The sequence below is a fragment of the Plectropomus leopardus genome, chromosome 1, assembly GCF_026936395.1.
Source record: "Plectropomus leopardus strain MGB_pleo_1.0 chromosome 1, ASM2693639v1, whole genome shotgun sequence".
In the NCBI taxonomy this organism is placed as follows: Eukaryota; Metazoa; Chordata; class Actinopteri; order Perciformes; family Serranidae; genus Plectropomus; species Plectropomus leopardus.
The window spans coordinates 23,322,921-23,606,324 of NC_142176.1; the positions used below are offsets into that span (position 1 = coordinate 23,322,921).

At 39.2% G+C, this 283,404-nt stretch overlaps 20 protein-coding genes and 1 long non-coding RNA gene across 32 annotated transcripts; 13 read left to right on the forward strand and 8 right to left on the reverse strand.

Annotated features, from left to right (window-relative positions):
* Positions 1-1,997: 1,997 nt before the first annotated feature.
* Positions 1,998-10,297, reverse strand: pigb (phosphatidylinositol glycan anchor biosynthesis, class B). 2 transcript variants are annotated; one of them, XM_088077989.1, is made up of 12 exons: positions 9,904-10,297; positions 9,626-9,755; positions 8,569-8,686; positions 8,357-8,461; positions 7,300-7,430; positions 7,073-7,213; positions 6,938-6,989; positions 6,639-6,850; positions 4,606-4,670; positions 4,316-4,526; positions 2,781-2,958; positions 1,998-2,695 (listed from the first exon to the last, which is right to left on the reverse strand). In XM_088077989.1, the coding sequence occupies exons 1-12, from the start codon at positions 10,013-10,015 to the stop codon at positions 2,582-2,584; spliced, it is 1,569 nt and encodes a 522-aa protein (XP_087934115.1). In that variant the 5' UTR covers positions 10,016-10,297; the 3' UTR covers positions 1,998-2,581. The 2 variants fall into 2 exon arrangements, with proteins under 2 accessions (XP_087934115.1, XP_087934119.1); XM_088077993.1 differs by having other exon boundaries at positions 9,626-9,712; positions 9,904-10,296.
* Positions 10,298-10,886: 589 nt separating this feature from the next.
* pigbos1 (PIGB opposite strand 1) lies at positions 10,887-12,388 on the forward strand. The gene is made up of 2 exons (XM_088078007.1): positions 10,887-11,109; positions 11,994-12,388. Exon 2 carries the CDS (start codon positions 12,038-12,040, stop codon positions 12,194-12,196), a length of 159 nt encoding a protein of 52 aa, XP_087934133.1. The 5' UTR covers positions 10,887-11,109; positions 11,994-12,037; the 3' UTR covers positions 12,197-12,388.
* A 618-nt stretch (positions 12,389-13,006) lies between these two features.
* On the reverse strand, positions 13,007-28,507 carry rab27a (RAB27A, member RAS oncogene family). Its single transcript, XM_042494861.2, has 6 exons — positions 28,265-28,507; positions 20,190-20,358; positions 17,243-17,328; positions 17,001-17,104; positions 16,461-16,584; positions 13,007-15,212 (listed from the first exon to the last, which is right to left on the reverse strand). Exons 2-6 carry the CDS (start codon positions 20,340-20,342, stop codon positions 15,017-15,019), a joined length of 663 nt encoding a protein of 220 aa, XP_042350795.1. The 5' UTR covers positions 20,343-20,358; positions 28,265-28,507; the 3' UTR covers positions 13,007-15,016.
* Positions 28,508-30,642: 2,135 nt separating this feature from the next.
* On the forward strand, positions 30,643-37,844 carry vrk3 (VRK serine/threonine kinase 3). 4 transcript variants are annotated; one of them, XM_088078027.1, is made up of 16 exons: positions 30,643-30,753; positions 31,570-31,793; positions 31,862-32,038; positions 32,252-32,368; positions 32,491-32,652; positions 32,938-33,078; positions 33,629-33,684; positions 34,043-34,109; positions 35,073-35,157; positions 35,244-35,346; positions 35,465-35,557; positions 35,661-35,793; positions 36,169-36,286; positions 36,802-36,860; positions 36,976-37,112; positions 37,556-37,844. In XM_088078027.1, exons 2-15 carry the CDS (start codon positions 31,571-31,573, stop codon positions 37,110-37,112), a joined length of 1,671 nt encoding a protein of 556 aa, XP_087934153.1. In that variant the 5' UTR covers positions 30,643-30,753; position 31,570; the 3' UTR covers positions 37,556-37,844. The 4 variants fall into 4 exon arrangements, with proteins under 4 accessions (XP_087934153.1, XP_042350910.2, XP_042351134.2 ...); XM_042494976.2 differs by having other exon boundaries at positions 31,880-32,038; positions 36,976-37,844; XM_042495200.2 differs by having other exon boundaries at positions 31,907-32,038; positions 36,976-37,844.
* A 1,933-nt stretch (positions 37,845-39,777) lies between these two features.
* Positions 39,778-50,454, reverse strand: LOC121944076 (rho family-interacting cell polarization regulator 2-like). 2 transcript variants are annotated; one of them, XM_088078012.1, is made up of 18 exons: positions 50,308-50,454; positions 47,079-47,160; positions 46,830-46,963; positions 46,617-46,695; positions 46,446-46,469; positions 46,265-46,318; positions 45,649-45,798; positions 45,405-45,468; positions 45,277-45,320; positions 45,068-45,193; positions 44,783-44,931; positions 44,550-44,658; positions 43,994-44,125; positions 42,131-42,769; positions 41,807-42,045; positions 40,369-40,459; positions 40,077-40,260; positions 39,778-39,996 (listed from the first exon to the last, which is right to left on the reverse strand). In XM_088078012.1, the coding sequence occupies exons 3-18, from the start codon at positions 46,919-46,921 to the stop codon at positions 39,926-39,928; spliced, it is 2,247 nt and encodes a 748-aa protein (XP_087934138.1). In that variant the 5' UTR covers positions 46,922-46,963; positions 47,079-47,160; positions 50,308-50,454; the 3' UTR covers positions 39,778-39,925. The 2 variants fall into 2 exon arrangements, with proteins under 2 accessions (XP_087934138.1, XP_087934143.1); XM_088078017.1 differs by lacking the exon at positions 43,994-44,125.
* A 5,840-nt stretch (positions 50,455-56,294) lies between these two features.
* Positions 56,295-63,516, reverse strand: LOC121949914 (transcriptional repressor CTCF-like). Its single transcript, XM_042495803.2, has 13 exons — positions 63,358-63,516; positions 61,796-62,074; positions 61,495-61,677; positions 60,988-61,360; positions 60,711-60,881; positions 60,405-60,538; positions 60,188-60,308; positions 59,950-60,099; positions 59,453-59,613; positions 59,182-59,364; positions 58,945-59,080; positions 57,906-58,049; positions 56,295-57,726 (listed from the first exon to the last, which is right to left on the reverse strand). Exons 2-13 carry the CDS (start codon positions 62,051-62,053, stop codon positions 57,470-57,472), a joined length of 2,271 nt encoding a protein of 756 aa, XP_042351737.1. The 5' UTR covers positions 62,054-62,074; positions 63,358-63,516; the 3' UTR covers positions 56,295-57,469.
* A 3,434-nt stretch (positions 63,517-66,950) lies between these two features.
* LOC121949764 (uncharacterized) lies at positions 66,951-74,498 on the forward strand. The gene is made up of 8 exons (XM_042495557.2): positions 66,951-67,064; positions 67,988-68,091; positions 68,215-68,665; positions 68,752-68,844; positions 70,518-70,554; positions 70,806-70,877; positions 70,960-72,345; positions 73,849-74,498. The coding sequence occupies exons 1-8, from the start codon at positions 66,966-66,968 to the stop codon at positions 74,142-74,144; spliced, it is 2,538 nt and encodes an 845-aa protein (XP_042351491.2). The 5' UTR covers positions 66,951-66,965; the 3' UTR covers positions 74,145-74,498.
* A 930-nt stretch (positions 74,499-75,428) lies between these two features.
* Positions 75,429-80,008, forward strand: nudt21 (nudix hydrolase 21). The gene is made up of 8 exons (XM_042496448.2): positions 75,429-75,555; positions 75,646-75,781; positions 76,883-77,083; positions 77,185-77,248; positions 77,333-77,422; positions 78,612-78,687; positions 78,861-78,975; positions 79,570-80,008. The coding sequence occupies exons 2-8, from the start codon at positions 75,660-75,662 to the stop codon at positions 79,589-79,591; spliced, it is 690 nt and encodes a 229-aa protein (XP_042352382.1). The 5' UTR covers positions 75,429-75,555; positions 75,646-75,659; the 3' UTR covers positions 79,592-80,008.
* Positions 80,009-81,411: 1,403 nt separating this feature from the next.
* ogfod1 (2-oxoglutarate and iron-dependent oxygenase domain containing 1) lies at positions 81,412-90,008 on the forward strand. Its single transcript, XM_042495990.2, has 13 exons — positions 81,412-81,713; positions 84,006-84,151; positions 84,235-84,281; positions 85,840-85,940; positions 86,059-86,175; positions 86,255-86,346; positions 86,437-86,565; positions 87,737-87,850; positions 87,919-87,998; positions 89,062-89,303; positions 89,446-89,574; positions 89,691-89,749; positions 89,840-90,008. The coding sequence occupies exons 1-13, from the start codon at positions 81,548-81,550 to the stop codon at positions 89,987-89,989; spliced, it is 1,572 nt and encodes a 523-aa protein (XP_042351924.2). The 5' UTR covers positions 81,412-81,547; the 3' UTR covers positions 89,990-90,008.
* A 1,532-nt stretch (positions 90,009-91,540) lies between these two features.
* tradd (tnfrsf1a-associated via death domain) lies at positions 91,541-104,486 on the forward strand. Its single transcript, XM_042496331.2, has 5 exons — positions 91,541-91,656; positions 98,451-98,605; positions 98,724-99,004; positions 99,867-100,014; positions 102,715-104,486. The coding sequence occupies exons 1-5, from the start codon at positions 91,580-91,582 to the stop codon at positions 103,011-103,013; spliced, it is 960 nt and encodes a 319-aa protein (XP_042352265.2). The 5' UTR covers positions 91,541-91,579; the 3' UTR covers positions 103,014-104,486.
* Positions 104,487-106,870: 2,384 nt separating this feature from the next.
* On the forward strand, positions 106,871-115,747 carry gnao1b (guanine nucleotide binding protein (G protein), alpha activating activity polypeptide O, b). Its single transcript, XM_042496098.2, has 8 exons — positions 106,871-107,344; positions 107,479-107,521; positions 110,566-110,707; positions 111,900-112,060; positions 112,165-112,293; positions 112,395-112,524; positions 113,801-113,954; positions 114,061-115,747. Exons 1-8 carry the CDS (start codon positions 107,227-107,229, stop codon positions 114,246-114,248), a joined length of 1,065 nt encoding a protein of 354 aa, XP_042352032.1. The 5' UTR covers positions 106,871-107,226; the 3' UTR covers positions 114,249-115,747.
* Positions 115,748-116,052: 305 nt separating this feature from the next.
* Positions 116,053-128,372, reverse strand: cog4 (component of oligomeric golgi complex 4). The gene is made up of 19 exons (XM_042495678.2): positions 128,188-128,372; positions 125,248-125,330; positions 124,999-125,113; positions 124,523-124,697; positions 124,126-124,319; positions 123,579-123,684; positions 123,341-123,498; positions 122,598-122,656; positions 121,970-122,094; positions 121,737-121,855; positions 119,910-120,076; positions 119,631-119,796; positions 118,824-118,886; positions 118,589-118,702; positions 117,701-117,793; positions 117,538-117,621; positions 117,348-117,449; positions 116,965-117,093; positions 116,053-116,759 (listed from the first exon to the last, which is right to left on the reverse strand). Exons 1-19 carry the CDS (start codon positions 128,320-128,322, stop codon positions 116,625-116,627), a joined length of 2,322 nt encoding a protein of 773 aa, XP_042351612.1. The 5' UTR covers positions 128,323-128,372; the 3' UTR covers positions 116,053-116,624.
* Positions 120,373-131,430, forward strand: LOC121950600 (uncharacterized). Of its 5 annotated transcripts, none has more exons than XR_015776680.1 (5): positions 120,373-120,669; positions 123,298-123,415; positions 123,837-123,884; positions 126,121-126,249; positions 131,416-131,430. It is a non-coding gene; the product is annotated as an uncharacterized LOC121950600 (long non-coding RNA). The 5 variants fall into 5 exon arrangements; XR_015776679.1 differs by lacking the exon at positions 131,416-131,430 and adding an exon at positions 129,303-129,330; XR_015776678.1 differs by lacking the exon at positions 131,416-131,430 and adding an exon at positions 127,118-128,145.
* On the reverse strand, positions 129,348-133,935 carry LOC121950236 (uncharacterized). Its single transcript, XM_042496213.2, has 3 exons — positions 133,585-133,935; positions 131,380-131,823; positions 129,348-129,897 (listed from the first exon to the last, which is right to left on the reverse strand). Exons 1-3 carry the CDS (start codon positions 133,913-133,915, stop codon positions 129,572-129,574), a joined length of 1,101 nt encoding a protein of 366 aa, XP_042352147.2. The 5' UTR covers positions 133,916-133,935; the 3' UTR covers positions 129,348-129,571.
* Positions 133,936-136,243: 2,308 nt separating this feature from the next.
* Positions 136,244-177,845, forward strand: itsn2b (intersectin 2b). 2 transcript variants are annotated; one of them, XM_088078120.1, is made up of 40 exons: positions 136,244-136,485; positions 145,392-145,465; positions 147,208-147,300; positions 147,637-147,700; positions 148,273-148,460; positions 148,737-148,949; positions 150,310-150,409; positions 150,560-150,696; positions 151,997-152,060; positions 153,177-153,314; positions 153,481-153,569; positions 154,420-154,682; positions 154,790-154,939; positions 155,094-155,234; positions 155,914-156,001; positions 156,255-156,394; positions 158,349-158,530; positions 158,648-159,462; positions 159,551-159,672; positions 160,205-160,465; positions 160,602-160,798; positions 162,405-162,460; positions 162,678-162,844; positions 162,936-162,966; positions 163,069-163,190; positions 163,698-163,794; positions 163,913-164,107; positions 168,210-168,331; positions 168,833-168,939; positions 169,071-169,254; positions 169,413-169,511; positions 169,691-169,774; positions 169,890-169,973; positions 170,896-170,958; positions 172,181-172,330; positions 172,430-172,548; positions 172,715-172,797; positions 173,291-173,374; positions 173,757-173,930; positions 174,841-177,845. In XM_088078120.1, the coding sequence occupies exons 2-40, from the start codon at positions 145,459-145,461 to the stop codon at positions 174,987-174,989; spliced, it is 5,622 nt and encodes a 1,873-aa protein (XP_087934246.1). In that variant the 5' UTR covers positions 136,244-136,485; positions 145,392-145,458; the 3' UTR covers positions 174,990-177,845. The 2 variants fall into 2 exon arrangements, with proteins under 2 accessions (XP_087934246.1, XP_087934250.1); XM_088078124.1 differs by having other exon boundaries at positions 148,273-148,424.
* Positions 177,846-187,084: 9,239 nt separating this feature from the next.
* On the forward strand, positions 187,085-200,984 carry eva1ab (eva-1 homolog A, regulator of programmed cell death b). Its single transcript, XM_042485519.2, has 4 exons — positions 187,085-187,671; positions 196,226-196,398; positions 197,462-197,818; positions 199,011-200,984. The coding sequence occupies exons 2-4, from the start codon at positions 196,296-196,298 to the stop codon at positions 199,121-199,123; spliced, it is 573 nt and encodes a 190-aa protein (XP_042341453.1). The 5' UTR covers positions 187,085-187,671; positions 196,226-196,295; the 3' UTR covers positions 199,124-200,984.
* Positions 200,985-203,183: 2,199 nt separating this feature from the next.
* LOC121945891 (XK-related protein 5) lies at positions 203,184-218,675 on the forward strand. The gene is made up of 13 exons (XM_042490261.2): positions 203,184-203,651; positions 206,477-206,566; positions 206,652-206,757; positions 207,005-207,171; positions 208,205-208,338; positions 208,727-208,805; positions 209,039-209,208; positions 209,677-209,788; positions 210,232-210,399; positions 210,748-210,938; positions 211,102-211,170; positions 211,419-211,599; positions 212,806-218,675. Exons 1-13 carry the CDS (start codon positions 203,543-203,545, stop codon positions 213,450-213,452), a joined length of 2,223 nt encoding a protein of 740 aa, XP_042346195.1. The 5' UTR covers positions 203,184-203,542; the 3' UTR covers positions 213,453-218,675.
* A 3,153-nt stretch (positions 218,676-221,828) lies between these two features.
* On the forward strand, positions 221,829-234,145 carry ctsba (cathepsin Ba). The gene is made up of 11 exons (XM_042496843.2): positions 221,829-221,987; positions 227,457-227,584; positions 227,673-227,758; positions 227,949-228,063; positions 228,993-229,108; positions 229,712-229,797; positions 229,887-230,033; positions 230,877-230,993; positions 231,225-231,353; positions 232,838-232,920; positions 233,217-234,145. Exons 2-10 carry the CDS (start codon positions 227,462-227,464, stop codon positions 232,909-232,911), a joined length of 993 nt encoding a protein of 330 aa, XP_042352777.1. The 5' UTR covers positions 221,829-221,987; positions 227,457-227,461; the 3' UTR covers positions 232,912-232,920; positions 233,217-234,145.
* Positions 234,146-235,533: 1,388 nt separating this feature from the next.
* On the forward strand, positions 235,534-266,061 carry adpgk2 (ADP-dependent glucokinase 2). Of its 2 annotated transcripts, XR_015776687.1 has the most exons (10): positions 235,534-235,789; positions 238,158-238,317; positions 241,447-241,637; positions 241,750-241,846; positions 242,079-242,215; positions 242,623-242,759; positions 243,845-245,702; positions 252,264-252,324; positions 255,806-255,933; positions 264,759-266,061. XR_015776687.1 is itself a non-coding variant. In XM_042496940.2 (7 exons), exons 1-7 carry the CDS (start codon positions 235,594-235,596, stop codon positions 244,400-244,402), a joined length of 1,476 nt encoding a protein of 491 aa, XP_042352874.2. In that variant the 5' UTR covers positions 235,534-235,593; the 3' UTR covers positions 244,403-246,532. The 2 variants fall into 2 exon arrangements, 1 of the variants encoding a protein (XP_042352874.2); XM_042496940.2 differs by lacking the exons at positions 252,264-252,324; positions 255,806-255,933; positions 264,759-266,061 and having other exon boundaries at positions 243,845-246,532.
* On the reverse strand, positions 247,251-251,540 carry drc8 (dynein regulatory complex subunit 8). The gene is made up of 7 exons (XM_042484593.2): positions 251,509-251,540; positions 251,230-251,314; positions 250,280-250,352; positions 249,873-249,949; positions 248,866-248,908; positions 248,620-248,686; positions 247,251-248,337 (listed from the first exon to the last, which is right to left on the reverse strand). The coding sequence occupies exons 1-7, from the start codon at positions 251,531-251,533 to the stop codon at positions 248,219-248,221; spliced, it is 489 nt and encodes a 162-aa protein (XP_042340527.1). The 5' UTR covers positions 251,534-251,540; the 3' UTR covers positions 247,251-248,218.
* Positions 254,276-262,346, reverse strand: cgref1 (cell growth regulator with EF-hand domain 1). The gene is made up of 7 exons (XM_042489591.2): positions 262,198-262,346; positions 260,205-260,310; positions 259,745-259,819; positions 258,268-258,341; positions 257,085-257,209; positions 256,860-256,961; positions 254,276-255,919 (listed from the first exon to the last, which is right to left on the reverse strand). Exons 1-7 carry the CDS (start codon positions 262,205-262,207, stop codon positions 255,677-255,679), a joined length of 735 nt encoding a protein of 244 aa, XP_042345525.2. The 5' UTR covers positions 262,208-262,346; the 3' UTR covers positions 254,276-255,676.
* Positions 266,062-283,404: the final 17,343 nt, after the last annotated feature.

Sequence of the window (283,404 nt, forward strand, 5' to 3'; positions counted from 1 at the left end):
TGTCAAAATTTGACATATCCTAAAAACAACTGAAAACCGCATTAAATAGCATGTCAAAACAAGCCATGTCCCAAAACCATCTGAAAACTGCATCAAATAGTGTGCGGAGACATGCCATGGCATGGACCATTGCAAAAACTGCCCAAAACACCATTATAGTGCAAGTTGAAAAATCCGCCAAAAACACCAAGGTAATAGTGTGGCGAAAAATGTCAAAATTTGACAAGTCACGAAAAAGGTGAAAACAGCAATAAATGGCGTGCCGAAACACGCCATGGCATTAAATCTTGCAAAAACTTCCTAAAACACCATTATAACGCAAGTTGAAAATTCATCAAAAAACACCAAGGCTGTAGTATGGCGAAAAATGTCAAACTTTGACATCTCCCAAAAACAGCTGAAAACCAGAAGAAAATAGTGTACCGAGACACCTCCCAGCATAAAATGTTACAAAAACTCCCAAAAACACCATAATAATGAATGTTGAAAAATCGTCCGACAACGCCAACACTATAGTATGGTGAAAAATGTCAAAATTTGACATGTACCAAAAACAGCTGAAAACTGCATAAAATAGGGAGCAGAAACACGCCATGGCATACAAATGTTGCAAAAACGACCAAAAACACAACAATAGAGGATGACAAAAAATCGTCTGAAAACACCAATGCTATAGTATGGCAAAAAATGACAAAATATGACATGTCCCAAAAACAGCTGAAAACGACATTAAATAGTGTGTCGAAACACGCCATGGCATAGTACGTTGCAAAAACTGCCATAAACACCATTATATAGCATGTGGAAAAATTGGCCAAATACACCAGGGGTATAGAATGACATGTCCCAAAAACAGCTAAAAACAGAATTAAATGGCATGCCGAAACGCGCATTAAATGTTGCAAAAACTGCCAAAAACACCACTTATTATAACTTGTCACTGTCCAAACACAAAACTGGGAGCTGCAGTTTTCCTCTTTAAGAGTCTGTGTCTCCCCCTTACTCAGACACTCCAAATAATTGAACGCCACCTAAAACCTGCGAGAGAGTCTTTCTCTTCTCTGAGTGATGGAAACCCAACAGTGTTTACTTTCATGGTTGATCAGTCCAGAAGATAAACCCTCTACCACTCGGGCTGTTTCTTTCTTTTTGTTTTTGTCTTTTCTGGCCACTCACCAGATCCTCAGAGGGATGAAAAGGGAAACACCGAAGGCTGGTAGAAAAAGACAGATCTGAGAGACAACATCTTTTTGAGAGTTATAATCTATTTTAAATTGATTTCAGATCTTAAGTTATTTCTCCCAGGGATGCACCACATCCTGAAATATATGTGTCAATTGTAGTTGGAGACATATCTATCACACCCTTACTTAAAATATGCCTCAAGTAAAAACCTGCTCAAATCACCCCACTGTCCCCCACTATGACGTTCTTTCATGATTTTGACCACATACTATACTATGACATTTTTTCGTGATTTTTGATGACATACCATACAATGGTGTTTTTTTTCGTGATATTTGACGACATGCAATATTAAAGCTTTTTTTGTGATTTCTGACGACATATACTATGACGTTTTTTCATGATTTTTGAAAACATACTATACTATGACGTTATATAGTATGTTGTCAAAAATGTGTCAAAATCTACATAGTATGGGGCTGCCAGTACCTCACTTGGTTCAAACGGGCGCCCCAGGTACAGAGTTTATGTCCTTGCTGCAGCGGGTTTGATTCCAGCCTCAGCCTGTTGCTGCATGTCATCCCCACTCTCTCTCCCCCTTTCACTCTTAAGCTGTCTTGTCCGAAGAAAGGCAAAAAACCCCAAAAAATGATCTTTTTTTAAAAAAAAAAAGACATAGTATATCATCAAAAATCATGAAAAAACATACTATAGTTTATCATCAAAAGTCATGAAAAAACGTCGTAGTATAGTATGTCGTCAAATGTAGCATTAATCTAAAAGAAATGCTCAAAACAGACAGACAGACAGTGTTGAATTGAGTACACTTTTATTTATTATTTTCATCAATAGCTCGACCGACGTGGAAAGTCTTTTGGTTGGCAGTCAGCTAAACATGCAAAAATGTGACATAATTACACAGAATTATTTCATATTTTACAAATGTGAAAGTAATGCACTGTTTTTGGCCAGTTAATTTGGGACCTGATGAAGATTTCTTGCTTATAAACCACTGATCTTCAACCACAGCAATTGTTTTTCAAATTACACACAATTTTAAAGAGAAAAATGTTGTTTGAACAAAACTTTCTTTCAAATTACTGCTACAAAGACATGTTTGTATGACAAGGGTGTAATTTCCTTTCAGAGTTAATATTTCTAACATTCCACTTAAAGCTTATTTTAACTGGACCTGTAAGTCTTGTTTGTTTTATTTACATCTGTTGGAAAAATTACTGGAAAATATGTCACACCAACAAAAAAAATAATACATTGGATACATGTGGTAATTGTTCATTCAAACCAACATTTGAGTGTAAAACATTTAATTCAGCTGCGATATCATGTGACATTCTCATTACAAAAATAAAACTTGCCTTTGTTCCAGTGTTTGTGTTCAGTGCCTCTCATAAATAAAAATGCTTCCTCCAACTCTTCCCTCGGGAACATGAGTGTGAAATATCTCTGCTGTCCTGGTGAAGTTATTCCCTTGTAAAAACACTGAGATTTCCTACAGTTTGGAAAAAAAAAACAACATGCATATCTCACATATATTTTGACAAAAACGTGAAAAATTATAATTTTGAATATCTTACCTTCTCCAAAACATTGAACAGAACTAGATGGGTTGGTAGAGAAGATTTGTATGGAAATGAAGTCCTGAGCCAGTAAAGAGGGTTGTTGTAGAATCTGTCTGCTTCATCTACGTAACCTTCCTCTCCGAGATCCGGAGGACACTCAAGGAACCTCATCTTCATCGGGCAGTGGACATGGCTACAGAGAGAGGACTGTCAACTGCTGCATGTTGTCAAAGATCACTTTTCGAGGAAGTCAGATCAGATTCAACACATAGTATACTATGACAGAACGTCATTGTATACTATGTTGTCAAAAATCATGATAAAAAGACATAGCATTGAGTCATCAAAAATCATTCAAAAAAACGTCATAATATACTATAATCGTCAAAAATCACAAAAAAAAACATGGTTTAGTATGTTGCAAAAATCATGATAAAACAGCATAGGAAAGCATGTCTTCAAAAATCATGAAAAAAACGTCATAGTATACTAGGTCATTGAAAATCATGAAAAAAAGTCATAGTACCATGATAAAACTTCATGGTATAATATGTCGTCAAATAAAAATAAAAAATACATCATAGAATAATATGTCCTGGGTAATCATGACAAAACATGATGACATAATATGTCATCAAAAATCAGGAAAAGTTGTCATAGCATAGTATGTCGTCATAAATCATGAAAAAACGTCACAGTACAGTACATCGGAAAAAACGTAAAAATGTTACAGTATAAAAAGCTACAAAAAAATAATAACTCATAGTATAGCATGTCAAAAAATGAAAAGAATTGCAGAGTGTAGCATGTTAAAAATTGATAAAAATGATCATAGTAGTGTGTTGAAAAAAAGGAAAAAAATGTCATCGTATAATGTGGTGGAAAACTTTTGAAAAATGTAATAGTATTGTGTGTATTAAAAGAAAGAACTGACAAAAATTTCATAGCATCGTAAGTCGAAAAAATTGAAAAAGATAAAAAATCTCATAATATAGTGTGTCGAAAAACGTCATGGTCAAGTGTATTCGAAATGCTAAAAAAACATTATAGCACAGAATGTTGAAAAAAATAGAAGAAAAAAATATACTTTGCTGAAAAAACTTAACATGTCATAGTATGGTGTATCAAATAACATCATAGCACAGCATGTTGAAAAGAAATTCATAGTATAGCGTCAAAGTATAGCATGTCAAAAACATGAATAAAAATGTCTTAGTATAGCACACAAAAAAAAATGCCATTGTATGGTGTCAAAAAAACTGAATGAAGACATAGTATAAAATTTAAAAAAAAACCACACAAAATAGTCATAGTATAGAATGTTGAAAAAATGTGAAAAAAACTATAGTATAGGATGTCTAAAAAATGTGGGAAAAAAGCCACAGTATACTACACTGAAAAAAATGACAACAAAGTCAGTGTAATATGTGCAAAAAAAGTCATTGTTGAAAAGAAAAGTCACACACTTAAATGAAAGTTTTTCAGAAAGTGTAGCACTTGGCAGCCTATCAGTGCTGTGAGTGTGCAACTTTCTAGTCTTTCTTTGATACCTGTAAAAAGGCGTTGAGTGGCAGGGCATGAGGAAGAGGACGTCTGGCTGCGAAGGCGTGGACACGTCACAAAGTGTCTGCAGGCGGCTCATGACGTCCAGAGCGCCTCGCTGGTGGATCAGGCTGGTGTACGAAGCTGCGGCTAGGTTGCTCACTAACAGGAGGAATGCAGCAGCCCGTCGCCACACTCTCAAGTTAGCCAAAGATATACCTGTTAAAGAGAAAGTGATGAAACACATCTGACAGTTTGTGACCTCACAGACGTGTTAGATGATTAAGTAAAAACTTACCACAGAAGATCATACAGAAAGGCAGCACGGCATAGATGAATCTGAACTCCTTGTGTGGAAGCAAACTAAAGGAAAAGATTCAAACATTATCAGTTTGTTTGTGATGCTGATTTTGGTCTTAAAGGCACCCTGTGGAGTTTATGATCACTAGAGGCACCATGAAACGATGCTTTTATGATCCCTGTCTTGTTTTTTCTCACACTCAGTAAACATGAACACTATTCCAGTTAAAGGGAAACTCCTAGCTTTGAACCTACTCTGTTTGACCATGAAAAAAGGGTCAGGCTAATGGAGTCAACAATTTCTGAAATTGGTCCAGTATTGAGAGACACCACAGCAGTGGCAAAACAAGCTGCAATATAGTTCCTACGGACAACTGCGCACCGTCAGTTTATGTCCACTAGAAGAGCTTGTTTTTGCCACGGAGAGGCTCAGATTGTTATTTTGAGCATACGGCAACATTACAGACAGGATCCTACAGAGACATTAAAAGTTTTCCTTTATTTTTTTGCTGGTCTGTTTGTTATTGTGACCAAGTCTCATTCTGAAATCTCATGAGAGATAACTTCTGGCAAGGAAAACATTGCTGGAAATTTTGGTGAGAGCTGGAGAGACGAGTCAGACTGTGTTGTGTTCAGTAGTGGACAATCACAAAGGACATTTTCTGAAGTTTCTGAAGTACAGTTTTTGAGTATCTGTACTTTACTTCAGTATAATTTCTTTGGAAATGTATTACTGACTGAATATGTATTTTGACTCCACAACATTTCCATAAAGGCTCTTGTTACTCGTTACATTTGCTTAGATGTCAGCGGAAGATTTTTTTTCTTCTCTGAAATGCAAAACTCCACAAACTGTGACAATGGAGTACTGTGTGTGGTTTGTTTTTCTTAGTGGCGCTGCCTCTGCCTCGCGGATATTCAGATTGTGTAACTCGACGGTACAGACAGACGGAAAAGAGAGGTCATCAGAAGGCGCTTATATTTGGTTGTGCGTCTATGATGGCTTCGGCAGTTGATGGAGAGGAAAATTCTCCTTCAAATCATCCATGGCCATACTCAGCTTCTCACGTTTTTGAGATAAAGAATGATTTTTACCATTTTAGCTTCATCACAGCCTACAATGCGCTCACATACTGCCAGAGCTGTGTCAGGACACTGTGTGAGGGTCGGGTTGGGGGATGTTAAATTAAAAAACAAGCAAACAAAAAAAAAACAAACAATGGTGGTCATTTTGTCAATTTGTGTTTCTACGGGCTTTGCAGCATCTTCATCAAGCTTTTCATTGTACAAGATCTACGAGCAAACCAGTACATTCAGTGTTTTAGTCTTTAGGTTCTGTAAATGTACTGTCACAATATAAACCATGTGTTGAGATTTTTTCTAAAAAGTACTTTGAATTCTGAGGTTTTTTTTAAAAAAAAACAAATACTCCAGTGCATAAACTCAAGTAATAATTTGACTAAGCAACTTTCACTTTCATTGGAGTAATATTTGAACAGGAGTATCTATACTTAAGTAACAGAGCTGTGCACCTTATCCACCACTGGTTGTGTTGGAGTACAGAAAGTGTAGTTTAGTGTTATCTAAAAGATTTTCAATATCATGGCTAAATACGTAGCTGATTTTGACAATGTGGAAAAGTCTGAAAGGTTTAAGACGCCTCTGTGAGCGAGGCTTGGTCACAATAACAAACAGACCAGGGAAAGATTTAAAAAAATGTTTAATTTCTCTGTTGGTCCCTTGCCAAAATGTTATCAGACACTTATAATAACAATCTGAGCCTGTCAGTGGAAGAAAGCACTTCAAATGGACATGAATTAAGGTGCACAATTGCTTGCAGGGATGACACTGCAGCCTGTTCACTGTTGCGGATGCAGTAGTCTCTCTCAATACTGGACTAGTGTAAAAAATGTTGTTTCCATCAGTCACTTAGACAGAAAAACATGGAAAAATACCAAAGTCACCCAGTAAGTGTTATTCTTACAGGTTGGATAAATACAGGCTCATAATTGTGAACTCAAGACATTTTACCTGTAAACCATGACTGTCCAGACGACCGTTGCCAACAGGATTTTGTATCTTTTAGGGGCGAGGCTGCACCCATGAAGGAAAAACGGAAGATGAGGACCGAGCACGACGGCAAACCCCTGAGTGAAGTACCAGTGCCAGGGATGAGAGCCATAGAAACCGGCCACACCGTGAAAAACGTTAAACTTCAGGAAGTTGAACTGCACCATGGTCCACTGCGAAACAGAGAGAGCGACTGAAACATTTGACTTCATGAGCAGCTGTTACTTTAATCCAAACATCACACAGATTTCATGTTTTACCTTTTCATAAAATATACAGTCGATCACCGTTGAAATCACAACAGCCAAAGCTCTGAAAACGAGGGAAAAATATTATGAGATAACGGCGTGTGGAGGAAAAGCAGATTTAGCTGATGGGAGGTTAAAAGGACAAACCCTATAGGAATGACGTTATGAGTGATGAGCCTCAGTTTGTTATCTTCCTGCCAAAAATGGTAGATCAGCAGAGGAAACCAGACAATCAGGGCTGTCGGTCGAACGATGACGGCCAGGGCGACCAGGGTCAAATAGATTTTGCTGGAAAACATCACAATCGTGTCAGTGAACAACCTATTTTAGAGACCAGGCGAATCAAAAATGAGAGGGACGTAACAAGCCAAGACCTGCTGTGTGTTTTGGACCCAGGGAGAGGAAAGTAAAAAAGAGCCAGGGTGGTGATGGTGGTCTCCATGGTGTTGGTCAGAGTCCTGGTGCAGCAGTACCACGAGAACCACGAGCACATGTGGCAGAAGAACTACAGAGCAAAACAAGAAGAAACAGGACAACAGGCCATGTGTTTTAGGTTACTGTAGACCTGAGACAGCATGAAATGAAGAATGGATTGCAGTAAATCAACTATTGTTACAGGGCAAAAAAGCCCTCACAAGGCGCTGGTTACTTCCTGAGCCCCCCGCAATACGGGAGTGGATAGATACAGTAAATGACATTCATGTTATGGAAAAGATTTAATTCTGATTTTTTGATTTTAATTTGATTTATTTCGAACATGTAAAAAAGAGAAATTATTATACCATTAAATATTAAATTAAAAACATAAAGCAAACGAAATGGTCAAATACATAATGACTTGGTTTAATTATTCAAAAAGGACGAAGACGTGAGAACTCATTTAATGCCACTTCTTCTCCATAAGTTATTGAATTTGATTAACTAGCTTTCTTATTCATTTAAACAGATACTTTAATTAATTACACTACTACACTCAAAATTAAATATCTATGGCTTTTCATTATTTACAGAAAAAAAGAGGAGGATAAAGTTTTTTGTTTTACCCAAATAAATAAACAATAACCCCTGTAAACACCCAGTGATCGTCAAACTCGTCTTTATCCCTGCACCTCGTTACTTTCTCTCTTCACCTTCAGAAAAGTGTGTTTATTGTTCTCTGGATCGAGAGGGTGAAATTCGTAAGACCTCTATGGACAGATTTTGTAGAGGTATTGGATAAATGACGTTGACATGTTGTTCTATTTCGACTACTCTTCTATTTTTCTTTCAAATCTCCTCCTGAAATATTTTTTATACTTTATCATGCATACTCTGTCTCAACCCAAAAAGTTCTTAAACTTTGTAAAATCTGAACAATAGGGGAAATTTAACTCACTGTCTTGATTTGTGTTCTGCACCATAAAAAAACATTATTACAGATAAAGTCCTTACTGTCCATTTTGCAACGTCACAACTGTCCAACGTTTGGATGAGGAAGAAGAATTTCACATCAGCAGCCGCAGCCAGGAGAGCTTGAATTATACGTGGAAGCCATATCTGCAGAGCCGATACAAGGATTAGTGAGACAAAGTGACAGAAGGAAATGTGCTTGGTCAGCATGTGCTGATATGAAACTCATCTGGATAGAAAATGAGTGAACTTGCTAAGAGATGGACTGAGTCGTAGTTTATGAAGTATAATATCTTGTATATGACGGCAAAGAAGAGCGGGTAGGTGAATCCTCTTATTCCTGCCTTCCACTCCCAGGTCAGATACCCATAGGTCTCACTGTCAAGGTTAGATCAGCATACAATAACAGAACAATGATAAAAAAAAATAGTGTTGGTCCATACAGTGGGCGTTCAGTCTTAAGTGTTTCTGTACGTGCAATTTCTTACTTATTATAAAGTAAATTTTTCCCATTATATGTCCAGTGTGTAAGAGTTAGGAGGTTATATTGTCACAAACAGAATATGGTATAATAAGTATGTTTTCCTTAGCGTATAGTATTAATAATAAGAATCATGGTGTTGTTATTACAATACAATGAGCTCTTTGTGTCGTCTTCGACTGAGTCTCCCACGTTGCACCGCCATGTTACTACAACAACCCAGAGCGGACAAACCAAACTCTGGCTTTAGATTGGGTCATTCGTGTTTTTGCATTGCCCACTTTAGTTAGCAGCCCCTCCATGACAAGCAGTATCATAAAAACAATGATTTTTTACGGTGCAGAAGTCAGAAAAATGTCACAATGTAGCAAAGGAAGACTTGCACACAGAACAAAAAAAGATTCAGACTTAAGTCTGGATTTTTAAATATGTCTAACTTATATGTTACAGAGCTTAAAAGACAGTGGGGGAAAAACAGTGCAGAGTTCTGCACTGAGGAAAATCCAACATGAACTGAAATGTTTGCACTTTTTGCACTCTGTGCACACTTTTCAGTCTGTACCGCCCCGCAAACATTTAAAATTTAGATATTTGAAATCCAGACTTCAGTCTGAATCTGTTTTTGGTCCCGTGTGTGAGTCTTTGTTTGCTTAATTGATTATTATTTATCATAAACGTATCATGAGTTAACATAAGTCATTTTTAAAAAGTTCACTTTAACACATGATGAAATGTATCTAATATAAGCCCTTAAAGAACATGATAATGACAGTAATAATAATACACTGTAGTTCAGTCACATAGCTGCATATAATAATGTCAAAGGATATTTGAAGACCATACGATGGGAGACCTCCAGAGACTGCCAGTACTCATCAGGGACGAAACTGGTCTGAACCAGGAAGCAGTTGATGAGTCTAAACGCCACAGAAAACACAACAACTCTGGTTCTCAGCACACCTGAGAGAGAAAAGTCACTTCATATTAATGTTATTACGGATTCATTTTCATCAGCACAGTCGTTTGGTCCCAAATACTTCAAACTATTATTTTATTTGATCCCCATCACTCCAATCTGTAATTTTAAATATCATATAAAGGGCTTTACCGTCTTTGAGAGGACTTTTATCTTCCTTTGAGTACAGCTGAGATTTTCGTTTCCTCAGTTTCACATCTTCGACTCTATTACCAAATTTCAGACGTGGTCGGATGTCCTCCATCAGAGCATTTTGTCTCTGTGTTTGCTGTCAACACAGTTCACCTGTCAGGATGTAGCTACAACCAGTCAACTCTTCACACAAGAAACTTTAAAGATACGAAATAAACGCCAGCTTTCCGTTATTGGTCACGTGCACACTCTTTGCGTTTAATTGACCAACAATATTGATATTTTACATTTTCAGCTAGACGACAGATTTATGAATGATAACTTTTGTTAGCGCAGGTTGGATCGCGCTCGCACGGTTGGACTGCACTTCCGCACTCACACTAACTTCCGGTGGAATGTTGTTTACCGACTTCAAAGTAAAAGTTTTACTCAAACGTGTTTGGTGTTGAGTCCATTTTCTACTTTTGTTTTATGATATGTACTGATTTTGAAGGCCCGTTTCACACAGTAAACAAAATGAATACATAATAAATGTAAAAATAAATAAATGAATAAAACTCACAGTAAAGTTTAAATAGATTCCCCTTTAACTCATTTTAGGCCCATCACTTGTCAATCTCAGATTATATTGTCACTTCACCTTTAACTGTTTTACAAACTGTTCAGGTTACACCTGTGTATTATTACTCCTTATTGCGCATTTGCTAATTCCATTTTACAATTAGTGGTTGGTTCCAGCTATTTTTTGGGCCGTGTCGTCTTTATTTGCTCATTGATTTTTATTTTTTTTTTGGAAGTTAAACCAATTTGCTCAGGTTTTAAAGGGTTAATTAAAAACGGAAATGCTAGCTCAGAATTTTGACTTTGTAAAAGCAGCATGCTAATTTTAATTTAGAATTGGTACTTTAGTTTTCATCGCTCCTGGCAACCGTTGTCACTTTATTTACTACAATGAAAATGCTGAAATGATTTTAACTCCAGTCTTTCTCGTGTGTAAAGTCTGATCGCTGCAGGTCGCTGCACACTCCGCTGGGTGGCGGACTGAAGCTTTTGTTTTGTTTTGCCGGAATTCACAGTAGAAGAAGAAAGCCTGCCTGCTGTACTCGCACGTCCTTGTAGATGCATCTTGTGGTTTTTTTGTTTTATTTACCTCTGTGTCCTTCTGTGTCTGGTGTATACAGATACATCAAATAATCCGCTTCCTCGGTGAGTTATTAATGTTACAGAAAATCGCCCCAAAACCAGCTAAAATGTCATGTTTGAGTTGTGTTTAGCTAAACGCTCAAGAAACTGTCAAGCTAGCAGACGCGTCCGGATACCCGTCCGGCCTAGGTTTTTCAAAATAAGACTTGTTGAAATGTTAAATTCTCAGCGGAAATGGTTTTAATTTTAAAGAAAAGATCACTTTCTACTGAGCAGTAATTGAAATGACCACCAAAACACGACCCTTTCGTAGTCTAGAGTTCATACTGATTGATTGGTTGGTTCGTTGATTAATCATCTATCCTTGTTTGATGAAGGGCTTAATCATTGCACCCGCCAGTATTATTTATTTTTTTTTTTTCAGGTAATACTGCCATTAAGCATAGTGTGTATAGGGTTACCTCATTTAATTTGCATTATTCCAAATGCATCAATTTTTTAATAAAATACCCTCATTCAGCTTCTATAGGATAAACACATTTATAGATTTCTGATAACACATGTAAGATGCACAGTCTATGGTCAGGTGGCACAAGTTGAAAAGCTACTGTTCAGTTTTCTGTCTCAACTTCAGCCCCTTTTGAAATTACGTGTGGGGAGTCTTTATACTAATCTTTATGAAAAGAACTACCAGTTTTTGTGAATGCAATAGTACGTGAAACCTCATCATCACACAATGTATGCAGAAATATTACGTGCTGGATCTGAGTACAGTAGCATTGGTCCAGTACAGCCAACAACAGCACTGCAGTTATCTTACACTGTATGCACTGCGTAGCTAACAACATCCACGCAGGGAGTTATGCTTAGAACTTTGCAAGAATGTGTCACATTCAACGGAGCTAATAAAAAATAATAGTAATAATAATTCAAAGTGTTTCTTTCAGGAGCATCTTGTGTCTCAACACTGGGATCCTTACTAGCAGAAGTCATGTTTCGAAGAAGACTTCCCTTCTCACAGATTGCCTTCGCCACACTGCTTGGAGTTGCTGGTGGTATTTATATTTACAAGCCTTTTTTTGAGCCAGAGCTGAGGACCTCAAGACAACAAAACCAGGATGTGCCAAAGAAGAAGGATGAAACAGACTGAAATAGTTCATCACTCCCAGGAAATACCTCACAGACAGAAGCCAGGAGAACTTCAACAGGTGCTGCTGGACTGTCACAGCTGGAGGCCGCACCAAAGACTAGACCAGCATGGATGCATTCATGCTTCTTTGGGGCTCTTTGTGTGATTGTAAATGTACAAAATAAAATATTTAATAATCTGACCTCATTTCAATATGATGTGTGTCGAAGTTTAATTTGTATCTGTTTTCATTTCTGACACTTACAAAAGGAAATTATTCTAAAGAAAACTCACATTACTTTTTACCTTTCTGAAAAACTGCAATTTTTTGATAACTGATGGTGTGATTAGCACAAACCTAAACCCAGAATGGATTCAAAAAAGTTTTGTCAACTCTGTTGTAACTGCAGGATATTATGGTATACAAGCACGAGTGAGTAGATTGCATCCAATCATTAAATAAGCAGCAATAGTTTTCCAGCCAGCTGTAAACAAATCCAGGATAACCTGAAGAAATGTGTTTCACTGCTTTAAATTTTAAAGTGATTGTAAATAAAACATTTTCCAGTATGGGGAATTGTGCATAAACCAGTAAAGAGAAAAAGAAAACATTGCATCTAAAATCAAGGCTGTGATATCAGAAAATGATGAAAAACAATCTTGAGGGTGTCAAATATTCTAATAATCATCGTGAGATCATGTTTTTTTGTCATTACCGGCACACATAACAGAATAAAAGTACCTTTAAACTGGACTTGATCTCACATGTACACAGTGATCAGTTAACTTTTCAAGGTTGATAATTTAAAAACAAGATACTGCTTCAAGGAATACATAAATAAAAATGTTTATTTTTGGACATAATTTACATATTTTGCATATGAAACTTTATGGCACAGTTGAAAATTGGAAATATTTCTGCATAGTCTCACTAATATATTCAAATCAAAATTTAGTGGTAGATTTTCAAATCTGTGGATTGTACAAGTCAATGGAAAAATATTCTCACGTATTTTAACTAAAACATCACATTCACCCTTTTATAGAGGAAAGAATGACAGAGTTATACAAACAATGTGGTTTTGTGTGTAAAAAGTAGTAAATACATTTGGGTAAAAGGTTCTCACAATACCGTTTCAGTATTTTACTTGGTGTTAATAAACCTCATCTTATAGAGTATCAGTGGTATCATAAACTAAAAGGTGAGCATTAGGATTTAAATGCACACCACAAAGTTTATCTTTACCTCTTGCCATAATGTATAAAGCTTACCAATAAAAAAAAGTCTGGGCTTAGCAGTCTTAAAATATTAAGAAATTGAACAGCCTACTTGTTGATGTGGTCAAATTAAAACCTGACACAAAACACTCTCCATCCAATAATGTAATGAAAGTTAGAGATTTCAGCAACAGAGCGATCATCTAGCACCTAAAAGCTATTTTTTTTAAATACATCTAGAACTTCAAAACAGGATTTCTATCAAAAATTTGTTAAGCAGAGACGATAAGCCACTCAGATCCTGATGCATCTGGTCTCACGCTAAATTACTTAAGTAGATGACAGCCAAAGCAATCGCCACATTCACTGAAAACACTGCTTTGCTGTGTGAAATAGAACCACTGCTCATTTTCCCTGAAGTTGGATGTTTAATTTTGATACAACTGAATTCATTTTCTATGATGTCAACACAGATGGTCGTTGTTTCAGGTGATATAAAACACTTTGGGAACCCCTGGAATAACTAATGTTCATAAACATTTCATCCTGAGTATCTAGGATGTTGCCTGAGCAAAATCCTGAATACTTTAAACATTTATAATTTAAAACTCTAGGCCTTGTTACAAGTGAATAATGATATAAACTGAGCAATTCAGGGGACTGGCGATCGGTCATACTGTAGCTGGAGTTACTAACATGTCCACATAACACTTCTTCTTAAAAATATATCAAGAGAATTTGAAAGACTATTATTATGTATTTATTTTTGCATGGGTCTTTTATAAAACAGCTGCTCTCGAGTTACTGCTCTGTTTTTACTTTGACATATTTATTCCGCTTATTTAACTATTGAGCATTAATTTTTGTAATTATTGGCTAAACCTGTCGCTGTACATAATAATGTTGATGACTTGGTCTTAAACAAAATTCATGTTTTGATGACAAACAAGCGCAAGTATGAATACGGCAAAAGAAAAAATACCGAGTGTCCATCAAACATTAGACAGTCACTGAGAGCAAAATGTTTTCTGTGGCACCGGTGAGACTGCAGTACTCAGCAGGACATTCAGTAGAGCATCAGTAGTATACATCTAAAAGTGCAATCATGGCAAATTTCTCTCGGCCAATAAACTGCATCTTCAGGTATCACAGTCAGCGTTTATCTGACTGTACAAAAGGAAACAGACATGACTTCATTCTTGAGTTAATGCAGCGTGAATCTGTGCTAATTTTACAGCAAGTGAAAAGTATTAACAGTAAATGTATGGCACATCTGACATGGCAGCTCACTTTCCTGCACAAAGTTTAAACCTGAAAATATGATCAGCTTATCTGATTTCAGCCAGGTGTCATAAGAAATAAATATCCCACACTCCAATATGACTCAGTTATCAAAAGACCGATTACATGAATTCAAATGAAATGCCCACAATCAAAAGGCACTTTTCTCTGTACTAACAAATAATACAGTAAAATGTATTGTAGTAATGTTGCACTTCTTTGTGGGGAAATGGACAAAAATTATACGTATACGTATATGTATTTACAGTATATACTCCTGCTGTTTAACTTGGATGTCTTTGTATATTTATGGACACAGATATGTAACCACCATCATTCATTCTAACACGCACACTTGTTCCTATCAGAGCCGTCTGAGAAGTCTGGGTTGGTGGGTCCATTAACTCGGACGGTCCCATCAGGGATCCAGGACTTATCAACACATCGTTCCATCCTCTTCATGATGAGATCCAGCAGGACGTCCACAGCCTGGTTGACGTTCTGCCCGTTTGCAGCACTCGTCTCAAAGTATGGAATTCTACATGGAGGGAAATAAGAGTTATATTAAAAAAGGGATCACAGACTACTGCTGTTAGTTACAATGAGACACAAACCTTTGGGTATAGAGAGAAAAGGGATGTTAAAGGGAGTAAGGCTGGAGTTATTCAATGTTTTCATTCTCAGTCCCATAAAAAGACCAAAATGCAACACTTTAATCCACATCTCAGTACTTTCTAACCCCCCAGCCTTCTGTGTTGCTTTCAAACACATAATTCCTTCTACCTATACTTTTAAAGAAACGTCATAAAATAAATGCTCTCTTTTTTTCCCTGAAGGCTCAGGTATTTCCTGAAACACAAATAGTGTCATATACCATATACCCCACTGAAGTCTATCAGGAGGGTATGAAAGTAAGAAAAAAAAAAGATATCGCCCAAGCATACTCCCATTAATGGGCAAAATGAAAGAAACCTCAAGAAGATAAACACAGGAGTCATACTTCTCCCAGGATTGAAAAGATGTACAATAGATAACACATGTAGAGAGAAGACCAACAGTGCCAGAGTCTACAATCACAATAACAAAATTACAGATAGATTGTAAATATATGTGGAGAAAACATGTATGACCAAACATAAAATGGTCACCACCATCTCCCTTTCTGTTCTAGCGTTGAATAATGGCCTGAAAAGGGTTTTTGCAGAACATTATGATGTCACAGTGACGTTGAGCTTTAAACTTTTGGATATAAAGTGTTCTCACTTCATAATGTTAACCTATAAGGACATTTGTGTGAAATGTTGTCATAATTAGTGCATGACCTCCTGAGTTTTGGCAAAAAAAACAGATCTTTAACCACCAAAATGTAATCAGTTCATGCTTGAGTCCAAGTGGACGTTTATGCCAAACTTAAAAAAATTCCCTCAAGGTGCTCCTGAGAAATCATGTTCAAGATAATCAAAGGTGACAATAAACGCTGTCCAGCAGCATCAGCTTGAGGTTAATATGTGATATTTAATACAGAGCTTTATTCCTTTCTTGAAGGCATTAAAAAACATCTCATACAGTGGATTTCCACTACAATATGTGTGTTTTTAGTAAAGGTGTGTCCACCGGGGTCAGAACAGGATATTTTACACATGTGCACAAATATTTGCTTTTCCAGGAGGACCAATTTAGTCTGACATTCACCTGCACAGACTTTGGCAAACAATTCCGGCACTACCTTCTTGACAAACAACTCAGGGAGAGGTTCGTGTGCAGATGGATCAAGACTGAGACATACCCATATTTCTCTGCCAGCTCACGGGCCTCTTCTTCACTGACCGCTCTCTGGTCTGACAGGTCACATTTGTTGCCACACAAAACGACGTCCGGACTTTCGCAGTATGCGTGAATCTGTAACTGACCTGCAAGTGTCATCCAGAAAATTATCATGAATTAAGTCTTGTTTTGATGCAATATGTTTGCTTTTGAGAACCACATCAAGCTATCATTAATGTTTTATATTCACATGAAACAGGAACGTTGAGCGCAGTGGCAGCAACAGTTCAGCTCAGAATATAATGTGCAGACAGAATCATTCATAAGTGGAGGATCTCATGTTTAATCACACACTGTTATTTTCCTGTAACATGCTGGTGTCTATTCCACACATACACATAAAATCTTTGGTCATCATTCACTGGAAGTACTTTGGTAGTCATACAGAAATGTATTATCGTCAAATCTCCTGTGTACCTCCTCTGTGTCTTTGCCATTAGAACTTGATAGGATTGTCAGTTTAATGACTAAAAGTCTACATTTGGAGTATCAGAGGACATACTCATCCAGTTTCTGACGTTGAGGAAACTTTGTTCATTTGTGAGGTCAAAAAGGAGGAGGAAACCCATGGCATCTCTAAAGAACGCAGTCGTCAAACTCCGAAACCTGACACCATTCAAACAACAAGAAACACTTTATTAGAAATATAATAAAAAGTGAAAAAGAGATATTAAAAAAAAACAACTGAGGACAAGGGCAGGCTTGATGTAAGTGAAAACATGCTAGTTGAAGTACTTCATGTACCTCTCCTGTCCTGCAGTGTCCCACAGCTGCATGTGGATCTTCTGTCCTTTACCTGTGGATCCATCTGGACTTGTTGATTTGTACACCTTAGTGAAACAGAGACAGGTGAGGTGTTTCTGCACAAATATAACTGCTTTCAAATTTGATATAAACAGGTTTAAAACAAAGCTTTAAAACATTTTATCTAAATCCGGACTGGTTGTGTTATGGGAACATAGTTTGTGGGTGATGAAAGAGTATCCCTTAGCATAGTGGCACATCTGCTTCAACAAGAAAATAAAACAGGAAGGATGAGGCATACTTGGTAACATTCATCCCGCTACACATGAATAAATTCATTTAATAAATTCTGTAAAGTTTGACAAATGTTTTTGAGCTGTTGCAAACCAGCAGTGAGGAGAGCAACCAAAGGCCAGTCCACAAACCCCTGAGCAGCTCTGTCTACCTGGATTAGCTGGTGCTGATGGTGACTGTATTCAGCTCACTTTAGGAGGTGAAGCGGCAGGAAACAGAACTTTGTGCAACATAACAATAAAAAAATACATCAATAAATAAAAGTAAAAAAAAGGGCAGGCAAGTTTGGCTAATTAAACAGAAACACATTTTAGATGTATGGCCAATGTCAATGCGTGTTTTATAAATTTAAAAGTCCCATATTATGCTAATTTTCAGGTTTATACTTGTGTGTTGGGTTTCCACTAGAAAATGTTTATATTTGGATCTGGAACTCTTTTGAGGCTGTCAGTGTGTCAGCTTTTACTTCTCAGAGATCAATGTTATTGTTAGGACATGTTAATTGATGAATATTAGCATACAGAGCAGTAGAAACTGTTGAAAAGTTGTGGCAGTGGTGCTACTGATGCTTGTGCTGCGTTATGCTGGTTTTCAGGTTCATTCTTGTATTTCTAATTTCTACGAGAACATGCATACATGCTTTAATATTAAAATAAAACATTTTTTTCCTTACACTGTCTGCCTGAATATGCCTGTATTTACCTTCTGACTGAAATGCTCTGTTTCAGCGCCTGTCTCTTCAAGCCCCTCCTCTTGAAAAAGCACAGTCTGCTCTGATTAGTGTGTGTTTCCGGATCATTCCCGTATGTGCTTTTGGCATCTCTGCGCCGTCATTAGCGGGAGGTATGACTGTAACAGCACTGTAGTCGCACTTTCTATTTTTATAGACTGTTTCACTGGAAGTGCATAACTGGGCAACAGTTTGTGTCCACGTGTACTTCCTATCAGCTGGAGTCATTCACATACACTGCAAGAGAGTCCAGAAGAAATACAAAGAGGCTGACAGCTATATCTCTGTTGTCAAATTGAAACAGTCTATATAGTAAAGTTGTGACATCACAACTTCTTGGAGTCCTGACGGATCATTAAAAGGCGCAGTTTCTGAATACAGACTGCGTGCGTTTCTTTGTGGATGGAGCGTTTTGATACTTTTATTGTATTTCTAGCATCTTTATTGGCTTCATGATAAAAAATGGAAATCTGACTTTACAATATGGGACCTTTAAGTTTGAGCCATATGCTGTAATCACATACAAAGCCATAGAAATTACATCAGTACATTTTTCGTGGCGTATTGTGTAACTGTATGCCAATAACTGACAAAGCTGACATCCAAATCGATACCTATATTGACTGTTAATAATCTTGCAGTCCTGTGGTTTAAAAGATTTAACAAAGCAGCTTGGTATTGAATGTTGAGCTTCATTCACAGCATAGCTGACAAGCCCCTTTCTGGCAAACAACTTTGCTTAGACTTACTTTTAAAACCATTTTAATCCATACATGAAAGAGTTTCCACTGATTTGAATTTATTATAAAAGATTAGCAGCATAATCTGGTGGTTCATTGTAAAATGAGTGCCAGCTGCTCGCAGGCATTGAGACACATCTTTGTTATTGGAGTTTCATTCAACAGTCTATAAAGTAACTTAGAAGTCCACATATGTAACTGCAAATTTTATTCATCCAAATATCATCCACATCTTTTCTCTGATCTATATAACAGTGCATCACTTCTGGTGGTTGCAGTAAACACTCACCAGCACAGGAAGCAACTATTTGAGATTGAAAGTGGTGTTAAGACAAGAAGCGTTAAGTCTTGGTGCATAATCTTGCTTGCAGCTGTATGACTGTGACAACTGGACATACAGCCACAGTATTACGGGTGTATCCATCTCATTATACGTGTAATATAACTTCATGGTCATTTCATGGACAAGGAAAACCCAGAATGTCTGATGACTAATTTTTACACTTAATGGATTTTAACAATCGAAGACAGGAAGCACGGCTCTGGGGTTTTTTGAGGACGCACTATAATCCCTTATTGTGCTTTAACCATGACAGATATTTAGAATATTTACAAGAGCTGTTCTGTCAGTGCAACTTTTTAAATCTAAGCTGTAAAACATATATTTTGAATGTTGCCTTACAGAGTATTTGTGAGATGATGGAAATACTTAAGATACATTTGGTCGATGAAGATATTCAATCACTAACATAAATTGTCATGGACTGACTGAACCTCCAGTTAAACTGTGATCGAAACTGTTATCAGGCCATTTTCTTGGAGCTTTAGATCAGTAGCTTTAAAGAGTAAATACTGAGTAAATATGAACACTGCTCAGCTGTTTGCCAATGGTATGAAGTGTTTATTCTTGAGGAGGGTGCTGCCTGCCGTTCACCAACATTAGTCATTACTCAAATTCTTGTTGCAACATTCATAAGCAGTCTTTAGTTAAAAGAGAGTTACTTAATGGTGTGGGAATGCATTTAAGCCCCTAATTAGGTAGCCAGAAATGCATGTAGCACACACGTAGACAAGGAAATGTTAAGTCAAAGGGGCAGAGCGTAAATTCCATGTACACTTTTACTGAATGAAAGAAAACCAAACAATCCAGTGCTGGCTTTTATACAAAATTAATTGAACTTACCACTCTTTTTTCTCTGAAGTCTATTCCAACTGTAGTGATGAACTTGGAGTTAAACTTGCAGTCTGTGTATTGGTAGAGGAAGCTTGTTTTTCCCACGCCAGAGTCTCCAAGGGCTAGGAATTTGATGAGGTAATCGTAGTCCCCATCAGACATAGTGAGCACTTAATTTCTGAAACACACAAACAAAACAACTCAATCAGCCAACAATCACATTTTTTTCTTTCTGGAAAATGAATAAATTTCAAAATGAGACGAAGTTTGGGTTTTTTTCCCCTAAATTACACAGTGATGACAGTGAAATTGTGAAGAAATGACAGGAGGATAATAAATATGGTGACACAAACCAACACAATAAAGGCAGTCTACATGTCATCCAAAAACATCAGGGAAGTCTTGAAATACAGAAAGATCTTCACATTTAAAAAGATAAGCCTGGCAACATTACATACTTCAACAAATCTCAGTTCAACAAATCTCATTAAAAACTACAACAATTAATTTGTCTTGCAAACAAGTAGCTTCGTAGCCGCAGGCTGACATAGCTTGTTCCTCTGTATCACAGAGCTCCACTGTTGTCTATAAATTAAATTAAAAACACATAATTAGCCTCACTGTCACACGGAGGTACATGCTTCTTCATCATGAAGAACATGCACACTCCAATTTATTTTAGCTCATTAATCCAAACACTCTCTTGCTGATTTACACACTCAGAGGCATGCCACATGTGTTTTCATCCAACTAAAAGTGGTCCCCACAAATGCACTGTTTACTCTTGTTTGAGTAACATTTGCTAAAAACTAAAATGCCAAGCTGTATTTAGGAAATTACTGAAACTTTTCTAATCATGAGTATAAATTTGCTACCAACTCTGAAGGTTTCAGACAGGGTAGGGAAGTAGGAGAATATTGAAAGACTAACAAATTATTGTTTTTTTGGTAGTCTCGTGGGATTTACTCACAATAAGAAAAACACCAGACTCACCCTTTAAGATTGTCTGGGCAAGTGTAAATAATTATCATTGTGGTACAGAAACATTTCCTAGAGAACCATTAATTACATTTTAGGGACTTTTAGAGCACTATTTAATGTAATGTGATGTCACAAAACTAAACTAACCAGTGAGAGTGATGGCAGGGTGAGCTGTCCTGCCCTAACAGGTGTAACAAAACTAACAGGAGAGGGACGGCGATGTCACTCAAGTCCAGTTTGCACAGTATTTACCCACACTGTCCTGAGAGGAGATCTAATCGGGCAGCACAAGTGGAAACAGCTGTGTGGGTGGGCTATAGTACAGGGGGTTAAGATCAGTCGCTCACGCAGCTACACCCCATTTAGGCAAAACATCTTATACTATTTTGAGTAAGCAGCGTCATTTTGAGTTCCTCTGCATAGTGAAGGTGATGTTCATTGGAGAAACTGGTTCCCTGCGTATGTGGTTTTGGCAGCCCCACACAAGTTGACCTGTGTCAACCCTCACACTTCTGTGTTAGGCATTAAGTCTGCTGTCCTCTGTCGTCTTTCCAGTCCAACTGGTTAATTTAACAGGATGACCATTGCATTTAATAGAAGTACTAACTATTGTCTTTCCATTAATTCTGTTGCTACTCTGTTTTCTAAGAAAAGCCATAAAAACAAATGCTAAAACACATCAGTCTTTGCCTGTTTTATGATGCGGAGTTACACCAAAATATTATGTCCTTATATTTATACAACGTTTACAGTACATCGAGACACACAGCACAGGGACAGCTCACAATCTTCCTACATTTCCTCTTTTATAGTGTATACTGTGCACTGATAAGGAGCTAACCATGAGATCTCAGGCTACTCATACACTCAAGAACTGTTAAAAATGGGCAAGAATCCCTTAAAGATATCACATGAAGAAACCAAGACCTCGAGAAACCCTATAGAAAAAAACATGTCGTGATTTGGCATCAAAAACTTTTGACATCTGGGAATTTTGATTAAATTGGGAGCTCTTCTGTCATGGAAAATTCTCACACTATTTCGAAAGAGTGGTGTTTTTTTTAGCCTCTTCTGATAAGATAGCATGACATGGCACTTGGTACCAATCAATGCCCTAAGTCGTCTAGTTTCATATGATCGCACTCTAGCTTTAAAACTGGGCCCACTGCAGCAGGTTTTATATGCTAGTCTGCATAGCTCCCAGGCTTTACCACATTTGACTGAGAAACCTGGTGCTTCTTTACACTTTTTTGTCCAAAAGAAATTTGGCTATTGTCTTTCTGTTCTTTTCATTTTCTTGCTCTCTCTGTACCCTGACTTTTCTTTTTGGAGACCGTGATATTTAGTGAGGCTTTTTCACTTAGCTTATAGCTAGTCAGGCTTCAGTTTGCTTTACATTCTTGCATCAATGGCACACGAGTGCTCTGCACATCTGACCCCTGTACCACTTTCACAATAACTGCGGTGCATGCGGGATCAGATGACGAGATGAAATGTATTTTCATGAGAACAAAACTTTTTTTTAACATGTACATACTTACAACTTGCATGAGCAGTGATATACGTCAGTGAGTAAATTGCTGAAATTGTGAAATTCTGAAACTGATTCACGCTAGGATTTTTTTTTTTTTTTGAATGTAGGTACGATGCCAGAGTGCAAAAAAAACAATAAAATAGAGCATGTTTCATAAAATATGGCAAAGGAGAATCACCCAAAAACCTAGAAACACCCTCTGTACACCTGCTGCTGTGACTAGATTTGCTTCTTGGCAAAGATGAACGAGAACAGCAAACGCCAAACAGTTGCAACAGGTGATTTATTTGTTACATATACTTAAAAACAGTTTTAATATTTGTTTATTAACATTTTGTCAAAGTGGCCCCCAGGCACAGCAAGTTGAGTATCCCTGGACTAAAGTGTAGAGGTCCATATTTTCTTACACAATAAGAACCAGAAGCACACTATGCAATCTACTGGATGAAAAATTTTCACTTGACACGGCTGACCAATTCCGGTCAAAACACTCAAAAGAAAGTGCAGATGTATCATATGACCAGCTCGTAGAAAAGTCTTCAGACAAATCTTACATTCTTTCACTGTAACCCCCGCTGAACCTTTCATCTGGAGCCGTAAGCAGCTTAAAGTCTCGTGCAAAATCAAGCTCCATGGTGAATGCACTGTGATGGAAATGGTTTCCACAAGCACAGACGGGGCTATAAACACCACAGAGCACCTAAACTTTGAAGTGAACATTTCCGTTCATGGGCCCGTTTTCACTCAGGTAGGTTTAAAATGACCTGTTAGGTTTTATTTTATTCTTTACCTTTGATTAAAATGATTTACTCTGTTGTAAAGCTTTTTTTCTGTTATCAAATATGCTTTACAAATCTATTTTAATCACTCTCTACAAGGCAAGGCAACATCAATCATGCACAGTTCAGATTCCCACTCCACTCTGTTATCTTATCAATAAAATAAATTAGATGTAGTTATGAGTAAGTACTGAAGCCTACAGAGAAACTGTAAACAGTGTGACCACTAATTAGCTTGCTTCGTTTTGGTCTGTGAAAATCATGTTTCTCAGATCACAGCATCCACACCTTTATATTCACATTCAAACCAGAAACATTTCATCTTTCTAACAACTATTTCCTCTTATCTCCCCATCAAAAGGCCCTCCTGGTGCATACAGAGTCATTTATGAGGTACACTTAGCTAAAACTAATGCAGATTTAGGCGACTCATGTTGAAGGTCCTGGCATTGTGCATATTGGCTCACAAGACTGGCAACTGGGATAATTAATGTAACTGAGACATCATTAATGTTATTAGTAAGTGCTGTAATTTTCCTGCTTTAACGAGTCAAAGCGTTTGCTGTGAAAACAGTCATTTTGCCTGCTTATGACATAATTTTCTACTCAGCTCACTGACATCATTACATTAAATACCCTAACACAAAAACATGAGTCTGTGCATGATTTCTGTTTCAACGAAAACAGGTCACAGCATGACGAGCACAAACCCACACTGCTAGAGATAGGCCACAGATTGTGTCAGCAAATTTCTGCAGACTTTCATCAGGCTAATCAGATGACTTCTTATTGAGCCCCAATCGCAAACAAGAAATACTATAATCCTATGTTAACAAGCAAATATCACACGAAAAGAAAGCAAGTGTTCATGCATAATATGTCCAGAACCCAAAGCTGGGCAAAAACTTTCATGGCCATTTTGCTGTCATATTACTCTTGGTAGTCCTGTCAAAACTGTGAATAGGAAGTCCCATCAAAACTCTGAATAGGAAGCTATACCGAGCCCTGATGGCACAGTGTGATCTTTTGTTGTGTTAGGCAAGAAAACAGTTATTTTACTACCTTACAAAAACCTTTCTGAAATAACAATGTCCCCCACCAGGTCTCCTCTACTGGATGTATCCCTCTCCAAATTAAACATAATGACGCTGGTTTAACGTCAACGAGCTAACATTAAGAAAGCAGAAGTAGAAGAAGAAGAAGATCTCTGTGAGATGCCATCACTGCCTTTGGTTGAGTTATCCAGCAAGTACCATCTTAATATATCACGTTTCTGCATCTGCCTTTTAAGCCTTAGGAGTCACGAAAGTCTAATTTGGACTAAGAGGGAATAACATTCGACAGGGTCATTGAGTGACACTTTGTGTGTGATTGTGTTTCCTAAAACCTTTTAACAGCAAACAAACGAGGCCCTGTTGCACCACCAGATTAAGGCGTCACATAATACATCACTCCCTTAAGTGGAAAGGGCCGTACATGCAGCAGATAAACAGCAGTCTTACACAAAGTGTGATGCTTATCTTAACCAAATTTATTAGTGCCATTAACAACAACAAAAGGGTGATGGTTAGCATAGTAAAAAACCAACAGATACACAATACTAATGATTATCCTGAAATACATTCTGGCAGGATGCTGTGAAGATGTGTTCATCATTCTGAAATGAAAAGACATCAGGCAGATCAGGAGGATCACATCGCCCTGGTTCCCTTGACAAAATTTTTCCATTGGATTTTGGATTACTGCAGAAAACAAACTCTGTGGCAAAACAAACATTTTGTTCAACAAGATAGTATGATTTTTGAAGCTTAAATGCAATCACCAGAAGAAAAAAGCAAACGTAAGGCTATTAACGGACTATACGAATGCATGACTTTAACATCACCGCTGTGTCAAGCTGTAAAGCTGTGTTCGACGTGATGACTTCATTCATGTAGTCTCATTTCTTTGTTAGCGTCATTTTTAAGACACACCATGCTTCAAAATTCATGAGTGAGGTATTTTTCACTGATATATTTGATGTTAAAGAACAAGACCCATGAAAAACTCTTAATCTTGTTTTAAACCACCAATTTTCCAACGCCGATGCCAATTCAGGCATCTAACCGATAACCTATTCAAAAACACACTGACTTCAAGACAAGGGAACGGGAAGTACAAAAAACACAAGCTCATTTCTGCATTTTAAGAAACATTACTATATCTATATCAGCTTCAAACAGAAAAATCAGTATCCTTTATTTTTTACAGCCATTTGTTAAACTAATATTTTTGGTGATCTATTTTTAATGGAAATCACTTAATATATATTAGAACCTAGGTTTGCAATACTTTGAGTTTTTTGTCCTTATACAATTCTGGTATCTAAACGCAGTCTATTAGCTGATACAGAGTAACTATCTAACACAATCTAACACCATCTGAGTTGATTGAATTAATATAATTGATAGAAGAGAGTGAATTTTACAATGATATTGGAAGAAAAACTATCTTTAATGTGGATCAGTCACGTCTGACGGATACCAGGTCCACTTGTTAGGTCAGTATCAGTGCTGATGATCAATCCGTGCACTGGATCAGTGCATCCAAGGCTGTACTACCAACCAGTGAAGGTGGTCATCTGCCACAGGCAAAAGCTTTAAGCTCACTAACTGACAATACGTTTTTGGTAATCTAATTGATTGATAGTTTGTCTGGCACTACAGTTTGCACTAGGGCTACAGCTAACAATTATTTTCATTTCGGATTAATCTGTGGATTCATTTCTTGATTAATCAATCCATAACTAGGTCTATAAAATGTAAAAAAAAAAAGGTAGTCCAGTGTAAGATGACATCCTCAAATGCCATAACAAAAACATAATTCATTTTACTGTCATAGAGGAATAAAGAAACCTGAAGATATTCTCATTTAAGAGGCTGAAATCAGAGAATTTTGACAGTTTTTTTGCTAAAAAAAATTCTCTAATCTATTTATCGCTCATCAGATTAGTTGGCAATTAATTAAATAGCTAACAACTCATCAATTAATTGTTGCAGCAAGTATGCATCACTAAAGACATAATAAATTGTAATGACAGATCCCCACTATTACCCAGTGTTGAGGCCCCACCCTGAAGAGGCGCCTGAAGTAAAAATTTAGTTTTAAGGCCTTTATTATTTCAGTAGGCTATATAATGCGGTTACCTGGAAAATATTACTAAAAAAGTGTGGCCACCTAACTAACCACAAACTAATTACTAACTTCTACAATTACAATTTGTAAAGTGGAAAAAACAGGGTCAACAGGTCCCCACAGTGCATTCTTGCACTCAGGCATCCTAATGGGTTAATCCGGCCCTGAGAGCATCTCTAGTAGAAATAAAAGAGAACGACCATGGTATTGATTTGAGCTGCTGCTTGTTTATTCAAGCTTCTTAATTACCTTAGTACCATAATGTCTGAAATCATCAACCTGCATTTGCACTTTGACGTCATGAATTAAAACCAATTTTTGTAGCTGATATGAGTGCAAGAAAATACTGGTTGTTGTGTTGTCCTAAAAAAATCTATTGCACTCCTATGAGAGTATTTTTAATGGGGACATATGGCTACACTATGTTACACTGTCTGAATCACAGCAACACGACTGTCTTCTTTATTTTCAGAGGTTTCAACAGCTAATGGGAGGGTTGAAGTTGCTATTTAGGTTGATTAAATCTTTTACATGATTATATTAGCAATTCTTTTCATGATTTAATAACTGCATTTCTGTTCAGTTCTAGCACTTTTGTTGTCTGTCTTCTGTTGTCTATCTGTAACTTATTGTTATTTCTGCATATTTAGGCCAGGACTCTGTTAATCTCAATGTGGCATTACTATTTAGATAAGGTTTAAATAAACCTTAATCTATAAATCTATTGCCATTTTCTCCTGCCCTGGGAGTTAACCTAGTTGTGTTTGCCAGGCCAAATACTACCGCCCATGCATACCAGCAAACAAAAAGCAGCTTTAATCATTTGTCAGGGAGAAGTGGAAGACCCACCCTGGGCAGCTGTCCAACACAGAGGCCAGCTCCTTGGGAAAATCCGGATATGCACATACCATAAACCTGAAAGGGTGCAGCAGTACAATGATGCACAACTAAGAATAAAACCAAATGATTATATGTGGCCACCATGAATCTTAAAGACTTCAGGTTGCCAAAGTGGGTAACTATCTGGTCATTAAAATACCTTGTGAGGGTTTATCTGCAGCAGCAGAACCAGGCAGTGTGAGGCACATAACAAACACTCAAATCAATTAACTGAAACAAGTAAAAACAATTTAATGACCCTCAGATGGTCCTCATGTGGCTGTCAGTGGTGGTCAGGCGGCCTGTTAGGCAAAAATAACCACTTTTGTTTTCCTTAACGTGCATCCTGCCAAATAGACTAAATAGGATGCCAACTCTCCAGCTTCCTGTCAGCAAACATATGGATCCAAAACATATCTCAACACTGGGATAAATGTTGACAGTAAGCTTGGAGAACCCCGTTTTACACACATATGGTTATTGAGCAAGTGTGGAATAAGCTAACAACTGTGAAAAGAAGCAGGTGTAAAATGTTTCCAAAGCCAGCGCTCCCTCGTTACGTGAGGGTGAATTTGACAAGCTCGTCAGTAGGCAGACAGCCTGTCGCTTCCTAACGCAGATAACCGACTCAATTTAAGTTGACAGAAAACTTTTCAACCCCTCGCTAACTGCTGACAGATGCTACAGACGGATTTCTTCGACTGACATTTCCTGAAAACACTCTGATGTGAACTCACCAGCCCCGGGGCGTTGCTGCTGCGCACCGTGTCCCGCTGTTACAAAAAAAAAAAGGAGTTAAAAGTGGCCGCTGAAGACTTTACCGAAAGGTGAATAAATGTTACTTTCTCCGTCGCCTCTGGGCCATTAGTTGACATGAGACCAGCTTCATTAACACTGAGCACCTCCTTTACTTTCCGTGGTTGGGGAGAAACAGCTCCTCCTCACGGAGCCGTTTCATCACTCTGTTAGCTAACTGGAGGAAGCACGAGCCGTTAACGTTACACCCTGAAGGCGGAACAGCTCAGCGCACGAGACTAAACATACTCGAGTATTTCTATTTCGTGCTACTTTGTACTTCTACTCTACCTGGTTTCAGAGGGAAATAAAGCGCTTTTAATGCGACTTCATGTACCTGACAGTTAGTTATTATCAGCAGCATGGGCGGATTTGGGTCCCTTGGGCACAGAATGAAAAGGGCCCCACCACCTCAACTAGACATAGGAGAAAAAAAACACACTTTGTGGTGTTTTTGAGTATCTTTGTCAGGGGCGTCGCCAGGAATTCTGGGCCCCATGAAAACATATCTCATTGGGCCCCATCACTACGGTCCAAGCCAAACCTGTACAATTGTTATAACCACACCTGCATTACCCGATGACCCATTAAAAGCAATAAACAACTATAACTTTGTTTTACACTCCTGAAAAATGTGAGAGGGGCCTCTGAGAGAGACTCCACATTTTTTCTAGAAAGGAATTCTGAATGTTAACTCAAGACATTAACTCAAGACAATTTTAGTTAACTTATTGCAGTCACTACTTAAAGAGAAAAAAATGAAAATAAAAAAATAATTTTTATTTCAGGCCCTATAAGGGCCCCCTCCCCACTTGGGCCCTGGGTAGTCAGTCCCACTTTTCCCCCCATTATGACGCCCCTGATCTTTGTTGTCATTTTATCTCTTCTTGTGGATGTTTTGTTTCGTTTTTGTAGTACGTTGGGTCTATTTGATGCATTTAGGTGTCTCTTTGGGGTATTTTCCCCCCTTTTTGGCTGTTCTTTGTCACTCTGTGATGGCTTTGCGTCTCCATTTATGTTTTGTCTCCCTTTGTAGTGAACTGGATGTGTCACTCTAAGCTAGTTTTGTGTTTTATTTGGGTAATTTTGTGTCTCTGGTGTATTTTTGTGTCTTTTCTGTCATGTTGTGTCTCTTTGTAGTCAGTTGTAGTTACCTTATAATTGTTGTTTTTCCCTTTTTTATTTATTTTGTGGTCATTTGCCTTTGCAGTTCCTTAGTGTCTCTGTGGTCTTTTTGTGTCCATTTGACCTATTTTTTGTCTAACTTCTAAGTAACTTTGTGTCTCTGTCAGGTAATTTTGTGTCTGTTTTGTTCTTCTGTGTCTCTTTGTAGCCATTTTGTTTCTCAGTCATTTCAGTGCCTTATTTAGGTTATTTAGAGTTTCTATGAGGTAACATTTTGTCTTTGTCTTTGTTTGGGTGGGTGTTTTTTGTGTCTTTATGAGGTCATTTTAAGTCTCTTCTAAATTTGATTAACATTAACACAGTATTCAGATATTTTACCTAAGTCTAAGTAACAATACCACAGTGAAGACGCAGAAATACTCAGCTAGTCCTGCATTTAAAGTCTTACACAAGTAAAAATACAAAATTATCAACATCAAAATACATTTACAGTAACCAAAATAAAAAGTACTCATTATGCAGAATGGCCCACTTCAGAATACTATAGCCTGTATTACCCTAATAAATTATAATGTGATGCATTTGTGTGTTCATCACTTTGATTTTGCCGCTGGTAAAGGTGGGGCTATTTGTGATAACTTTGCATAGCAAAGCCAACACTATAATTGTAGGCTATATCATAATTTGTTCATTGATTTCTATTTTCTAGTAATCTAAATCTGCAAAAGCTATCAAATAAATGTAGTGGAATAAAAGATACAGTATTTTCTTCCAAAATGTAAAGTAGCATAAAATGGAAACCCTCAAGTACAAGTACCTCAGATTTGTACTTCACCAAGACAGTTACAAAGTAGGCAACATTTGATCAAGTACTGGTACTTTAAACTTCTGCTATACTGACTATACTCTTATATATACTATATAAGAGGGAAATATTGTTGGCTACTCGTTAAACTGCTACATTTATTTCAAAGGTGCAAATTCTGGGTACTCAAGAATTTTTTTTCATGAAAGTTTATTTTTAAAAAAAGAAACAATGTGGAGAGACAACCCTATTAAACCTGCATGTTTCTAGTTTATTACAATGCGCCTGAATCAAACTGTGCACACAGAGATCTTAGACTCTTGGTTAAATTATTAAATACTTTTTTATATACTACTTCTACCTTTTTGAATGTGAGAAAACAGCGAGGCTGTAGCTGTCCTGACCTCCTGCAGGGGGCAGCACCTCCCCACTCGCGCACATCACCAAAAACAGGAGAAGAAGAAACATAACCAACCCAAACAGGCTGAGCGGTGTCTTAAGGTACCTCAGACACTTTAAAATTATTTATTACAACTTTAAAATCAGTCAAGCACCGGCATATATTTTTCGTAGGCGCCAATTACACTAAAAGCCAAGGCTCAAAAACCAGCAACAATGCGATACTCAACCTTTTCTATTATTATTTTTGCATTAGTTTCACTGTTGTTAGCTAGCTAACGTAGAGCTGTTTGGTCATTGCATTGTTTTTATGTTTATGCTCAACACACGTTGAAATCAGTCGATGTAAAAACACACGACCTTCTGCTCAAATTGTTTCCTCCAACTGTAGATCAGCGATTGTTTTGTCATGTTGCCAATCAACTGTTAGCGTTACAAGGAAACCACAAAAACTTTTTTTCTCGAAGTGCTAATGGAGGCTAGCTAACGTTAACTTATCTAGTTAACGCTTGCCAATTAGTTTTTTGTTCTGGAAAATATCTAGGTTAACTGACATGAGCTGGATTTCTTTGCAGTGACACACAATTTTTGCCAGAAAAAAAGTCTCATCAACTTTAATGTAGCTAGTTAAGTTGCATGTGTTTATGGGAATATGAGTCTTAAGCTTATGTTCAGCTTTATGTTCAGTTAGTGTTCAGCGTTAATGACTGTTCGTAAATGTTTTTTTCTTAATTGTCACAGTTACATCCACACAATGTCCATATTGACCAGTCTGGATCCTCTGAATGATATTTTTAATTGATTTATACAACAGTTTTATAACAGAGCATCAGGCACTTTGCAATAATAGCTAGTGTGTGTCTATTTTCCTCTTGTTTTCTATGCACCCACAAGATGATGTGCTGTATACTCTTGTAGGATGCCTTTCCATTTCTGCCCCCAGTGTGGGACAAAGTTGCAGCCTGATTTCAGATTTTGTCCATCGTGTGGGGAGAAGCTTCCCTGTGCTCTCGATGAATCTGTACCTGTGAGCTCAACGGCGTCTTTAAGTCTTTCTCCACCTAGAAGAGATGAAATAGCAACGTCAGTAACTAAATCAAGCCTCACTTCAAGCACGAGTTACGAGCCCACAGGAAGTACAGGTGGATATCTTGACAGTATGTTATTAGGAGTTAGTTGGTGTTATCCATACATTTTAGACTTTATGTAGTTATGAACTTTTTTACAGCTCATGCATATAACATCCCAACTCCAGTTACAACTCGTCCTGCTCTGAAAAGGACCCGTAACTCCCTTCGTCTGGACAGGGAAGTTGAATTCAGCATTAAAGATGCCACTCTACCCCTGGTGCCCTCCGCTAGTCCTGTCAGAGATGACAGGATTAAAGGTAATAAGGGAAAATGGACTTGAAGCAGCTACTCCGCTTTGCTGGTCTGGTGAAGATTTGCCCTGAACTTAGTTTTTTTTTTTTTTTTTTTAAATTTGCTGTAGCATAAAACTTCACTGTGACATGCAGCTTTAACCTTAAGGTAACACTTACTGGTGATGCAGGTGTAAATAAAATAACATCTGATGCAAGTGTTGTGATTTGTATCAACAGATAACAGCGCTGTATTGGCTGGAACTCCACCCAAGCAGCACACAGTCACTTTTAAACTCGACACAGGGAAAGTGCCCACTCTTAAGTCTTCTCCTGTCCAAAAATCCCCTCGTACTGGTGAGCTGAAACACAAAACATCCCTCATGAAAAATGCAGCGACTCTCTCTCATTTTTTAACTGTAATTTGTACTGTAATCTTTTCTCTCATTCATATTTATTGTGGCTGGATCCACATACAGTGAGGGGAAAGACAAAACTCTACAGCCCAGCTAAGCAGGCAGAGGAGGGGAAGAGGCTGACTGATAAATCAAGTGGGAAAGCAGAGGAATCTACAGTAGATGGCCCCCATGTGGTCCTCTCTTCTCCTGCTTCCTCACCAAACTCCAAGTCACCTTCAAAAGGTGAGCAAAACATTTTGCTGTTTCCACACACACATGACTTGCTTTTTTATTAAGCGATAGGTTTAGTGAAACAGTGAAGTTCAGCCTCCAACTTGAAGCTGACAGAAGTTAGAGGTAAAAAAGTAAAACACCAAGGAAATAAAAGGAAATTAAAAACATCTGAAAAATCAAGTAATTTGAAGCATAAGGAAACTAACTGTACAGTTGTGTATCATATTTTTCTTGTGAGTGTGTAACATTACTTTTTCTCTCTTCAAAAATGCAACTTAATTGGTTGGACGTCAGGAAAAAGCAAAGCCAAGAAGTCAAAGCATACGCCCGCAGTGGAGCCACTACAGGAAGGTGAAGAGGTGACGGACACAACAGGCAAGAAGTGGAAGCTGGTGAAACTGCTCAGTCAGAGCTCAACAGAGCTCATCTACGAAGGTGCGTCTGTGTGCATGACACCAGAGAAAATACTGGAAACTGAATTAGTGCACAATTTAAGAGTACTTAACTGTCCAAAGATTAAAAACTAGACATACTGTACAAACCACAAATAGGAAAAAGAAGAAAAAATACCACTGTTTATATTTCAGGATAAAAGATAATAATTATTGTTATACATAACATGTTTCTTGTGGTTTTATACTAGTGAATTTGTTGTGTATAATATGTTATTTACAACATAGTTGGTTAACCCAAACAACAACAAAAAAACATACCCCCCAAAAAAATTTCTCTATAAAACTCTATTTTCATTTCCAGTATTTTGGCTGAGGTATGAGTTGAAACGCATCTTCTCTAACAGTCTCTTCTGTCCAATAACTTCATTAAAGCAGCTCCAGTCATACACAAAGAAATTGGTAAAATAGATTAGTGGACAGAGCTGCAGTCTTCTACAGCAGGCTCACAATTGACTCTTACAAAAAATTCACTGCAGAGAACAACCTGTTTTATGCCTCAGTTGAAAAATTTTGTTTTGTCTTTTTTTCAGTTTTGCAAACAGTTTTGCGATCCAGTGCCAAGGAATCAAATCACATCCTCAAACTGGTGAGTGCCGCCTCAACACTCGCAGTATACTTCAGTATTATGAGTATCCCATCCAAACAGTGCTGAATTATCATCATCATCCCTATGTGTGCCATAAATGAAGAAATAATCTCCCCCATCTGTATTCATCAACAAATTGATTGTTTTGGGCATCCTGGAAGATTACAGAGGAGAGCGCATACCATTATGGTTAGGTCCTTACTGCAGTGGCCTGGGTTTGAGTCATATTCGGGCCTTTTGCTGCATGTCGTCCTCTCTCTCCTATAAATAAAAAAAAGTTTGTTTTTATTTGTTCTCTATTTCCCATAGACGTCTCTGACTGGGATCAATAAAGTTTATCTTTTTTTCTCTGTCTTAGGGAGCTAAAGATGGAAGACTCTTCAATGAGCAGAACTTTCTGCAGAGAGCTGCTAAACCTGCATCTGGTGAGGATTTAGTCTGTTTCGAGTTCAACACTTCCAAATAAACACTTCCTCTCCAAAAAACAGGTGTAATGTCGCTGATGAAAGAGTGAGGGTTTTCTGTCTCATGGATGACTGGCTGCAGTCACACAATGACTGATAATAACCTAAAGAGAAGTACATTTTGTTAAAACAAAGGTAGTAGCAGTATTTATCACAGTCAAGTGCTTCAGTGTTTCACAGGCTGATCATTAATTAAAAGTTTTAACATGACAAACAGATATTGGTCAGAAACCGAACAAATAGACAGTAGTGTGGTCAAAAATATTGATTTATCAGTTCATTTTTTGTTTTTTGTTGTCATGGTATAGACTTGTGGTATTGAAAATCAATATAGAGTTAAACATTCCAGTATTGTGACAGCTAGCTGACAGTTAGAAGTGTTCTGGCAATTTGTCATGTGATCTGGTTTCACAATATCACATATAAATGTCTGTCTTTCATTTCATAATCCATTCATAGGAAAGCAGAAGTGGACAAAAACTTAATCAACAGGAGCACCGTCATGCAGTCAGGGGGAAAAATTAAGGTGTAATCTGCAATTCTGGAGAAAGACTGTTGAAATTTGAACTCACTACCCAACAAATACACCCCTCCCATCAGTGCTCCTTCAGAAGCTCAGTTTTACAGCCTCATTTGATCCCACTGCCTTTCTTGTTATGCAAAATGGCCTTCTCCCTCTCCTGCATGAACAGGAGTGCTCCTTATGACTTCCTGGCTGGTATGGTGTCGTGTGTGTCGGTCTGAGCCACTTTGTTTGTTTCCCATTTACAAAGCCAGAGCCGCAGATATTAGCAAAATTTGACAAAAAGTGTATTGGAAAGGAATTGCTGACTGCATCTTTACATTTGTCACCCTTCTAAGATGCAGGTCTGGTTTGTCAGGAGTGTAACTTTATAATAATTAAATCACAATGTCTCCCTCTAGTGGAAAAGTGGATCAAACAAAACAAGATGGATTTTCTGGGGATTCCTTCCTGTGTTGGCTTTGGTCTTCATGCAGAGTCCTACAGGTGTGAATATTTACATGTCATATGAAAGAGATTAACTTTTTGAAAGATTTGGGTTCTACTGTAAGTTCTTTATTATTTTTTTTAAGGTTTCTGATTTTCCCCAACATGGGCCAGTCTCTCCAGTCAATCATGGAGGAAGAAGATGAGCTTCTGTCTGAGAAAACTGTCCTGCAGCTTGCGTGCAGAGTAGTGAGTGTAAACTAAATTATTTCCAGACAACATTTTTCATTTTAATCACCTTCCAGAACTCTTGAAGAATTGTGATTCCCCTCATGTATTAAACGATAACGTTTCTTTCTCCTTGCAGTTAGATGTGCTTCAATATATCCATTTTAATGAGTATGTTCACGCTGATATTAATGCAGAAAACATTTACATCAAACCAGGAGAGAAATCACAGGTGAGAAATACTCTGAAGTACAGATGAATCTGTCCATGTCCAAGATTGCAGTGTGAAATACACTCACCACTTTACTTGTGTGTGTGTGTGTGTGTGTGTTTAGGTATACCTTGTAGGACACTGCCATGCCTTTAGGTACTGTCCTGGAGGGCAGCATGTAGAGTACCGCGAGGCCAGCAGAACAGCACATGACGGCACCCTGGAGTTCATCAGCCTGGACGCACATAAGGGAGCAGGTGAGTCACTTCTGTGGTTCACTGATTCCTTTTTTCCCCACTAACGTCAGCAAATTGGAGGCCATTTCCCTCTATAAGCTACTGTAAACCAAACACCACCAGATTTATTTTCATCTTTGCATGAGGAACACCTGCACTCCTCCCACAGTCCATCTGTCAGCACACACAGAAGCTTCACACGAGAAAAATATCCGATTTTTCTTCTTGTGGAGCTGATTGTGGTTTTCTTTAGTGTAAAATTTCAACGACCACAGAACAAAACCACAAAAACCAGGTGATCTGTACATCTGAGGATTGTCTCGTGGTTGTGTTGTGTCAGAGTAAATGTGGGAGGGAGAACAGATGTCGGCATCACTGTCTGTGTTCTCCTCTCAGCTCCGTCTCGACGCAGTGACCTGCAGTCTCTGGGTTACTGCATGCTGCGTTGGCACACGGGGACGCTGCCGTGGACCCCCCTCACTCACCCGGACCAGGTAGCCACGCAGAAACAGAGGTGAGAGAGAGTTTATCATCAGTGGGATATTTAAAGTCTACACAGCTTTGAATCGCCATAAAAACACGGATGTGTTAACATGCGTGCATGACAGAAACCTGCATAATTACAGCAACCACAAGGAGTTTTTAACTGGTTAAGAAACAGTCATAGTTCAATACTGATTCCTACTTATGACCTACATGAGCAAACAAGACCATCAAGAAAATTGTGGTCTGATCCCCCTGATTACCAGGCTGTAATCTTACATCCCAACAAGTACACACATTACTTCATTACTATGCATCCTGCAAACAGTTGCGTTTAAAAAGAAGAATATTATTAAAAGTTAGTGTGTTTTTCTCTCACTCTTCCAAACAAATGCACATGGTAGCCAGATCAAGATCTTTACAACCTCAGACTGTGGTGCACATGGAAATGATTCTGCAAAATCAACAAAAATAAAAGCTCCTTTTAGTTGCTGTTTTACACAATACAAAGAAAATGCAAATTACTCACAAAAGTTGTCATTGTAGATACACGAAGGACGTTCCTGCACTGTTGAGTCACTGCTTTGAGAAGAGGAGAGTTTCCAGTGAGTTAAGACGTTTGTTTTATAACACACTTATCACTGATTATGTGCCCTCTCATGATATGTTTCTGTGTGTGTGTGTGTGTGTGTGTGTGTGTGTGTCTGTTTCACTGTGTAGGTGCATTTCAAAAGTACCTGACTGAAGTGATGACTCTGCAGTACTCTGAGCAGCCGGACTACTCAGCGCTGAAGGCTGGACTCAGTGCGGCTTTACTGCAGCTGGGGGGGTCACCGGAGCAGCCGCTCAGTTTTTAGGTGAGGACATGTCATTCTGCAGCACAGACACAAGTATGTACACATGTACATGTATATTCTTGTTATGTATCAAAGGGCTCAGACACTCCCAATATTCGTCCATAGGAGAATCAGCTCCACGGTGCTGGGCGGTGGCACGTGGTGTTCTCTTTTGGCTTTTTATTTCTTTTATTTTTTGGGGAAAAACACACCATTAAGAAATGTTACCTTAAACTTCACACTGGCTGATGCACCGTCTGCTGCAGCTCCACTCTTAATTAAATGCTAATTTTGGAGTTAGAAACATATTTTATTCATTACGCACATAATTCAGTTAAAAGTAACAGGAATTCGTAAAATGGAGGAGAGAGGGTTTATTATGTTGAAAGTTAAGCATCTTGTGCATTTTATATTCATATAATAGCATAATACATTTCTATTGTATCTACTGTGTTTTATTTCAGAGAAATTGAGTCAAAAAGGAGTTTGCTTTAATCCTGCTGTGTTTTATCTGTGATGTTTTATTGCACTGAAAATGTTACAGCGAGCGGTGTAGAGTTCAATGTGTTCAAATGACGCTCGTGTTCTGTTATTGGGGTTTGATGTGGATTGTTATTTTAAGCATTTGTATTTCTATTGTGGTCTCATTGATTGCACAGTGTTTTTGGTCTTACAGGGGCAACATTTCATTGACATCCTGTATGTAAGTGTAGGTCATTTTACTGAATAAAAGGCAATAACTCTTATTTTAAACTGTGTCTTTGTATCCTTTGACCTCCAGTCTGAGAGCAAAAAAAACACTAAAGTCTGTCACAGTCCTATTTACACAGGGTGTCTGCATGTCATTAAAAAGTCTTAAAATGTCTCAAATTCAATCATATAAATATATGACCTTAAAAGTTGTTAAGTCTTCATTGCCGCAAACATTTTATCAAATATTGTTTGCTCAGAATGTTAAAATAAGTCAATGCCAAAGTCTACATTTCTGATGTTACAAATGTTTAAATCTGCCACTAAACCAAACACTTTACTTTGTACTTGCTTTTACCACGACTTCGCTTTACACCTACTTGTATTGCTTTAATAAGAAAAGGATTTCCTAAAAAATCAGCCTTATATTTGGGTAAAATTAACTTGAAATTGTCTTTAAAAGCATTGAATTTATACTAAACAAATATTTAAACACAACACTTTGATTTTACTCCCAGTTTTCACAGGTTTAAGTTGAACTTCTCAGATGTTTAAATGCACTTAACAGATACATTTCAAACTCAAGAGAGCACTTCTTTTCAAGATGATCCGCCCTCCTGACAGGTGTGGCATATCAAACGCTGATTTAACAGCATCATTACTGCTGAGGTGTGTCTGGGGATGGTCACAATAAAGGGACACCCTAACATGTGCAGCAGTTTGATCACACAACACAATGCCACAAATATCTAAAGTTTTGAGAATTTTAACAAATTTGTGACCAAAGTCTTAAATCTTGAATTCAAAGCTGTGAAAAACTAAAGTGTTGCATCTGAATTTTTGTTCACCAAGTGTCTAATACCTGCAGACACCCTGTTACAGATTACAAATGCTGATTCATTCAACTCAACAAAAGGCGTATTCATTTGAAAGAAACCTTTATAAAGTTTAAACATTTCTGAACATAAACATTTTAACATTTCAAGACATATACAATTCTTTATATGAAACAGTAAATATCTCTTATTGTGCACACTCTTAAAGTAATTCAGAAAATAAACACTGTTATCTTTTGCCTGATCTCTCCTGTCGTGGCATTTAAAACCTTACATCTCTGTCACTTGAGGCACTTTCTGAATGACGAGGCTTTTTGTAGAACAACGTAAAGCATGATGCTGGGAGACTATAGCGCCCCTGTGCGGCAGCTTTTCTACACAGTTACAGACCCGATGGCTTCCTTGCACTGAAGCCTAGCTTACACACTTAAACTGATCAGTTGAGCTTTTTATACAGACGACATGCTGGCAGTGTGAGGCAGCTACACATGCAGGTTTAAATATAGTTTTACACTGCAGATTGTTTTCATGTCGGACCGAATAATAATAATACTTACGTTCCCGTCGAATGTAACTTCTGCACTCCATGTGTATTTCTTTATAATTAGCTGTCTCTGATGCCTAAAATGAAAAGATCCTGTTGGTTTTAAGGGTACATTCCTGGTTTGGAAATGATTTCATGTCCACAGCACGTCGATGAAAATCTTCAGACAAACATCACATGCTCATGACGTCTTTTTCCTTTCTCACCAACAGTGAAAAGAGCTCTGGGCTGTACACTGATTTAACACTGAAAAACAAAAACTTGATAGATTGTTATATATCCACAAATACTGGTAGTTTGGAGAACGCATTAAGTGATTGTATGCTTCTCTGACGACTGAAGAAATCCATCAACTTGAACTTATAAAACCATTTAAAATTATTAGATTACTTTAAAAAAAAAAAAAAAAAAAAGCACTGTTATAAAGCCAAAAACAAGGCCGCCTTTAGCTGTTCCTGAAATGTTTTGGACATTAAATTCTCACATGACTGGAACAGTTTATGAAAGTGTAAACTAAGTGGTGACCCACTTTAACCCAGGCAACGTGACGGTGGAGTGTGTGTTGAAAGAAACCTCGAGGTTTGTCGTTCTTGGTCAGAACAAGGCAAATATGTGCACAAACTCAGCCGTAATGGAAGAGCTTGTTTGTCTGAGCAGTAAGTGGAACATCCTCAAGGCCTCCGGTCCCGCAGTGCAACAGGGAGATGGCATGAGTAGATGGCAGAGTGGGAGAAATGGTTCTACGTATGGTTCCACTGGTGTCATTAGAAGACAGCTGTGGCCAGATGGGTGGGAGTAGAGGGACGCTCCTCCTGTTCATGTGACGTGTCCTCTCCTAAAAGATTACAAATGGGGAAAATTAACAAACTTGTCACGCCTGCAGGGTTTGGTCACATGAATGAAAATTCCTCTCACCGTGTTGTTCATCTCCCTTTTCCTCGCTGTGCTCCTCCCTCTCCTCGCTGTGCTCCTCCTTCTCCCTCTCCTCACTGTGCTCCTCCTTCTCCTCGCTGTGCTCCTCCTTCTCCTCACTGTGCTCCTCCTTCTCCTCAGGCATCTCCATCTGACACAGATCCTGCCCGTCCTCAATACTTGACTCCTTTTAAAAAATATTTCCTTTTAACTTTCATTTGATTAACATGAAAATAAACATGCAAAATTATTTCTTAAAAAAAAAAAAACATCCCTAATCGGACACTGTGTTTACCTGTGATTCAGAAAATCGATCTTCATCAGAGTTTCTGAATCCCTCTGGGGCCTCCATAAGGATCTGTAGACCGTCTGCCTCCTCCTCATCACTGCAGAGTGAGACACAAAGTAGATCAATGCAACAGTGAGTGGGTCAGATACAACCTCTTCAGTTCAAAGACCTTAATATGCATTCATACATATATAAACTGGGTTAAAAAAATCAACCCCAAGACTCCATGTTACTATGGAAATGTGAATGTTTTGTAATTGGTTAAGTTAAAGCTAAAGTTTGTCACTTTTATGTCAATAACTGTATCATATTTGCTGAAACTGTCACTGTATACTTAAAGTAATAAAGTATATGAGGCAAATAGTCTATGAAAAAAATCATGTCCCTCCTCTTTCTTCTGCCTGTAATGGCATTTGCTAGACTCGACCACAGCACACTGAAAACAACCAATCAGAGCCGAGGAGTCTTAAACGCAGCTGTCAGTCATGTCAATGCTTGTGAACTGCACTCAAACTGGGCAGTGCTGATAAAATATGAATCAAAACTCTGTTTCCGTGCAAATATATTGGTTAGGTATTGTCAATGAACTATCTATCATTTTTGGTGCTCCAACTGAGTTAGACCCTATATGCCTCCTTCTTGGTTTCGCAGATGGACATATAAATATCAAACACAAGAGAGACTGTTCAAGCTATTGACTTTTGCGGCGAGGAAGAATATTTTGCTTTTCTGGATCAAGGATGCTGCTCCAACAATGAAATAATGCCCACTATCTTCATGGTTGTTCTTCTAGTTTGACAATTTGACCGCAGTCCCCGAGCAGTGACTGACATGATTGACAACTGCGTTAGAGACTCCTCAGCTCTGGCTGGTTGTTTTCGTTGCCTTGCAGTAAGACCACTAGAAATGCTTTTAAAATACTTTTTACAGATTATGTCTCTGGTTGATTGCTCTGTGAATATAATGATAGTTTCAGCAAATATTTTTTTAAAAATGTGGTTTTTTTTAAAATTCACCAATTACAGCTTAAAAAACCCATAAGAGGTTCTTTATTATGATCAATGCCAGTGTGGATATCATATCATTCAGACTGTAAATTCAAATGGCTGAGTTATGCAATCTCCCAGAGACTGTTGGCAAAACGACCGCAGAGTCTCCATCACTGGCTGTTACATCTGAATAAAAACACTGAGCTGATTCTGCTAATTTAAAAAGAGCTGTACACAGGTGTGAGGTTTCAGAGATAATCCAAAACAAGTAGCAAAAAACATGTAGGATTTTTCAGTGGTGTGACTGTAACCGTCTTAGAATAATATGTGAAAACTTCCAGGTTGAATAAGAAGTTGTATTGAGTTTATCAGTGTTGTGAGATGGACTTAAGTTTATGTGAAACACTAAAAATGTGAAAACTATTCAGAGCTCAACAATGACCACAAACACTGACCTTCCTCCAGAGTAAAAGTTGTCTTCATCCTTTTCTTCCTCCTCCGTTTTCTCTTCCTCCACTTTGTTTTGGTTCTCCTTATGTTGCCCGTCGTCGTCATCCTCCCTCTTTTCTCCGTCTTCCTGTTGTTCCTCCTCTTCCTCGTCATCTTCCTCGAGGTCAGAGCAGTTGAGAAAGTCAAAACTTTCAAGTGCTGTTTCAACTTCCAGAGTGAAACTAGTAGAATTAGGAAAAGGAGCCTGTGGAGAAAAACAAATGCAGGTGTTTAAATATCACCGTCAACACATTAGACTTCACAAAGACAGAGAGGCGGATGATGGTTACCGTAGGAGCGTCCTCCGGTTGTTTTGGTTCCTGGACGGACTGAAGTGGCTGAACGTGTTTCTCTGATGCTTCTACCTGGCGTCCCTCTCCTGCTTCAGTGGTGCTGTCCTCCGTCTCTGCTTCAGTCTGTCCTGCCTGTACTGACGACTCCTCGGTTGCTTTGTCTTTTACCTCCTCTGCTGAAATACACACTTGTGGGACGCCACTTTCAGATAAACCCTGAGTCTCCATCAGTGACACAGGAGACACGGAGGAAACGTCGGGGCACGAGCAGCTCAGGTCAGCTGAGGTTTCACAGAGCTCGGCTGATTGGACAGACGCTCGGTCAGTCACAGTACAGTCCGGACTATGTGAGCAGGAAGTCTGCAGGTGGCCGTTGGGCACCGCGTCCATCTGAGAGAAAACCTCCCCGGCTTCTGTCTCGTCCTCCTCTTGGTTGGATGAGAGCGACGGCGTCGACGCGCTGGACTTGTGCGGCGTGAATGACAGCTGACTGGTGAGAGTGGTTTGCAGCATGTTGGAGGCCGTCAGCCTCTGAGCGTGATGAGCCAAGGCCGGACTGGAGGAGTCGTCTGAGGACTCCGAGGAGTTGGACCAGACGGTCCCGTTCTCCATTTCTCCCTGACGCTTCAGCAGAGACTAGACAGGAAACAAGACCGAGAGAGGCAACGGATAAGACACAGAGAGGACGTTCTGAGTAAGTGAACAATGATCACCGTTAGGTCTGCAAGGAACAGGATTACAGGTTCTGTGTACATGAAATAATACAAACAAATACAACGACATATAGGGTGATTATTTTTATTCGAGATTAATCTGCCGATTATTTTCTTGATTGATCGATTAGTTGATTGGTCTATAAAATGACAAATGATGAAAATATTTTGATCAGTCTGTCCCAAAGGCCAAGGTGACGTCCTCAAATGTCATTTTGTCCACAACTCAAAAATATTCCATTTTATTTTTAATGGATTCATTTACTTCTGAAAACTGCACAGCTCTTTCATATTAATTCACATATAATGTGCATATTAAATACGTACATTATGTGTATTTATAAATGCCATTAAAAACACTATTAAATTATTATTTTAATGGTATTTTTTATATTTTATTATAACTTGAATCTACTCTATATTCATATTTCCTGATTTTTTTAAAAACTTGCATTTATTTTTTATTTTCATTATATCTCACTATGTTTATATCATGCACCAATACAACAAAGCAAATTCCTTATATGTGGAAACCTATTTTGCAGAGGTCCTTTCTCAGAGCAGACCTTTTCACCTCATACAGGGAAACACAGGTGAAACTGATGATACTAACGATGGCTCGGTTACTTAAGTGTGCCAGTAAGCTTAAGTAAGCTTGTTTTTTTTCTGTATTGGATACGTTTACTTAGATTAAATGTTCCTCATTATAGTTAGCCTACTTGCTTTAACTGGCACAACACCGTTTCCCCAAAACGGCAACATTTCCACAGTGTAGTATTAGTACTTTTACTTAAGTAAAGGATCTTTATACTTCCTCCACCAAGGACGACAATCAAATTTTGTTGTTTTCTTAATTTTTGCACACAAAATAAAATAAAACCACTCATCACTAAATTCACTGACTACGATTTCGATTACTAAGTGTTTGAAATCTCACAAACAAACAATGGACACAGTATCTTCTGCATCAGTAAAACAACTGTCGAAAGTTTGGTGTTTTAGAATAAACAATCAAAATTAAAAATGATCACGATGCGGCTGACAAAAAGTCTGTGATTGTGTTCCTTGAGTTTAGATTCAAATTAAAGTGATCGATCTTTTGATTGGTCACTACAAACTAAACTTCTACATCTACGTCCCAACACACCGACTGCACAGAGGTGAATCTGGGTGTTGTACGGCTGAGTTCACAACGTAAGGAAGCGGTCCTGTCGGCCACGACATCGTGGAGCGCCTCCAACAGCGAGCGGCTCTGTCTGGGCCCGCATCGAGGCATGCTCTTCAGCGAGGTGAGGAAGAGGAGGGACATATTGGAGCTCTACTCAACCACTATTAAACAGCTACAAGGACCACAGCTCCGCTCATACATGCTGCTGCTGCTGCTGTCACACGTCCCGCTACTGCTATCATTCATTCTCCTCACATTAGGCACAGCACTCCCACCGCCACACGCCCTCACACACAGCGCTCTGTGAACGTCCTCACACACATCACTGCTACCGCTACACACAAAGCAGTTGGGGAACAGCTGAAATAGAACAAGCCAATGAAATGACAGTAATAATAGCCATCAGTGAGATAAATAAACAGTGGAAAATAAATAAATAAAGAGTTTACAAACCCTTAACAGAAATGATAAACTAGTGGGGTAACAGAGCAGCTGTGTGCAAAATGCAGATAGGATCTCTTCTAATGTGACTCACATAAAACACCTGCTCCCGCATAGAGGGCGTGTCTGGAGGGCTCTGATTGGACAGCAGCCGTTTGGAGACTGTACTGGTGGAGGATGTTTGGTCGTCCTTATCAAACGGACTGAAAAAGACAAAAAAAAAAAAGCAGCACAAAGTTGAGAAACAGAATCGAACGTACCTAAATAAACATGTTAATAGTGTAAAATTACAAAACTAAAAGCGGCCATAATGAGAGGTTTAAGTACCTCCAGGTGACCTCCAAGTTCAGCTTCACTGTCCCGAGGTCATTGATGTCCACGGCAAGCGTCTGGGGAAGTGGGCAGAACAGGTCGAGCATTTCACAAGACACGCTGCCCACCACCACGTGATTGGCCAGGCTCTTAAGCTCTGTCACCTTGACAACCGAAGGGCAGAGAGCATGGGGATTTAGGAAAAAATAGCAATGAGCAAAAGTTGGCATTTTTGTGAGAATGCATGTATTAAGTTTAAGGCTGGTGATAAAATATATTGTTTATTATATATTTTACTACCTTGATTGACAGCAGTTCTGTGACGAGAGGCAGGAAGATGTACTCTTCACTGTCCCATATCTGCTTGTTGCTGACTTCCACGCGGCCTCGTAGCCTCCAGCGTTGCCGCCCGTATCGCATTAGGACCTGGTGGGACAGAAACAGTTGATGTGATGCAGGGGAGGCAGAGACTCACAATATGTCTACGTGCTTGTGTTTGTGTGTCTTACCTCATACTGGTCACCAGCACACAGCCGTGCAAAGCCAGCCAGGCCTGAAATATCCGAAATAGACAAGAAAAATGAGAACTGGGCTAATGCAGATTGGAGGAAATAGGAAGCAGTAGAAAGTGACTCACCCTTCATCTTGACATGAAATTCTCCCATCTGGCTTTCTAATTCGCTTTCAAGTGAGCACATGTGCTGCAGAGACAGACGGAGGGAAGGATGTGAATAATGTAAAAGAGATTTGTTTGAACATTTACAGTCTGATATCCAACATAGTCTGATATCTACTTTCAACAGAATTAAAGTCCAGCACAGAGAACAGTAGGCCTACATGCTGAAACGCACCAACGCCCTGACGTCAGGTCAGTGTCTCACCTCTGTACACTCCCTGTAGCCCTTGTTGGCTTCACTCAGGCTCTCTCTGGCCTCCTTGCTGCCAGTGGCCGAGTTAAAGGCCGCCACCATCTTACTTGCTCCGTCACGCAGTCGCCGCTGTATACAATAAGCATCATACAGCTCCTCAACCTGGGCAAGCAAAACCACACAGGTTTCAACACATGGATATGGTGTTAGACTCTCACCTGAGGAGAGGATTCACGTGGATAATACTGAGACTGGTAAATGAAAGTGCAGTCAATGGAAAAATAACAGCAAAACCCCAGCCTCCTTTAATTATTTAAGATTGCTAAAGTTATGAGGCGTTGTACCAATTTGTTAGTCAAACTGTAAATAGTTTTCTTTCTTCCTATCTCCTGACAAAGTAGCTATGTATAATTTAAATGTGATTTATATATATATTTATAGATATAGATAGATAGATAAATAAATTTAAATCCAACAATATTCTCTCTCCTTTTAACTCTGATTTGGTCTCCACCAGCTCCTAAGAGAGGATACCTGTCACTAGAACTGACACCTTTCTACATTATACATAGTGCTTTGAACTATTGTTTTAATTTAAATTTTGCTTAGTGCAGCTTTAAATACACACCTTGCTGAGGTGGAATTCCAGGCGGCGCATAAACCTCTCTATGGCTTTCACTTGCTATAAACAGAATAAGAAAGACATCGTCAACCTTGACAGACTAATCCAGGAAGTCTCTTTTCCATCTGCATACAGTTTCAATGTGCCGCACTCATGTTTGTGTACAACAGGTTTTAATGAAACTCACCTTATCCAACTCATACAAAGAGCCCTGCAAAGAAAACAACAACATGAAAACATTTAGCATCACAAAGTGTCAAATTTGCATCCTGTCTGAGGACTGGAGACAACAGCATCTAGCCTGGTGCTAAATGATCGTCATTACTGGCGTGACTGGTTTGACTGCATGAGTTCTCACCAAACGACCGTTCCTCTTGTTCTCTCTGGTCTGCTGACCCAGACTGTCCAGCTCCAGCTGGTGGACCTGCAGGTACGACCTGACAACAAAAACCCCACCATCATTATTGCTTTATCCTCAAAAGCAGTCGTATCCTGAGTATTCAATGATTTTTCCACCTGGCAGTCATCCACTGGAATCAATGCAAACGGAGCCTGAGATGTGTTTACTCACTGTAAGCCTCTGCGTAAGGCAGCGTACACTTCATCCAGCCGCTCGGGCTGCGGGGTCTTAGTGGGTGGCAGTTTGGTGGAGCCTGTGAACATCCTGCTTCCTTACAAGGCACGTTTCTTTTGGATCAAACAGTGCTGAGGGAGGGAGAGGAACATGGGCTCATGTCTGATAAGGCCTTTGTGGTTATTTCAATTAAAGCAAAATGGGTGAAACTGTGCGGACAGAAGGGGAGACAGAGCGTTCACTCACCTGCTGAGTGGAGAGTCACTACTGTAGCATGCTTGGAGAGTTGAGTGTAGCACTGTGGCTTTAACAAACCGAAGGACATGTCCTGTAATTACACAAAAAGGAGACATTAGAGGAAAAAATGTCCCTCGGTCGTCACTTCGTACCTCGCTGTACCTGACAGGATTTTTGCTCCTACTCTGTGATTATAAAGGATTCTGATAATTACAGAGGTCACTGGAGGAAAAACTGGTGAGGGGAGAAAAGGAGGATTGAAACCACTCTTTCACTTCCTCGGTCTGGCCACATTGTTTTGTTGAAAGTCTGAGACGGTGCACGACACGCACGCTGCAACCACTGTGGCCAACGCCGACTGACAACAGTAAGGAGTACAGTCAGCTTTTGCTTCTCTTCCCCTTCCTTCCCTGCTTCTCCACCCCCTCCACATCCAACACCAGAGCACAGGAAGTCTCATGGCTGACTCTACACAGGAAATTCTACACAGAAGTTTGGCCCAAGAATATAAAACCATCCCTCTGCTGTGTGCCAGGGTGTAAAAATTGACCCTTTTTCTACTCCAAGATAAGCCATTGAATGCGCAGATTAGTATGATGCCACAGTCAGGGGAAACCATCGCAAAAGAGGGTCATGCATGAGCTAATCTAGTCACAAAAGAGATTACAGACTTAAACCAAACTAAAGCTGTCAAGCAGGAGCCAAACCCATATTAACATATGGTATCTGTCAGAGAGACAGCACAGGACAGAGCTCCTGGTGACATCTGCTCTCCATTGTCTTACACCAAACTCAAAACCAGAGGAGAAATGTGTCTATTGTGAGATCAAACGTACCACCTGTTGGAAAAACAAACAGATTATGGTTTCATATGATCAAAACCTTGTTAGGGACAACATCGCTGATATGAGAATAAGCCGTGTGCACCCTGCTGTGTTTCTGTGTTCTCCCTCGCAGCGAGGTCGTGGGCTCGGGGTGCACCGGGACGGGGGTCCAGTTAAACCGCTAATCTTAGTTGCACTGGGAGGATTAACTGGGTTTGGTCAGGGGTTAGAACATGGCAGAGAAAAGGTGTCATACCAGAGAGCCTTTACGGATAACAACACCCAAACACCTTCTGGCAAACATGGCATGTGCAGGACTCGGATCTGCACCCTGAGGTGTGCACACAAAGTGCAAAGTCATCATGATGAAACACACACACTCCCACCCACCCATAAATAGCTCAGCAGACTTTCGGTAGTAGTAATATTGATAATTCTGAGTGCCGATCGCCCTGTTTCCTCTCCGTCAGATGTGCTTTTATCCCCTGCCTTACATTAGAGATCATTGACTGGATTAATGCTCTCCTCGGAGCGGAGTGAACAAAGAGGACACTGTTTCCAATCACCTCACAAGACTGGAGTTTTGTTTAAAAAAAGCCTTTGGTGCACTCGCTGCATTCACACGCACATGCAGCCATGTTCAGCCAACAGCTCGGCCCTACGACGATCTCACAACCACGTTTATTCATCTGTTATTTTGGACACATACATTAATAATTGATGTAAAACTGAGCAGGGCTGCAAATACTATTATTACAAGCTGATTGTTTCGTCTGTGAATTGTTAGAAAAGCGTAAAAAAAAAATGTCCTTCTCAATAGATTATTGCATATAATTGATTGATAAATTTGATCATTTTGGAGCCTGCCTTTATGATTTATTTATTCACAATTTTTTATTGTTTTTATGCTAGGGTTTGGTTATGTTATTTAGTGTTTTTATTGGTGTTAATTACGTATTTAACATTTTGATTAGCACCTGGGCATTTTAATAATTTTATCTGTTAACTTCTTATGTGTCACTTCTGTCACAGTGTACTAGGGGTGAAGGAAAAAATGATTCAGCACAGTATGACTATACTTACAAAACTTTTTTTTTAACAAAATCAATTTACTTTTTTTTCAGTCCATTAGTTACATTTTGCTAAAATGTAAGTAAGACTAAAAGACTAAAAAAACTGTATTTCTTTTTAGATAAAACAGATGTTAAGTTTTCCTTTGGACACATAACTTGCAGTAGATAAAAGGCTACAAATCAATATATGTTTTCACAATACTCAGCATATCGCAGCATGTTTGACCATCCTTGGAGTGACATCACTTTTCTTATGCTGCTGTCAGATGCTTTTCACAAGTATTTAAACGTTTGAACCTAGAGCAAATTGGTTTGATTTAATCCAAAAACATGAGTAAAAGGCAATAATCAAACTCATTTTTTTGCAAATATTTGGATTGTTTCTTTTTTCTAGCTCATTGCCCATGTTTTTTGAAAGAAAAACAAATTAAGATTGTGAAAATATTCTGATGCTATAAAATTGAAATCATATTGTATCATGACTTAAGTATCATAATAATATTGTGTGTGAGCCTCTGGCGATTCCCATTCCTAAGAATGTACCACAGCCAAAACTTCAAATCGGCTTCGTCTGACCAAATGCTAAAAAACAACCAAAAAAAAAAAAAAACAGTGTTCAATATGTAATGTCACAAAATAAGGAAAAGAAAGTCATGTATGTGACGTTAAGACATTAGTCATACCCATTACTGGAAGCGATCGATTTCCTCCCAATCAGTCGATCCACTAATCGACTAATCATTGGATTCAGGGAGCTTTTGTGCTGATATAAACAACTACGCGAGCTCACCGCCCATTACACCGGTGTACATCCACACTTTGTGGGTCTGTTTGAGGGGGAAGAGGAGGAGGATGAGGAGTAATGGTGTTACAATACAATGCAACCACCTCTACTCCAGATTACTGGATTAGCCTAACCCGGCGGCAGCAGGCCACTCAGTCGGATCAACACACACCACGGCTCATAACTTGAAGTGAAACACCAAAAGGATGGAGCTCAAACAGCGAATTTGGGGAAACGGTGTCGTGCCAGATTTTGTATTCCGCACATATCCCACCCCAGCCCCCGGAGCTCATCACAGGCCACAAAAAAGTCCACTCCCGTCCTCCCAAAGACCCCCAACACCCTGATCCCTGAGCGTGCCGGCCCACCAACTCACATTAAACACCAAAAACAGCAAGAAAAAACATAGAGATGGCCAATCACGGCCAGCTGGCGGATATATATTTCGACAACATCACAGGAAAGCAACTTCACGTCGGACGGACTCATGACCATGTAGAGAAAAATTTAACGGGCTTCTCGTTGTGACCTTGCCGATAAAAGCAGCGGACTCCTACCTCCGTTTTAACGTCAGACACCCCGGAGAATATGACAGGAGTCTCATTTCCAACACGATGCTGCACTCAGTTTGCAGAGGTTTACAGTTATTCTGGGCGCTGTCCCTCTCCTTGATTTCGCAGTTTTTTGTATCCACAGTCAAGCTAGCGGCAGAGACTGAAAACCACTTCCGGTGTCAGGGTTTCAATATAAAAGCTCCCTATCTATCTATCTATCTATCTATCTATCTATCTATCTATCTATCTATCTATCTATCTATCTATAATCAGAATCAGAATCAGAAAAAGATTTATTGCCAGGTATAGTTAACACAATACGAGGAATTTGTTCTGGTGGGTTGGTGCAACATAAATATAGAAAAAAAAACAAAACATAAAAATAGAAGATACAAATATAAAATATAAAAAGTACAAGTCTAGCAGTGCAAAACAAAACAAGTAACACAAGTAACAGTGTAACAGTGCAAGAAACAGAACCATGGAATTAAAGTGTTATATACAAGAATGGTTGGAGTGCAAGATATATATTGATATTTACATTGAAATTCACATTTATACAGGTATCTATCTATCTATCTATCTATCTATCTATCTATCTATCTATCTATCTATCTGGTACAGACTTACTAGGCTTACTTGGCATGTTGCAGATTATGTTTGTGAAGTTGGGAATAAAGATGAATAGTTACATGTTATTAAATTGCAAAATAATGTAGGCTAACTGTAAGCAGTTACCACAATGAGATTTTTGATTTTCATTGGTAATGTGGATTTAATGACTTAAGTGGGTGAATGCAAGTATTGAAGAACAAGTAGAACAGTCAGGTTTAGAAAATTATATCTCTTTATTGTACTGCAGCCTTTAGAATCGGGAAAAGACAACACTTGTTTCATATTATGATATGAAGATATTCAAAATCTCAGACGTTATGTGGTCTGATATCACGGTAAAGGTATGTATGGTGTATATTGCTCAGCCCTAGTAGAGTGTAACTTTTATTCATTTGCTTTGCATATTTTCTCTATGCAGTAATGCCCTCTTATGGTATAGCATATTTTGGACATTTTTCAGATTTATTGCCCAGTTTAAAACATTTGTTTAAAGACAAAGCAAAGTCAAAGCAAAATCAAGACCTACCTTTTTAGTTTGGCTTTTATTGAACTTTAACTGTTTATTTATTAACTATTTATTAGTTATAGGTATTGTTTGTTGTTGTTGAGTTATTGTTTTACAAGGTGGTATATGGTTTTATTATTTTTAACAGTTTTATCTATTATTTTTTGTGCAGTTATCTTTTCATTTTCCTTTTAGCTACTATCTAGAGCATTATATTTATTAATTTACTTATTATTAATATTATATTTATTTATTTATTATCTTTATATCTAAAGGTTTTATCCTGCCTCTGGTGTTTCCTCAGTGTCTGGTTCTAATGAGTATTTTTTAGTTGTTTAATTTATAACAAATTCTTGCTTTTTTACCCATGTGCTTGTGTACTTATGTGCGTGTGTGTGTGTGTGTGTGTGTGTGTGTGTGTGTGTGTGTGTGTGTGTGTTGGGGGTGTTACAGTTTTACATAAATGAAAAGTGCTATTTAAATAAAGTCTGATTGATTAATTGACTGATAATCAAATGTAATAATAGGCTGCATTACTTTAACAAAGTAATTACAATAGTTGCAATACTCACTACATTTGAAACAGGGTAACTAGTAACTTGTAAACTATTTCATTTCAAAACCAACCTTCCTAATACCGTTAGAAACACAGTCTGGACCATCACATTTCCATGTAAGTTCATCCCGAAAAAGCAACATAAAATGAGCGCATGCTTTATTTTGAAATGTCACTCGCCCAGACGGAAATCATGTGTCGGCTAGTTGCTGTGGCAACAGTGATGGATGTCCCTCAGTCTGTCACTGTTTTCTCCGCTGCTGCTTCGCTGGCGACGCCACGGTGAAACCAACGGAAAAAAACAGACACGAGGAGTCTCCCAAAAAGAGGAAGGAGAAAAAGTGTCAGCGTCTCCCACAGCCAGAGCCGTGTCAGCCCCGGGTGGCCCAGTAAAACGCGTAGGTTCAGGTGCAGCAGCGTTGGGGCCGTTGGCACAAGTTTGGCCGAGCCGAGCCGAGCCGAGCCGGGGAGGGGGCGGCGGTGAAGGACAGCATGTGGCGCTTTTTCCTCCAGATTTCCTCCTAAACAGGACGTAGCAGCTGGCAACACCGAGAGTGCTGCTATTAATCTTCCAGATTAACTTGTTAAATAACTCCCAACTGTCGTCTGAAATTTAACTGGGCGTTTAATAGTATTTACACAGCAATAATTCAGAGTGAGGTGGCGTTAACTGGACGAAAGGAAAGCTGGAAAGAGAGTTAATTTCATCTACCGACGGGTAAACAAAGTTTTAACACTTAATGCTGCTGTCACTATCACTGGCTAAATAACCTCACTGAGTTAGCTGAACTACGCTGACTAATTACATTGGGGTAACTGAACTAAATGAAGTTTTAATCCAGCAGTTGTTGTGTTTCACTCTCACAGCTAGCTACAACAATAAAAAGCTTTAGCCAGAGTTACAGTGACTTCTACAACTATTACATGACTAGGAGGTTCCCAAACTTCAGAAACCTCAAATACTCAAAAAAGTTGTTGTCAGGATGATCAAAGACATGGAGCTAACTACTTTAGGGTATTAAGTTAAATATTGAACCCACAACTTAAGTCTTTATGCTTATCTTTCAGACTAAGTGTATGTTATAGAAGTTTATTTGGGACCGTTTTTTTATTTATCAGAAGAGGAGGGTGGCTGTGGTGTGACTTTTTACCTTCCCAAAACTACAAATATTTTTCCTTCAGCCTCCCCAAGTGATGTAGGGAAAATGCATGACCCTCCCTCCACCATAAATTAAGATTTTGAAAACTCACCCGGTTTTAAAAGGAAAAACTGAGGGAAAAATCCTTTGTGCAAATTTGTTGCACACTGTCAAGTTAATGCAGTTAATTTGGGGCTAAATTTTAAATAAGATATGCATAACAAAGTGATTTTAATGAAACATAACTATTTTAAGTTTAGATTTGGGTATGGGTTTTTTTCCCCGTCAGAAATTTAAACAAAATTCCAACAATAATTTCTGTTATACAGTGGGTACGGAAAGTATTCAGACCCCCTTAAATTTTTCACTCTTTGTTATATTGCAGCCATTTGCTAAAATCATTTAAGTTCATTTTTTTCCTCATCAGTGTACACACAGCACCCCATATTGACAGAAAAACACAGAATTGTCATTTTTGCAGATTTATTAAAAAAGAAACACTGAAATATCACATGGTCATAAGTATTCAGACCCTTTGCTGTGACACATATTTAACTCAGTTGCTGTCCATTTCCTCTGATCATCCTTGAGATGGTTCTACACCTTCATTGGAGTCCAGCTGTGTTTTATTATACTGATTGGACTTGATTAGGAAAGCCACGCACCTGTCTATATAAGAGCTCACAGCTCACAGTGCATGTCAGTGTAAATAAGAATCATGAGGTCCAAGGACCTGCCTGAAGAGCTCAGAGACAGAAGTGTGGCGAGGCACAGCTCTGGCCAAGGTTACAAAAAATGTTTTGCTGCATTTAAGGTTCCTAAGAGCACAGTGGCCTCCATAATCCTTAAATGGAAGACGTTTGGGACGACCAGAACCCTTCCTAGAGCTGGCCGTCCGGCCAAACTGAGCAGTCGAGGGAGAAGAGCTTTGTGAGAGAGGTAAAGAAGAACGCAAAGATCACTGTGGCTGAGCTCCAGAGATGCAGTCGGGAGACGGGAGAAAGTTGTACGAAGTCAACCATCACTGCAGCTCTCCACCAGTCAGGGCTTTATGGCAGAGTGGCCCGACTGAAGCCTCTCCTCTGTGCAAGACGCATGAAAGCCTACATGGAGTTTGCTAAAAAACACCTGAAGGACTCCAAGATGGTGAGAAATAAGATTCTCTGGTCTGATGAGACCAAGATTGAACTTTTTGGCCTTAATTCTAAGCGGTATGTGTGGAGAACACCATGCTGCTCATCACCTGTCCAACACAGTCCCAGCAGTGAAGCATGGTGGTGGCAGCATCATGCTGTGGGGGTGTTTTTCAGCTGCAGGGACGGGACGACTGGTTGCAATCGAAGGAAAGACGAATGCAGGGATATCCTGGACGAAAACCTTCTCCAGAGTGCTCAGGACCTCAGACTGGGCCGAAGGTTCACCTTCCAACAAGACAATGACCCTAAGCACACAGCTAAAATAATGAAGGAGTGGCTTCACAACAACTCTGTGACTGTTCTTGAACGGCCCAGCCAGAGCCCTGACTTAAACCCAACAGAGCATCTCTGGAGAGACCTGAAAATGGCTGTCCACCAACGTTCACCATCCAACCTGACAGAACTGAGAGGATCTGCAAGGAGGAATGGCAGAGGATCCCCAAATCCAGGTGTGAAAAACTTGTTGCATCATTCCCAAAAAGACTCATGGCTGTATTAGCTCAAAAGGGTGCTTCTACTAAATACTGAGCAAAGGGTCTGAATACTTATGACCATGTGATATTTCAGTTTTTCTTTTAATAAATCTTCAAAAATGTCAACAATTTTGTGTTTTCCTGTCAATATGGGGTGTTGTGTGTACATTGAGGGGTAAAAAATGAACTTAAATGATTTTAGCAAATGGCTACAATATAACAAAGTGAAAAATTTAAGGGGGTCTGAATACTTTCTGTACCCACTCTAATTGTTTCTACCTTTTTGATAAATGGTGTAATCTGGCAGTGAAATAAATACAATACAGCCATTTACATTTGTATGACACTTCTTTAAGCCAAAATAATAAAAACCAAAGTACCCCCCCAAGTGCTTAAACTATTTAAAATGCCTCTCACTCTTTGCACCACCTCCTCCCCTGTCGTAAATAACTAACAGTCCCTACAGTTACAGCGACGTATTGCATGACTAGGAGTCTCCTTCACCGCAGAAACCACCCAGACTAAAAATATCTGTCGCCAGGACAAACAAAAATCACGGAGCTAACTTGTTCAGAGCTGTACCAACATCTCGTCTTCGTGTTTGTCGTCGTTTACACTAAATGCATGTTTCAGAAACCAGTAAGCACACAAGTGTAACCATATAATACAGGAACTCTGCAGCCTCGCTTCAGTATAACCCGAGGCCAATAACTGGGGCTCAATGCATGTGTGAAGCCTCTGTGTCTGCAGCCTGACAGCTAACACAATGGCAATTAGGATTCTGAAAACACTCAACTTGAAATTAAATTAAAATGTCCTTAATTCCTGTACGATTTAAGGCACATAGCGCATCTTCTTCAATTACCATTGAAGCCGTTTACTGATATTGTTGGTACATGAAACAGCACTAGAGAATAAACGACCTAAACAATATGGAAAAGTATAATGGAATACCAGTGAAGGCATTTTAATTGGCCCCAGCAGGCTCTTCCCACATGAATCCATGTGACATATCACATGCAATAAGTTTTTCAGTGTTTTTGCGTCATGCCTTATGAAATCAGTCAAATCATAGTTATGTATCAGTGTGACACCATAAGATTTAAAAGCATGAGTGAGGATCATGCTGAGTGAGGATAGCTGAAAGAAATCCATATAACTGATGGGTAACATTTATCAAAACTAAGCTCAGCTGTCAAAAGTGTGTAAGTGAAGGCAGTTAGGTCTTCTTTGTTTACGTGTGTGTGTGTGTAGAAGAAGGCTACAAAACTCTCAATTGACTTTTCAGTGGATTAGAGCCAGCCCATGGTCATGCAGAGGAGATGCATCCTGTGACTCACAATCGCACAAAAGTTTAGTTTGGAATTTAAGTCAAAATTGCTAAAAATAAAATGCCAGAAAGTTGGGTATAAATGAAGAATACCAGTGTGAGGAATAGAGTTGTTTAGACAACCCCACTGATGTCTCGTGATTCTGTTGTTTATACATACAAAATGAGTGAAGCTCTTTATATCAAGTTGTCCATTTAATAAAATAGATTTGCAAGCAAAATACACTGACATTTGTGTTACCACTCAGTTGTTTCTCAGCTAATTTTACATAAACAATGTTTCTAACCATAATGCTTTGGGGCTATACCTGTACAACTAGCATGTTAACCTCTCCAAAGCCAGACCGATTTTAAATATCCATGATTTAGATTAGCCGCAGAAACCGAACAGATCAGTCTCAATGTCTACTGTTTTTTTTTTTTTTAAATTGGTTGTACAGTCATACATCTGTTCCCATCCGCCACACAGTTATTAAAATGTCATTCAAGCTGCTATGTAGCATTGCATTGCCAATGGTACAAAAGGAAAATATCAACCCAAAGTGGAATGGCTACAAAGAGGGAGCAAAACAACAATCTTTCCTCGCACTTCTCAGTGACAATTTTAGTACATACAAGTCATCTAGGGGTGTTACAGTAGCAAGAAAGGAGCATAAGATAAGCAGTCTATTAAGCTTTTAAAAACTAGAATTGGCTTTAAAAAAAAAAAAAAAAAAAGGGAATTACTAACTGCAGAAAAAGAAACCAAAAATTGAAAATAATTTTTTAATCTTCCGGTGGCTGTGATTAACGGCAGTATCACGGTTGATTTGGTGACTTCTAACCTAAATGTACTCCTCATTTTCATCTTTAAATTTAACTGGAAGGCAGTTGTCTGTCCAAACTGAGAGGTACATGGAGCTCTTCAGGGAGGATTATTGATCACTGATTGGAAATATGGTCCACATTATGGGTAACCTACAATCTACTTACAACTTTTACTCAACAGAGGGAAGAAAAGACATTTTTTTGAGAATTACAGACAAAGTCTAGATTCAGGGAGGAGTCATTCATATTTAGCAGACCGTTGCGCTCTACAAGATTCGATACTGCTGTCAATTACAGCCACCCCAAACTCAACGTACTGATTTTTTTTTTTTTTTGGTAGATAAATCCATACTAAAAATCTTTTCCATTCATCCAGCTTTTTTATCAATACATGATTAAAAAGTAAATCTTAAATTACAACAGTGATGTTTGTTTCTGTGCAGGATGAAAGTGTTTGTAATCCTAAATGCCAAGAATTAAAAATGAAGACGTGATCAGGGGTCTGTCTCCGCGTGTGTGTTTACAGGTTTGACCCTCGCATCCATCACCGGTCCATCATGCTGAGGATCATCTCAGGGGTCAGGTCTCCGTTAGGTGGGGCGTCAGGCAGCTGCACCTCCTGTGCTGCCCCCTCTTCCTGGGGTAACTCCTCCAGCTGGATGGTCGACTTCCCTCCGCCGACCACCACCTCCTCGACGGTATCATCATTGACTTCATCATGGTCGGCGCCAACCTCCCTCTTCACGATGATGTCGTCCACCTCTCCGGTGGCCTCGTCCTCCACACGGATGATGGCAGCCGCTGTTAAGAGAGTTTCAGGTCAGATTCTCAACTTTAAGATATAAATATGCTTTTTATTCTGTTAAAACAAATAATTGAAGGAAACTAGAAAGGATCAGACTAACAGTCCGTTAGCAGCTGTCCAGTCTCACTTTGTGTGGCTCAGAAATGCTGCCAAAACATCGTAGTGAGATTCTTACCGTCTGGTTTACTCTTCGGGGGTCGACCACGTTTCCTCTTGACCGGTGGCTCCACAGGGGCTGGGATAGGGACAACAGGTGGGGCCTGATCCACCTCAATCTCACTCAGCCCCTCTTCTTCCTCTGCCTCATCAAGTTCTCCATCTAATGATGGATGGGTAAGGATATCAGACATTACATGACATAAGCGCATTTGATGACAAAGTTGGGGTTAGCGGTTAGTCAATGTCGGGCTGTCGGTTGGCGTCTGTCGCCTTATGTTTATATATTTATGTGGTTTGTCCCACACTCCCGATTCAGCATGTTGAATGGGTGTCACGAGACAGCAAAGCCTGTTGGCAATGAAATGATTTGCAGTTCAAATCAGTGCAAAAGAAGAGAAACAGATGTGAGGAAAGTAAAATGACTACAGTCAAGAAGGTGTGAGGTCCAGACTTTTTAAATCAGACTAGAGTGTGACTTGTGTTGTTGTTCACAAGCACATGATAAATATAATTTGTTCTTTCGACAATGGGTTGTGTTATTCGTGTGCAAACTGGCCAACTAGTGTCCCGTCGGTCTTACGGTTTCCCTTTTTGCTGATGAATACAGACTACTGTTATTCCTGTCATGCAGGCACAGAACGTATGTGCTAGTCGGCCTTTGACTGTAGTCTCTGCGGTCTGTTCTGGTGGAACAGGCGGCACATGACTTGGACTTCATCACCACATTAGTGCTTTGATGATAGTTTGATGTGTAGAGGCTTTAACGCAATTGAACCACCACTATGCTGAGTTGCGTCTTGGTTGAGTTTTATGTGCCAACTTAAAGCAATAAATGTGTCTGATCCTCTACAATCTTCAATACCAAGTGGTTTATCAAAATATGTTATTGAGACCGATGACTCCATTGACTAACCCAATATCTTTATGAGCATTTTGAGCAGACTTGGAAAATAAAATTCGCAAACGCCCATGACAGCTTTTTACAGTTTTGACCAAATTTAACTGCATATTCAGACATCAAATGGAGGGACTGTCCCACACTACGTCTATAATACCTGTGTTATCATCATCGTCGTCCCTCCTGGACTGCATCTTTCTCTTCCTGCCTCGACGACCCTTTTTGGGTGTGGAAGTCCCATTTTCTTCTTCAACTTCGCCAGTGCAGTTCTCACTGTGACGCAGCATGGTGTTCTGTGGAGCACACAAGTAACCATCACGACTCAGCGATCTACTGTAGAAAACAGGTTGTGTGTGTGTGTGTGTGTGTGTGCTATAACAGAGCTCAGTCTTACCCTGCGGGTGAACGTCTTGCTACACTTGACGCAGACGAAGGCAGTGGGGACAAAGTTGGGATCATGGTAGCGCTTGAAGTGCATGTCCAGAAGCTGCTTCTGCCTGAATGTTTTATCACACTGGCTGCAGGCAAACGGCTTCTCCCCAGTGTGTGTCCGCTTGTGCATCACCATGTGGCGTTCCTGTGAGGTAGTAGATCAAGGATGACTTGTCATTTAGCATGAAGAAATTCACACAGCACACATGTTTCATATTCCACTTTTCACACACCTGTCTGCAGCAGTAGTCACACTGTTCGCACTTGAAGCGTTTCTCATTCTTGTGGGTCTTCTGGTGTTGGATGAGAGCGTATCGCTCATGAAACACAGCATCACAGTAACGGCATTTCTTTCCCTTCTCAATAAATGAATGCTGCTTCCGCAAGTGAACGCCTGGAATAGAGACAGAATAGACATGTTATTGTGGCCTAACAAAATTTGTTACCGCAGTCAGCCCTGGAGCTCTTTCATTTTTTTAAAGTTACGCACTTATTCCACATATTTGACAGTTGTGTCTAAACAGAAAATAAGATGAGCAAACAAGCACACACAAGCAAGCAGACACACGGTCCATGCGTGATTGGAAAAGAGCACTTTGGGGTGTCCAAAAATGTGAATAGTACCCAACTCCTAAAGAACTACATAAATACCAGCCTTCCCAGAACCTTCTCCACTTTTTTCTGCATGTGATTGCATTTAGTCAAACAAAAATGGCAAAGCATAACTAACCAAGGTCACTCTTGCGTGCAATGACAGTATCACAGTGTGGGCAGTGGAACTTGGCCACGTTCTCCGTGTGTTTCTGCAGAATATGCATCTTCATGGTGCCACTCTGAGTGAATCGGGCGTGGCAGATGTAGCACTCGTACGGCTTTTCTCCTGCATCAAAGAGGAGAGAATTTAGTAAGTGAGGTATTCTTCTTACACTGGGAGTAAGCCTTCTTTTTAGAAGCTGCATGTATGTTACCTGAATGCGTCCTCATGTGTCTCTTCAGCTTGTAAGTGTCTCTGCTAGCATAGCTGCACAGACTGCACTGGAAGGGTCGCTCCCCTGTATGAGAGCGGATGTGCCTTTTCAACTTACTCACCTAGAAAGAGAGAGAAAAATACAAATAAAAAAATTTCTGGGGGTGTAAATTACATAAAAAGAAATAATGAAAACGGATGAGCATGTGATTACTTGCCTCCACGCTGCAATAGTCGCACATGGAGCACTTGAAGGGCTTCTCGTGTGTGTGTTTGTAGCGACGATGACGCACCAATTCACCGCTGGTCACAAATGCCATGTCACAATCTGTGCATTTATGTGGCCGAGTGCCTGAAGAAATGGAACAAAGAAACTCTTGAGTGTGTAGTGCTAATGTAATGGAGGCATAACCACATCCAAGTGAATTTCCCAGCTGGCAAGTTATGAGACAGGAAACTTACCAATTTATCTGCATTATTACAAAATGTAGCTTTTATTTATTTATTTTTTTTTTTTGCATTACCTGTGTGTGTATTGAGGTGGTTTCTCAGCAGTGTGACAGTTCGGAAGGCCCGTCCGCACAAGTGACATTTATGCGGTCTCTCATCTGTGTGGCTCTTCATGTGTCTGTCCAGGTTGGAGCGCCTCGGACAGGTGTAGCTACACAGTTCACACTGGAACGTCTTCTTTACACCTGGACACGACATTTTAGGATTATAACGCGGAACATCGAATAACCAAAGCACAACCTAAAAATGTGTCTTTTCACAATCATGTGAAAAGTCGTGTCAAAGTCTAACCTTTTTTCTTGATCTTGGTGGGCTTTGGTGGCTTCATGTTGCCCACAACCTTCTCTGCATTCACTTCAGACAGCAGCCCCTCCTGCTGCTCTTCCTCAAAATCGTACACGGAGACATCCATGTCACGGTCGCCCTCTCCGTAGCGCAGGCGGCTCTTCTTTCCTTTCTTCCCTTTAGTACGGACATTGGCGATGGGCTGGTAGTCTGGATCCTTGGCCCATTCTTGCTCGTCTTGCTGAGGTACAGTGGCCTCTATTTCCGCGGGCTCTTCTTCCTCCGCCTCTCCCCTCACCTCTTGAAACTCTTCGTGGGCTGCCTGGAGCTCTTCCTGCTCTACTGTCTCCACCTCACCATTGGCACCCACTTTAACCACCTAAAAGAAAGCATTACAAATGTCATGTTGAAACCACGCTTTTTTAAACAAAAACGTTTATAGAGTGTGCCAAGATTAGGGCGTAACCAAGAAGGGACGCTCTCATTATGCTGTATTTTAGAGTTGTTTCTTACCTGGAAGCCCTCAGGCAGGGGGAGAGTGTGACAAATAACCGGCTCTGCGTCTTTGTTAACGGTTGTAGCATCAACATACGTGGCCTGGAGTCCCTCTACGGTCGCTGTTGTGACAGGTACCTGAACCAGCTGAAGCTGGCCCAGACCTAACGCAGCTCCAGCTTGCTCCTCCATATTCACCACCTACATGGAAAGAATTAAGCTTTTCAACCTCATCGCACGGCAAAAACTTTTCAAGGCCAGTTACTGATAATCCAACATTACATGAAACATCAATGCTTAGCATGTGTTCAATACCAACCTGGAGCGTGATGATCTGACCCTCATCTCCACCAGTAACAGTTACTGTGCCGCCGCCCTCCAACACCTCCGTCTTCATTTGCAACAGGGTCGGATCGAGAGCGTCCATCACCATCATCTCCATGTTTTCAGCCACCTCCCCCTGTGGAGCTATGGCTGCTCCTTGTATCAAAGCCTCTCCACCCTCCGGCAGCACCTTTCCTTCAGGAGCCAGGACAGCGGCCTGAGTGGTCTCCATGGAAACAACCTCGCCCTCCATGGCAATCGGGCAACTAACACCCTTAACAGAGAGGATATGTATTAAAAAGTGATGAAGACTTATATTGTTTTAATATCACATAAAAAGAACGGTCCACATTTCTTAAGTGCAGTTTATTAGCGCATCAGTGGATTTGATAATAAACTGCACTTAAGGGAGCTACAGTGTCTTTCTTGGCTGCTTATCATCATCTGAATTTAGATCTCTCATTAAATTTCTGATAACCAAGTTGTGAATTTTGACATTAGGGGGACATTCATGTGGTCGATATACAGGAAAAACAGGCCCCATTTTGACACAGCTTAAATTTAAGAAGCCGTCAGACGTGACATGGGAATTTCAAAATAAGGGCCTATCTGAAATATGACAATATGTATCAACGTTTTCAGTTTGCCTAGGTGGTATAGTTTATCATTAAATCGACCCAGATCTGTGTATCATTAATTCAATTTTATTTATAAAGCCAATGATCACAAAACAGTTTACATGTTATTGTAAAGCACGGGGTCCCTCCACCATAGCGACCACGAATTTCGACATTCACCATGGAAATCTAAAAAAGTACACCCTGAAATATACTGATTTATTTCTGCTCTAATTTAAAAAATATCTCCCTGAACATCCGGTTGAATGTGCAGAGTAGAGTATGGGTCAGGAAAAGTAATACTTGGAGCCTAGAGTATAAAACTTGAGTGAGTAAACTGCGATAGTTTATCATGTATACTCCCATTGTAGTACTATCTAGCAGTGAGGTAACGTTTAACTTTTTGAAAGTGACTGTTGACGTCTTCGTGTGTTGATTAGCCATTGATACCCGCCGATCAATCAATCGATACTTCGAGGTCACTTTGTTTTCTTATTCCGAGAACGATTACTCCGCAACATATCTGTATGGATGTACGGGTTATCGGTCTAAAAATGCTACATCGTTTAAAAAACGATGCAAACTACTTAAACATCAACTCGTGTTAACTCGGGAGGCGCGAGAGCGTCTGAAAACAGGAAACAAAGGGCACGAGAAGATGGACGTCAGGCCTGAACTAACTTAAAACAGAAATACTCAAAAACACTGCCATCCCCGCGCGAAGACCACAAAATATCAGCCTAAAAGCACCAAAACGCACAACCGAGACGGGGAGTTACAGTTTATAGATAGATTTAGTGCATTTTGGACAACGATAGAGGGAGACAAACACCCCCCGCCAGCCGCCTGGTCGGTAAGCCCTACCGTGACACCTAGAGGCCGGCGACGGCTCCTACAAAAACGTTTCCGTGTTTGGAGGCACAGTAACGGCTGCACTTACTCCCGACTGCTTCTGTTCCCGGTTATAATCAGCTGTGTCCTCGGCGCATGTGGTTGTTCCCCTCGAGCCCGGTGTGAACGTCCGTACGTGCTGAGCGCCGGACTAATAATTTTCTCCCGCTTAGGAAGAGTGGGCCCAACACAAAATGGCGGCCCTTATGAGCTACCGCGGCTGCGCAGACAGAGCACCCGAGGGAGTGAAGGGGCGTGGCCAGGCCGAGGCTGAGGGAGATGGGCGCCAGATTTGAATCCAGCGTGGGCGTGGTGAGCCGGAGCGATAACGATAACGATCGAGACAGCTGACAGATTAGTGATCAGTTTACTGACCACTTTCGTCCCGACGTGATTTCGACAATGTTCGCTCATTGTTAAATCGGGGTTACAAGTACATTTTGTGAATTAAAGCAATTCGCAAAGTCAGTCACAAGAGGGCAGTGTGAATGCTGTAGGTTTAGGGTGAGCCCTCACAACCTGCTTACAACACAGAGAGTCGTGATTGTACTCCATCCATCCTCAGGGATCTTTATTTATTTATTTGTGTCACAGTTTAACTGATGGTGACGTTTTCACATTCAAAAAAATATCCGTACTGTATCAGAGTATGTGGATTACCAAGAAAATGTAGAAAAAAAACTGGCACAGTCAAAAATCCTGATGCCATTGACCAGATTAAAGTGCTGCGAGGGCCAAATGAGCTGTAGGGTATATTATTTCATTTACCTCTCTATGTATATATTTTGCTATATAATGAAAAAACCTATAATGTATACTGATCTCATATTGTTTTTTCCCCCTAAATACCTTAATTAGGACTCTGTGACAATTAAGAAGAAAATAGAAATGCTTGGTGTGCCTTGGTGGTTAATACAAGTACAAAGAGAGTAAGTTTACACCCTTTGAAACCTGGACATCCCTTGTGTTTCCTTCAGATGCTTTCCATGAGTATTTAATCCTTTGAAGCCTGAGGAAATTGGTTTGATTTCTTTCAAAAACATGGGAACAAGGCAATGAGCAACTTGGCAAGAAACCTCCCCCAAAATTGCAAGGAATTAGTAGATTTAGAAAAACATTTTATTTTAAAGATGGGGGAAACCTTTTGGGAGAACTGTATTTAAAATGATAATAATTTTAATTTTAAATTATTTTTCATCCAAAAAAAAATCAGGTGGGGTGGGGTGGGGTGGGTGGGTCCATGTATGAAAAATAGGGAAATGTTAGTTTAAGTACACACCTGCTGTATTTTTCTTTTTTGTATGCCAACATTTTCAAAGAAAAAAATCTGGTGATTTGCTTGTTGTTGTTTGGGGTTTTGCTAATATTTTGTTATTTCCTCTTGAGCTTCATATTGCCGTCTTCCTATGTTTTTGAAATCAACTTGATTTTCCCACATTTCTGGTAACGTCCCTGGCTGAGTCTGGCTGTGCTCTTTTTTTTTCCCTGCACATTATCGCTCTGGAGAGAGTGAGTTTCTTCTGTTAGAGTGCTTATTAAAGGTATACTAGGCAGGATATTCCTAATAACAATGTGCAGACTTATGTAGAAGTAATCCATCTCAGTCATTACTCATAACCCACTAGAAGTGTGTGGTTATGTATTTTTCTGCTGAGTCTCTGTCCTCTGCCTGTATATTTCATGTATCAGGCAGCAACTCGATGGGTATGAATAGGCACTATTTTGGCATATATAGTTATTACTATTATACATATATGGTATTTTCCTCTTATTTTCTGTGCTCGGTTTGTTTAAGGGTGACTCAGGGACGTGTCTAGGGAGTGGCCTGAAATCTGATTGGCTGATTATCTGCCCATTCAGTGTTCAATGTTTAACTAGTAAACTTATTTTTTGTGTATTTGTGCAATTCAGACTTAAACCCGAGAGGCAGTTATGTGTTAGAAAAGTAGGTGTGGATAGTGGAGACAAAAATGCTGAGTTTGAGCTGTGCCGACACGTGTGCCTGCAGCAGCGCTTGTACTTTATGCCACCCCGCATAAGTTGGTGCCCGACTTGGGCCACCCCAGTAAAAAAAAGACTGGACACACCACCGCTAAAAACCGAAGCAGCCACAGAACTGTAGTTCCTTCAATGGCCCCTTGAGTCTGGCTCCAAAACAGAGTAAAACCCCCTCAGGCCCAATTTTAAAATGCCCAGCTTTGCTGAAGAAATAAACATGTTTTCAGCCCAATACAAGAAACTGTTTTGGTCTCTATAGGTAATTTCAACATTCATTACAACGTTACAGGGGGTGGCTTTTAATGTAACTCACCCGTTTACTTGTCATCAAGGCCTAAAGTTATGCATGATTAAGGCGGGAAATCTCTGAGTGACAAGCTGTCTGGCGATAGATTCCTCGGCGTCTCAGTCAGATCCACCCCTCACTCCTCCACAGCTGCAGCCTCTCGCCCAAATAGTAACACTTCTGGCTAAAAAACAAAATGGTAACAATGGCTTACCTTTCATCATAATTGTTATCTCATTTGGTCTTGACTTTTTCCCAATATTTTATCAGCTAACAGTTGTACAACAAAAACATATTCCCATATAGGGTTTTATTTTTATATGTATATATGAGCATATTAGGCGAGATTGAGGTCTAATTAACATGACGGATGCATCCAAGCTACAAAAACGGTCACCAGTGCGATCCAACTTGAGAAACATCTCACTTCGACAAACCAATCACATCTGCACTCCAGCACTATAAATAGCTGATGTTGGTACTCCACACAGAAAACCTGATGTGGGTTCTTAAGTGGAAAACAAGTTACTGTATTTCTGGGTTGTTACGCTGGGTTTAGAGTTAACCGCTTAGACGGGAAACAGCCCTTCTTAAAAAGAAAAGAAATATGATCCCTGTGGACAAATTGTGTGGCTCTGGCTGTCATAAATCAAAGTTGAATGATATAAATTATTTTATCATCTGCCACTAAAGTCAGTTTAAATTATACATTTATATTTGTTTAAAACTGGGAATTGAGTTGCCTTGTTTAAATATCAAATATTCAAAAACAATTCCCTTGAAACTCCCTGCACACACCCTCAGAGGTATTAGTGGTATAATTAAGATACATAGAGACTGTTGCTTGTGGGTGTGTGCCTGTGTCTTATTTTATGGTGTCTGAGCAAATCTTACAGCTCATTATCAAGATATCTAACAATCCTCTCAGGACTATTTAGTACAGTTTCTTCTGGTATTGGTGAGACATCTCACTTTGAATTTCAGAGCATCTTTTCCGCATATAAAATAAATTATTAATTTGTTACATAACCAACAGAACATTTTGTCCATTTCAGGGTTTCCCATTACAGTGTACTGGTTTACATATGATTGTCCTGGGTTAGGATGCAGGGATGAAACAAATGTCAGAGTGGTCACTTTTCTCCTCCCTCTCTCTCGCTGCCTCTTGTTATTTTATCACCATCTTTTCTCATGGTTTTCCTCTCAGAGGGGAGGGGGCAGAGAAAGGCGAGGTTCTGTTGTCAGATCTGTCAGTCTGGCCAGCCTGGCCCCTCCCACCTCAGTGGAGGCATTACATACTGCTGCTGCTCGTGCTCTTAGCAACGGTGCCTCAGCAACAGAGAGCCACAGCAACAGCGTGCCGTGTCTCCCCAATGGAGCTGCCATTGGGCGGACCAGCGCTCAGGCACTACACCCAGAGCAGACCGAGACCTCACCGACAAAAACTGAACTACCGTCCCTGCAGACCACAGGTACTGTGAAGGAGGACCAGAGAGGTTTTTGTAAAAATGGGAGTGTGAGGGGAAGGTGGTGTGTGTGAGGAGAGAAAATGGAAGAGGGGAGATGTAATAGGGTACAGAGGGGAGAGGCAGGGGGAAGGGAAGGATGGAGGGGGAGTGCTGTAAAAGATGCCTGGTCCCTGCTTGAATAAGGCAGTCCCATTGTACCGGTCACCGGCTGTTTGATGAACCCACACTTGGTATTTTCTGTGTGTAAGAGCGTGATGACTATGGATGAGATCCAGTGCTAGTTTCCTCTGAATGTCTCTTCTTTCTCTCACTGAAAAAAAGCTCCTGCTTTTTAAAAAAAATTCTCATGGATTTGTATCAAAATGTGTGTGATCATCTCCATTTTCCACTGAGCTGATCATGTTGTCACAGAGCTATTAGTCTGTAGACATACAGTCACTCCCTTTGAGCCGATGGCCAGGGAAACCAAATTCAAGCAATTCCCCTGACAGGATATCATGTAACGGTGACTTCTGCTAAATTTGTGTTCTGCAGTCAACCTCCTGGTTTTTATTCCTACTTGTGGCTACAGATGTTAATATGATCAGGATGATGCAACGCTGTATGGCTGCAATTTTGATATCACATTACCTACATCGGCAAAATTAGTTATCTTGCTCTCATTCTGCATGTAAAATCCAGTGACGCCCCCCCATTGTACGTTACTGAGCAACTGACTCCCAGGAGGCTGGTTTGTAGCATGACTGGATGAGAGGTTCAAACCAAAATACACCTATAGAGGCAGAAGAAACACTAGTGCCAAAGTGTGTGGGTTTTTCTGAGGTGAGGGTTATGTAATGTAAAGTTATATGTGATACAAGTTGCTCTTCAGCATCAGGTTGATCTTTGTTGTGAAACGCTTTTCTGTGTGTATGTGTGGTGATCAGGAGACGATAATAGAGAGTGACAATGAAGTCCTTGAGCTCATGGGGCGAGTGGATGAAGGAGTTGAAGAGTTCTTTACTAAGAGAGTACTTCCTACTGATACACTGTGAGTATAAACAGCTGCCTGATTAGCTGCTTCCTTCATATTTAGTTAGTCTAGATACTAACAATACTGTTTTGGTAAAAGTATACTGCAGAACTGATATACAGAATATGATCATTTATGTAGGAAAAAGCAAGATGAGGAATCCATCACAGTGCACGAAGTGGCTCCTGCCAGCTCTGTCCCTTGTCCACCCCCTACGAAAACACTCAGGAGGAAGCTTGGTGACTTCTTTACACTCAAGAAGAGACGAGGTCTGAAATCAGAGGCGAGCCAGGAGGGGCGACCCAAAAAGGCCTCCATCGCTGATCTCATTCGCCCTCTCAGGGAGGTTGCCAGAGCCGAGAAGGAAAAAGATAAGGACCGAGTCAAGGAGCACGACAAGGAAAATGAAAAGGAGAAAGCGAAGGAAAATCCCGGTGCTGTTACTGGAGAGTCAGCTGTTCAGGAGACACCTGGTGCTCAGCTGAGGGGTGAAGCGGTGCCTCCCCGCCGAGCTCTCAGAGAGGGGAAGTCCCAGTCTCTCATTTTGCTGTCTGGATCAGCAGCTGCAGGGAGTACCAATGCCAGAAACAAGGTGAATGTTTGAAGAATTTAAATCTAGATTTAGATTAGTATATACATTTTGAAAAGCACTCACTACTCTGCTGTTGGTGATTTCAGAAACAATTTGAAGGCCAACATAGCTTTGAACAGAAACTCCATCTCATGCTTCAACGCATTGGAGTTTCCAAAGCCCAGCCAGGAGAGACACAGGTGCGTGAATGTGTTCGTCTGAATTCATGGATATGTTTACTATTGGCTTGGGTGGTATCTATTTTTCATACCCTCCAGACCTTTCACCAGAGTAGACAATATACAGTATGATGGTATTTGTGTTTTTCTTTTACTTGTGACAGTAGTATTGCATTGTCACACAGAATTGTCTAGCCTACAATGCTGTGTTTCTAACATGCCATTAGCCAACTTGGATAAGTGTGGCTGGTTTTAAATCAGACTGTGAAAATAACGGACATAGCTACTGCAACGTCACCCATGTCTCACCCGTGTTTGGGCAAGACGCTGATGCTGTGGAGGAGTGAGGGGTGGATCTGACTGAGAAGCTGAGGACAAATTTGCAGAGAGAGTCACTCAAAGGGGCCCATCCTTGCAAAACTATAAGCTTTAATTAAATGTAAACAGGTGAGTTATATAAAAAGTCATCCCCAGTAAAGTTGTCATGAATGTTGAAATTAGGCAAAGAGACTAAAACCGTCTTTTTTTACCAGGTTGTAAACATGTCTTTTTCTGCTGTTATGTTTGGCATTTCATGGATGTCTTTAGGGACTGACTTGTTTCTGGGGCCAGCCTCAAGTGGCCATTAAAGGAAGTGCAGATTTTGTCAGTTTTCATGTTGTCTACATTTTTTTATCTCTGCAGGTTGCAGTTTGATTTAAATACTGTCTCTTAAAAGAGAGGAATTGAGCACCTTTATTGCTGGAGGAGCCAATGACACTTGTTGCTGTGATGGACACTGACACATCAGTGGGCTGAACGGAGATGATATGCTGAATAAAATCATGGCTAATAGGCCTAAACTGCTTTTGAAGATGGATTAAGTCATATCAAGAAAAAATTATGCGGCAATACTCCTAAAGAGGGACCACTGCATTTCTTGTTCTTTCTCGTTCTGTTATCCCATAGATGTATAATATTAACTTGATAGCCGATGCCAAGAAGGTGCCTATTCATTCCAGCGGAGTCACTTGCATGGCGCATACGCCCCCAAAAAGTTTTCTAGCTTCCAGGTTTACTATTGCAATATGTGGCCCATTGAATATGTGCAGTAGTGTTTCTTCCACTGGTTCCACCCCCGAGGTCCTGCCTCATAGACTTTCCATTGTGATGATGTTACAGAATTTGAAATTGCTTTTGTTAGCTCCAGGAAAGTTTTACAAATATGAAACCACAGTTGACTAAAAATTTATATTAGAAAGTGTCATAATTGACCTTGTTTGCAGTTTGAGGGGGCCTGTCAACAGTTTTACAGACGTGTCTCTTGCAATGGTGGCCTATTGGATAAATGTTTTTAGGCTGTGGACGAATTTTTCACTGCAACACCGCGAGTGGCCACTGAAAAAAAAAGGAGGCAGGGCTGAGCAGCATTCCTGGGGGTGTGGTGGAGATGCATTGTCCATTTTTTCATAAAGTCTATGGTTCCACCAGTAGAGACTGACCTCTGGTGGCATGCGCTGTGTACTTGATCTACTTAATACAGCATCTCCGTATCAGTTTATTAGAAGAGGAGCATCTCTGTTTTTGAATGTATTGAAAATCATACCCTGGGGATGTTTAAATACCCCAGTATACTGTAATACCTTGATATCGCCCAAGCCCACTATGCTGCAGGAGTCATCATACGTGTTAAAATGCCTTTTTTATTCTTGTAGAATCCCGAGGGAGAGATGAAAAAAGCTGAATCTGAAGGTAAGTTCCTTTTATCTATTTGATGTTTAATATGATTAAACTCCTCTCTACTCTAGCTTAGTGTTAATGAAGCAGAATTAATCTTTGAAGTTGAGGGGTTTTTTTTTTTATCAAAGGGAGAGACTTTTTAACATGGATCACTTCTCTATTAAAATGATTAGATTTTTCATTGGACTGATAAGACTGCTCTCATCTATTATAGTGAAATACTAATGAATGAATTCCTCTGTTAAATTATCTTTGTGTCTCAGGTACTATCATTGATAGTAAACCTGAGCCACCCCCGACTTTCACAAAACCTCGAACGATGTCTGCATCTTCAGGTGAAACACAAACACTGATTCACTCTCATACAGTATGTGTGCGATCAGCAATGTAATTTGCACATTCTTTTTTTTTTTGTAGATACAAGGCATCAAATTCGCCCAAGTGTGTCAGCACACGAGTCAGCTGGGAAACCTGCTTTGCTTCCAAAGCCTGTTATCAAGCCAGGTCCACCCCCCACAACATCTGGCCGCAACACACCTGAGAACGAGCTAGCCCAAATACAGGAAGCGGAGACAAACATGCCCACTAAACTGACTCCAACTGCAGCTCCGTCAACTCCTGCTGCTCCTGCACTCACTACTACCACCACTCCTACTGTACCGACAATCTCAAACTCAGTCCCTGACTCAACCGATTTTACAAGTACTGTATCTCCCTCTGACACAGATATATGCACTGACTCTGTTAACCCCACTGCAGCAGCCACAACACCCACGAATGTTACAGAGCTTGACAGAAAACCGTCTATCCCTGAAGCTAATGCTACTACCACTGAACCACCCACCTCCACCTTTACGACAAGCACCACTACACCCACAGAGCCCCCTACCCCTGTTTCAGTTATTTCCTCTGAGTCCGTCACTCCAAGCCTCTCTGTCACTTCAAACTCAACAACCACAACTATGCCTTCCATTACCACCTCAGAAACAGTTTCTGCTCCCAGCAATGAAAGCTCAGTTTCCACAACATCAACAACCCTGTCAACTAAATCGACTTTCTCAGAGCCAAATGGTGTTCTCTCAGCCGATGCTACTCCTGCTGCTGGTGGTGATGCAGCTATTTCTGTCACCACCACGGTTTCTTCACCCTCCACCAGCACATCAGATCTGCCACTGGGCTTGTCTGCTACCACCAATTTAGCCACTAAAGGTTGTGATGATCCCACTTTAGTCACCTCCACTAGCTCTGCAACTTTAGTTTCATCAGTCACTAAAACAACATCTCCACCTCCTAACTCAAGTGATACCATCACAACTGCAGTTTTACCTGTTGTCTCCATTACCTCTCACTCCACCCTGATCTCTCCTGCCCTGCCTCCCACCATCTCCACCTCTTCCACTACCACTACAAGCCCGACATCCACCGACTGCATGAACTCTATCTCTGCTTCCAACATTACTCACCCAGCCACCCCTGGCCCCGCAGATATTGCTGCTCCCTCCACTTCGTCCAGTGAAACAAACCCCACAGACACCACTTCCACCGCCACCAGTTTAAACCGTGCAGATACCACATCCACCACCAGTGCAGCTACTGCAGCTGCAATTTGCTCCCCACTCATGACTGACTCAGACCCACCTTACACTAATAACGTCAGCACTACCCTCGCATCAACTATTGATAACTCAAGTGCTACTTCTCACCATTTGAGCAGTCCAGCCCCCTCTAATGACAGTCCAGGCCAGGATAATGATTTGCAGACATTTCCTGAAGAAAGATCCAGCGTAGAGCTTGCAGACAAGGGTAAGTAAGTTTTAACTTCTGTGGGTATATAATGTATGCTTATATGTATTCATCTGCTGTAGCACAGATCAGCCACAACATTAAACAGGGTTCCCATGATCATGGAAAACTGGAAAAGTCATAAAATTTCACAATCTTGTTCTCCAGGCCTGGAAAAGTCATGGAGTTGGTCAAAATCGTTGAAAGTTTTGGAAAAGTCACGGGATTTTAATTGTAAAATTCATTTCCTGGGGATAACCTTCCACATAATGTAACGTAACTGCAAATTTATTTTGTAAAAGTTAGCTGTTGACATTTTTACACTCTAATGTGTGTTGAATATATTATTTCAGCATCGACATTTTGATGCACAATAGTTGAATTGAAGGTTGAGTGATGTGAAGTATGGCAAATTAACTCAAAAAAATGCATCTGCTACCTAATACAAATGGAATATTGGAGTAATCCGGGCCAAGCCTTTCCCTTAAAACAGGTTAGGTATGAGTAATGTGGTGACGTTTTTTATATGTGTGCAGGAAAGCACCGTAACCAAGCCAACAGGTGCTTTAGACACAGTGACACCGCATGCTTTTCTGAAAGGGAAATGTTATTATGGGTCCTTGAAAAATCATGGAGGTGTGGGGATCATGGAAGTGTGGGGACCTTAATTAAACCCAGATGACAGATGAAGCAAATAACATAGGCCATCTTGTTACAATGCAATCTTCTGCTGGGAAACCTTGGATCCTGGCTTTCATGTGGATGCCACCTGACACACTCGCCTCACACAAATACTGTTGCAGACCAATTACCCTTCATGGCAACGGCATTCTTCAGTGGTGGCGGCCCCTAAGCAGGAAAATGCATCATGCCACGCAGCAAAGACTGCTCAGGAGTGGCCATAGATCCTAATCTGATTGAGCATGCCTGTGTCCATGCCTCAACCTGGGGGGGGGGTACCTATGTTTGGAAGAGTGTGTCAGGTGCCCAGATGAAAATGTTGGTGTACATAATAGTCTTTTCTTTGTGTAAAGAAATAAATCAGCTTCTCCTAGATCTAGGAGAAATAAGGAGCAAAAGAAGAAAACGTGTTCAAGTTTTCTTTTGGATCTTACTGTTATCTCAAGAGCCGATTATTTCAGACAAATACAGAATACTACATTGAAAGAGGAAGAACTAAGATCTTAAATTAGAATTGGTCTGAGAAAAGTAAAAGGCTATTTTTCAGGAGCTGAATTTAATAAGTATGAAAAATGATCAGAATTTCATATTGGTGTTGTATTAAGCTTAGTTATGTCTTGGAGAAATAGGCTGGACAGAGAAGAGATCTTATTTTGAATGTTCCTTTCCTCCAACTGGCATCCAAATGAATGCCAGGACCCAAGGTTTCCTAGCAGAAGACTTCATTATAACAAGATGTTAGGTATTATTCACCTCACTCGTCCCGGGCTTTAATGTTTTGGCTTATTGGTGTATGGTAGTGTAAACTGAATTGAGTAATTTTTGATATTCCTCTCTCAACAGCTGACGAGGAGCTTGAGATGGTTCAAAAGAGCAAGCAAACTGAGATGGATGAGAGCAAGAAAGTCGATGGTGAGAAGGAGAGCGAGAATGAGAACGAGAAACCAGCTCTCACTCCTAACAGTGAAGTGATAATGAAAGAAGTGCAGGAAGAAAGTGTGAAACCCGAAGAAGACACGATGAAATCAGAAGTGGGAACAACTGAACCTGCATCAGGAAAAGGTGGTGACCTGCAAAGCGACAAGGAGGTGATAGAAGGTCCAAAACAAGAAGAAACCAAGTCAGAGGATGAGAAGTAATTCAAAAATGATTAAATGTCGAAACACGGGACCAACTACTGTGACAGCGGCAGGAGAGGCCACAGTAAAGGGTAAAGGGAGGGGGGGACGATCCATGGCACTTCCTACAGGGACCACCACATTACAGCAGCACACCACAAAGGGTGGGCCACTGGACCAAAGAACTGAGATCCCCTTGGTGTGATGTAATCAACAAATCCAGCAGTGTCTTTGTCCTTTTTTAACTTATGTTTGAATTTTTGCATTGCACGTATGATTATGTACCATAAGACAACTACTGTGGTAAAATACACCATGTTTACAATAGATGGATAAGAGACATAGTTATGACTATTAAATGGATTATTGAATTGACCGAGTCCTTCTCTCTGTTTTTTTTTTAAATGTCTGAATACATTATTTCTAACAAAAAGTAATGTTTTCTGACAAGAAAATCTTCACTCAAGGTACACCTGCTTTTTCTGGACCTCGTGGTCTTCCTCTCTTGCCACGAAGATAGCTCAGTTGTTATCACTGATGGTTATATCACTTTTTCTGTTCGACTATCATCTTCGGTGCCAGATTTTAATAGCCTGAGCAAAAACCAAAACGGATAGTAAGCAAACCATCAAGGACGTTTTATGCTGAAATTAAATACACACAGTGTTGGGGAGTAACTAGTTGAATTTAATTGAGTTCTGAAACTAAATTCCAAAAAACTGAGAAATTAAATGTTCAGTTATATCCTATCAAATACTTGTCAAAATGTTGGTGATTACAAAGGGGCTACATCCAAATATAAATGGTTCATTTTTCCCCCAAAATTATTAACAAGACATGCAGAATAAAGGGATTTTCATGAAATTCCACCATTTCAAGCTCAGATTTGTATTTTGTTTTCTGATGGATGCGGTCTTCCCACATAATGTGTCCATCGGAGACCATCGGAAATTTTAAAATACGTTCTGTTTTTACAGTTTTTGGCTATTAAAAATGGTATAATTTTGGTGATGTATGACGGCAGTAGAATAAAGATAAAATACAACCATTTTGTATGCCAAAATTGCTTAATTGTTTTGTAATATGCCGACCCCTCTTTGCACTACCTCCTCATAATCAACAGTCCCTAAAATACTTTTCAAAAAGTCAATGTGTACTTCTTGTGTCAAATTAAATCATATGAAGACAGCTATTAACAAGGGTATCTTGGGCCTTATCCACAAAATGTTTTTGAAGTTTGACTTTAAAAAAACCCCCAAAAACTAGAGTGGAAATCTTAACAGCGCCATGTTATACTGCAGCAGTTGCTGTTCATCATCCAGACCAGCAGATGTCACCGGCAGGAAACTCGCCCGGAAAACACACTTTACCCGGAAGAGGAGGGCTGAGGGAAACGACGGTGGAGAAATTGTTGTGTACTGTCCACACAATTGTAAGGAGTTTATTTTAATATTTAGATAATCCAGCGATTTAAAACCACCTTCAGCCTGAGGTTTAACCGCAGGAGGGTTTATCGTCGCAGGGTTCACGGTAGAGATGTCGGTCGTGCCTCCCAGTCGCTCGGCGGCCGGCTGGCCGCGCGGTGGTTCCGTTCAGTTTGGGAACAAATACATCAGCGGGCCTGCGAAACCGCTCACACTGGAGAGGACCATCAACCTGTGAGTCTGTGCACCGCGGATTATACTAAATGTGTGCGGTACTAACCGTAAAACCAACGTGACTACCACAGTTAGCTACCCGTGTGTGATGCGCAGCATTGATTTAGCGCCATACAGCAGCCTGGAGATCCTGTTTCACACAGCACATCTGCAGACATCATGTGGCCTCAGTTTTGTTTTGATTTTGGTTGTTTTCCAAATATATGAGTTTTCAAATATGTTTCTAAAAATGGCTTAACACTCTTTCATTGTTTGTTTCACTCAGCAGTCACGTAGTTTCTGAACATTTTTAATCAGGTCTGAAACTGACGTAAATGAAGACACAGCTGAAATGATTAGTTAATTTATCAAGTAGTTGATTGAGAGAAAATGTATTTACAACGATCGTTTGAAGTCAAGCTTATGCAAAAATAAATAAAACATTAAAAAATCACAGGCTTTAGCTTCTCAAATGTTAATATTTACTGGTTTCCTGGGTCTTCCCCGACTGAAGTAAGGTTAAAAAAAAAGAGTAAAATTTAATGTTTATTTTTTTCCCCCTCCCTTATTTATTTGGTACATAAATTGTAATTAAAAAAAACAAAAACAGAACGCATGTCACAAAAGCCAAAAATTGATGTATTTATATTGCAAGTTCTGCCCAACCAAACTCTAAGTCTTTTTTATTTAATTATTTATTTTACAATGCAGCATGTTGACAAAATCCTGAAATAAATTTAGTTTTGGATGTAGAGCTGAAACAATTAGTTTTACAGAATATGCAAATATTTGAAATTTTCTTCCTCTTAAATTTGAGAATTTGGTCATTGTCTCCATTTTTTTAAAACTCTTTGTCTTATAAAATAAGCTATTTGAAGACTCTAGGCTCTAGGAAATTGTGATGTGCACGTGTCATTTTTTTCTGATTTTTAAAAACATTAATTTCATCCAGGAAAGCAGTCTTTTTTTTAAATCTCTTTTAAAAAGGTCTATTGCATCTTTACATCAAAATTATATAATTCTAGTGTTTATCACGGTTTTACTTTTTATTGCATATAGATACAGCGCACACTGTAATTATTCCTACTTAATGACTTTTCATGTGTGTAATCTGCATTTCAGATACCCTCTTACTAACTACACCTTCGGCACTAAGGAGCCTCTGTATGAGAAGGACAGCTCAGTGGCTGCACGATTCCAGCGGATGCGGGAAGAGTTTGATAAGATGGGAATGCGTAGGACGGTGGAGGGTGTTCTCATCGTCCATGAACACAGGCTGCCTCATGTGTTACTGCTGCAGCTGGGCACCACCTTCTTCAAACTGTGAGTAGTTGATGTTCAGAGGCTCCTGTGTGAAGCAGCAGAAGTGTTTTTTTTTTTTTTTTGACTGAACAGTCCTCTGACAGTTTGCGTCACTCTTGCAGGCCTGGGGGAGAGTTGAGTCCAGGAGAAGATGAGGTGGAGGGTCTGAAACGCCTGATGACGGAGGTAGCTGCATCACAGCACAGTTTGAGCGTCTAGTTGCTGTGACGATTGTAGAGGTTACCTTGTTATCTTTCCTTTTAATGTTAGATTCTCGGACGGCAAGACGGCGTGAAGCAGGACTGGGTGATTGACGACTGTATCGGCAACTGGTGGCGCCCCAACTTTGAGCCTCCACAGGTTCGTACACACAAATGTCAGTGCTGACTTTTGAGGACAACTGAAGTAACATTTAAATAGACATAATTTCAAATATTTTATTAGAAAGCAGGGTAGCATTAACATATCAGTAATGAAATGTTTTAGCAGCTCCTGGTCAGCATTTGTCATTCCTTATAAAAGAAGGGCCGTATAGCAGCATAAAAACAAACAAGACAAAAACATCACAAAGGGACAATAGGTATACATATATTATGTCAAAATTTAATATGTCAAAATACAATACATAATAGAGTTCATTTAAATACAGCAATGTTAAATCTAGAATTTGTTAGTTAAATGAAGAAGCTGCATCTAGCTGTGACCACCGCTAACTCCTCTATCGTCCATTTCTTTCTTTGAGCTTTAATATCCAAAATACATGGCAAAGAACAGCCAACAATATAGAGATTTATATAAGATTTTGAGGATTGGTCGTAGTCCTAGTTATTTTCACTTTAATTGCAAACCCAACTATAATGCGAGGTACTTTTTAAATTCTCAAAGATAATGAGAAAACCTGGCTGCTGTGTCAGACAAGCATTGAGTCACTTCATACACAGATGCTCCAAAGTCACTGTTAGGACACGGTCACACGTGTGAAATTAACATTGGCGAATATTTGCCTCCTGTTCACTTCCATTCTTTGCAACCACAGGGGCGAATAAAACATTTGGTTTTGGTGGCAAAGCAAATTTGCATCTTGGCATCGTGTGGAATTAAGCTTTTGATTAACTTTGATCGTCAAAGTCGCAGCATCAACCAGTAGCAGAGAAGTGTGTGACGAGGAGACACTGAGTGCTTCTTTGTGTAACCGACTGATATTGTATAATTTTAGCCATAAAAAATACAAACTGCCTCACATGAGAGAAGTCGCCTGGCTGAGGTGAGTTGGTAGACAGACATGGGACAACTTGTACTGCCCTCGTGCAGCACAGACATTACCTTTGCAGGCAGTGGTCACTCATGTGTGACTGTGCCCGCTGTACAGCAAAAAACAACACATCACTTACAGACTACAACGTATTGTAGATGGCTGCCATTTTCTCATTAATCCAGAATGACACATGAGAAAGCGCTCTGAATCCCAGGCTGAAGTCTCCGTGGTCAGTCGGTCGTGATGCCGTCTATTTCTCTAATGTGAACTGATCTGAAGTTGTTTGTCTTGCAGTATCCGTATATTCCAGCTCACATCACCAAACCTAAGGAGCACAAGAAGCTATTCCTGGTTCAGTTGCAGGAAAAAGGTCAGTACATCACAGCGTAACTCGTGAAATAATTTGGTCTCAGAAATTTACATAAGTAGAGAATATATAGTGGACAGAAGTGTAAATAAAAGGAGAGAAGGGCCATGAAAAATGTACCATAATTTTGCTGTATTTTTTTCTTGTTTGGAAACCTGTGATTCATGTTTCTACAGCGCTGTTTGCTGTCCCCAAGAACTATAAACTGGTGGCAGCACCGCTGTTTGAATTGTATGACAACGCTCCTGGATACGGACCAATCATTTCCAGTCTACCGCAGCTGTTGAGCAGGTATTCTTTATGTCATATGTAAAAAGCCTAAACTGAACTGCTGTTTTTCTGCTTATTTTCACTGTGGCTAAATTAAAAAGTGAAGGGCTGGAATCAAACGAAACCTTAACTGTCTTGTTAGAGGATGAGTTCTGTTTAATTACTGACAAAACCTGTAACTAATTTATTAGATTTGCATGTTTCTGTCGTGACTGTAATGTAACGTTATAAAGGCACAGTGAAAATGATGAGTCAAGAGACTACTTAGAAGCTTCTTCAGATAGCAGCCATCCTTCTGAAGTGTCTGAGGACGACACTGAAGACTGCATCACAGCTTCCTATTAATACAGACCAGGAGGCAGAGGATGACACAAACACGCAGTATTTGCAGATAAAGATTCAAGATTAAGACTAAGATATTAAACAGATATGTGAGACAGTGTGCAGGAGATTTTCCACTCATAAAAAATGCACAAAAACTCTGCAGGTTGCCTTTAACGGAGAAGAACATTTAATTTTAACTTTTTATTTAAAGAGACAAAAATGCATTGACATTATTGTGAAAAATAATCTCGTAACATACCAATAACATTTGCAATAATTGTCTTTTTATAGGTTCAACTTCATTTACAACTAACTTGAGTGAGCAGACTTTTGTCTGGCTGTCTCTGTGAGTGCAGTCCTGTGTGAGTGAAGACGAGAGACAATGTGGAGAAAAAAATACTTCTCATCTTTGGCTCAACTTTCACAAAAGAAAAGCTTGTCATGTCAAGTATATTGACAGTTCACAGGGGTGTTTGTACTGTTTGAAGAAGATAATGAAAATGTCATTTTTGGGTTTTTTTTTCAATCTTGAGAAACTTCTGGTTTTGTAGTATGCAAGTCTGTATCTTAGTATGTTACGAATCTGATTTTATGTCCTCTCAGAGGAGGCCAATGTTTAATTAAACAAACTACATCATTGTGTTTCCTGTTGTTTTAACCTGTAACAAGTCTGTGTATTTTTTTCTTTTTAATAAAGAAGTCCTTTGAGTATGTTTTTATAAAGTTCAAAGTGTGTAGCTGACTGATAACAATTAAGTGTCAAAGTAAGCTCTAATTTTGGTTCCTTGGTTTATCACATCATTCAAGACGGACACGACGGCACTATTATATTAAATTGTTCAACAGTCACAGTAGAAACTAATGTTAAAAAGTCACTCTGCATTTGAAATCAGTGTCGTGTATTATTGTTTTTTTGAGTAGAAAGCATCAGAGATATTCCAATGATGAAACAAATGCTAGTGTTTTAATTTGACATTGCTCATAAGTCTAAAGTTTGCAGCCATCAACTGTTTGACAGATTAGTTTTTCACTTTCAGTGCTTAACTGAGAGACTTTGCCCTGAAATTTACCTCACAGACAGCTCAGTACGACCTTACAAGCTTCATAAGTCACTTTTTAATGTCTGCGGTTATTGTTAGATATGTGCTGTGTTAAAATCACATCCCAAGTAATGATTCTAGGGTAATTTTAAAAACATTCACATTAAAACAATGGCAGAATAATTCTGGCAGCGCGTATATGTCACTCATATCAACAGTATTATGGAGATGGTCACCGGTGACCATTACAGCAACACAGAGGTCGTATTTCGGGCTGTTTGTTAGACTGTTTTTGCACTGTTAAATGCAGCCTGCATGGCATAATATAAATTTATCCATTCTTCAAACCACGTAACCTCTTATAGGGGTCACAGTCTGCTGCAAGGGTCATCCCAGCACACATTGTGCAACATTATTGTTGTTAAAGTCAAATCTAATAAAAATGAATCATCATAACAACGCCTTTAAATAACACAGTACCAATCAGTCAATCAGTCAGACTTAATTTTCATAACACTTCATACAAGCAAAACTAATACAAAGTGCTTTATACCACTGCAAGACCACATGGCACATGGCTAACGAAAGAGTTTGTAATTAATTAAAGCACTAAAATAAGAGTCCTCATTAAAGCCAGAAACAGAGGTTGATAAAAGCCATAGCAAAATAAAAATAATAAATATAATTTTAATAAGATGCCAGAAAAATCCTTCAAATAGCAGATGAAAGGTAAATAAAAGGATACCAGAAGAAAAATCTAATAGATGCAAATGTTTAAATTGTATACCATCTAGAAAAAAAATGCTTAAATATATAAATAGTCGATAAATAAATCGGTAAAGTTCAATGAAAAGCCAAACTAAAAAGGTAGGTCTTGAGTTTGCGGTCAAAAACAAGGACCAACACACAGGGCTTGTTACTATGCATTGTATAGTCTGAAGTGGTCCAACAGCGAGATGAATTAACTGACTTAGAGAGTACATTAGTCATAAAAAATTAAATGTCTAATATTTCTATAGGTTTCTTAGTATTTTCGGTCAATTAGCCAGTGCTGCCTGGCAGTCTAAACTCTGGGCAAATCATCATACAGTTACTAAACGTCATTTACCCGCGACTCACGGGCCATTTCACACCCACGCGCGTCAGTCTGGTGCAGCAGTGTGAATGTAGCTGTTAAATCTGTCCATAACCTGCGTATTTATCCGGTTTCACACCGGATAGTTTCTATAATGGCGTCCAAACGACGACCGGCTGAGGGCGCGAGGACAGCCGAAAAGAGGAAGAGGAAGACAAAGAGCTGCGAGGAGACAGCTGAACTTTGTCCAGAGGTTGAAGACGAGCAGGTGAAGAGGACTTTGAAGGAGGCATGGAGACAGAGGACCCTCTGCAAACACGGTCAGTACTGAGACAGCAAAACACACTGAGCTTATAAAGCAACGCACAGCTGAGCTGCTTCACTGACAGTCCGAAACAAACCAGTGAATCTCAGTTTCACTGTGTCCACTGTGACTCTTCTACAGTATAAATACCACAGAAAAACAAATATACGCGAGGTCAAGACCACAGACATGCTGTCAACATTAGGGGCTGACCCAGTCTGCCAGGAGGTCTGGGGTTCACCCCCATTTTTCTTTTCAAATTGTGAAAACTCAAAGTTATTTTTGACTATATTATATTATAATATATTATAGAGGTAGGCCAATATTGGGTTTTCAGGGCTTATGCTAATTATTAGTAATTAATGAGACCGATAACCGGTTTTTGGAACCGATATAAAAATAACCGAATAAAAATGAATATTATTTTGTCAGTATTAAGAATTTGGAAAATTTGAAGTGCCTTCTGCAAATGTTACTCAAAACAGCAGGTTCCCAGCAACTTTTTTCAAGTAAAAGTTTTAATAAAAAAATGGATAAGTAAAATTAGCTCCCCGAGGTTTTACAAGTGAAACGTTCCCCCCATGCTGAGATTTTGTTTGCACTTTTTGATTAATTAATTTTATTGGCGATCATTAAAATAAATTATCGGCAAAATGCCAAATATCGGCTCCAGTGATTGGCCAGGCTGATAACCTGTTGACCCCTCTTATATTATGATATAGCAAGTACAGATTTGCAGTATAGCATATGAATATACAATAAAGGAAAGCTACTACCATCTACATAAATTACACATGAAACACAACTTAAAAGTCCAGTGTGTAGCCATCTACAGGCATCTATTAGAAGAAATGGTATACAATATTTTCTACTGCGTTTTCATTAGTTTATAATGCCCTGAAAATAAGAATCATTGTGTTTTCGTTACCATTGAATGAGCTGTTGATGTCTACATACAGAGTGGAGTCCGCAATGTTGTTCACTGGCTCACGTCGGGCACCGAAATTCTCCACTAGTTTGGTACACAGGAGGAGTTTCTGTTCTGCAGCCTCGACACATGCCACTAAATCCTGCACACTGGATCTTTAAACAGGGCTGGACATCGACACCAGCCACCAGCCAAATGCTGGTAAAATATGCAGATGGATGCTAGATTTGCTTCACTCACCAGCCAATAAAACAATGGTTATCTATTAAGTGGAATCCACCAGCCACAGTAACAAGTGGACAAAAAAGTCAATTTCCAGCCCTACCTTTGAATGCTGCCTGACAAATATAATGTAGTAAAGACATCAGTGTTGGTTGAATATGCCCATGAACTGTGAGTTGCTGTAGTACGGCAACACCACAGGACAAACCAGATGTGACACTGCAGAACACCCTAATACACGAACTGTTTGTAAGAACCATTTATGTTTGTTTATGAGTGTGCATATGCTTGCCAATGATTACTGATTTATGAATGTATGGGTAGGGTAACCCTACTACTAATATATATGATATAGTAAGATGAGCTTTTAAAAGAGTAATGTACACAGAAAATGCTTGACCACCAAGGTAGCAAGACCTTATTTTGAATTAATTAATTAATCAAACTATATTTTCCTTCAAATAGGGATTGGTGATATGGATCTCTTACGGTATATATGAGTTTATATATTCTTATATTTATTATTATATTGTTTATTAAAAAAAAAACAAGATACTGTTTATGGATACCAAAACAAGACAGGAATTTTCTGTTTGGGGCCATATCATCATAAAACATCACTGATATTCATTGATTTGCAACAATTTGAACAATTATCTTATACATGCAGAACTATTGAAGGTCAGTGGTATTAATGTTCTGTTCTTCAAATCTCTGATGTGTGGACAAATATCTATTTTCTCTAATAGTATGAATTATAATATTGCCCAACCCTAGTTTTTATGTTTATGTCTGACGACTGGATCTGAGATGAGAATACTATTTTTCTCTTCTCTTTAATTTGAACTCATTTAACCCGTCCAACATAAATAGATGTGAAGGCAACTCTGTGAATGTTTCCCCAGTGAAAGGTCTCATCTGTTCACTGGTACCAATAATAATTCACTTTTGATATTGAGAGTGTGTTTCTGATTAGCTGGAACGGCCAATGCAAACATGGGCTATTAAAGCAAAATCACACGAGAGGGAGCGCTGTTATACTAAATATCAGCACGGCTGTGATTCCAGTGCCTCCTGTCTAATTAAATTGCTTGGTCTACTGTTGCATAATTGCTAATATCTCAGGCAGACTCGTTATCTGTTGTTATTTATGTGTAGGGGATCTGGAGTTGGATTGCCATCCTTTCCCTCACTGCATCATCAAGAACTTCCTCGGCAGCGAGACCTTCGTGGAGAACCTGCAGAGAGAGCTGCTGCAGCTCAACTTCCACGAGAAGTCAAACGATCTGTACAAATTTAAACAGGTGACTATCAAACGCACTGATTTACTTATGTGGGCTGTGTTGTTGTCTCTTATTATCTTCACTGTGTTGTTGCTCCGACACAGTCAGATGACCTAAAGAAGAGAACAGAGCCTCATATCACAGGACTGAGGTGAGAAGTAACATATTAATATCATGTATTTTACTGCATTTGAGGTTTGTATGAGTTTCTTTTGCAGCAGAATTATTAAGTAATATAGGATAGATGTGGAGAAAGGTCAAGTAATGATAATGGTTGGTCTCAGACTGTATTAAGATATATACGGTCTTTGGTCTCTCAACTGATCTAAAGATGGAATAAAAGTGTTTTTAATGGGAGGTAGTTCATTCTCACTGCAGCCCTGATCCACAGCTGTATTTACATCACATTTTACTCACTGGTAGTCCATTGTAATCAATATTTCCTACCTGACAGATTTCATGCCTTTCTCAAATACCAGATTTCAATTGTGTTGCTCTTTTCTTTTTTAAAGTGTTATGAATCTTTTTTTTTACTTCAGTCAATTTTGATAGATTCCATATTACCTCTAGCCTTTAAAACTACTTTATTTGGGAAAAAAATTAAGCCTCATACACTCATATGGGGTTTAGGTTTTATTTTAATTTTATTTGTATGTGTGTATGTATATATATGTATAATATCTTAGATAAAAATAAGTTCTAAATCTATTTATTTCTTGCAATATTTGCAACATGTCTGACCAAGTTGTTGTATGAATCACAAGGCCGAAATGCGGAAGTTATTTCAGTGCTGAGGAAACATGTTGGGGAGTTATCCATCAGCTCCAGCAGGTGGAGCCAAAGATCACATCTGCCTTCTAATTAGTACATTTTCTTTATTTAGTGCTGCCGTTAGTGCCAATATCCTGCATGATGGACTGTGCAGTAAACTTTAATGGAGAATAGATTCAGCTGCTCACACAGATGATCCTTCTTAAAGCTGAAGACTGTTTCTATTCAGTCTGCTCACAGTGCTGAACGTTGCAGTGAACACAAATGTAGCACACTGTAAGTTAGTATTTAAAAAAACCTTTATTGATCGAGTCAAAGTGATCAGAGCATTTACTGCGGTGTTAATGTTGAGGCTTTCAAAGAATATTATCCGGAAGAAATATTGTAGAGTTATTGAGCAGTGAAAGCCGCCAAAACCTGCCAAGAGGTTCAGTGTTTGAACCAAATCCAAGAAAAAAATAAAAGCTCAGTGTATAAATCAAGACAGATATGAGCTGGGCATCAAGTCTGAGCCCAAGATGATCCCTCTGAGACTCAAACATTATCCAGATAGCAAAATAATGTGCTGACTTTTCCTTTATTTAGAAATAATGTGCAGTTCTTTATGATTATGACAAGCTGCGTTTACAGTGACAGACTGCAACGTGTAATTTCTTCTAATATGTGTTTGTAGTTATACATACAGTGCTGCATCAACTGAAGAAATACAGCTCGGGGGACTGAATACCATAATTAAATACACAGTAACAGCCTCCCCTTGCGTGATCATTTATTATTTATGTCACAACAAAATGTCACGGTAGGTTTGAGCAGTCGAACAATCTGCCCGCGTGGTGAGGCTTCCTCAGTTTATACGAGGTGAAAGGTTAAACCTTACTCTCAATACACAACAGGGCTGCACCATAAATTTTAAATATGTATACATTTTTTGTTTTCAGGGCAGCGCTGTTTGGGCGTTTCCGCTCCTGGCTCGGGGAAGTGTTGGGGGTTGAACTTGAGCCCACAGTGGATATCTCTTGTGCCAGATACGAGTACACAGGTGAGCTTTGTTTTGAAATGTTGCAGGAGGGACTGTTGTATTTTTCGGCTCCGTTTATCAGATTCTTGATAACTGAATTCCCTTTTTTCCATAATGTAACGTTCTCTCTTCTTTCCAGATGTTCTTTTGTGTCATGATGATGAATTGGAGGGAAGGCGCGTTGCTTTCATTCTGTATCTCGTGCCACCGTGGCAGAGCAGCGACGGAGGAACCCTCGATCTCTACTCAACAGACAGTGAGTGCCCCGCTTTGTGTTTGTATTTCTTTTAGACAACAGAAGGCAACAGAGGACAAATATCCGTCTTTGTCCTCAGGTAATTTTCAACCGCAGAGTACAGTGAAGTCGCTTGTTCCCTCTTTAAACACGCTCGTCCTCTTTGAAGTTTCTCCAGTCTCCTTTCACCAGGTAAGAGTAACTTCTGCCTTTTTTTTATCACCACAGCACCAAAGAAGCATCTGTGATTGCAGATCCATAACGTGTGTTTCGTTTGTCCAGGTGTCAGAGGTTCTGACACAGGACAAGTGTCGTCTGTCTCTGAGCGGCTGGTTTCACGGGCCGTCTTTGGAGCGTCCACCCCGCCACATAGAGGCCCCCGTCCCACGGAGTCCACACCTACCGAGAGATGTGAGTATGGTCAAAGATGTGTACAGTTTGCCTGTATATGATTAGTTGTAAATTAGGTGAGCTAATTGGCGCTGCGGGGCGCCAATTAGCTCACCTGGTAGAGTGGACGCCCCATGTGCAGAGGCCATGGGTTTGATTTCACCCTTGGCCCTTTGCTGCATGTCATCCCCTCTCTCTGCCCCTTTCACACTATCTGCCTGTGAAATAAAGGGAAAATCCCCACCAAAACAAATTTAATTGTCTTTTCAGGGTTCTCACAGTTGTTAATTTTTGGAAAATTTATTAAGTTTAAAAAATGTTTTTCCAGGCCTGTAAAGGGTTTGGAGTTAACAGAACGGTTTGGATAAGTTTGGAATATACATTGTTTTGGCTATTATTTAAAATATGTTTATTAAAATACCAACACATGATTAACATTCCCCGAAATACATTCCTTGTATTACTCATTTAAAATCTAGTGTCGCTGAAATGGCAGACATGTTGGTGATCAACCGTAATTTATTAAGTTATCACACAGGCTCAGGCAACGTTGCAAAATATCTATTACACATGTCCATGAAATAAATTGTTTTTGTAACAAGAAACAGATGCATATAAAGTTGTCAAAATCATAATCTAAACACACGTAGAAATGCATTTAAATCCATATGATCTTTCTTTTTCCCAAAAAGGGGTGAGACCTTGACATTTTATGAAGTACCAATATGTGGCGATCTGTTTTTTTGGCGTATGCTGCGAATTCTTGTTTAATACATTTTTCAGTGTTTATGTGCTGTAAAATTTGCCGTTACACACACGCACACACAAAACACAAAAATGTTCTTGCTCTTTTTATTTTTGCGTCTATTTTTTTATCCAATGGTTTGCTGTAGATTTGAATATCATTATTGATTTTCTTGTATTTATTCATATCATCATTTAAATGTATCTGAGGCTTTGGCAATATTGTTTTGCAAACATTCATGCCAGTAAAGCAAATTGAATTGAATTGAAGCTGAGTCCCTGACAGGAGCGAAGCTGCTGATCTTCTGGCTCCAACTTTTTTTTAACAAACAGATGCAACACTCAGCAAAAGAGTGAATACGTGTATTTCTCAAATTGTCAAACTAATTCTTTAACACAGCCTAATTTATGTTCCCGCTGAGGTGTTTGTTTTGTTTGTTTATTACAGGAAACGTTGCTGCTGGAGTGGGTCAATCCAGTGTACCTGGACATTTCCTACCAAGAGCAGATTCAGACGGAGTTCGAGGAGAGCTCTGAAATTCAGCTCAAAGATTTTCTTCAGGTAACTTTCTTTATCTGCCTTGCACATGTCCACTCGCTGCTGTCGGCTGATTATGTTTCTGTCCTCAGGAGGAGAAGTTCAGGGAGGTGAGTGAAGCACTGAGACTCACTCAGATTGAGTGGACGAAGAGAGGTCCGCCTAATAAGAGGTAGGACATGTTTCAGAGATCATTCGACTTGTTAGCATTTTTAAGAGTTCTGTGTCGAAGAGCATTTGCACATCAAGTCCGTATTTTTTGTTTGAAATTGTTGCACGTTTAAAAATAAATGACCTCATGTTGTGTCAGTCACATTAACACACTGACCCTGAAACGTTTGTCGGTCGGCCTTTTTTCGCGTCTGTCAAAAGCCTTAAGAGACTTTTTTGATGAAGAAACAGTGAAGAAAATGTGGTGTAATGCGAGACGCATACATCCACAGCAAGGGAGAGGAACGGAGAGCACAGTCTTATGTCAGAAATCCGATAGCAGACTTTAAACATTCACATTCAGGTGGATGATTATGATGATGAAGAGGGATGAAGACAGAGACACAGACACAGAGAGAGAGAGAAAGCGACAGCTGGGAGACAGAGAGGGAGGAGGATGCCAAATGCAAGATGCGGGGAGAAAGCGACGACAGCCATTCGTTTCATTCAGTCAACCTTTATTTAATCTCGAGATATCATTGAAAGCATGCCCTCATTTACAATGATGTCTAGAGTACAATCAATACATTTCAAAAACAAACAACGAAACACAAGAAACAACTGGAGAACTGGAAACTCCAGCTGACAGGAGCAAGGAAGCAAATGTGTCTCTACATTTGTCTCGTATTGCAAATTTTCACGACTAATAGACCTTATTAAAATAAAACTATTTGGACACTGTGTGCAAAGTTTCTGTGTGAACCTTTTTTCATCGAATGATGGATTAAACAAATGCATACGAAAAATATGGACTTAAGACTATTGTAAGCGACGTGGGTGTGTGTGAAGGAATAAATCGGTGTTTTAGTAACTCCAGTGCATGTGCAGTCAGCTCACGCCACCTTCAGTATCCCTTGCCCTCACTCATCTCTCTCCCCTTTCTTCTTCTACCTCAACTTCAAGAACTGACGGCCATGCAAACAGCGCCAACTAGCTATTTTAACCTGTGCTTACACCGTACTATAAACATATCCCCCTCTCACTCTTACACTATGATTATAGCTGCTGTCTTTATGTGCATTTAGATGTTATGAAGTGGCCTCCCTGGAAACCTTCCCTGAGTGTGTGAGTGCATGTTGGGAGCTGCTTCGATCAGAAGCGTTCTTCCTGCTTCTCTCCAACTTCACCGGCCTTCGATTGCACTACCTGTGTCCTGCAGATGATGATGATGACGAGAATAAAGATGAAGAGAAAGAGGACAAACAGGCAGGAGAAGCCACAGGGTCTTCAACTGAATCACCATCAGCAAATACGAGCAGAGAGAAAGGTGTGTCTGTGTGTGTGTGTGTGTGTCTGTCAGTGGGTTTCCTTCAGTCTTTACTGCTCTGTGTGCTTATGTGTGTGTGTGTGTGTGTGTGTGTGTGTTTTTTGTGTGTGTGTGTGTGTTCTGACCTTTATTTGTGCTTTAGAGCCAAGCACACCTGTGTGTTGTGGTGAACTGCGTCGATGGTCTCATGGCGGCTACACGCTGTTGCATGATGCAGAAGCAGCACGGGCAGAGTACGCTCTCGACCTTGTTTTGCCTTTTTGTGGTGCAGGTGAGAACGCACACACACACACACACACACACACACACACACACACACACACACACACACACACACACACACACACAGAGTCAATCTTGTGACTGTTTCAAAACTTCCTTTCACAGACTGGCAGTCAGAGTTTGGGGGCTACACATGTTATGTTGCTAATGAGGAAGATGAGGAGGTGAGTGTTGGTTACAGTATAATTAGAGTAATTGTACATATGCAGGCAATATATTATCTTCATCATTGCTCTGTTTCCTCCACATCACAGCTCCTGACAGTGTACCCAGAGGATAATTCCCTCGCCCTTGTCTACAGAGACAAAGAAACTCTTAAATTCGTCAAACATGTAAACCACAAAAGCTCCTCTGGTTCTGCTAACAGATCATTTTATGACTTCTCTTTTGTGTACTATGAATAAATTAATATGTTTATATCTACTTTGTGTGTTTCTTGACATCTTTATTTCATCTTTCTAAAGGTGTTGTGCATGTTTGATATACCATGTACACATTTACAGACGCTGCCCTGCTCCTTGGTAGCGGGAAAATGGAACTTTTTTATTAATGAACCAGCACCAGTTAAGTTTAATTTAGTTACATTTTAATACATACTGTTAAGGCATTATATTATTAATATTTTGTTTTCATCATCTGTTAATCACTCATTCCATTATATTAAATAAAATGCTTATAAAAACCTATAGGACATAATAATAAAAAACAGAAAAAACTGCTGCTGTAACTGCTTTGCATGTTTGTTTGTTTTTTTTACAGCTGTTAACATGAATAACAACAGCAGTGTAAAAGACATACTCAGATGTTTTACTTAAGTATAAGTAGTAATTCTACAGTGTAAGTACTCGTCAGTACAAGTAAAGTAGTATAAGTAAGTTACAAGTAAAAGTCCTACATTCAAAAACAAAACAAAAGCATACTTAAAGGTTCAATGTGTAGGATTTCGGGGCATCTACTGGTGAGGTTGCAGAACTGAAATTTTTCACCCATAAGCCAAGCATGAGGGAGAACTCCGGTGACCACAAAATAAAGCAGAAACAAATGGCCCAATCTAGAGCCAGTGTTTGATTTGTTCGTTCTGAGCCAATGTGGAACAACATAGTGGACTCGGTGAAAGAGGTTCCATATGTAGCTATATATACACCTCATTTTAAGATAACGAAACCACAATAATTCCTATTTTCAGGTGATTGTAAACAACCAAAAACATAGTAATGAATACCATATACAATTTCTACCAGTACAGGGCCCTAAATCCGACACCCTGGACCTTTAAATTAAAATACAGGAGTATTAGCATTAGAATATGACTAATATAGGAGATCTAGGACAAATATAGGAGACTAAAATCAGGCTACTCAGTATGCAGAATAGTCCAATTCAGAATATATATATACAGTATATATTATTATTATTATGTTCATCATGTTGAAGCTACTAAACGTTGAGCTAATTTGTCATTATGTACACTGCTGGGTAGCAGTCAAATTTTAGCTTTGTCCATAATAATACATCATAATTACCATGTAGAGGGAATTTGTGATGCACCTGGTGATTGTAGTTATAGTTAAGTGTCCTCTGAAATATAGAATAAAGTGTACATGGAAATACTCAAAAAGTGCAAGTACCTATTTGTATTCAAGTACAGTATTTACGTGAGTATATGTTCTATGTTACTTCTCACCACTAGTTAAAATTGACAGCATAATGTTTGACAGTACCCCTGATTTAGTCAATTGTTGCCCTCAGCCACTCCCTTACTGTCCTATTTCACAGATTATTTTACCCCTCATCAGATTTATCCATTACATCGATTATTATATTTCAGTTTAAATGAATAAAAACATAGAAACGTTCACGCTATGTATATGTAACTGAGGTATTTTGCCCTACATATGAGTTCCTCCATTAAAAAAAATCACTTCCTTCCCGTCATGTTCTTTTCCCATGTTGATTTCCACCAATCAGAGCCGTCTTTGACTCCGTCTAAGCCAATGGGAGGGCAGGAAGTGATCAGTGGGTGTCATCCCGCAGGCGGAAGCGTCATCGAACAATATAACAAAGTTTTAAGGTAAGTTTTTACCGACTTTAACAAAGAGTTAATCAAAAGAACAATACGTTAGAAACTACGTCTACCTGGTCTCGTGTATGTTAGCTGTAAAGTTAACACTTCAGCAGTTTATTTGGTCGCACCGTGGACGAAGTTTTACTACTGTACGTGAAGTTTACGTTAGCAGCACGGTTTGTGTTCCCATGATAACCCACCGAACTCATTCATGTTTTCTTTTTAACACAACTGTTGTTAATGTTTCCGTTAGTTCGAGTCAATCTGTTTTGCTGCTGTAAAATCATTAATAAAAATTCACACCTGTGGCAAAATTCACACCTGTTCTTTTACGGAAAATTACGTGCACCTGTACGTCCGAGTCGCTTAGCAACCATACGTGACATTATAGAACGTTCTGTCTGTATTTTGCTATAAAATATTAGCTCAAGAAGTACCATAAGATACGTTTTAGTACTAATTGGATTGCTCTGGGGCACTAAACACACTAATATGATGCTTTACAGTGCATGGTTAGTTTAACAAGAGCTACCAAAGGTTTGCATGTGGTTTATAAGGGGAAACAACACGTAAATTAGGAATTACAGTTTGTTATTTCTAGGGGTCGACCGATTTTGTTTTTTCAGGGCCAATACCAGTACTGATTATTAGTTGTTAATGAGACTGTTAACTGATATTTGGAGCCAATATGCATTTAAAATAAAAATGAAAACACAAAACTTTTTAGCAGATGTTCAAAACTAAGTCTTTCAACAGCATATACAGTTCCCTGCAGCTTTTTTTTTTTTTATAAAGTCAAGTAAAAATGTAAATGGAAAATGAAAAAAATGAAAATAGCTCCCTAAGGTGTCACAAAGTAAAAGTTCCTCCCATGCATGACACTTTCTTTTTAATTATTTAATTTTGACGATCATTAAAAAAAAGGATACAGATAATCCACAATATGCCAAATATCGGCTCCAATAATCGGCCGGGCCCATAATCTGTAGATCCCTCATTAATTCCATAGTCTAAGACAGGGGGGTTTAAACTTTTTTTAATGGGGGCCAAAGTATATAATGTGAAAATACCTGGGGGCCTACTGCTTCTCGCATCAATTAACTAATTAAAAAAAATTACAACAGACAAGACAAATACAACAGTTTTATCTTTCAGTAGTTCCCACTAGATGCATGTCTACATGCTGAATAATAGTCCTGCCATTGTGAAATGAAGGGATAAAAGGCAAAGTGATCATGCTTAATTAACCAATATTGTGGTTAATCAAGCTAAAGTATATTGTGAAAATAAAGCCGAGGGCCATGATTGGCCCCGGACCGGAGTTTGGACATGTCTGGTCTAAGAAATTCAATCAAAGCCAGAAAACAGTTTAGGTGGCAACTAGCCACAGTAGCAATGTTTAATTGACTGGTCTCTTGCTGCAATCAAATATAACATCTATCATAGTAATACACACAGTTTGATGACCTCTGTAACCCCCAGAAGAGCTTTTTCTAACTTTCACTTGATTCCCATGTTTATGACTTGCAAGTGTTTACATTACAGAAAAACTCAAAACCTTCATCTGATTAAAGAGTTGGTTTTGTGATGGTTACAAATACTGTGCTTTAACTGGGGCTGCATGATATGCAGAATAATCATATTGCTATTATTTTGACAGATGTTGATTCAGAGTCATGATTTTTGTGGGAATGGTAATGTTTGCATTTAATTTTCACTGAGAAAAAAAATGATGATGATGTGATTTTTCTGGGGTCTACCAAGCAGGTATGTTGTGACACATTTTACCTTTCTAAAAAAATTTGCAGCTCCTGCGATTTGCATATGCACCTTGCCATTTTGTGATTTCGAAAATATAGACAAATATTAATCTTGCAGCCCTAGCATTGACAATTTATTAAGTATGAGTTTAATTACTTTAAATTATGTTTGAGATATATACAGTATGTGTTTGTGTTGGTATGCAAAGCCTCTACACAAATTTAATTTTAGTACACATGCAACATAAGAAGTGTGTTACTTAGGAAATGACACATTTTATGTGTTTTGGATAAAAACCTGGATTTTCGGAGGTTTACCGCAAACAGAGGAAGTGCAACTTCATGTTGACGTTTTTTGGTTTCACATGTGTTTTCTAAATTGCATAGATACAATAAAATTATAGGGTCAGGTAAAGTAAACAATTCATTTGAGCTGAAAATCTTTATAAGTCCATATCTGTTGCTTAGTTGATTAATTGACTATTCAACTGAACCATTGATAATAAAAATTGAACTCATTTATTAGTGAAAAATGCCAAAGATTTGCTGGTGTTTGTCACTTTTAAAAATGTAATGACCTCTTGCTTTTCTCTGTTTTGCAACAACCAAATAAGCAATTTGAACCTTGATATCAGAGATACTGTGATGGGCATTTTCCACGTGACTAAATGATTCGTTAAGAGATAATCAACAGATCTACGAGTCCGTTAAAATTACATCTGGAGCTATAAAACTCTTAAAACTACCACACAAAACAGACAGAAACAACCATCATCTCATTTTGTCACAAAAAGGAAAAATTACTAATCTGTGGAAGCGCATCTTTGTGTGAATCAAATTTTTATCTCACGTAAATGTCAGATGAGCTGTCCAGGGAATACTAGAGGTTGCCTTTTGGCAGCAGAAGCTAAATGATATATTTTAAGCTCCTGATGATCACTTAATCCTCATACAGCTGTTGAACAAATCTCACAGTATACTTCCACAGAACCGGTAGATGGGATAGCATATAATTACATACTGGCTAAGTTGTGGAGATTCCTGTAGACCCCAAGCATACTGTGTATTAGTGAAATATGAGGACATGCATATAATCCAGCTCAGAGGATGCTCTTTCCATGCAGAGCGCTGCGCATCCTGCGCATGGAGACAACACCAAGAGTGAGCTAACAGTCCTCGATGGTCCGTTCAGAGTACAGGAGTTAGGGGCTGGACTGGGGGAGGGGAGGACTGAGATTAAACATGTTTTTATGTAATGAGGGTTTCAGAAGGAGGCTGGGGTAAAAATGGGTAAAGTGGAGTGAGGCTGCAGCAACCAGGGACCACTATGACAGAAGTGGGTTTAACTCCAGGAGGAAACATATTTCTGCCTGTCACAGGCAGAGAGAGGTTTAGAGAGGTTATATGATTTATTTTCCTCTTTGCTTTGACTGGACATTGTATCATCTGCCTCAAAGGAAAAGGAAAGTTTTATCGAACATTTCATCACGTTTCAAGTTCAGAATCGGATTGACAGTCCAACGCAGTGATGCTGTGCCTGATACAGTACCAACAATTTTTGTAACCACATGTGTTTTTTTTCATCTTTAAGTCTGTAACATGTCAGAAAACAGTGATAAATGCCCAACACAATATAACAGAGCCAAAGGTGATGAAAGAGATTACCAAATATATTCTGTTTACAGTAACCGAAAACAAAAAAAAAATCCCCAAAGCAAAAAAGACAAACCACTGGATGTTTGGCAACTTTTCTTAAAAATGACTTAGCAATTGCACTCCAACATACTGTGTGCTCCATAAAACTCTCTACTTTATCTGATTTCTTCAGAACTCCACTGAAAGATCAACTACAGTTAAAGGCCATAGTAAAACTGCTTGATTTTTCTTTATTTTTTACTGAACACACTAAAACAACAGTAAAATATTGAATTTAATCAATGAATATTTTGAATTGCTATGCCCCTAATCCTTTTGTGGTGTTGACCTTTGTGGGTTTTAGTATTATTCAGGTCTCATTTTATCATCATATGAAAAGGGTGTAGTATTATGTAATAATAGCCCTTCTCAAAAATCCTTAAAGGTGTACTGTGCGGGAATTTTCTGTTACTGTTTTGAAACAGTATTGCCAGGGAAGGTGAAAGAAATACTATGCAGCAGATTTAACAGATATACTAGGGCTATCCCTTGAAAGTCAGTGATTCGGATCATCAGTTTGAGACCCCTCAGTTTCAGAATTTTTTGGGGGAAGTCAGCCGATCAGTGGGAATGTCTGCAGCGGGTCCAGAAAGCTGCGGACCCTGAGCCGGGTTAATTTTGAGGGAGGCGTATATTGCAATTCTACAATTCTACAATTCTACAATTTCATTTAGCAGACGCTTTTATCCAAAGCGACGTACAACACAAGCAAGAATTTAGACGTAAGGAAGAAACCCTTAGTAAGTGCAAAAAGTGCTTCCTGTGTGATTGGTCACAGGTATTGCCGTCTAGTGGCAGAAGAAGTGCCGCACAGCCCCCCCCCCCTTTTTTAAAAATTTTTTTTATTTATTTATTTATTTTTTTTGAAACCAAAGTAATAACCAGTAGCGATCTCAGCATCTGAGATTCAACAATCTCAGTATCACTACTTACGATGACAGTCAACATACAACATCACACAACTTTGTCAGTGCTAGATAATCATTAGGTGCTGGGTTTTGGACCTTCTGACTTAATTTACTCCAAAGGGCAAAGCGGAGAAGAGTCAGGTTAAGTGCCGAGGTGTTCTCGGAACAAATGAGTTTTCAATTGTCTCTTAAAAGTAGAAAGGGACTCAGCAGAACGCACAGAGTTTGGAAGTTTGTTCCACCATTTGGGAAAAACAGAAGAGAAGAGTCTGGCTAGAGATTTAGAGCCGTGCTGGGCTGGAAGCACCAGGCGTCTTTCGCATGCAGAGCGTAGTGGGCGAGAAGGAGAGTAGACCTGGATCAGGGATTCCAGGTAGGCTGGAGCAGTTCTTGTGATTGTTTTGTAAGCCAAGAGAAGTGCTTTGAATTTGATTCTGGCTGCCACTGGAAGCCAGTGAAGAGAAATTAGCAGCGGGGTGACATGTGCTCTTTTGGGCTGGTTGAAGACCAGACGTGCTGCTGCGTTCTGGATCATCTGAAGAGGTTTGAATGAGCATGCAGGGAGGCCTGCCAGAAGAGAGTTGCAGTAGTCAATGTGTGAAATCACAAGAGCCTGAACCAGAAGCTGTGTGGCCTGTTGGGTCAGGAAGGGTCTGATCTTCCTGATGTTGTAGAGGGCATAGCGGCAAGACCGAGAAACTGAGGCCACATGAACCTTAAAGGTCAGCTGGTCATCAATCATGACACCCAGGTTTCTGGCTGAGTTTGTGGGCACAAGTAGGCTCGAGTCAAGTTGGACACTGATCCGAGGCTGAACAGATGGACAAGCTGGAAAGACCATGAGTTCGGTCTGAGACAGATTTAGCTGAAGGTGGCGTTCCTTCATCCATGTGGAGATATCAGCCAGACACGCTGATATCCGAGCTGAGACCGTTCTGTCATCAGGTGGAAAGGAGAGGAAGAGCTGAGTGTCATCAGCATAGCAGTGGTAGGAGAAACCGTGGGAGCGGATCACTGCACCGAGTGAGGTGGTGTACAGAGAGAAGAGTAGGGGACCAAGCACCGACCCCTGAGGAACCCCTGTCGATAGGCCATGTGACCTAGACACCTTTCCTCGCCAAGACCCTCTGAAGGATCTGCCTGTAAGGTAGGACTTGAACCAGCATAGGACAGAACCTGAGATGCCGAGCTCAGAGAGTGTGGAGAGGAGGATTTGATGGTTCACCGTGTCAAAGGCAGCAGACAGGTCCAGCAGCAGTAGGACAGAGGATTGAACAGCCGCTCGAGCCAGTCTCAGTGACTCAGTGACTGACAGGAGTGCAGTCTCAGTGGAGTGGTCACACCTGAAGCCAGACTGAAAGGAGTCAAGTAGGTTGTTGTTCCGCAAGTGTTCAGAGACCTGGTTAAATACTGCGCGCTCCAGTATTTTCGACAGAAATGGTAGAAGGGAGACTGGCCTGTAGTTTTCAACCTGGGCGGGGTTGAGATTAGGCTTTTTGAGCAGTGGGGTGACATGGGCTTGCTTAAAAGTAACAGGAAAAGTGCCAGTTTTTAGGGAGGAATTGACAATGTGTGTGACTGCAGGTTTGATAGTGGGCAGGATGGTCTGCAGGATGCGGGTGGGTATTGGATCGAGAGGACATGTTGTAGGTTTTGAGCTCAGAAGAAGTCTGGAGACCTCATCCTCGGTCAGAGGAGTGAAAGAGCAGAGTGAAGCAGCAGTAGTGGATTTGAGCTGACTGGGCCGGTCAGGCTCAGAGAACTGGTTGCTGATTGCAGCCACCTTTTCAGTGAAAAAGGAGGCAAACATGTCTGGAGTCAGTGTGGCGGAAGACTAAACAGCTGAAGGAGAAAGCAAGGAGTTAAACACCATAAACAGTTTTCTGGAGTCAGTAGCAGCAGTAACAGATCTTGTTCTGATAGAAGGCTTTCTTAGCGGACTGCAAGGACGAGGTAAAGGAAGCAAGTTTCTGTTTGTATGAGGACAAATCAGTGGGTTCTTGGGATTTACGCCACTTTCTTTCTGCTGCCCTGAGTCCAGTTCTTTGTTCATTGCATATTGCAGTATATTACCTTGTCAATCGGATGTTTGAATGCAAACTTTCCTAGAGGGGATACTTTGAACCCGTTTGAAGTTAAGGGCACCTTCTCTTCTTCAGATTTACACAACGCTTCATACACAAATGTTGTGAATAACTGTGGACACATGACTTAAAATCAGTCAGTGTTTTTCTGTATGATGTTTTAAGAGGACGGCACCCAAAGCAAAGCGGAGACAGTGATTCTTTCTTGCAGGATATCTTAGAACAACGCAACACACAGATGCTTCTTTGGCTTTAACTTATCTTTAGATTGTGTTGTGTTTGTCAGAGGAACCTTTGATGTTGTCTCCTGACCATTGAAACAGTGTCCTTTGTGTCTCAACTTGTGTTCAAAGGATGGCAAACAAGATTTTGGATGGTGGGCCGTGGACAGGGTGTGCCGTCATGTTCCTGCAGTCGCTGTGTCCTGGTGTGAACCTGCTCTCTCTCTTCAAAGACAGAGAACAGGGAAAATTCATCGTTTTCAAAGTCATCAAGCTGACACTTACAGGTGAGTTAGGCTCTATTAGGCTTTTCCTAGTGTACTTACTAACATAAAAGACACACTTGTTACAACTCAATGTTCTCTTCATTGTCACATTTATTAATGGGTATTCATCTGTGGTCAGATTCTGCAGGAGGTCTGGGTGGTTATCAGATCCTTAAAGTCCATGATGCTGATCCCTTCCTCGGGGTGGAGGTGAAGTTCGAGAACGTGGCAGCGTGTCAGCAGTTCCTGGAGAGCTACAGCTCTGGAGCGGTGCGTCAGTCCCTCTCTCAGCACGCCTGCAGGCTTCTCGCTCTTCCCCAAGAAATCACAGTGGAGACTCAACTCAAGGCCAGCACGCACATCCTGGATCTCTATCTGGATAAGCTGGAGCTTTGCCTGCAGCACATCCACCTGTCACAGGTACACTGGGAGTTTCTGTTTGTCTGTTCTTTGGTGATTTGAAATGGAGACAGGTGAATCAGGCTAAATTATCATTTCATTTCACGTCATTATTTTACATTGTGTTCATGTCAGACTGATTGCTCGGTGGGATTTTGTTTTGTTTTGGCCTAGTCAATCACGAGTGAGTGATAAATCCCACCTGCCTCATTTTGAAGTAACAGGGAACCTGCGGTTTTGTTATTTTTGCACAATTTAACATTTTCCCTCAATAGCCTTCACAAGTTTGGGAACCATAGGCCAAATAGTACAGCTCACTGTAGTAGTCAAGACCAACTAAACCCAGACCAAGACCAGAGTGTTTTGAGACTGAAATCAACTAAACATTCAACAGATTTTTTACACAGGCAGTTTACAAGATTTGAAATAAAATTCAAAAACAGTCTTTTTGTCTGAGACAAAGACAAGATGGAGTTAAATTGCGGTTGAGTTTGAGACAATGAATTTAAACAAATCCAGAAAAATCGTGAATAACAACATCAAAAAGAGAATATTTGGAAAATCACATCGTGTTCTCTTTGTGAAGTTTAATTGACATCTGGTGCCACATGTGGATGTATTATTTATAAAATGTTTAAAATTGTTTTCTTGTGTACTAACTGCAACATGTAGTAGTAGCATATAGTACATATTGTATAGTCAGCTTGACTCTGATGTTTTGACAGACCAGATGAATAAAGCTCAGGTAAGAAACAATAGAGGAGGAAAGAGCAGCGAAACATACAAAGACAAGAGTCTCATAGGTGGCACTTAAACATAAAAAGTAACCTCAATGTTCTCATTCATTTTATTCAATTCAAGTGATCTTTATTTTTTGCGTCAGCCGGAGCGCCTGCGCGATGAAGAGATTGATGATCTGGAGCAGCAGCTGCAGAATCAGGCCCTCGGCCCCGCACCGCAATTGACCCCCATCCCACAGGAAGAGTCCCCCGTCCCCAGCAACTGCTTTAAGTTTCAGAATAAAGTCTTTGGTGAGTTGAGACAACTATTTCTACTATTTCTTCTTTTACAGACTTTGTGTCAAACTTTTGGCCCACAGAGGTCACAGCAGAGATTTAAAAAGCATTTATATCGATAAAAACTTTCATCTCCATTTTTATGCGCTTTGTGCCTTTTATTATTAGATTAACCAGAAGCACAGTCAGTTACACATGAAGAAACACATTCAATGAGCATACAGTTGTTTGTGTGTTTGTGCACACTACATTACTTATACCATAAGTTTTTAAAATTTATTTCTTATCTTCCGAGCAACGCGTTAAAGTGAACTGAAAAAAGAAGCTTGCTCGTAATATATATTCCGTGAGAGCGAGCATCAGCCGGTATTTATTTATTGAGATGATTGTGTCATTGCTGCGTGGTCGTGCAGTCTGAAGGTTGTTTTCTTTTGAAACCTCTTTAATGTCAGTTAGTTTATGTCCTCATTGGAAACCTTGACGTTTGGGATTTACTGGTCTGCCATCAAATAGTTTTTAATGAAGCCGACAACGTGCTGTCTTTTTCATAACATAAAACTTGGCCAATTGATTGTCTTGTGTTTGATTTTCTGACAGCATATAAATTCAGTGTTGTTTGTCAGCTGACTCTCTAATCCAACCTTTTACAAATTGATGGTCAGTGTATATGAAGAGATTAATGCCAGCAAATAGTATGTTTAGATTGCTTTCATTTGAATAGGGCTGTACCAAATGGTTTTATTTATTTATTTTTTTTACATCTGAAGCTTCTATGGTTTATGAATGAAGCTTTGAACGCGATCGTTTCATTTTATGACATCATCCCCCTAAAACAAAAAAAAGTCCTTGAACAAAATTCTCAATTTGAATTAAGTGATTTATCGGATTAAATAAGGGATTTGCTTTTATTAAATCAACTTTCTTTAGTGAATAAATGTAACTTATGATGCTGACCGCCCCGTTAATACAGGTGCATGCAGGTGTGTGCGGGAAACAGGTAAGCAATTTTTTTGACGGCAGTGAAAATGTTGTTTTTGAGAGGTTATACACCTATAAATACGGATTGAAGCAGATGATGATTGATTACTTTTGACTTAACTCTTAACTTTTCTTAAATAAATGTTGATTTTTGGACTTTACAACGCTCAAAAAGTGTTTGGATCACATGAGTCGGAAAGCCACCACTGGAATCTAATGCTACAAAATATTATAACAGTAGTGCTGCCTAAACTTTATTTGCAACTGTGTAGAAAGCAGCATTTGAATGTTGTTTAAAATTTGAGTGTCAACATTATGAATGAACTTTCAAAGCTTCAAACTATTCATTTCAATGCTAGATTAGAATCTGTTGACCTCAGTTTGAACTGTAGATTAGCATTAACTGCACTACAGTGCCTTGAAAGTTAATTTGATTTTCTAATTCAGTTAATTAAAGATCTGAATTCAGTTCATGTAAATGTAGATTCAGCTTCCTCATCAGGGACTTTTGTTCCCTGAGTGCCTCCTCCAGCCTCAGCTGACCTGGTTTCAAGCTGACTCTAAAAGATGAAAACTGATTTCATAGTGGGTAAACCACATTAATAATTCAAAAACTGTAACAAATTGATGTCTGTTAATTCATGACAACTTCACATTTATACATTTCCAGATTTCTTGTGTAAACTCTGTACAGTCTCATGCAGCCGCTGGTTTATGAAAGCTATGACTAAAATATGATGGCCTTTTCTTTGAGCATCAGACTATGAAACTTGTGGTAAACTCCCTCTGTGTTGAGGGTAAAATCGGTAATCTCGTCCACTTCAGAGGGACAAAAACAAAACAGAGCTGCTCACATTAAATTTTTAAAGTTCGACATTCAGAGCAATAATAAAAAGCATCAAGCAACAATTTGCTTTGTAAAGTGGCGTGATGATGTCCTGAACAGAGAATGAAATCACTCCCTCTGTGTGTATATGTGTGTGTGTGTGTGTGTGTGTGTGTGTGTGTGTGTGTGTGTGTGTGTGTGTGTATTGTAATCTGAGCTTCTCTGGTTTGTTGCGGTCAGGCTGTGGTTGCATGTTCATGCTCCACTGGCAAACTAATAGCTGCTTCTCTGCAATACATTCATACGTTTTTTTTCCTGCTGAGAACACTGTCCTGACCCATGGTGACGGAATGGTGTTGTCACAGAAGTGTAACACCACCCTGTGCCGTCCCACCCGCCTCCACGTTAACACCATTTTGTTGTCGTTAGCACTGTTTGTGCAGCTCGTGGCTAGTCTTCTTAGACAGGTCCGTGTTTAGAGCCGTGTGCGGGCGACTCGGCTCAGACTCTGATCCGCTTTGAATGTCACTTGGTACATTGCAGTTCCAAGGGGGAAACGCTCAGCCATGGTGCTGACTGATTATTTTGCTCATTATATGTCTTGTAGCATATAAAAAAAAAAACAGCATATGAACAAGTTCACAAGATAAAAACTTGAATTTTGCTGGAGGAGGTATGAAATGCTGTTTTAATGACTCAAAGAAAGATACTTTAAGCTCTTGTTGACAGAAGAATGATAGATGTACATAGAAATCCTCTTGATGTGCTGTAAGGTTAAGGTGCACGATTATTCGTGGAAATGTTTACTGTCCACACATACATATGCTTATAAACAATAGTTTATGTAATCACAGCTAAGTACAGTTTGCATCAATATCTTTTCCTTCATCCTTTACCCTTTGGCCTGTCAGAGGACCGAGTGCTGACGGCGGCAGATGTTCAGAGCTTTTCGTCTGGAGTGGGCCGTCATTGGAGGCACGTAGGGAGGACCCTGGGGAAGAGCTGCCGGGCTCTGAAGGGTCTGACTATAGACAACCTGGCCTACGAGTACGAGAGAGAAGGGCTGTATGAGCAAGCCTATCAGATGCTCAACCGCTTTATCCAGGCGGAGGGGAGAGGGGCGAAGCTGAGCCGGCTGGTCAGAGCGCTGGAGGACTGCAAACTCACCAGCCTGGCTGAAAATATTCTGGACATACAGCCACGAGAGTAACTCAGTGTGCTTTTGTTCTGCGTGTACGAGTCGTGAAAACTGAGGGGTGACAGGTCCTCTGTGCACGAGGAGCGGTGCACTTTGTCCTGCCTGCTGTTAATATCCAGTATGTTTGTTCTTGATTGAGTGTCATTCAAAATCATTCCTCTCTCCCTCTCTCTCTCTCTGTGTGTGTGTGTGTGTGTGTGTGTGTGTGTGTGGGTGTGTGTGTGGGTGGGTGGGTGTGGGTGTGTGCGTGCACTTGTGTTTCAGACAGTTTGTGTGAACACATTCTAACATCTGTGAGAATTGATTTTTGATTTGCTTTTCAGTTATTATTGTTTTCATTTAGGGACTGTTCATTATTTATGAGAGGGGAGGGGAGTGGTGCTAAACAAGGGAAGCATTTTTTTAAGCACTGGGGAGGGAGTTATGTGTTTTGATTTGACTAAGGGGAGGGACGTTAAAGGTAAAGCAATTATTATATCTATTTGTATAGCACTTTTCATACAACAGGGCAACTCAATGTGCTTTGCAGAGAAATAAAAATGCAAAACATATTAAAGAATAGAGACTGACAACAAACAGGTAAGGAGAAAAAGATATAAAAGACAAAATTATTTACTAAATGATCTACAATTTTTAAAAAAAAATCTCCATTAAAAATAGCAAAAGTGTAGACAAGAGGTGCAAAGATGAAAAGATTATTAACAATAATTTAGAATCAGGTTTAAAAACAACTTTGCAGTCATTACTAGGTGGAGTTTGCAGGGTAAAAAAAAGACAATTTTAGCTTTGACTTTAAAGTGGTCAGAGTTGGTGCTTTTTCTAACATAATTTCAACTTTAAATGGTTGTATTTTGTATTTATTTTATATATTCTCAGAACCTCAAAACCCTGCGAGTGGGTTTTCAATGCATGTTTTCTTTTTCTTTAAAAAAAAATCCAAAATCCCACCTTTTATCATAGTCAGAAACTGTGAATTATGGTTATTTATAGTGGAGGGAGGGTCATGCATTTTCCCCGGTCACTCAGGAAGGCTTGAGGAAAAATAGTAGTAGCTCCGATGAGGGTCATGATACCTGAAGTCCCATCCCAGCCTCCCCCATACCCCGATAAATAACGTGCAGTCCCTTAGATGAAATGACCTGTCATCACTGTTTTAAAAAAAAATACTGTCTTGAGTTGGATGCACTGTTTAAACTTTTTTTTTATTTCTGCTTTATAAGTCATTTTACAGATGAATCCCCCACAACTGAGGGTTATTGATTTTTTTTTCTACAAAATGGGTGCATACAAATTAAATGGTTGTCAAAAAAATGTCTTCATGTTTGTGTTTGATGCATTAGTGTAATTAAAACTGAAAACATAATTTTGTCAAAATTCCCTCAGGTATAATTTAGTGTTAATCCTCCCTCCCTCCCGACCATCACTCTCTGTCACTCATACACACACGTGCACAGGCTCATATGATTAAACTGTGCTGATAACCGATGTTGTCGTTGAGTGTGAGTGTGTGTGCATTTGTCACGTTGTGGGAGCTTCAGGGCAGAGAGGTGGAGGTTGCAGCTGAGGTGTGTGTGTGTGTGTGTGTGTGTGTGTGTTGGAGGTTTTATGTCTGCTCGGCTGTCAAAGAGGAAATTCACTGATGGATGGAGTCTCTTCAGGTTGAGCTTTTCTGCTGGTCTCCATTCAAGGTCCACTGTAAAAGCCCAACCCCCCTTTTTACTCCACTTGTCCATCCATCCAGATGTGATGTGTGGATTAGAAGCTTTTATCACACACAAACACTTATTATGGCTATATGGTTCGTCCACAACCCCCAGTATAGACATACACAGTTTTATAAGTTACGATAAATGCATTCATCTCTCTCTTCACGTCTGCTGCAACCTGGAAGCTGAGATTATGTCCTCAGTAATATTTCTGGGAAATTCGGGGTGTTTATGACATAATAGAGGAGTTTATTCTAAACAAATATTGCACATGTGATTTTTTTTAAGGCGGATTCTAAGACTATTTCAGACTAAATATCTTGAAATAGAATTGAATAATGTATTCATATCTAGCAGTGTAGAAAGCTAGCTTCGAAACAAGAATCAAGCCATAATCAAGGGCGATAAACTTAAATTGATTTTAAAAAAATCTTTTTTTCCCCTTTTTTATTTGTTTGGTGGCTAATCTGTTTTTTTTTTTTTTTTGTTTTTTTTTGGTGTGTTTGGTTTTGCCTTTCAGATTTGGCGTGATCTCTGAATATATTTATTTCACAAGTACAATAACTCAAAATACTGTACTTTCAAAAAATGAGGTACCTGAGTATTTCCATTTTCTGCTATTTTGTATTTCTGCTGCAAAAAATATTGCAAATTATACTCATTTACTTTTATTTGACATGTACCAGTTACTTTGCAGATTGTCAGGTTTTAGATGCACATTTGCATTGTGTTTAGTTTTATTTTTGATACTTAGCCTTCAAGCAGACCTACATTTTGCTGATATTTGTACTTCTTTTAAAATACTTTGCAGCTGTTTTTTTTTGTTTGTTTGTTTTTTTTGTTTGTTTTTTTTTGGATGTTTGTACCAATAACAGAATTTAACTGCATCTGTAAATAACTGTTACTTTGCAGATCAAGTTATTATATACAAAACCTAAACAAAACATTGCTATAGGTTGCTATATACTATAGCTATCAGAATATGGCATAAAAAATACTTTTAATAGCCTACTTTAGAACATTTAACTGCCAGTAATTGAAACTGTTTTAATGCAGAACCTTTTACTTATTGTGGTGTATTTGTAGGACAATTACTGCTTTTACTTAAGGACGGGTTCTGGATACTTCCTTCACTGCTTTTTACTTACTGTAAAGCTTCTCTTCCAGAATTGATTATGTGTATCTTATGTGTTGTAGTTTTTTTAAAAATACTTAGCCATACATTTCTGCAATAATACTTTTGCACTGTTATCTAAAACAATTTTGAAAGCAGGATTTTTTAAAAATGTATTTATTCATGTATTTTTTTGTAATGGGATGTTTATACCAGTATTGGAATTCAACTTCATCTTCAAGTCATTTAGTGCTTTGCAGATCAAGTCATTATATGGGCTAAAAAAACCTATGATGAGCTTATGAAATACAAAGCATTGCTAGTTTAATACAGGCTATCAAACATATTGTCTAAATATGTTTTACTTTTGATAGCCTACCTTAAGTACATTTAATAATAATAATAATAGCTTGGATTTATATAGCACCTTTCATAGGACCCAAGGACGCTTTACATCTAATTGCTAATACCTAAAATAACATTTTGCAAATAATAATGTAGTAACTACTTTTATGTAGGCTAAATGACTTTGAATGCACAATTTTTATTGGATGTTTATAACAATAATGGAATTTGACTGCATCTATGTAGCCTAGTTGTTGTAGATCGAGTAATTATATGCAAATGGACAGGATGTTTTTAATTTACTGCAAAGCTTCCACAATTAATTAGCCCACTTTAATTGTATGTAGATTATTTTTAAGGGAAAAACACAGTTTACATTGTACTCCTTGAACACATCCATGCATGTGTGTGTTTCAGCCTGGTTATGTCGTCAAACGTCAGTGAAATCCTTGTGGAATTGTAGAAAATCAGTGTTTGGGCGTTTTAATTTCAACAACAGCACATTTCCCACTAATACCAGGAGACAAGAGGGCAACAGTTGCCATTTAAACGGCTCTTTCATTTGAATAATCTTTCATAGGACGTGATTAAAGCTCGGCTGCTCTGACGTAAGCGAGATTGTCGGCGTTAGGTGAGTCTCGGTCTCGCGCTGCCTCCCTCCTCTTCCTCTCGCGCCCCTCCTGCTCGAGCTTCGTGAAAAGATACGATGAAATCGCTCGCGCTCGCTGTCATCATCGTCAGCGCCGCCCTGTAGAGAGAGAGAGCTCGAGGCCCCCTCCTCCCCTCCCCACCTAACAACAACCCCAACCCCGCAGGCTCGAGCACAACGACCCCACCCCCCAACCCCCTCTGAGAGGAGACGGAGCGAGAGAGGCGCATACGGAGTCACGGAGAAAAGACGGTTTCGGCATCCCGGCTCTGTTTTGCCCTCAATCCGGGCCTAATGCTGTAGCAGACCGCGCGGGAGGAGAGCTCGAGCGAGAGACAACGCAGTGATTGAGAGTCGGTGAGGGACAGGGCGGACCGGAGAGACGACGGGATTGTTCATTCGCCTGGAAACATGGGATGTACACTGAGCGCCGAGGAGCGCGCCGCTCTGGACCGGAGCAAGGCCATCGAGAAAAACCTGAAGGAGGACGGGATGGTCGCCGCCAAGGACGTCAAGCTGCTCCTGCTCGGTAAGAGGCGCGCCTCTCCGGCCGCGGGGCTGCTGCGGCTCGGCTCGGTGTGGTGGTGGTGGTGGGGCTGCATGGGGCGGAGGTGCTCTCCGTGGTACTGATTTCGCTGCTCACTCTGCTCCTCCTCTTTACAGGCGGCGGAGAGTCCGGTAAAAGCACCATCGTCAAACAGATGAAGTAAGTGTGCATTTATTTTTTTATTATTATTATTTTAACCCCCTCAGACTCAGCGGGAGTAAAAGGCCCGAGATTGCGCCTCCCATATCTGTGCTAAGACAGGTTGAGCCGCCATGTTTCGAGAGGCCGTAGCCCCGGAGGAGTGCCGGTGACTCGAGCACCTCCTGCAGACCGACAGTGAGGCCGCACCGGTGCCTCCCAGGGTGCTGTTCACTGCCTGGGTGCTGAAATGTAGTTAACGAGGGTTTTACTTGACTACAGGGAGTGTGCGACTGGGGGGTATGTGGGTGTTGTTCCTCTGTGTGTGTGTGCGCGCGCGCGTGCGTGCGTGCATGCATGTGTGTGTTGAATTACATCGAGGTCACTACAGCTCCATTAGTGAATACCTCTGCTTTTAATCTTAATGGCTTTAAGTGCCCGATATCGCCGGGAGTACTTTGCCTATAAAGCGGATTTACGCAGAAATATGGCTTCTAAAACCGCATCTAAACCTTCCCCCTGTCTAAGCTAAATCACTCTTTGATGTTTTAAATCACTGTTGTTTTCTCTAAACCTCTTAGTTAAGTTTCTAGATGTTTCAGTGCAAAACGGACTCGGTCCATTGTGGCTCTGTCTTGTGAAGCATCTCTCCGTCCTGCTCAGCGCATCCCGGCCTGCAGTGCACTGACTGCGCCCTCCCTCCCTCCTTACTCCCCTGCATGCCCTGCTTTCTCCTCTTTCCTTCACCTCATTACCCTCCCTGTGCTTTCTGCTTGCCCATAACTCAATGCTCTGCCCAGAACACAAAACACAGCCCAAACTGTGTTCACAAATACTTTGAAGGGGTCTTTTTAGCCTAAGCATGCAGCAAATGGATGTGTTTTACTCCACAGTGGTTTGGGTCACTAAGTTTAGGTGTTGGAGGTTAAGTGCAGCATGCTCTGTTGTGCAGGTTAGTTTAACGGTTGATGGTTTCGTATTGTGTGATCCAGGCCTGACTCTGGTAGTTTTATGACTGTAATGAGAGTGAAACTACACCCTGATGTAGTTTCACTCTCTTGCAGTGTGTGTGTGTGTGTGTGTGTGTGAGAGAGAGAGAGAGAGGGCAAGAGAACCTGCAAGAAAAAATGGAGCTTAAAAAAACTTAAAATTCGCAGAAAATGTAATTAATAATCCATTGCTGCAAAAAATTACACAATGAACTAGACTTGGTGTTTTGATTATGAATAAAACAAGAAACAGCTTCACTGAGAGTGATGTAGAGCTGCAGAAATGTCAGCGTCTATTTTTACTTTTTTTCAGACACTGACTGATCAGCTAAGTTCTCATCAGTCTTGCACAATGTAGCCTATATAGAGCTAAACTGATTAGTCCATGAAATTAAAAATTAATCAGCAACTGTTTTGATGACCCCTTTGTCATTTAAGTCATTTTATAGTAAAAATGTACTGCTCCTGGCTTTATTAAATGTGAATATTTACTGGTTTTCTTTCTACCCTATGATATTAAGTTGAATATGACTTTTGGACTGTTGGTTGGACAAAATGCCAGATTTGAAGATATCACCTTGAGACTACTTTTCTATATTCTTTATAGAATTGATTGAGAAAATAGTCATCAGATTTATTAATAAGGATTGCTAATTGCAGCTTCAAACTTCAGCAGCTTCTCTTGAACTCCTTCGTGATTGATGTTTCATGAGGAAAATAAAGAAGGGATGAAGTTTTTTTTCCTAATTTTATCCCATTGGTGCTTGTTATGAAAAATGTTTTATAGCAGAAGTCCACCACCTATGGCAGTCTCCTCTGCTAACATCATAAAAATGAACAGTTTTATGAATTAAAACATTAACCGTAATGAGAAAGGAGCAGAGTTATGTGCAGGTTCACACAGCAAAGGCCATTAAATAATGTAGGGCTGGAACTAATGATTATTTTTTATTAAAATAATGTGCAGATTAATCGCTTTGTCTATGAAATATCAGCAAGATGCACATTTTAGTTTTCTATAGCCCAGATCAGTGTCTTCAGAAGTCTTATTTTGTTTGACCAACAGATAAACTACAGACTTAATTCTTTCTGTTTTCTTTGTTGTTTATTGCCTCAATTTGAGGAAAGGTCCACTGTACATGCCTGTGGCTCCTTGACCTCTCCTGACACATTTCTTATTTGTTTTAGTATCAGGATTAAATGCAGTTTTATGCGTAAGAAAGTAGAAGAAAAAAACCCTTAAGGTATTCACTGTACTATAAAACAAATAATCAAATCTTGACATAGAAGGCGGACCCAGCAAATGTTTGGGATTTTTGCCAAACAGAAGTGACTAAAGCAATTGATGAAAATAGCTGCAAATAAATCTTTCTGTCAAACGAATCCATTAATTAACAAATCAGGTGAGTTCCAAAATAATTGTCATCATTTTTAAGAATTTATATGCATAGGGATCTTAGGGGAAACCCCTAAAAGAGATGTTGATTTTTCTGTTTTTTTGTGTTTGGTGTGTGCCAAACACTTGCAGGCCTCACAGGCCAAAGACAGAAGTTTAACTGTGTCAGGAAGTTCTGAGTGATATATGTCATAGACCCAGTGTACATGAGGACAGAGGGAGGGTGTGCTGATAGATAATTTAATGTTGACCAGATTATCAGGAGTTTAACTGTGTCGCACTCAATGTGAGAGCACAGTTCTGCGTGGTGTGATTGATTAGTGCTCTGACTGATTCCACTTCATTGCCCATCATAAATTATAAATGGCTTAAATATCGCATTACTGTCCAATTACAGATCACAGACTGACAGTGTGATCAATTCCCATCCCATTATACACTGACACACTTAAAGATGCATCTTATGTAGAGATGGTGGGAAAGAGGGAGAGAGGGCTGTAAGATGTGTTGTGTATGATGCCAAGAATCATCTGGCACACTCGCACAGAAAGAAAAGGCTCTGCCAGAACATGTGGACGTCTTATTGTGTATTTAGGTCTGCGGGAACATATGGATATGTGTGACTTATTTTCTTTAGTCCACGCTTGTGTCTTTGTGCTAATATCTGTGTGCGCCTGCAGGATTATCCATGAAGATGGCTTTTCTGGGGATGATGTGAAGCAGTATAAGCCTGTGGTCTACAGCAACACCATCCAGAGCTTGGCAGCCATCCTCCGAGCCATGGACTCGCTCGGCATCGAGTTTGGAGACAAAGATAGAAAAGTTAGTCTCACAATTAGCCTACAGCTGAAAATTCAGCTACAAACTGCAGAAAAACAGAGGTTTTATTCATATTTACAGGTTAAAATTTGATGTAGCCTAAGCAGGACTGGGTTCTTTAGACAAGAGCATCTTGAGAATGAATGGGTTAAGGCGTCCAGGTCAGTGGTTCCCAATCTTTTGCCTTAAGGGATCCCTTTTCTATTATGGAGTAAACTGACAACCACTGACTAAGTGACATATTTTATGGATATTTGAAAAAAAAGAGGTTGTGCTTCAACAATGGGATTGTCAGTGCAGTACCCAACCCAAAATCCAGCGAGTTTATTCCAAAAAATTGAAAAGGTAGTTTTCAAGTCAAAGAGGACAAAATACTTGCATTTCACTTATTTATTTGGTTCACATAAAATAGTGATTATAGTGATTGGAGCCAAATAAATAAGTGAAATGTGAGTATTTTGTCCTCTTTGACTTGAAGAATTGACATGTGCTACCTTTTCAATTTTTTCAAATGTTTTGTTGATATTTCAAATTATCTTGTATAACAATACCAGTACAAAAAAAAGATAAACTGTACATTTAACCCAAATAATCAATGCAATAACGTTATATCTTGAATAATAATCAAATCTTTAAAAAAAAAAAAAGATTTCAGTTTTCTTCAAGGACATGAATGAAATGCTGAGATACAGGCCTACTGTATATGTTTTTGAAAAGTTTTCTTATACTTCTTAAAATAAGACCGCCTTGCGTCCCTGTGAAGCTTTGGTGACCCCTAATTATTCGGGACCCTCAGGTTGGGAACCAGTGGTCTGGTACCAACTGGTGGATCCCGGTCGAGAAGTACAAGTGACTTTTGAAAGTGTCAAATTTGTAAAAAGTACACTTTATTTTAAAGTACAGTGAATTTCTAGCACAGAGCTTTTATTTTGAAGTGCCGTTTCTGTTTATTCTTGCATTATGTTTTATTGAGCCAACATGTTTAAATAAAACAGAATATTGTGGTAATATATCTAATGTGTGGACCACAGACTAATGACTGAGGAGAAATCTGGACCCCCTGGTTGGACCACTGGAGAACCAGTGGTCTAGTAGAAATATTTGACCACAGTACCTTTACAACAGGTGATAAATAACAACTCCACAGATGTAATATTGTTCTCTTTCCCTGCTTTTGTGAAATGTTTTTGTGCAGGCGGATGCTAAGCTGGTTTGTGATGTGGTCAGTCGTATGGAGGACACAGAGCCGTACTCTGCAGAACTTCTTGTTGCTATGAAGCGTGTATGGGCCGATGCTGGGACTCAGGAGTGCTTCAGCCGTGCCCGGGAATACCAACTCAACGACTCTGCTCAATAGTGAGTGGATCTAAATGAATAAGAGCCCATATTTGCAAAAAAACAAACAAAAAAAAAACTCCAGTTATCTCATCCACACTGATGTTTGTCCCTGTCGTTCTCAGCTACCTGGACAGTCTAGACCGGATCGGGGCAGCAGACTACCAGCCCACAGAGCAGGATATCCTGAGAACCCGAGTGAAGACCACCGGGATCGTCGAAACCCACTTCACCTTCAAAAACCTCCATTTCAGGTAGCGTACGTGCAGCTCGCAACGACTTGGCCTTTGTTGTTGGCATTATAAACGAGGGACTACAGCCCTGCACCTGAATTGACTTTTTGCACTTTTTCCAGGCTGTTTGATGTCGGAGGTCAAAGGTCAGAGAGGAAGAAGTGGATTCACTGCTTTGAAGATGTGACAGCCATTATCTTCTGCGTTGCGCTGAGTGGATACGACCAGGTGCTCCATGAAGATGAAACGACTGTAAGTGTGACTCAGTTAATTCAGTCTGAATCCCTGCGGTGCACAATTCACAGCAGGGCTTTGACTGATGTTAAATGTGTCCTGGTTGATTCTGTGGTTAAGATACATGAGATATAACTGCAACATCACCCGTTTCATTCTGGATGAAAAACCGTTGATGCACTGATGCCCTCACTTTGGATCACTCTTTTCTCTCTCAATTTTCCATCCGCACACAACTGTTACGTGTTACCTATTAAAGGCTAAATCCCCCCAAATTATATCTTAAAGATTTATAGTTATGTTGCCATTTTTATTGTTTTTATTCACTTTATGCTTCATTGAAATAGTTCAAAGAATTGCAAGATTTCTCTCCAAATAAGTCAAGTAAAACGTAATTGTAAGTTCTTTTCATTTATGATCCCAATTTGTCTCAGAGGGTTTCTCAATCTATAATACTCTATCTGCTGACACTTGATATGAACAGTTATAATAACAGTTGCAAAGAGACACAAAACAACTATTCAAATGGGCATAACAATAACAAAGAGACAAAAATGTCTACAAAGAGAGACAAACAGCATCTAAAAGGAGACAAAAGAACTACTAACAGACTCGAAATGTCAACAAAGAGACATAAAGCAATTACAAAGAGACTCAATTGACTATGAAAAAACCCGGAAAGCAAATATACAGACACAAAGCAACTACAAAGAGACACAAAACCACAGACAACTACAGCAAACAAAAACAACACGGGGCAAAACAGCCATAAAATTATTTTCTCTTGCTCTTATGGAGGAGTGGTGGTGTTGGGGCCCTCAGCACGTCCACACTCAGGGGCCCATTGTCCCATTAATTGCCGATGGGTGAATCTACCCAATAGTGTATAAAGTAGCCTCACCTTTGGAGCATCAAAGTGATGGACACATTTTTTAATATAAAACAGAAATGTAATATATAAAATTCTGTAATGGGCCAGTTTGCATGATAAGTACTTTTACTTTTGGTACTTTAGGTATATTTTGATGCTGATGCTTTTACTCGAGTGAGATTTTGGATGCAAGACTTCTGCTTTTGACAGAGTACTTCTGCACTGCAGTATTACTACTTTCACTTAAATATCATCAACTTCTTCCATCACTGCCAGCAGATAATAACTCTGATATTTATCAGTTACACATGAAGCCATCAGCTGTTGTTGATAAAGTGATACATGGTTGTCACACTGGTGTTTTGTTCTTCTCCAGGCCTTTTAATAACTGTAACACCATCTGCATATTCATTGTTCCTGCAGAACCGCATGCATGAGTCTCTCATGCTCTTTGACTCCATCTGTAACAACAAGTTCTTCATCGACACCTCCATCATCCTCTTCCTCAACAAGAAGGATCTGTTCGGTGAGAAGATCAAGAAGTCACCGCTGACGATCTGTTTTCCAGAATACACAGGTGCGTTTCATTATTTTTTTGCTGCTTCATGAGCAAACAGATGATGAATGTTGGTCCTTCATGCCGTCTGCTCTTCTCTCTCTGTGTCTCCTCCTCTTGTCTCCAGGTGCTAATACTTACGACGATGCTACTGCATATATTCAGGTTCAGTTTGAAAGTAAGAACCGCTCTCCCAATAAAGAGATCTACTGTCACCTGACCTGTGCCACAGACACGGGAAACATCCAGGTAGTGTTTGATGCCGTCACTGACATCATTATTGCAAACAACCTTAGAGGGTGTGGCTTATACTGAGGCCTGGCCAAGCACAGAGGTTGTCATGGAGAGTATGAGGTGTTAATAATGATAATTTTGATGATACTTAAACACATAAATATGTAATTCTACACGTCCAAATGGACCCAAAGAGCTGCCGTCAGACACCACACTGGATTATTGCCATGATTTGTTCTCTTCCTCTCATTTTGATTTAAGTATACAACCCCAGTTTTGTCCTTTAAAAAAATGTGTTTTTGAGCTGACTGTTTCACATTTTCGTTGATAACTGTGTCGACAACTGGGAGGGTCAGAAGAGGCAGCACCAGGGTTGTATTCAGCCAGAGCCTTGTTTTGCAAAACACAGAAATGCAACGCGAGGAGTGTGCAATGTCATTTTTAACCACAGCGTGGACTATAGTCCCATTCTTTATGTGACGTTTTTAATGTGCAAGTCTCGAGGCATTTATATCTGTACTGAATATAGCCTGTTGTGCTCCGTTTGAAGAACAGCTGCATGTGTGTGTGTGAAGGTGGAGATGACGATGATGTTGAGGAGGTGCTGTACTCGTGGCTGGGGGTCATGGTTGGGAAGGAGGCTATTTTAACTTTCAGAAAGGACAAAGCTCCACTCTCCTTCAGACCCACACATGACTGAGAGCCTGCAGGTCATTTCCACTCTCTGTTTTCTCTTTTACTTTCAAACATTATGAAAGAGAGGGTTCTTCTGTTCAGAGTGGCTGCCCGTTTCCATTGGCCTCCTGTAGTGTGAGGAAATGCCTATCAGCCAATGATATATCAGAAAAAAAAGTCATATCGGTGCCAACCATCTAAGAGGGACGGATTAGGATCAGAAACCATAGATCATGCTCATTCTATCAAACATATATTATTTAACAGATTAATATCATCGAATGATTTATTTATTTAAGCCTCATGCCCTACATGCCTCCTCCTACCTCCTGAAATCCCGTGCCACATATTTATTTCCTGACATGAAAAACTGGGGTACACCGACACCTGTCTGCGGTTCAGAGGGTAGAAAGCAGCCCTCCAATGACACATTGTTCTCTGTGTGGTGCTTTACCCTTCGATGTGAATCTGTGTAGAAGTAGAAGACTGCACGAGGAGAACAATATCATTCGAGGCAGCCTCTGTCTGGGGAGCTGTGGGTTTTTTGCGACCCTCTTCTCCCCCGATCAGTAAACAGGGAACCATTATCCCTCCGTCTGTCACGTTTCTCTTCTCACAGAGAAAAAGTACAGCTCTCCATTCTCACCTGTGCACCCAGAAATTCATCTTCCCATCCCTGTATACTCTTATCTATCACATATCAATCCCCATATCCTATCTCCATTTTCACCTTAAAAGCACCGTACTGTATATATATTATGATTATACCAGATTTTTTTTTACTGTGAATGTTTTTGTGCTGCACCCCATCCTATTTGGTAGTTTATTGGTTGCTCTCATGTGGAATGTTTGTGCTGAGCCAATCGAATGTTGTGTTTACATTAAAGCCACACTTTTCCTAACTACTCCTGCGGTTTGTGGTCTGATTACACCTGTGGCGGGAAGATGACAAATTGTGTGCTGGCAGCGCTGTCCTCCCAGCAGAAGTTCAAATACACACTGACCTGCTTTAATCTGCGCAGAGAATTAAGGTTAGACCAGGAAATTAGGCTGAACGTTATGAGAATGGACCACTTTTAATGCTTCGTTGCGTAGTGAACACAGCTTTGTGTTTAGTGTCAGAAATATGTATAAAAGATTGGGAACAGGTCTTGCATGGCAATAGGGCAGCACTTTCGTGGAATGTGGCGGATGGCAGGGATCAGAGGCGTTGCACAGCGGCGCTCAATTTATTAGGTTAAAAGTGTTCCATCATCACAGACAAGGAGCTATTCATATATTGAATGACTAGGCTGGATCAGCTGTCTGACCTGCTTCTGTCAGTTTAATGGGTATGATGTTCATTACTGCTCTCTTTCACTGACAGCCGCACAGCTCCGCTCCGCAGTCCCAGTGCGTCCTCGTTTCTCGGAGCCAGCTACAGGTTAAAAGGTTGGAACCCCCCACGGTGACACAATCACACTTTTTAATTACACATTTAAGAGAAAATTACTTCATATTTTACAGATACTCATATCAAATAGCTCACAGTGTCATTAACCAGAAACCATGCCCCTAAAAGCTTAGAGCTGTACCTCTGACACAGACTGACATGAGCCGGGTGCAAAGCAGAAGGCAGAGTTTGAAAACCCAACTGAAATCTCCAGTTTCTCTTGTCTCAGACAAAAAGAAATCCCCGGCCATTTGTCCGTGCACACGTCCATTTTCAGAAACGTGGATTAAATCTGGATTGTGCAGAGCTCTTTAGTGAGAAGCATCACCAGGTGGGTACTGCAGGGTGAGTTACAGTCGCAGCCTCTTGATATCTTCACTCCTGAAGTCGATACGCAGCGCTAGGACCTGACGCACTTCCGCTGGTGTTAGCCGCCATGTCAGGGGGCCTGAGTTTGGGCCCCAGTAGTCCAAGATCTCAGTTACCTGCAGTAGAAAAAGGTACATGTGAGTAAACCTGGAAGAAGTATCCTGTACTTAAAAGATAGTCTGTGCTGGATTTTCCTTAAAAAAAACAATGTATTGACTCATACAAAAGCATGTGAGTAATAACTCACATTGGTGTCAACTGCCATAAACATTAAATTTGCGATGTATATTCTGTGAAAGTGTATGTGATGATCTAAATTACCCGCTCCAGGTTGAGAATGGTGGCCATTTGTGTGAGACGAGCAAACTTATCCCTGATGGTCCAGGTGGTCACCGTGGTGAGGTACGCCACAAGAGAGCGGAGCTCTTTATCGAACTGCAGCCCTCCGAGCTACAACAGAAAGACCAGAAACAATAGATGGTCTGTAAGTTGTACAATGTGCCAACATGTATTCAGAGGTTTCCTGTAAACACTCTGGTTAAAAACAGGAAGATGTTGTCGTGACAAAAGGAAGCAGGCGTCTCTGGACTCATTAATAAATCATTGCTTGAGGCTCCACATCACATGTGTGTGTGTCAGTGATGTGATGTGGTGTGATGCAGAGGATGCTCAGCGCCACCTTGTGGCGGAGCCCGGCTCCTCACCCTGCTGAATGAGCATTTGAGGACGGTCTTCTCCATTTCAATAGATATCAAGCTGGTCATCAGGCTGGTGAGTGTGTCGTATATGACAGGAGACAAGGCTGTCTGGTGAGGAGACACACAGAAGTTTAAATGAAAATGAGAAGGAGGGATACTTATATTATATTTTGGAGTCATTGCACATATACGACACCTTGAATTCTGCCATGAGCTGCTCCAAGTTAACGATGAGCTGCTGCACCCAGGGGTCATTAGCTTCATAATCATTAAACTCCTCCTGTGAGGAACAGCAGCTGTTACAGCGACATGTCTGATGACCTCTGGTTTATTTTTGTTCACTACTCTGAGACCGTTACCTCTTCTATGTTGTGTGAGATGGACAGGAAGCTGCTGATCCAGGGTTTGACCTGAGGCTTTATGGCTGTTGTGTTTAGCTCAGTCAGGCCCTCCTGTGAAAAAAAAGCACATCAGAGCAGCGGTTATCTAACTTTTTCTGTCATGTCCCTTTAAAAGCCAAAAAAAGGCCATGCTTCCACCAACCCACTTTTTTTCAGTCATAATCAGTAACCGGGGAAGCAACTAAAAAAAAGATCCATTTTGAATTTTAGTGAAATAACGGTCAGCGTGCCCCGGACCATGAATAGGATTAGCAGTTACGGATAATGAATGAATGAATGAATGAATAAAGATCAGCATGAAAGTTTTTGTTTGTTTACTTTACCTACTGAAATTATATTGATTCAGTTTTGTCTCACTCCATATTTTTCCCCCAGTCACGACCTTCCTGCATCGGCTCTCTGCACTGTGAGGGGCCTGCCCGCCGGTTTGAGAACCACTTTATTAGAGTGTGAAACTTTTACCACTCATAAGGAGGCTTATAGTGCCACAAGTTTACACACATCTACAGCACAAAACCTAAACGACATGTATCACTTTGCTATAAAATAATTTAAACAGTGGCAGGGTGATTTCATCTTCACATTGGAGTAATTGTCTCCTTAAAATAGATAACAGCAAAGCTGGAATATACTTCTGTTTTGGCAGTAACTGTTAGATAAATATAAAAGACACTTTGTTTCCCTCTGCTGTGGACACCAGACTGTCACACTAATATTTTAAAAACACTGTGTAATTTTAAAAACTGTTTCCTCTGGCGTAGCACCTACTATAAGTAAGTAAATACACAACTCTCAGCTGACAAACACTGATCGATGTGTGTGTGTGTGTGTGTGTGTGTGCCCAACCTGTAAGAGATCCTTGAACTTGGCGGATGTGTTGACAAGGTCGGACAAACAGCTTTCAATCTTGGCTTGTTCTCCAGAGGCGGCGCCCTGACTGAACAACTTGGAGCAGTCGTTCTGCAAGGAAAAAGATACATTTAAAAAACGACAGGCGTGAACCTGCGAGCAACTATTTGTCAAGTAAATGACAAAGTGAATAGAGGGTGATGCAGAGTGCTAGTGCTGGTGTGGAACTTACCTCAAGGTTCCTCTTTAAAGTCGTGATATTCTCACTGCACACCTCAACGTTATTCAGAGTCACCTGAGAAGAAAGATAAATACAGTTCAGTGTGATTCAGCGATACTCAATCATTCTTTCCCCGTAAATATAGTGTGTAGAATTATTTCTGATGTCTAACTGGTATCCAGTGGGAGGAAGTACTCAGCTCCTTTAAAAGTAGTTGCTAACTAATTTTCCATTAATCAGCTGTTTCATTAATCAATTAATCATTTCAGCTGTACTTGTATAAAGAATTGGGCAGTTTAATTTGTAAGAAAACTTCATATTTTATACACTCTTCTTATGTTTTTATGAAATTAATAATAATAATTTGTAAAGTAGCTAAAGCTTTCAGATGAATGTAGCAAAGTAAAAGTTCAGTATTTCCCTTTGAAATGCAGTGGAGTAAAAGCAAAGAGTTGGATAAAAAGAAAATATTCAGGTATAGTACAAGTACCTGGAATTTGTACTAGTACAGTACTTGAGTAAATGTACTTAGTTACATTCTGCCACTGCTGGTATCTATGAACCTTTAAGTGCGTCTTGATCTAATCCACCTTTTTTGACAAATGGGTTAAAAGGTTTTTGAAGTAGTGCATCCTTCAGCTAAGAGCCAGTTTAAAAATTAAAGCTCTACTTACCTCACTTAAATTAGGGGTTTATTCATGCATCTGATTCCTCACTTAAATTACTGACCCTGTTTTTTGTGTTAGTCTGACAAATAACTTCTAAGATGCTGCACACGGTATGTGTGTGTGCGCGTGTGTTGTGTGACATTTATTTTACCAGAAACGCAGCCTTGGCGTTTTCGGTGCTCTCGATGCCCATTGTGTTGAACTTCCCCTGCTGTAAGCTGCTCTGCATCAGACTGACTGCGCTGCTCACGCCACGCTGGATGTCCTGAAGTGTTGTAGCTGGAAAGCCCTGCCGCAGCTTATTATACAACACCTCCCTGACAGGTGCAGAGAGACAGAGCAGGGAGGCGCACATACATGCATGAGATGTGAAGAAGTGCAAACAAATAATATAGAAGCATTCAATGCATCAACTGTGAAGTGACAGCACCTGAAGTCCGACTCGAGCACAGAGTTGGCGTGGTTGATCATGGCACAGAGGCAGTCGATGCTGGAGCTGGATAACGCTCTACTGATGCACTTCTTCACAATGTAGAAACAGTCGTCCACCATGCTGGAGGTCAGCTGACCCTTTTCATATGTATCCATAGTTACAGCCTGAGGAGGAAAACTGATGTTACTTAATGAATTTAATATGTTCGGAAGAGTAAATATTACATTTGAAGATTCACTGTGTAGAAGTGAGTGGCTGAGTTGGTGAGGTTACACTGACATTTTTCCTTTCGAGCTACTGTAAAACATCAAAATGAACTCTGTGGATGAGGTCCGTATAAAGATGTAAAGATCTCACAGTAACACAGTAATGAAAACTATATTCAATTATTATTCAAATTGGTTAGAGCCATTTCTAGCAAGCCTCTTAAATTTCCCATCTTTGGGAAGATCGCTTGAATGCATCACGTGACCCTGCATCTCTCATTAAAGGCACGTGTGTGAAATTAGTCAAAAGGGAAGCTGCTGAGGAGGACACAGTCTCCAACCGCCGTGTTTTTGGTTACAGCTCAGCATTATTGTTTGATAAATCCGTTTTTATTTTTGTTCCAGTGATTTCAACTTTGTTTTTGAAAAGACTTGTTTTATTTTGGGGTGTTCTGATTTAATTTGAACGCGACAAATCAGCTCAGCATCACACAGCAACTCCCTGAACATCCTGCAACTGGTCGACACCCGAAGATCATCTAACAAAAACAGTGAGTAACCAGATATGTCGAGATGGTCTTATCCAGTGGCGTTTGTAATTTCAAACTTGTTTAGAAGCCGAAATATTTACATCTAAATACTGGACCTCTGATGTGTGAAATACATAAATGGTCAACAATTTGCAAACAATTATGGAGCATGTTAATCATCATATATTCAAATCTGTCCTTAAAAGGGCCACATGGTCATTTCTTTGTCGAGGTTGGTATTTATAAAAAAAAAAAAAATCGGATCAATCTCACATCTTAGAGGAAAGTGTGTACTTTTATTCCAAGAACAGTTTGTTAAAATAAACTTCGTGTTTCAATAAGAGGCAAAATGGATGCAGCAGTATAATATTTTTACTACACACGTAACCGCTTCTTGTCAAAAGCTATATTACCCTCAACCATGGCTTTATCATTCTTAGATTTATAAATTGCGCACTTGAAGGTTTAGACCTTTTTTTATGAAAAAAGAAACGTAAACGTGGATAACTTAAGACCCGCGTTTTGACATGTGTCAGTCAGGCTTCTCTCCCTCTCTGACCTGAGGTGCGCATCTGTGCGTCAGTACGTCGCGCCGTCAGTGCTCACGGTGCAGGCTGGTCAGGGACGCATCAGATGATGACAACATGGGCGTCTAGTTTAAGATTATTTCTTTTTTGTGTGTTCGTCATTTTCAGGGCGGAACATGAACAAAGGGCGGAACATGAGCAAAGGGCGCTAACGGGTGCAGGATATTATTATCATAGGCGGTGTTGGCGCTCTAGGCGAAAGCCTATATCGCCTATGCCAAGAGCCGGCCCTGCCCTCAGACATGAGGAGTGGATACAGAGGTCTGGTACACTCAGTTCCTTACTCTCAGATTTCTATGATTTTCCAATTTAAATATATATCTTTTTTCATTTCTTTTAAAAAATATTTTCAAATGTATTCGTTTTTTCTTTTTTTCTCTTTTTTTTCAAATAATTTTATGTATTTTTTTTTTTTTAAATTTTCTCAGATTTTTATAATTTTCAAAGATTTAAGGTTATCTTCTAAAATAGACAAATACTATGTCAAACTGAGTTATTTACCTTGTTGACTGACTCTCTCATGTAGTACTCTTCCATCGGAATATAATATCCAATCAGCTCCTGCATCGTCCTGCTCAGCAGACAGAGTTTCAGCAGTTTCTCCACGTTCTGCTGATGCTCTGGGTGTTCAAAAAAGTACAAACCATGATTAGCTGGATAGACTTGTTGTTCCACATCTAAAAAAAAAAAAAAGGTATCTGTGCATGTATTGCCACATGCTCATGTAAAACTACCCTGTGTGACGCTCTGAGCATCCCCGACTTCAAAATCAGCCAGCATGCGACGCCGTAAAAAGCGCAGGTAGAGCTCTGCCCTCGCGTTCATCAGGGTTACTTCAGTCAGCACAGGGTCCAGCTCCCTGTTCACCACAGACAGATGCGTAAAGTCATTGGCAAATAAAGCTTCTAGAAAGTTATTTCTAAAAAGTATTTAACAAATAGATGTCATGCATATCTTTAACTCTGTTTTCAAACAAGTCTAATTGGTAACTACTATTATCCTTCTATTTACTCTAAATGAAATCTTTGACAAGTATCACATAGTGTCTACAGTTACAATAATTTAAGATAATTGCATTCTACCGGCCTGGTATTTAGTATCTTTAGCATCTGACTTTACATTTAAAGACAGAAAAATAATTATACAGATAAACAAATGAATGCATTTAATGCAATGGCTATTCACATGATAGCTATCAATCATTTGTTCACTTAAACCTATTATTTATTAATTTGAATGAATATTTTAACCGGTTGCACCACCTGACTATTATCAGTTGCGCCTGACAACTTAGTGCTGACAGGAAAAAGTGGACGAAAACATCATAGAAGAGAGCGCAGGCTGTAACAGAGACAAACAAACCTGGGCTCGATCCTCTCTCCCGGCACGCTCTTTATCATGCTGCTCTGGACGACCTGAAACTACAGCAGGGATACAGGTTCACAGTGGGTACAGGTACACTGTAAACATGCTGTAAAATCATAAAACTGTAAATAGAAAAACAATGAAATAGTAAGTTTACAGTCATATTTTGTCAAGCACTGAAATAAACAAAACTGTTTTAAATTTTAAAGTAAGAATATGTTGAAATAATGACATTTCTCTGTAGAATTTACAGATTACTGTAGTTTTCTTCCTTTTTTAAAGGGAAAAGAAAGGGTATTAAATTTTCCAAATTCATATGTTATGCTTTACAGATAAATATGTAGCCTACAAATTGATTTTACAATTGATTTCAAAACATCCTAGTGTTACATTTCAATATTCCTTAAAACTTGAACTTTCCTATTGATGTTCATGTGAAAAATTGAATAAAAAATATTTTGGGCATTAATATGGACACTGACAAAAATTATATATATATATATATATTTGTCTTCCAAATGAACAGTATAAATTTTACAGTTTAAAAGTGCAATTACAAACATTTTAAATTGTTAAATTTACAGGTTGTTCTGTATAGTGCTGCATCTTCATGGTATTTTTTACAGAATTATTCTGGCAACCACAGCTGCAGGTTATTTTTCTGTAAAAACAACAGATGTATTTTTATTTTTTACAGTGTATGGAAGAAAAATGTCATGCGGTTCAGATGTCAGGCACACCTTGTTGTGGTATCCTCTCTGCTGGATGAACTTGTCGACTATTTTCTGGGCCTGTCGGTCACACTCCTGCTGCAGGTGAGTGATAAGTGTGTACAGGTGGCCTGGACCGTAATACGTCTCCACTATGGGCTGATGTGTCTCAACAACACGAGCAATACCTGTAAACACTACATGTCAGTGGAGTCCACAAAAAGGAAACTATACACACACACTCACAGCATCAGGCACGTTTTCTCACCTTCCAGCAGCAGCGTCAGAGTGTCTGCAAATACCAGCGGTGCTCGCTTCTCGCCCAGGTCTCCTCCTGTAGCCAGCACCAGGTTCTCCTCAGCTTTGGAAGCAAGCTGTGAGAATATGTGTGAAAAAAAACAACTGACTATTTCTGTTTAACAAAAACTGAGATTTAAATTCATAATCTTATATGATCAACAAATAACTTTTTCTGACAGTCATATAAAATCAGATTAATTCACGGTGCCTTCTCTTTTTGTTTAAGGAACTGACCATGTAACGTGGACTTGCAGAGTGGGAACATTTTACTAATGTAAGTATTTGGCCGACACTCTTACCAAATACAATGAGGCAACATTAGAATGAGGAAGTTATTAGTTTCAGAGAATTTACAAACAACAAAGTGCAAATGTTTTACTAAAGCAAATAACAAGGAAGGTTTTAGAAACTTCACAGATCATGTGTTCAGTGGATCTTTTTCTTAAAAGTTAATTGCAGTTTTTGATACGTACTTAGACACAAAGCAGACAAACAGGACCAAAAACACAACTGACCTGAGTGCAGAGATACTGGCCGAAGCGTGCAAGGCCCTGCTGGTGGAGCCCCAACAGAGGGAAAATCTTGAAAAACCTTTCCACTTGTGCAAGGTCGACTGCCGCCACAGCTTCATCCAACTTCTCAGCGACAATGACCTTAAGTTTCTGCTCTGCCTCCTGCAGCATCACCAGACTGGCATCCACAGCACTGCCTACACACGATATGCAATAGCGGCATTTAAGTGCAAGACTTGACATATTGCATCTATTTTAGAGCTTATTTATATTTTTACTAACAGTGCATTGAGAAAAGGTTATTAGGACCAACAACAATCCTATTCTGATCTGAAATATTTAAAGTCAAACTTATGCAAAGATGCAAATACACTATGACAGAGAACTGGAGGCCTCGTACTTTCTTCTCCCTGCCGGCTCAGCTCAATGACCGACTGGTCCAGAGAGAGGTATCGGTGGATGTGGGCAGCAGCCTGCTCATAGTCTTCATTACGTAGAGCTGTCTGCACGCCGTCTGTGCAGAACTTCAGATCGAGGATATCGTCTGCGCGCTGGATGACGTTATACAGCCGTGTCTAAAATACAATTAAATAAAACATACACCAAGCAATCAGTATGTCTGATCTAGTACAACATTAATGCCATTAATACATCTTGTAAACAAATTGAATAAATCTCTCACTTAGTATCAGCAACTGTTTAAAATGATACATTTTGCAGAGGTGTACATGTACATGCATGTTATCATCAATTAAATGGACCCACGGGTTTACACTCCTCCAGTAATAAAAATGTTTTAGTGTTTACATGTGTTACCCCTGACAGTGCAAAGCTGATGCAGCGTCTATATTAGATTTAAGAAGCATGTGTATTTACCTTGGCCAGGTCTAGCTGTCTGACTTTGCGGCTGACGTTTTCAGCCAGGCTGCAGGTAAATGTGATCATGCCTGACAGCTGACTGGCATCTCCTCCAATCAGCTGTAGGTTAGGCCTATAAAGCACAGAGACGGCATGTTGCACAAGAAAAAACACATAATTGTCTAACACAAACTGTGATGGCTGGACCTTAATTAAATGATGATGGTTTGGTGCTTTTAAAACTACACTAATCTGTTCGAACTGTACCCCATCCTCTGCAGCGCCAGCATCTTTGTGTGAATGGTTCCCTCCTGCCCCACCAGTCTGTCCAGCTCAGCATCCACTTCTTTCTGTATAAGAGGAGAAGACAAAAGTTTAAATGAGCAAGATTATTTTAATATCAGCACCTTTATAGACCGTGCACATAACCTGTGCATTGCACTGTAATTGCAATGTATTTTAACATGTCTGTTTTCCTTTATCCAGTTTCAAACTGCCCTCATGTTCTATCAAAACCTAACCAAAGAAACCAAAATACATTTGGTAATTATTTTTGCATGCAGACGTCTGATGAGGAAGGAGATGTGTCAATGACTAAAAAAATTGTGGCATGTAGGAAGTTGAAGAGAGCGTAGGGTGAGATGAATAACCTTTTTGGATCTACAGGGTCATTAAAGGACTTGACATTTTTGTAAATTCAGACTTTTGAAGCCTATTGCATATGCTGTTTGCTAGTAAGCTTTTCAGGATTCCTGAACAATATTTCTTTCCTTACTTTGGCTGTTTTGCTTAATGACACAAAGCATGGATGCATATGCATGATATTATTTTATTAGAAGCCAGTCACATTTCTTCATTTGATTGAGTGGCTGTGTTTGTCATACAGAGAGTGAGATGATCTCTTCAGATATACTCTTCAATTAGTGATTCCTTTCCTTAATAATAAGTTATATTTGTATGCCATATATTTGTATGCATTGTGTATCATACTATAGCCTACATACAAATTGATGCACTCAGTGTAACTGATGCTTAAAAGGTAAAACAATTTCCATAAATAAGATTTTTTTAAAAAATCAAATTTAATTCACTTTCTGTAGCGCCTTATTTTGAAATCTCATTTCCTGTTTTATCTTTTAGGGCCTTTATTTTGAAGCTTTCTGGGCGGAAACAGGTCATTGCGGCACAAACGTCTAAGAAAAAAGGAAGAAAACACTGAAATGTTTGTACTGAAGTTTTTTAACAGTTTCTTGCTGAAATGGGAACAAGGTATGGTGTGGTTTTATATGTTTTCTTTGTTTTTGATGTATGTTTTTTAACTGACATTGTGGTAAAATAGTGAAAATTGAAGTGTTTGGCTGTAGCCTGTTCTTCCTAAAAAACAGCTGCTCAGTAACGTTAACATCACCGATGCAGATATGCTTGTTTCACTCATGTGAATAGTTGTGTAATATGCTTTTGCATATTTATATGGTTTATGGTTTATGGTTAAGACATATTACTCGAGAGGGTGTGTTTCATCGTCATTTTAGCGCGACAGTGAAACTGATTTATTGAATAGCGGTGATTCAGAGATGGCGGAGTAATCCTGTTAGTGATGAGGCAGGTGTGCTGTCGTCATTTTTCTAAATGTCTTGTGGAGAAATCAGATTCCTTTGTCGGAACTACTTGTCATATAATTATGTTTCACTGATGTAATTTTTTATTTTATTTGTGTGTGTGCTTTGGAAGGTGTGTTTTGGATACGATCATAAAGAAAACTGTGATGGCAAAAGAAAAAACAAACAAAAAAAACTTTTAAAAGAGCTCTCCAGCCACCCAGTCCACCCAAATGAGGGGGGGCCTATTTAACCTTTTAAATGTCGGCCTACTACTGTGTCCATACAACTGCAATTTACAGTCATCAGTCATAAATCAAGGCAACTAATAAGTGACAGCAGAGGCTGCTAGATTCTGATCTTCACATGTGGCGTTTGTGTATAATTTACTTTACTTCTTACTTAGCTCAGCAGTTTGTGTTGTCATCAGTTACACTAAATATGTGTTTTGGTAAATCCTCGACGTTAAATGTCACTTTCCAGTCAGAGAGAAACGTTGCAAGTTCAGCATCTAACCACATCTTTTTACTCTCTAACAGCTGTCTCCAGTGTTAGAAAGCCACGCCGATATTTCGCTTCTTATTCGTTTTCCTGCAGCTTCTGCCATCGCTGTGTTTCTTTAACACTAGTAGCTCCCCGAGACTCACAAAGACTCACTATCGCCTCTCAGGCCAGGATGTATTATTAGTCCATTTTCTGGCCTCGGGGTCGCTACAATAACATGTATTCAATTTATTACATTTCAACTTCAAATTGTGTTCCCAAATTCATCTGTTTTAACGAACAAGATAGAGTTGTGTTTTTAAAAAAAATAAATATATTTTTTTTGTTTTAGTAGGCTAAAAATGCAATTGATGTAATTGTTCTAGTAGGCTACCAAAAGTTTATTGTATGTACTTGTATATAACTATATTATAGGCTATGATTTAAAAAATGGCATCCGTGTATCACACTTTATTGCCATACAAAATATTGCAATACCCGACTGTATCGATTTGTCCCACCCCTAAAACTGATGCACTCAGAGCTGAAAGGCAGGCTGTAAAGGTCTAAAGAGGGAGCAGTCACATCTACCAGTGTAGATGGACACATTTAAACATTTCTAAGTATAAAAGAAAAAAATATTTTATAGGCCTATCTAAATATGAGACAGCGTGACATCCTCGGAAGCTGCAGGGCATACATATTCAGGAGGTGGGGTGGGACTATTTGGCCCCTTAACAACCAAATAGCGATCACAAATGTATGGCTAGCCCCTCAGTCAAGAGGAAACTTTATAGAGTTAAAACACAGCAGGCAGACAATGTTTTTCTCCCAAAATCCAGCACTTGGTGTTGGTATATGGTATTACACAGGTATTATGAAGGGTTTGGTAGGCTACCTTGCTAACTCACCTCCTAACCCTGTCCTCTGCCTTGTCTTAAAAACAGTAATCAGAAGCTCCAGCGTGCCCTGCACAGACAGGTCATGTGCTGAGATGTTAAATGTTAATTTATCCATAATTCAACAGAGTGGAGTTTTTGTTTTGAGCCTCCCGGAAGTTTACGCGGATGACGACAGTTTAGTGTACACGTCTAACAAACTGCCGTTAACGGTCGTTAATACAAACCTCCTCCGCACAGAGCTGCCGGTAAACTCTCTCCAGGTCCTCCAGCTCCGTCAGCGCCGAGATGGTCTCCATACTCACGGAGGACAGTGAGCCAGAGTCGCATATTTTGGCTGCCAAAGCTCCGCTGTCAGCCATCTTCCGCCACCGACGCAGGACCAGGACACCACGTCACGACTTTGTCAGACCGTCCTGGGTTTAGACTGTCAGGCAGCGCCTCATCGCGGGTTAATATGCGCCACAGAAAAGACACGCTACCCCTTCGTCTTAATATTTGGTAATTGTGACTTTAAGCGTGGCTGTGACATCGTCCTTATTAGTCTAGAATATAAACCTACAATTTACCATTTTTTATTGGTGCCGGTGCTTTCCGTAGTAGCGCCTGAGAAGTCAATATCGGGGAATACACTTTTATCTACGCATGCGCTGTGCGTTTTAGTAGCGGTAATTTATTCCTAGGATGCAAGTTGGTTTATTTTAAAGCGCAAATTCACCCAAATTACAGTAATAAATACAATTACCAACCTCAGCTAATATTGGGTTCAGCATGGAATCGTATTTATATTTTGCCTACAGCCCCTAAACCACTGATCTTGTGCTAAAATAGTTCTCTACAATATAGGTCTATTCATGAAATCAGAAATGGTGAACCATGGTGAAATCCTTTGAGTCCAGGCTGTCTGTATGCAACTGTTTTATCTGATCATTTTATGTTACTTAAATCAATGTACCTTTATGTTAATTAACCAAGACAAACCTGGTTAAATAAGGGCTAAACAAAATAATAATGACAATAATAATTTGGGAATATAAGGATCATATAAAAAGAGATAATAAATATCTTAGTATACCTTAGTATGTCCTATTTCAACAAAATTATTTTAATAATTTCAAAGTTCATATCCAACTTACAAATTTGAGTGTAAAGACAAACCTTTTGAATTATCCTGTCCTCCACAGTTGCAAAGTGAGAGGCAACACAATAATTTGTATGACTACTCTCTGCCTACTGTATGCATTTGAAAATTACTTATTGCAGCCATGAGTGAATGCTGGGTGAGGTGGGGACTGAGACATTTTTCCTGACGTGGATCAAATTTCTATTTATTTAATGCCAGATTAAAGATTTCAGGTCGACAGTGAGATGGGACCAGAGCGGGCAGAAAATTATTTTACTGTCACCTTGTATATGAAACAGCAGATATGATGATTATGATTCTGTACATGATTTTGAATGAAACTTAAATAAAAATTAAGTTAAAAAAAAATATATATATTTTACTAAAAGGGGAGTTTACATCATCATGTGTCTGAATGGGTCCAGAAGTATTTATAGAAAATCCGAAATTGGTGATGACAGCAACAGGACAGTCACGTTGTATCAGAATCAGGAGGCTTGCCGTCCTCTGGAAAACAAGACAAGTTCTTCTCTTTCCTGCCGAAGCTCTTCCCTTTTCCTCTGCAGCTCGGCCTTTTCCTTCTGCAGCTCTTCTCTCTGTCTACTTAAGTCTTTGGCTTCCTCCAGCTGTGCTTTCCTCAGTGACTCAATCTGCTCCCTCTCTGCAGCCGCCTCCCTGGCATTTACTGTACGCAGCTTGTCAAGCAGCTCCCTCTGATGCTCCAGAGCCCGAGCCTCCTCCCTCTGCGCGCTCCTCAGAGCTTCAATCAGTTCCCGCTCTCTCCTAAACATACGCCTTTCTCCTTCACACAGTCCTGAAAGCAGAAGAGGGACGTTATGAGTTAAGTCTCCGTACAGCCTGGGATACAGTAGAACTACGAAATGACAAGTAATATCTATTTTGAAACTTGATTTTAAATAATGTGTAGCAGATTCATCCACTCGACTAAAAATAGGTGATTATTGTTGCTGAGATAACAAACTGCTTTCTTAGAATTACTGAGAAAATGACAACACTCATACATGAGTGATAACTTCTTAAATAATGTGAGATGGACAATGATTTGCCTTCATATTTACTTCTTTTCCATTTAAAGTATGAAGGAAATTCACAGGGAGAAAAATATGACCTTACTAAAACTTTATGTTTGAACTACATGCAACATCTGGCTGATTTTACAAAACAAATGTTCATTAGAGAAAAAACAGGGCAAGATATGTAACTTTAATACCTATTAGTACCACCCAAATGTGTCTATAGCACACTGCAGAGTTGTTACTGTACTGAAATTTCAAACTTTGATACAATACTTTCAAAAAAAAAAAATCAATATTCCATACAATTTTAATACCACCGGGGAAATTGATATTGAGAACATCAAATTTAAAATTCTTAAAAGATTACAAGGCTATGATATTACAACAACTTTTCTTGGTTAGTAGGAGAATACTGCAAAAAATACTATAGAATAGATTCACTTTCAGGCACTTGCTACATACAGTATATACAGATATTTTTGAAAACTGATATTTTTCCTCCAGAGATTTGTTTAAATGGCCTTTTAAGGTGCATATTTTTGAAATCCTGGTTTCTATGTGTCTGTATGAACATGTAAAACAGAGCGTTTGGGAAACAATGACATTATTTCCTCAATTCACACATGCTCATAGTTGCTTTGTGTAATGAGCATGAACCTAAAACAATAACGGCAACGGCAGACTACCACATCTGCTGACATTGTGTGAGCACTGCATGGTCTAATGACTACATTTTAACTAAATATTGCAGCACCAATTCACCGACGTACGGAGGCGTCTGCTGTGCCCAATGTTATTTGGGTCTGATTATTATTATTCTTTTAAGAAGGTGGACAATAAAGTTTTTTTTTTATTAATGTCTGTATAAGTGCAGACCAGGTCTTACAGAGAGCAGAAAAGAGTGCAGCTGGTACTGGTGTATCGATACTATTGAAAATTAGTATTGAAACCATTTAAAATTCTCAGATTCAGATATGTATCGAGAGATCGATACTTTTGAAAACACCAGCACACAGTGTTGAAAACTGTCATGTTTTGAAAGCTGGCATCAAATGAGATTCAAAATTTTGTTTTATTATTTGATCAGATAGTTCCTCAATTAAATCTTAGACAATATTTAATTTAACATTTGTCTTCTGATTAATGAAGAGGTGGGTTTCCTATAAGTAACGCATTTATGCATTTCACTTATTCAGCAAGATGTCTTTAAAGTCACAGTTAATGACAAAGATAAACAGAAATGAGCTATAAAACCTCACCAGAAAACTGTCTCTGCTTCTCTGTCGCCCCAGCAGATTCTGGCGGTGTTGATGTGTCACCGTTAGCACTGGAGCCCTGTGATGCGTGGGGTGTTGGTGGGTGCCTCCCGTCTACAAATAGCTGAGAAAACATCTCAGGGTGTCTCTTGGACATGTGCCGATGCAGGTTGCTGGTGCTGCCGCCCTCAAAGCACTGCAACTTCTTCATGCAGATGCGGCAACGAGCAGCAGCCAAACTGTCCAGGCGCTCATAGTGCCTCCAAATCAAGCTGCGTTTAGTCCATCTACGAGTTACAGGATGGTCATCGCTCGATTTTCCATGTGTTATTTCTTCTGCTGGACCTCCATGTGCAGCTTCCAGGATGCTATTAATAGCAGAGTTAATACCAGCTTCGTTCTCTGTGGTAAGGGTTTCAGCATCTCCTTCCTCCAAAGCTACTTCCACTACAGAGGAAAACAAAATGTTATACTGCTGGATGCAACTAAAGTTTCATTACTGATAACTATGCATTTTTTTTTAATGACTGATTCTGTGTATAAAATATCAAGACACAATTGTAAAAAAATACCCATCACAAGTTCCTGGAGCCCAATATGACACATTCAGAGATTTTATAATGATGTAAAAACAGAAAAAAAAATTAACAAGTAAATATTTGACATGTTCTCTAAATGACTAAAATGTGAACCAGTAATCAAAATTGTTCTTTTTTTCCCCCTCAGTGTTTCCCCCCCACATGCATTAAGCATTTCTTCTGGCTTAAGTGGGTTTGAAGGTTGAAGTCAATGGACTTTCTTCATGGAGCACACTTTGGTAAGTTATGTCTTATTAGGGAAAGCACTGGTGTCAGTTAAAGGGTCCAGTGAGCAAGATTTAGGGGGATTTAGTGTTAGCTTAGCAGAGAGGATTGCAGGATTGGTTGCAATTCCTTCAGTGTTCATTGTTAAGGAAGTTTTTACTGGGAGCGGAATTATATGCAGAGGTCTCTTCCTCTTCAAAACAAACAGACCCGGTGATTAAAACCAGTAAACATACCTAATAAAGCACTGAACAAAGCAGTTTCACATAAAAAATCAGTGTTTTTCCAGCGCCTCTCATCGCACAGTGGCTTCTAACTTTGATGGCCAATGTGAAAATGCAAATGGCCCTGTCAAGAGCCTGTGTTTGGGTTGTGTGTTGTGTAGAAACATGGCGGTACAGCAAAGTACGTTTCTAGAATTTCAAGATATTTCTTGTTTTTTTTTTTTTTTGGATGTTTCTGGGATTTTAGGACATTTCTAGGATATCAAGATGTCTCTTGGGTTTTAGTAAGTCTCTAGGATTGTTGGGCATTTCAAGGATTTTAAGACATTTCTAAGATTTTAGGATGTTTCTAGAATAGTAGGACATACCTAGGGTTTTTGCATGTTTCTAGGATTTTAAGACATGTCTAGGATTTCAATACATTTATTGGATTTAAGGGTGTTTTAGGACGTTTCTAGGATTGTTGGGCATTTCTAGGATTTTAGGGCATACCTGGGATTTTTGCATGTTTACGATCCTAGGATATTTCAAGACGTTTCTTGGATTTTAGGATGTCTCTAGGATTGTTGGGCATTTCTGGAATTTTAGGGTATTTCTAGGATTTGAGAACATTTCTAGGATTTTAGGACATTTCTTGGATTTTAGGATATTTCTAGGCTTGTTGGACATTTCTCGGATATCAAGGCATTTCTTGGATCTTAGGACGTTTTAGGGTTGTTAGACATTTCTAGGATTTTAGGTCATGAGGGGCTTAGCTAGATCATCTGTCAGAGAATGCATTTTATTTGCAAACAAGCTCTAATGTAATGCTGGTTTATGCACTCTGGCACCTTATGTATTGTAAAAGTACATTACACAAAAAAAAACAGTGTGAAAAACTTTATTTTTATTGTGAATTAGAAAATGGTTTGGGGGCCATCCGGCACTCTATTGGGGGGGCAGATTTGGCCCGCGAGCCTTACGTTGAGTTTCACAGGGCTAGCTCATACACCGCTGATATCGGGACGGCGTCATCGCGGAAGCACAACACGCACCAGGTCAACATTAGGTGATGTTAGCTCTGTCGGCACTGTTGCTGTTGTTTATAGCGACAGCACGTTAGCACCGTTAGCTGCTAGCCTCCACGTTGAGAACCGTATACAGACAATTCATACGTTGTGAGCCCCTTTAAGTGATCGTACCGGAGCAGAACCGTTCACTGCCCGCCTCCATGTCCTCATGACCATTGATGGGGGTAGTTTCTGTCAGCCGACCCTTACTCTTCCTCACGACCGCGGTGGGATGTTTGACACGCAGGTGCCTCAGCAAGTTAGTGGTGGTGCCCGATCCCGATTTGACCAGATAATCCCCGCAGAGCAGACACTGGGCCGACTCTGAGTCGACGGCTTTAAAAAAGCCCCAAACAACACTTCTTTTTCGGACCATGTTTACGGTTGACTCCAAACACAGTGTGGACTCTTCTTCCCTATTTGGGTTCTCACGGCGGTAATCACAGCAGCTTTTTAGGCGCATTATCGCTGCCTGCTGGACTGGAGGGTGGAGCAGCGGCCTGGCAGGACAACAAAACAAACATACGAAATCAGTGATAATGAATTTACAGCCTACGGGCCAAATCTGGTCCCCTAACCATTTTCTAATTCACAATAAAAATAAAAAGTGATTCACACTGGGGATTATTTTTGAACTTTTTGTATAGACAGGCTACATAAAGTGCCCAAAGTCCAAAAACAGCATAAAAACAGAGCTTGTTTATTAAAATAAATAAATAAATAAAAAGGGCCAGTGGAAGATCCCCAGCACCCTTTGACAGAGGTGCTAGTTAAGTTGCTATGTCCTAAAAACGTCCCTAAAAATCCTAGAAATATTCTAAAACCTAGAAACCTGCTAAATTTCTCAAAATGTCCTAAAATCCTATATGCCTTCTAAATTTCTTGAAAAGTTCTAAAATACTAGAAACATGTATGGGGCTTCTGTAACTGGCCCCTGGCATCCTGTCTTTTTGCAAAAGTGGCCCCCAAGCAAGTTGAGTATCCCTGCACTAAAGTGTCTCTATATTATTCCTGTAGCTTTTAAATAATCATTTAGGAGATAGCACACCTGTCTCTCCCAGCGAATTTCTCAATGTAATATTGTGTTTTTCATCAATTAGTCGTTATATTACATCCCTTATTTAATCGTTGTTTCCCCCCCCAAACCTTTACTTCATATAATAACACTTATTACACTTTCAAGGGTGACAGGCGCTTGATTTCCCTCGCTGAAGACATCATACAAGTACATACCATGTATAAAGTGGAACACATAATAGAGAAAAGCAATGAAAAAAGTATTTAAAAAACATTTTATTGCTTAAATTTAACACTGGGGGGAGATAAAGAGCTGTATGAAAACTAATACTGTACAAGCTTTTACAGTTTTAATTGCGTTTTGAGTGAGTTGAATTGAGATGCCCTGTTTACATAAACCTACATATATAACAAATGATGTCTGAAATTAAAAGTTAAAGATCAAGTCCTGGAGTTGAAAAAAAACTTTGATTTTCTTTTGTTGTCTGTGCTGGCTATTTAGTGCAAATTGTTTATATCTGGCAAAAATTTAAATGAGACTTAGAATAAAGTTATCAAATATCACTATTTTAAGCTTAGATTTTTTAATTTATTAATTTTTTTCTGACAGAAGCATTTGTTGCACATGAGGTGCCCAAGGACCATCGGAAATTTGAAAATACAACAATAACTTCTGTTTTTACAGTTTCCGACTCTGGTAAATGGTTTAACTTTGGTGATTTTGAACCCCCTGAAGTCTGGATCGACATCAGTTTTCCTGTGCTGCATTCAAACACCTGTCACAAGCTATTCAACCCTTTGAAACATGAGCATTTTTTCCCTTTTTGTTTTAAAAAAAAAAACAAAATAAAAAACAAAATATAGGGGAAAAAGACATGGACCAACTTAGCAAAACTTTTCCCCACAAATTGCAAGAAATTAGTAAAAAAAAAAAGGGACCAGGTAATTACCTTAAAAATTGGTGTTACAGAAAAAATAATAAAATATTTAAAATAAATACATATATATTATTCTATTTTCTTGTTTGGTTTTTAGTGTACATATTTTATTTATTTATTTATTTTTGCTTATTTTCAGGTAATTGTCTTGAAACTTTTCCCCCCAAAAAAACTAAGTTCAAGGGAGAAATGTCCAGAAAACTGCTTTTTATATTTATAATCATTTTAGATTTAAAATCACATTATATATATATAAAAAAAAAAGATAAATCAAAAATAATCAGCACCTTTAAATGGTCCCTTTCTTCTTCTATTTTACATATTTAATTGATATTATTAATAACATATTTTTAATTTGATTTTTTCTTAATTTCAGGTAATTTCCTTGTAACCTTTTCACTAATTTCTTTCTTCTACCTGTTACCTTCTTCCCATGTTTTTAAAAGAAATCAAACCAGTTTGCTCAGGTTTTAAATGGTTAAAGAAAGCATGCCTCATGTTTTCTTTTATAATTGGCAGTAAAATGAATATAAAATACAGTCATTTAGAGTAGTCCATCCATCCCCAAAGCCAAAATAAAAAAAGAAGTCCCTCTTCAGTACTTAAAAAATGATGACATGCCCCCTCCCCTTTTTACACCAACCCCTCCCCTTCCATAAATAACGAACAGTCCCTAAACAGTTCGTCAAAAGCATAAAAAATGATTACAGGCATTCGCAAACATTGCATTCCCCCTGGAAATTCAAAGGGACCTGTTTTGAGTTTTTCGGATGTAAACTCTTCAGCTCTGCGTGACTCCTGCCTGTGTCTCTCCTCCCACCCGGTGGACGGTCAGACGTTAACAGCCTCCCATCAGTCGTCGTCAGCCATGTTGTTGGTGTGACACACTGAGCTGTCAGCAACAGGTCCTCTGAGTAACAACGCCGCTAAACTTTGACATTTCCTCAACTAATACTGCTCTCCTTGGATAATAAACCCATAAAGTGTGTCCGGGAAACCGTCCAGAAGTGGTGGAGGATCACTTTTGCATCGCCGGAAGCTCGGAAGTTGATGTTTTTTGGTCATTGGGGTGAGAGAGGTACGCAAGCGAAACTGCTTAACTAAGCATTAGCGTAAGTTTAATAGTGTTGTGGTAATGTTTCTACAGATGGCGTTTAAGCGTAACAGAAGCGTTTGGACTGTTAATTTCGTCTGTGTATGTTTGTTTAGCTTGTCTTTAATTCAGGAAGAAAGAAAACTGTATTTGAAGGAGGGAGATGCTCTGTTTGGATGGGAGTTAGGTTAGCTAGCTAAGTTATGATTTCAGTAGATGTTAGCTTTTATCTGGATCCAAACACAGCGTGTTTAGTGATGCTTCAGTGAGGTGTTGTGAAGTTTGTGAAAGCGCATTTGCAGGTCAGTCTCCTAAATTCCTCTCGGTTCAAACGAGTTGAGCAGGTTGCAGGCAGGTGATCAGGGAATGTTACTCTATCAGTTTATCGGTCAGACACACTGAAGTCTCTGTCAGCCTGTGAATGAAGAAATATGTGCTCCACAATAGACTAGCAGAGTTTTAATTTATTCATTTTTTCTCATTTTTTGTTTATTTTATTAATTTGTTTTGACGTTTTTCTACTGCAAGAACATTATCACAAACTGACAAGTACTATAAAAACTAACAGATACAAAGGTGCAGCGTTATCTCTGCAGTTTGCGTAACATTGTTGAATCAAAATACCAACAGCACAGCACCAATCCAAATCAAGCCTGGAAACAAAATGAAGTCCCTATCTCACTGCCAAAGCAAAAGAAACAAAAACCTTCTACAACAAGTGTGACCTGGAGCATTACAATAATGGATAGGTTTCGTAGGGCATTTATTCACCAGGTGTGAGGTGTAACCAGCCTTTTGATTTTGTTTAATGTAATTTATTGGTGATTTGTACAGGGACAGTGCACAATTAAAAGTAATTGCACCAGAGTTGGCTAGCAGCTAATTTGCATTTGTCCCTGAGTAGGTAAAGAAAAAAAGCCTATACTACACTACCTAAAACATAACAATACATAAACAACACTTCTCCTCCTTAATGTCTTCAGTCAAGCTTCAGAGAAGATCGTTAAGATAATACACATTCACATATACACACAGGCAAATAAATATCCTGTTTTAACTTTATTACTCACTATAACAAATAACAAATAACAAATAACAGTGTATCAGAGTACCTCCTCTAGTCCTGTCATATATCCTGATATAGTCTATGGACAAATCAGGGCGAGTCAAAGCAGACTAAAAGAGGGAGAGGCATGCCTTGCCTCTTAAGAAAACAAAACAGTATGGCAAACAGTGTTAATCAAACCCAATCTGAAACACTCCAAAGGCCCCTGCAGCAGTTTTTGAATGTGTGAAGGGCACTGTTGAATGGTTGTGCTGAAATATCACTGAAACAGTCAGAAGAGTTAGCTCTACAGTGGGAGGCTGCGGGAAAGACAGAAAAAATAGGGGGATGAGTGGTAAAGGAGATGGATAGCATGGGTAATTTTACTGTACATAGGAACAAACACGCACACAGAGGGAGAGAGAGAGAGAGTCATCGGGATGGAGTTGATGTCATTGGTGTGAGGTCAGCGAGCGAGGCGGCTGAAAATCAATCATTGATTTCGTAGAACAACAGGCAGCGCTTGTTTCAGAACAGAGTAGTGATGAGGACAGGCCAGGGTCATCCAACTGGGAGGGCATACAGTAGATTTAGGGGCAAATGGACAGACATAGATATAGTGGTACATGAAGAGACAGAGAGAGGAAAAAGGTCCAAAAGATAGGCATGGAATGAGGAAGTGGAGGAGAAACGGTCATTGTGAAAACATCCTTTCCTCAGTTTCATCCATCTGTGTCTGGTTCTTCGTTGTGTTATGATTTCCTCTTGTCAGTGTTGAAGAGTCTACAGAGTCTACAAGCGCACATGAAGCAGAGCATAAGGGACAAACAGACCCAGACAGATACTCCTGGACTGAGAGAAAGAGAGTACAATATGCAGGGTTCAAAGCTGCTGTTGAAGCAGTTAAGGTCAGGGACAGCCAGGTTGTTTATCCAACAGTTCTCAGTGTTGTGTGTGTATACTAATGAGGAGACAGAAGTGTCTCAGTCCCTTTGCAGGAACCAAAGCAGAATTGAAGCAGGGGTTATTCCAGAAAGCTGGTTGTGTGAAAACTCTGACTATGTTAACCCTGAGATGAGGGAAACTCTGTGTTATCTGTTCCAGAAAGACAGCTAAGTCAAACTCTGAGTCAGTCACCATGGTAACTGACTCCGTTAACATAATCTGCTCGCTGGCAGGTTTTCTATAAGAAACCCTGAGTTTCTACCTGTCTCCTCCCACCTGAAGCAAGCTGTCAGACACGGATTGTCCGTATTTTTGCAATCCGATAGATATCGAAGCAGAATTATTACGCAGTGCCTTACATTGGGAGAGGATTTTCAGACCTCGATTGGATCTCATCCCCCAATGAATATTTATTATAATGGCACAGTTTTTCATTACACTCAATCATTTATCTTTATAACGTTCTCCGGCCGTACATATCCAATCTCACACACCACCGTTCTGTTGGCTGAGTACAACCCAAATATTATTTTTTTTTTTATAATTTGTATTTTAGTGAATTTCATATACACATCACCAAGATTTTAGTCTACAAAACAGTGACTCCAATATGAATAAAATAAATAAAATTTTAAAAAATGACATATAAAATGAATATATTAAAAACATTAAACCCAACAAAACACCAATATTAGATTAAATCTAAAAAACATCTAAAAAGCTAAAATACCACCTTACACTAAAAGACAGTCAATAAAATAAACAATCACATATCAGTCAGCTTAATAAAAGTACCATCCCCACATTCGTATGCACCATAATCTACAATAATCATCATAGTAATTCTCAGTCCCATAAAGAAAGTTAATATTGTGTTCACGGTGTGTGTTTATATCAATATCTAATGTTCACTCAGCAGGATATTAGGCGAGAGGACATACATGTGTTAAAACAGCATTCTGTTGGGGGTTTAAATTACTACATGTGGAAATAGCCACTGAATTAATATTTACTCTTTTTAATGTCAAATATGAATAAAACCAAAGTGAGGTCAGCCTAAAATCATGAACGAGAGAAATATGCCTTACCTTTCTGATTATGTTTTTCAATTTTATTTTCAGTTGCTTCTAAGTGCATTTTCCCTCTATTGGATTGCACCTAAATGAAAATCAGAATTTACTTAATCCACCACTTTTTCACCTGTATGCTACCAATTTAATAAAGTGCAGTTAAATGTTAAGTCAGTGGACAAGTGCAATTAAAGGTACGCATTGACACAAACGGTGGTGGCTCATATTGACTTTGAGGAATAGTTTAATGCAATATATTTTTCCCCCCAATAAAAATATAGAAGCTGATTTGCAAATTTCTATTGGTCCTAACTAAAGGCCCTGCATTTAAAACAAAGTGGGTGGGAAAGCCAGGAAAGCTGTTGACATGGAGTGTAATCTGGAACTGTCAGCTGACAAAACAAACAACAGTGTCTGTCTACATGAAAAAAGCCCTAGTGGCTTTCCTGGTTGACAAATAACTGCCTACATGGACATTAATGTTCACAATATGATTCTTTAAGCCGGAACGACATTCAACAGTTCACTGTTTTATCAGTCTCCCTTTATTTGTTTGTGTTTGTATTGGACATGTGGTCGTGGTGGTGTCTATGGTGCTCGCGCCGCTCAAATTTAGTGGCAGATCTGCTGCCTACTCTGATGGTCAAATGGTGAGCAGACTCTGCCTACTTGGTGCACTGGTGCACACCCAGTCTTGCTTTGGACCAATGGGCCTTTTTCACAGAAGACACTCTGACTTGACATAACAAGAAAATTAATGAATAATATAATGTGGACTGTACTGTCTTTACCTTTACTAGTTTCTGAGCCATGCCTGTATATTCTTGCTCACTGACAAGGCCTACCAACACTTAAAGGTCCACTGTGTAGGATTTAGAGGGATATATTGGCAGAAACTGGTTTAGGTTCAGGAAGCAAAACTATGGAGAGTCATTTCATTATTAAATCACCTTTTTTTGTAAGGAAAAACTTGCTAGTTGCTGCTATGACTTGCAGCTTTTTGATGGGCTTGCTTGAGCTTGTAGGAAGAGGCAGAGTTTAGTGACCTTTCAACTTTTTGGGTGGATTTTTTCCTTAAGAATGTGGTTGGATTGCATTTACACCTGGCTGACGTTGAGCCAGCTCTTCATGACTGTAGAGGAGTAGTTTCATAAACTACAGGTTGGGACCTAATACGAGTCATAAGTCTATTTATGTATTCAACATTGACAACAGTAATGGGACTGCTGTGCGTGTGTGAGTAGCAGGATGGCTTACACAATCTTAGTATTGGGCCAGACCTTGAAAAGTTCCTCATACTGTAAATTAAATGCAGCATCAGCTAGAGCTGGGAGGAAATCGAAGTCTTGCCTCCAGTTGCCAGTCCCTATTCATTATAAGAATGTAGGGTCCAGACTATACAGTCTGTTTTGAAGGGTTTTTCTGAGCTTATAAAAACTGCTCAGCCCATTTGACGATCATGCAAACCCCTGTGTAGAAAATGAAAACTTTGTATAATTCTGTGAATGTATTACTTATGTCTCACTCGCTATGGTGCCGACTGTAATGCTATCAAAACACCGCATCAGGCTTTCATTCACAGACGCCTTCCTGAAGCCTGGAGTCAGTTTTCCAACCTTGTTTTTAGTGGCTTTTAATAGGTCCTGTATCACAGGTAAAGTACAGCTAGAGTTAGTACTCTAGGGTAGGTGGAGCCCTCGCAAAGGATTTGCATGAGGTTTGCAAAGCTGAATCTACCACTTAGGTCCGTCACTTGTGTCAGCTAAGTCAGTCGCTCAGTCAGTCAGTTGGTAAGGGAGGCGTCCAGGCAGGAAAAGTCAGACTCCACTGTGACTTGAAATAGTAAACCCTAAAGCAGACAGTCTACTGCTATCTTTCATTTATTCATTATAATTCTTACTGTGTTACATTACCAGAGGTTATGCTCCCTGACTAGAGCCTGTCCAATACTGAAGGGCCGATGCTGTTGGCTGATGTAATGTCATGTCTGGCATATTTTTATGTTGAGCAATATACACGAAAAGTGCTTTGAATTAACATTAACAATCATATCCATAAAGTATTTATTTAATAAGAATTAAATGCATACAAACTTGTCAATATTACATTGTCAAAATGTCTTATGAGGGAGTAAAGTTAGAAAGCGCTTAACAGTTTGCTTATCCACAAATACTTGGGAAGTGCCTAATGTATGGTGTTATTGCTATATAGGCCAATCTTCTTTTAAACTAAATCAATACATTTATGGCAATTAGATGAAATATTATGGAAAAGTTATGGAAAAGTTTTGAAATTGAATTATTATGTGTGGGTACCTTGTACTAAAGTATTAAACAGAGTTCCCACTGTGATGGAAAACCTGGAAAAGTCATAGAATTTCACAGTCAGCTTTTCCTGATCTTAAAAATTTATGGAAAGTCCTTAAAACTTTTGGAAAAGTCAAGGAAATTGTTAGAATAATGTTCCCTGTTGTTTTCTACTGTAAATGATGCAGTCTAGCTGTGTAGGGACTGCTACAAACATGACTTCTTACAGAATACAGTTTTCATATATACACACTCATACTCCAATTTTTGTTAAAGACCGCATACAAAGAACAGATCTGTAATAAAAGGAATAAGGCAAAAACTGAAAGCACGAGGAAGTACAGGGGGACTTGATCCAGGAGAAGAGAAAGAAAAGGAGAGGGAGAGCGACAGATGGCGGGCAGTAGATTAGCCCTCCCTTGCTGTTCTCTGCCCTTGTGAGAGCATCGATTAGACCACATTCACAAAACCTACACACTAGCACTCTCACTCTGTTACCCTTCGCCCCTCTCATTCTTTCTCTCTTTATCTCACTCATGCTCTATATCATGTGCTCATTTCAGCAGACAAGTCAGCGATCAGTCGATTAGCTTCCTAAAAATCTCTTGTCAGTCTCTACTGCCCCAGTTCCAGCCCTCACTCTGACTCTAGTTCTTATTTTCTGGGACATCAGAGCTGTCCTGCTGCCAAAATCCATGATCACTTCCTGTCAACTGAAGTCGGACGAGGAAATGCTTGTGTCTGTGGGTTACCGGGGCAGGAAGTGTTGAGCAGAAAGATTGGAATTTCTTTGCTCCTTTTCCTCCTCCGACTACATCATGTGAGTCTGACTGGCTGATGAGAGAGGGAGATATGGAGGAAGCAGGTGTTCAGCATGCCAGTGATGAAGGGAATGTGAAAGCTACAGAAGCAACTCGATAGTCTGATTCACAGTGTCCCCAACTAAGATGCATGAAAATAAATTCAGTGTTGTATTTGATGTTTAAGTTACATATATTCATATCAGTTGTCTTAAAGTAAATGTGTAAAATGTAGTCCTCATAGTAGTGCATATAATGAGATTTTGATTATATATGCTCTGTACTGAAGCAACAGGTCACACTTTTCATCCCATAGCAAAAAAATGTTTTATATCTAATCAAGGCAGTTGTGTGGTGGCTATGTTTTAGCAGGAGGAAACAGCTGTGAATTTTCAAATTGTACCAACCACTTAATAGATAACAGATTTTTTTTTTTTTATTCTTGCTGGTCAGTGAAGCATATCTAACAGCCATTTTTTATATTTTACCAACATTTGGCTAGTGGGTGGTTCTAATTTTGTACCCTGCCAGCATGGTACAAGTTACTGGTCTTTTGTCAACAAGGAGCCCATATATGGTACATTTAGTCTGTGGACAAGTAGTCCTGGAAATATACCATGTTGTTACCCACCACAAGCCTCCCCACAACCAAACAATATTTAAAAAAAACCCACGGTGTTACAGATAGGACGATGTTGATATTTTATCAATATCAATACGAGATATATGACTCAACAATATTATAGAATACTGTGTATCCTTTAAACAAAGCTGTTCAAAAGAGGCTGAGTCATGCTTTTTGACCCCATGGTAGTTTGGGGTATGACAATGACAAGGCTATTGAGCCTTTCGGCAACTACAGATGTTCATCTGTTCACTTTTTTCCCCTGCCTTTTTTTTCTTCTTAGGATACATTTTTGGGCTTTTTAGCCTTTAATTGATAGGACAAACTAAGCGTGAAAGGGGGAGAGAGGGGGGGTGACATGCAGCTAAGGGCTGAGGCTGGAATCAGACCCACAGCCACTGTGACGAAGACTCAGCCTCTGTACATGTGGCGCCCGCTCTACCAACTGTCCTACTGGGCCACCTCATTTTGATGGTCATTAAGTCTCTTCTGCTGTATCATATTATCCATACTCTTATCATGATAGCTGACCAGCAGATGGAGACATGAAATATAATGCATTTCAGTGTATGCAATATTCATTCATTGTGCAAAATAATAAAAAAAAAAATTAGTTGGCCGATTCAGATATTTCCTTTTAAAGCCAACATCTGCCGATACTGATGACATGCTGATATTATCGTGCTTCTTATTGTGATATTTGTTTTTCTCCATATTACCCAGCCCTAGTTACAGAAACTAGGTCTAACTATGTCACAAAAAATACAAAAAGGACAATAAATCAGCTCTCTAGCTGAATATCTACCTCATCTAACCGCACTACTCCAATCTTTATTGCAGTAAACTAAAAAAATGGAAACACAGACACCTTCACCCTTGCACTAAATCCACATGTAACAGCAGCTGAATTCCCACACTTGCTTTGCATGTGCTTGACTCAACAGGAGTGGGTTTAAAGCAGACTGTGAAAGGTGTGGCCATTGGTGACAGGAAGGCAGGTTGGAAATCATTGAGACCAGAGCTTGGCTGGCAGTATCTCAACAGCTATTGGATGAATTTCCAACAATTTTGTAAGGACGTTCAAAGTAACCAGAGGATGAATCCCACTGACTCTGGCGATCACTGGACCTTTAAAATTTGTGGTCGCAGAGGATAAATTGTTATCATTTTGTTGATCCTGTGATGTTTCTCCTAATGCCATCATCAGGACAAAATGTTAGCATGCCACCACATTGACATAAAATGGTTCATATGGTAAACATTTTTTGCTGTATTCGCATGCTCCTCTGATGGTCCCATTTCCCCAGTTGAAAAGTCATTCTTCAGACTTTGGTGTGTTCATGGGCTTTAAAATTAACATGAACAAAAAAAACATTTACTTTTATTCGACATGTTTCTGCATATATGACGTCAACTCATTAGATAGTGTAAAAACATTTTTCCAGACTTTCTAAGTTGTTTGTCCTACTTAAGGAAGCGTTCACAAGAATTTTCTCAGTTGGCAACTCATTTTTCTGATTATTCTGACACCACAGGGATGCAGGGTAATTAACATCACTGCTGGCATTATATTTTGAGCCATGTTAGCATGCTGACGTTAGCATTTAGTTTTAAGCACAGCTGCAGTGAGCCAAAGGATGAACATTAATGCAGCATCTGTATACTGCAAACCCATCAAACTTGCACAAAGAACTGATGTCTCATCACCAGGACACTACCGGTATTTTGTCCAGTGACTGAAACAACCTTCGTAGCTGCTGCAAGAGCCTAAATCTGGTCCAACACAGTATTGAACAGGGGTTATATTTTGGTAAATGTCTTCGTTATGAAGATTTATTTGCCTAGCTTGTGTAGTATTGGTGTCCGGCCACTACAGTGATCAGTGTGGATAGTATTGGAGCATGTCCCAGTAGTTTAAAAGCTTTGGGACATGGCCAGACGTCCTGACTGAAGAGAACAGGAGGAGCCCTGTTTGACTGTGCTGACTGACCAGAATCTCTCCCCCGCTGCCTTTTTTCTCTCCCTCCTCTCAGTGACACCACTGTCCTGTTTTAGCTGCAGTATTGACTGATGACTGGGCTGTGACTGTGTGTTTTGCAGATGGCTGCGAGCAGTAGCTGAGGACGCCACCGGGAGTTCCCCCTCTCTGCCTCTGCCACCTGCAAATATGAATGGTAAGACCACTGCAGTGTGTGTGTGCGCGCGAGTAGGTGGAGGAAGGGGGAGGACCAGACATGAACAGGAGCATGTTTTTTTTGGCTCTGCAGATCTGCTGTGGCCAACACAGTGTTGTTTCTAGTAATAATTCCCAGTTCGATGCTTGTGTGTGACTGCGTATATATCTGTCTGAATACAGTTGTAATCATTTGTGTCTTACTGTGTCTTACTGTTAGTATGAGTGAGGGCTTAATTTTCAAATCCCCACTGTCCCTTCTTGACCAGCTTACTTTGAGTCCTAATTTTAGTCAATTTGTTGTGCTCTGTGGTCATTACAAATTCAATCACTTTCCATATTGTGACACCATATTTAGGGTGTCCGCCACAGGACTAAAGTTACAGGAGCTGTGTGTATTTTGTTGATGAAGTGAACTGTCCATTCACTGTGTCTGCTGACTGACTTTAAACACTGATGTGTAGTCAGCCTCTGTGAGAGTGCTGTTGTGCCCTCCAGTTTGAACAAAGTGACACAGTAACAGTGCACTTCATTATCACTTTGTCAATATCAATGCATTCTCGACTCCCGGCTGCCACTGAGGCTGGTGTTTGAGTGTGCGTGCAACTGTCTTCCTTCCTGTTTCTTTGCAACTCATAAAACGGTTCCAGACTTTTTTGTAACCACACAAAGTCTATGCTCATTTGCTTTGCTCAGAGTGTTGTCTGTGTGTAATTTACACTTGTGTGATTTATTTAAACAGTGAGAAAGTGAAACAGCCGTGGGCTTTTTTGAAGAAGCAGTTTTGCTGAGTAAGACTCAGAAATCCCTCAAATCCAACACATTTATCAATATAAAAAGATTAATTTTCATGCTTCCGGTTGACGACAGCCATGGCCAGAGTCATAATTCTTTTGGGTTGTATATACACTGGATTGTTTTTAATAACTTTAAAGTACTTGAAATGTGCATTGTGCAGCTGTATCATCCGAGTTAATACAAGTACTGGATGGAAACTCGGTATGGACAGATAGTCAGTATCAAATGACTCTGATCAGGATCAGGGGCAAAAAAACTTGATTGGGACATCTGTAATCTCAAGACCTTGAAGGAATTTCTTCAATTTGGCGCAAATGTCAACTTTGACTCAGCAATGAAGTTGTTGTTGATTTTGTTGTACAAAGTTCATTATGACCTCAGAAAACATGTTTTTGTAGAAAACTCAAGAATTCATATGTTAATTAAGACAAAACTTCACACAGATACATCTATCTGGATGTGATCTAACAGGATAACATGGTGAAATAATGACATTTTATTAACAAAAGTTCAAGGTTCAACTTCATTGTGACATCATAATGTTATGCAAAAAGACGTTTCTGTCTATTATAAAATGCCGTAACAGAAGGAGAAATGTTTGGTCAGATATTAAAGTGACATTAATCTTTGGTGTACACTGTGAAACTGCTTATTGTAAATATTTGCTGTGTCGCCGGGTTGTGAATCATCCACATTTTGCCAAAATACACGTAAAAGTTTTTATTTGATCATTTAATTCCTTCAAAGTCTTCACTACATATTGTATATTATATGAGTCTGGACAGACATAGATGTAAACTTGACTGTTTGGCAGAGGCATACAACCATTATGCATGTAATTTTAGAAGAGACCTGTGATGACTGGGTTCATATTCATCTAGAAGATAATGGCTATATTTCCTGATTGGTGCTTTACACTTTGGAATTTCTTTTTTCTCTCTTCAGGTAGTCCAAGTATATGGGCGGTCACTCCAGAGGAGAGGGTCAAACATGATCAGAAGTTTGACACCCTCTCCCCATCAATGGGCTATGTCTCAGGTACACACACACAAGCATCACCGCACAGACTGTTGGTGCATCACACTCAGAGTGATTTACCTGCCAGTACATTTCACCAGGACACGTCCCTCAGCCATGAGATGTGTAAAGCAGTGATTTTTTAAAGCCACAGTAAAACACAGGCACGTGCAAATATTAGTAGCTTTGAAATGCACACAAATGTTGTTGACATTCTCAGGTGACCAGGCAAGCATACACACTCATGTAGGCATAGAAATACCGTAGATACTAATGAATTTTATGCAGACACATTATTCGATTTGCATGCAGGAGAATCTCTATTTTCTTGTGTCTTACCTTTGTCTCTTTTTGTAGGGGAGCAGGCTAGGAAGTTTTTCCTCCAGTCGGGGCTGCCTGCATCAGTTTTGGCTGAGATTTGGTGAGAAACACTTTGACACTCACACACTCAGATTTTTAAGTAGGGTAAAACATTATGGGGAAAAAATATAATTGCAATGATTTTAGACCAATATTATAATTGCCATTCAGTATGTAAGTTCCTTATTACCTTTTATACACTATACACTATTATACAATATTGGATACAGTCAACACACACTGCTCTTTCATCCAGGCTGTTATCATGAAATGAGATAAACAGATGCATGAACTGATGCAAATGACTTATCTTTATTTAACTACTGAATTGTAAAAACCCTCAATCACAGAAGAATATTCTAACTTGTAACTTCAAGCCTGTAATAACAAGTTGTTTTCTTTATCTACCTCTATTTGCATATGTCATGTGGAGCGTAGGGCAGCGTGTGCATGTGAAGCTTACATTGTCAGTTATATCCGACCCGGTTGTTGTTTCGATTAACCAAAACTTTTGTGATTGCATTGTATTGCATCGCAGTGTCAGATTAAATGTGATTTATCACTGGAATTTATCACGAGACAAAAGATTTGAGCAGTCTTTAATGACTATATCTGGTTCCGTCTGTCTCTTAGGTCTCTGGCTGACATGAATAAAGATGGGAAGATGGACAGGTTGGAGTTTTCCATCGCTATGAAGCTCATAAAGCTAAAACTCCAGGGTACACAGCTTCCCTCATTACTGCCAGTCATCATGAAGCAGCCTCCAGTGCCTGCTCCCAGCCTCAGTAACCCCACCTCATCCTTGAGCAACCCAGCCTATGGTACAGTAATATTATTATACACTGCAGGTGGATGTTCATTAGCAAGGAACTCTCCATGGTGTGAAATGTGTCTTTTGGCTCAGCAGCCCAACACATTAAAAAGTGTTTAGGTTAAAACATGGAAATGCAATTTTAAAAAAACTAATTTGGGGATTTTAACTACTATTGAAAAGCATATGTAAAATGTGTCTGACTGGTCACCTTATATGTTTGTGCACATTCATTCTGACTGCTGTGTCATCTAACTGGTATATCTATTGTGCATGTGTGTCTTAGGTATGGCTTCTGTGCCTAACATGTCCATGATGCCCGGGACAAACCTCACCATGTTGACCCCTATCTCTATGGCAACCTCTGGACTCTCATCCTTGACACCAATGACAGGCCTTACCCCTTTGGTTCCTACAGCAACAGGCATGAGCCCTCTAATGGTCTCCACTCTCCCAAACGGCTCCATTTACCAACCAATTCCAGCCGGATTGGCCACTGGTACAGATGATTTAAATTTCCACCTTTTATTCATGTATTTACTCAGAAACTGTATTTACTACTTTACTTGCATAAAGGCAGCAACTACTTTTTTCACTATTAATGGATCAGTTGTTCCATGTATAAAATGTCAAATAATTGTAAAATGCACATCACAATTTCCCAGAACCCAAAGTGACATCTTCATATTGTTGTTTTTTTCCCAACCAACAGTCCCAAACCCAAAGAGCATTTTTATGCCAGGTATTATGAACATGCATCTTGAGTCATCCAATCACAAGTGGACAGTGCAAAATACAAGTGTAAACAACCACCAAGACGCATTGTGATGCAATCACTCAAACCACTTGCTTAGGTAGTCTGGGATGCATTTCACCACATATGTTTTGATGTGTAAACTCTAAAGCATCCTGATGCGTCCCTGACGAGGACTAAGTCAATAATGCAGGACATGTTGGTTGTTTGCTAATGCTCTGTAACCTGCCTGTTTCTTGATGAGATGGATAAAGTGTTGCATGACCATCCAGAGTTTTGCTTGGTGGAAGGAGAAGTATTGATTTATAGTGACAGCAGTAACTCCAGTTGTACTGATACAACTACTAATGTGCTAATAAGCATGCAAGTGAGAGAGTGGGAGCCATAAGGGACCTGGACCCTTTGACCCTCTAGTGAAGTGACGTAGGCATTAATGAAATCTGAACACAAGCGGTTAGCTGGAGACACATTATAGACACAGATGTGAATGCAATGTGTCTTGGCTGTTCATTTGGGTTTGGATCACTGAAACACATGTCTATTCCAGGTCTAAATAGGCTCAAAGATTCTTTATTTACTAACAAAAATGAAAAGAAGAATTATCGAATTCTCACATTTACATTTTTCACATTTTTGCTTGAAAAATAACTGAAACCATTATTGGTTATGGTTGGGGATTAGTTTTCTTTCCATTGACTAATCGATTAATCAACTAATTGTGGCAGCTCTAATTGCAAAGTGCTTTTTTCCCTCACAGTCCCCTACTTTGAGAGTGAATATTGTCTGTGTCTACAGCAGAATGTAGATGATAATATATTTTTGAGGGGAAAAAGAGGGGAAGGGAGAGTCAGATCTCTCTGTCTCATCTCCATACAAATAGCTTCCCTGACCTTGGAAAGCTCTGCTGGATGACAGTATATCACTGACCCACTGATAGGTTGTCCTCTCCTTCCTCCCTTTCTGATAATAAATAAAATGTCTTTATGTAGGAGATGGAGAGGGGGATGTCATCAAGATTTTCTGGTTGTGGTTAATGGCCACAATATCATCATGAAATTACAGATAATGATATGAAAGTATGTGATTGTTTGCTTTGTGTTGTCAGGCCTACCTCTCTCTGCATCCCCCTACTCTACGCTCGGACGTTCTTCTTCTCCTGCTGGAATGAACAAGGCCTCTTCGCTGCTGGACCTAGCATCCACCAGGTAACTCACACAAAAACTCACTTTCCCCTTTTGCACAATCAGTGCCTCATTCATCTTGTCTGTCTTTTTGGAAAGCAACAAAACACACCGAACCTCCTGAAGTTTGGTGCATTCAGCTTGTGTTTTTGTGTCACTTCATTTGTCTTTCAGCTCCGCTTCCTCGTCCCCCTCTGTGATGTCCCCCATGGTCACTGCTCCCAGCGACTGGGCTGTGCCACACGCCTCCAGACTTAAATATAGACAGCAGTTCAACAGCTTGGACAAACAAATGACAGGATACCTCACTGGTACGAAGTGTGTGCGTGTGTGTGTGTGTGTGTGTGTGTGTGTGTGTGTGTGTGTATATATATATATGTACTCCATGTGAACAGTGTGGTGGTTACATAAACAGACTATGGCTGGTATGCAGGCGTGGAGGAATCATGAACAATTGATGATATAGCAGTTGACTCCCTCTTACTTTCTGTGTGTCAAGCCTTTGCTAACTTTAAGGAAGAGGAGGCTGTGGCTGCCACAGATGTGGGTGTGTTCAGACACAGCAGCAGTTTCTCAACACACACACACGCACGCGCACACACACACAGAGAGTCAAGTATGCATTTGCCTTTTCTGTTACTGCAAGCCTTGCTGGACCTGTTCTTTTGAAACCGCCACGATGCATGCACACACACTCACTTCAGCCACACTTGCAGATGATTTAATCACAGAATGAGTTTGCACATTATGTGCGGTCCAACATTGAAATAGGGATGATATTGTAGGGTTGACTACTTACAGTATATTTGACGTGAATATCATCACTAGGTGGGTAAAGGTAAATAATAGAACACCACAGTCTGGTTAGTTCAGAAAATTGCACTTTACTGTAATGTAGCCTTAAAAACCAGTTAAAGACAACACTTACAACATTAGGATATATCCAAAATCTAAGACAAGATCTAGTCTCATATCATGATATCAATAAAATACTGATATGTTGACCAGCCCTAGTCCATCACAATAAGTAACTTACATGAATAGCTTTTATCAGTTATTTGAGCTCGTAGATTATAGCAAAACAAACGAGCTATCTGTTGATTAAGTGTGAAACTGTTTTAAAAAGGCAAAATATTTTTCATACTGTCACAGTCCTTTGATCATCGTCTCTAATATCCGTGTTGATGAACGGGGGTTAAAAAGATTCAGAGTAACTATTGCATCTTGAGAGTTGTTTACATATTTTATTTAAACAGGGAGAGAACCTGGAATCAGTTTAAGGGCTCATTTACACTCCCTTTACGTACTCCAGTGGTACTGCTCCGTTTTTCCGTATCCATTAGCTTTCAGAAAACATGCACAAATATAGACGAGAAAGCTCTATTCATACCCATATACGTATGTAAAGTTTAGCAGAAATGAGCTCTTGGAAACCAGTTGTGATGGTGCACAGGACTTCTCTCTTTGTTCACTTGCCACATTTTAGTTTAATGAGTAAAGGCACACGTATTGTACAGGTCCTTACACACACCCATGACCTTTTCCCTCCTCAACCACACCCACACATCTGTGCTGTACAGGTGTTCTGATGTTTGTCACTCTTGTTGCCAGGTCAGCAGGTGAGAGGTGCCATGGCGACCACGATGCTGACTCAGACACAGCTGGCTTCCATCTGGTGAGAACATCTGTGTGTGTCTGTTCATGTCCCAGTTTGTTACAGTGTTGTGTTCAAGAGCCAAAGTTGGTTTTGGCAGCCAGACAAAAGAAACTTCATTCCACTGTAGCTGGTATGACATTACACCATTGCTTGAAAGAAAGGAAATAAATAACTTGTAAAATCTGGTTAAACTTTAAATTATATTACCGTACCTCTAGTGTGATTTTTAGGGGGGTGCAAAGCTGTAGTTCATAGCTTTTATAGAAAATGTATATTTTTTTGATATTTGCTAAAACTGTCACTGTATTCACACAGCACTTAACTAAACAGATAATTAAAAAAAACCAAACAGTTACACTCCTCTGTCTACTCTGTTGCCTCGTAGTGCTTCTAATGGCCTTCTCTGAATGAAAACAAACAATCAGAGCTTTTAACAGCAGAGATTCTATCTCTTGGAGGCATTATATGGGGACAAGGGTCATGGTTTTTTATCACAAAATATCTCCCTCATGTTACTCTTTCAGAATACAGCGACAATTTCAGCAGATGTGATCAGATGTGAACAGCTATAGCTTTAACTCCCCAAATCCTCCCGTATGTTCATAAATGATCCCTATAACTTGTGCCTCAACTTATAGACTGGACATGTCAATGTAGATCAGAATCCATAAGTAGCTGAGAACTATAGCCGCTGACCTTAACTAGCAGTTCAACTTAACATAAATGTGATGAAAACAGCTGATCGGCAGAAAGGTGCAAATCTTTATATTAATCTCATACTCAGAGGCTGTTTTAAGGATGTATGCTGTGTAGTTCACATCATGCACACCCATAGGTCAGTCTCTGCAGCTGGACAGCTGAACTGACAAACACGGAGACTGCCAGTCGTTGAGATAACGTTACAGGACTGTAAATAATTGGCTAGAAACAGCAGAGGGAGACTCCTTGGATAAATAACATATTTTCACATCTAACTTGGTGAATCAAGGGCTTATTTCGAACAAACCAGAGTAAGTAGCACACAAATCACACAAATCGCATCCTTTACTGTAGATATCATCCAAGCTCACTATTGCATTGATGGTATGAAATCATGCATAAACCTTGTTCCTCCAATCTGCCACTCACCTGCAGGACTTTAGCTGATGTGGATAAAGATGGCAAGCTAAAAGCTGAGGAGTTTATTCTGGCAATGCATCTGGTGGACATGGCAAAGATGGGACAACCACTGCCGCTGACACTGCCAACTGAACTGGTACCACCCTCACTAAGGTATGTGCACACATATGACACAGTTCAACAAAAACATTGCAAATACCCTGAACAGCAGATATAAGCGTTTTCAACATTTAAGTACATTAAACATGGACTACATTAATGTTTGTCTAATATTTTGATTGTATGCATTCCAACAAGTTATTTTAAATCTATGCTCCAGGACTGCAGTGAACGGATCCAGCTCTTCTTCCTATGCTGCGCTAATTGATGACTTGGACATAGAACCTCCACAGAAAGCCAAAACCAACAGTCAGTACTCACACCACCAACCCTAAACGCATAGTGTAACTGTGTTATGTTAAGTGTCATTCTCTATGTTCTCCATTATTAAGATAATCAATTTCTCAATGATGCCAAGTAACCAGATAAGATCAATGGCTGTGGTCAGACTTGCTTTTTATTTTTGTACATACACTGATGAGTTATAATTGAATATAACATACATATTGTTGTAACAAAAACAGTGGCCACTCGCAGCAGCCTAAACTGTAGCAGCTAAAAGCTGTTTTAAATCCTTAAATTTCCTAAAAATCAATTAAATTCATGAATGTTTCTATTTTAACTGTTTATGGTCCTCCTATTCAATCACCTTAGTTCAAATAATAAGTAATTAGTCAAACAAGTTATCAACATTTTCTAAATTAAAAAAAATAAAATAAAGTTTGTGTATCTATTGCGTTGTCCTGCAGTCACATTTGCAATTTAAATACTTCTAAAAAAGTTTGGGTTCATTTAGTGTTCAAACCGAATAAAGATTAAAATAAGTTATCTAAATTCTTTATTCATTCAGAGAAAATAGATATTCTGAGTTCGATTTAAATACTTACTCCCAGTAGAGTTGGGTCGATTTCCAAGTATTGCCAGTCTGGTGTACGAGCTTAAACCGGCTGAACTGGCATTTGTAATTATGACACTAATTTAAAAGTTCACAACATCAGCAACCTGTGACTCCTGGTGGTAAACTTCGGTATACCGGTCTGGTCCAACGTTTGGCTTAATATCAAACTGGTTTGAAATTTTTCCAATGAACCCAACTCCCAATCATCATAACATGTACACCAACACCGACTGCATGAGAACTTTTGTTTGTCTTCTTCAGTGACGTTTGAGGATAAATTCAAAGCTAATCTGGAGCGAGGGAACGCAGAACTGGAGAAAAGACGACAGGCACTGCTGGAGGCGGAGAGGAGAGAGAGGGAGCGGCAAGCTCAGAAGGAGAGAGAGGAGCGAGAGAAGAGAGAGAGGGAGGCTCGGGAGGCCGAGGAGAGGAGGAGGAAAGAGGAGGAGAGGAGGCTGGAGCGACAGAGGGAGCTGGAGAGGCAGAAGGAAGAGGAGCGACAGAAAGAGATCGAGAGAAAAGAGGTGAGGGACTGTGGATGCTGTATTTTCGTGTATGATTGGTTCCGTCTTTATATTTACAGCAGAGAGTCGTGTCTTTAACGTCAGTGTCCTGTATGGGTTCATTCCAGGCTGCACAGCGGGAACTGGAGCGTCAGAGGAAGGAGGAGTGGGAGAGGAGGCGGCGAGGAGAGCTCCAGATAAAGAGGGAGCAGGAGCAGGATGATATCATCAGATTGAAAGCAAAGAAAAGGAGTCTTGAGATGGAGCTGGAGGCTGTGGTGAGTGGTGGAGAGAGATTGTAGGTGTATTTCGGTGCAACATATCACACACAGTTGTACTGCAGGCTTTCACCCATCAAAAACACATTAAGGAGAGTTTGTAAAGTTTCTGTCATACTCTCTCTCTCTCTCACTGCGTTTCTCACTACCTCAGGGAGACAAGCATCGTCAGATCTCAGACCGACTACGGGACTTTCAGAATAAGAAAAAGCATCAGAAGACTGAGCTGGATCTGACCAAACACAGGAAAGAGACACGCCAGCAGGACATTAACAACTTGCAGAATCAGCTAGAGGTGTGTGTCCTGTGTTTCTGAGTTGTTTATGATGCTTATTAATGGTTTTAACATTTTTTGTTATCTGTGATGCATGGGTCGGATCATTGCTTTCTCGAGAGACAAACCAGTGGAGTGATGCAGAAATAAGTTTGTATGTTTGCACTCCTGGTTCTGTCGTCTCAGAATCAATCGGTTTTTTGAATGGGTTCTGGGGTAAATGCCTGAAATAAAGTCTGGTGTTAACACAAGCTTAAGAGACTTTCAGGTTTTGTTCTACAACATCAAATCCATCAGTAAATAGCCCACTCAAATTTTGAATCTTTAATGTGTTTTAAAAAAGGCATTTGCTAACAAGTGGCTAAAAGAGACTACAGAACGTCATCATGCTGAACACAGCTTTATAGCCTCATTGTCGGGTTGACGTTAAATCTTAAGTCTTAAATCTTGAAAGTCGTGTTAATTTGTGTGGGTTATCTCTCTGAATTTGTAAGTATTCTAATGTTTTTTTTGCCACAGAGCTTGTTTTCAATAATAATCCAAAATTCAAAGAAAAAATCCTGTAGGCTTTTTGACAAGGGATCCAGGGCAATACCAACTTGAAAATAATGTCATACCTGCACAACTCTATAATCTTTTTCAAAATGTTTTCCTTCAGTAATGAATTGATGTTGTTTTTAATGCTTTTCCTCTTGTTTAGGAGTTCCAGAGGAAGTTGTCCCAGCTGACTCCGGAGCAGAAGAGACTGACGGACAAACTCAGAAACATGTCACTGAATAACCTGCCTGGTTAGTATTGATGGATGAAATGATAGAGGGTGAAGTTAATTGGGTAGTTAAATCACATTAAAAAAAAAAACTAAATAAGTGAAAGGCATAAACATTCTTAACACGCAGCAGAAACAGAAATTGGAAACACATGAATGAGAATGTAATTATAGATTTTCACTTTGTAATCTTTCCTGGTGCTGTCAAGATTCCACCTTTCTTTTCTTTCCTCTTCTGATTCTTACTTCTCTAACTGTATTTCATCTGTTCGTAGTGTCAACCATGTCCACCCTGAAGGTGGCAGTTACAGAGAAAAAAGGGACATGTGTTAAACTGCAAGAGCAGCTGGAAGCTCTGGAGAAAGAGACCGCTGCCAAACTGTCTGAGATGGACCAGTACAACAAAGATATGCAGGTGAGAATTAAATGTATTAAAACATAAGTAGAGCAGCTTAACATGGCATCAGTTAATAAAACTTAACTTCACGTAGAATATGTGTTCAGGTTTGCCAGTTCTTTTCAAAGGTCCTCAAAATATCTCATTTAAATTATTATCTTAATCACTTTTAAATCATTTGTATGTAACTATTAAAACATCCTAGTAATTAGTCTCTCTTTGGCCGTTAAGTGACTGCAGTCAGCATCCTGTAGCTTGCACTCGGTGCTTGCACATGGTAGCTGTGAGTGAGCACTTTGGCTGGCCAGTTGTTTGATGACATTAGCAAGCTCTATTTCTCAGCCAGTGTTACGTTGCACACTGTTAGTGCTGTAGCAGAGCTGAAGACAGGCACTCGGAAACACACATAAAATCACATTTTTCGGATTATCCTAGAAAATTTGGTCTTTACATAGAAGTCAATCCGCGGGCTGCTAGAGGCAACAGAGAAGTGGGGGAGGTCTCAGTTCTTAAGTTATGCTACAACTAGTTGATTCATTCATTCATTATCCGTAAACGCTTATCCTGTTAAAGTTTGCGGGCTGCTGGAGCCTGTCCCAGCTGACACTGGGAGAGAGGCGAGGTACACCCTGGTGAAGTTTCCAGGCTATCACAGGGCTGACACACACAGACAACCACTCACACTCATTAGAGTCACCAATTAACCCGCATGTCTTTGGACTGTGGGAGGAAGCTGGAGAAAACCCACACTGACATGGTGATAACAGGGAAACTCCACACAGAAAGGCTGCCCCACCCTGGGTGCTAACCTGAAACCCTCTTGCTTTGAGGAGCCGATGCTAACCACTGCATCACCAGGGCGCCACAACCAGTTTACCTATTGGCAAAAAAAAAGATATTACTGGTAAAAAGTTACCTATCTTTTGTATTTTACTGCCTCACACTTTGTTATCATCAGTTGCAAATACAACTTTTAGCTTGTTTGTTAAATGATCAGCACCTCTTGCAGGCAGACTAATTTAACTGATAAGCAATTAGGGTAAATGACTTGATTAAAAGTATGATGCAGAGTATGAAATGGACTTCTGCCTGTGATTGTGCAGTGCAATGTTAGTACATTATGTGAATCATGACATAAAATGAACAGGGTAGTGGTGGCAATGTGATACTTCATCATCCAACTGGATCTTTTTCCTGTTGTTTTCCTTACAAACTGAACTCATCTTTATATCTTGTTTGCCTAATTTTAGCCTTTTGGTGCCTTTTTAGGGTTAAAAAAAGCAAAAGGAAAAACCGTTTCTTTTAAGTTTTAACACATTTAGGTGTGTGCAATGCCTGTTTTTAATTTACACAAATATTACATACTACTATAGCTTGACCCTTTATGCCTTTTTTCTCTCCTCCAATCAGTTATCTATCGTAACCTTCTATCTCACCTTTATTATCTGTAACTTTGATTTCTCTCCTCTGCAATTCCCTTCTTCTCTTCTTTTCCTCTGCTGGATGCATTTCCTCTATTTCTCCCTCCCCTCTCTCCCCTCTCACCCATCTCTTACCCCTTGTCCCCATATTTGCAGTATGTGGGTGATGAGGACTCTATGCTTCAGGCTGTCCTCTGTCTGCTGGCCTGCCTCCGTAACCTCTTCTACCTACTAAAGGTTTTCGCTTTAGGTCTCTTTGTTGTCCTCAATTTTTTCCTCTCTTTGCATTGCTCTGCTCATATTTCTCCATCATGCTGACATCTTGTGTCTGTGCTGTTTTAACTCTTTTGATATATCTCTCTTCTCTCTGTCTCTTACACCCCCCTACAACTTGCTCAATGTTTAGGCACCTTTGTGCATGCTCTGTGTGTATGTGCATGGTGTGTGAGGTCAGTCCTTCGCCCATCATGTCTATCTAGACAGCTCATTCTTTAATTCAGTTACATATCTTTAACTCTGCAATTAAATGTGCGTTTTTATGTGTGTGCCAGGAACTAAGAGAGAGTCAGAAAAAACAGCAGGCAGCACTCGAAAAACTACGGAGCATCAAAGAGGACAAACGACGTGAGCTGAGTCGAAGGAAGAAGGAGGAAGAGGAGAGGAGGAGGAGGGAAGAGGAGAGGAAACGACAGGAAGAGGAGAGGAGGCGGAGAGAGGAAGAGGAGGCTCAGAGGTATTTTGCTTTTTCAGGGGTTCAGTTTTGGTTTCTCTATTAAAACTAAAATGAAAAAAAAAAACTTTTTCACATTGACATACAAATGTTAAAATAATGTTATCTTTTCACTCTCAGGCGTATTAAGATGGAAAAAGAGCGCCAGTGGCAGGAGAAGCTGAAGAGGGAGGAAGAGGAGCATCAGAGAAGGCTTAAGGAGGAGAAGGAGGCGAAACAAAAGGAGGAGGAGGAGAGAGAGAGACGGGCTCTCATCCAGGCTGCCAAGGAGGAGGCCGAACGAGAACTCAGGGCAAGGGAAGAGGCAGAGCGGAAAAAAAGAGAGGCAGAGGAGAGGAAGAAAAGAGAGGAGGAGGAGCGGCAGAAGCAAGCAGAGAGACAGAGGCAGGAGGAGGAAAGGAGACAGCTGGAAGAGGAGAGGAGGCAGCTAGAGGAAGAGAGGAGGAAATTGGAGGAAGAGAGGAGGAGAGAGGAGAAGAGACGGAAAGAAGAGGAGGAGAGACGCAAGAGGGAGGAGGAGAGGAAGAGGTTAGAGGAGGAGCGGAGAGAGGAGGAGCGTCAAAGAGAGAGAGAGGAGGAGGAGAGGAGGAGACAGAGGGCGGCCTTGGCTGCCGTTCGAGATGCAGAGGAGAGGAGAAAGCGAGAGGAGGAGGAGAGAAAGAAGAGAGAGGAGGCAGAGAGGAGAAAGAGGGATGAAGACAGGAGGAAGCTTCAGCAGCAGCAGGAGGAGGAGAGGAGGCAGCGTGAGGAGGAAAGAAAGAGGGCAGAAGAGGAGAGAAAGAGAAAAGAGGAGGAGGAGGAGAGGAGGAAAGCAGAGGAGGTGAGAAAGAGGAAGGAGGAGGCAGCTCGTCAGCAGCAGCAGCCTAGTGGAGGAGGGAAGGTTGATATTCACGAAAAACTGTCGGCTCTTCTGAGAGGACTGGAGGAGAGGAAAGGTAAGACACAAACGCATGTTTTTAAGTTTACCGTACGTCTCTGTCCTCCCCTCCTGTCCTCAGTGTCTACCCCGATATGCTGCTTTAGGTGGGCAACCCAGAGCCACTCAACACAGGAAATCGGCGGCTCTCACATCCTTCAAAGCTCTCTACCCGTTCACTGCCCGAAACAACGAAGAGCTCACCTTCAATGCAGATGACATCATTGAGGTAAGATTGAATATTCAGATTCAACTTTATTCATTCAGGAAGGACAATTCAGTTTTTACAATCTACACAGACCAAACATGAACTCACAGACAGAAACAAGCAGCAGCAGGCAGTAGTGCTATGTCAGAGAAATCAATATATGGGCAAAAGGTGCACACTGGCACCTGGTGTGGTCCCGTGCATACTGACTCACACGAGGACCAGGCAGAATAAATAAAAAATTCCCATGCTTTAATACATATGTTAAAGCTTATAAATAAAACATTTCAATGCATTGTACATCACTTAAATGGATTCATAGTATGTATGAATGGGCTTGCCAGCCATGTGAAAAAAACAGACACAATGATAAACCAACCATGTGGTGTCATTTGAAAAGACTACTGTCAACATTTAGCAGCCTGATAGCAGGATGATGGTGTGAAAGGTAGAACTTTTCTTCAGATTAGCAGACCATGTAATCATATCCAAATGTCAAAAGTCTCCTTACTCTTCCTCACTTTTTGACTTTTCTTCCTCTTTGTTCTGCCAGGTTGATGAGACGACAGAGCGGGAGGAGGGTTGGTTGTACGGCAGCAGACAGGGGAAGATGGGCTGGTTCCCAGAGAGCTACGTCGAGAGATTGGCCCCATCAGACACAGCTAAAAACACTCCTGCTGTTGCTGCTGCTCCTAAAGTGCCGCTCCAGTCACAGCTTTCCAATGCCCTTGATGCTGCCAAGGCAGCAGGGACAAAGTCTGCCTTTACGCCAACGCACTCTCCACACCCTGCACCCTCTGAGACACAGGGACAGGTGAGATGTTCATACCTTATATACAACAAGCCCTCTTACTGCTGCAGCCTTGAATGGCCATGGTATGATTACTGTCTGGTTATACAGAAACACTCAAATACTCTCTTTGCTGTCTTTCCCTCTGTGCCTCTGACAGAAGGTCGTGGGTAACCTTTTGGCCCAGGCCCTGTGCTCATGGACAGCGAAGACAGACAGCCATCTGAACTTCAATAAGGACGATGTCATTCAGGTGTTGGAGCAGCAGGAGAACTGGTGGCTGGGAGAGCTGAACAATGAACGAGGCTGGTTCCCCAAAACATACGTGACACTGCTGGGAGAAGAAGAGAGTTCAGAGTGAGTCTTCACATATTTTCTCCCCATGATTAAAGTAGTTTGGGGACAGGGATGTCTCTTTGTAAAAAATAATTCCTCTTGGAGCCCTTTCTGGAGCCCTTTAAAAGCAATATCAAATTCAAACAAGCCATAAAGGAGACTTATTGGTTGAGTTGGCAAATTACCACTGCTACTGAAACACGCACAGTCGTGTATTTCACTTCCATTATTCCCCAGCTATATTAGAAATTAGTTTGCATTTGTTTTTGTTTTTTTTTGTTCAGGGACTCAAGTAAATGTCATAAAGTGATGACTGAATCATGAAGTGTGACACATTTAAAAAGAAAATTGAGGCACATAGGGAGAGACATGAGGCAAAGTTACTGTATGAAGTGGAGGGGACAGGTGTATGCCGGTGTTGTTAAGACAACTGGATGTTAGTTATTGTAGTTTGTCTCGCTGATTTAGATAACATGCATCAAAAAAGGCATTCCTGTTCTAAATCTAATCTGACTGCAAATACTGCATACAGTTTTATATTCAGTGTGGCTTGCATTGATATTATGTCATATCTGGACTTATCTAGACACATCCTGTTCTTTTCTCTGGCCTGTCTCTTCTCTTGGTCCCTCATTATTTACCCTTTATTGCTCCATTTTGCAATTCCACAATAGCAACACCTGCCCACAGCTGTTGTCCACAGCCGTCGTCCACAGCTGTTGTCTACAGCAGTTGTCCACAGCATAAGCGCGTCATGTGACAGTAATAATTATCTGTGCAAAACACAGTGCAGTGTTTTTAGTTATATGGATTAAATGTGATCTTTTTTAGCAGTCAGATTATTCCGTTTCTCAAGGAATTGTATTTAGCCCTATAAATAAAACACAGGGCTAAATTTGTAGCCCATACCCAACTTTCACCTCGCGCAAAAACTCAATATCCTGAAGCACACCTGGCTACTTTCTTTACATATTTTGTCGCTATTGGGATGCATTTTATTTCAGGCAAAAATGGTAAAAACATGCATCAGCCACATGAAAATGTCTACTGTGTGTCAGTGAGTGTGCCTGAGTCTAAAGGTACTGTAACTGTTAAGGTATGTCAAGTATTTACAGCAGAAATTACTTCTTTCCTCGTGTGTGATGAGGAATCTGCAGCGTTCACTTACAAGTTGCACAACCACATCACATTTATACAGTATGATTCACAGCTCGCTTTGTATCAAAGTGCTGTGGTGAAGAGGAAGCTGAGGTGAAGCTCCTGATTTACCAGTCTGTCCAGTCAAGTGCACGTTCCAACATTTACCTCTGGCTAGTAACCAAAAGAGTGTGTTTTTACAGGTTAAGGGGAGCAGAATTGCTGCTCATTTGTATTGAAAGGAGTCACTTTTAGTTTTGAATAGTATGACTCCTGGTATTCCAACTCAAAGACCCCGGGGCAGACCGTGTAGCAGGGATTGAGAACCCCATCTGGCTTTAGAAGGCCTTGCATCCCTCAGGACGAGCAGGAGAACGCGGCATGGAACTATTTTTTGGTACTTCTTTTGAGATCCAGATAAATGTTCTAGGATGGTTGGATGGATGAAGTACATGAATGACTACGTTAAAGTTGTCTTTCTGTGTTTCAGCGTGAAGAGCTCCACTTCTGACGCTTTGGAGTCTGGTGACAGCTTGCAGCTTGAAGGTACAGTAAAATGGATCATGGCTCATATTATTTTACATTTTATGATGATACTCAGGTAACAGAAATGATGTTTCCTTTTAGTTTTATCCTAAATTATGTGTTGTGTCTCAAGTTTATGATGAAATCTGTATTTTCTTCAAAATCTAGAAAGTCTTGTCTAGGTTGGAACCTTTTGCTACGTTGCTGTTACTTATGTTTATGTTCTTTTCCTTTCCAGAATACACAGCGTTGTACACCTATGAGTCTCCGGAGCCTGGTGATCTGACATTTAGAGAGGGAGATGTGATCCTGGTGAGCAAGAGAGAGGGAGAGTGGTGGCAAGGCTCTATAGGCGACAACAGTGGTGTTTTCCCCAGCAACTACGTCAAACCCAAAGAGACAGATGTAAGAACACTCAACACACGCAGATATACAGGTGAAAAAAACTGTATCCGTGTATTTTTGTTGTAATGAAGATATAATTGTGTTTTTGTAGACATCAAGTATATCTGGAAAGAAGAAGCCGGGTAAGATCACCACCTTGTCTTTTTGAAATCTAATCACTTACATAAGAACATTATACCTGGTGTTGCATTTTGCAAAGTTGCATTTGTGTCTTTTGTGTGCAGAGATTGCCCAAGTGATTAGGGCCCACCCCTCCACGGGCCCTGAACAGCTTAATCTGGAAAATGGCCAACTCATCCTCATCCTCGGCAAGAACGCCTCCGGCTGGTGGCTAGGAGAACTGCAGGTCAGTCAGCGCCTGCTGTTCACAGTGGTGCTCTGTAGGAACTTACTGTACAGAAGATAACCACAAACAGCCTGAGCACGTCCTGACATTGCACACTAGATCAGTGGTTCCCAAGCTTTTGGTTTGTGGTCCACTAAAATGAAGAATTGTTGACTTCCATTCCGACACCTTTGCCATAAATGTATATATCGGTTGTGACTAGGCGTTGGATGGGTGATGAATTTGAAAAAATGCGATATACTCTGATATAATTTTATGTGCATTATGAGGGATAAACATAACGTCATACCAATGTATTCCATGTGCTTTTTAGTAATTTATTTTTGCATAAAATGCAGGCAGTGTTTACATGCAGGAGACTTGCTCTTCTTAACACACACACACACACACACACACACACACACACACACAAACACAAACACAAACCCCCCCCCCAAACTGGTCAAACAATCCAATCAGTTCACCGTCAGTCATTGCCCTGATTTTGTTTGTGTTGTCTGACTCTAGGCCCGAGGCAAAAAGCGTCAGAAGGGCTGGTTTCCTGCCGCTAATGTCAAAATATTGGGATCCAACAGCGGCAAGTCCACGCCAGCACACCAACCAGGTAACACACACACACACACACACACACACGCACACACACACACACTTCTCCAAAACTAGAGGTGAAAAGAAAAAAAGTAGACAAATAAATTGAAAAAAAACGGTATCTTCTCTCTCAGTCTGTCAGGTGATCGCCATATATGACTACACAGCCGCCAATGGGGACGAGATGAGCTTCTCCAAAGGTCAGCTGATCAACGTTTTGGACAAGAATGACCCTGACTGGTGGAAAGGAGAGATCAACGGGGCCACTGGTCTGTTCCCCACCAATTATGTTCAGATGACGACAGCAGATTGTGACCCCAGCCAGCAGTGTAAGTAACATGATATTATGACTACACTATACATGAAAGGAAATATGCATGTTTCAAACACAGATGCTCCTGTTCCATGTTGCCTTAAGCCGCTATGACGAACTAATACTCACCATTTGTTTATTTGTTAAACCTCCATCTACCATAACTGATATTTCTTCATCCACCCATCTCTTCATCCTTTCCTCTCACTGACTATTTCACCTTTTCCCCTTTTTTTTCCCACTTCCTCCCCTCCCCAATCTGTGTTTATCCTCCCCTTTCTCTCTATTCCTCGGCTTCTGTCTCTTTTTCCTTCTAGGGTGGTAGAAAGTCCTCTTCCTCCTCCACCTCCTCTTCTTTCTTCCTACTCCTGACTTCAGAGAGACCCACTATTACACACTGCTCTGAAGGGGCGGAGTGTCTGGACTCCCTATCTACTAACTTCTCCCACTGAGCTATTGCCTGTGTGTGTGTGTGTGTGTGTGTGTGTATGTGTGAGTGTGTGTGTGAGTGAACAGGTGTCTGTATGGTAAAAGAAAAAAATCCCCATGTTGCCTGTGAATGAATCAGGAACTGAAACAACTTTCTCATCATACAGAATGAACAACTCGTTTCAGTCCATGGGGGTGATTTTATTTTCTCTAACCAAGCACTAGACACCAACGTATACGTCTCAATCTAGCTTAATTTTAAGTTGACAGTAATGAGTAGTTATGCCAACACACTGGTTTTGTCAGGGTCTAAAGAGTGGAGCAGAGCGACGTAAAAACAAACAACAATTTCTGGCAATATTGAAAAGACATCCCATCTGCGTAAAAAGTTCACTGTGTTTTTTAAAGGAATATTTAACCCCTCAAACGACCATTTGTTTATCAGTTACTCACTTTGTTGCACTGAATTCATTAAGAAAACTTTGATTTTCTTGCATGCCTCCAGTGAACAAAGAATCCAAAAATGGAAAAAATGATTGATAAATAAATAATAAGGATCTTAACAGAATAGTGTCTCTCTGACAGTAATCTGAACTACAAGTGAACAACAAGTATCTATGCTCTCTTCAAACTAAGGCTCCATAGATAAAAACATTTTACCTCACTGACCACAGAAGCTGCTGGTCTTCCCCTGTAAGCGCTGGTTCGGATTCACTAAAGTCACGCAGTAAAACAAACAAACTGCCTGATCAGATACCTTTCACTATGCGGTCAGACAGAGCTGTCTGTCTGGATGGTGCTGAGCAAACGACTGGGTAAATGACACTTGGATTAAATTGCACGAGTTGTGTGAGAATTTGTCGATGGATGTTTTGATGTAGGTTTGCTGTTGTTTAAGATGCACCCTTATGGCTTCAATTCATCAAGAATTTGTACTGGTTTTGACTTATTTGTTCACTGTGGAGCCTTTTCGGGAAAAAAAGTTTTGGGGGGTGAGTAATTGAAAATTATTTAGGAGGCAAAGTGTTCCTTTAACCGAGACACGGCTGTTTCATTTCATGATGAAATGAATCAGTGAGCTCTGTGGAGTGGACAGATTCAAAGGTCTGGACCCCTGCAAATTTTCTAATGACTCTCAATACTGATTCTGTGAACTGTTACAGCGTTGGTGCCTTTCGTGATTTCCTCGCTTCTTGTTTTGATTCTTGCACTATGATGCTAAAATGCTGGAGTAGAGTGATAGTGGGTCTCTCTGTGGCTTGTCTCTCCTCTTTCCCTTTGTTTCTCTTGACAAGACACTTGTTTTCCCCTTTTGTTCATCCTGTATCACCCTCTTTTCCCTTCATGTCTTTTCCTTTTCCTTCTCTTCTTTTTTCCTATTCTTAAAGATTATTTTTTTTTACCTTTCTCACTCCTCAATTTCGAGAGTTCAGCTCACACAGAGCCCACTATTTTTCTCTGTTTCTCCTCAGAGTTGTATTCAGACCTGACTTGCAAATTGTACTGTCACTTTATACAAACAATGAACATTGTACTAATACTCAAGCCTGTGGGTGTTTTGGGAAATAATGGACAGTACAAATTCCAGCCCAGTGCTCCTGCAGTTGTCTTAATAATTCATTTTATTTACATATCACCTTTCAAACATGAAATACAGCTCAAAGTGCTTCACAAAGAAACAAAAAGGAAATATTTTTAGGCATATAATGCTTGAAACAGGGCCGCCTGCAACATAGTGTAAATGCAGTTGCATTTTCAATACAAATACAGTAACTTCGAGGGCGAAAATACATTACCACGCAAGTTTGACTTGGTAATTTTTTATGAAAAATATGTTCTTAAAGCAATAAAGTAAAAGATATGTTCAACAGTAAACTGGAGAGGAGATAATTCCAAAAAGAGATGTAGCACTACATTTTGCTTCCAACTGTTACCATTTTGCAGTGGGCTTTTGATTGTGTGCCTTTTTTTTTTTTTTTTAAAAAAAAAAACCTTCTGTTGAGCTTAGTTTTGGCTGAAAATGATACGAGCAGAATAGCACGGTTTGTCGTCTGCATTTAAAAGCCACAACTAGATCAGCTGTTATTGACTGACAGAAGGAACATAAGTATTTTTGAAGTGAAATGAAGCAACTCCTTACCATATGGCGAACTGTTTGAAAGCCATCAACAGACGTTAACTTTGACTCTGGGGTGAAATCACAAACTGCTGCTGCACCTTATATTAACTGAATGCTTTTTTGCTGCTGCTCTGAACTTTTCAGTCTGTCTAGAGAGTGAATGCATGTCAGCTCATCGCGTTCACCAAAACGCAGGGCAAAAAGTGAAAGTGAAAAAATGCTTTGTAAGCTTCTCATGAGATACTGTAACCGCTGAGCCCAGTCGTGTTACAGGGGAGATGCTACAGTTCAGATATCTTTAGTGCTCTGCCATCAAATTCAGTTTAGTGATGAATGCTAATGCAAGGAAAGCAAATGGATGCTGAACTGCTTGCTGTTTTCATTTAATTCAGAGATTACCTGGTTAACAACAAACCTCCCTTATAGTTATGAAAAGCTGCAGCAAAAACAGGGTGAACGACACCGACGGAAAGCTGCATTGAGAGCTTATAGCAGCTGTTAGCACGACTGCTCTGACAGCATATACAGAACATTTGTGGTACGAGATGGTGTAACTATTTTTGAAGATGTGTCTAATATATTTTCTGACTCTGAAATGAAAAAAATAAAGATTGGTTTGAGATGAAAGTTTTTTATTATTGTTAAATTGAATATCAGTCTTCACCTCTGCAGGGTTTTGTGTGTTTGAATGTGTTGTGTGCAGTGTTTATATTGTCAACACAGTACGCATGATTAAGATGGATAGATATACAGTATGTGAAAAACCTTTTCAAATGCTTTTGTAACCTGCATTCAGCTTAACACAGAGTTAAACCTCCACCTGTCTTCCTTTTTGTTCAGGTAATATTAAGTATCTGATATTGACTTTTCTAAGAAAACGTTCCTAAAATATCTTAGTGGTAAAAGTCACTGAAAAATAGAAAAAAACAAAGCTTTTTCTACTCTGAATCTGTGTCGCAGGCTGAGAAAGAAGGAATTCCTCTTCCTGTTTTGGTACAAACAGATTTAGTCTCTGAGAAGTTGTAGTCAGATACCAGCAACGACAAGATAACAGCACAGGGGGAGAAAGAGACAAACAGGAGAGACGTAGTACAAACAGCCAAACTCAGCAGAGGAAGACAACTAACTAAAACCTAAAGACGGTCAGAATCAGTCATAGCAATGAATTTACAAAGCAGCTTTCACTTTCTAAATCTCTGGGATGAGACGGATGTTGAGGGAGAGAAAACAGAAGGGTCAGTGAGGGAGCAACAGTCAGCTAGTGTGGGACCATCACATTGTGCTAATGGGCTCCTGATATCAGGTAAGCGTGTGTGTGTGTGTGTGTGAATGCTGATATAGACTAAAGTCTTTCCTGTTTCCATTTCCATCCCTCTTCTTTCCCGTTGTCATCTCTCTCCTCCTTTCTAAACGTTTTAGTGATGTGCACATATCTTGAGCAAGTGGAATATAGGAAGTCAAAAGCAGTAACATGTTTTTTTATGTTTCTAAATGTCCAGCAGGGGGCGCTGTTTACTTTTTTTGTATATGTTCTACAACCCTCCTCTCCTGTGTTCCTCCTCTCCTGCAGGGTGTGCAGACCTGAACAGCCTGGACACAATGAGCACCCAGGAGAAGAAGAGACAGGGTTACATTCATGAGCTGATCCAGACTGAGGAGAGATACACAGAGGACTTGCAGATAGTGCTGGAGGTAACGGACAGATGTCCTGCTTAACAACATATAAAGCAGGGTGTCTGCAGGTCCTTGAAAATCTGAAAATGTCCTAAATTCAGTTCTATTAATATAAGGTCTTAAAAGTCATTAAATAGACATAAATTCAAATTCACAAATTCTTACTAGCCACAAATATTTGATCTATTTTCAGTTATCTAGTTATCTATTCATTTGTTTTTGTCAAAATAAGTCCAATTCTCTTAGGTCAATGTCCACATTTCTGTGCTTTATATTTGCATTTACCTCTTGGCAAAATGTAGAATAACCTAACTCACATTAACAGTCGTACTCCAACAAAAATGAAACTACTTCCGCACAGGATCACTGAGTATATTTTGCTTACTTTTATACTGCCTGACTGATACTTGTCAGGGTGTCTGCATGATTTTCTGATCACATTCCTGGCAGTGTGTGTAAGTCCATCATTGTCTCTTGGCTAACATTTTTGCTCCTGTCTTTGTGTTTGCATGCATTCAGGTTTTCCATAAACCCATGCTAGAGTCAGGTCGGCTCAGCGATGCAGAGATGGCCATGATCTTCGTAAACTGGAAAGAACTTCTAGTCTGCAACTCTAAACTTCTCAAGTAGGTTTAACCTGTGCATGAGATCTAGACGGGACAGTAGGTCTAACAGTAATAATGGTTATTTTAATGTTGTGTTTGTGCAAAGATACAAAGCTGCTTGTGTTTATAAGTGCACATTGATGTGTTTGCAGGGCACTTCGTGTGCGTAAGAAGATGGGCGGGGAGAACATGCCGGTGCAGATGATCGGAGATATCCTGTCTGCAGAGCTGTCCCACATGCTGCCCTACATCCGCTTCTGTTCCTGCCAGATTAACGGGGCAACGCTGCTTCAGACACGCATTGACAACGAGCCGAACTTCAAGGACTTCCTCAAGGTAGCAGGGAGAGGAGAGAGAAGGAGGAGTGTGACAGAAGAATAAAGGAGATGTGTTGAAAGACGTATTTTAAAAATCATATGCTCTGCAGTCACATGTACAAAGGTAGAAACAAGACTCTTGCTGTACTTATTAACCTTATCTTTTATTCCCATCAGAAAATTGCCACAGACTACAGGTGTAAAGGCATGCCGCTGTCCAGCTTCCTGCTGAAACCCATGCAGAGGATCACACGCTACCCACTGCACATCAAAAACGTACGCCATCATGTTCATGAGCGTGTTTGTGTTTGAACTCCTCATTAGGCGGTTCAAATACTGACCTTACTGTGTGTAATTAGAGAAAAAGAACAGTGCTTTGCCTTTTCGGCTCTTGCTGGTGGGTGTGATTAACTTGTCTGTGTTTTATGTGTGTGTGTGTGTGTGTGTGTGTTTAGATCCTGGAGTGCACCGCAGAGGGCCACGCTGACAGAGGTCCTCTGAAAGAGGCTCTAGAAAGGGCGGAGGAACTCTGTCAACAGGTTTATTTCTCCTTACTGATTCCTTACTTGTTACTTTAATTTAAAACCTTTTTCTTTCTGTGTGGAAAAGATTTGCAAGTTGTTTCTGTGTATTATATATTATTGTGTTAATCAGGTAAACGAGGGCGTGAGAGAGAAGGAGAACTCTGACAGACTGGAGTGGATTCAGAACCACGTACAGTGTGATGGCCCTGCAGAGGTATAAAGCTCACTAATTAAAGGTGTAGCCATCAAACAAATACAATCTCCTGCCAGTGATTCTTTCTTCCCTCAGGCTCCTACTGCCTTTCTCTTTATGTACACAAGCATGAACGCCCCTTGTTGCTGAGTGGCTGGAATAGTGTTGCATGGCTTGGTCTGAGCATTTCTTTGTTTCCGAATAACAGAGCCATGGCTGTGTATGAACACTGGGGCTGTACCTGACTCAGAATTGGATTTGGCTGTTCAATATGAATATTCAACCATGCTTCCTATTTGTCCAAATTGAGTTTGAGAGAGCTAACTATGTTTACAGCAGATCAGGAATTTGCAGCAGGATTTTTTTTTGCTGACACTAGATATCAAACAAAAGACATCATCTGTTTCATGTTACGTTGCTGTGAGCTGTAAATTTCGCTGCTTCTAAGCAGAAGGCAGCAGACAATGTTAACCCTCTGGAAAGTTTCCTCAGTCTCACTCAGAATCACCCGGGGTCTGGGTCTGCAGCTGCCTGTTCCAGAGAGCAGCGTGTGAGCTTACTGGGATGTTTGTGTCCTCAAAGGCAGACACTGTCTGACAAAAAAAAACTGCTCAACTTAAAGAATCTCAGCTAGCTGAGGGATCTCTGACTGATAATTCAAGCTCACAACTTTCAGGCGGCAGCCCTAAATAACATCAGATGTTTTTGCAGCACACACAGCTGCTGGGCCATTTGGAGATATTTGCTAAATTTCTCAAAAACATATTGGATGACAATCGCTGCCTACCACCTTTAAGTCGCAATATAGTATGAATAAAGTTCATAATGAATTCAATTTGTATTCTCTTGTTAACCTTATAAGTTGGTTTCTAAAGATAATCTTCCATAATATGTTATTTTAAATAAGGTAAAAGATTCCTCTAAAGTTACTCTCTTTCAACAGAACCTGGTGTTTAACTCTCTTACCAACTGTCTGGGCCCCAGGAAACTGCTCCACAGCGGCAAAGTGAGTACAACTGCAACGTTTCTGAAACTGTGGTAACCAGAGTAAGTGAACTACTCCAGTGGGGCTTCATATTCTGGATAAAATTATCATTTTTCATTTTGCTGAATGAATATTTTAAATGTTGAAGCATCCAGACAGACTGGGGAGTACGGGGAGGTGAAATGAAAACATTAGAGGGTCAGGCCGCGGGCTGTCGTGGTCACATGTTACCTCAGACCACAGAGTAAAACCTTCACAGTGATCAGCGAGCTGGTTCATCTGAGCAGAAACCCAACAGAAGGATCTCAGGCAGTGATGATACAGCAGCACCATGAATAATGTTGTTATATAAACTTAGACATTTGCTTTTTGGCCGAAGAATTAAACTAAATCTGGTGCTGAACAGTTGACTATAATACCACCATCATCACTGAGCAGTTACAGAAGTAAAACTGTTTTGATTATAATTGTAAATTCTGTCAGTGGTGCCCACAGTTCGATCTAAATGTGGTAAAATGACTTTTAGCCGGTATGCTCCCCACTGCTGGAGTCAGCTCCCTTTGGGATGAAGATATGTTTTATAAGCTAAGCTTAGCAGTTTTTAATTAACCCTTTAAAACCTGAGAAAATTGGCTTGAAAAAGTTGGAAGGCATGAGCAACTTGTTAAGAAATGAATGACTAGATATTACCCTGAGCCAGACAAAAAAAAAACTCCCAAGTGACATAGAATTTTCTGGTTGACCTTTTTATCGTGTAAAACCCTTGTTTGTTTGTTTGTTTTTTGATAATTTTCTAATAACTCTCTATCTATCTGTATTTTGTTTTGTTTTTTTTAAACAAATTTTTTGTTAATTTTTTGGCACCTTTTAATAATTTTTTGCAGCGTGCAGGGCATTTGATCATTTGAAATCAAACCAGTTTGCCCAGGATTTGACATTTTTAAATGCTTGTGAAAGCTTTCTGAATACAGCACAAGAAAATGGATGTCAATCCACGTTTTAAAGGGCTTATAAGCTTTTGTTATTTTTATTTGTTTTTATAAATCTGGCTTTAAACCTATCTGCAAGTTTATAACTTGCCTCTTATTTTATACTTCTATTTTTTATTTTATATCTCTTTTTTTCTGAATCTTTTTTTAATCTGTTGCCTGTAAAGCACTTTGAATAACCTCGATATAAATATGCTTGCCTTGCCTTACTTATTGAATAATATGATACGTATATATGACTCGTGTCTTTTCAGATGCACAAGGTAAAGAGCAACAAGGAGCTCTGGGCTTTCCTCTTTAACGACTTTCTGCTTTTGACACACACGGGTAAACAGTTCACCTCCTCTGGGCCTGATAAACTGTTCAGCAACAAGAACAACGTACAGCTCAAGATGTACAAGCCGGTAAGACAAACACACACACACACACACACACAGACACACTCTTAGAAAATGTGCATTTTCTTGTCGAGAATCACCTCTGATGTTGTGTTTTTCCTTTAGCCTGTGCTGCTTAATGAAGTGTTGGTGAAGCTGCCGGATCCTTCCAGCGACGAGCCCACCTTCCACATTTCACACATCGATAGAGTCTACGTACTCAGAACGGACAACATCAATGAACGGTAGTTGTGCGCACGCGCGCGTGCACACACACACGCACACAGACACACACAGACACACACACACACACACACACACACACACACACACACACAGACGTGGTGTGTTGGGTTTTTCTTTTGTTTCTGTGGCTGCTTGTACAATTGCTGTTTGTGTTTGTGTTGTCAGGACGGCCTGGGTTCAGAAGATCAAGGCTGCGTCTGAAGAATTTATTGAGACGGAAAAGAAGAAAAGGGAAAAGGCCTATCAAGGTTTGTCCAGGGTTCTCATGGTCATGGCAAAGTCATGAAATTTCACAATCACATTTTCCAGGCCTGGGAAAGTCAAGAATTTAGTGAATCATGAAATTTAGTTGTGCGTAATGAAATGTTTACACTAGTCTTCCACAGTTGACCTTCCATGTAATGTAACACGATGACTGATTTATTTTCCAAATCTGTCAGCGTAATGTAGCTCTGACATGAGCTGATGTGTGACATTGTTTTTTTTCCTTCATTTCCTGGTTACATTCTCTCTCTCCCTTCATGTATGCCAGCTAGCTGAAATTGCAGTTATGAGCAAGAAGAAAAAAAATTATGGGTCCTTGAAAAGTCTTGGAAAAGTTTTTAAATTTTGTCCATGAAAATGTGTAGGAACCCTTTTTGTCTCTCCACTGACACAGCAGTACTGATGGCAGCCAATGTCTGGATCAATCAATTTGTGTGTGTGTGTGTGTGTGTGTGTGTGTGTGTGTTGTTTTTGCAGCACGATCAGTGAAGGCGAGTGGAATCGGCAGACTTCTTGTCACCATCTTAGAGGCGACTGAACTCAAGGCAGCCAAACCTAATGGTGAGCATGAATACACTCGTGTTGCAGGACGCTCCTCACGGTTCAGTGGACAAAGAAACACATCATGGACTTAAAACGTGGTGGAATCCAGATTTTAATCTCTGCTGCATGCTACATGCACTGCTGCATGGATACCTAATGAGGAGAAAGATAAAGCCGTATTTATTTATGGTGCCCTGTCATCTTTTTAATTTTTTTTTACATCAGTTCAGATTTAGTCAGAGGATTTTCTGTCTCCTTAAATGTTCCTTCTTTTTCTTGACCCTCCATTACTCCTCTTATCTCTCTCTTCCTCTGTTCCTCGCCTTTTTTCTCTCTTCTTTCCTCTCCCTACTTTTACTCCCTTGTCCCTCTTATCACCTGTGTCCATGTCCTCGCCCAGGTAAAAGTAACCCCTATTGTGAAGTGACCATGGGAGCTCAGATATTCACGTCCAGAACGCTCAACGACACTCTGAACCCCAAGTGGAACTTCAACTGTCAGTTCCACATCAAAGATCTTTACCAGGACGTCCTGTGCATCACCATCTTTGAAAGAGACCAGTTTTCACCCGATGGTCAGTCACCAGCTTATTTCTTCCCTTTTTCTTCTTCTCCACCCTCGCTCCTTCATTGACTCCCACTGATTTCACTGTAAAGCTGCAAAACAATAGCCCAGCACTGGTCAGTGGTTGTTGATAACACCCCTTGGAAATCGAAAATGAACGAGGAGGCTCCAGACTAACTCAGAGTCGTGATCTGGTCAGGCTAACGACCGACTCAGGTTTCCTTGTTGCAAAAGTCTGAAATTAATTTGTAAAATTAATTTTTAACCCTTTAAAACCTGAGCAAATTTCTCTTGATTTCTTTCAAAAACATGAGGAGAAGGCAATGAGCAACTTCCCATGACATGACCCAAAAAGCATTAAGCAACAACAACAAAAAAGTGAACAACAAACACGAAAATCAACAAATCATTAAACTATAAATATATATAACATTTTTCTGTAACATAATTTAAAATATAATAATAATTATAGAGTTTTCAGGAGATTTTCCCCTAGTTTTCAGGATAATTTTCTGATAATCCTCCCCTCTTTTTCAAAGCTAATTTTTATGTAATTTTCTTCTTCACTTTTTACTAGTTTCTTGCAGTTGCTATAACATTTCTTGCCCAGTTGGTTATTGCCTTTTTTCCCCATGTTTTCAAAAATCAAACAAATTTTTAAAGGGTCAAATAGCTTGTGAAAGGCGTCTTAATGCAGCACAAGAAAACTGATATCAATCCAGGTTTGAAAGGCTTAAACATGATATTCTGTTGCTTAACTTAGACTGTAGATTGTGATACAAAAGTAAAAAAAATCTTGATGTGAAAAAAAACCAAACTTAATTCTCACTTTTGTGTCATTGTAGCCTCACACATACCTGGCTATCACATTTCCTGAGCTCTTTTAAAACCTAATCTTTCTATCTCCTCTCTTATATCAGACTTTCTGGGTCGTACAGAGGTTCCCGTGGCAACCATAAAGAAAGAGTTGGAAAACAAGGGACCAGTAACACGCCGCCTGCTGCTGCACGAGGTTCCTACAGGGGAAGTGTGGGTCCGCCTCGACCTGCAGCTCTTTGGCAATAAATAGACAAATAGGATGAAGTGACATAAAAACAGAGTCTTCTACTCAGACATCCAATAAGGATATTTTCCTCCTGCAGAGTAACCAAATAAGAAAGGCTGCTTTTTGTCACCTAAACAAACTCAGATGCCCCCTACACATGCCTAATATCAAACTAGACACCTCTGTACTGAACTCGCATCATGCCTTAACATTTTAATATTAACCAGCACTAATAATACCTCTCCTGATGTCATCTGAATCTTCCAGTAGGGAATTGGCGTCTGAGTGACATCATCTGAACCCACCAAAAGGAGTCAGATCTCCTGTGTTTTTCTCGCTGTTGACCTGAGGTAGAAAAGGAGGCCTGACTGGTGCCGCTGTTTGCACCCGCACAGGATGTACTGTACTAGAGTTCAGAGGGACGTAGAACTGGACAAAGACTGCTTCAAAACAAATAATCATTATATTAATAAATCAATAAATCTATAACTATAAAGGGTCTTGTATGTTACCTAGACTCTAACAGCTCTGTATCTCAGTTACAACAGTTGGGTTTTAATTGTTCATTCACTGAGACGCACTTTGCCAAGTCTGCTCAACCGAGGGCCGTTTATTGAGTCTGAGTTTAGTGTTTTTTCTTAACCTACAAGATATGTATATGTTGACTTTTTTGGGGGCTGAGGTTGTGACTGATGGCTTTCAAGAGACACTGCTGTGGACTTTTCTCACAGTGACATTAAGTGTGTTATAAGCAGTAGACGGCAGATAACGGACAGCAGTACGGACTGCGGGATGACCCTGACGAGAAGATTTTGTCGTTAGCTTTGGTCTGGAGTCAGTTTACTACTGTAGATAGAGGATCTCAGGATTCGCTGTTCCGAGTTGAAGGTCCGTCTATGTTTTGTTCTTTGAATTTTTCTTCCAGAAACAGAAATAAAAAATACTTATTAACTTAATAAATTATTTGATTTTCATTTTCATTTAAGAAATAAAAATTAAAAACCATTTTAGTTTTCAGTTCAGGGTCAGCAATGGAATACAAAGAATACAAATGCCTCTTTATTTTCTTTTTATCCTGTAAAAAAACAAACACCAAGAATAAATAAGATAGAAGATAAAATACCAAGAAAAAAAAAGATGATAAACCGGTCTGAATACTGGAAGTTTTACTGTGTAGAAATATTTCTCTTGCTAACTACACCAATTTGATTTTAGCTCACATGCATTTAACAGTGTTTTTTTTTAAAAAAGATTGAATTATTATTATATATATATATATTTTTTTACCCAGGACAACCTCTGGTTTCAGAAATGACAAAAAATGGAGAAAAAAAAGGCTGGTTTTTCATCTCTTTTCCTTTCCTTTTCTTCTTTTTCCTTTTCTTTTGATAGGAGAAAGCGGAAGTTGCATTTCTATTCTGTATATTCAATTTCTGACCCCAAAGGTGTTTTCATTGTTGAATTTTAAAATGGAAATCAAATGAATATATTTTTGCTTTTTCCATTTCTGTTTCTGAAAGGAAAATTTAAAGACCAAAAAGTACATGGACCATGTCATCTCTATCACTGTGTGTGTGTGTGTGTGTGTGTGTGTGTGTGTGTGTGTGTGTGTGTGTGTGTGTGTGTGTCTGGAGTGTAGAATATTTAGTTGAGATATTAGTAACGAGTATCTTCAGCTGAGAGCTCTTGATGCTGCAACTTTTTAGTTAACTTGTAACTTCTGGCCTCCCAGTCTTTTAAAATCTGCCAGTTTTTGAAACCATTACAGTTATTTGGGATGATGTTGGTGGTCTTTGGAGAAATGTATAAGCTTTTTCTTTTCTGTGCAAAATCAGCCAAGGCCAAGTAGTTTGAGCGCAAAATAATTTAGGTGACAAGATGACACGGGTGTGAAAAGCTGTACTGGTTAACACCTTGAACTTTTTCTCACGCTGAGTCAGCTCTTCCTGCCTTTTTTTTTTTTTTTTTCTAGTTTGGAGGACTTCGTGGATATCAATATTGTGAGGCAACACAGATTAGCAGGTTTTCATGAATAATAAACAGTATTTTTACATTTTCACCCCGCCAGACAGATTTTTAAGTGTCATTCTCCTCATTGACAGCAACATGGTCCACCTCTGTTGCCCCAAAAAAGTATCCCTTTTTAACATTCATGGTCAAAACTTTACGTGGATGTAGTGTGCAAAAGGTTTCTATTTATGTTGTTGGTTGACTCTCGTGTTTTCTGCCTCGTTTTTACTCTTTTGTCCTTTGCCTTCAGTTTTTTTCTAACTCTGAGTGCCTGCTGGTGCTCCAGATATTAACAAAAAAAGTGTTTTATTTATTTCTTAATTTATGCGTGTGTGACTATCCAAAGGTTTGGAGCGGCTTTGCTTGCTGTGTCATCTTGGATAATCAGTTGGTATCCACTGGGTTTGTTTTGTGTGTTGTCAAATATTAAAAATGTGTTCAGCAAACACATGTCAATACTGTTTTGAAAGGCAATATAACATCTTAGATGATTCTCTGCGGTTGAGTTTTACTGTAAGTAGACTAGGGGACTAGTCGTTTTGTTAGGCCTGCTGTTTTGTATTATATTATCTGCAAAACTCCGTTTTTAAGTCTTGTATTAACTTTGATGTTTCTTTGAATTTGTGGAAATGTGCAAATAGACTGGACTACCTTCCTTGTCTGTGTAGGGGTGTTTGAAGTTTGTCTGTTGTTTTACTTTTTATTTTCTGCAGCCTTTTGCATCGACTGCTGCTGTACTAACTGAGTTTAGTGATCGTCTGATCAGTCTGGGGTCTGTAACCTGCTGTTTGTACTCACTTTGGCCTCCGTGTGGCTCTTTCTCTGAATCAGGGTTTCTTAAGTCAAATTAAAGACATTAAAAGTCAACAAGCTGTCAAATTATTGGCTGCCTCAAGACAGCGCACAACCTCCTGCAGCCATGTGTAAGGGTTTAGTGGCCCCTGAACTTCAGCTTTAGACAAAATAATATTTAAAGTTCCAGTCTGTAGGCTTTAGGGCGATATATTGTCAGAAATATAATATAATATGATATTATATAAGCGTGTTTTCTTTAGTGTGTAATCCCCTGAAAATAACATTGTGTTTTCGTTACCTTAGATTGAGACATTTATATCTACATTGAGAGCGAGTTTTCACCAGTGTAGTTTGCTATGTTACACCGGCATAAAAAACAGACAAACATAACACTGGCTTTAGATAAGGCCATTCATGTTTTCACAAAAACCACAATAGTTATTAGCCCCTCAGCAATCAGCTGAGCTGTGTCCGGAAAGCACAGATATTTAACGTGAAACTGCTTTATTCAGTGTTTTTACTGGTTTCAATCACCTGGTCTGTTTGTTTTGGAGAGGAAGAGACCTCTGCTGATAATTTGGCTCATGGTACTAACTTATTGAAGGTCTGGAACTTAAATTATAAAAAAGCTGAGCACACATTAGCAGTTGCTGGGCTAGCGGCCCGTCTGCGATGAGCCCAACAATGACGGAGAGACACTTACTTGTAACGCGAAACTGCCTTACTCAGAGTTTTTACTGCTTCAAATCACCTGGTCCATTTGATTTGGAGCGGAGGAGACCTCTGAAAATAATAAATCTCCCAGTAAAATCCTCCTGAACAGTGAACACTGAAGGAAATTTCAGCTGGTTGTAATCTGCGGTCCTCACCGTTAGATGCCACTAAATCACACACTGCGCCTTTTCTAAGATTATTTTTTAGGGCTTTTGCCTTTATTACAGGATAGCTGGAGGCTGACAGGAAAGTGGTTGAGAGACTGAGAATGACACGCAGCAAAAAGCCGCAGGCTGGAATCAAACCACAGGCCTCTGCAAAGGACTGAGCCTACCTGGGACGCACTCTCTACCAGGTGAGATAGAGGTCACCCTCACACACTGCTCCTTTCACCAAGATTTATTCAATGCTGTGTGTTGATGAGTGAGGCTCAGACTCCTCTGGATTTTAAGTGATAGGTACAGTGGCCCTCAGGGTCAGAGCACTACAGTATTTCACAAAACACTACAACATTGAAGAAAATACTTCAACATTTCAGAAAGAACTTCAGTATTCAGAAAAAAAAGTAGATATTTCAGAAGACACTTAAACATTTCAGAAACACTATAAAGTTTGAGAAAACACTTTGTGATTTCAGAAAAAAAATTAACATTTCAGAAAAAAACCCTGACATTTCACAAAACACTGCAAAATTTGAGAAAACAATTCAACATTTGAGAAAACAAAACATTTCACAAAACACTTGAGCATTTCAGAAAGCACGTAGACATCTGATAATCTCAAATGCAATTCTAGCTTCATTTCTCAAATAGTTATCGAGTTACTCTGCTGAAAACAGTCTTCAGCCTTTGCACATAATTAGAAACACCACCTCACCGTTACGACTGCAGACAGACCTTCACTGCTGTTTTCAAGTGTAATGTCTATTGTGTGGTGAAATAAACGATAATCACAATGCAATCATTTTTAAAAGTTGTCTACTATGAGGAAAAATTCCATGTTTGCGAGCACAGGGAGGACAAAGCGTTCATTTCACTACGTTACAACCACGAAATGTGTCTTGTTTTGTCCAGTGCATCAAATATTTGACAACATTGTTATTATGTTGTAAAATACAGTCAATATTTTGTGTAATATATTATTAAACAACCAGACTCACTTTCAAGGATATTCAAGGAATTCAAGATACAGAAAAAGGAGGCAAACATTTTAAGGATTTAAGGATTTTATTTAATTTCACTGGTTTGTGTTGGTGTCCAGCCTCAGAGTCACTGAGGTTGAGTGTGGAGTTGTCAGTGCGCACCAATAGACCTCATTAAGTCCTTCTTCACCCTCCACTGGCTCCGGGTCCACAGGAGCAACAGTCATTATGTAACCACACTTAGTGACTCTACGAGCGGCTGACAGCAACACACACAGCTACGAAACTCAGTCGACAAAGTCAGCTGAGCCCAGCCTTCTGTGGCCGAGCGCTACAGTGGGAGTAATGGATTTAATGCAGTGGGACTGTCGATATAAACGGTGGTTACTAATCATTTTACGCTCGGTTAGAAACTAATGTGTCACAGATGTAGATGATCCTTCTAATCCAACTCAAAGTTTCTGTTGATCATCGAGGAACGATGACTTCAGGGTTTTTAATTTTATACAACCTCAATGAAAAGATTTAGTTAAACTGTATTAATCACAGATAAAAGTCTGTTGTTTTTGTTGGTTTTTTTTCAAATTTAGATGCCAAGAAATTAACTGTTTAAACCCTGGATTAACTTTAGTTTTCTATTGTTTATTCAGATGCCTTTCACAAGCATTTAAACCTTGAATAAATTCAGTTAAATTTCTTTTGAAAGGCACTCAACAACTTGGCATGAAATGTACCACGAATAGCCAGTCAGTCAGTCAGTCATTTTCTGTAACCGCTTGTCCTCGTAAGGGTCGCGGGGGGGCTGGAGCCAATCCCAGCTGTCATCGGGCGGAAGGCGGGGTACACCCTGGACAGTTCGCCAGACTATCGCAGGGCCGACACATATAGACGAACGACCATACACACTCACAATCACACCTAAGGGCAATTTTTAGAGTCATCAATTAACCTGAGCTGCATGTCTTTGGACTGTGGGAGGAAGCCGGAGACCTCGGAGAGAACCCACGCGGACACAGGGAGAACATGCAAATTCCACACAGAAGGGCCCCCGCCCAGACCGAACCCCGTTCCAACCGGGATTCGAACCAGGGACCCTCTTGCTGTGAACAGCAACAGTGCTAACCACAAAGCCACCGTGCCGCCCACCACGAATAGCAAAACATAATAATAATAATAATAACAATAAAAAATAGTAAAAGGTGACAAGAAAGTGACCAGAAAATTTGCTTAAAAAACAGCAGGAGAATCACTAGAAAATAAGCAAATAACAAGGGAGAAATGTCAACAAATCTGCAATTACATTAATAATAATACTTCTATGTTTAAAATTAGGTTACAGTAAAATATATATTATTATTTATTTACATTTGTTATTTTATTTTAACACTTTTTTAGGTCATGTCCTGTTTTTAGTGTTTTCCTTAAAATAAAATTTAAAACAAAATTTTGTAAGTGACATGATCATAATACTGCACCACTTTTAGAAACACTACCACCGAAAAGACAGAATGTGTCTCTTAAAATGAGAGTGTAAAAGAGAGAAAGCTTGCTTCAGCTGATATAAGAGGCCGTGTGTTTGTGCATTGATTTAATTGAATTTGGTCAAGTAAGTGGAAAGCTAAATTTGGCCAAGTGTAAAGAAATGAATACAGGCAAGCAGCATAAAAACAAAGTTGCCTGTCATCATGTCTGTGTGTAGTCAGTGTAGTCATGTACGTCTCTAAGTAAAAAAACGTATGTATGCAGGAGACAATGTACAGATTTGGAGCACGAAAAACAAACTCATGATGAATTTCAGTTTATCATCATCCCCCAACTGTTAAAGATTTGGTGTAGTCATTTGCAAACACAGCAGAGTATGAGCCTAGGTTTCAGTTTTGTTTTGTCTGAGGATCCACCAGAAAATTTTGAGTACCAATTACTTGCATTCCTGCATCCTGGTGAATTTTTATGCACCAATTTCTGCTTTCTATGCATAAACATATTGTGAAATTGTCTTTGACTTTGTTAAAATAAAAGCTGTCTGCTACTTTCATGAATGTATCGAGGGGGATAAATGCACTTGTTCTTAATATTAATATAAAGAAGGAAACGTGTCTCCTACTATCCCCCCTCCCCCAAATTCTACACCTATGCAGCAAAGGGCAGTTTTGACAGATATTTCCATGTTTTCGTGTCCCTATCCTTGTTCTAACAGTTAAATGAATAAACCTATGTGCAGAGTCCTTTTTTAAACAATAGGAAGAGACCTGGATGACCCTGTCAGTGAGTTTACCTCGATATGGACTCTCTTTTACTCTCCGTCTCTCTGTTGCTGCAGGCCACCTTTGCTCAGCTCAGGTTTTTGGCCAGAACACACAGACCCCTCATTATTTTGAGTTCTGTGTGTGTGTGTGTGTGTGTGTGTGTGTGTGTGTGTGTGTGTGTGTGTGTGTGTGTGTGTGTGTGTGTGTGTTACATAAGACAGCTGTTCATGTGGTGATAATCAAATCATTCCCATGACTGAGTCAAGTGGAGCTGAGGGCCTCTCAGACTCATCCTCCCTGCACATGTCACTCTCTCTCTCTCTGTCTCTCTCTCTGTCTCTCTCTCTGTCTCTGTCTCTCCACATGTGTTTATTCCTTTCCGTCTCTGTTTTTATTTCTCCAGCTGCCTCCAAACTACTCTCTTCTTCTGCTTTACTGCACTTTTCTTTTATACTTTATCTCACTCACAGGCACTCTCGACCCATCGCACCCCTTGCCCTGTTTTTGCTATTTCTGTCTTCTGTCTGCCTCTACACTTACTGTACATTTATATATAAAGAAATGTCCAATTAGATGTTGAATCAGAAGTCATGACTTATTTTTTTATGTGAAAGATTTAAAAAAACAAAACAAAAAGGCTTGCATAAAATATTCAAAATGTGAAATATTACTCCGATCGTTTGGCAGTAAAATACAGTTTTAGTTGGCAGCTGTGCCAAAGCCATTTTACTTCCATATTGACCAGGTACTGGTGATCTCAGAGACAAAAACACTGTTTCATGAACCTTTCGCATGGCTTAATAAACATTTAACTTACCTTTAATTTATCTGTTGAGATGAAATGAACCTCTATAAGAATTAAAAACAGCTGTAATTGTTTTAAAAATGAAAGGCCACTTAGGGGCCGCAAAAACAAGACGTAAACACAACACTGACGTATCTTCATCTTTTTAGCTGAAACTTTTTAGCAAACTGTTGCTTAAACACATCCAGCAAATGTGGAGCAACATTATCAGTCATTTTTAGTTGTGTTTATGTCCACCTGATAAATGTCCCGGTCAGCACCAGACGTCAATATGATGTCAGAAAGATGTTGGACTCTCATGTTTGTAATTTAATTTTGGATGGAATGAAAATCCATTTACTAAAAGTCTGATGATGTTAGTATTTCACGTTGTGTTGACATTAGCAGACGTTTGGTTTTGCTCTCCATAGCTTATGACTAAATGTGAGTTCATGTCAAGATGATGTTGGCATTAAAAATTTGGATAACTTTGTGTTTTGGTTACTAAACACAACACCCACAAAATATCAACGTCATCAGTCATCAAGAATCTGTGTCATGTTGATGTTGACATTGAATTTTGGATAACTTTATATCACAGCCTATATTCAACCAAATATCAACGTCTAACAGCATTGGTAGCCAGCTGGGGTAAGTCCAATAATCACTCACTTTTATCTCTGTTTTTGGTCTCCACCAACTCTGGGGGGAATTATTTAAATTTTTAGCTGCTAAATGCTTCACTATGTTTACCAACTAGTCCCTGTGTCTGTCTGCTGTTTGGTGCTGAGCAGGTAGCGTACAGTAGATTTTTCTTAGAGCTTTTTCTATGAAAATAGCAGCCTGCTGCGGCTGAAAATGGTACTGTGAGAGCAGTAAGAGATGAATGGTATGCTGAAATCATGAGCTGAAACTCTCTTTAAGGCTTTGTAAAGCCTGGGGTAAGCTGCAGATTCAGTTGATAATTCTCTGTTAATCAATATAAACAACTTTTTGACATAGTCACAATGTTTTCACAGTCTTTTGACACATCGTTGTATCATTGTTATCACAGAATTGTGATCGCTGCCTTTAAGATTAACTTGAAAGTTTAATTAGAAAAATGAATATTCCTGTTTTCATGGGTTATGCTGCCAGAGATAAAAGTGTAAAACATTGCTATCTTGTAAGTACTGTGCTTAAATGTATACATTTAAAGATAAGGTGGCATTTAGTTGTGAGATTGCAGAACTGAAACTTCTTCCTTGTTCCAATCATGCAGGAGAACTTTGGTGGCTGATGTAAAAACACGAGTGGCCCAGTATTGGGTTCGTCTGTACTGCAATACTGTAGAACAACATGTAGTACTCTGTGGAAGAAGACACGCTCCGGATGTAGATGTAAACAGCTCATTCTAAGGTAATGAAAACTTTGGTTATAAATTTAAACAAATGGAAACACAGTTATGAATGTCTTCCATTTCTGTCAATAGATGGAAAGACATTTCACCACTGAATTAGAGTGAAGCTGGCCCTTTTTTTTCTCTCTCTGATGGATTTGAACTGAGCCCACACTTACCTGAAGGTTCACCCGTTAGTCATGAATAATGAAATGAAATACTAGTGGAGCACTGTTGTGCAGTCCGGTGTTCCCATCCAGCATCTGAAACTCACAACTCCTGTCCCTTGCTATTTCAGAGATGACTGACAACAATTCCTCACAGAACACAGTGCACGGAGTTGGGAGTGTTAATATTTCATCACGCTGAGCAGGAGGTGCAGAAACAGATGCATTATGGATGGTAAGTGGTGCATGTTTTGTGCATTCTGTATGTAGAACAAAGTTTATATCTGTGTTTAACAGTAAGGACAGCGATGTTGTGTTAGAGGAATGCTCCACCCACAAAATGACCGTATCAGTTAACTCTTCAATGTGCGAAGAAAACGTTGTTTCACACAACAAATACAAATACATTTATTGACAGATTGGGGGAGAGCACTTAACAACAGGAAAACAATATCAAAACATCCATTTACAAACTCACAGGCAACACAGTATAATACAAGTATCTGTACTTCCTAAATACGTTTGTTTGTTGTTTTTTCCCACCAAAACCTTAGTATTTGCACCTGAATATAAAGAGAGCACAGATAAGTTTCACTGTATGTTCAGTTTCAAATAGTAAAATTATTTAACCCAGATTGACATGATCACTATAAAACGCCTAAACTGTATCTGCTAAACATTAGCATGTTAGCATTTTCATTGATGTTAGCTGACGTTAGCCAACTCCCGTTTGAGTCCCACCCCCCCTGCTCGCAGAGCTCCACTTTCCCAAGCTCAGGCGAACATTTAAATAGGTACTGTCATTAATTGCTATTAGTTTATCAAATGCAGTCTCATACAACAAAAGCATCATATGATGTTCAGCTTCAGATGACTTGATGTGGTAAAGAGCTACAGAATGAAAGAGACACACAAAGCAACACATCCTCATACAGCAGTTTGTATGATATCCTACAAATAGTGCCCCAACAATGACGTCGCATACTTAAAGTTACTCTGATCAGGTTTACGAAAAGAAACGTGTTGACAGTGAACATTAAAACGAATCTGTATTTCTGGGAAAACTGCTTTCCTCCGTATGGGACCCCTTCCTACTTTACCCCCGTCACATTTTGTTCATGTAATTGCAGCCCTCCCAATATGTGGGTTATTCTCAAATTACTAGCTCATGATTATGTGTTATTTTTTACTATTTTTGTTGCATTACTTTTTGTAGCAAAAAGGTACAAACAATGCATGAGAAGAACCTGGACAGAGTAGACCGAGTGTAGATGACGGAGATGAGGAGAGAAAGAGAAGTGAGTAGGATGAGAAGAGGACTGAGAAAAAAGAGGTAAAATTTGGGGGAGGACAAAATATTTGCAGATGATCTGAGACTATTCTCTTATATTTTGTGATTCATCGGCCCTCTCACAGTGTGGATAACAGAAAAGAAAGATGGTTTTCTGCCTCAGTCTTCTGCTCATGCAGGGCAGAATTAAGACCTTTACATCTATTAGGGCGTTACTGTAATGTCTTGTAATGTTCTCCCTCCAGTAATTATGCGATCTGTTGAGAGGAGTCAGCTAAAATGTGCTGAGATTTAAGATTGACTAAAGCACATCCAGTAACACTTTTGAGTAACATCAAGAGTTCATTATGGACTCCAATAACCTCGACAGGAGTGTTTGGGAGTTCCCTCGCTGCTTTCATTGTATTTAAAGCTGACAGGGATAAAAGCACTCACACATATTTCACCTAAAAGCAAAGTTTGGTGTTTTTTCTTCAAATACCTGTTAAGAGCTGTTGACCTGGATAACTCAGTCAGCACCCGACCAGCAGCAGGAGGATTTCTCAGGCGTTTCCCGTTGCGTAACATCAGCACGAAAATAACCTGCCAAGATGACAGGTTGGCTGATAAAAATTTCATAAACGGTATCTGATATAAGGTTATTTAAAGAAAATTGTTGATTTAGCTCTGAAACACCATTCCCATGCTTCCGCAAAATTCAGTCAAGCACGCACACACCCACCCACACACACACACACACACACACACACACACACACACAGATATGCAAACACACACACATTTATAAGGTCTGAGCACAAATAAAGCAGCAAGTGTCTGTGTGTGAACACTAGAAGGTGAATTTCTCAACACATCTGAATGAAATGTGCATAACAATACTCTTTAACAATGATCAACAGTCTTTTTTTCTGATTTATTGGCATCTTGTTTCACACCTCAAAACTTTAGATTTTTATCTCATGTTTGTTTCACTAGTCTAATTCCTATATATTTGTTTTTAATATTTGTTGTGTGTAAAGCACTTTGTAGCTCAGCTTAGGGATGCACTGATTTATCAGCTGAACATCGTTGTTGGCAGATATTCATCTTGTTGACTGCCATTGGTAGATTGACTTGGAGCCAGCCTCAAGTGGCCATTTTTTTAATTGCACTTCCACATTGGCTTCATTTATCATCCTCGGAGGTCGACGCTCGGTATCGGCACAGAATCTTAAAAGTGGTGCATCTCTAATAAATATATGCTTATTATAAGTTGAACACTGTTTCATAAGTGATACATTGATAAATCCACATGTGATTTTCAGATATTTCACATGTGGTAGGTCATATTTCAGCATCACCCATGAAATCTATTTTCATTTCTGTCAGATCTCTTTCGCATGTGATTTTTTTTTGTAAGGCACTATGTCACGCTGTCCCTCTCTCTCTCTTTCCCTGCACTCTTTTCTGCCCTCTCTTGCTGTTTAGCTTTCTGCTTGAACGAAAGAGAGAGAAACCAGGAGGGCAGAGGCTGCGATTCTGCATTTACAACTATGTGCCCGAGTGTGACTGTGTGCCCTTGTTCAAGTGTGTGTGTGTGTGTGTGTGTGTGTGTGTGAGAGTGAGTGAGTGTGTGTGAGAGAGGGAGAGAAAGGGATGCAGACATTTGGCAGAGAGAGAAGAGAGGGATTTGGCTGACCTGTCGGGGTCTTTCATGTCACATTTCTGCCCTGAGGACCTGACCTCTGTCTCTCTGTCTGGAAAATAACCTGGAAAAAATAAAATGGGATATCGGAAAACTCCACTCTGCAAAACAGTCAGAGCAACATCCCTCCTGCGGCATCAGAGACAGAGCTGAAGGGAGAGAATGACCGAAAATTTTGATTTTTATCAACATAAGAAAGTGAAGAGGAGAGGAGGATTTGGGTGCGTCGGTCTGTCTGGAGGATGCAGAGGATTTATTCATATAATTATACTGTTTGTGTTTTTCTTCTTTGAGGGAAAGAGCAGAGAGGAGACAGTAAGAGAGGGGATGAGGGGAAAGGGGAGGAGAGAGTAGAGGAGTACAGAGCAGAGAGAGGAGAGGACCAGAGCAGAGAGGAGTACAGAGAGGAGGAGGAAGGAGAGAAGAGGAGAAGAGGGGAGGAGAGGAGGGGAGAGGAGTAAACACACTCCAGATGGGATCTTGGCATTAATAAAAGGTAAGAATAAACAGTGTGACTGCATGTGCGTGAGATGAGAGCTGCACATGTTGATGCTGCTGCTGCTGATACTTTCTGTTGTTGTCTCTGTCGATGATCGCAATGATGTTGATGATGTCAAGTGTAGTTTGCTGTAGGGAGTCTCTAGATTACTTTCTCCCCCTCCACACATTATTCTGTCTCCCTCTTCACTATCTTCTCTTTCTCCTGCTCCAATTCTTTCTCTCTTTTATTTTATCTTTTCTAAATCTATGTCCATACTGTCTGTGTCTCTGTCTCTTCTCTTCTGTAGGTCATGTTAGATAGTAACGGTGCAGCAGCGGAGGGAAAGGCCAGTGTCACATTGCATTAGCATTACACACGCACACAGAGGGAGAAATACGCTTAAAGTGTGATGAGTGCACGTGGACGATGTGTGTGTGAAGTGTGTCTGTGTATTTCTTGTGTGTGTGTGTGTGTGTTTGCTGGAGTACAGCGTGAGCTCGGCTGAAGCACACATAAGAACCAAATAGTCATCTTAACCACATGGAGAAAAACAGAGCTATTGTGCCACATAAGAGTCTGACCAGGCTGCACACATAGAGAGGAAAAGTGAGAGGAAGATCAGTGTCTGTGAAAAGACGAGGATGGAAAAGTATCGTTATACTTACTGCATGTTGGATCCAGACTTTGGTCATGGAGCAGAAAGAAACACATTGGATTATTCAATATGCACCAAGAAAGCTGATGAATGTCAATTTATTATTCTTTTCTGTGGCTAAAAACTTTGAATTGTAAAAACCTGATGCATTTGGTGCTTTAAACCATTTTTTAAAAGAACAGTTCCACAATTTGCACCTTTAAGGACTCTTAAAAGTGCTATGTAAGTCTGATATTATTATTATTATTATCATTATCATTATTATTATTATTATTATTATTATTATTTTAATTTCCATGCAGGGAGTTCATGGTAGACGCTGATGGCTTAGCCTGGTTCTGTCCAAATTTAACAAAATCCACTTCATAACTCCTCTAAAGCTCACTATTTAACATGTTAAAACGTTTACTCCTGTTGGTACAGATCACTAAAAGCTATACAGTCTAAAACCTCCTCTTAACTGGACACGATTTAAATGAGCAAGCAAGTGGCTGTTTCAGGGTTTCCTGGTGAAGATGTCCTAACCTGCTCTGTGCTTCAGTGAACGGGCCACGTTTAGACGAGAACGGCCCTACTAAAGACGGAAATGGCTTTGCGTTTAAAAAAAAACAACTGCATTCATATGATAATAATGTGGGAATGATCCTTGTGTACGCTGAGCTGCAAAAACAACTGAATTCGTTGTAGTATGCACGCCAGGCCAGTAGTTGGTGGTGTAACTTCGTAATGACACACCGTACAAGAACACCGCACAGATGCGTGAGGTGCGGCCATGATGTCACCATTGTCACAGGATCTGCACGTTGCACATTTATTTAATAGGGTCTTTTTGTGCCTTTATTGTATAGGACAGGCTACCCAAAGTGCACATACCCATATCTGAGTTAAAAATCTGTCTTTGCTCCCATCTTACAAATGTATGAAAACTTTGACAAAGTATGAGAAGTGACGTTGCGTGATGTGGTTCGACTGACTGAATTAAAAATGCTCCAGAAATAAATCTGCCTGCATCAGCTTGTCCGGCAATTAAAAGCTTGCTCCTCTCACAGTGGATCATGTAAATGAGCCACTGTCACTCATTGTAGTTTCAGTCTTGTGTAACAGTTAAAGATAAGAGAGTTTATATTTATCATCGCTCAGAGTTCACCAACACTGAAAATCCTCCAAACATTTACAATCCCCTCTAAGCATTTTCAAAGATAAATGAAAGTGTCCTAAATTACTTTTATTCTCTTTATCTGTGAAACTGTAACACTTGAGTTCAGCAGTATCTGCACATGTGAGTGACAATTTTAAATCTGTGGAGTGTGCTTGAAGCATGACTATAATTACTCCAAAAATGTGTGAAGCCCCTCGGCAAAACATTCTTCTCCAACATTTTGTAATATTCTCATCCTAAACTTTTACATCTCTTCTTCCAAATTGAATGAAGCTCTGTCGATGTAATCCAGTTATGAGATTACAAACACTGAGCGCAGCGGGGTTAAAAGGACACGGACATTGATTTTCTTCTTTTGCAGAGCTTTTTTAATTTCATAATCCTGTTATAATTTCCCAGCTGACAGCTTTAAACACATCTCATCACATGTGAATGTGTTTTCATCCGGTGTTTATGAGCTTTTCTCTCCGCTAAACCTTTTATTAATGATTGAAAGCAGGCCTAATTACTCCATGAAGACGGACCAGGTTTCATGACAAACAACTGTAAATGTATCATATCACGAAAACACAATCCTTAGAAAATGAAGACAGAGCAGAAGTATAAAGAAGCTAAAACCTGCGTGTGTTTCTGTCATGCTGTGTGGCTTTAAAGACATGGCAGAAGTTTAAGCTCGAACAAATAAAAAATGGATGATGCTCTCAGAGAAGATCAAACTGGCCTAATTTTTGAGGATGTTTTCTGCTGTAAAAACTGAATCAGAAAGCACAGCACTCTTGACCCTTTAGTGAAAACTGAAGAACAAATCTGCATGTTGTGGAAACATGCAATATACATTTATGTCTCATCCACATGCTCATTTACATAAAAATACACCGCGGGCCTGTGATTATGTTACAAAACTAACAAAACAGTCAAAAGGCAATGCAGCAAGTGCAAGAGTAAAACAACACAACAGATCGCATGACATCGCAGTGAAACATAACACAACCAAACACAACACAACCTCGGAGCAGTTCTAAATCCACCGACTGTCAGGGTCATTTTGTGATGTTGTGTGTAAATGCTGCAGGACGTGACTGCCCTTCTCTCTCCTGTGCTTGCTCTTACTCTCTCTCTCTCTGTCTGTTGGATTCGTCAATTTGGGTTACTGTTTGTTATGGCAAAAAAAAAAAAAAGAAAAAAGGATGTCACCATGCTATCACAAGTAATTCATAGTTCAGTATCACCAGCACGTTATTTCATTTAGCAGTGCATGACTCATGCTTGGTTTCTTAGAAAATAAAAACTACTTTGCTTTAAGATGTAAATACGTTTTTACTACACTTATGAACAAGTACAAGCAGAGAACTTGGAGAAGGAAAAAATTCATTGTGTCTCAACAGGTTAGTGTGGTGAAGAGTCACGCCATGATTTATTATCAGGCAGCTGAACATCACTTATGTAAAGACATTGGTGCATAAGACACTTGGCCTGCAGCCACAGCTGCTCTGTCCAACAGTCTAGACAACAGGGGCTGTTTACACTGACGATCACACCACGCATGAGAGGATTTTTACAGTTTATCTCACTCTGTTGATCTGCCTGTCTGTCTCTCTAAAAAAAACATTTGCTATTTATTCGACGAGAGAAGTATAAAGTCATATAAGGAGACAGATATCACTGTCATGTCTATATGGTAAATGTGAAGCTACTACCTGCAGCTGCTTAGCTTAGCTTAAAGACAGGAAACAGGGGGACACAAATAGCCAGGCTCTGTCCAAGGATAACAAAACACACCGGAGAAAAAACATGGGACAAAGGCAATTAACAAAAAAAAAAAAAAAAAACACACAAGAAAATTGGAAAATTGAAAATTAGTAAAAATACATTTTTAAAAAATGAATAAATAAACTGTTATGTCTCAAGTCTAGGGGGAACCTGGACATAGGATGTGTATGACTCCCCCACTCTCTCACTCCCAAGAAAATAGATAAATAAAAATGAAAATTTAAAATGACCCAGAAAAAGTGCTTAAAAATTATAATAACTTTGTAACATAAGTTTGAATATGTAATTATGATAGTTATATAGTCCTTAATCCACTAATTTCATTTGTGAAACATTTATTACCAAGTTGCTCATTGCGTTTTCCCCATGTTGCTACTGGTTTCAAACGGTTAATTAAACCCTTTTGACCACAGTTAGTCATAAGTATTGCTTATTGCTATGTATTAAAACATGTTCAGAGAAGTTACTGCATGCTATTTTAGCATCTTCTTAGCTTCTTAGCATCTGATGAACATAATAAACAAAACCAAAGCTGGCATTCCCACACTTTCTCATGAATATGGGGTATTTAATTGTGTAGTGGGCAAAATCTCAACCCAGCCAGTGTTTGTACGTAGGGCCCATGTGTGCAGTTAATGGGCTGAAAAATGGGCCCTGTATGGGATTTTCCACTGTTTCTATTATGACACAATACCAATTCCCCAATTGGGTGCGTTTACCCCAGTGGGCGCCACATGGGTTATGCTTGTGCTTACTGGGTATCAAAGTGGGCATCTTATCGTGGGCCCACATGAGTAAACCCATCCATGTGTGCAAGTGGCATTGAGCCATTATGGTACTAGTGGACAGTCTCATATAGGGCCCATTTTTCAACCCATATTTTACCCACATGGGCCCCATGTACACATTCTTACTGGGAATTGAGTGGTACTTTTTGCTGTATTGTAACTTTTTTGGTACTGTATTTTGTTATAATTTCAAATCACATGTACATCATCAGCTTGATTATTTCCTACAAAGTAGTTTGAACTGCTCTTTCTAAGTAGGTTTTGTTAAACTAGATTTCTCCCTTTAGCTTTGCCGTAGTTTAACTTCTTCCAGTGTGAACTTGCAATGCTTTGCTTTCAAAGTAGCTGCCACAAGTAAAAAACAAATATATAGCAGAAATGTATATTTTCTTTTTTTCCTTTCAAACCCAACAGCACATCTTGATAAAAGAAGTAAAGGTTTACATTAAACACTAACACTAAATCCTCCTCAAATTCAGTTGTTGTATTGAGTAGCAGCAAGTTTTCACAACTAATATTTAAAGATGATTTGCTTTGGTGGAAATAAATTAAACTTAAGGTGTAACATTTGTTTAAAGAAGATAGATTTAAGTTAATCTTACTTAATTCACATAAATTCTTTAACTCATGTTTAATAACTTTGGTGAAATGCCACATCTTAGTGCACAATACTTCATAGATTTAAGTTCAATTAATTGAACAAAATTAGTGATATTAATTACTTAAGTTACCTTAACAATAAGTACTTGAGTTACTTGGACTCAAATCAAATGTTTTTGCTACACCTAATAAAGTGAAATGGTTTAAGGCAATCAGTTTCCTCAAACAGTTTGAGTTAAAGTAAATCATCAGATTTTACAACTTGTTAACCATCTTGTCCTGAACCACTGATTTATATATTTTTGTCATGATCACTTGTAAGATAGCAGCTGACCTTTGACCCAAGTCTTTAAAAGAGGATATTTTTGAAATATTGAATCTCTTGTAAAGTGAAGCAAAACAAAACAAAACAAGTGTTTCATAAAATAAAATCACAATCAGAGCTTTTTCATTGACGTCTCTGTGGAGCCTTTAAGCTGATCAGATCAGGTTAGGAAGAAGTTAAGAAAGAAGAGCAGACTCAGCGGAGTCTCCTCTCTTTTCTCGCTCCTCTTGTTTCCCTCTCAGTCCTCCTCTAATTTCAGAGGAGGAAGGATCTTCCTGGATCTTCTCCAGCACGTCAGCTCTGTTCTTTCTACCCACTTCCCCTCTGACATCTCCCCTGATCTCTCTACCATCACGGTCTGTGCAATTAAAGACGCTGTATATTTAGTATCAGAGCCATCAATAAGTAACACACACACACACACACACACACACACACACTGAAGGAGTGACTGAGTGTGTGGGGGGAATTCCAGTCTGGGTGTGTGTCTACATGTCTAGTCACAATACTGCATTTGTTTCTATTTCTACTCTAGATTGGCAAACTAGTGTTGGTAAGGTGTGTGGCATTTATTGATATACTCTATACTTATCTCTGAAACAAGCACGCAAAACTTCCAGGCTCACAGCAAATGTTATACTGCATCCATGTCTCATTTTCAGCTCATTATGGCCGAGTGAGAGCTGGACAAGATGCTTAAAATATTTATCTTGATATTTTAGGACTTGATGATGACTGTAATCATTGTTTTTTTTTCTTTCTTATCTGTAGCCCTTTTCATGTATATACTCCAAGAGGAAAATGCCTACAAGTGTAGTGCCTACACTGTTTGTCCTGTACGGATGTGAACACTAAAAGTCAACACTTTTACCTCAAAGTTGTACTATTTAATTGGAAATCAGTTTACCCAAACAATGAAAAGCAACTCACTCATAGCAGTTCCTTAATTGTGATTTCTTTTTAGCTCCCAAGACATTAACAGTTAGTGAGCGTTTAGATCTCTGAAAGTGGGCAAAGATTACAGGACAAGACCCTCCAACAGCACTGTTATTTTAAAATATCTCGTAAATTATTTGTGTTCATGCAAGACTTTGCTGAGTATGCGACATGAACTTATCTGTTAGAGCAACACCACATCTATGATGAGTGTGTGAGTGTGTCTGTGTCCACCAGCAAGGTCAGACACATGTTGATCTGTGTTTTTATTTACAACCTACAGACAGGAAGTTGGCTGACGGCTGATTGTTGCCCCCTAGTGGTTCCCTCCAGAGACAAACTTTACCTGCATTGTGTATACTGAGGGTTATTGTGGTTAACCAAAAACTAAACTACAAAGTATGGCACCCCTAAAGCCCCAAGATGTGTTTTTTTTTCTTTTTTAATTCATGCAAACATGTTAATTATCAAAAAAAAAGTTATTATCTTGTTCGTACAGTAATATAGTACAGCAATCCCCTCCCTGCTGATAAAACCAATAATGTAATAAATAAATAAAATAAATCCTAATTATGGAAATTGAACTGAATTTATGTAAATACAGAAACAACAGAGTAATTTCAGTAAACTTTGATAAATCCTAATTCATACATCATAATAGTGCATTACAAAGGATTTGAAAAAGATATACTTTTCAAAAGTTACTTAGATAACAACTACAAGTATCACTTCATTGCTCATTTTCCATTCTGGTTATGTCCATTTTTATTTTCCTTTATTTCCAGAAATGCTCCTTAAATTCAACTTTTTAACTTGATGTTATTTTTTTTCCTCTGCACTGGATAGTGTGTTTGTGTGTGTGTGTGTATGTGTGTATATGTAGTATTTGTTCTACTATACATGAGTGCATTCAAGTTTGTGTGTTTGTGTGTTGATACTATGTGTGCAATCTTAAATTTAAATATTGGCATGTGACTGCAGGGGAAAGCCCCTCAGTTTATTCCTTGGTTGTCATTTCTCTTAAACCCTGCAGGCAAACAGCTCAGGCATGTCGATAAAGAGGGGGAAAGTGAGAGATGATGTGCAGATTAGGGTGTAAGGTGTCCAAGTTTCCAAAGTATTATAATTATATCACAATTAACTCATCTTCTCTCTGTATGATAACATCTTTCAGTTCTGGATAAATAGAAATGATTGGGGATGCCTTTTATCCAGGAGCATATCTCTGAAAATGCAACACAATATTTCAACACAGCCTGAATCATTTTAATAAGCACGGCTGGTTCACATGAATAACACAGACTGTGAGTCCCAAATCACAGAGTAACAGGATCACTGACATTTTAGCGTTACTTGTTTGATCTTTTTAGTATAAGAATGTAGAAATAAACAGTCACTGTGGTAAGGTCATGTATTCAGGGTAAGTTATCATAACTCGCTGTTAATGCAAACTCATTATCACAACACATTTTCATCCCAGCTCGAAATATATTGTTGCTTCATGAGTCGTCCTACGAGTCAACTGACCAATCAGAGCAGACTGGACTTTTTCGGGAGGGGAGCTTAAAGAGATGGGCGCTATAAATAAGGGTATATTCAGACAAACAGTATGAGAAAAATTATGTTTTTTGTTTTGTTTTGTTTTGTTTTTTCATTAAAGCATGTAAACGTGTTCTAGTAGAAACCCCAAATACAGGTATGAACCTGAAAATGAGCATAATATGGGACCTTTAACCCTTTAAAACTTGGATGGGCATCAGTTTTCTTGCATAGCCTTCAAATGTCTTTCCCAAGTGTTTAAACATTTGAAATGGGATTTTTTTTTTCAAAAACATAGAAAGAGGGCAATCAGTGACTTGGTAGTCAATGACATGTCCTCCAAATTGTAAAATAAATAAATAATTAAATACATCAAAATATTACAAGGTGACAAGAAAATGACCCAAATCTCAAAATCATAATCCTGATATTATAGATTTAAATTTAGGTAACATAAGAAATATTAGTATTATTAATGTTTGTTTGTTTGTTTGTTTTTGTTTTAGCATTTTTAAAAGTCATTTTATGTGGGGGTTTTTGTTGTCGTTTTGCTAATTTCAAGTAGATTTATGAAGGGTAAGTTTTGGGGCCATTTCTTATTAAAGTTCTCATAGCCTTCTCTCATGTTTTAAATAAATCAGGCCAATTTGCTCAAGTTTCAAAGGGTTAAGGAAAAGCAATGATTTGTGAATGCTTCTCCATTGTTTTCCCTCTCACCCTTCTCTCACTTTCTCTGTCTTTTTCCTTGTCTTTTCTTACCTCTGTCCTCTGTCCTCCTCCCCTCAAACCAACAATAGAGGAGTCATGAAGTATGAACTTCACTAACATCTTCAGGACAACAGAATAAGCTCAACTGGTGGTGAAATCATGAGCGCTCCCACGACAGGAAGCCCAGAAATGGAGGTGAAGGTGGTCTCCCAGGAGATGGCATTGCTTAGCAACATACTGGCAGCTTACACCTTCATTGCTGGTAAGTCCATTCATCAAAACTGTCATGTGTGACTGTGTGTGATCATCTTTATAGTCTTCAATAAGATCAATGGAGTAAAGAGCTCAGTATTTTAGGCACCTCATGGATTTCCAAAAGGCAATGATCCCACCCTGAGGATGGGGACACAAAATAAATTGGAGGGGTGGGCAAACCCCTTCTCTAATTTTTTTCTTTTGAAAAATTGTACCTGACTACAAGTTGAAAAATAAATAAATAAAAAAATAGAAGAGAGTTTGGCTGACCAGGCCATAATTTAGAACACTGGTTTCCAACATTGGGGTTGGGGCCCTGATGGGTTTGCATAACAAATCTGAGGGGTCATAAGTAAACAGATATGGGAAGAGGACAAACGGTCTTGCTAAAGTCGCATAACATCACTCAATGGAAATGCAGTCATCTCACAATTGTTTTTCATTGACATTTAGAAAATATTGCTTAAGTTTTGCACAAATCTGTAATGGAAACCCACGTAGTGTGACGGAGATCTTACTGCGCGTGTGCTTATGGAGGTTTGTGTGTCTGCAGCTAGGTGGTCTCGGAGAATTGCAGTACTATCGCTAGAAACAAAGAAATATGATTGATTGACGCTTTACTGCATCTTTGGAGTGCTGAAAAAAGTTGAGGCCAGCTCAGCTTTTGTTTGTAGCACGTCATACTGTCGGCAGCGACAAGAGTTAGGCATCAGATTGTGGCTTATGTCATTGGCTTCCACTGAAAACGAACTGTGGTGGGGTGACCTCTGGCTCCCCTGGTGGAGCGTGTGGGCTGAGGCCTTTGCAGCAGCCCACATTTGATTTCAGCCTGTGGCTTTTTGCTGCGCATCATCCCCTTTTGTCTCCTACATTTCGATGTCTCCAGTATTAGACAGCAGTTGGCTTTGGCTTAGTGACATATCTAATCTAACTTGCCTGTTCTGAATCTCAGATCTTAGAGAAGTGCACAAACATCTGGTGTCATCTTTTAGTAGAGGGGGGCTTTTAACTGATAAATAATATGATTCATTGAAACTTTTCATCATTTTTTAATCCTCTTTGTCTCTTAGACCAACCCGAGAGAACAGCCTTGGTGTTTCTGGGTGGTGTCTGTATCGGCCTCCTTGTCACACTCTGCGCCATCGTCTTCCAGATACACTGTCGAGCAGACTGTCACTATGGCAACAGTAAGCATCCTCACCATCGCCACAGGACCAGGCATCATCCCCGTCGCCATCCTAGCTGTCCCCTCCATCAGCCCACCGACAGTAATCCAGACAGCACTGCTGTTGTTGCCTCTGGAGGGACGGGGCCCGCTGGGGACAGCGAATCAGAGGACTGGGATGACACATCTGACCTGTCAGCACGGAGACGCAGACGCTTCGAGAGAGCTCTGCTGCACGCCACCATGTTCACATCAGCTGAGGGTATTTCTCACAGACACAACACAAACATATGAGGAGTCATATGAAGACCATTAAAACCAAATATTAAAAAAGTCATCAATATATCTCATGTAGGAAGCACATGCAATAGATTATATTCACTCAATAATTGACAAATGCCGTGATGATAAAGCAGAATAGTACATTTTTAAGGAACTTGCACTTTAGTTTATTTCCATTTTATGCGATTTTTTTCTTCTACTTCTTTACATTTTTGTGGCAAATATTGTACTTTTTACTCCACTGTATTTATTTGACAGATAAAGTTACTTTAAACATTAAGATTTTTTTTTAAGCTTTACCAGTAGCCTAATGATTCAGTAACAATAACAATATAATATGATAATCTGAAAGACGCCATTTAACTGCCTTATGATGTTTACTTGTAACTAAATATTTATATGGTGTGGTACTTTTACATAAACAAAATATGGTAAAGGAGCAGTGTGTAGGATTTAGTGGCATCTAGTGGTGAGGATTGCAGAGTGCAACCAGCTGAAACTGCTCCCACGTGCCAAGCGTGAACTCTCAGTTAGGATTCCTTCAGTGTAGGAGGAGCAGGAGCTGGATTATCCACAGAGGTTTCCTTCTCTTCAAAGCCAAAGGAGCAAATGATTTAAACCAGGAAAAACACCAATAAATCAGTTTCACATCAAAAACAAACAAACAAACGGTGTTTCTTCGGGTCACCATAAATATGTTGCCAGCCCACCACCTGCCAATGTGTGCTCACCTTTTGTCTCTGATAACCGAAGATCCAGATGTATGGAAAGTTATTTTCAGGAGCCAGTTTATGCATAGAGGTCTCTTTCTCTCCAAAACAAATAGATTCACGTGATTTAAACTATTGATAACACTGAATAAAGGACTTTAAGTTTAAAACTCTGTGTTTTTCCAATGCAGCTCATTATGGAGGGGCTGCTAAGTGTTTTATACAGGTATTTAAAGATGAAATAGACTTATTAAGAGAGAGACTATGTGTCAGTGCACCTTTATGCGCAGGCCTAGTCACTCACAGACAGTTTATCTGTAGACACAGACGCACATGCTCATATCTTTCTTTAATAGTCTTCTCAACAGTGATGTGAAATTTGATGGTTATTTGAATGGACAGTGTATAGGCGTGCTTTAATCCTGTGTGCGTGTGTGTGTATGTGTGTGTGTGTATCGTCAGAGCTGGACCGGGCCCAGCGGCTAGAAGAACGGGAAAGGATTCTCAGAGAGATCTGGATGAACGGACAACCAGACATCAGTACAGTCACTCAAAGTCTCAACAGATATTACTGACGCACAGTCAGATAGGCAGAAAGTCAGAGGGACATGAAGCCTGACAGGCGAGCAGGCGGATAAAGGTGAATAAACATCTGAAAAAACACTGGATGAAATGAAGAGAAACCATCAGATCTGATGAAGCTCTGTCTGCACTGCACCAAAGAGACTCTCACAGATCATAGTGCCGGGAGCACGGTACCCTCCACTCTGTAAACAACAAGGAAAACATATGAGTTGTGATGCCTCACTCCTCCAAAAAACAAGGTGACACTGAAGTGTTTGGAAGAAGAATGTCCTTGTGCCCCGACAAGCCAACAAGTGGGGATCCAACGGACCAACAGAAACCACACCTCTGCTGGTGAAAATTGTACAAGGGATTTTATGACTGTTAAAAGACTTTACAAATTTTTAACAGGTGCTTTTGAGAAACATGGAGATACATAAAACAAACATGAGGTTTTGAAAAGGCGAGTGTGTGCTTACAAATATTGTGATATTGTGTCGTTGCACTTTTCTCAGCTCACCCTTTTTTGATACAGAAGATACAGAAGAATGACATGGGGAGAGACATTATCTCAGTGCCAAGAAACGTTTACACATACTGGTGCTTTTACTGCTGTCATTCTGCATCCCCAGATGGTGGCTGATAAAATATGTAGGTAGAAGTCTGTTGGTTGCATCTGTTGGCTGAAGGCTGATCAGTTACAGGTGTTTTTGCACATGGACGTGGACAGCTGGTCATCATGTGAGCAGCCCAGTTGCCAGACTGCACATTTTTGCAAACCACAAATAGGTTACATTACGTTTCATACGTATCGCATCCACATTTTTGAGGCAACGTTTTATATGAGCTGATTTCATGGCTGGGAGGTGGAGGGGACGGTGGATGGTGTGTCACTGAGGCAAGATGCCAGCCATATGGTGGCCCTGAGGGTCAAAACCCTACAACATTTCCTAAAACAAAACAATATTTCAGAAAACAAAACAAAAAAAAATTGCCAAAACAAAACAAACGAACATTTCCCGAAACATTACATTTCCCTAAACAATATTTCCTGAAACAAAACAAAATTTCCCAAAACAAATCATTTTGGAAAACAAATTAACATTTCCCAAAACACTACAACATTTCCCAAAACAAAATAACATTTCCCAAAGCACTGCAAAATTTCCCTAAACACTACAACGTTTCAGAAAACAAAACAGCATTTCCCAAAATTAAACATTTTGGATAACATATTAACTTTTCCCAAAACACTACAGCATTCCAGAAAACACTGCAACATTTCACAAAACAAACATTTTAGAAAACAAAATAGAAAATACAGATAGTTTGTTGTGACATCTTCAGAGTGAATGTTGAGGCTATTCCTTCAGTTTTTGGGGGGCTTTTGGGGCTCTGTTATTAAATGATGACTTAAACCTTTGACATGAAATGCAAGACTAATAACAGTAACACACAGAGGCTCTGACTCAGAGGCTTCCCGAACCTTTGGGCCCCTGGGCTTGGGCCCTGTAGGCCTGTTCAGTAATACACCTATGACCATGACCAACTGGTTTTTGTGTCTAAACATAACCAAACCTTCACGACCCTAACCCTAAACCTAACCCAAGTTTCAGCGCATCCATTGCAAAATAAAATAATGTACAAATGTCAAATATCTGTGGTTTGCAAAAATGCTCAATGCAAAAATAAAAAATCTGTCGGTTGGTTTAATGTGTGAGAGGATCATGCTGCCTTTCTTTTTTTGGCTCATGTGGTAATGAGCTGAAAAAAAAAATCAAAACTCTCATTCCAGGAATCTATGAAAGCTGTTTTCTGTACATATTATTGAGCAAAGTCCCGTAATAAAATGAAATATTGTGGCTCACGTTTCTTCAGCAGCACTCTAGTTTCTTTGGGTATGTTGTGTCTCATCTGCTGTGAGGTGAGATTAGGGATTGTGGTCATGGCCCAGAACAGATGGTACAGAATGATTTTGTTGACTGCATTAAAAATAGATATTTAATTTGACCAGTTATAACTTAGCAATAGCATTGTGACTGTAGACCAGGTCAGGGGTGAACACAGTCCCTTCCAGAGGCTGTTGCAGTAACAATCTCTGGAACTCAATGAATGGTCTATTGTAGTGATATTCAATTTACGGCCTGCGGACCAAATCTGGCTCTCGATAGGGCACCATCTGGCCCTAAAACCATTTTCTAGTTCTCAGTAAAAATAAAATCTTTTGTATTGGTGAATCCAAATTAAGCCTTTAACCTTTTGTGCTGGAGTTTGTAAACAGATGTTTGGAGATAGTTTTGCAGTTGTTGAATGCGTATCAGTGTGACTTTAATTCATCAATCCTCTCAGTTTTCAGATTCTTCATTCAACGTGGAGGCATGTGAGAAAAAGAAAGTTTTCTTCAAGAATCCAGGGCAACAGTGGGTGAGTTATCAAAATACAAATGGTCATTTGGGGGATGAAGTTTGCTTTCAGTGGAAAGCATTATGACATACATAAACATACACAATACACCGCTGAGTTGGAGGTTTGGCTGGGCCTTGTTTGTTTAGTCGTTGCACCAATAGGAACAGGATTATCAAGCATCTCAAATTACATTAAGGACATGTGCCAAAGGGCTTGCCCCTGATACCACCACTTTGCAGGTATCCTTACCAACCAGTCACAGTTTGTGCACTTACCACATATGAACATGTCTATTTGAGTTTGATGGACACAAAGCAAACTTGGTCGCTGCAGCAATGGACAAAGATCTGTATTAACTCAGTCATTTATATTCTGTAAGAATTATCAGTTATTAGAGTCTGACTCCCTCTGGTGTTCACAGTGTGCCCCTGCTCCTCAGACAAACCATTCACTCTGTGGACGACATCTTAGTATTTACATACACCTTGAAAAGCTAAATGGAAAAGAGTAAAGGCAATAGGGAGTTACACACACACACAAACACACACACACACACACACACACACACACACACACACACACACACACACACACACACACACACACACAAGATGAATAGATAACTTAAAATCAGAGAACTGAAATCAAAATAGATAAATAAGTAAACAGAAGAATGTGGTACACGAAATAAAAGCAATCATGTCATCATACTCATATTTGTGGAGCCTAAAGTGATATATAGTGACGTATGTAATATAATAAAATATATTATATTAAACTTTTTCAAAAAAAAGGAATCATCATTATCCACATTATAATCAGTACTAACTTTATCATTAGCAAGATTTAAGATCAGCACTGTGAAAAAAATTGGATCAGTCATTTTAATCTTGACTGTTGTGCAGAGGACAGAAAAAGTTCCTCCTACTCTCTTGTGTTTTTCTTTTTTTTCCAAAATTGTTTGTAGTTTCAGTAGTTAACTACACACACAAAGCAATTTACCTACTGAAGTCATTATGCAAATATGCTACAAAATGTACTTAATTAATTAGAAATCTTGCGTACCACCATGAACCATAAACCATAACCCAGGGATACTCAACTTGCGTTGCATGGGGCCCCTTATACAAAATGACAGGAGGTCAGGAGCCAGTTGCAGCAGCCCCATTTAAATGTGTCTTGAGTTTTAGGATGTTCCTAGGATTTCAGGATGGTTCTAAGATTGTGGGACATTCACAGGAATTTAGGACATTTCCAAGGTTTTAGGATATTGCTCCAATTTTAGGAAGTTTGTGGATTTTAGGACAAGTCAAGGATTTTAGGACAAGTCTAAGATTCTGGACATCTCTCGGATTTTAGGATGTTTCTAGGATATGAGGACGTGTCCAGGGTTTCAGGAAATTTTTAAGGATTTAGATGGTTTCCTAAGATTTGAGGACATTTCTCTGATTTTAGAACATAGATTTTAGGAAGTTTTGGGATTTTAGCATGTTTGTAGGATTTTAGGACAAGTCTTGGATTTTAGGACATTTCTAGGACTGTAGAGATGTCCTGTCCAAGCCCCCAATGTCCAACACTGGCATTCTTTTTTTTTTTTTTTTAAATGAAATATACAAGCAAGCTCTATTTTGATATTGTTTCATGCATTCTGGCACCTTAAGCATTTTTAAACTTCTGGTTTACTATTTACATGTAGTTTACTGGCTACAAGGCTTATTATGACAATAAATACAAATCAGACTGTGTATGAACTAAACACAGTGGTGTGAGTCGTAAGTATGTTTAAATATGACCAAGCTCTAAATGTTGAATTAACTTAAACTGAAACATATTAGTCCTAGCATCTCTCAGTTCTCTACCAATGCTATCGCTTTAACGGGACGGGCGGTGACGTTGGGACGGGGACACGGAGCAGAGAGCTGCCGCAGCTGGACCGACTCCCGCCCGGGACCAGAACACCGCCGGCCTACAGACCGACCGTCTGTTATCACCGTCAATCTGACACTTCAGCTCCCCAATCCGCCATGAGAGACTACTCCGCCACTCCGAGCAACGGAGGCGCCTGCATGCCGTGCTGCCAAGTTTGCGTCTTCGCCTTTACCGCATTTCTCATCGTTGCAGAGAGGACGGCGCGTGAGTCTTACCTGGGACACACATGAGCGCGCGCGCACACACACACTTAACCGACCTTACATGCCCCGATCACAAATAACGAAAACGTGTGTATCGTCATTAACGGTGTGATGGATGATTGTATGGTAGCGGCATGTGCGCATCCCTGCTGTGTGTTTTTTGACTTTATTGGCGTGCGCGTGCATGTGGGTGCGTGCTACAGTGATGTGTGTCAAGGCTACAGCGGCTGGATGAGAGATGCTCGCATATTGTGGATGGGATATAGGGTTTGGGATTATTATGTGGTCTAAAATCTACAGCAATCTAACATACAAAGTTGGACATTTGTTTGGACTTGAGCGGCTGTCTGTCGCTGTGCTGTCATGAATAATAGAGTCAGAGTCTGCAGTCAGCACCAGTGCGCCTCTTTCCTATTTTTATACGCTGCATGTTATGAAATCCTGTATGCAGCAAAACTGCAGACTCATTCCAGAGTTTTATATAGTTCGTCTTTTAAACAGCTGTGTCATTACAGGGAGGTCTGTCCTGAAGAAAAACAAAGCGGAGCCATGTTGTCATATTTCAGCGCCCTTTTTTTTGGAGGTGCATGAATGGACGAGGGGATGGGCGTACCCCATTATGGGGCCTAGTCTGCCCGGGCAGCCCGCCCGCTCGGCAGCTGAAACGGTTCAGATTACATGTGTGAAGGGAGGGAGGCAGAGCTGCAGAGCTCAGTCCAGCAAGTGTGTGAAGAGGGGTCTGTGTGAGTGAGGAGAGGAAGCAGCACTCATGTTGTCAACTGCATGGGCGGATTTTGAGACACTGGGTCCCTGGGCACAGACATGCAAAAGGCACCACTGCCTCTCCTACATGAGAGCAAGACACACAGACTCTGTGGTGGTTTTCCTTCTGTTTGTTGTTGTTTTGCATCTGTCTTAAGTTGCATCGTTTGTGATTTTGTGTCTCTTTGAGGTCATTTTTTTTGTCTCTCTGTGGTTGATTTGTGCATTTTTGTAGTTGTTTTGGGTCTGTTTGCAATTCCTTTGCATCTCTTTGTGGTCTTTCTGTGCCTCTTTGTGGACATTTTGAGTTTCACCCTGGTAGGTATTTGTGGATGAGGGCCCCTGACAATTTTGGCCCCCGGGCACTGTGCCCTGTAGGCCTGTTCAGTAACCCATGCATTGATGGGATGCAGGAGGTCATAAAAAAAGTGTGGGCACTCACAAAATGCAAAATGCTCTTTGTTCTGGCCGACTGATCAAATGCTGTTGGCCTGATGTAAACACTTCTATTATAAGCACTGCAGCATGAGCAGCATTGTACAAAATACTGCCAGTCTGCTGTTTACACTGGGCTACACACACAGTTATAGTCATGAGTTACAATATGAAGAGATGCTGGCCTCACCTTGCTGGCCACCAAGCGTATCCAGCGACTACAAGTCTGTGTGTATGCATAGTTCGAATTACGGGGGAGCTAAGGGGAGCCCGGCTCCCCTCCTGTAATACATCCATGTGCCACACATTTTATGCATGTGACATGTTTTAGGAGTGGTGTGCACCGGAAAATGGGGTTCCCCTGAGAGCCACCGTGTAAATCGAACCCTGTGCGTATGTGTGTGTTACGATGAAACTGACGTCATGGCAGTGTCGCATGGCGTCGCTACGATGACCAGCTACAACTAGGCAATACTATCTTCTAATGGAAACCGACTCCCAGAAAAGTACCCAATACCAAAAGCGAGTAGAGTAGAGTAGAGTAGAGTAGAGTAGAGTCGGTACCCTGTCGTGGAAATGCGCCATTAGAGATGCAACAGTGACACTGCTAATGTGATGTATGAAGCTGATTTGTTTCATGGTCTTGCAATTTTGTGTGCAGATAAAATTTTCCAAACATGCACAATGTGATTTATCTGTTTATCTCTATATTTTCATAATTCAAACCGTATTATGCTTTTCTGTTGCATCAGCAGCCACAGACTCAGCTGACAGCAACAGCTTACATCCACTGGCACATTATGAGACAGCGGTTCCCTGGGCACAGATATGAAAAAGTCCCCACCACCTCCCCTACACAGGAGCGAGACACCGACTTTGTGGTGGTTTTGTGTCTTTTTGGTCTTTATGAATCTTTTTTGTAGTTTTCGGATTCTTTTAGGCAATTTTATATCTCTGTTGGGTAACTTTGTGTAGTTTTTGGCCATTTTGTGTTTCTTGTGGTTAATGTGTGTCTAATTGAGAGCATTTTGGCTCTTTGAGGTAATTTTTATGTCTTTTTCAGTCGTTATGTGTCACTTTGTATTCATTTTGTACCTCCTTATTGTTGTTGTTGGTCTCTTTGTGGTTATTTTATTTAAGATTAAGGCAATTTTGGTTCTATTTTAGTTGTTTTGTGTCCCTTTGAGGCCATTTCGTGTCTTTTTTGGTCATTTTGTGTCTCTTTGTAGTCATATTATGTTTCTCTGCTGTGGTTTTGCACCTGCTTGTGGTCTTTTTGTGTCACTTTGTAGTAATTTGGTGTCTCCTTGTGGTAGTTTTCAGTCTCTTCCTGGTCAGTACTTGTTAATTTCAGTAACATCTTGCAGTTGAAGGCCAGAAGGGCCCTAGTCATTCTGGGCCCCTATGCCTGTGCCTGGTTGGCCCATTCAGTAATCCATTTATGCTTCCTTACCGATTACAAATAAAAGAACCACACAGTGTATCTGACCCATTATAATGAATTTTAACCACTGCTCCAAGTGCTTTTATGAATCAGTATTGTGGCACTCCAGTCTAGTCTGGTCAATGTAAGCATTTGTTTGTGATTTTAGACTGACTATACATGAATGTTTCCCCTTCTTTCCCCAGTGATCTATTGCTTTGTGTACTATCTGTGGGTGGGTCACAACTACTGCTATGCCTATCTTGCTGGCTTCACTGCACTGTTCCTGCTGCCAGGTGAGACAATAACAACATATCAGCCTTAATTTACATTAGATTAGATATAGAAATGTTTCATTTATATTTGTTCTGTGTTTCCCAGGTTGGGCTCCTCAGTGGCTCAGTTATCTGTGGTACCTGTCAGATGGACGCATCCGCAGGAAGTCTCTCACCTGGACACACATACTGCACCTGGGGATCTTCAAAAGGTGAGCCAACCTTGCATATGCGCATCTCTTTGTGTGTGTGAATGACGCCAGTGTCAAATCGAAAACTTGTTGAACAGGGACAGTTCACAGTAAAAGTCAGACAAATTGAACATTTGTTTATATGTTGATTATGATGAAAATGGTGTTTATGTGTACTATGATGGCATTTCCTTTGTCTCTCTTGTTTCTTTCTCTATCAATCTATCCTGCGCATTGCCTCCCCTCCCTCCACCTCTGACCTCCGCAGGCTGTGGGAGTGCATGTGTCTGCCGGATGAGGATGTGTACGGTGAGATCATGCAGCAGGCTGATGTATCTGCCTTGCGTCTGTTCGAGGCGTTGGTGGTCACCCTCCCTGAGACGCTGCTGCAGACCTATGTGCTCATCTGCACTGATATAGGAATCAAATCTCCAGGTATGGAGAGACTGGAAATGTGAAAAGCATGTATGCAAAGTGGCATGTATAGTGTTGTGTGTGTGTTAGTGACAGTATGTACAGCGCGTGTTGAAACATTTAAATGTAAATGAATCATATCTGAAATAAACTGTGGCCCTGTAGACCATGGCTGCAGACAACTCCATGAGAGATCTACATAACATAATGATACGAAAATGCTGGCTAAAGGGTTATAACTTAAATATGAAATGAAAGGGGTTGCTCATAGAAATTAAACCTTACCACCTGAGTCTGTAGCTCCCCTTGGCTTTACACAGCTTTTTAGATGGTTTCAGCTGCTCGAACAGCAACTTTAATGTTTTGGTTCACTCTCACTGCTGGCATAGTGTCCTCTTCACTACTGACCCATTAGTGCGATGCTGGAAAATGTATTATTTAATCATGAGAGAGCTGGGTCTTCTAATGGCCTGTATTATCTTGCTGTAGAACACCTCAAGACTTTAAGTTGACTGTGAGTTGTGCTTTCAGCATAGACAGATCAAATATAAAAGTATAGCGTAATTTAAAAGATAAAAGATCAAATAATGTTGATGTTCACCAACTCTGCAGTTCCATTCAGTTAATATCAGTGTCTCTGATCATTATTTTAGTTTAACAGTCCACAAGTTTATTGTTTTTGTTCAGTCTGACTGCTCTTATAACTGTAAAGTTAACAACTAGCTGATGAACACAGTACCAGAAATTTCCCTCAGGAGATGAAGAGAGGTGGCCAGAAACACGGCTCCAAATGAATGCTACTGTTGCTCTCTGTCTACTTGATGTGAGCAACAACTCTATTTGGTAATAATATGTTAAATATTATGTTTTCAGATAGTTCTGCTGCCCCCAAGTGGCCCAAAATAAAACAATAAGTGCTTTTTTAAATTTAGTCAATTTATCTACCATCTATGTCCAGTGTGCACGTGCATACTTATATCTTTTGTAAGAAGTATTACAGTGTATAAGAGTGTTAGCATTTCTTCTCTATCTGTCTTCTCCCTCTCCCATCCAGCCTCAGTGTGTTTTGTGGTGTGTTTGTTATCTCTGGCCTGGGCCTTGGTCCTCTACGCCAGAGCCTGTTCACTCATCAGACCAGGACACCTACAGATGACCCCCGCTGCCATTCTCTGTAGACTTCTGTGGAGGGTAGGCGAATTTCACCACTTAACTGCCAGAATAAATATAGCATCGCATGTTTCTGCAAACCGTGGATATGTTACATTTGTTTGTTTCATGTGTAGCAGATAAGTTGAAAATTAACATATCAGTAATCAATTTTAAGTTGTGACCACTCAGCGGTTAATAAATGACTAGGTAGTGCACAAAAAAAACTTGGTTAGAGTTACGAAAACATCATGTTTTGGCTAAATATCCTTCCTCTGTAGCTACAAATACATCTGGACATTTCCAGAACTGTGGTTACAAAATACACACTTTTGTTAGGTGTCACACAACCCATCTCCTCTCCTCAGGCATATTTATATGCCTGTGTTTGGCTTTGTTTGCGTGACAGCTATATTTTCTCTGTCTGCAGGTCAGTATGTTGGGATCTCGATTTGCTGTTCTCATGCTCTTCACACGCATCTTCAAGCAATGGATCCTGGGAGTCATGGGTAAGTCCTGACTTTTTTATCCTGACAACAGTCAGACACATTTTCTACATTTTCTTAGTGAGAACATCCTGTTATAGTTCACCTCCTCCAGTCTAGTGTGTTTATGTATTAAGGTTGAATATTAAATTGGTTTTGTGTGTGTGTGTGTGTGTGTGTGTGTGTGTGTGTGTGTGTGTGTGTGTGCGTGTGCGTGCGTGCATGTCTGTGTCTGTGTGTTTGTGTGCGTGCATCAGGTGTGCACTGGCTGGGTGCAACTTTCTGGATGGTGTCTCAGCAGACCGACATCATACGTTCAACTAGTCGATGGAGAATCTTTAACCTTGCTCTGGGAGCCATTCACATCTTCCTTTTCCTCAATGTGAAGTACGGTCAATCCAGATACCGCATGGCTGGATTCTACCTGGTATGTGTGTGTGCATGTGTGTGTTTGTGTGTACGTGTGTGCGCATGTGTGTGTTTGTGTGTACGTGTGTATGCCTGTGTGCCCTGTGACAGGGCCACTGACAACAACAGAAACACCTGCACACATCTGAGAACCTAAAAAAACCAAAACAAACAAACAAACAAACAAAACATTGATTTGGGCAAAACAACAGATTACGAGGTAAAGAATATATGCAATCTAACTTTAGAATTTCATCCATTCTCAGTGCAAGTATATTTGAGAGCAAAAATTTGAATAAAAGTGTCCACCAGATGGCATATGTTACATCCTGATAATGCAGCAGTTGAATTAATGTCAATAGATAGATATACAGTAAGATGAATAAAAAAAACTACAAGACTTAAAAGTTCAATGGGAGAAAAATATTAGTTTCAGATGCGTTAAAAAGGTAACAATCTTCCTGTGTTTCTGTTTATTCTTCTTCAGGCCATGTTCATAGAGAACGCTTTTCTTCTTTTGGCTTCCTCGTGGATGTTTTCCATCGTGTCCTGGGATACTGTGGGAATCCCAGCTGCAGTGTTCTGTAGCTTCCTCATCGGTGAGACACACAGCGACCCTTTATAACAGTCTACAGACATGCTAGTGGCTCCATTAGGTTGTACTAAAGGCAGATATGGGCCATATTCTGCCACATTTGACGTACTGGAAATGAAAAAGGGTTGCAATGTCAGAATTTTTTTGTGGCAATCCATCAAGTAGATATTAAGATATATTCCAGGTCAAGTAAAAATGTCAAGCTGTTGGGGGTGTGACAGAAAAAGTCACGGGATCACCAAAGTCCACCGGATTCACCTCCTGGGGAGCATGAATGTCAGTAAGAAAAAAAAAAAACAACTTTACATGATATATGTATATAGAGTACATAGATATAAGTGCAACTGCAACTTTTTAGATCTTTAAACTTTTGGACACACTTGCACGTCTCCATTTCACATCCTCCCTGTTTCTCACCTATTTATTTGTTCCTCTCTCTCTCTCCAGGGGTGATAGCGTTGGTGCTCTACTATCGTTTCCTGCACCCTAAGTCCTTTGAGATTTTCCAGAGTATTCGCCACAGAGGGATAGGTGGGGCCTGCGCGGAGCGTGGATCAACATTGTCACTGGAGGAGAAAGTTACACCCACTTTCCATCGCCATGCAACATTGTCTGGTCTGGTTATTGTTTATTGTTTATTCAAAGATTCCCATTAGACGCACATGAATGTGCCTCTAGTTTTCCTGGGGTTTTGCACATTGAAAAACAATACATACATAAAATTAGAGTGCAGACAAATTAAGATATAAAACCAATCTGAATGCTAGACAAGAAAAAAACATCTAATAATAGTCTAAGCAATGCAATTAGACATATCAACAAAAAGAGTAAAACACCTACAGACATAAAGTGATAATAAAGCAATAATATGGCAAACAGACTAAACAGATAAATATATGACCAATTAATATTAAATACCTACCTACCTATTATTTTAATGTTTGTGGTTGTTAATTAAATCAGGAGGCGGGACTCTCATGGATCTACCTATCCAGTGGGAGGGCTGGAAACATCACCACTGGCTGCTGATTCGCTTGGCCATGAAGACAGGGGATGTGACTAAGATCTGGTCGTCATATGGCGAAGGGGGACTGGCCGGACTGATGGGTCTGTCCGAAGAAGTTCACTCCCCGGATGAGCCTCGTGTCCCTCTGGTTTGTTACATGCCTGTTTTTGAATGTCCTGCTAAGAAGAGCTATGCTAAACTAAAGATTGAATGTCTGCTTCCAAACCCGTCCTTCCTGACATGCAGCCTAATATGTAATGTCTTTGAAGATAAAAGGGTTTCTGTCTCTTATTTGTGCTGTGATTTGTCAGGCTCCACTTCAGCCGCAGATTCCTCAGATCTCACAGCCTCAACTAGCTCCTCAACCAGCTCCACCACAGGTGAGTGAGTCTCCACAGGCAGGATCTTTGATCTCAGATTTACAGCAGAGTTATACTTTAAGACACTATGTGAAGGATTTGACAATGCAGACGTATGAGCACATGTTTCTACAAACACATGCTATTAGATTATTTATAAAAGATTCTACTATAATCCCTTGAAATGTTACAGTGATTTTAAGATTCTTGTTCATGTGTAAAAAATTAATGCTCAGTCCCTCAGGTTTAACTGTCTGTCTGATCCACAGGTTAAAGAGGTGATCCAGCCTCCAAAGCCAGCTCCGTCCACTGTAATAGCCAGACCAGTGAGAAAAGCTCCGCCTGCAACAATCCAGGATATAAGAAGTTTCCCAGAGATCATCCCAGTCCAGGAGGTCATCCCTGAAGAAAGTGCAGAGGACGAGTCCAGTGCTGCGCCATCAGAAAAAGGTTGGATTCCCAATAAACACTGAACCCTGCAGGTCCACACACACACACAAACACAAACACAGACACATACACAATATCCACAGACACGGTTTGTTACACTGTTTGTTACACAAATGCTAACTTCTGTATTGCAGACCAGCAAACAGCTCATTTATTATGACCTGAGCCATCAGCATGAAGATGGAGTGAGCATTTTAAGGTTTCATTTATTATTGACCTTTGACAAGGCTTTGTTTGAATACTTTGACAGTAAAACAGTCTGTTTTGATTTTGCGTTATCTATGATCACACAGTGAGATCAGACTTTAAACCTGAAATAACTGTTTTGTTTGGCCACATTGTTATAGCAAAAAAAGCCATAAACATTGACATGGCATCACTATAAAGGTGATATAGCAAACTTATAAGTACATTTACCTATTTACACATCCAGCACATATGGAGAAACACCACCATTAATTTGAGTCCAATATTCACTCCCGCTCTATGTTCTTGTAGTCACCACCAACTCCTGAGGGAAATATCTGTCTCTTCAGCTGCAAAATGCTCCACTATGTTCCCCAGATAGACTAATTGTGCCTGTGAAGCATAGAGTTGGGTTTTAAAGAACCTTTTTTCATTGAAAACAGCAGTCTCCTCCAGCTGAAATTGTCAAAAGAGTGAAACAGAAGAGTGAAGTTGTGAGCCGCAGAGAAAAGCAATAAGCTGAAAGAACTGTAAAGCTCTGAGAGGAACTATCTTGTGGGTTCAGCGCTAACTTTCACAATCAAGTAATTGTTATCCATTGTTAATGAAATTGATTATAGCTGTTTAAATTTGGTAATTTGAGACATTTATTCACATGCAAAGTGAGGAAATAGTATTGCTGCTGCACAAATATGTTTTTGGAGCGACACTCACAACTATGCACTTTTTGGTCACACATACACAGTTCATAACATTGCTGTTTTACCTAATCTTTTAATCTTAACAATTAAATGTGAATGCTAAATAGTGGCATAGATGTTTGTTTTTCAGTCTTTGCTATAGGAAAACAAGCATAGATTTGTGGTAAGCATCCATTCACATGTATTTGTTGCCCTTTTAATTTCTGAACGTCTTAATACAAATCCTTTGTAGCCATTGTACCTCATGCATGGTATTACCTGTAGGCGATGTGTACTGTTTTAAACACACTTTTAAATTGATATAATTTCATCCTCAAAGGTGACGAGGAGTTTCAGAGTGCTGCCTATGGCTCGCCAACACCTTCATCTCAACCAGGCAGCCTCCGCCATGTCGACAGCAACGCTGCGTCCTTGACTGAAGCTTCGTCCTCCGTTGGTTCCCTGGACATCAAGACTCCTGGCTGGTCACCTGAACGACGCTCTCCTCTCCTGATTAGTTCCCCAGACAGAAAACCATCGCTCCCTGCCGAGTCTAGCACCACACTGTACTTCAGCGCAGATGCTCAGTCTCCGTCCAGTGGGAGCTATCTTGGCTGGGGCTCCGAGCTGTCGCCCATCTCCACCTACAGAAGTCCGTACCGGATCAGGGAGGCTCGATTTGTCACATCCACCCCACGGCTGGAGCCTCGGTCTGAAAGTCCAGGTCCGTCCCCTGTTGTTATCATCCCCGCCACTCCTGGCACAACACCAGGTCCCACCCCAGGAGGCAGCCCTGGAGTGTCGACCCCTACCGCTTCAACTCCTGCTGCTTCAACACCTGCTGCTTCAACTCCTGCTGCTTCAACCGCTGCATCGACTCCTGGTGCCACTACACCCGTTACTCCAATCATTCCACTCACTCCAGTCATCTCCCACGCTCGCAAACAGCTGGTCCAGTTTGTGGACACCAGAGAGAGAATGGTGTAGGGAGGATGGGAGTTAAGGGGAACAATAACTGGGTGGGCAGTGGTGTCTTTTTTTAGTTTAGCGGGTAAAGATTGAAGATTAATGCATTAACTAACTCGGGGAAGGCTTCGTGTGGAGTTTAGGGGTCTTTTCAGATCAGTTTATTTAAATCAGTCATGGACAGTACACAATATGAATTATTATTCATCTTTTTACCCTGACATGCAGATGCAAGAGTCAAATTTGCAGAAATATAGGATAGCACAGGAAGCAGCACTACACTGTAAAATCTGACAAGTTGATCGTACTTAAAATAATCATGGAAACCAACTGCCTTGAAAAAGGAAAGGAAATGCATCTATTCCTTTTTTTTATCTAACTATCAAGTTTACTCAAAATTTAGCTATATTTACTTAATTTTGTGAAGCAACTAAATAATGACAATTGCAATTACCTTGTTTTTTCTAAGTGTTAGCAACTTCAGTAAACCAGGTTATGCTGACTAAACTTGATCATGACAAAGAGGATTTTGCCAATGGTGAAGTTAGACCTGCAGGTCCTGTTTTGTTAACAAGTTTAAGAATATACAAATATGACTGTCTAGTTTGCAGCCAGCAGAATACAGACATATAGCACAGTAAACTTGCTAAAACTTAGAAAGATTGATTTAATTAAACTAATTTTAAAATCATTTTTAAGTTGCAACAATTTCTCAAGAACAATTTTAAATGTAACACTTTATGGTAGATATAAAGTAAACATACATTAACATTAATAGTTATGTTTTCTTACATTTTTCAAGGCAATTGGTCGCCTACATTTTCAAGTAAAATCAGCTTGTCAGATTTTACAGTCTTGCAGCACGTGGTTGGTTGGGGTGCTTGCAGGGAGGAGGCTGTGATAGTATGAGACTCCCCACATGCTGCTGAGAAAAAAAGCGAAAGGGAAGCATCAGGCGAGCATCAGGCCAGGCACGTAATTGTCTGATATCTACCAAGGCCACCAGAGGAGTTATCAGTAACAAAAAACGGATCTACAAGGTAATCAGCCTTTTCAAATGGGGGACATTTTTTTATTTTCTTTAAAAGTATTTGATGAAAAGAAATATCACTATCCTCTTTAGAGAAGAAGTAAACACACATCAAACGAAAACACAGATACACAGGTGCTAATAAAGGTGGGGCATCACTTTCATTTATTCAGATAAACCCTCTCACTTGCTCATTTTTAATCATTAGAAATTTACCTCAGAAAACCTTATGCAGATTCGATTAGGTTTATGTCAGCCAATGTCATCAGCTGAAATTACTAATTGTTGAAAAAATAATCCTAATTATGATGATATTGGAATTATGAGTTGAAGTGAGCTGTTTAATTAAACTAGTTTACAAACACCAAACATGCTGAATCTCTTGTAACGCCACTCGCCAATGCCTCTAATCTTACATTGGTGAGTCAGATACAACGTAACCAATTTTCTGTCATGAATTATAAAAATACTGCAGACCTAATGTAAATCCAGTACCTTCAAAGGCTTTAATGCTTGCAAGAGCTGAACATTATTATTTATTTATTCTTTCTTACAAAACCCTTCAGATGATGTTAAACGTCTCGTCCAGTTTTCAGGAAGCCAATCATTCATCCAGTCAGTCTCTTACTGTGTGTACAGCGCAGTGTATCATATTACGCACATTACTGACATAAACATGTAACAGAAGTTCTATTTGCAAGCTGTGAAATAGTCAAATCTGTCAATTGATGTTTTTTATTTTCTCTAAATTATCAGAAGAGTCAATGACTAAATGCGATGATTTGAGGGATTTTGTAAATTATATGCTCTGCTTTCTTTTGCTAATTGTAACTGCAATAATTCCAGTTGGCACTTTACAGCAGAAAAGGTTCAGTTTAAGTAGCATGAAATTCTGTAGACTACACTATGATCATAACAGGAGAACACGTCAAAGGAAATTAAGCAATATAGAACATGAAAGGAGAATCACATGATGTTTCTGTTGTTGTTTGTTCATGCATTTAATTTCATTTGTTGAATATTAGTTTAATTTGTTGATGGTAGTCTGATTTTTAATATCTAAACATTTATTTTATATGGGTTTTTTTTACTTTGTTTTTGATCTGCAGAAATGCTTTGTATCTCTACATAAGTAAAGTAAGATAAGTAAACAAATGTTTTGCAAAGTTCTCCATTTGGAACTTTCAAAGAAATTGCAAGCGATGAGATAAGAGATGAAAACATTTCTGCAGGACTTGGTTCATTTAGGTTGGATTTCTTTCAAACACATGGAAAAAACAAGCAACTTGGCAAGAAGTGCTCGCAAATTGCAAGAAATTTGTAGATTTGGAAAAATATTAAAAATAAGCTAGGGAAAAATGTTGAGGAAGTGATGTTTATAATTATCATTTTTGTGTATATTGATATAATGTCACAGAATTATTATTTTAAAACAGTTTTTCAAGTCTTTTTCAAAGTCGTTTGTTTTTTGTTTTTCACACCTATTATTTTTATTATTTTTTTGTGCAAATTTTCAGTAAATTTCCTTGCTGTATTTATTTATTTATTTTTTTTTACTAATTTCTCGCTAGATTTTTGGTTATTTCTTCTGAGGTTGCTGATTGCCTTCTTGCCAAGTTTTTGAAAGACAATTTGCTTAGATTTCAAAGGGTTAATGAGTGTGTGTTCTTGTCTCTAACAAAGGGGAGGTCACTTTTATGACACCTGTGACATTTTCATTTCCTTTTTTATTTGATAAAAGAAGGGAAGTGTATGAACGAGATGATAAGATACACTTCATCATTGACGAAAATGAACTGCAGCAGCAGCAGTTCTGTTTACCACTATTGTAAGTTGCCATGGCTACACACGCGTATGTGCAGGGAGGAAGTTTTCTGCTCATGGTGCTTTTTTTGAGTAAGTATTACATTTAAAAACTTTGTGCCCTGGATTCTTATCCGGAGGTGATTTACATTTTAATTTGGTATACTTCTTCACCACCTTTGTATTGCTGCTTGTCTGCGACTCTAGTTATTATCATTTGGCATTAATTTGGATTGTTGACCCCATTTACACACACGCAGCAAGCTGTTTTCAGCTTTTAGGCGCATGTAGAAACCTAAAAGAGTTAAAGAAATACTTCATACACAACAAGACCATTTATAAATCATTTAGTCGTGCCATTTTATCTTGAATTGGTGAAGAAAGCTTTATTTTTCTCACACACAGAAAACAACAAACATTGATTTATTGATTGATTGTGAACAACTTTAACAATAGCAAAACTATTTAGAAATATCCCTTTTCAAAATCTCACACAACTCGCACAGTATAATCAAGGTCTTATTTATCCAGTCGTACGCTTAGCACTTTCCAAACACACACACACACACTCACAAAACTCTTTAGTAATAACTGAAAGTTAAAATTATGTACAATCTTTTCAAAGCAAGAAGGTTCCTCAGTGAAAATCCATGTGTTTGTGAAGTACTGAGCATACAACTGGATAATGAGACCTTGATTACTGCACAAGTTCTGTGACAGTTTAGAAAACGGATAAAACAAACAGAGAATTTGTAAATGGATGTTTTGTGGATCAATCAATAAATCCATATGTCACCATTTTTTGCATTGAGATGCAAGAAAAGCTGTTTTCTTTGCAAATTCAAGGTAACGCGACACAACCAGTCGATTAACGAATGGTTATTTGTGGGTGAAGTCACAAAAGATTATGTGCAAAAGTTTTGCCTAAAAACAGCTGTTTTTTTTAAATTGACAACATCAAGGTCTATTTCAAATGTAGCAGTTCAGTTTGGTTGTGAACAACAAACACATTTCTCAGATGCAGACAATCTAGAAAACTTAAAAGGGGAAAGCAAATTTTAACATAGACTTAAAATAATATTTTTATCTTTAAATGTCAATAGTATTCTCTTGTAAAGCCCACTATACTTACAGATATTTTTCCATCCTCCACCTATTATTTTGTTAAACCTCCTACCTCAGTAAATCCGAATTTCCAAGTGACAAAACTGATTTTATTATCTTTTTCTTCTTTGCAGTGAGAATGTATAATTGCTCACTGTATGACTAAAACTGTATAAAACTTTTTTGATAATGTAGCTACCAGAGGGGGGATAAACAATGTGGGGCAGAAGTTTAGATTAGAAATATCCCGGGAATAATGCGCTGCTATAAGTTTTGAGTTTGGTCAGTGTCAGTATTATGCAATGTTGTGAATATTATTTATTTCAATGTGTGAAATTTGATTTTAATCATAGAATTAACAATATCAGTCTTCCATATGTATTTGTTTTCTACTTTTCTGCTTTTCTTTAGCTTTGCTGTGTTATTTTACTTCTTTTTTTATTTCTTTCTAAACTAATATAGTAACTATGAAGTAGATCTGTAATCTGTAAGCGGTTAAATGTTGTGATAAACAAGGGCAACACTTTGAGAATATGTAATGGTGTTTAGAGAACAAAGTACAGAGAAAAACAAGCTGTATGTTGCTGTTATCCATATACCCGCTGGTAGATAAAGGAGTCAGTGCATGTTACTCATCATCCAGAGAATTGTATCTATTGCTGTAGAGGAAGAAAGCACTCGCTGTAACTACACATGCACACACACGTTATAGTAGTTAACACACACATGCTAGAATGTATGTGCAACAGCAATAAGCCAGCTAATGAAATGTATAATAGTGCACTAATTAAAAAATATCTACGCACATGCTTTAGATGATGCCTTGGCTCGATCACCATGAATCAGTGCTTTGCCTTGTAGACAGACAGCTTCAGCTGCCATGCTTGTCTTATAGTGTGTATTGCTTTATATTAGAACAATATGCTTTGCTTTGTGTGCCTGGTGTGTGTAAAATATTTGCTTGTTTGTCTCATTTTGTATTTTTTTTTTTTTTAAAAGTTCCTTCTTTTATATTTGGTCACATTTACTGTTATGAATTGTGTGGACAGCCACGGTGCAGTGTGTCATGGTTGTGTGCTGAAGTTTCACATGTGAAATTGTTTAGAGGCAGTATCATATTTTCATTGACGGACTGAAATTAGTTTGCTGATTGAGTGTAACGTCACTTTTTCATGGGGCGGCCTCCATTTATCAACATGTATCACCTCATCTCTACAAGGATTTCAACAGAGCATTTGTTGCTGGTGGTGGTGAGTCAGTTACTGTGCTTTTGATGTGACAAAATAAAGTCATTAGTCATGATTGAAGCTCAGAGTGCCGCACTGTATTTTATCATCCTTCATTTATTTACAATCAGTGACACCTGGATATGTTTATGAGCTTTGGACACAGACAGGTGGAAATGCACAATGACAGTGTGAATGATGCAGTAATAAATGCATTGTGAGTTCAGTATTGTCACTGAAAAATGACCGGTGTAACATCACAATGAACTTTACTGTTGACATCATCACAGGGCTGATTAACCTGCTCGAGGGACCTGCAGCATTAACCTCTTCTGTACATCATGTTAAGTGTTCCTGTGCTGTCTATGTGGTCCCAGGTTTTCTGTACAGACATTTTATTAAACACAAAATACAAAATAAAATAGAATTTTGCACTGTCAGCACCATAATTTTGCTAATAAGGCCCCTCTCTCCCCCTTCAACCTGGAACATGCTACATGCTATATTGTTTAAATCTTTGATGCTGGGGGCTGTTGTCTGATGCTAGTAATGTGGATATGCTTCTAAATGATACTTTTACTTAAAATATGAATGATAATACATAATTTATTTCTAAATGTTGGCTTAAAAGTTTTAGAATCCTGTACTAAATGCTTCACACATATTAGGTAACTTTTTTCAAACCCTGGGGGAAAAAGGTTCAGAACCATCCCTTCAGTGTGTTATTCTCTAAAAATATGCAGTCTGAAGGCTATTTTAATGTAATATTTTTATTCTATCCTCAGTAAACTTGACTAAATTAAGCTGAAGAACAAGTTGAGAACCTCTAAGGAACCACACTGGGGCTTAATCTTTGTGTGGCAGTGGTGCTATATAGCACCTTAATGTACATGAAAGAATCCAGCCAGTGTTTTAATATGTATACGCCCAACCCTCCTACTTTCTCATCCGGGTTTGGGACCGGCCATGACGGAATTTAAATAAAGGTTAAATTGAAGACAAACAAAACATAAGCTGAAATGATGACGATCTTGATCCTTGAACCAAGATTAGGTAAAAAACATCATCCTAAGCCTCTTATTGGTTTAGTTATTATTGTGATTTAATTACGTAAATCCAATGCAACTTTATTAATCCCTACAAGGATAAATGTATGCGGTAGTTCATCACCCAGATCAACAAATAAACCCACAGTAAATGGGAGGAACAACAAATGCGAAAACATCATTGTTAATCACAAAGCTAAAACATTAAAAGGCCATAAGCTTTAAAACTATATGTGCAATTGGTCACACACACACATTTATAAATGAATATAAAAAGTAATGAGAGTATAACGAGAGTATGGAGATGTACAAAAACATGAAAAAAAGGTTTATGAAGTACGGAGACAGACAGTGGAGTAATGTAGTGTGTATTTCAATATTTCCAAGCAAGGTTGTTACAAAACATTTCCCACACAGTGAACTAATTTCATTGAGTTAAATAATAGTTTGAGTGTAATTTTGATTAGTTCACCTGCTGAAATAAAGGGTTGTTGGTTACTTGTGCTTTACTGCTCTTGTGCAACTTTCTTGGTAAAACAATGATTAAACTCTCTGTGCTGTGCTTACATTATTTTTCCCATCTCATCATTTTAAATGTCAGATGACAGACACATAAAGGGAAGAGAAAACAGCTGGACGATCAGCAAGTTCTCTGTGGTCAGTGATCCGCAGCACGGTACAGCAAGAAAAACTTGTCACCATCATTCACCAGTCACAAGTTACTTCACAAAAGAATACAATTTGAAAAAATAAAAGTCACAGATAACCAAAAAATTACCAAATACCACTATACTGTGCTGTGGTTTTTTTTTTCAGGTCCTCTTCATTATTTATTTATTTTATTTTACCAGAGAGTCCATTTTAGATTAAAAAAAATCTCTTTTAGAGAGGCCAAGGTAACAGAAAATTCACAGAGTATTTGAATAAAATAAATATAACATGATGCACAAAAATTGCTTTGTGTCACTTTTAATTTCTTGATGGTTTAACATGTTCAACTTTACGTCAGAAAAACATCATTAGAACAGTATTTTGGCAAATGTTGTAACAGTGACATTTGGGCTTGAACTGTGCCAAGATATTTCAGAGACATTATAGCCCGGAAACAAATAAGAAGCACTTTAGAATGACAATAAAAAAATTATTGGACTTGTACGTGATGACCTTTTCTAATTAATTTAAAGTTATCAGTAATATTCAGTAAAACAATAATAATATATGTACATTTCTCATATTCCAAGATTTTGGACCACTTTTGTCATTGACTGTCATTGCTAAACAGGCCTATCATTTCACACTGAAAAGTCAAATGGCTCTGTCAAATGCATCTGTATCTCAGGTTTGCTGTCTCATAACTCATCCAATGACAACTGCAACAATTCACTGACACTTATTTTCCTGCATTTACAATTACACTTGCAGGGGTCAGTTATTGGGTGGAGGCGGGGTAAAGGATGCACCCTGGACACGTCACCAAGCAATCACAGGGCTGACACACAGACAGACAACCACGCTCTAATTTACAGTCAACAATCAACCTAAAGTGCTGTGGGACAAAACTGAAGAGCCTGTATAAAACCCATGCTTGTTTTGTCTCTTTCTGTTGCGGCTGTGAGTCTCTTTATATTTCTATGCAGCTGTTTTGCATCTTTAAGTCATTGTTTTGCGTGTTTTGGTGGTCATTTTAAACCTCTACTCGGTCAGTATGTATCTCTACAAATGACATTTGCAGGTGATGGTCAGGGAGACCCCTGACGCTTAAATGGATGGATAAAATAATCCATCCATGTGTGTTACTGATATCAGTTGTCATTTTCAATGACAGTACTAAAAATATAGTTTAATGATGAGGATTTTTGAACAAAAAGTAAAAATCAAAGACAGTTTTCCTGAGTTCATTGAGAGTAAATCATAGACTTTATAAATTTGTATATAATTTATATACAGTCTATGAGGTACAGTGGTGACAGAGAGGGTGAGTTTTAGCACCAACTAGCGGTCAGATGGAGGCGGTGCAGATCTACTGCACCACTCCATTAAGTGTGTTTCACCGGCTAAATCCAGATTCAGGCGTTTGTACGTCTTTAAAGGAAACATATCTGATCTTATCAACCCAAACACCTACAGACTGGACCAAAAAGGGAAGGGTTGTGGTGACAGTGTGGTTTCGTTACAGATCACATGAGCTGCGTTCATGTGACCGGGCTCACGTGGTCCCGGTGATAAAAATGCACTGAGGACCGTTTCTCAGTCACTCTGCTGGTCCACTAGTTTGGGAGACACACAGAGGAGGAAACTGGAGCTGAAGATATAAAGTTTACACTGACAACTGACCAACAAGCTTAAGGTAAATGATTTGCATTTACTGCTTTGTCCTCAGCCTTTTAGTTTCCGGTTTATCAGACGTTAGTCAGATTGTTTACACGGTGAGTTAGCAGTTATCGGCTAATGTTAGCTAAATCTGTACGTAAACTACAAATAAATAGTATGTTCAGTTACTATTGATGGGCCGACTGACTCATTTAATACAAAAAAAGCAGTGAAAGTCCTCTTTGTTTTCATAGTTAAAATGGTGGTTGTTGTGGTTTGACCCATTTTGGACTTCATGGTCACAGGTGATAAGATAAACGTTGGAAAGCAGGTGTGGCAAATTTGACACAGCGACATGATGAGTTAAATCGTGTCAGGAGCACCTCATTTAAAGAGAGAAAAGAACATAAAACCTGAAGTTTAAATTAATATGAAACGTAATACTGAACAATCAGGCTTTTTTTATATTGTGTGACGCCTACAACAATAGGGAAATGGAAAGTGAAACTAGTTTTTATGCCCCATTGAGGCAGAAACTCTGTCCTCTGCTATTATCAGACAAAAGAAAGGCGCTGAGTTATATACAGTTACAGTTATAAACGTGTCTGATTCAACAGAGCATCAGAGAAGAGCTTTTAATGAACTGATTTGTGTTTGTGTAAAATAACCATAGACTTCACTATAACACTATTTACAGTTCATACTGTGCAAAAGAAAGAGGATAAAACATGGCAACGGGAAGTTTGTACATTTATCAGCAGGCCCTCTGCATTGTTACAAGGAATGAGGAAATGAGCTTTATCTGTCAGAAGTAGAAGTTTATCGGCCTGGCTGATTATTGGGCCAGATATTTGGCATTTCGCTTATCTATTTGATTTATTTGTATGACTGCTGATAAAATTAATTAAAGTGCAAAGAAAGTGAGGAACTTTAACTTTGTAAAACCTCAGGGAGCTATTTTTATTCATTCATATTTATTCAAATTTTCACTTGACTTGATAAAAAAAGCTGCTGGGAATTTTTGTATATGATGTTGAAAGATTCAGTTTTGATTAAACATTTGCCAAAGGCATTAAACAAAGTTTTGAGTTTGTTAAATCCGGAATTCAATACAACTGTAAATTGTGAATGCATAGGCTATCGGTTCCAAATATCAGTTATCAGCCTTGTTTACTACTAATAACTGGTATCGGCTCTGAAAAACAATATTGGTTGACCCCTAGTGAGTAGACTAATAGAGAAAACTCACCAGATTTACAGTAAAGCATGACAGATGCATCAAACTGTGTGGATTCATATTTGCAGACAAGATGAAAGTTTTATGTGAGATACTTTTCATGTTTAAGAAATTCCTTTCTCGTTCAGTATCATGACACTTTTCCGGTCTTTGTGCTCAATACCCAGAGATTACAGCACGAGGGGAACATTGCAGAATATTGATTTGTTCCACCTATTATATTTAAATATCCAAGTTTTATCAGATACCATGTGTCTAAACTTATGTAATCCTACCCCATCTTCCTTATTAAAAAATTAACAAAATGTGTCTCTTCATGTATTATCTTCCTATACCAATTTATACATATGAAATGTATCATAGTTATCTACATATACACACAAACACATTCCCATTTCCATATTAATCTATATAACACCTGGTGTCTGAAAAAGCCCTTCCACGTCCATATACTTTGTGAAAATCATGTTTTTCAAATTGTTCTTTAACTGGATATTGTTTGCACATTCCTGTAGCTCCCTGTTCAGACTATTTAACAGTTTCAATCTATAAGTGGAAATACAAGTTTTCTTTGTTGCTTGAGCAGTAAGTAAGTAAATTAAAATTACCTTCTTGGTTAAAGAACCACAGTACATTATTTTTTTAAGATCCCACTCCTGCAGATTTGTTGTGCAAAACTTGATTTTAAAGTCTTTTTCTTCAGATGTAAGCTAACTATACTCATAATGATCTGCACTGTTTTATCAAGTGTAGAAAACATTGAGATAGAGAAGAGACAGAGTAGCTCAACACAATGTTTAAACATTTCCTCTAGTTGAACCCAGTGTTTTAGGACTTATGTGAAGGTCACTGGTTGTTAGAAAGGAGGTGATGTATTGTCTAACAACTCTGTTTTCAAAAATCTGTTGGTTAGCATTGACTAGGCACAAAAGTTTAAAGTGGGGCTGTTTTTTTTCAGTGAATTTGACATTTTGAAGATACAAGAGCTGCAGAAGAAAGGCCTCGCAGTCCTCCACTATGACTCAGCAAGATAATGTAACCTTTGGGAGTCTTGCTCTATGATAACTGTGTTGAAAGTTATTGACAGACTGATTCCTTTCAGTCAGGTCAGCAGGCTGAAGGTTCACTTCCCCAAATTACATTTAAGTGAGTGTGATAGTGACAAGGCAGTTTGTGTGTGTGTGTGTGTTTGAACCACTAAAAAATAAATCTCTCTTGTAATTTGTTTTATTCTTGTGGTCTAAAGGGGCACTGATTGTCTAGTTGTTGTTTTTTTTTTTTTTAAGTTTCCATATTTTGCACACATTTGATAGCTTGCACATGATATAGATGTTTCACACTTACTGAAGTGATACAAGTTATTAACAGCACATGCAATAGAGCGAAAGCTAACCTACTCGCCCCCAACAGCTGAAGGACTCATTGAAGTCTCTCCACAACCATGGAAGACATGACAGTTTTCGCACATGACTAGACTATGATACACAATTTCCTGTGGCATTAAAGTCGAGCACTGGACTCGATTTAAGGAGAAAAGTGGAGTATATCACGTGATACTTCAGTGTGATTTCAGGAAGCAGATGTTTTTCTGTAAAGGGGAATTTTTCTATTCCTACTTCCTGCTGTGTACTTTTTACTCGTGATATTTCATTGACCTCAGTCATGTGATATTATATCAGTTTCACTGGAACTCATATTTTCTCTCTCCCTCGCTCTCCCTCGGTAACGTTTTCTTTGGATTCTCTTCTGCTTTCCACATAATACAAACAGGACATGCCTACACGTGTGTGCTGATTTTACAGACTAACAAGACAGGCTCTTGTTTTCCAGAGAAACCTGTGTGGGAGAGTACGCACACGGGGTCTGTAAATCTAATAAGCTCCTACTCAAGCCTGCGTAAAATTGTGTTTGGCAACAAAATGATTCAGATTTAGTGTTGGATAATCTTGAAACATAATTTGGCAAATAGTAACAGAATCTTTGTCTGTCAAAGAAAAAATCATTCATTAGCATTTCTTGTGTCTTTATATATCAAAAGGCATTTGTTTTCCTCTCCTACTGTTTAGGTCTTAAGCTAACATCATCTGTCGTCCCTCAATAAGAGTTTGAAGCTGCATGTTGTTTCCTCTCATCACATTTATGAGGAGGCACAGTGTCTGCACTGCTATTGATTTTTCTGGACTGATGACGTCCTGCTTATCCGGAGCATGCTTCTATTTAATAGGTTTTATTATGGTCTCTCGTGGGTCGTTGTCTGGAGATGATATCAAGTTGCACCAGTGCATTTCACCTCTGATAAGGCGGTCTCATGTAGCATTTGAGGGCGGATTTGGGGTAGAGCTGCTCGATCATGGCACAAATAATAATCATGATTATTTTGCTCAATACTGGGATCATTATTACTTTACTCAGTTACTCATTGACTTTGGAAACATCATGCATTTTTGCACTTTGAAAAAACTTTTGTTTGTAAAAGTTCGTTCTCTCGAACTTAATATAATTCAACTGAAAAAGTAAAAGTTTGGGCTTTGTGGGAGGAGCAATAGTGCACAGCTGCAAGGGGAAAGGGTGCGCTGGACTTAATAAACAGGACAAAGTGGGATTGCAAAACTGAATGCAGCACAATAATCCTTTTAGCTCAATTGTCTTGTTTTCATAATCATTTAAAGTCAAAATTGTAATTCACAATAAACTCGATGAATCCCCCAACCCTGACTTGGGGTTTGCTTTTATCTAGAAATTCAAAGAGTGCACATTTGCATTGTTGGAGGTGCTTTCTCTTGCTTGAAGAGTTATGAGGAAGTATTATTCTTGGTGCTTTTTAACATGGGAACTGAAACCCAGTCCATCTAGTTAAAGTCTTGAGTCATTTTCTTGCGTGTACATGTACATATACAATGTAGATTTAATGTAAGGTACTGGTTGAAAGCTCAGGACTGTTTATTGTACTCGTTGGCCTGCTGATGCAGCTGGTTTAACCACTGGAAAGATCTCTGATGAGCATGACTGAGGATAAGAGGTTTTTCTCTGCTCTCTGTATGCACGTTCCACTTGTAGCTGCAACCAGAATGACAATGTCTAGTCAGCTGTGAACGTTTTCAGCCTAGTTTCAGGGCTCAAGATTAACAGGCGTATGTTAGTGTGTTTAAACACAGAATTGCATTGTCTCAGGCCTGTATTGGTTAATGTGGACCGAAGACTTTCTCCAGAGTTCATTAACTGTGCATTTATTCTAGATCCCCTCATTTTTATTCAGTGTTTTCAGTAAACTTCATGACCTAGACTACCGTATGAATGGTCACTTCTGGTTCAGTATCACATTTTTTTGTAGCTTTCTTGTGATACATTGTTAACCCTTAAGCCGTCACCACTTCCAGTGCATAGGATGTAGGGGGATATAATGGCAGACATATTCTTTAGTGTATAATAACCTGAAAATAAGAATAATTGTGTTATTTGTTACCTCAGAATGAGCCGTTTATGTCTACATAGGGAGTGGGTCGTTTCTGAAGATCACCACGTTCGCCGCTATGTCTCTACAGTAGCCCAGAATGTACAAACCAAAAAAAGTGGCTCTAGATAGAGCCTTTTGTGTTTTTACTTCAGCCACTGTAGTTAGAAACCCATTTGCAAAGAGCAGCTTCAGAAAAACACTTTTACACTTTAGTGTTTTTAACATTTGAATTCACCAGGTGTAATTGTTTTGAAAAGGTGGCGACCTCTGTGGATAATTCCACTCCCGTAAAAAACCTCTTGAACGTCTGGATCTTAAATTATCAGAGAAAAAAGCTGAACACACATCAGCAGGTAGTGGGCGAGCTGCCTGTCTCCAACATGAGGAACAAAGTCGGAGAAACTGATTTGTAATGCAAAATGGCTTTATTCAGTGTTTTTATGGGTTTAAACCACCTGATCTATTTGTTTTGGAGATTTGTGGATAACTTGGCTCCTGGTTAAAACCTCCTGCACAATGAACGCAGATGAATCCTAGCTGTGAGAACTGGTTGCAATCTGCAATCGTCACCGCTAGATGCCTTTAAATCTCCCTAAATCTTACACACAGCTACTTTAAAGTTAAGGGAACTCAAAATCCATGTTTTGCCTGGAATTGAAACACTTGGTGTTAGTTAGATTTAAGGTTTTGTAATCATGGTAAGGTTTAGCGATCAGAATAATGAATGTATTTATTCAACGAAATTTCCATGGCTCATATGTAATTTCGCAGTGTGAATAACGAGTAGACTTGTCCTCTTAATTTTTATTTTTCAGGCAAAATGTGGCGTGCAGCCCTACTGTTATTGGCTGCCAGCTTGTCAGTGAGCCTGGCCAGACCCCACCTCAAACCACTGTCCAGTGAGATGGTCAACTACATCAATAAGTTGAACACTACCTGGAGGGTGAGTTTTTGATTTTTCAAAAATGTTTTTCTTACCTTGAACTTTTGTGTGCAGTTCTGTTTGATTTAATGCCCCGTCTTTCCTACAGGCTGGTCACAACTTCCATAATGTCGACTTCAGTTATGTCCAGAAACTCTGCGGTACGATGCTGAAGGGACCCAAACTGCCACTTATGTGAGTCTCATTTGTAAAACCTAGGAGATGCACTTCAGATTAGCAGTAGTTTCAGTATCATGGTCCAAAACTTTGTTCCCCAACTGTCGATTACAAAATAGAAAATTACATCAAGCTTGCTTACTCTGTAGCTGTAAGTCGTAGTAACGCACAGTAATACTTGAGTCTCTTACACTGTTTTCCTTTACAGGGTTCAGTATTCTGGAGACATCAAGCTGCCTAAAAACTTTGACTCCAGAGAGCAGTGGCCCAACTGTCCCACTCTGAAGGAGATCAGAGACCAGGGCTCCTGTGGATCTTGCTGGGTGAGATAAAAACTCACTACTCAAAAGATGTGACTACATTTAACGAGTGTTCAACTTTCATTTTTTTATTTTTTTTTAAAGAACAGATTATTGAGGAAAATTTCTTTTTGATTGTGGCATGTGTTGAAGGATCACAAATGCTAAAATTTGGCATTCACCTTTACCACTGAAAATTAAGTCCATTTTCTTTACACTGTACACACACCCAAATCACAAACTTGCTTTGAACAGACAACACCCTCTGTCCTTTTAATTCTTAAGGGAATACTTCGCCTACAAAATGTCCATTTGTAAATCAGACAGTCATGCCGTGTTACCTTCAATTCATGAAGAAAGCTATCATTACAAACCGTATTCTGCAATCCTCCATAGAAACGGCAAACATATTGAGTCATTGATTGATTGGAGACCAAGTTTAACAAAAGCGAAAAAACAACAAGAAAAACAAACAAACAAAAAAAACCTCTCACACAACTTGTGAAGTATAATCCAAGTGTCATATATCCACCACCCACACAAATGTCTTTTTTGCTGAAAACCATCTTTGGACTCTGGCTTTCAAGAGAGATATATAGGTTTCACTTTAAGTTCAATTTAAAATACTTAGGTTTTAGTGAAAATACACGTTTGGGAAGTACTGAGCTGAACTGCACTCTTTGCATGAGAGTTGGTAAACTGATGTTTTGATATAGTTTTGCTGTTGTTTAACTGCATACCCAGCAAATCGATGTTTGCCGCTTTCTATTAGGTTTTCAGAGAAGGAAAAAAAACCCAAACTTTATTTCACAAATTCAAGGTAACACAGCACGACTAATCCATTTACAAATGGTCATTTTGGGGATGAAGCATTCATTTAATTCAGATTAGGAAGAACCAGTCCCAAACCTTACATATATGTCTGAGGCTTGTTGTTGTTTTTCTGTCTGCAGGCGTTTGGCGCTACAGAGGCCATGTCCGACCGGTTGTGTATCCATAGCAATGCCAAGGTCAGCGTGGAGATCTCCGCAGAGGACCTGCTGTCCTGCTGTGACAGCTGTGGCATGGGGTGAGAGACAGTAATGTGTGAAAATTTTCACTACTTCAGATTCCCACAGTAGATAACTTCAGTGACCTACTGTATGAGTACCTTTAAATCAGAGCTCAGTAGCAAACCATACGGTTTGAAATTTTGATCACTGGGCATTAAATGGGAGAGCAAATGAACTGACTCAACACAAGCTCTCCAGTGAATGATCTGATAAGAAGATGGCTCAGAAATGTATAGGAATGCACTGATCCAATGCGCAGAATTGGCATCTGTGGTGAAACTGACCACTTTGAGCAGATCAGGTGTCTGCCGTCACATGAGTGATCCACAGGAAATACAGTGGCCTCAGTGCAACCATACATAAGTTGATTCTGGTCAGACCCATGCAATAAGGTGTGCATATTTTAAAGCAAGGACTGTTAATGGATTCTTTCTTGGTGTCAGCAGACGCAGCATTAAGAGGTGGGATTCAGAGTTGGTATAGGGAGAGAAAAAAGGCTGGGTCTCTCTGATGTTGCACAGTGTGAACATTTGGAGTTTAAGTCAGGGAATGCATAGTGATTTTCTGTCAAACTGGATATATTTTATAAAACTTTTCTGTTTTTTTTTCTCTCTTTTTAGATGTAACGGTGGTTACCCATCAGCTGCCTGGGAGTACTGGACCAACGAGGGACTGGTCTCTGGAGGTCTCTATGACTCCCACATCGGTGAGTTTTGTGTGTGAGACTCTCAAAGTAATTTGCATGTATGGTATTTATGGTCCTTATTTTTTGTCTCTCTATCTTTGTGTCTACAGGTTGCCGGCCGTACACTATCCCTCCCTGTGAACACCATGTGAATGGCAGCAGACCCCCCTGCACTGGCGAGGGTGGAGACACACCTGAGTGCGTCAGCAAATGTGAACCTGGTTTCACACCCAGCTACAAGCAGGACAAACACTATGGTAAGAAAAGGCATAAATGAATGTTTTGGACGTATCGGGAGTTAAGCATGCTAATATTAGCTCTGTCTTTGCACACGCAAGAATATTTAGTATGTAAAATAAGAAATTAAATTTAAAATTTGAACTGTATTTCTCTTTGGCCCTGAGATTTTCCAGGGAAGAGGTTTCTCACTTCAGCTAGTTGTATTATAATAAAGATATACAAAGCAAGAAATGTCAGCTTGTTGGTAAACATTATCATCCACAAAATCCAAACCCAGCTTTCTCCACTTAGCATTTTGCTTTGCTATGTTTACATTTTTTTAGGCGCTGTGTCTAAGATTTTTGTAGCTTCCTCTTGAATACCAGCTGCTTACAGTCCTGAACTTACTCACTACCTTTAAAAAAAGTTCTGACCTCACCTGCTTTGCCCGTAAATGTGCCAAACATAAAAATAAGATGAAAATACAGGCAGGGGGCAGGGTCTCTACGGATAAATACACCACCACACATTTCTAGTAGGTCATAGGTGATAATTGAGAGTGTTTACTTTTTTATATACTTTTATATATTTTAAAAATTCTGGTTAATCAGCAAGTTACAGTTTTAAGTATCATTATATCTAGAATCACTCGTCAAAATGTTATTAATCCATCACTAGCATGCAACCTTTACACTGAGAGAGACACATGCATAGTATTTGTTGATCTTTAACAAAGACAAACCGTTTATGTATGTATTCAGTCATGTCCCATCAATCACTCTTGTAACTGCCGTGTGCATCATGTCGATGTCCTAAGATGAGCCTGATCTTGGTAAATACAGCTGTGTATGCACAGGGTCCTAACTCGAAGTGTGTTGCAGGTAAAACGTCTTACAGCGTGCCGTCAGATGAAGAGCAGATCCAGAGTGAGATATACAAGAATGGCCCAGTAGAGGGAGCCTTTACCGTCTATGAAGACTTTGTGCTGTACAAGACTGGTAAGAACAGAAGCACTATTAACATATGAATGCAGTATAAACACACACAGTACTGAGTACTTGTGCACTCACGACCTGTTGAGCAGCACAGGGTAAACGCTGACTGGACGTTTTGCTCAGTGGTTCTTTAAAATGTTGTTTCTGACATCCTCTCACACACTCGAACTAAAACTCTCGCTGCCCCTCCTCTCTGTTGTGTTCCTGACCTTGTCTTATTCGTCTTGTCTCCAGGTGTGTATCAGCATGTGTCTGGATCTGCTGTTGGGGGCCACGCCATCAAGATCCTGGGCTGGGGAGAGGAAGATGGCGTTCCCTACTGGCTCTGTGCCAACTCCTGGAACACTGACTGGGGCGATAACGGTGAGAAAATCGCATATTTTACTACTTTTAACCAACATTTATATGAAAGTCACTCTTGATTATAAATGGTAGCGCCCCTATTTCTATGTATGAAGGAAATGGAATATTACAGACTCTTCAGTATCAAACAGTCATACATCACACTGAAGCCTCAGATGACCACATTGTTGAATCAACATCCTGAATCGTGTCAACTTTTCATACCCATCCTTAACATGGATATACAACTACATTTTAGACAATACTGTTTTTGCTTGTGGTATAGCTATGTTGAATAAAATGATATGAATACTTGTCTGCATCGGGTTAAATACCAGTAAATCAACGATCTATCATGCTCTGCCATCTAAAACTCCTTGAACTGCAGTGCTAATCAGTTACAAATTCAGTTGGGCATGATTTTAAATTCAAATTTTTAAGGGGTGTCTGCATGTCCAAAAAAAAAGTGTTTTTAAATAGTCTTAAATTTAAATTTGTGAGCTCTTAATTTCCACAAACCTTTTACTCACTATAATAACCACATTGCTACATAAACCTACCTTTGCGATGGAGCACTTATATATGTTTACCTTTATACTTACGTGTGCTTGAATAAGAAAAAGACAATTTGTCCAAAAATCTGTCTTAAATTTGGTTATAATAATCTTGAAAAGGTCTTGCAAGCATGTGTCTGATGCCTGCAGACACTTTGTTTTGGTTCTGCCAAATTTTAAATGAATGCAGATTAATGTAGTAAAAAAAAAGCTTTTTGTTTGTTGTTTAACTTTTGAAATAAAAAAAAAATGGTCACACATCTAACTCAGGCACATCACAATGTGATGAAAAAGAATTAAAAAATAGCTATCAATGCACAGAACCATAACCAGTGGCAATAAAAGTAACCAAAACACACTCTATTTTTCTTCCTCACCACACACACACACACACACACACACACACACACACGTCACCTAATGACGTTTTCCATTGAGGTCAAGTGTAAGTGTTTAGGGAAAGACACGAGATGTATCGTTTGACTGCATTTCCGATTTTTTTTTGAAAAGCTGCTTAGTATGTTTGGAACAACTTCACGTGAGAAAATGTCACATGAAAGATATGATTAGCAGCATCACCATACCGATCTGTACATGCTACCCAACCGGTACTTAACAACAGAGAAGAGAGGGAATCAAGATGGCTCACTGGTTAGCTATTGTCAAACATAACATGTAGTCTACACAGTTTGTCATACTGGTGTGTGAGATTTATGCCTGCTGGGCCACTTGTCAGTTGGTTCTGGGCCGTGGTCTGACAATCTGATTGGCCTGTTGTACTGTGTATACTTGGCAGTTGTTCTAAATATGAGACACAAATGCACATACTTTATGTTCTCACACTTCACATATCAAGATATTTTATACTCTTAAATATGCAGTTACTGGTGTTGAGTCAAAGCTGTTGTTTTCAGTGTGTAAACTATCCTCTGGTTTATTTCTGGTCTTCAGGGTTCTTTAAGTTCCTGCGTGGATCGGATCACTGTGGTATTGAGTCTGAGGTTGTGGCTGGGATCCCCAAATAAACGGTTAAGGTGAGACAACAAAACAACATATAATGGCTAATAATTGCATAACAAAAAGCTGTTTACTGTGTCCCTGTACATTACAACTCGGCCATTCTGTTGAAACCTCCCAAATAAAATAATATGGCACGCTGGAGTACATACATTAGTTTTTGTGCACAAGCCTCATGGCTCTAAATTAACTGTCAACTCTGTGCCACCCTGGAAGCTCTGAGAGTCTAGTGTTTTTCGGAAATCCTGAAAAAAGTTTAAAATTATGAATGTAACTTGAAGTTTGTGCCTTAATGACTGTTTTTCTCTTTTAGGTTTTGAGCTGCAGTGACAATTACATAATCACTAGAGGGAGACACACTCAACTTTCTGCTCGAGAACTCGTTTGACAGCTTTTAGTCCTCCTTTGTTCAAGCCCACTGATCACTTTGCACTCATGGCATGTGGTTTTAGTTTGACAGCAGACAGAAAGAAACTCAAGAGCAACCTTCAGCTCATTCAGATGGATTAGCAGATGGAGTATGTGCCTGAGCTCTAATCCCCCCATTGTAGAATGGAAAGGTGTTTTTTTTTTTGTGTGTGTGTGTGTGTGTGTGTGTGTGTGTGTGTGTGTGTGTGTGTGTGTGTGTGTGTGTGTGTGTGTGTGTGTGTGTGTGTGTGTGTGTGTGTGTGTGTGTGTGTGTGTGTGTGTGTGTGTGTGTGTGTGTGTGAGAGAATGAGCTGTCGCAAGGTCTTCTTCCTTCACCTCTTACAGGACAGTCAATCAAAAAGTTGCACAGAAGACACAGGTGTACATTTAATTTTACCCAAGGTGACTTTAAGCAGAGAGTCACTGCTGTAGAATTTAATTTATCCCCCATCATCACTTTTTTCTGCATTGGTGCAAAGTGTGGGCCGTCTTAGAGCAACACCGCCCATTACTGAGAGAAATTATGAGACTCTTCCTAACACAGCAGAGAGGGTCAGTTTCTTTAAAAGTCAAATTTTCAATGACCACAGCTTTTATATCTGATATTCTTATTAAATATGATTTCTCAGTGCCACAAATGCCACTCCATAATGTCAGTATGTAGTCCCTGAGATTGGTGTCTGTTAGTGTTTTGAATTGTGAGTGTCAGATGAGAACTTGAACTTTTTTTAATATGGTTGATATGGGGATGTTTTTATTGTCTGCCTTTATTGATCAAAAATATTGACACAGCTGTTATGTTCTGAATTAAATAAAACAATATTTGGTATCCAACACTGCGTTGTTATTTTTGAATATGCATGCTGACATGTCTGGATGGGATTGACTCTCTCAAGAAGTTGTGGGTCAAGATTTGACAGATGAATGGATACATAGATGTGAGTCATAGCTATTAAGATAACATAAAACTTTATACAAATAGAAATGGCTGTGCAGCAGTTGAAATATAAAATAAGAGGAGTGCAGATACAAAGTGTAGAATATACAATGACTAAAATAACTGAAAAGAGCAAATGTATAGCAAATATACAATAGGTATATAGCATGTCTTAATTTAACACTTGATAACAAAATATAACAAAAAATAGCTAACAGCAAGGTGCAAAATTGAGATAATTGATAAATGTTGAGGGATTTTGCTGCATCTAGATTTTTAATCCCAAAGGAGTGATAATGTAAGACTGACTTACAGTTAATAGGCAGTACTTCTGTGACAAATATTCATTGTAAAGTATTTACTGTAGTGGCCATTTGTTGGCCAAAATCAAATTTAAATCAAACAAAGAACCACTGATGCACCATGGGCATGTGACGTATACAGGCAAAAGAAATCCACTGTCTATTTAAAGTTATTGTGGTTCTTCTTTTTATTTATTTAGCCAAAAACAAGAAAGCAAAACCAGGTGCATGCTGGCCCTACCTGTCTACCTATCTTTATAACTGTGTTTTTTATTGCTCAATTTACCAACAAAACAAAAAACACAACAAAATACTAATTATGAAAAAAAGATAACAATTGAACTAAACATGTAACCAGCAAAATAAAGCACTATTAAAATCTAATCCAAATAATGCAAACATCTAAAGTAATCAAAGCAATATTACTTATATTTAGCAAACAATTAAGTACTACCATGAAATAGCTCCCACTGTTATTTCTTCATTAATGTGAGCAATATCAACCAGATATATTGTTTCCACTGGAGACAAACTGCAGGGATAATGGGAAGCAAAGCTTTGCGTGAAACTCAAACCTTTTAACTTTACAGTTAATATTTGAAAAGCGCTTCAAGATCTCCTACTTCCGCCTTGTTGTCAGCAAAAACAAACACCCCCCTTTATGCTCCCTCCCCCTTCGTAGTAGAGTTTAAGTTGTTTGATTTGAGCACAGGCGTACCCCTGTCATCCAAACTAGACCGCGGTGTCTGGGTAAAACTAAAAACCCGCTGAAAACGGCTACTTAACAAATACAATATAAAGTGTTTTATAAGCTGAAACATAGTTAACGGTGGGATGTTGTGAGTCAATTGCTGATTCAAGAGAGGAATAAAGCGCAGCCAACCCCACGGTTCTTTGTCCAGTTTAAAGTACGTCCGGGACACTCCGGTTTTAAAGACAAACGCTCTTCTCAGAGCTCGGCTTTTCACTGGTGGAGCGGGCGGAGAGTGCTTATTCATCACCGGCAGCGTGAGCGTGAACCGCCGGAGCTAGTGTAGCGAGAGATGGACGGAGGAGGCAGGGCTTCGTGGATAAAATATGGGCCTGTTGTGTCCCTTTTCGTGGTTCTTTTAGCCGTGTGGTTCCGGTCACCCCAGACTGCAGTGCTGGACGACCGGCTCGACACCGTGCTGTCCTCCCTGCTCCGTGCCGAGAGCAAAGTCGGTTTGAATGGCGTCGCCAGACCCAAAGTAGCCATTGGTAAGTGCAAGTGGGACGAGCTAGCTAACTTTGACAAGCCCGTAACTCTAATTTCAGGAGCCGTGTGGGGTTTTTGGGATAATAAATGACGGAATCAGAAATTAATGCCAGCCACAGTTGCTAGCATTGGAGTTAGCAAGCTGCTATTGGTGAAATTACGTTAGGAAAACACACAGTAAAGTTGACTGCTAACGTAAAGTGACTAAATGCATCTAAAACACATTTCTAAAAGTACAGAGGAAACTGCTGTAAGGTTACTTTGTGTTAACTGATAGTGAAGTTAGCTAGCTTAATGTAGCTGCACATTTTTTTTCCTGTGAGAATCAGGAGATTTGTGAGCAAAAGACTGACCAAGTAAAAGATAGTGTTATAATGTTACATGAAACTAACTCAAATAAAGGTGAGATTCTTGGTCCCGTTGCATTTTTTCAGTAGTGCAGATACGAAAATGTACAGGGTATTATAATCTTCAATTTTTAATGCCATGGCTTGCTTAGAGACTGGTATATCGCTGCAACTTTTGCAGGAGCTGCATTTAGGGCAAAGTGTGTCACAAGATCCCATTAAAAATTGATCACTGTGGTGCTACAATTCAAAACTGCCCCGGTATACAAGTAACATTTTCGACATAGGGGAACAAGCTTGTTCAGTGCAGACCCCAGCAAAAATCACCACTATTTTAGTATTATTAGTATTAGGTTGTTCAGTAAAAAAATGCAATGCAAAAATTGCCATTCACACCTAAACTGCGACTCCTATCATAATATATTTCAGAGTAATTGCAATATCATTTTGTTTGCATACTATGCAGCTCTAAAACAAGTTCTCACAGAAACCTAGAATACAAGTCCACACCTGAAAATGACCATAATAGGTCCTCTTTGAGCGTGTTATTTCTGCATGATAAGTCTCATGTAAAAACTTTGTGCCGTCAAAATAATTGCAGTGTCATTTTTTTTTTTTTTTTTTTTTGCACATCGTGCAGTCTTATTTAATAAGGGGTGACCATGTATGATTTGCACAATCATCAGGTTTCCGCCCACAGTTCAGTTCTGAGACCTCCACCAACAATCAGAGCACCACAGAGAACTGATGAGGGGCCAAGACAAGTAGTGTATGGAAAAGGCAAGGTGATGCCCATATTTGTACCATGAATGTGGGTAAACTTTAACATAGTAACTCATTTTTGCCTCATGTTACCATCAGAGATGGTAGCCTCGGTTTAACATAAGAGCAGGTGGTGAATTGTAGGGATTCGTGAACCACTGTTGATTTAATTAAAAACAGTCTATAAGGTTTCAGGCCCCGGTTGGCTTGTTGACAGCAAGTTAACATCAACAGTTTACCAAAAGTGAAAAGCACAGTTGGCAGTTTGAGGTCCCTCCTTGTTTTGTAACTTCCCCGCCTGATAAACTACTTCGGACAGGTTTCAGCAAACAGTATCATTAGCATGATTGACCAGTGTCTTGACTTTCATGATCTAATCCTAAAATCTTGTCCTTTGAGCTCTGTTGCAATCGAAGCAGCAGAAGTGATCACTTAATCTGTCCAACCTTTACCCAGTTCAACGACAGGCTCAGCCATGCAGTCAGACCTGTTACATTGTTATTACCCTTAATCATATATAATAGCATTGAATGTCAGCCTAGTTACATGATGTCAAAGTTTGATCTAATCCTTATGTATCGCCATTCGGTGCTTCTGATGGTGTTATGGAGATAACACTACAACAGTATGACCAACTTTGGCCTGCCGACTTACAGCCAAAAGTACAATAAATAAGCACCAGTGCTGCTGACCAAATACATACAACTTTCTTTTCTTTTAACAAATTATGGTTTGAAGTCAGGCTTTTGTCTGACAAAGTTAAATATTCAAAACTAATTCAAATTTAAATTCAAATCTGAAACCGACTTGCCTTTTGGCTTCACTTACTCGTTGCGTACACAGGTAGACCAGCTTGGCTTCTTACAAAGCATGTTGGCCTTCGTTCAGACTTGACAGAAAATGTATCTAGCTGAAAGCAATACGTTAAGGATGTTTGACCCTGCAGCTGAAACTGTATCGAGGTGTCAGATCATTTGAGCCACGGTGGCAGATAAATTACACTGCATGCTCAGCAGCTGCATATTGTGTTGATTTCTCTGCTTAGTTTAGTAAAGCTGCACACTGAAATGACCTTTTTCTTTGCTCTATTCGTACTGTTCAGCTTAACTCCAGTAGACAATGGTTGATTATTTCCTGGAGCCCTAGAGGCTCCTTCTTGTTAGTCCCAGATTTTAAGTCTCATAGCTGCTTCCGGCTATGACTGTAATCACATATTTATCTCTCTGTGTTGTCTTTCTCTGTTGCTCCGCCTCGTCCACAGGTTTTGGAGGTTGTGTTGACCTGATTGTGGATGGGGTATCATTGCTGAATAAGATTGGCCTCCCTCCCACAGACCAGCCCCTACATCATGACTACATAGAAAATGAAGTGCAGCTGGCTCAGAGCTTTGCCTATTTCTTTGCACCAGGAGCTGCTGCAGAGTAAGTGTTATGTCTCTGTGTTTTTGTGTGAATACGAGCTGGCCATTAGATAGTTGTGGGCTAGTTAATTAATCCTAAATTCACAGTGTGGTAATGTGTGTGCGTGAGCAGGTGCATTTATGAATATTTTAATATTTGTCTTTTTCTGTCCTCTGATTGGTTAGCTGAGTTTTTTTCGTTTACTCTGTGGGCGTCACCGGGTCATGAAAAATCAGGAAAAACCATGAATTTTTACTATCACATTTTCTAGGCCTGGAAAAGTCATAGAATTTAACTAAATCATGTAAATTTTCTCCCAAGTGAACAAAACAACAGTTTTCTCCAGCTGTTGACTTAGCATAGCTTAAATATGCTTCATTGTGTGACAACATGTTTGTTTACCACTGTGTGTGTTTTGTGATTTTTCTCTGTGGTTTTGTCTCTTTATGTATGCCAGCTAGCTGAAATTATGTTTAAAAAGAGTTTTAATCGAATCTGATATGTTTTGAAAAACACTAGGCAAGTGGGGCAAGAAAAATAAAATTCTTCATTATGAGTCCTTAAAAATTCATGGAAAAGTTTGGAAATGTGGAAACCCTGAAGACAGTTATTCTGTTTATGTGCAATGTTTGTCAAAGTATGTTTTTGTGATTGATAAAAAAGGGAAATGTGAAGTTGATAGTTTATGAGGCTTGATAGCAGTCAAAAGCAAATATAAAATGGTGTCTTTGTTTAACCCCTTGAATTACAGTGCTCCAGGCTCATGCTGCCCCCCCTCACATGCTCTTTCATAAACTCCCTAATAAACTCAAGTAAAAGCAATATGTTAAAAACACCCTAGATTTGGTCAGTGCTTATCTGGATTTTTTTTTGTTTTTGCTGTTTTTTATCAGTTACTAAAGTGTTTTTATTGTCCCTCCTCTTTTCTCATTCAGTGGTAACTGCTCTTGTTTTGGCTTTGGTGCCTGGCTGTGAGCCCGTTGTTCGTTGTCTGGAACTAACACCTAAAGGCAACGTGCTTACAAAACCAGCATAGACGGAAATGGCAAGGGAATGTGTCTGAGAGAGTGAAAAAGAACAGCAAATTTTACTTAAAAATGTCAATTAGACACAGAAAGCAGGTCTTTTTCAGCTGAGCTTTTAGAGTTACTGGTTTGGGATTTGGGATTGTAAAGACTGTAATTCTGAAGCACCTCAGCCAAAAAAGATGAAAACAGCTAAGTGATACGGTGAAGAACAGATGAGATGACTGGGTGTCTCTGCCAAATGTCAACCATGTCAAACCATTTCCATAGTAAGTTTGTGCTCTGCTTCAGTTTTTCTTTGATCCTTGTCCAGACCAACCCCATGAAATGACATACAGCACACAACTGTGGCGTCTTTTATCTTTATTGTCTATGTGATGGCTTTACTTGCAGCACTCAGAATGACAAGAATGTGAAGTCAGAAATATTTTAACTTTCATCAGTAGAGTCCCGCTGTTAAAATGAGTACAGGTGTCTTAAAACACAATTACCTGTATCTCCTGAGCTAAGTTTTGAAAAAGAAATCAACTTTCATCATATTTTCCTCTTGAGTACGATTTGCTCTTCCTCTCTATTTTAGTTTCTGTTCTTGCCCTCTCTTTCCTTACTCTTAAAACTTTGATAGTCTTGATATGCTCGACAAACGTTTTTTTTTTTTTTCCAACAAACTCAGAGAAGGAAAACTCACTGTTTCACAGTATTTTAGGTTTGCACTTTAATATTTGCAAACAGACCAGCTGAACCAGTCTCTCAGGTTTAACTACGTTGCTTTATGCCAAAGGTAAACTACACAACTTTAGCCCTGGTTGCCTGTTTGTCAGTAGGTTTTGATGCCCTCAGACAAATGCTGCAGATAAGCGGCAGATCAGCTTTGGCTTGCAAATCAATTCTCAGTTGCTATTTGTGAACTGTTCAGAGACGTGAGCTGAGAGGCTCTCTGATGGATCACAGGAGCTCCCCAGATACCTATGAGGCTAAATATCTGGACCATGGATAAAGAAAACTGGATACAGCATTGGAGACAGGCCCCATTAATTCCTGTGACTGTTGCTCAGTGGCACATGAAACCAAAAAAATCTGACTTTCTAGTTGTAAAATTGCCTAGATCTTCTGCATCATTTGGCCCATATAGCATGCATCTTAGAGACTCAGCTGGCCGAGTGGCTAACTTCTGCCGGCGGAGCTGGCTACTTGCAGTTTGACTGGGGTTGTGACACTTAAAAGAAATGTATCCACTGATTTACAGGCGTCTCCTTTGTAATATAAGTTTAACGGCAAAAGGCTTTTTGGGCTCAATCGCATCACGTGACAGACCCCAAAGTTGTAGTTATATGATTTGGCCATTATGCTTGACCCGCACATCACATGACATAAAAGATCTTATAGTGCGTGGCCTCCTTTTGTTGGTCAGTCATGTAGCGTGGAAGTAAAAGTAATCAAGTATTGTGAAAATGACAGCGATCTGATGACTTTCAATCTGTGTAGTTAGCTTAAACCTTTGAAACATCAGCAAACTGGCTGTATTTCTTTCTAAAATGTGGGAAGAATGCAGAGCAACAGAAGAAGAAATGACCCAAAAAATTAGCAATAAGTTATTAAAAAGTACAAGAAAATTCCCTGAAAAGTAAGAAAGTAAGAAAAACAAGCAAACAAGGAAATTACCTGTAAAAAGTGCTTAAAAATGTAATAATTTTGTCATCTAATTTTAATTGTGCAATTATTATTATTTTTTTGACTTTTTTTCTAGCTTTTTTCTTTTTGCCCCAGATTTTTTTTCCTAGCTTTTATACAATAATTTTCTAACACTATTTATTTATTGCAATTTGTGGAGCATTTCTTACCAAGTTGCTTGTTGCCTTTTTTCCATACTTTTGAAAGAAATCAAACCAATTTGCTCATAGTTCTAAGGTCTAAATACCTAAAAAGCAGCACAAGAAAAGCTGCTCCAGGTTTCAAAGAGTTAGGAAACGGCAAATCGAATTCATTTGTAAGAAACATTTCATACAAAGTAGCAATTCTTATTGCATAAAAGAACTACAACACGACAAGACAAAAAAGAAGAGGTGTTGATGGGAAATGATGGTGGTATTTTCAAGGTTGAACATTGTTTCTCTCTGTCCTGCAGGCGTTTTATGCTCAATGATACTCTGTTCAGCGAACTGGTCGAAGCGTCCCGTGACTTACCTGGAAACAGATGGGCAGTAGGTGGCAATGCCCCTACAATGGCTGGTCGCATGGCCACCGAGGGATGTGATATATTGCTAGGGGGGAGTTTCAGCCCCGATTTTACTGATGTCCTGTCCCAGCGCATTACAGGTACACACACGACACACACATTCAACTCCACCTCCTCTGCCTTCTCTGTGTTTTCTCACCCGTGTCCTCTTCACTGTCACGCCCCTGCGCTAACCAGCCTCTGTCTCTCCAGTGGCAGGTAACATAGTTGATGAGCCAGACATTCATCTCATCCTGGAGTATCCAGCCGGTGCTAACTGGGGTCACTATACCGCACGTAGAGCCAACAGGTATGTGTTAATTAAGCATTTGGTGAATATTTTAAGAATCTTTAGAGATCATTACAGTGAACTGTGATAAAGCTTTAGCCAGAAGCTTGTTTTTCCACCATGCACCAGTAGCCTGGATTTAATTAATATTGTGAGTAATATAACCATGTGTTGTGTTGTGTTGTGTTGTGTTGTGTTGTGTATAAATTCAAGCCTCCACTGTATTTGAATCTGACTGTGCTGGGCTCTGTAGGTATATCATCCACAGCGATGACCATAACCCCTACCTGGACTCCATGGAGGACTTTGCAGAGAAACTTATAGACTTCAATCCAGATCTGCTGGTGGTGGGTGGGCTGCAAATGATGGATAACTTCCCCTTCCAGTCAGGTAACAGGAAATTGATGACAACCTTTTTATTAGTTGCTGATTTGGGATCTCCTGCAGCAGTGCCCGCTGCTTTGTGTCTCAAAGCAGAAATGGGATCTTGCTGAACATTTTTTGGTTGACAGTTTTTTACTCAACCCGAGTTTGCTGAAATAAAAGGTAGGTTTTAGAAAATCATGTGATTTAAAGAAAGCTAACTTTTGAAACAATTATAAAGGGCGATTTTACTTTTCGTTAAAGGAAATGGTCTATTCTAAATTACACTTACCTAGTAGAAAAATGAACCTTCAATGCAAACAAGATAAAAGAGTGCTGAAGTCAGACTATCACAGTTTGACATTATTTCACTTACTTCATTCCTTGTCTGGCTACTTTTGTCCTCTTTTCACCTCTTCCCTTCATCATTTCAGGGGAACGAGAAGCTCTCCTCTCCCGCTTGGCAGAAATCCTGTCCTCCTCATCTCCGCAGATTGGAGTCCATTTTGAGATGGCCAGTTTTGTAGAAGAGAGTATAATGGAAGACCTTCTTCACTATGTCATTCCACATGTATGTATGATTGAACAGTTATATTAATCAACACATTAATTAATATGGCAGAAGACTAGAACAATTTCATGAACACAGGTGTGGCAAAACAAAATGTTTCTCCCTGAAAAATTCCAATGAAGTGAAAAGGTACAAGATGTCTGACAAATCATACCAGGAAGTTTGAAACTAGATCTGTTTATGTAAATGTGCTGAATGCATTTCTAACCAAATCAGTTGTGACTGTATTTGTTGCCCTGTTTTTGAAGAGTTAGATTATTTTTTACATCTGTTTTGTATTCACATGTTTATATAAGAATATTTTTTTATGTCTTGCTGTATTAAAAAATCGCACGTTTAGTAGATAAAATTGAGAACATACTGCAAAAACCACCCGATGTAGCAAATATTCTGCCACAGATATCCATTGTTGTCCAGTAATGTCCATTAAAACCACACTGTTGTATTGGTGTCCTCGAATTGCCATCAAAGGCCCTGACACACCAAGCGGACAGTTGTACTATTGCTCAATGTTAGGCCGTCTATGAGCATCTGTCGCTGTGGTCTTTGCAGTTTGTCCTACTCTATTAGCCCTCGTTGGCCCTCGTCAGCTCTTGCTGCTGTTTTTTCAGCCGATTAAGCATAATGAACCGACATCTAAGACCGCGAAACCCATCAGTGATTGAAATCACTCTGATTATCAGTTCAGCTCAGCACATGAGTAGAGACACAGAAGTGAGGAAAGTAAACATAAAGCTAAAGTCAAGAGGGTGTGAAATTAAACAAACTTTTTATATGAAGTAAGATTATTTTTCTTAAGCCACTGAGCTCTTCAGCAGAAATGTTTCATGATGGTTTGTGTTAACACTGGATGGTGCTGTTATCACACAAGTGCCAACCTGACATCTGCCTGACACAGCTATGTTCAGAGGTCAAAGTGTAGTTGATTCCTTTTTTCCATTTTAACCACACTTGCTGTGTTGATCACAGAAGAAGGATTTGTCATTCAGTACGACGTTAAAGCTTCTGTTTGTTTTTCTGAAAATGCAAAGCTCAGATTAAGGCAGGTCCTCAGTTTAATCACTATCCTGATTCTGCTTTCTCAGGCGGACTCTTTAGGAATGAATGAACAGGAGCTCCCGAACCTGCTCAGCCTGCTTAAAGGCTCCAACATCAAAGTGTTGTCGGACCCAAATCCTCGTGTAGCGACTGTCCTAGACCAGATGAGGGAAGTCTATCGCATTTTGAACCAGCGCTTCAAGGATGCCAGTGTAGAAAGTGACACAAACAGTCCTAAAACTAAGCCACTGACTCGGCTCCATGTCCACACGCTGGCCTTTCAGGCCATGATCGTGACACGCGGCTCCCAGTGGAAGAACACCATGTCAGCCACCGCCAAGGCCTCTCTCACAGCAAACCGCCATGTCTGTGGCTCTAATGACATTGACCCCAGCAAGGCGAGGCTCATCATGGACGACTCCTTCTCTGTTAGCCGGCAGGAAGGCAGCCAACGTATCCCTCTGCAGGAGACCAGGCCCGTCAGCTGCTGGGATGAGGAGGACTACGAGATCTGCGTAGCGCCAGTGCTGGTGTGCACTGAGGTTTTCCAGACTGCTGGTGGAGGGGACAACATCTCAGCCGCTGGTCTGGTGCTGCAGATCTAGAGGACACTATGGTCTATCTGTGTCTAGTGCTCAGTACATATTTCTAAATGATGTGACTCTGGAAACTTGATCTAGATGTGATGCAAAGTACCTGATTGTGAATCGTATCAGGCTGATGCTGTCGCCCTGGTGTCTCATGGCCCAGGTGAACCGCAAGGAAAACTGATTATCATTTGTAGGAGTCAGATGATGGGGTGCTGTGGTTATTAATCAGGTTAGATGACCAGATTTAAATATATGAGCCCATTTTTGATTTTGGAGGAGGATGCAGTGAAAAACTGAAACAGTCCAACTTTATAGTTTTGTTAATGGAGTGAAGTCTATCTTAAACAGACTTTCTGCAGTTAATTCTCAGTTAGGTGTGTGTGTGTTTACATTGGGATGGAGGCTACGATCACTGATTTCATCCCTGTTTCATTAACTTTAGCATCGTGTTTTATTTACTTTCGTGAAGGAGAACATTGTAAGAGGCACTGCCCAGCTCTGTCCTACTTGTTGCCAATCATCTGACTCCTGTTCTCTTCTTCTCCAAGGCCTTACGAGACTTTGCCTTCAGTCGGGATTAGATGGAGAGGGATGAGGTCTTGATAAAGCCCATACAAAAAATAGTTTTGTTTAGGGTATTTGCAGACAAAGCTGCACTATTTCAGCTGTAGGGTAAATTCTCTTTGTGACTTTGTGACTCCACTATGCAGCAAACCTATCCAGAGTTCACCTACTTAAAAAAAATCTTCGCTTCCCACTAGAAAACAGGACTTAGACCACCCCCGTCTTGCATTATATGCAGCTTCAACCTAAGGCTATAAAGATAACAACCTGGCAGTTTTAAAAGGTTACACTTGAATCCTTCTCAGGGCTTTATCCGGCCTCCTCCCTCTCCTATCTTATTCTTAAAGGCAAAGAAAGATTTAAAGTAGAAGGCTAGTAAGGTTATTGCCTCCGTTCTTCCTAATGTGAAAAATGTGCATACTGTTTGGGTGTGTTTGATTAGTTTTAAAATCGTCATTCCTCTGTGTGTCTGTTGCAGTGCAATAATGCAAAAACAATGTTAAGAGACCACTGTTGGTAGCTGGATATGATGTCAAACTTCCTCTCTACCTCCATGCTCTTTCTCCACCTTTTTCCCTTTACCTGTTACTTTGTTCCTTTGTCCCGCTTTTCTATTATCTGTTATATCTTTTCTAGTGCTTGTTTATGGCTCTTTGGGGACCAAATAACCAGTGTGGACTGCCCATTGCTGCAAAGAAGAAGTTAGGGGGCTGGATACAGTGGAACACAAGCTCATCTCTGGATTTAAGGGGTAAGGCTTGACCTGAATCTATTGTGTTACTCACCGTGAATCCCTTAAATTTGTGAAACAGTGGACCACACAATAAATATCGGTCTTCATTATAAGACTAAAAGCCAGATATCTCTGCCTTGAATTGGCCATCAACTCCCATTTTACTCTTTTTAGGGTTGAAATCACTTTTGTTTAAACTGTATGGGAACAAACCATTTTTCTCATAATCAGACATTCCACCACAGAGACAGCTTTAGTTATATTTTCGATACAACATACAAGTATGTTCAACAAGTATACTTCATCATCCGAGAGGAGTGTATTATTTTCTTGATTACACAATAAAAATTTCTGTTAGTTTCTCAAAAATGCTCACAAAATCCCTTTTCTCTGAGGAACATGCATTCATGTTAAAATGCAACAAGTATGAGCTAAAGAAATCCCTTTAACTCTTTATTCTGTGTGTCAGACTGTACCGATTAGATGCTGTTGTTCAATTATGCTAAAGGTAAATGAGCCTTATTTTGTTCAGACTTGTGGTGTTTAGTGAAAAGGGAATCTTTAATACAGACTTTTTCTATCACTGTAGCTTTCTGTTTTAGTTTCTGATGTCTTACGCAGTGGTCAGACAACAAGAGTCACGGGTCATGTATATACTGTGAAATTAGGTTTGTTTAAAGCAGAACTTGCATTCATGTTCGGATACAGAGCTGCTTGTGTTTGCATCCATATCATGTACTTATCTAAACTTTAGATAAATCACGTCATCCATGCTCCAACTCTGTTTAACTGTTTCATGCATGCTAACTATTCAATGCAAAATTACCTAAGATAAAATGTTGCGCTGATTCAGCAGTCATTGCTTTGTTATTTTCTCATACTTTGAGTCATTTATTGTAAAGGTTCTCCAGTGGTGATGCTAGGCCCGGGCAAAGCAGCCCGGCGAGGCCCTTATGGTTTCCAGCTGTTATATGGTAGCTAAAAGGGGCCCCACATAGGAGTTTCTTAGAGCAAATGCACTGTATAGTGCTTTTAAAGGACGTTTAAGGGGGGTTATTGTTGTCATTACGAGATATTCCAATTGGAGTTGCCATCAGGGGCATATGTTTTTCCACAGGTTTTATGAGAGGTGTGCGTAAACATTTGCCTGGTTCCCCTCTTCTAAGGTTTACGACCATCATAGCTTCAAACTGCAGTTGTTTAAAAGCTAATACTTTGAAGGTGTAAGGATTTTTTTCTTGAATTAGCCCTGAACCCATGAATTCTTCTGAGTACTGTGCGATTGTCACATCTTGCCATCTTTGTCACATCATAAATCGGCATTATTGAGGTTGTTTCTATCTTCACACTCCCAACATTGAACACATTGCTTTTTTGCTGTTTTCCCTGTTTGTCCATTAGCTGCATGAACTATCTGACTTTTCGAATAATTAACCAGGTTACCTTCTGTTTATGATACTACCACTGGACCCAGATATAATCATCAAACAAAAAATATTCTCAGGAGAGTTACAGTGTTTCTGTCATGATCCCATTTGTATGACTCAGATATCTTTTAATATTGAGATTTTATATTGGCAGGCTAATACCCTGCAGCTTGGAAGGGGTTTGCACCAACACATGACATAAAACCTTTAATTTATTTCTGCTGCCTGTCATCTGTGCACTGTTTGCAAGAATCCTTGCCTGCCTTAATTATTTCTAGAAATTTTATTAAAAAGCCATCTCTTTGATGTCTATCTTCACTTGCACAACAGTGCTCTGCAGTTTTTGGGCATTCGTTCCACAGTAGATCTGTAGCACTGGAGATTTGTCTCGGCCTCAAGGACACTTTGTGAAGGTCTTGATTGGATTTACTTGGTAAAGATGATTAGTTGATCTAATATATATTCTAATATATATTTTTTCAGTCATGCCTTTTATTGTTTTCATAAGAAAGCAGTGTAAACAATCTAAACCATGACAAGTAGAATTACATGAACATATGATGACAGATGAAAAAGTAAAAGTATGTAAAAGAACAAATTATTCATGAAAAAAGAGAAAATTAAAATAAAAAATATATAACTAAATTAATTCACATAAATTCACACAATAGGTCAAAGTGTCAAAATCAATCATGAAATAATAAAATAATAATAGTAAAGATGTATACTAGTAGTAGTAAATATTTAACAATATGTCAATATATAGTAAAAAACTATTTAGGAGACAATACTTGTATTTAGCTCCTCCCCCAAACTTGAACATATACCACCTGTCTGAACTACAGAGCTGTGACTCAGTATGTAAATAGCTGGAAACGTAAAACTACTGAATGTTTACCAAAAAATATTGGACTGCTCCCACATTGATACATTACCCAAATCTGCCGATTTAAGCAAACAGTATTTCACCTGAACTGAAAGGCAATTCTGCAACCATTATTAAAAAAAATATATATTGACCGTTATCTATAATACTATATCAGAACAACAAGCCCACAATAAAACATGCAGACATGAAGGGAAACAGCAGACACACTGTGACACCGTCTACACGTCGGGGTCGATGGTCAGCTGGCTGATTAAGTCTCTGTAATAGATGAGGCTCTTCTCGTTGTCAGCGAGTGCTGTCAGCATCTCATCCATCTCCTCTTGAGTGAAGAGCTCACCTGAGTCAAACACAACACAGCCATGGTTAAAAAAAACAAAACAGTTTGTGTAATATTGGTTGTTTTGCAGAAGTAGTTCCCACACATATTTACCAATGAACATTTGTGGTTAAGCAGAGGGCTTGTGCTTGCTAACTTTACCTGCTTGTTAGACATTCCTGACATCAACTAGCTGCAAAAACTAAAAAAAACAAAAAACAACCTAAAATATAATAATTAAAATAGACGACAAATAAATCTCTCTTCACATCACAAAGTAAAAACTGACAGCCTGGTTTTTACCTTCCTGTGTCATGTACTTTGTTAGCTCCTCAGGCTCCAGGTACCCTTTCTTGTCTTTGTCCAAAACCTGTAAACACAGCAAACAGTGTTTTTGCCTTCATACTTTACCAAGTACCAGTAGCTAACGCTGTGACGATGATAGCAAACTGCTGACAATAAGTAATTCAGAGGCTCAAACTTAATTTAGATACTGTGCTGGCACTGCTACAGTACTGAAGTAGATGAGATAACAGAAGATCATCTCACCTCAAAGGCCTGAAGCAGAACGTCCTCAGGGATGGGAGGGAACCTAACACACACACACACACGCACACACACGCACGCACACACACACACACACACACACACACACACACACACACACACACACACACACACACACACACACACACACACACAAACAAACACCATGCTATTTGTGTTTGGTGCTTACAGTATGCCAGAACCACCCTAGTTGTATTGACATGACATACCACTATGATTGAAACATGATGGCATTACCATAGATAGCTTCTTTTAGTAACTTCCAAACTCAGTTTATGCTTCAGACTGAACTATACTGTGATCATTTAACCCTTTAGAATCTGGACTGATATGAGTTTTGTTGTGCTGCGTTCAGATGCCTTTCACAAGCATTCTGACCTCTGGGACCTAAGAAAATTGGTTTGATTTTGTTTTAAAATGTGGTAAAAAAGGCAATGAGCAACTTGGCAAGGAATGTCTAGCAAATAAGTGAAATATTAGAAAATAAATTAGTAAAAGGTGTCAAGAAAGTGACTTGAAAATTACCTGTGAGGAGATTATTAGATATTATCAAAAAAGGGAAATGTCCAGAAATAAATAGTTTTTATAATTATATCATCATATAGTTGTACAAAAAAAACCCCATTTTATTTTATTTTATTTTATTTTATTTCAGCACTTTCTGATGGTCATTTGCTCATTTCTTTTGTTTTTTACTTAACTTTTTTTTCTTATTTTCAAGTTATTTACTTGTAACTTTTTACTATATTGTAATTTTTTTTGCCATTTATTGTTAAGTTGCTAATTGCCTTAATCCTTTGATTTTGAAAGAAGTCAGGCTAATTTGTTCAGGTTTTAGAGGGTTACTTGGGAAGATGCTAAGGTTGTCATTAAAATGATTACCATAAATGATTTGCTAAAACATAAAGACCTATTTGCATCACGATATATAATACAACATGATGTGTATCAGTCGAGAGTAAACACTGGCGATACCAGAGCAGTCTTACTTGTGCTCCAGCAGCATTTTGGTCATGACTGGGAGGAACTTGTCCAAATGGATATATCCTGCATGGTCGTCTTGAACCTGGTTGAACAAGACAAGGCTGCTATGTTTTGGTCTTGTAACCAGAAAACTGAGAACTTAAAAACAAAACATATTTACATATATACAACAACATAAACATATAGAAACATATTATTTTATAATATGTAGTTGCAATTTCAAGCTCATGGTAATACATTATTTGCCCTACAACAAAACAAAAACATTAAATGCATTTTTCACATTTTAATAGTGACTCATTTGAAAAGTGTAAATCCCTTTTCATGACTGCACACTTGAGGAGAGCCACATTCAACAAGACATTTTATTCATCCAGAATAAAAGCAAAATGTTGATAAACACTGTTCTGACCTCAGCTATTAGGTCACGTAGGTCTGCTTGAGTAGGGAAGCAACCCAGTGAATAGATGATGGTGCCAATCTCCCTGGAAAACAAACATCATGTTAGATAACTATCCTTGATGGTGTGATGGAGGCGTGTGTAGGATTTGAGGACATTGGGGGCTCATGTGTAGGGGAACAAAAGGTTTGGAAGGTATGTTTTCTTGAAAAAAAAAGGGGGGTGATTTCTAACATTTTTTGGCTACTTTTATTTCTTTATTTTTTATGTGTGCTTTTTTTTTCCTTTAAATTTTTGGTATTTTTTTAAAACCCTTGGAAGATTTTTTTTTCCCTTTAAAAGTTTTTGGTGATTTTTCTCTTTAAAAACTTTTTGTTGATTTTTTCTTTTTCTTTACATTTTTTTGTGATTTTTCTCTTTAAATGTATTTGTGATTTTATTTCTTTGGCAATTTTCTTTTTTCTATGACATTTTTGGCATTATTTCTCTCTCTTTTAAATTTTTGGTGATTATTTTGGTGATTAAGAAAACGTGCCTTCAAAACAGGCTAAAATTACTATTACTCACTACTATATTACTATAAAAATATTTGTAGCTTAAGTGAGGATCAAAACAAACAAACAAAACAGCCACCCGGGGGCTATTGCACAAAAGTACACCACTGTGGTTTGAGATAATGACGACTATAAGACTGACAAAATATATTAAGACAAGCCAGTAGATTGTTTGATGTAGTGTTAGTTTTAATTTATCATCCTGGGACAAGTCAAGCCAATTTTATTTAAAAAGCCCGTTATCACAAAACACAGTTTGCCTCAGAGGGCTTTACAGCATTCGACATCCTTCTGTCCTTAAACCCTCACATTGTCCAAGGAAAAAATTCCCCCAAAAAACCCTGTAACGGGATAAAAAAGTGACAGCAGTGGGAGCCATCATCACCCCACTCTGCTGCTGGAGCTCACCCGACATCCACTGTGTTGTTAGACTCGTAGTCAAACGCTTCAAAAGCCGCTTTAATTTTCTTGTGGACATCTGACACGATAGCCTCTGATCAAGAAAGAGGAAAATAAGAGACAGAACCAAGAGGCAACCTAAAGTCTTTCAAGCAAATAACTTTTAACCACCGATCCATAATTTTAAAAGGTAATTTTTTATGGCGCATTTATTGTTAAACACGAGAGTTAAAACGGGTAGATAGACGCTACAATGGTAAATAGCTTAGTTAGTACTATGGTACCAACCTGAACTTTGCATGCCCTCCGCCATGTTCGCCTGATTGTTATTCTGTTGCCTAGAAACCGACGGGTCCTGCCGGTGTCAAAATAAAACAAACTAATAAAGCTATCCAGCTAAACTAGCAAGATGGCAAGAACATTTTACTTAAGACACCTGGTTTATTGATCACATTCAAAAATCCAAATTTCTCCAAGACTGAACAGTATAGCCTATAATTAATTTGTTCATTATTTTGGCTATTTTTGTCATTCATAAAATCTAATTTTTAAAGACACTGCCCTCAAATAGGCCTACAATTTAATAATAATAATAATAATAATAAAAAACAGATCTCAATTAATCTGTTAAAGCAATATTAAGCTTAATATGTCATTGAAAAATTTAACCAAAACTAACCAAAAACTTAATTTATGCAAATCGTCCAGCTTTATTAACTAATTAGGTAAACCCCTGTGTTCATACTTGTATCTATTTTATTTTATTCTATTTTTGTCCATCTGGTTTGTCTCATTTATTTTCATTTGTAAATTTTCATACTGACCATGCGAATGTATTGTTTTCAAAGCTGTTGATAAAAAAGTAAAAACAAAAAAAAAAACCCTGAAAGTGTCGGAGTAAACAGACTTAATAAAAACCCAAAGCCATATCTAATGAACCCAACTACATTTTAAAATTCTGCATTGTAAGACATGTCAATCTCTGTACTTAGAACAGTATACAGTGTAAGCCCTAACTTCTTATCTTTTTTTTCTTCTTACAGATCTTTTGGCAAGAGACTGCTACCATGAGCGGATTTTGAGACAATGGACCCCTGGGCACAAGTAAGCAAAGGCCCCCACCACCTCTCTTACACAGGAGCAAGACATACACCAACTGAGCAATTTAACGTTGAAAAGACGTTCAATTACTATTGTACATCTATTGTTAAGGTTTAAAGGGAAAGTTTAGTACATGTCTAGTTTAAGCCTAGATGAAAGAGAAAACAGAATCTGTGCATATGACAAAAATAACCCCCCAAAAGCCATTCATAATGTAAATGTCAGACTGTGCAGTACTATTGTTAATTATTTACAGGTTTTTATGTATTTTTAATATATTTAATAATTATTTTAAAATATGATCTAAAATCAGGCTATATGTAGGCTAACTGATAAATCCTAGTCTATAGTAGTCTCTTCTGAGGTCATTGACTTTTTACTTTTTTTTTATTTATTTTTTTTAAGTGATCTTATTGCATTGTGAATATGTTGTGTATGGTACTTCTATGTGTCTTTTATATCTTTTGTATGTATTGTCTTGCTCTTATCTGGACCATTGAGTCTGTAATAAAGTTTATTATTATATTATTATTATTATTATAACAAGGCTAAAACTTGGAGATGAGGTTTAAATCATGTGTATCGCTCTATGTGAGAGTTTTTTTGTTGGTGTTTTGTTGGTAGTGCTCTGACAAAATGCTAGTTGGCAGTGGGGCAGACTTTGTGGTGGTTTCGTATCTCTTTGTAGTCCTTATGCTTCTCTTGTTGGCTTTTTGTCTCTTTGTAGTAATTTTCTTTCCTTGTGGTTGTTTTGTGTCTTGTTGTAGCCATTTTGGTTTCTTTGAGGTAATTTTGTGCTTTTTTTCTTTGTTTTGTGACGCTTTGTAGTCATTTTGAGCCCCATGTGGTTGTTTTGCCAGTTTTACTTACATTGTGTTACTCGTTAGTTCCTTTGCATCTCTTTGTCAGTTTGAGTCCCTTCGTGGTCGTTGCGTGTTAATTTGATGTAACATTTTGCACGTGTAGGCCTGGGTCTGTTCAGCCTTGATGACCGCTTCCAATGATGTTTTAGTTTTACCCTTATCAGTTTTCTTATGCTACATTCAGATGCCTTTCACAAGCTATTAGACTTGGAAACCTGAGCAAATTGGTTTGATTTCTTTCAAAAAGATAAACGGAAAGAAGGAATGAGAAACTGGGCAGGAAATGTCCCACAAATTGCAAGACATTTGAAAGAGGTGACAAGAAAATTACCTAAAAATCCATTTTAAAATGTATGTGAGTAGAGATAGTGATCATGGTCTGTGATTGTATGGTTACATGTTGTTTATCGTGATTAATTTGGCTTTGTCAATAACACAACGTGATCCTCAGAACATGGCAGCCCATTTAAAATGTTTATCAGAGGCATGACATACTCTTCATATTCTCTACTCTGCCATCCACTAAACTCTTATATTATAATGGGGAATTTAATTTTTCATCTGCTAAATTCAATGAGAGAAGATGAGAGAAAGGGTATTTGAAAAAAAAAAAAGCATTTTTAAAATCCTTTAAATAACCTCACTCAGGATCCAAAGTAATCAGAGAATAAACAATTTACTTAAAATTAGTTTGAAATATTTAATATTTTTAAAGATAACAGATCACTAAAACAATCCATATGTTGGCAAAAATAAATAAATAGCCCGCATTTGGGCTCAGCAGAAAGAAAACAGCAAAACAGTAAAACCAGTAAGCTCGTGGTGACACTGGGAGACCAATCATCACTTATCACTGATAAGTTAAGAACATAATATGACATGATGTTATGATATATTTTCTGCAGATATATGGCACCCTACCATAATGTTTTGAATTTGACAAACAGCTCTGAGAGCCTCTAGTAGGCTATAACTTACCTGCTGAGAACAACATCTGGGTTACACACATCTGTAGCAAGACATAATAAGTATACATTGCCTTGTTCTGACAAACCAACAAATTGTCAATGCATGAGACAGAATTAAAAACATAGGGTCAAAAAATGTTTGCTTTATTTTCTCCAGATGTATAAACCAGAAATGGTTTAAAAAGGGCAAACAAACAAACAAACAAACAAACAAAATGATAACAAACAGTAAACCCTTTCATACTGTAAACACATTCAAGTTTGCAAGTAAAGACTGAATTTAATGTTATATTAAATTACATGTTTAACATTTCAGTCAGGGCTTTCTGGCCCTAATTATGAAGCTGAACATTTTTAAGCCTGTAGCCTAAAAAACGGTAGAGGGCTATAACGCATTAGGTACTCATTTAGGGCACAATGTGTTCTGCATTCAGTGGTTCCCAACTCATTTAGGCACAACAAAATCCTTACTGAAATAAAGGTTTAGTGGATTGTAAGTGTGTGAAAGGACACAAAGACTTACCTAAATTTATTCAGTAAATGAATCAAATCATTCTCTAGGGAAAGGAAATACTTGAGGAAGACCAAATGTAATCTTTTGGGTAAACTGTCTTGTCTCTAAAAGAGACTAGTGTAACTAAACAACAGTCCGGTACATAACTGCTAGGTGCATATCCTCAGCCAGTCAGACACAAAAAGACCAATCAATGTGTATATGAAACAACAGCCTCTTCACAGAAAAATAATAAAAATGCCAAATAAATACAATAAAAGCAAAAAAAACAAATTTAAATGATTTAGGTGATTTACTTTTTTATGTGCTGGGAAAAGGAAAAAAATATTTAAAAGTACTCATTCGTATTAAAGGTGCAATTTGTAAGATCTGAAAAATTTTAGTTAAAAACATTCCAAAAATGAACTAACTTTATCAACAGAGTGGGAAGAAGTCACACTTTTGTTGTATATATGTGTATATATATATATACCTTCACATGATATGCACCAAACACACACAAAGGGAATTTCAGCATTTGTATTTATCTAATGTTTCCTTGTAATAAATGGCAAAACATGAAAGGTTTTTTGTGTTGACAATAACTGAAATGAAAAAACTGGACCTGCTGGAAAGATATCCACAGGAATCTCAGTTTTAACACTGAGAATGGGTGAAATATTGGCCCCCATTCAGTTGGACTGGGTGCATGGAAATTACAAATTGCACCTCTAAGGATGGCTTATTTTTTATAACTAATATTGCATTTTGAATTCAGGACTTTTGTCCCTTCTGCAGCTCAAGAAATCTTCGCATTTGTAATAATAACCAATAGTTACTAGTTGTAGAAAAGTTTTCAAATACAGTGACAGGAATACTTTGAATACATTCATCTTCTCATTAATCAGCGTGTTTAACAGTCAAATTAAATAGACAGTATAGTCTCAGAAATCAAGAGGAAGATTATTTGTGGGGTGGAAAATTAAGAAGTCCCCTTAGTGGTATTGTGTGAACCATCATGTGAGCTGGTTTCACATCTCCGGTTGTCCCTGATGAACAGGGGCATCGTGGTCCTGCTGTTGATCTGCATCTGGGGCTTCTGGTATTTGCTGTTCATGTGTTTGTTTAATGAGCTCCTCTTCTTCTGTCTTTACTTCCAGTTGAGGTTGCTCTTCATCTTGAGGCTGCTGCTCCTGGTGAGCCTCCTCTCTCTGCTCTGCTGCTCCTGCCTTCTCCTCCTGCTCCTGGTGATGTGCATTGTTGTTGCTGGAGTCCTGTGGTGGGAAAGGTGAGTTAATATTACTACAGGCAACCATAAATGAAACATCAAATATATTTTCAGTATTATCACTTACATGTATCTAATGACAGAAACAAAGCACAACATTTGACAAAACATTTGCAAATTCAAGGAACACATACTAAAGAGATGTGCGTGATTAGTCGACTAGTTGATTAAATGTTGCTTCCCTTGCTAGTCAGCACCAGAAATACTAGTCGGTTTAACTTATAAAAATTATCAAGATTTTATCCAATTGCATTTACCCAGTGAAAATAGTTGTTAATAATCAGGCACATTTCCTATTTTTAAAATACATATAATTTTTAAAAACATTTATTTAGTGGGTCTTGTTTTGTAAGATAATGTTCAGTGTCCATAGTGCAGTCATTTCAGCGGCTTGAAATATGATTTGGTTATTGGAAAATGTACTCAAAGATATCAAGTGGCTCCGATAATATACAGACTATTTTTTTCTTAATGTTTAACTTTATAGATTTAATCGTTCTCAATTTTTTAACGTTTTTTTTTTTTTAGTGCTTTCTTACTTTCAGACTGGTCAACTACTCTAAACGTCGGTTTAAACACCTGATAAATTCATCGTTAGGCATAACGCATACTTGTTTGTTATTTTTTATATCATATATTTGATGCCTTAATATTTTGTAATGATTTTATACATTTGCAAGTAAATGCTTGCAAGTGGACCTTGGGCTGAGATATACAGTACATATTTATCCATCAAAATGTACCACTTATTTATAACTGTATTTCCTGAAGACAAAATCTCAACAGTGATAACATCACAGATTTTTCAATTATTTCATCAATCATACTGCAGGACTGCCCTGCATTTTAATTAAGTGCACTGATTTTTTTTCTGCTGTGGCTTGAAGGCAGTTATTATAAGAAAGGGAGGTGTAAATGTACAGTACCTGTGTGTGAGGTAAAGACGGCGACAGCAGCTCAGATGGGGCCAACAGGCCATCCTGGTTTAGATCCTGAGACTGGAGTAAAAAATCCACCATAGACACCACCTGGAGTCAGAGCACACCACGCGCACACACAGATACACACACATACTCGTCAGGTCAGATAAACAGGCCAAAAAGTGTTGCAAAGTGTTAGGTATACACAAGTAGACAGCCACTGCTCCTCACCAGCTCGTTGGCCTGTGCACCAGGTGTATGATGGGTGTTATAGTCTGAAAGCAGCTTCATCATTTCCAAGCCATCCAGGAGCCCACTGCGATCATAGTCGTATAGACCAAACAGGAAGAACACCTCTGACACAAAGCAGGAGAGGACTGTCATGTTTAACACCATTTGATTCTCTGCAATGCTATAACTGCAGAGAATATACTGTATAAAACTCCTGTACTGTAAATACACAAACACAGTAACAGTAATGTTAGATGAATCTCTGGTCATTAGATGTAAAGCAAAACTAGAATTATGCCTCTTTGAACCATCAAGTTGCAGTTTACATCCATGTCTGTCCAGACTCAAATGTAGCCATGAAAGCTGATGACACTTCAAATACGGTTGTTGCTTCAAAGAAACAACCATTTCTAAAATGTGGATGTTTCACACACACCACACAAAAGACCTATACAATCAGGGCAGAAAAATGGGCATGATTAGAGTCACCAATTCAATATCTGACCAAATGTCTCCCCTTCTGTCCCTGAGATTTGGTGTGGAATAATAGCCAGAAAACATTATAAAGTCACAGTGAGGTTGGCCTTTGACTTTTAGGATGTAAAATATCCAAATCTTAACATTTTTTATTACTTACTCTTGTGAAATTTTGTCACAATTAGTGTATACATTCTTGAGTTATGGTCAAAAAGGTCAGTTGTGAGGTCAGTGACCTTTGACAACCAAATTTTATTGATTCTTGAGGCCAAGTGGACATTTGTGCCAAATTTTGAAGAAATTCCCTCAAGGGCTTCTTGCGGTATCCTTTTTACAAGAATGACAGATGCAAGGCCAGATTTACCTTGACCTTTGACCCATGACCACCAAAATTTAATTAGTTCATCGCTGAGTCAAAGTGGACATTTGTGCCTAATTTGAAGAAATTCCCTCCAAGTGTTCCTAAATTATTTAAGTTCCTGAGAACGAGATGGACGGACAACCCAAAAACATAAAGCCTCTAGCCACAGCTGTCACCGGTGCAGAGGCAAAAATATTCAACATGCCAAAAAATTGGATTGGATTTGGATTTTCATTAGAGCCTCAGACATTGTTTAGTATTTCAGTAAATAGCTGTAGTATGCTGAGTATGTATAACTGGTAATGGTGATTGAAGGGACGGCCCTGTGAAGGTGGAGGTGTCTACCTTGCTCCCAGGTGCTGATTTCTGGTCCTTGTTGGCCATCCTTCAAACTGGATTGAATGAAACTTTGCCGCAATCTGTGTATACACAGAACAAAATAGGTATCAAATTAATCAGTAATACATTTAGAGCCAAGAATGAACACTGAAGGATCAGATTTTTTCAAGCCTGCAGTGGCTTAGTAATGGTTTCACCATTGCTTGCGGTTACAATCAGACTCTGAATCTTTCTCTGTCATACTCTTGATTTTTATTCAGGCTGACTGCAGGCACAGTAGTAATACTGTGTAACACTGTGTTATTTTTTTAGTCACAGGAGGGCAGCATTCGTTGCCACTGAGTATAGCTTGTATCTAACTAATATGGCTCCAGGAGGAGGTGCCACCTCAGCAAAAAGCTCTGTGCTCAAAGGAAAGTTATACCAGTATTTGCTGATTTTCCAGTTTCCCTTATTGTTTTGGGAAGCTAGAGTCACATCTCACAGGAAGCAGATAGAAGGACGACACACCTGGGGCAGCAGTAATACTTGTTAAACCTGTGAGCTGCCCTGTTGTTCTGTGTTAATAATGTGTTAAATGATGGGGCTTGTTTTAGACCACTCTGTTGCCCAAAGTTTACATAAGGAGCTTTCGGGGTTTTTTTTTCATCTAATCTGTCTGATTTGATCTTAAGATGCAATTTAGTTCAATGCACAGGCCTTACATTAAGTAATGCTCACACCCTGGCATCACTACTGCAACACTCATCTTACAGTTGAAAAAGTTTATATTAGCTGTAATTGCCACTGAGTCTTAACCTCGGCCTCCTGTGAATCAGTGTGCGTTGTTTGTGTAGGGAGGAGCACAACACATTAGCTGACTAACATTTTTGTGGTTATAAAGTAGACTTAAGCTAACACAATGATAGAGTAGTGTACACATCATATCTTATGAGCCAGGGGAAAGAAAGAAGCTGCGGCCATGTTGTCACCATCAGCATGACACTAAGTCCACAAAGTCGTTGTGATCTAATTTTGTGTCCTAAATAAATTAAACCTAAGATTCAGTGATATGGGCCAGTTCAAACTGCTGCATAGAGTGAGCTGAGATACCAAGGGTGAGCTATATATTTGCATTATTTATAAGGACAATCTATATTTTGATTTCACATTTCATAATTGCAGCATAAAGCTATGTATTGCACATGTAATCTTATCAGTTTATGGTGCATGCAATTAGCACAACACAGCAGCCAAAGTCCACAGAGTTGCTAGACAGCAGCTGCTGAGTCCACTAAAACAGACTACAGGTTGACAGTAAATGTAATACCTCTTATGTCATACTCTGAGATGGCTTTCAAGCTGCATTTTGAGTGCTATGTTTAGTGAAAACAGACAGACTGCATCAATCCCTCTTTTTTTGAGAAAGTAATTATGAGCAAAGTCGTAGTTAAAAATGAGCTGCATGTATAACAGCATCACATTATCATCATGTGTCACTCACCCGCGGTCCTCCTCTCCAGAGCCAAAGGGATTGGCTAGTGCTACTACATTGGGGCGGGCATTAAACGATTCCTCCCTAGAAAATAAACAAATAAGGATAGAAATTAGGAAGTTATACTATTTCATATTTTTTAAAATGTATTTTCTTTTTTTCTGATAAGTGACAGAGGTGAAAGAAAAGGTGCTCCTTCTGCTGGCCATAACAACAGAACTATGTCCTCCATGCACGAAGCATACTTAATTTGCCATGTTTTGCAAAAGATCTGCTGAAAATATCCATTTTATATCTTGTCCATTCTGATATTGCAGCCATTGGTTACATGCTCATTGTGCAAATTAATTATAAGTTATAAAAAGCATCAAGTATGCCCCAAAATCTTGCAGTATATTTAGTTTAAAATGTTATGGTTTTATATGTGTGAAAAAGAGACTGAAACTTGGGAAAAGGGAGGAGGGGTTACCTTTGTGTCCCGGGTTGACCTGGTGCAGCCTGGCACAGTTGCATGAACAGGTATAGGGACAGAACACATGGGACTAACCTGCCCAGGTGAGACTCCATGAACACACCTGCAAACACAGCTACGTTATAGCCTCACATCACATATACACAAAACACTGTGACAGGATGATACCATGAATTTATCTGCCCAAATGTCATAGAAAACAAGCACACTATACAGCACTAAATGGCCTCAGGACTGAAGACAATTGTGATTGTCTTGTAGGATACAAAGTTTTTATGCTCCCCACCTGTGGAACAAGCTTCCTGACTATGTGAGGTCTACTAAAGCTGTTAACGCATTTTAGTCAGGGTTTAAAACATTATGGTTCACTGTGGCTTTCAGGTTAACTCGGTACATAACTTTTTCTTCTTTTTCTTGTACCTCTTTTTCCCCCCAAACATTTATTTATTGTTTTTTAAAGAAACAGTGTGTAGGATTTAGTGTCATCCAGTGGTGAGAACTGCAGATTGCAGTCAGCTGAAACTTCTTCCATGTGCCAGGTGTTAGGATTCTGTCAGTGGGAGCCGAATTATCCGCAGAGGTCCCAGTCATTGGTTTGTCTGTTCTGGGCTACGTAGAAACATGGCGGTGCAATATGGCAGCCTCCATAGATTAGGACCCGCTCTTTATGTGTATATAAAAGGCTCATTCTTAGGTAATGAAAATACAACAGCGGACAACGAACAACAGCACAATGATAAATAACAGAAACAGTAACAGTTAGCCCAGTCTTCCTGTTCAGCTCCAAAACAGTTCCTCTGGTGAACCAGTATCTTGAAAATCTCATCATCATCATAAAAGTCAAGTGGGTTGATTCTGTCTCTCACCTTTCTTTGGGGCACTTCATTTTTTTGCTCAATCCAGTCATTGTAAAAGTTAAATCTCCTCAACTGTAGGTTGAAAGTGAAACCTGAATCACAGTATCAATTGTGAGTTTAAAGTTCTGGTGCAACCAAATTATATTTAGAGTAGAAACTTAACTGAGATATTAAGAGAGGTTTAAATTGAATATTTCTTAATTTTAAGCTATAGTTATAAAGTTTGGTGCAAGACCATTTAAATTTCAACCTATGATTTAATCAGGTTAAGAAGTTAATCATTGTTTGTGCAATCCAGCATAAGTCCTACACACTGGACCTTATATGTGATTTTAATGATTTCTTATTGTCTCATATTGTAGGCCTATATCAAAAAAATATAATGTACATTATGCCCCAGTAAAGCATTTTGAATTGCCTTGTGTCAGAATAGTGCAAAATAAACTTGCCTTACCTTATTGAGAAATTATGACTATCATGTATCTTTAGATGGTTATAAAATGATAAAACAACGCTAAAATATAGAAATACACCCTCTCTGGGACATTACTCATCTGGCCCATATGACAAAGTCTATTACAACCTTTACATCTATTTATGGCTCAGCACAGTCAGTCATTGAATATATACACTTGTCTCCATTGCTAGAGGCAGATGTTCCACACACTGTATATTTAGATGCAGGACTGGGATGTGCACAGCATACCCGGAATAACTAACTACCAAACGTTTCTGTAGCTTTCCCATATGGAATAGCAGCGACGCTAACACACACACACACACACACACACACACACACACACACACACACACACACGATTACGGCTCACACCAACTGACTGTAGCATTATTACAGCGCACAAACCTATGCTTTGTGATAAAGTCATATTGTCCTCGAGCTCTTACAATGGAAGAGAAACAAAACATAAAACCGAAATAAAACAAAATAACCGGAGGGATGATTAGCAGTAGCCTGAACTAGTTTAGCCAATTGACCGTACGCATTTATTAAGATGTAGATTAAATATGTATGTGAACGGAAGTAACATATGGACACTAAAACACGCAATAATATCCAAATAAATACACGCCATCATCCCGTATCTCTCCACTTTAAATGATAATGGACCTACCTGTGTGCATAGTTGATGTGTGGACAGTAAAGAGGTTTAGTTTTGCGTTTTAAGTTTCACATCTGGAGGACACCTCTGCTACGCACCGCCCTGCTCGCGCCTCCCGGTCTGCACTGCGCAACGGCGGCGGCACGCGCGCTCCCCGCCTGCCACGGAGACCGGAGTGTTTTGGTCAATGACAGAGTCCACGTGGAAGAGCAGAGCAGCGCAGTATGCGCAGGCGAGGCAGTCAGCCTTTGTGCTCCTCTCCACGGGTTTTCCGCCACGTCCGCACCAACAGACGGATTCCGGTAGTGCGCGAGGAATCTGCCACATTTCATATTCAGTCTCACTGAGCTTGATATCAGCTACACCATAGGCAGTGTTGGTGTATAGACATTCAGAGCACCCCCTCAATATGTGTTTAAATTTTTATTATTATTATTATTAGTATACTCTTAGTTGACCCCCAAAAGAGATCCACTGTCTAGAAAACTTTCACATCTGGGTCCTGACATTAAATCAGGAGTAACATGCCTCCGCACGTTCTTGACTCAGATTTAAGTTTCATTCAACACATAAAAAAAGGTGACCAAAACAGCTTTCTTTGATTTAAGAAATATTGCAAAACGCTGAAAAACATATTCGTGCTTTTATTTCACACCGATTAGATTGTTGTAATGAACATTTTTAAACTACATCTGACAGCCTATTTATTTAGTCTGGCTTTTAATTAACCTAACTCTTTTATTTATTATAATATAACAATTCTGCTATTTGCACTGTTTTAACTGGTCTCTGCGCTTTTTACTTTGACATTTTTATCTTCTTTCTCACCACATGTATTTAATTCAGTCAACATTGGTCTTCTGCTACTTTTAATTTTTTATTGAGGGAGGCAAATGCACATGTCCCTATCATTTTATTATGAAGACAATATTTACAGCAATGCCATTTTAGATAACAGCACACAGTGTGCAAAATGATGCTGCTAACACAAGGAGACAGTCCACACAATAATCTGCTTTTAACAACAGACAACAACATGGCATTACTGTGTTTAAGTATTTGCATCATAATTTTACAGCCATGCACCAAAGCAGGATTAAAGTATGTACTGCACTTATTTGACCACAAGATGTCCCAGTAACTCTTTAATTAAATTGCTTATTTAAGGAATTATATAGTGAGTCATGCCATACTTGTAGCTGCAAAACATTCATTAAAAGGCAATTATGAATGTAATACTTAGATCATAAGTGTGCTAGATAAAATATGCTATGCTATGCTGGCTATGCTATTGTAATATAGATGTAATTTCAGGATGAGGCACGTGTGAAGGGTTTCAGCGGCTACATGGTTTATTAATTAAATCAATTACAATAGCTCAATTAAGGAAATACATGCATAGGCACACACACACACACACACACACACACACACACACACACACACACACACACACACACACACACACACACAGGTCAAGGTAAATAACCCAGTAAATTCCCATAGCTCTGCAGTGTAATCATTATACTGATCTTCCACTGGCTCCCTGGGGTGTTAATTCTGTTTTTTGTTAATCGCACGGCATTGATAAATGGTTGCTGTGCAAATTTCAGACCTTTTTAATGGCCACAAAGGGGACATTTTTCTCACATAGATTACTGAACAGGCCCATAAGGCAAAGGTTCAGGGGCTCAAAATGTCAATCCCCGCTCTTTGTTTCAGACATTTCTAGGATTTTAGGTCATCTGTGGGATTTTTAGGACATTTCTAGGATTTCAGCACATTTCGAAAGCTATATGGACATTGCTATGTTTTTAGGACATTTTTAGGATTTTAGGAAGTTTCTAGGATTTTAGGACATTCCTATGATTTGAGGTCACTAGGGGCTTAGCTTGGACATCTGTCACAGGGTGTGGAGGATCCCCCTCTGTAACGGTTTTTGATAAACAAGTTCTATTTTGATGCAGGCTTATGCACTCTGGCACCTAAAGTACAAAACCACTTCCCAGAGTGAAGTACTTTCTGTATATTGTGAATTGGAAAATAGTTTGGGGGCCACCTGGCACCCTGCTGGGGGCCATATGTGGCCTGTGGGCCGTAGGCTGAGTATCACTGATCTAGGTCTCTATATAATGATAAAAATGCTAAGGCTGGTTTGTGACTGGGATTTCTACCTAAATCGTACAAGGTGTCACATAAAAGAAGCATCTCATAAAATTCACCAGAGTTCAGTGTGTCGTGGACAGACATTGTGGCGCCTCTAAACAGTCACTAGGCTGCAAGATAGATCCACCAGGACAGGTTGAGTTATTGAGCTTGTTATTGCATCTATGATGCTGTTATATGCATATTGCATACAATTGAAAGTTAGACCTCAAAACACTCACATACTCACCGTGCTTTGTATCACCAGTGAAGTTACTGCAAAATGGCATAGACTACATTCTTGGTTCTCTGGACTTTATGGGAAAACTGTGGAACTTAGATTTAACATCATCATCTTCACATATGCATGCATCAACGTAAAATTCATTATTCAATATTTTTAATGACTTGTCTGTTTTAAATCTCAGAATGGCGACAGTCTGCTTTGCCGTTGCCTGCTGCTGTGGGATTTCTTTCACTTCGCCCCCACCACTCACTCGACCTGGCCATTCCCCCTCATCAGCCTCATCACCTCCGCCTAGTGCTCCCACCTGCTCACCGTCTCCAATCAAGCCAGTATTTAAGCAGCCTCACTCCACTTATTCTTTGCCAGATTGTCTTCGCTTCCATGCCTGACCTTCCAGCGCTCACTCTTGGACTGTTTTCTTGGTTTCGACTCGGCTCACCTCTACCTTTCCTCATCTCTGCCCTCTGTCTCCGACCATGAGTTTTGCCTGTGCGCTTCTTGGTTCTCGTCTGCTTGTGGCTGTGCGATGTTCTACTGGTTCGGCTCCGTCGAGAGAGACTGGCCGTCTTCAGAGCAAAACATCTCCTCCCTGTGAGTGTTGCGTATGAATCGTTCTGCTGGTACATAGATTCCTCGATTTCTTCTTTGTCGATCCCGTTTCCTGCCCCCCCTTCTGAAGTCCCCGCTTTTCCCACAAGCTCCCAGCTGTAAGTGTTTCTGCAACTTACCTGATACATTCACCTGCCAGTCCACTCCACGTTCACAATTTTACCCACTCAAACTCTGAACTATCACCTGTGAACATGAGCTCGCCCCAGTCTCTCTACGAACTCAGCTCGACCCATGAACTCTGCTCCACCCCAGAACTGATAACTGTTCCTACTTACCTGCAACCTGTTTATACTCACCTCTATTCAACCTGCCAAAAGATTAAATAAAAGTCATTACCCACCACTCACCTGCTCTGTTGTGCTGCAACTGGGTCCTACCACACCTTGTTACAGCGACATTTTAAAGTGGGCTAATAACCCCAAATCCCCCTATGTTATTTCCTTGTTCGCTTAGATTTTATTCCTGCGTCATTAGGTTTTATTCCCTCCAGTAATAGACTCAGAGTGCTAAAAATAGAAAAACTACCTGTATATGCCAACAAGGCCGCATGGTGAATACGTAGATATGCATTTGGTGGTGGCAGCAATGCTTGACAAGGCTGAAGAGTTAATGTTGATGGTTATAGCAATCAGTTTGGTTCATGTAGGGTTCCTTTAGGTGGTTCTAGGGATGAATTAGGATTTTCTGCGCTAGGGTTGTGCGATATGACCATATTACATCATGAAGAATAGGAATGTGTCCATGATCCGCCATCAGAGAGATAGTTGTATCTTGCCCATTCTATCTGTTGTAGTTTTATGCTCATACACGCAACGCCTCCAAACTTTTTTGCCTGGACTCCAGAATGCGGTTTGGCCCTGATGGTGGCTGCAGGCAGGGCAGCGCGACAAACAGAGCTAAGCTTCTTCCCAAGGCACCAAAGTGTCTGAATGAACCAACAGACAAATATCCAGAGGTGGAAAATGAGTTTGTTAGACTTCTAAAGACTATTTTGTGTTAGTTTCAGGTTTGGTCAGACTTTGGATGAAAGTATTTGGAGCGCTTTGCTCCGTGTCTCATCCAGCAACTTGTGTGCTGAGCTCTCATTATTATTATTATTATTATTATTATTATTATTACTACTACTACTACTACTACTAGCGGCAGATGTAGTGATTTGGGGGCCTGTGGCCACAGGCCTTATTTTCAAAAGTTCTTTTAATTTATGTCCTCAGTGTACTCAGTGATAATAAATAAATTCCTGAAGGAAAAAGGTTAGGGAGTTTTAACCTACCTTGTGTTCCAATATCGATACTACCATACTATTTAGTATGCCAGAAAAAGATTTTGTATGTCCCAATACAAAGTATCTGAAATGCAGTATGCCAAAAATACCAGGATGTCCTACCTCATCTGGTCGCATTTTGCACCATGCAAGCCAGCATGCTTTTCTAGCTATTCTTTACCCACAATCCTTTGTGCAGCTGCAGATTAATCACATCTTGACAGCTGGTTGACAGCTGACAGAAGCCCAATGAGTGCACTCAAGTGGCTGATGACCAGTCCCATGGTAATAAAAGCAATATATATTGTTTAAGTGAACAAAGAAAATCACACAGATAACCACCAACAAAAATAAATGAAAATAACAATGATAGAGAAAATGGCGATTTTTTAAAAATTTTAATCTCCATGTTAACGGTTATATGAGAAAGAGGGTCAAAGTTCAGGGTGCAGTATTATGAAGAAGTAGTATGTCCTGATTGTGTGCATACTGCATGCAACAGTACATACTTTGCAAGGGCAGCTGAAGCACACTATTTGCCTGTCCGTTTCATGCCTTCCCTATAGATACACATATAAACCAATCATAGCAAACCGTAGAATCTTGGCTTTGTTTCTCCTCCCGCTTTATTTCACAAGTGGGTCATGTAGTCATAGATGAAAATAGACACCCCCCCCCCAAAAAAAATCTGATCATCGATCATATTTTACCTGACAAAAGATATGGTTCCCATCAAAATGGTGGAAAACAAAATTGCACACACAGATCTGTCTGAAATCTGTTCAAAAAGGTACTTTGGCCTAAATATTGCTGTTCTTTTTTTTATTTTAGGGCTATATTTTTTAAATTGGGAAATTAGCTTGGCTGTACTGTTCAGCCACATACACAGTAGTCTTAAAATCCAAAATGAAAAAGAATTGCGATAAAATCGTGATTGCGATCCTGCCTTAAAAAAATCGTGATATATGCCATATGGCACACCCCTGCGCTTGCATCAGTGGCTCTGGCAATCCTAAATGGTGATCTACATTGAATGGGTGAAGCAGTGGTGAGAGGGAGTGTAGAGGAACTGTAGCCTATGGGTAAAAAAAAAGTGTGAGGTGTGGTAACAAGAAATATGCACAGGGAGAAAGATACAGTGTGAAATAAAGGTTGAGTCAAGACAGTGGAAGAGAGACAAATCGTCTTTCCCATCTACACTATCCAATCTATTTGAGCTGAGTGTGACAGAGGGTTTGTTTGAACCGCGTACCAATGTCATTCCTTGTGTCATCATCTTGGGATATTGATCCCAAAGGAGAAATCCATCGTTTAAGACTTAGGCTGTGTGGTCGAAGGACGGTATTTCTACTAACGAGCCTGCTTTCATGTCTTTTTGAAAAACTGTCATAAGTCAGTTTAGTAGCCAGTGTTTTACTGTAAACTATGACTTTTTGCAACATAGTATGGCTTTTTTATGAGATATATGTTTTTAACATACTGTACTATGAAATACCATGACTTTTTATGACACAGTGTGCTATGAAATTCTAACATTATATACTGTATATACTATACTATGATGTTTGTTTTTTTTTATCATTAAATAAAGTCATACCTTAGTATGACTTTATTTTCATGATTTTAATGACATACTATACTAGGACTCTATTTTATGATTTGGCAACATATTAAACTTGAATCATATTTGATTCAAAGTAAGTATTGGTCTTTTTTTGTATTTGTCTCGCTGACTTTTTGACATCCTCCCGTGTAGATGTTTAGCTGTTAAGGAGCACATGGCCAAGTCAACACATTTTTTCATGATTTTGAACGACTTACCAAGTATGACCTTTATTTCACTATTTTGGACAACATACTATACTATGAGGTTTTTTTTTTAAAGATTTTTGACAACATACTATACTATACTGTTTTTTCATAATTTTGGGCGACATACAATACAATGACGCTTTATCATGATTTTGGACGTCATACTATACTATGAGGTTTTTTCACGATTTTGCCTGTCATACTGTACTATGATGTTTTTTAATGATTTTTGACGACATACTATACTATGATGTTTTTTCATGATTTTGGACAACATACTATACTAGTGGTTCTCACTGAAAAACACTTTTGAATTTCGAGGTTGCAACTCGTGGACATGCTATATTATAACGTTTTTATACTATGATGTGTCTACTAGCTATAATGTTTCGTTTTCAGACATTTTTTTGGCATGTCAAAATCTGCCATTTTTCAATATACAATACTTTGTCATTTTCGGCCATTTTGGCAACTTGCTATGTCTTGATGTTTTTGGCCTTTTTTTTAGACATGCTATACTATGACACGTCTCTACAAGCTCTAATGTGTCGTTTTCGGCCCTTTTTTTAACATTTGACATTTTTCAGCATACTATACTAAGTCTTTAATAGCCATTTTTCTACCTGCTATATTATAATGTTTTTTTTCCTTCTTTTCAACATATCAAAATTTGACATTTTTTGCATGCTATACTATGTCGTTTTCGGCCATTTTTCGACGTGCTATGGTATGGGTTTTTAGGATGTTTTTTTCCAACATTCTATACTGTTAGGTGTCTTAAAATGCTATTTTATGCAGTATTCAGCTGTTTTTGGGAAATGTCATATTTTGCCTTTTTTTTTGCAATATTCTATGCCATGCTGTGTCTTGGCACGCTATTTTATGCAGTTTTATGCACACACACACACACACACACACACACACAGACATGTAAAAATAAATTGATAATAATAATAAATATTAAAATCATAATAAAGAATAGTAACAGTAAATAAATGAGTACAATCTACATAAATAAAATAATAATAATAACTTGAGAAATATGTATATATATATTTTTTAAAAAGGAAAAAAGAAGGTGTACTGTCATGTACTGTGACAGGGCAATGGGTAGAGGGGCTTAATCTTCCACTGAGCTCAGAGACACACTGGGGGAATCAACGAACTCCAGAAAGGGGTTCCATGTATCTTGAAATTTCTTGATAGAGCCACTAAAAGAGAGCCTAAGTTTCTCAAGTTTCAGATTGTAAAGGACTTCCTTTACCCAGTTGTTGTATTATGGAGGGCGGGGTAGCTTCAAGACAAGCAGGATCAGTTGACGAGCTAATAAGGTTCTAAAAGCCAGGGCTCGCTGTGCTGCAGCCGAGAGCTGAGTATCAGAAGGGATGCCAAAAATGACTGATAATGGATTAGGGGGAATGGGTTGGCCATAGGCTCTACTTATGGTGTCAAATACTCACCCAGAAGGATGATAACATAGGCCAGGACCAAAACATGTGAGAATGATTAGCAGGGGATTGTTTGCATCTGTTACAGGCATCACTTACAGTGGGATAAATTCTTGCGTTTCTGTAATGGGTTCTGTGGAGAACTTCACATTGAATCAGACAATGGCGGGCACATGTAGAGGAGGAATGGACCAGCTTTAACGTGGAGGTCCATTGTTGATCTGTTAGCGGCATGGTGAGGTCATTTTCCCAGGTGGGCTTGGTTAGGTTGAGAGGTACTGAGGTACTAGCCTGGAAGGATTTGTATATAGATAAATGCCTTTCTTCCCATTGGGGTCTGCAGATAACAGGGTGTCGGTTAGGGTTTCAGGGGGACGATTTGGAAAGTGAGGGAATTGTGTTTTTGACAAAGTGTCTGATTTGGAAAAAAAACGGAAGAGGTGAGAGTTTGTGGAACTTAGATGCAATATCTGCAAAAGATGAGAAGAAGCCATCCTTTTATAGTTATTTGATTCTAATTATTTTGTTATTGTGCCATATTTTAAATGCCAGGTCTATATTTGAGGATTTGAAACCATGGTTTTTGAGCGATGGGGTTAGCAAAGAAAGACGATGTAAACCAAAGTGTTTCCTAAGTTGGGTCCATATTTTCAGAGAAGTAGATATGATTGGGTTGGTACTCACATGGACAGCTGGAAGAGGGAGTTGGGAGCATAAGGCAGAGCACAATGAGAGGTGTGAGGCAACTATTTCCAAGTATTCCCAGGTGGGTAGCGAGTCATGTTCACCTTGCATCCAGTACAGAATTTTTTGCTAGACCTCCGTCTCTTTAAGGGGGCCTGTGGAATTGCAGTTCGAATATGAGCTGGTCTGTTCCCCCAAAGGAATTTGGATATTATCCTGTCTAAATTGTCAAAAAATGATTTAGTTATATATGCAGGACTGTGCTGGAAAAAGTAAAGGAATTTGGGACCTGTCATATTTTGACAATTTTTCTATACTATAGCCTGACATTTTTTTTTTTTTTCCACATGCCATATTAGAGATGTATGGCTGTTGTTGCAACATTTTATGCCATGGCATGACTTTGGTGGTTTTTGCATGCAGTTTTCAGCTGTTTTTGGGACATGTCATTTTTTTGACATTTGATATTTTTGCCATACTATAGCCTTGCATTTTGCGTCATGTTTTCAACATGCTATATTATGGTGTTTTGGTTCGTTTTTGCAACATTCTATGCCATGGCGTGTCTTTGGTGGCTATTTTATGCCATATTTAGAAGTTTTCAGCTGTTTTTGGGACATGCAATGGATTGATATTTTTGCCATACTAAAGCCTTGTATTATGGGTCATTTTTTCCACATGCAAAATGATGGTGTTTTTGGCCCTTTTTGAAAATTTCCATGCTATGGCGTGTCTTGAAAGACTAATTTATGTGGTTTATTGAGGTTCTCAGCTATTTTTGTTTTGCTATATTTGTTGACATTTTTACCATACTATAGCCTTGCATTTTTGGTGATTTTCTCAACAAGCCAAATTATGATATTTTTGGCCCCTTTTTTTTAACATACCTTCCTTTACCGTGTCTTGAAAGGCTATTTTATGTGGTTGAATGAGATTTTCAGCTGGTTTTGGAACATGTCATATTTTGACATTTTTGCCATACTATAACCCTGTCATTTTTTCCACACACCAAATAATGGTGTTGTTGAACCTTTTTGCAAACTTCCATGCTATGGTGTATCTTGGAAGACTATTATATGTAGTTTCCAGCTATTTTTGGGATAAGTCATTATTTGAAATTTTTGCCATAATATATTCTTGTGTTTTTAGTCATTTTCTTGACATGCCAAATTATGTTGTTTTTTTGCTCTTCTTGACAATTTCAATGCTATAACGTGTCTTGGAAGGCTTTTTAATGTGGTTTATAGTGTTTTTCAGCTGTTTTTGGGACATGACATTTTTTGACATTTTTGCCATACTATAGCCTTGCTTTTTGGGTCATTTTTTCAACATGCCATATTTTGGTGTTTTTGGATGTTTTTGCAATATTTATTGCCATGGCATGTTTCAGCACGCTATTTTATGCAGTTTTGAGCTGTTTTCAGCAGTTTTGGGACATGTCATTTTTTGACATTTTTGCCATACTATAGCCTTGCTTTTTGGGTCATTTTTTCAACATGCCATATTTTGGTGTTTCTGGACGTTTTTGCAACATTTATTGCCATGGCATGTTTCAGCACACTATTCTATGCAGTTTTGAGCTGTTTTCAGCAGTTTTTAGGACATGTCATTTTTTGACATTTTTGCCATACTATAGCCTTGCTTTTTGGGTCATTTTTTCAACATGCCATATTGTGGTGTTTCTGGACGTTTTTGCAACATTTATTGCCATGGCATGTTTCAGCACACTATTCTATGCAGTTTTGAGCTGTTTTCAGCAGTTTTTAGGACATGCTATTTTTTGACATTTTTGCCATACTATAGCCTTGCTTTTTGGGTCATTTTTTTCAACATGCCATATTTTGTTGTTTTTGGACGTTTTTGCAACATTTATTGCCATGGCATGTTTCAAAAGCATATATTTTATGCAAAAGTTTGAGCTGTTTTCAGCTGTTTTGGGACATGTCATTTTTGACATTTTGCCATACTATAGCAGCCTTGCTTTTGGGTCATTTTTCAACATGCCATATTTTGGTGTTTTGGATGTTTTGCAACATTTATTGCCATGGCATGTTTCATGAAGCACGCTATTTATGCAGTTTTGAGCTGTTTTTCAGCTGTTTTTAGGACATGTCATTTTTTGACATTTTTATATTGGGTCATTTTTCAACATGCCATATTTTTGGTGTTTCTGGACGTTTTGCAACATTTATTATGGCATGTTGAAAAATGACCCAAAAAGCAAGGCTGTTATAGTATGGCAAAATGTCAAAAATGACATTTTGCCATACTATAAACTTGCTTTTGGGTCATTTTTCAAAACTGCATAAATTTTTCAAAATGCCATATTTTGGTGTTTGGACAGTTTTGCAACATTTATTGCCATAGCATGTTTCAACATGCTATTTTATGCAAAATTGAGCTGTTTTCAGCTGTTTTGGGACATGCCATTTTTGGCAATAAATGTTGCAAAACGTCCAAAACACCACAAAATATGGCATGTTGAAAATGACCCAAAAAGCAAGGCTATAGTATTTGTCAAAATGTCATTGCCATGGCATGTTTCCTAAAAACTGCTGAAAACAGCTCAAAGCTGCATTTTCAGCTGTTTTGAAACATGCCATTTTTGGCAATAAATGTTGCAAAAACGTCTATAAAACACCTTTTTGGTCATTTTTCAAAATGCCATATTTTGGTGTTTTTGGACCGTTTTGCAACATTAATTGCCATGGCATGTTTCAGCATGCTATTCTGTCAAAAACAGTTTGAGCATGTTTTCAGCAGTTTTTAAAACATGTCATTTTGACATTTTTGCATACTATAGCCTTGCTGGTTGGGTCATTTTTCAAAAACATGCCAATATTTTGGTAGTTTTTGGCATGTTGAAAAATGACCCAAAAAGCAAGGCTATAGTATGGCAAAAATGTCAAAAATGACATGTTTCCTAAAATTTTGACATTTTGCCAAACTATAGCCTAAACTGCTTTTTTAGAATAGTTTTTCAACATGCCATGGCAATAAATGTTGCAAAAACATCCAAAAACACCAGAATATGGCATGTTGAAAAATGACCCAAAAAGCAAGGCTATAGTATGGCAAAATGTCATTTTGACATTTTGCCAAATGATATGTCGGCTAAAAACATTTTTGCGTTTTGCAATTAAATTGCCATGGCATGTTTCAAAACCTGCTATTTCATGCAGTTTGAATAGTTACTGCTGAACATGCCATGGGCAATAAATCATTTTTGAAAACATCCATACTATAAAACCAATGTCATATTTTGGTGTTTTTGGGCATGTTTTGCAACATTTATTGACCATGGCATGTTCAAAAGCAAGGCTATAGTATGTTTGAGCTGTTTTCAAAATGACATGTTTTGGGACATAAACAGTTTTTGAAAACAGCCATACTATAGCCTTGCATAAATTTGGGTCATTTTCAACATGCCATATGGCAATAAATGCGTTTTGCAAAAACATCTTCAAAAACACCTATTTTATGGTACATGTTTTGAAAAATGACCCAAAAAGCAAGGCTATAGTATGGCAAAATGTCAAAAATGATATGTCCCAAAAACAGCTGAAAACAGCTCAAAACTGCAGTTTGGCTGTTCAGCTGTTTTGCAACATGCCATGGCAATAAATGTTGCAAAAACGTCCAAAACACCAGAATATGGCATTTTTGAAAATGACCCAGAAAGTAAGGCCATGTATGGCAACAAATGTCAAAAATGGATATGTCCTAAAACAGCTGAAAACAGCTGCAAAAATGCAGCTGTTTTGGGACATGTCATTTTTGAAACATTTTGCCATGGCAATAGCCTTGCTTTTTTGGGTCATTTTTCAACATGTCAAAATATGGCATGTTTTGGAAAAAATGACCCAAAAAGCAAGGCTATAGGCATGGCAAAAATGTTTCAAAAATGAGCTGTTTTCAGCTAAAACTGCTGAAAACAGCTCAAATTTTTGACATTTTGCCATACTAACACGCCATGGGCAACAAATGTTGCAAAAATGTTTTTCGTTTTGCAACATTTATTGCCAAAATATGGCATGTTGAAAAATGACCCAAAAAGCGGCTATAGTATGGGCAAAATGTCAAAAATGACATTTGCCATAATAACTGCTGAAAAGTCATTTTTTCAATCAGATAAAATAGCGTGTTTTTTGAAACACGCCATGGCAAATGTTGTTTCAAAACGTCTATTTTAAAACACCAAAATATGGCATGTTGAAAAATGACCCAAAAAGGCTATGCTTTTTGGTCATGTCAAAAAATGATATTTGGTGTTTTTGGACGTTTTGCAACATTAACTGCTGAAAACAGCTCAAAATCATGCAGTTTGAGCTGTTTTGAAACACGCCAGTTTTTTGGCAATAATAAATGTTGCCATACTATAGCCTTGCTTTTTGGGTCATTTTTCAAAAACATACCAAAATATTTTGGTGTTGACGTTTTTGCAAAATGACCCAAAAAGCAAGGCTATTTTAGTAGTTTTGAGCAAAATGTTTCAAAATGACATGTCCAAAAACTTTTGACAGCTCAAAACATAAAATAGCCTTGCTTTTTGGGACATGCCATTTTGTTAAACGCCCAAAACATACCAAAATATGGGCATGTTGAAAATGACATTTTTGCCGTTTTTATAGTATGGCAAAATGTCAAAAATGACATGTCCTAAAACAGCTGAAAACAGCTCAAACTGCATATAGCCTGTTGAACATGCCATGGCAATAAATGTTGCAAAAAACGCCAAAACACCCAAAATATGGCATGTTGAAAAATGACCAAAAAGCAAGGCTATAGTATGGCAAAAATGTCAAAATGATATGTCCTAAAACTGCTGAAACAGCTCAAAACTGCATGAAATAGCATGTTGAAACATGCCATGGCAATAAATGTTGCAAAAACGTCCAAAAAACCAGAATATGGCATGTTGAAAAAATGACCCAGAAAGCAAGGCTATAGTATGGCAAAAATGTCAAAAAATGATATGTCCTAAAAACTGCTGAAAACAGCTCAAAACTGCATGAAATAGCGCGCTGAAACATGCCATGGCAATAAATGTTGCAAAAACGTCCAAAAACACCAAAATATGGCATGTTGAAAAAATGACCCAAAAAGCAAGGCTATAGTGGCAAAAATGTCAAAAATGACATGTCCTAAAACTGCTGAAAACAGCTCAAAATCGGCATAGAAATATGGTTGAAACATGCCATGGCAATAAATGTTGCAAAACGTCCAAAAAACACCAAAATATGGCATGTTGAAAAAAATTAGCAAAAAGGCAAGGCTATAGTATGGCAAAATGTCAAAAATGACATGTCCTAAAACTGCTGAAAAAAGCTCAAAACTGCATATGAAATAGCTGTTGAACATGCCATGGCAATAAATGTTGCAAAAACGTCTAAAACACCAGAATATGGCATGTTGAAAAAATGACCCAAAAAGCAAGGCTATAGTATGGCAAAATGTCAAAAATGATATGTCCTAAAACAGCTGAAAACAGCTCAAAACTGCATGAAATACCATGCTGGTTGAAACATGCCATGGCAATAAATGTTGCAAAAACATCCAGAAACACCAAAATATGGCATGTTGAAAAAATGACCCAAAAAGCAAGGCTATAGTATGGCAAAAATGTCAAAAAATGACATGTCAAAAATACTGCTGAAAACAGCTCAAAACTGCATAAAATAGCATGCTGAAACATGCCATGGCAATAAATGTTGCAAAAACGTCCAAAAACACCAAAATATGGCATGTTGAAAAAATGACCCAAAAAGCAAGGCTATAGTATGGCAAAATGTCAAAAATGATATGTCCTAAAACTGCTGAAAACAGCTCAAAACTGCATAAAATAGCGTGCTGAAACACGCCATGGCAATAAATGTTGCAAAAACATCCAAAAACACCAGAATATGGCATGTTGAAAAAATGACCCAAAAAGCAAGGCTATAGTATGGCAAAAATGTCAAAAAATGATATGTCCTAAAAACTGCTGAAAACAGCTCAAAACTGCATAAAATAGCGTGCTGAAACATGCCATGGCAATAATGTTGCAAAACATGTCCAAAACACCAAAATATGGCATGTTGAAAAAATGACCCAAAAAGCAAGGCTATAGTATGGCAAAATGTCAAAATGACATGTCCCCCAAAAACTGCTGAAAACAGCTCAAAACTGCATAAAATAGCGTGCTGAAACATGCCATGGCAATAGATGTTGCAAAAACATCCAGAAACACCAAAATATGGCATGTTGAAAAAATGACCCAAAAAGCAAGGCTATAGTATGGCAAAAATGTCAAAAAATGACATGTCCTAAAAACTGCTGAAAACAGCTCAAAACTGCATAAAATAGCGTGCTGAAACATGCCATGGCAATAAATGTTGCAAAAACGTCCAGAAACACCAAAATATGGCATGTTGAAAAATGACCCAAAAAGCAAGGCTATAGTATGGCAAAAATGTCAAAAAATGATATGTCCTAAAAACTGCTGAAAACAGCTCAAAACTGCATAAAATAGCGTGCTGAAACACGCCATGGCAATAAATGTTGCAAAAACGTCCAAAAACACCAAAATATGGCATGTTGAAAAAATGACCCAAAAAGCAAGGCTATAGTATGGCAAAAATGTCAAAAAATGACATGTCCTAAAAACAGCTGAAAAACAGCTCAAAACTGCAGCATAAAAGCATGAAACATACCATGGCAATAAATGTTGCAAAAATGTCCAAAAACACCAAAATATGGCATGTTGAAAAAATGACCCAAAAAGCAAGGCTATAGTATGGCAAAAATGTCAAAAAATGACATGTCCTAAAAACTGCTGAAAACAGCTCAAAACTGCAGCAAATAAATAGCGTGCTGAAACATGCCATGGCAATAAATGTTACCAAAAACGTCCAAAAACACCAAAATATGGCATGTTGAAAAAATGACCCAAAAAGCAAGGCTATAGTATGGCAAAAATGTCAAAAAATGACATGTCCTAAAAACTGCTGAAAACAGCTCAAAACTGCATGAAATAGCGTGTTGAAACACGCCATGGCAATAAATGTTGCAAAACGATCCAAAAACACCAAAAATATGGCATGTTGAAAAAATGACCCAAAAAGCAAGGCTATAGTATGGCAAAAATGTCAAAAATGACATGTCCCAAAAAACTGCTGAAAACAGCTCAAAAAACTGCATAAAATAAATATGCGTTGAAACACGCCATGGCAATAAATGTTGCAAAACATCAAAAAAACACCAAAATATGGCATGTTGAAAAATGACCCAAAAAGCAAGGCTATAGTATGGCAAAATGTCAAAAATGATATGTCCCAAAACAGCTGAAAACAGCTCAAAACTGCATAAAATAGCATGCTGAAACATGCCATGGCAATAAATGTTGCAAAAACGTCCAAAAACACCAAAATATGGCATGTTGAAAAAATGACCCAAAAAGCAAGGCTATAGTATGGCAAAAATGTCAAAAATGATATGTCCCAAAACAGCTGAAAACAGCTCAAAACTGCATAAAATAGCATGCTGAAACATGCCATGGCAATAAATGTTGCAAAAACGTCCAAAAACACCAAAATATGGCATGTTGAAAAAATGACCCAAAAAGCAAGGCTATAGTATGGCAAAAATGTCAAAAAATGACATGTCAAAAATACTGCTGAAAACAGCTCAAACTGCATAAAAGCATGCTGAAACATGCCATGGCAATAAATGTTGCAAAACACGCCCAAAACACCAGAATATGGCATGTTGAAAAATGACCCAGAAAGCAAGGCTATAGTATGGCAAAATGTCAAAAAAATGATATGTCCTAAAAACTGCTGAAAACAACTCAAAACTGCATGAAATAAGCGGCTGAAAACATGCCATGGCAATAAATGTTGCCAAAAACATCCAAAACACCAAAATATGGCATGTTGAAAAAATGACCCAAAAAGCAAGGCTATAGTATGGCAAAAATGTCAAAAAATGACATGTCCCAAAACAGCTGAAAACAGCTCAAAACTGCATAAAATAGCGTGCTGAAACATGCCATAAATGTTGCAAAAAACGTCCAAAAACACCACAAAATATGGCATGTTGAAAAATGACCGAAAAAGCAAGGCTATAGTATGGCAAAAATGTCAAAAAATGACATGTCCCAAAAACAGCTGAAAACAGCTCAAAACTGCATAAAATAGCATGCTGAAACATGCCATGGCAATAAATGTTGCAAAAACGTCCAAAAACACCAAAATATGGCATGTTGAAAAAATGACCCAAAAAGCAAGGCTATAGTATGGCAAAAATGTCAAAATGACGTATGTCCTAAAACTACTCAAAACAGCTCAAAACTGCATGAAATAGCATGTTGAAACATGCATGGCAATAAATGTTGCAAAAAACATCCAGAACACCAAAAATATGCATGTTCAAAAAATGACCCAAAAAGCAAGGCTATAGTATGGCAAAAATGTCAAAAAATGATATGTCCTAAAAACTGCTGAAAACAGCTCAAAACTGCATGAAATAGCGCGCTGAAACATGCCATGGCAATAAATGTTGCAAAAACGTCCAAAAACACCAAAATATGGCATGTTGGAAAAAATGACCCAGAAAGCAAGGCTATAGTATGGCAAAATGTCAAAAATGATATGTCCTAAAAACTGCTGAAAACAGCTCAAAACTGCATGAAAATGCTGAAACATGCCATGGCAATAAATGTTGCAAAACGTCCAAAACACCAAAATATGGCATGTTGAAAAAATGACCCAAAAAGCAAGGCTATAGTATGGCAAAAATGTCAAAAAATGACATGTCCTAAAAACTGCTGAAAACAGCTCAAAACTGCATAGAATAGTGTGCTGAAACATGCCATGGCAATAAATGTTGCAAAAACGTCCAAAAACACCAAAATATGGCATGTTGAAAAAATGACCCAAAAAGCAAGGCTATAGTATGGCAAAAATGTCAAAAAATGACATGTCCTAAAAACAGCTGAAAACAGCTTAAAACTGCATAAAATAGCATGCTGAAACATGCCATGGCAATAAATGTTGCAAAAACGTCCAAAAACACCAAAATATGGCATGTTGAAAAAATGACCCAAAAAGCAAGGCTATAGTATGGCAAAAATGTCAAAAAATGACATGTCCCAAAAACAGCTGAAAACAGCTCAAAACTGCATGAAATAGCGTGCTGAAACATGCCATGGCAATAAATGTTGCAAAAACATCCAAAAACACCAAAATATGGCATGTTGAAAAAATGACCCAAAAAGCAAGGCTATAGTATGCCAAAATGTCAAAAATGATATGTCCCAAAAAACTGCTGAAAACAGCTCAAAACTGCATAAAATAGCATGCTGAAACATGCCATGGCAATAAATGTTGCAAAAACGTCCAGAAACACCAAAATATGGCATGTTGAAAAAATGACCCAAAAAGCAAGGCTATAGTATGGCAAAAATGTCAAAAAATGACATGTCCTAAAAACTGCTGAAAACAGCTCAAAACTGCATGAAATAGCGTGCTGAAACATGCCATGGCAATAAATGTTGCAAAAACGTCCAAAAACACCAAAATATGGCATGTTGAAAAAATGACCCAAAAAGCAAGGCTATAGTATGGCAAAAATGTCAAAAAATGACATGTCCCAAAAACAGCTGAAACAGCTCAAAACTGCATAAAATAGCAGCGTGTTGAAACATGCCATGGCAATAAATGTTGCAAAAACGTCCAGAAACACCAAAATATGGCATGTTGAAAAAATGACCCAAAAAGCAAGGCTATAGTATGGCAAAAATGTCAAAAAATGACATGTCCCAAAAACAGCTGAAAACAGCTCAAAACTGCATGAAATAGCGTGCTGAAACATGCCATGGCAATAAATGTTGCAAAAACATCCAAAAACACCAGAATATGGCATGTTGAAAAATGACCCAAAAAGCAAAGGCTATAGTATGGCAAAATGTCAAAAATGATATGTCCCTAAAACTGCTAAAAACAGCTCAAAACTGCATGAAATAGCGTGCTGAAACATGCCATGGCAATAAATGTTGCAAAAACGTCCAAAAACACCAAAATATGGCATGTTGAAAAAATGACCCAAAAAGCAAGGCTATAGTATGGCAAAAATGTCAAAAAATGACATGTCCTAAAAACTGCTGAAAACAGCTCAAAACTGCATAGAATAGTGTGCTGAAACATGCCATGGCAATAAATGTTGCAAAAACGTCCAAAAACAACAAAATATGGCATGTTGAAAAAAATGACCCAAAAAGCAAGGCTATAGTATGGCAAAAATGTCAAAAAATGACATGTCCCAAAACAGCTGAAAACAACAAAACTGCATGAAATAGCGTTTGAACATGCCATGGCAATAAATGTTGCAAAAACGTCCAAAACACCAAAATATGGCATGTTGAAAAAATGACCCAAAAGCAAGGCTATAGTATGGCAAAAATGTCAAAAATGACATGTCCTAAAACAGCTGAAAACAGCTCAAAACTGCATGAAATAGCGTTGAAACATGCCATGGCAATAAATGTTGCAAAAACATCCAAAACACCAGAATATGGCATGTTGAAAAATGACCCAGAAAGCAAGGCTATCAAAAAATGTCAAAAATGATATGTCCTAAAATGAAAACTGCATGAATAGAAACATGCCATGGCACAATGTTGCAAAACGTCCAAAACACCAAAATGTGGCATGTTGAAAAATGACCCAAAACATATAGTATGGCAAAATGTCAAAAAATGACATGTCCTAAAAACTGCTGAAAACAGCTCAAAACTGCATAGAATATAAATGAAACATGCCATGGCAATAAATGTTGGAATATGGCATGTTGATGACCCAAAAAGCAAGGCTATAGTATGGCAAAATGTCAAAAATGACATGTCCCAAAAACAGCTGAAAAAACTGCATAAAATGCATGCTGAAACATGCCATTGCAAAAACATTGAAAACAAAACAAAATAGCATGCTGAAACATGCCATGCAATAAATGTTGCAAAAACATAGCAATAGATGGCAAAATGAAAATGACATGTCCTAAAAAACAGCTCAAAACAGCAAAAATGACCCAGAAAACTGACCCAGCAAGGCTATAGTATGGCAAAAATGTCAAAAAATGACATGTCCTAAAAACTGCTGAAAACAGCTCAAAACTGCATGAAATAGCGTGCTGAAACATGCCATGGCAATAAATGTTGCAAAAACGTCCAAAAACACCAAAATATGGCATGTTGAAAAAATGACCCAAAAAGCAAGGCTATAGTATGGCAAAAATGTCAAAAAATGACATGTCCTAAAAACTGCTGAAAACAGCTCAAAACTGCATAGAATAGTGTGCTGAAACATGCCATGGCAATAAATGTTGCAAAAACATCCAAAAACACCAGAATATGGCATGTTGAAAAAATGACCCAAAAAGCAAGGCTATAGTATGGCAAAAATGTCAAAAAATGACATGTCCCAAAAACAGCTGAAAACAGCTCAAAACTGCATAAAATAGCATGCTGAAACATGCCATGGCAATAAATGTTGCAAAAACGTCCAGAAACACCAAAATATGGCATGTTGAAAAATGACCCAAAAGCAAGGCTATAGTATGGCAAAATGTCAAAATGACATGTCCCAAAAAACTGCTGAAAACACCTCAAAACTGCATAAAATAGCATGTTGAAACATGCCATGGCAATAAATGTTGCAAAAACATCCAAAAACACCAGAATATGGCATGTTGAAAAAAATGACCCAAAAAGCAAGGCTATAGTATGGCAAAAATGTCAAAAAATGACATGTCCCAAAAACAGCTGAAAACAGCTCAAAACTGCATAAAATAGCATGCTGAAACATGCCATGGCAATAAATGTTGCAAAAACATCCAAAAACACCAGAATATGGCATGTTGAAAAAATGACCCAAAAAGCAAGGCTATAGTATGGCAAAAATGTCAAAAAATGACATGTCCCAAAAACAGCTGAAAACAGCTCAAAACTGCATAAAATAGCATGCTGAAACATGCCATGGCAATAAATGTTGCAAAAACGTCCAAAAACACCAAAATATGGCATGTTGAAAAAATGACCCAAAAAGCAAGGCTATAGTATGGCAAAAATGTCAAAAAATGACATGTCCCAAAAACAGCTGAAAACACCTCAAAACTGCATAAAATAGCGTTGAAACATGCCATGGCAATAAATGTTGCAAAACGTCCAAAAACACCAAAATATGGCATGTTGAGTAAATGACCCAAAAGCAAGGCTATAGTATGGCAAAATGTCAAAAATGACATGTCCCAAAAAAAACAGCTCAAAACTGCATAAATTAGCATGCTGAAACATGCCATGGCAATAAATGTTGCAAAACATCCAAAACACCAGAATATGGCATGTTGAAAAAATGACCCAAAAAGCAAGGCTATAGTTTGGCAAAAATGTCAAAAAATGACATGTCCTAAAAACTGCTGAAAACAGCTCAAAACTGCATAAAATAGCATGCTGAAACATGCCATGGCAATAAATGTTGCAAAAACGTCCAAAAACACCAAAATATGGCATGTTGAAAAAATGACCCAAAAAGCAAGGCTATAGTATGGCAAAAATGTCAAAAAATGACATGTCCCAAAAACTGCTGAAAACAGCTCAAAACTGCATAGAATAGTGTGCTGAAACATGCCATGGCAATAAATGTTGCAAAAACGTCCAGAAACACCAAAATATGGCATGTTGAAATGACAAAGCAAGGCTATAGTATGGCAAAATGTCAAAAATGACATGTCCCAAAAACAGCTAAAACAGCTCAAAACTGCATAAATTAGCATGCTGAAACATGCCATGGCAATAAATGTTGCAAAACATCCAAAAACACCAGAATATGGCATGTTGAAAAAATGACCCAAAAAGCAAGGCTATAGTATGGCAAAAATGTCAAAAAATGACATGTCCCAAAAACAGCTCAAAACAGCTCAAAACTGCATAAAATAGCATGCTGAAACATGCCATGGCAATAAATGTTGCAAAA

What these genes read in the sequence shown, in the direction of transcription:
- pigb (XM_088077989.1), bottom strand. Translation starts at nt 10,015, where the DNA reads ATGGAGGACATCCGACCACGTCTGAAATTTGGTAATAGAGTCGAAGAT. An exon ending in GGGTCCAAAACACACAGCAG is followed by an intron (nt 7,214 to 7,299) that starts GTCTTGGCTTGT and finishes GATGTTTTCCAG; the next exon opens with CAAAATCTATTTGACCCTGG. An exon ending in TGGACAGTCATGGTTTACAG is followed by an intron (nt 4,671 to 6,638) that starts GTAAAATGTCTT and finishes CTTTTCCTTTAG; the next exon opens with TTTGCTTCCACACAAGGAGT.
- pigbos1 (XM_088078007.1), top strand. Translation starts at nt 12,038, where the DNA reads ATGTTTCGAAGAAGACTTCCCTTCTCACAGATTGCCTTCGCCACACTG.
- ogfod1 (XM_042495990.2), top strand. Translation starts at nt 81,548, where the DNA reads ATGGCGTCCAAACGACGACCGGCTGAGGGCGCGAGGACAGCCGAAAAG. An exon ending in TGCCAGATACGAGTACACAG is followed by an intron (nt 85,941 to 86,058) that starts GTGAGCTTTGTT and finishes TCTTCTTTCCAG; the next exon opens with ATGTTCTTTTGTGTCATGAT. An exon ending in CTAATGAGGAAGATGAGGAG is followed by an intron (nt 89,750 to 89,839) that starts GTGAGTGTTGGT and finishes TCCACATCACAG; the next exon opens with CTCCTGACAGTGTACCCAGA.
- LOC121949914 (XM_042495803.2), bottom strand. Translation starts at nt 62,053, where the DNA reads ATGGAGGGCGAGGTTGTTTCCATGGAGACCACTCAGGCCGCTGTCCTG. An exon ending in GCAAGACGTTCACCCGCAGG is followed by an intron (nt 59,081 to 59,181) that starts GTAAGACTGAGC and finishes TGTGCTCCACAG; the next exon opens with AACACCATGCTGCGTCACAG. An exon ending in CCCGAAGAGTAAACCAGACG is followed by an intron (nt 57,727 to 57,905) that starts GTAAGAATCTCA and finishes CTCTCTTAACAG; the next exon opens with CGGCTGCCATCATCCGTGTG.
- adpgk2 (XM_042496940.2), top strand. Translation starts at nt 235,594, where the DNA reads ATGGACGGAGGAGGCAGGGCTTCGTGGATAAAATATGGGCCTGTTGTG. An exon ending in CAGACCCAAAGTAGCCATTG is followed by an intron (nt 235,790 to 238,157) that starts GTAAGTGCAAGT and finishes CCTCGTCCACAG; the next exon opens with GTTTTGGAGGTTGTGTTGAC. An exon ending in ACCGCACGTAGAGCCAACAG is followed by an intron (nt 241,847 to 242,078) that starts GTATGTGTTAAT and finishes TGGGCTCTGTAG; the next exon opens with GTATATCATCCACAGCGATG.
- gnao1b (XM_042496098.2), top strand. Translation starts at nt 107,227, where the DNA reads ATGGGATGTACACTGAGCGCCGAGGAGCGCGCCGCTCTGGACCGGAGC. An exon ending in CGTCAAGCTGCTCCTGCTCG is followed by an intron (nt 107,345 to 107,478) that starts GTAAGAGGCGCG and finishes TCCTCTTTACAG; the next exon opens with GCGGCGGAGAGTCCGGTAAA. An exon ending in ACCATCGTCAAACAGATGAA is followed by an intron (nt 107,522 to 110,565) that starts GTAAGTGTGCAT and finishes GTGCGCCTGCAG; the next exon opens with GATTATCCATGAAGATGGCT.
- itsn2b (XM_088078120.1), top strand. An exon ending in GGTGGCTAGGAGAACTGCAG is followed by an intron (nt 163,191 to 163,697) that starts GTCAGTCAGCGC and finishes GTCTGACTCTAG; the next exon opens with GCCCGAGGCAAAAAGCGTCA. An exon ending in AAGGGAAAAGGCCTATCAAG is followed by an intron (nt 172,798 to 173,290) that starts GTTTGTCCAGGG and finishes TTGTTTTTGCAG; the next exon opens with CACGATCAGTGAAGGCGAGT.
- rab27a (XM_042494861.2), bottom strand. Translation starts at nt 20,342, where the DNA reads ATGTCTGATGGGGACTACGATTACCTCATCAAATTCCTAGCCCTTGGA. An exon ending in ACTTCAGAGAAAAAAGAGTG is followed by an intron (nt 17,329 to 20,189) that starts GTAAGTTCAATT and finishes TGTTTCACTAAG; the next exon opens with GTGTACAAATCAACAAGTCC. An exon ending in GACACTGCAGGACAGGAGAG is followed by an intron (nt 17,105 to 17,242) that starts GTACATGAAGTA and finishes GAATGGTGTCAG; the next exon opens with GTTTCGGAGTTTGACGACTG.
- nudt21 (XM_042496448.2), top strand. Translation starts at nt 75,660, where the DNA reads ATGTCGGTCGTGCCTCCCAGTCGCTCGGCGGCCGGCTGGCCGCGCGGT. An exon ending in CTGGAGAGGACCATCAACCT is followed by an intron (nt 75,782 to 76,882) that starts GTGAGTCTGTGC and finishes TCTGCATTTCAG; the next exon opens with ATACCCTCTTACTAACTACA. An exon ending in CTACCGCAGCTGTTGAGCAG is followed by an intron (nt 78,976 to 79,569) that starts GTATTCTTTATG and finishes GTCTTTTTATAG; the next exon opens with GTTCAACTTCATTTACAACT.
- LOC121950236 (XM_042496213.2), bottom strand. Translation starts at nt 133,915, where the DNA reads ATGCGCCTAAAAAGCTGCTGTGATTACCGCCGTGAGAACCCAAATAGG. An exon ending in CAGTGAACGGTTCTGCTCCG is followed by an intron (nt 131,824 to 133,584) that starts GTACGATCACTT and finishes TTTCCTCTGTAG; the next exon opens with TGGAAGTAGCTTTGGAGGAA. An exon ending in GAAGCAGAGACAGTTTTCTG is followed by an intron (nt 129,898 to 131,379) that starts GTGAGGTTTTAT and finishes TTCTGCTTTCAG; the next exon opens with GACTGTGTGAAGGAGAAAGG.
- tradd (XM_042496331.2), top strand. Translation starts at nt 91,580, where the DNA reads ATGGGAGGGCAGGAAGTGATCAGTGGGTGTCATCCCGCAGGCGGAAGC. An exon ending in AGCACATCCACCTGTCACAG is followed by an intron (nt 99,005 to 99,866) that starts GTACACTGGGAG and finishes TTTTTGCGTCAG; the next exon opens with CCGGAGCGCCTGCGCGATGA. An exon ending in GTTTCAGAATAAAGTCTTTG is followed by an intron (nt 100,015 to 102,714) that starts GTGAGTTGAGAC and finishes TTGGCCTGTCAG; the next exon opens with AGGACCGAGTGCTGACGGCG.
- ctsba (XM_042496843.2), top strand. Translation starts at nt 227,462, where the DNA reads ATGTGGCGTGCAGCCCTACTGTTATTGGCTGCCAGCTTGTCAGTGAGC. An exon ending in TCTCTATGACTCCCACATCG is followed by an intron (nt 229,798 to 229,886) that starts GTGAGTTTTGTG and finishes TTGTGTCTACAG; the next exon opens with GTTGCCGGCCGTACACTATC. An exon ending in CACTGACTGGGGCGATAACG is followed by an intron (nt 231,354 to 232,837) that starts GTGAGAAAATCG and finishes TCTGGTCTTCAG; the next exon opens with GGTTCTTTAAGTTCCTGCGT.
- LOC121945891 (XM_042490261.2), top strand. Translation starts at nt 203,543, where the DNA reads ATGAGAGACTACTCCGCCACTCCGAGCAACGGAGGCGCCTGCATGCCG. An exon ending in TATAGGAATCAAATCTCCAG is followed by an intron (nt 207,172 to 208,204) that starts GTATGGAGAGAC and finishes TCTCCCATCCAG; the next exon opens with CCTCAGTGTGTTTTGTGGTG. An exon ending in TCTGTAGACTTCTGTGGAGG is followed by an intron (nt 208,339 to 208,726) that starts GTAGGCGAATTT and finishes CTCTGTCTGCAG; the next exon opens with GTCAGTATGTTGGGATCTCG.
- cog4 (XM_042495678.2), bottom strand. Translation starts at nt 128,322, where the DNA reads ATGGCTGACAGCGGAGCTTTGGCAGCCAAAATATGCGACTCTGGCTCA. An exon ending in GAGCCGGCAGGGAGAAGAAA is followed by an intron (nt 124,320 to 124,522) that starts GTACGAGGCCTC and finishes TATCGTGTGTAG; the next exon opens with GCAGTGCTGTGGATGCCAGT. An exon ending in GTGCTCGAGTCGGACTTCAG is followed by an intron (nt 119,797 to 119,909) that starts GTGCTGTCACTT and finishes TGCACCTGTCAG; the next exon opens with GGAGGTGTTGTATAATAAGC.
- LOC121944076 (XM_088078012.1), bottom strand. Translation starts at nt 46,921, where the DNA reads ATGTTCACAGGCTCCACCAAACTGCCACCCACTAAGACCCCGCAGCCC. An exon ending in GTGCTGGTGACCAGTATGAG is followed by an intron (nt 45,194 to 45,276) that starts GTAAGACACACA and finishes CTGTCCCACCAG; the next exon opens with GTCCTAATGCGATACGGGCG. An exon ending in ATCGATTTTCTGAATCACAG is followed by an intron (nt 40,261 to 40,368) that starts GTAAACACAGTG and finishes ATTTTTTAAAAG; the next exon opens with GAGTCAAGTATTGAGGACGG.
- drc8 (XM_042484593.2), bottom strand. Translation starts at nt 251,533, where the DNA reads ATGGCGGAGGGCATGCAAAGTTCAG. An exon ending in AACAACACAGTGGATGTCGG is followed by an intron (nt 250,353 to 251,229) that starts GTGAGCTCCAGC and finishes TTTGTTTTCCAG; the next exon opens with GGAGATTGGCACCATCATCT. An exon ending in AAAGTACATGACACAGGAAG is followed by an intron (nt 248,338 to 248,619) that starts GTAAAAACCAGG and finishes TGTTTGACTCAG; the next exon opens with GTGAGCTCTTCACTCAAGAG.
- vrk3 (XM_088078027.1), top strand. Translation starts at nt 31,571, where the DNA reads ATGCCTTTCCATTTCTGCCCCCAGTGTGGGACAAAGTTGCAGCCTGAT. An exon ending in AACAGAGCTCATCTACGAAG is followed by an intron (nt 33,079 to 33,628) that starts GTGCGTCTGTGT and finishes TCTTTTTTTCAG; the next exon opens with TTTTGCAAACAGTTTTGCGA. An exon ending in GGACGCACATAAGGGAGCAG is followed by an intron (nt 35,794 to 36,168) that starts GTGAGTCACTTC and finishes TTCTCCTCTCAG; the next exon opens with CTCCGTCTCGACGCAGTGAC.
- cgref1 (XM_042489591.2), bottom strand. An exon ending in GGTCAACCCGGGACACAAAG is followed by an intron (nt 259,820 to 260,204) that starts GTAACCCCTCCT and finishes TTTATTTTCTAG; the next exon opens with GGAGGAATCGTTTAATGCCC. An exon ending in GTGCACAGGCCAACGAGCTG is followed by an intron (nt 256,962 to 257,084) that starts GTGAGGAGCAGT and finishes CTCTGACTCCAG; the next exon opens with GTGGTGTCTATGGTGGATTT.
- LOC121949764 (XM_042495557.2), top strand. Translation starts at nt 66,966, where the DNA reads ATGGAGCTGCCATTGGGCGGACCAGCGCTCAGGCACTACACCCAGAGC. An exon ending in ACCGTCCCTGCAGACCACAG is followed by an intron (nt 67,065 to 67,987) that starts GTACTGTGAAGG and finishes TGTGGTGATCAG; the next exon opens with GAGACGATAATAGAGAGTGA. An exon ending in AACGATGTCTGCATCTTCAG is followed by an intron (nt 70,878 to 70,959) that starts GTGAAACACAAA and finishes TTTTTTTTGTAG; the next exon opens with ATACAAGGCATCAAATTCGC.
- eva1ab (XM_042485519.2), top strand. Translation starts at nt 196,296, where the DNA reads ATGAGCGCTCCCACGACAGGAAGCCCAGAAATGGAGGTGAAGGTGGTC. An exon ending in AGCTTACACCTTCATTGCTG is followed by an intron (nt 196,399 to 197,461) that starts GTAAGTCCATTC and finishes TTTGTCTCTTAG; the next exon opens with ACCAACCCGAGAGAACAGCC. An exon ending in CATGTTCACATCAGCTGAGG is followed by an intron (nt 197,819 to 199,010) that starts GTATTTCTCACA and finishes GTGTATCGTCAG; the next exon opens with AGCTGGACCGGGCCCAGCGG.